The sequence below is a fragment of the Peromyscus leucopus genome, chromosome 18 (assembly GCF_004664715.2).
Source record: "Peromyscus leucopus breed LL Stock chromosome 18, UCI_PerLeu_2.1, whole genome shotgun sequence".
NCBI lineage: Eukaryota > Metazoa > Chordata > Mammalia > Rodentia > Cricetidae > Peromyscus > Peromyscus leucopus.
Window position 1 is genome coordinate 17879127 of NC_051078.1, and position 255026 is coordinate 18134152.

General features: G+C 37.7%; 1 protein-coding gene across 11 annotated transcripts; it reads right to left on the reverse strand.

Annotated features, from left to right (window-relative positions):
- Window positions 1–27654: 27654 nt before the first annotated feature.
- Window positions 27655–216113, reverse strand: Kcnc2 (potassium voltage-gated channel subfamily C member 2). Of its 11 annotated transcripts, none has more exons than XM_028873073.2 (6): window positions 215631–216113; window positions 213762–214479; window positions 37383–38310; window positions 35189–35353; window positions 29845–29939; window positions 27655–28778 (listed from the first exon to the last, which is right to left on the reverse strand). In XM_028873073.2, exons 2-5 carry the CDS (start codon window positions 214458–214460, stop codon window positions 29878–29880), a joined length of 1854 nt encoding a protein of 617 aa, XP_028728906.1. In that variant the 5' UTR covers window positions 214461–214479; window positions 215631–216113; the 3' UTR covers window positions 27655–28778; window positions 29845–29877. The 11 variants fall into 11 exon arrangements, with proteins under 11 accessions (XP_028728906.1, XP_028728910.1, XP_028728907.1 ...); XM_028873077.2 differs by lacking the exon at window positions 29845–29939 and adding an exon at window positions 36891–36994; XM_028873074.2 differs by adding an exon at window positions 36891–36994 and having other exon boundaries at window positions 27655–29939.
- Window positions 216114–255026: the final 38913 nt, after the last annotated feature.

Here is a 255026-nt window from a genome sequence, read left to right on the forward strand (position 1 = left end):
GTCAGGTATTTGAAATATATAAAATATATATTTAGAGTACCTAGACCAATTCATATTCAAGTGTTTCTATATTTTATCTTTAAGGCACTTTTATTTACAAAAGCAATAGCTTTAAACTTTTATTTAGCACACTTTGAATAGAAGAAAAACACTTAGATGTATGCCTGACATTCTCCCCATACACCAATTCATCCATGCTACGAGAGTGAAAGAGCCAATTTTTTTTAGTGGATATTATTTTTCTAAACAAAATGACTTTACTCGAAGCATCTGACTCATCATTGTGTTCTGTCTCGTCATAAAATATGAGGACATGTGAAAAATATCAAATTGAAAATCGGTCCTTTGAGAAATACGTACCCAGGGATTAGCATTTATATTATTGTATTTAATGCACAAACTGTAGCACTGTGCAAAACCAAAAATTCATATATTAATATTTATACCATAATCTGCCACCACACATAGATAACAAAGAGGGAGCATGGATTGTTTCATTCATTCTTTCCAATTTTTAGAACATGTATTTACTTGTTTTGTGTCTGTGTGTATACATGTGGGCTATTTCTCACTTTCCATCATATGGGTCTCAGGGATGGAACGTATGCCATTAGACTTGGCAGCAAGTTCTTTACCTGCAAAGTCATCTTGCTACCCTATCGTTTGGCTTTGGGACTCAAGGTCACTCTATGCAGATCTGGTTCACTGAAATTTGCCCTGAAAAACAGGTTGGCCCTGAACTTGTGAGTGATGGTTCTCCCTCAGCCTGCCTCCCAAGTGAAAGAATCTCAAGTGTGAGCCACTATGTCTGGGTTGGTTATTACTTTTTAAATACAAGGCGTTGTATTTACATTGCAACCCAAATTGCATTGTGGCTGACCTGTAAACAGTTATATAAACATAAAGTTGATGCATAAAACCTGATGCGTTTTGGAGATAAATAGATCCATGGGAAGTGTGTATGTGTGTGTGATAAGAACGTATACCCTCTTTTAAAACATTAAACAAACACTACAGTGTGACTTACTATAGACACTCTGTGTGCAAACACTACAGTGTGACTTACTGTAGACACTATCTGTGCAAACACTACAGTGTGACTTACTGTAGACATTGTGTATGCAAACACTACAGTGTGACTTACTGTAGACACTATCTGTGCAAACACTACAGTGTGACTTACTGTAGACACTATCTGTGCAAACACTATACTTACTATATCACTTACTATAGACACTGTCTGTGCAGTGTGTCTCTAGATTTGATCATCTTATAGTCCTCAAGCTTTGTCCTCTTGTTCTAATATCGTCTCTGGCCCCATATCTTGCAGGCTGACAGCGCCCCCCCCCTTCACTCTAACGCTCTGTGACTGTTCTAGAATCATCATATAAAATGTGCCATAGAATATTGTTCTTCTCTGTCTGGATTATTTCGCTCAGCATCAAATTATTTTATTTGTTCAGGATTTCCGTATCTTCCTAAGGAAAATATTCAAACATTCCATTGGGCATGTAGATCACCTTCTCTTTAGCCTCTCAGTTTTTGTTACACATTTAGGCGCACAGCTTGACTATTATAATGCTTCAATGAGTAGAGGAGGGCAGATAGCTCTTTGCTGTCTGATTTCAATTTAGATGTGTGTCTGTCTGTCTGTCTGTCTGTCTTCATCCAAAAATGGGATTCATACTAGTTTCAGGAATGTAGATCATCACAAAAGATTCCCTTTTCTCAATAGCTACAACAGTCATCTTTAAATTTAAATACCATCCATCCTAACAGAAGTAAAACACTATCAAGCCATGGTTTTAACTTTCCCTTCGCAGATAGTGATGGTGAGAACCTGTTGACCATTTTTAACATCTTCTTTGGAGAGATGTCTATTCAATTGTTAAGTTCACTTTTTTAAGTGGACTATTTGGTTTGTTTTCAGTTTAATTGTAGAAGTTTCATTCATATTTTAAACATTGTTAAATATGAATGAAAAACTCCAAAATTCAATTACTTCAGTCTTTACAATATTGAAGTGCTTTTAAAACCAACTTGGATAATTTTTGCTGGTTTGAATATATGAATATTCTGGAGAGGTGCTAAAAATTTTGTTTTGTTCAGATTTATTCAGTCACAGCTCTGAAACCTTGATTTATCCTGTGCAGGGGAGATTTGCACAATAGAATATGGTCACTGTTCACACTTAGTACTCATATTGATGGTGTCCATATTTGAAGTGTATATACAGTAATTGGTTCAGGTGTGTGCTATTTTTAAAGCCAGCTGAATGTTATTTTTAAGCCAGTTATTTTGACATGCTATTTTGTTGGTTTTTCACTGCTGGAGTTATTATTCAATGCTCAGACAATTGCCAAAAAGCTATTTTGATCTAGGTTTTGATAATTATGTTTTGAGGGCATAGGAAGAAAAGAAATCTTCTCCTTTAATATTTGCCTTACCTATAAATGTCACTTATCTTCTGATAGTGATGAGACTTTTTCAGGTAGGTATAGAGTAAGGGACTAGAGAAAACAGGTAGATGTGGGAGGGAAATAGGGTAGATATTTACAGATAGATGGGGGTGGCATCTAGAATGGGAGGATCAAGTGGGGATGGGAAGGGAATGGGGTTAGTGGGAGGGAATATTTGGAAAGACAGCTAAAATTAAGGGGTATTTGGGGGTAGTATGGAGACCTGAGATAGTATAAACCTCCTACAATATATACATATATGAAGGCAATTGAAATGAAATCGCCAAATTATGGAGAAGATACTCAACTGGCTGTCTCTTGTCACCAAATGAAGCTTCCAGTACTGGGTTTCAGTTACATTTACCTGACTTGTTGGGCCCTGTGTGAATCCCCAAACAACCCATTCTGTTGCATGCTGTTGCTCTCTATAAACTGACAGCAGTCCCCATTGCTGAAGACAACACCTACATAGCTCATTGAATATGGAGATGTAAAGCTGGTGTCTACATAGAGCCTTCGCCCATTTTGTTCCAGTATCTTTGATACAGGAAGGCACTCTGCATGCTACCAAAAGAGAAATGTAGTCCATTCCCATGCAGGCTCCACAGCCATTGATCCAACTTTCATGAGTTCCCACTAGTTAGGTTTGGTCGTCTCTTCAGGTTTCCCCATCATGATCCTGATGCACTAGTTCATAGAATCCCCCTGCTCTCTCCTTGACTGGACTCCTGGAGCTCTACCTGCTGTTTGGCTGTGGATCTCTGCGTCTACTTCCATCAGTCATTGGAGAAAAGCTCTGTGATGAGAGTTAGGGTATTCACTGATGAGAGGCAGGAGGAAGAGTTTGGACTTGCCTCTACTAGATGTGCCTCCCCATGGGAGGCCTTGCCTTCTTGGGGGGGGAGTGGGTTAGGAGGGGGAGGCTGGGGAGGCAGGAGGAGGGAAGAGGGACATCTTTGATTGGTATGTAAAATGAAAATAATTATAATTATAATTAAATTCTAATTATAATAACTAATTTAAAAAAACAAAGTTTCAGAGGGAAGCAAAAATAAAAGGAGAGAGAGAGAAAAATTAAATAGGAAGCCAGCCATAAACCTTTTGATATTCAATGGTGTCCCGCCTGCATGATATGCTAGTGAAATGGTGGTGCTAATGGTGGCGGGAATAACCAACCAATAACTAATCTGACTTAAGCCCCATTCCAGGAGATGGACCCTAAACCTGGCACTGCTTGGGTGACCAAGAACCTGAGATTATATAGCCCATGGACCTAGGGCAAACCCTAGTAACACTGGTCTAAAATAAGAAAAAGATTAGTGATAAAAATATTCCTAATGATATTCTGCTCTACTCATAGATCAGGGCCTTGTTGATCACTGTTCAACCACCATCAAAGAAGCTTCTTCCTGCTGTGATGGGAACAAATATAGAGACCCACAGCCAGACATTTGTGAGAGACCTTGGAACACTCAGCCCTAAATGGGGTGTCTCCATCAAATCCCTCCCCTCGGGGCTTTGGGAACCTCATGGAAGTGGAAGTGAAAAGAATGTAAGATCCAGAAGGGATGGAGGGCACCAAGAAAGCGAGTCCCTCTGAACCCACATGATCAAAGCTCCGGTGAACTCACAGAGACTGAGGCGGCATGCGCAAGGACCACATGGGTGTTCACCTTGTCCTCCATGTACATATTACAGCTTCCAGTTTAGTGATTTTATGGGATTCCTGAGTGTGTCTCTGACTCTTGTGCCTTCTCTAGGGTACTTCTCCTTCTGCTTGTTTGTCTTACCTAATTCTGATGTGTTGGTTTTTGTTTTATTTTATTTTATTATCCCTTAGAAGCCTGCTTATTTTCTAATGAGACAAAAAGGAAAAAAAAGGGGAGTAGATTCAGACAGAAGTGGAGGTAGGGAAGAACTGGGAAAAGTAAAGAGAGGAGAAACTAGTCAGAATACTTTGTGTGAGGGGAAAAAAATCTTATTTTCAATAAAAAGAAAAATAAGTAAAAATTAAAAAAAAAAAAAAAGTTGTTTCCAGATATGTATGTGTGTGCGAGTGTGTATGTATGTGTCCATGCGCTGTCTTGGTTACTCTTGTATTGCTGTAGTAAAATACCATAACCAAGGTAAGAAACAAAAGGAAGGGTTTATTTGGGACTTACAGTTCTAGAGGGTTGGAGTCCATTACCATCATGAAACTGGAGCAGCAGCTGAGAGCTCACATTTCAGTCTATCAACAGTAAGCTGAGAGTATAATGGAAATGGCAGGAGTATGTTGAAACCTCAAGCAGGCTCCCAGTTGACACAGCTTCTCTAACAACACCACACCCAATCCTTCCCAAACAGTTCCACCAACTGCGAGCCAAGTATTCAAACATATGAGCATGGGATCATTCTCATTTAAACCATTATATTTCACTCCCTGGCCTCCACGGGCTTGTGCCATATCATAATGAAGAATGAAGTTAGTCTAAATTCAAAAGCCCCCATAGGTGGGAACAAATACAGACACCCACAACCAGACAATATCCAGAGAGTGAGAGACCTTGAAAAACTCAACCCTAAATGGAATGTCTCCATCAAGTCCTTCCACTCAGGGCTCAGGGAAACCCACGGAAGGGAAGCTGGTAAGAGTGAAAGAGCCATAAGGGGTGGTGCATACCTCCATTGTTGTGTTTAGTTTTTCTGTAAAGAGCAATTTTAGTGATTATTATTTTCTATGGCTGTGGTCATAGAAAGTTGACTTGAGCATTCCAAAGTGTTCAACATCTGTTTTCATATAATTTTATTTTTTGATGGGTTTTTATCCTCTGAACCCTTAAATCTGTCTCACATACATAATGTGTAACCTAGTTTATGGTGCATGTATAGAAAGTGCGTGTACTTGTGTTGTGGACACAACACAAAAATGCTATCTTGCATTTCCCCTTAACAACACTTTAACTTTCTACTTCTGATCTGATGTTTCATAGTATCCCACATTTTACTTTTCCACTGACTGAGAAATGAAAAGTTAGATTGTTTCCATCCTTGACCCCGAAAGAAGTATTACAATGAAAATCTTGATACACCTTTGTGTTTTTCTTTCGATTCTGTAGCTGGGCATGGTTGCAAAGTCCATGCGCATTTCCTTTCATTAAGTGAGATAAGCTAAAGTTAAAAAACAGCTCCATTCATGTACTCTTCTACACTATGCTCAGAAAGAATCTGTCATAAAATTCATCAATTAGCCAAAATGTGTGGAATTGTATTTTCACTTTAATTATACTTTTCAACAAAGTCAAGAGAATTTCTTCATTTGCTTAATAACCATTCTTATTTGTCTTTCTGTAAATACGTTTTTCTGACTAATAGCCAGTAGGGGTTCCTAGTTGGGTATTTTCATATTTCCTTGAAATTTGAGTTTTAGAATGTAAATATGACCCCCTGTAGACTTTAGGTAATGTATCATTTGTTAAACTGGACTCTCATTTTAAATCATACCATCATATGTTTTCACACTGCTGGTTAACAGTTTCTTTCACTTGTTCAAAAATTTCCCTTTGAAGTTATGCCAAATTTTTGCCTGCCTTAAATTCAGTTTGAATTTGATGATGGTCATATCTTCTTTATGAGTTGAACTAATTTTCCTAATTCTGTTTCCTATTAACAGTCCATTTTTTATTTGTAAATGCAGGTCTGTTTTTGAGTTTCTAATCTGTGGTCTTGTCTGTTTCTCTATAAATATTGCACTGTACCTTTGGATTATATCATAGTTCTTGTAGTCTCTGGCTTTGCTCTTTATTTTCATAACTGGCACAGCCGCTTATGCTAAGTAAAAAGTAACTTCAGTGCCGTGATCCTTTCTTGTATGAACTGTATAAGAGTCAGGCCTTCAAATATTGGAATTCATACCCCTTACCTGAGGCCACCCTTCTTCTACATGAGGACTGGGCAGAAATGACTACCTGTGACTGTGATGCAGGGAGTGAGCCTTCCCCAGATACAGACCCTCACCACTGTGATTTTGGACTTCTGTGCATCCAGAACTGTGCAAAACAAAAATCTGCTGTCAAAACCCATCCAGTGCATGGTATTCTGCCATAGAAATCCAGAGAGACTAAGATGTATTCAAAGATAAGTACAGTTTTACACAAATGTTAGCATACATTTAAATTATTAAAAACTTCTATGATGTCTATTGAGATCAGGCTATGCCATACTCTTAATTATTATATATTGTATTAAAATTTGTTTGTTTGTTTGTTTTTGTTTTTCAGGCTGTGTCTTTCCTTGTGAAACATTTTTTTCACTCGATTTCTCTGGGTAAAGCCAGAAACTATACCACCTGAGAAATGTCCTTCATCCATCATATGAATTATTCCTAGTCTTAGAAAGGGAGTCGGTAACCCTACAGATTTATTGGATGGATTGCAACCATGCATGTTCCCATTAATGAACATATTAAAATCACAACACCATGGAAAACAGGCCAAGAATTTACCAGACACACCAGACCAAGGAAAGGGTGTAACCTGACCCTCCAAAAGTGATGTGACATATACCAATGAGATGGCATGACCTCACTCCAACCTATGATCTGACACCTTGTTTGTGGGGCAAGGACCAAAGACTGGCCACCAGTTCCTGGGACATCAGCCTGGCTCAAACCCCTGCTGTTGACACAGCCTGTACAACTGCCTGCTAATCCACATGTTCACTCACCTGGACCTGACCCACCATCTCCTGCTCTGGATCCTTTTCCAACTCTCAGTCTCTTTCTGCTTTTAACCTCTCAGCTGAGCCCTTACAGCTTCATTGTCAAACATAGATCCCGCAGCAGATGCTCCCTGGTACTGGTCAAGTTCATTATCTTATACAGACATCCTCTAGATCCACTTCCAAAACCTCTTGAAATCTGCTGCAGCCTTTGAAACTTGCATTCATCTGTAAACTATATATGTGCATGTGGGTATATTTACTGTGTGCTGCGTGACATGAAAGGTAATATTACTCATTCAGATGCAATAAAAGAACCTTTATTCACCTTGGCAAAGTAACCAAGGTAGATGAGATTATATGACAAGTCAGTCTCACGGAGAGCACTGAAATTTGAGTATTTATTGTTATCTAATAAATTCTGACATTGTGGAAGGATTCAAAAGGGTTTCACTGTGTTCCTAGCAAGGTGAACTCATGACAGTCAGATATAAGTTATGAACTTAATTTTGTAGCATTATATACATGTTTATAATATGCTATTTTCTCCAAGGTTAGATTTGAATTCTGAGCATGAAGAAATTTGCATTTATTGATGTGTTTAACAGAGTTTTAACTTTTCTATGGTTTTACTGCATTGCCTTGGACTAATTCCTAACTCATTTTGAGGTTTTATTAGCTCTACCAAGCTTATATTTTGCTAGATACTTTGTGACCTGTTTTCTTTTTTAACGTCCAACAATATTTCAGGTGATTTTTCTGGATTTATCAAAGCAAACAAAAGAACATAGTTTTTTCTTCTAATTCTTAAACTTTCATTTCTTCTTTGAAAGCTGTCTAGGGCACAATGTTAATAGTCACAGTGCCATGGCACATACCTGGCCATGTGAATCACAGACAACCAACTATTTATTTCTGAATACCTTGCCTTTGTTATTGTAGCTTTTAGGACCTATAGAAGTTTCCCCCACAGCATCCTATATTTAAAAGTAAATCATATCCAGGTATTAATTTTAATCTTGATGAAGTTATTGATTTCCTAACACCAGCCAAGAAAATAATCTGTTTTCTGATACTGGATGACAATCATATTCCTGATTGTCAACTTCAATTGAGCATAATGAACTATTTTAAAGAGTTTTGCTTTTCCCATTTTTGCATGTCACAGTTTAAATGAGTCTATCATTCTTTTACTTGTTTATATTTTTGCTTGTACTTTCATTTTCCATTTTAAATTAAAGTTGCATTAACTTCAGAGAAATAAGTGGAAAACTTCCATTCTGTTTCTATATTCTGCACCAGTTTCTTGACTGTTTGCAAGAATTTATTAATCAAACTCATTTTGTCTGTGGCTTTCCTTTGGAGAGCTGGGATGCATGCTAATTACCATTTGAATTTCATTAGCATTAGGTTATGGCTTGTTGAAATTTTCTATTTTGTACTGCATTAATTTTGGTATTATATATATAAAATTTCTGAAATTTTGAACACTTCTATTAGATTTCTAAGACTTGTTTTTACATAACTACTAATAGTATTCCTTTTATATATTAAAATCAAGATAGTCATTTCTTTTTCTTCTAAACTGTATCTGTTTTTGTGATCAGTTACCTGATACTTGTCTGTTTATTAGTAATCCTGGAGAGTAGGCATTATTTGATTTGTGGGCTCATATTCTGCTTTATTATTATTTGGTTGACCTCTTCCTTACCTTATTTTGATTGGATTTGCCTTATCATTCTGTTAGTAGTCACCTACGTTTTTGGTAATGAATGCTTGCTTTGTTAGTTTTCTTTTGACCCCTTCTTCTGTGATTAATGTACTTCCTGGCATAAATGTCTCTGCACAGCTTTGTCTTCATGCAAGTTTTAGTATGTAGTGTTTCACTATCATGCAATTTTAACCATTTCTTTAGTTTGTCTATTGACGTTTTTCTTTCACACAAGAGTATTTACTTAGTAATACACTTCTTATCTTCAGATGTATTGGCTCTTAAGTAGTTCTGGTCTGATTAACTTCATTTCACTGTGAACTTCATTTCATCACAGAAGTTAGTTTCTGATATGATTGTTCTGCTTGTTGAAATCAGGCTATTCCCTGTGTTAAGTTATTCCGTGATGTATGAAACAGTAGTTTTCAGGCTGTGCCTGGCTGTATGAGGTTTCATTTGACCAAGAGCTTCTGACTTCATCTTGAGAGAGATGGAAGCCTGTGCCCCTGGGTGGAGCTGACAACCTCAACTGGGTTCTGCTCTGTATCTCTGCTGTGACTCTCCTAGCCTGAGAGCAATGGCTTCTTCCCAGTGGATGATCTGAGTTCCTATCAATCAACACAGAACCCATTAACATTTCTATCTGTCCGTTTGTGAAACTTTGACATATCCTGTTTAATTTAAATTCATTCTGTAAATCACATAGATATGTGTGTATATATGAATATATTTACTGTATGATATATGATATAAGAGTTAATAAGATTGGAATGAAAGTGCAGAGTATATTGGTTCAAGTTCTTAGCCTTCAATCCTAGCACTGGGATGGGGTCAGCGGTGGGGTAGAGGCAGCTGAATCACTGAGACTTCCAGGCCAGGCAGGGCTTCATAGACGAAAGAAAGAAAGAAAGAAAGAAAGAAAGAAAGAAAGAAAGAGAGAGAGAGAGAGAGAGAGAGAGAGAGAAAGAAAGAAAGAAAGAAAGAAAGAAAGAAAGAAAGAAAGAAAGAAAGAAAGAAAGAAAGAAAGAAAGAAAGAAAGAAAAGAGAGAGAAGGACAGAAGGAAGGAAGGAAGGAAGGAAGAAAGAAAGAAAGAAAGAAAGAAAGAAAGAAAGAAAGAAAGAAAGAAAGAAAGAAAGAAAGAAAGAAGAGAGAGAAGGAAGGAAGAATTCAGATAATTATTAGCAACCTACAATGGTTAAATAAAGGGGAGACAAAGGAGGAGAAGGAGGAGGAAGACACTGAGAGCCTAGACTTAGCTTCTTTGAGTCTTAATTCATCTTTATCCGTTCTATTCAGAGGATGGTAAAGAAACTTTCAGACTTACTTTTCTGCTTTGAATTGTTGATATCTCCCTAAATTTCTCATAAAACAACATCTTGCATTGGCTGGGTCCTAAGCATGTGTTTAAGGTCCACATATCACTTAGTAATATCCAGTACTTTAGTGGTGATGGATGTCTTTAAGTGATGCTGATGAAAATAATGACTAGGTAGAAATACTCAGGAGAGTATTACATGGATGAAAATCATATTTCAGTAGGACTGCTTTCATGAGACTGAGCTGGCTGCTACCCTGTAATGCTATGACTCCCAGTAGATGATCATTATATGTTCTTGTGGCTTACAGCTAGTTGTTACTTCCTGTAATCTGAGCTCTACAACATGCTTTTACTCATCCCCTAGGGAAGTATTTCATATCCATTGTACAGTCTCATACTTCAGCCTTGTAATATGTGACGTGACTTCTCCGAGGACCCAGATCCTCTGCTCCCATTACTTAAGATATGTGCAGTCACTCTCTGAGCAGAGTCAAACCTTAGGTAGTGAGTGTATCAGTTAAACACCTCCGTCTATTTTCAGTGCCCTCCTCTGCTTCCCAGCTACTCGGGGATTGCTTCAGAGGACAACTTCCTCAGAAGGGTCAGGTTCACGATTTTACCATTCACACTCTCAACACACCTTACTCATGTTCTGCTCTCGTGGTGCGTGGTGGGTGACTTCCTAGCTAATTGGATTTGAGAGGATTTTTGTAATGGATAATGGGTTATTTTGCCTGTCCTCTTGAAGGGTAGTCAGATAATTATCAGCAACCTACAATGCTTAACCCAAGGGAATAAAATGTGTGGTAATTTCCAGCCCTGTGGCAAGGGTAGGGGAAAAAAATGTCTTTGAATCACAGTGTGTGGGAGTGGCAGGATTCTGATTTAAGACAAGCTGAATCACACTGTGTGGGAAAGTCTGCCCACACTGCCCACTGACAGGTTACAATGCTTTGTGAGTAGTCAACCTAAAGTTACAGGTATTCAGAGGCCAAAAATTCAATCTCCAAAGATAGACAAGAGTCAACACTTTGGAGACCACTGCAAACATAGGTATATATACACATTTGTCAATATACACATTACCTATATAACATAAGCAGGAATTCAATTTTATTCAAGACATTTTTAGCAGTTTGATTTTCTCTCAGTTATGTATTTCATATTACATGGAAATAGATAGGTCAACTAATCAGATAACTAGTTACAATTTTAAAGGTTTGTTATTGTTGTTTCTTTTTTTCTTATGATGACCTAAAATGTCTCACCTGGTCTAGACCCCACATCATCCCACTTCATTTCATATAGTTCCCATTATCCCAATCAAACTATGATATCTCCATCCCCTGTCATTTGAAAACTCTCTAATTTGTGTCATAGTAAGGCATTTCCTGAACACTCCATATAGCATAGCACCCACCCATCAATTCTTTGTTCTTGTTTCTCTCTCTCTCTCTCTCTCTCTCTCTCTCTCTCTCTCTCTCTCTCTCTCTCTCTCTCTTTCTCTCTCTCTTTCTGAAACAAGGTATCACATAGCCTAGGATGCCCTTGAAATCACTGTATAGTGAAGGATGGTCATATAAGGATTTTTGCATCCCAATCTATTTCCAGAGAGCTGGGACTATATACCTATTTTATTTGATGCTAGGTATTGAATTCGGTGGTCTGTGCACGCTAGACAGGCACCTTACCAACAAAGTCACATCTACAGCCCTTCTGTTTTTTACTTTATACCCCTAATCACTTTCTAGAAGCATTTATTCATATATTTTATATCTTTCTCCAGTACAGCACATATTTCAGTCAGCAAAGAATTTATTTAGTTTGTTAAAGCTGTATGCTTAGGAAAATAACTGGAGTTCAGTAATTGTTTACTAATGAATGAATCAGTACAGACTTTATATATAGTGTATATTATAGAAGAAATTATGTAATTGTGAAACAGTGCTAAATCAATGGGAATGTCAAACTGTGTAAACTTCTTAAGGTATATAATGTGTTACATAAACAAAGATAGTAATTCTCTATTATTGTCATTCGTATCTACAACTTCATAAACTATTATATAGAACTGATGGTTTTATTTTGCTCCTTATATCTTTTGTCTTTTTACACTGCTGTGTATCAAATATAGAACCTTGTGGAAGATAAGTGAGCACCCTACACCTGAGCAACATCTTCATTCCAGAAGTCTGAATTTTCATCGTTGGAATATTGTTGATCTGAAAATAATTATAGATTAAAAATGTCAATAAAGTCAATACAAAAATAAGCAATGTGAAAGCATTTCTTTCATTCCTTATTGTCAATCAGGGATCAACAATTGGTTATATTTTGTGGCTGGAATTGTAGGTTATGAATACCATTTTTAGAATGGTATTATAAAGTTGAGTGGCAAATGCAGTTTTGATTTCCATAACATGCATCAACTATATTAAATCTACAGTCGTATCTTGTTTTACATGATTTGCAAAAAAACAAAAATCAAAAACAACTACAGTCATTATTAAACACATCATTCTGTGTTGTCCCTAAAATTCTAGGGAGATGTCAGGGTCTCATCAAGTTCAGAAAGTGAATGTTCCCTGGTCTTTGGTTCTCACTGCAGGCTAAAAATTTTCAAGTATTTCAACTTGACATTTTTCCTGGTGGGGAAAAAAAAATAGATATGAAGAGTTACAGAAGCTCCGGCCTGCCTGTCTCATCCTCCACTTTCAACTCTATTATATTTTTGTTTTCTTCCAAACCAAGAGACTATGAACACTGGGGTCTCAATGTACCTGCTTCTATGGGTGCTTGAATTTGTTCAGTCTGGGTGATGAGTTATAGAGCATTGCTTTTCATCATGGCTGCTTACCCATTCTGATCCATAGACCAACAGTGAGAGGCTGCAGTATGAAAAGCAATGTATTGAGCCCTACCTATGGACAATGGCTGCACAGAAAGACAGAAACAGTTTGTGTCTTTAATAATGTTGCTGAATAGCTGAAACCATGAAAAAATAATCACTGAATATGGAGCCAGAAAAATAAGCATCTTTTGTTGAAGATACTAGGTTAGTGAGTTTTCCTTCACTGTTACAAGGCAACAGAGAAAAGACACCTTAGAAATGAAAGATTTATTTTGGGTCACAGTTTTGGACCAGATATAATCATTTGGCACTGTTGTTTCTGGAGTTTCTGGAGTGTGAGGAGGAAGATAATCATAATGATAAGCATGTGGTATAGAGAAGCTTTTCACCTCATGGCACTGGAGAAGGAGAGAGGGAGAGAGAGAGAGAGAGAGAGAGAGAGAGAGAGAGAGAGAGAGAGAGAGAGAGAGAGAGAGAGAGAGAGAGAGAGAGACCACCCATGGACAACATACAGCCTTCCAAGTCATGTTACCAGTAGCATATTTGTTCCAAGCCTAGTTTGCAACAACACCCTATAGCCTGTGAAGCTGTGAAGCCACTGATAGAGTAAGTCATTGATATTATACCCTCCTTATTCAATGGCCACCAAGTTGCTATATCTCTGAACACTACACACCTTCAACACAGGAGCTCTAAGGGGACACATCAGATGAAACCATAGCAAGTGCTTTACAGTTATGTCATCAAGCTCAAAATATCTCTAACTTGAACACTAGCCTGGTGAGAGGACATTCATGTAGTGTGGTCACCCTGCAGCCATTTCCTTAGATGTTTCCTAAACAATCATGATCAAGTGGGTAGAGTTGTATTAGTTTGTTTTGATTGCTATAATGAAACTCTTCAGTTATGTTGGTAGTTGCCTATACAAAGGGAATGTGTTAGTCATGGTTCTGAAGGCACTGATGTCCAGAATCAAAATACTAACTTTTATCGTTGATGCTTTGAAGTGATATCACCACATGATTGTGGTGATATTGTGCCCCCCAATATATTGTGCACCCTAATAAACTTATCTGGGGTCAGAGAACAGAACAGCCACTAGATAGACATAGAGGCCAGAAAATGGTGGCACACACGCCTTTAATCCTATCACTTGGGAGGCAGAGATCCATCCAGATCTCTGTGAGTTCAAGGCCACATTGGAAACAGCCAGGCATGTTGACACATGCCTTTAATCCCAGGAAGTGATGGCATGAGGACCAGGAACTAGAGGCTTTTAAGCTTTTAGGCTTTTAGCAGCAGTTCAGCTGAGATTCATTCAGATGAGGACTTCAGATGAGGCTTCCAGTTTGAGGAAACAGGATCGACTGAGAAGTTGGCAAGGTGAGGTTAGCTGTGGCTTGTTCTGCTTCTCTGATCTTTCAGCATTCACCCCAATACCTGGCTCTGGGTTTGTTTTTATTAATAAGACCTTTTGAGATTCGTGTTATACATGATAGAATAGAAAAGGCAGTTCTCTGTAGCCTTTTATGAAGTCTCATTTGTAAAGTATTTGCACTTATGATTTAATAAACTTTGAAAATGATTCCTGCCCAATACCCTCATATTAGTGTTAAATTCAACAGATTGATTTAGTGGTGGACAAACATTCATACCATAAGATGTGATTCCTATAATTAGCACTATCCCTTAAATACCTTACTCCTTCCCAGTCAGTTTTAGGAAGTTTTGCCCATCCCTAGAAAGGTGGATCCAGTCTTTCCTCTTCAAACATTTTGTTTACCTTTAATCTCTTTGGAAAGATCAAATAAGTTCACTGAAAATGGTCTTGAAACCCTAAATTGAGATCTTTCTTAAGCGTAAAATATAGAAGAGGAAGAAAATGGAGGGGAGGAAATAGATGGTGATACTTGATATGTTTTTCACATTAACTTGCAAAGTTACACCATGATAACCTAACTTCTCTGGAAATACCTATTTAATTGTCAATCAAAAAGTGAATTGTAAATTCTGAAGTCTGTGTCAGCTCCTATCAGCCAACTGAATGACAAACATACTTGATGCATTTATGATTAAGATAGGAAAGAACAAATCCCCCCATTTCAAATGTTAAGCTGTGCTTAAAAAGATGATCGTAGGCAAAACTAAAATTTAGTGTGGAAACAGAACTTCTCTGAGAAATAAAAGTGAAGTCTTGTTTCAGTTCTTTGTAAACCACTTGAAGCTTCCCTCAATTCAGAGACTCTATTCTATTTCCATATAAAGTACAGTTCAAAGCAGTGATGCTCAACCTTCCTAACGCTGCGACCCTTTAATACAGCTCCTCGCCGGGCGTGGTGGCGCACGCCTTTAATCCCAGCACTCGGGAGGCAGAGCCAGGCGGATCTCTGTGAGTTCAAGGCCAGCCTGGGCTACCAAGTGAGCTCCAGGAAAGGCGCAAAGCTACACAGAGAAACCCTGTCTCAAAAAAAACCAAAAAAAAAAAAAAAATACAGCTCCTCATGCTGGGGTGACCCCCAACCAGAAAATTATTTTTGTTGCCACCTCATAACTGTAACTTTGCTACTGTTGTGAATCGTAATGTAAATACCTGATGTGCACTATATCTGATATGCAGCTCTCCAAGGGGCTGTGATCTACAGGTTGAAAACTACCGATCTGAAAACATCTTTTCCTTTGTCCAGAAATAAGTGAAACACATTTGTGAAAATATTATAAATCCTGCCTTATTGATTCCTTGTAAAAGTAATATTACTAAATTCAACTGCCAGAACTCAGTGTATGACACCCTCCAGTTTTTCCACATTGCAGCTCCTATACTCTATAGGATTCCTTTCTAGCTCTCTTTGTTCTTAACTCCCCTTGCTGCTTCTCACTGTCTCTTCTTCCTTGTCAATATGAAGTGACCCAGGTAGCAGTCCTTTGTTGTTCTCTTTCATATCCACACCCTGCCCTCTTCGATGACCTCACCCAGCTGGAGGGCTTTAAAGGTGTTCCGTATGCGAACAATATCAAAGTTAATGTTTCCCAACATAGATTTTCCCGATAATCTGAAGGTTCCTGCCTGAAGCCTCCATCTGGTTATTTAATGGGAGATGCTTGTATATGCTTCCAGAATACAAAAATCTTATCAAATCTTTAAACAAACAAAAAGTTTCTACCAATCTCTATTCATTTTCATAAAATATAATCATACCTACCTCTGGAGACACAGTCTACGAACAAAAACAAAGATATTTGAATGCATATTCATGTTGATAAGAGGATGGATTTAAAATAAGATTTATTATAATCTTATATTTAATGACATTTGGGAATATGCTTACAGGCTCATCCTAAATTGTTCTGTGGCATACACTACAAATAAAATCAATTGTAAGAAAAACATTACAAGTTGCTAAGCTTTAAGAATTGTTTGTAAAAAGAAAAGATAACATAACAATTACAATCACATCAGTGCATGTGTTGAGTGGAATCGCTAAGCACATTACCACACTAAATATATCATCTTATTTAAATCACATGACTAAATTATAACGTACTGCTAGTTTCACCAGTATACCATTTTTTTTCATAAAATTTACAGTTCAAACTGTTTTCCTGAAGCCACAGAGCTAATAAAGGATAGGAGCAAAATTTCAAATTTACTTTGACTCTAAAACCCATTTTCTGCACCATGATTAAAATCTACAAGGCAAAGCAAGGAACAATTACTCGAGTTAGCTGGGGGAGGAAGGCCCAGGGGTGACCAGGATTGTGATTTCTGGCCTTAGGAATTAATGCTGACATTGCTGCAGAAAAATGTTAAGGAAATATATGAGTTTTTTTTTTAAATAGTAATTATAGAATCAGTGGCAAAATGAATTACATCACACTGGCATTAATGGGTGAGAGAGTCCAGTCCAACATAAGAGGGAGATCAAGAGATCGAAGGATGGTAGTAAAAACTGTGCTTAAAACATCCCAGACAGTTCATTAAGTCCTGGAGATGATGGGGAAAAAACGAAATCAAGAACAAAGTCACACTTGACCCTAGACAGGTAAAAGCCAGATCATCAAATGATTAGGAGGCTTAAGATTTTAAAAGTTTGCAGATATTTTTTTCCTCTGAGGTTTAGAGATGAACAGCTAGAGACAACACATTAAGATATAAATTTCAGAAAAGTCAGTCTCGGTAACTAACTGCTCACTTCAACAAGTATTTATTAAATATCTTCTGTGACCTTGGAAGAATGTCAAACAAGGGGATGGAGTGAGAACTCCTGCTTTGGGGGGGGGGGATTCAGAGAAAAAGTGTGACCACTTAGGTCGTTGTATTGTTTCCTTACAGTAAAGTAAAAAATAAAACAAAATAAAATGATAAGCCTCAGCAATGATTTTATGAAGAGGGAGCTGAAATATTAGAAAACAGGAAGGAACTGATTCTTAGTGATTTTCACATAATCTTTATGATATTAGTAAAGGTTCCTAGAGATCTGTTTCAAATTAATGTAGCCTGCAAATTGATTGCCATTCTTCCCCATCCCTGTTCAATCTCTGAAGATCCTGAAAGCTGATCATTCAGGATTTTCCACAACTAGTATCTGTCAAAAAAAAAAAGTTGCATCCAATCAGTCAAACAGACAAGGAAGACTTTCTTGAAGATTATTACGATAGAATTCAAACAATAGCAACAGGATAAAGATTGGGCTCTTAGAAAGTAAATAGGAGAGATGAGGTCCTGGGACGAGATAGTGGAAAAAACATAATCTTGGGATTGGTCAAGGTGAGTAACTCATCTGTTTTTGATAATTGATTCTCCAAAGTTGTCTCCTATCTTCTCACAGAAATGGGGAGACCTAAGCTCTAAGTTTTTAAATGACAACATTTAACAAGGACTCTCAGACTGCTCAGAAAAAGAGAATCCTGAGTTTCAAATCTGGCGAGACACTGGAAGATGGTTTTTCATTTGTTTGTTTGTTTTTCTTTTTCTTTTTCCTAAAAGGCAGTAAAAGTATTTATACTTGTAAGTTGCAAAAAAGTAAATGAACAACAACAACAACAAAAGGCTGTTAAAGGGCTACAGTTGGGAAGAAGCCCATGATTTTCTCAAGGTGAGAAGAAAGGTAAGGCCATCTTTATGATGACCAGCATTTGGCAACCCGGTGTTCTTTGCTAACATTTGTCATCATGGAAGAGTGTCATGGTTGATATGGTTTAGATAAAGGATATTGTGATGGGTTGAGTGCCCCACATCACAGTGGATGACATGTGAGAGGATGTTTTCTCAGAATTAATTCTGTCTTCTTTCCACACATATACAACAGATTCTGTCTCAGTCCTCAGCCTTAGATCTAAGTACCAAGATGTGCATTCAATGTTAAGCGAAGCTGTCATCCACAGAAATTAGTCTTTTTCTCTGCTCGGTATTTCACCACTCAGTGTTGTGCACAGGATTATTGATTCTAAATCATAAGCAAATAGATGTAAACTTAAGGACACATAATTTTGGAAAATTAATAGTATCTTAGCAGCTGTTCTAAGAAATACTAAAAATTAACTTAGACAGATAAGCTTTTTAAAAGCAGATTTACACAGATGGCAATTTATCAACCACACAAAGCCAAAATACACGGTATTAAGGATCCCAAAAAAGACCACCAGGGCAGATTCTATATAATGTTAAGGAAGTAAAAGAAATCATTTGATTGGTTAAAGGAAAATATTCGGGTTTCAGGTTGGTAAAGTATACTTAGAGATAGTGGTCAGTTTCTGACTAAATTTCATTTTCCTGTGATGTCACAGCCCATACTCAGTTCAGCTTTTTTTTTTTTTTTGTCTGTATAGGAACATGAGTCTGTCATCATGTTTTGTTCTTCTAGTAAATGAGACCTAAACCTGTGTAAACATTTTTATTAAGAGAAAGCAGCTATACTTTGTATATTTAGAGCCATGTGTTGATTTTTAAAGCATGTAATGTGTAAATGTAAAGAAACTTTGTCTACAAAGAATAAGTTTCTTTGTCAATAACCAATGAGGATAGCAAAGTATTTAGGGACAAATTGATCTAAATTTACAATGTAAGGAATAAAAAGCAACAATCGCCTTTTCTCCTGTCTCCCTGTTATGTATTAAATCATTTCTCATTGAAAAGAATATCTCTAGTATTTTAATGCTGTACTTATTCTAAGATGACTTGCTAAACAGAACCATGAAACTAATTTTTTTTTAACTTCCAGATTATCTTATTTACTTCAGACTAAATGATGTGGCTTCAGGCAGCGTTGAGTGTCTGCGGCATAATTCGGTTTTTCTTTGTTTCCATATGACCACTCCCACATATCTCATCCAAAAACAGACTTGAAAAGATTGTAATTCTGGTATTAAATTTCTATATGTTAAACCTAGACATCATTGATCAATCACTGCTGCCTAAGTTTACAGCTCCAATACAGCATCATATCACACACATAGAAGTATTCAAAGCAAAAGAGTAATTTTTTTCTAATTCTAATAAAACTAAAAATGTAGTCATAGTAAAGTTAACTTCATGAATCCCTAATAAAATATACTGACATTACTAGATGTTGTATGTGTGATTATAGACATTTTCATACTCCTTTAACTGATAGTTCCATTCTTTTTTTTTTTTTTTTTTTTTTTTTTTTTTTTTTTTTTTTTTTTTTTTGGTTTTTCGAGACAGGGTTTCTCTGTGTAGCTTTGCGCCTTTCCTGGAGCTCACTTGGTAGCCCAGGCTGGCCTCGAACTCACAGAGATCCGCCTGGCTCTGCCTCCCGAGTGCTGGGATTAAAGGCGTGCGCCACCAACACCCGGCGATAGTTCCATTCTTAGAGTAACGTTCAGGGGTAAGGTACTGGTGTAAAAAAAAAACAGAAGGGAAACATATTTTTTGGAATGGCAAATGATAAAAGTTATAGCTATTTCCTTATTAATTCCTAGTACCATTTTACTATGTATTGATTAAAAAGAGTACTTTTTAAAGAGGAAGAGTCTAGTTGTGGCTAATAATCTAATATATGTAGAGTTTCAACTCCAAGCGGCTTACTTTAAAAAGCTGACCCACATTCGTTGTGTATGTCTCCCACTAGAGACGATGGCACTATAGTTGTACTAACTTGGTAAGAGAATAGTTTTTGTTAAATAGTATCATGGCCTGGAGGTACAGGTCCATGGTAGGACATGTGTCTGGTATGCAGAAAGCCCCAGGTTCATTCTCTGGCAGACACATGCAGCCAAAAATGTGTGATCTGAACACACTCATGGCATATGTTCCAGGAATTTTGTGCTTTGGTAGTTACCCAAATAGACAAGTATATCCACACAAAACCAAGCATAAACATACGTCCACCCTTACCATAATCTTGGAATTCAAAACTTGGAATCACCTTATTCCAGGATAAACCAAATGACACTGTTCACTAGTCAGTGTAGAAGTTTACAGAATTTGGGCAATTGATAGTTTTGACACAGATCCATCTTCCAATGGTCCCTGGGGGGTTTCTCTCATGTCATTTGGGTAGATATATTCAGCAGCTGACAGCATTCTTGTATTCATTTCATGATTTGTAGAATGGGAACTATTATGGTGAGAAAAATCAAGTGGAAACCCTATAACTGTTAGTGATACAAAGGGCTATGCTCAGTTTTCTACACACTGATTAGTGTGATATTCAAAATACATATTATACTATACTATTAAATATATTATAAATATATAATATATCACTTATTTAATTTAATATATTTATGAAACAACAATCAAGAAGAAGAGGGCATGAATTTGAAAGCAAACAAGGGGTATACATTGGAGAGCTTGGAGGAAAAGGCAGAGGGAAATTCTGTAATTGTATTATAACCTCAAAAAAACCCAAAAAGCATTTGAAATATTCTTACCATATGTCTATTCAATTAACATGTTTTATCCCATGCAAAAGAAAATTGGATCTTGGAAAATGACAGTGAGTTCTCATAAACTTAATCAAATAAGGATTATAATTGAGGTTGTTCTCTCAGATTTGGTTTTGTTTGAGTAAATTCACACATCTGGAATTCAGCTATTATTTGACAAATGTCCACCCCTGCTCCCATTAAGAGTGGTTTTCTTTTACCTGGTAAGGCCAGTAATATGCCTTCACCTTGGGACTGTTTCAGCCTCCTGGCATTTTACCATAATTTTGCCATAAACTTAATCACCTTTCTCTTCTGCAAGGTAACAGTTCTGCTAATAACATCAACAGTATTATTGTGATTTGATCTAGTAGTCAAGAAGTAGCTACTACTAGACTTATTGCTAAGTTGTTTTGGAATGTCAGCAAATAGGAAAATAATCCAACCAAGTTCTCCACTCTAGAGGTTCAGCAGTATGGAGCGTGTCAAGATATTCCTTCCAAGGTGAAATATATCTTGTTATATCTGGTTCCCCAAACAAAAATGAGCCACAGCACCTAATAAACCTCTCTGGATGGTAAAGGAGGCATGTAACTGATGTGGGTATCTTATCTGTGTCCATTTGCTGCATGATCCACAAACCTGCTAGTTTTGTGTGGGACCTATTGAAAGACAAGGCACTAGAACAGATTCAGGGTATTATGGCAGCTACAGTGACAAACAGGTTGTATAATAGAGTAGATTGGATTATGCTTTTAGGTGTTAGTGATCTTTAAGGATACTGTTTAGAGCCTATCCATAACCACAGGAAAACCATAGCAAAAACTCTCATGATTTTTGGAGTAAAACTTGTGCCATATTATATAGATGTTCTCCTTTTAAGAAACAGATTTTAGCCAGATCTGTAGCATATAGAACCTAAACACATACCCACATACCACTGTTATGATGGTTAATTTCCAATATCAACTTGATCAGATTTGCAATAACCTAGGAGACACACCTCCAGATATGTCTTGAGGGAAATTCTGGAAACATTTCAGTGAAGAAGGAAGACCTACTCTAGATGTGTTTTGTGTTAGCAAATAGTAAAAAGAAAAAAAAGAAACAGGCCAGGTGGTGGTGGCACACACCTTTAATCCCAGCACTCGGGAGGCAGAGGCAGGCGGACCTCTGTGTGTTCGAGGCCAGCCTGGACTACCAAGTGAGTTCCAGGAAAAGGCGCAAAGCTACACAGAAAAACCCTGTGTTGAAAAACCAAAAAAGAAAAAAGAAAAAAAAAAAGCATGACAAAAGTTAAGTCTACCCTAGTGAACTAGGACACCATCCCATGTACTTGGGTCCCACACTAAATAAACAGTTTCACTGACAAAGACGGAGGGTCACCATCATTCACCTCTCTCTGCTGAGGTGGTTTGGCAGGCTACCCTACATGTCTGCCTCATGTTTTCTCTACCACAAGGGGCAGTATCTTCCCAAATCATGGGCCAAAATAAAGCCTTTCTTCCCTGGGGGAGTTTTGTTGGGCATTTTGTCCTAGTCACAAATGAAATCACAAACAAGGCCACCTTACCTAACTGTATGAATTGAGCGTTGACACACCAAGCTGCTATTAATCTGTGAATTCACAGCACTTCACTAACAAATAACCACACTTGGAAAATTGATGGCAAGGAAATTGGCAGATGTCTATGAGTAGTATATGCGATACATTTTGAGTAAAAGGTGGAAATTTTAGCCTATACGAATGCTCACCAAGGAGTAACCACAGAAGGAAAACACTATTATTGCCAGTTCACAGAATGACCTGCTATGTCAATATCAGTCGTTTTGCCCAGCAACCAATGTCATTGACTAATGGGATTAAGAACAAAATCTCTATGGTAGTAGGGATTTAGGTTATAAATCAACAAGTCCAACAAGGCACATTCCTACTCACCAAGACTAACCTGGCTACAGCCGTTGCTGCAGGCTCAACCTTCCAGCGGTGGAGAATCACACTGAATTGCTGATGTAGCATCATTTCCTCAGATGGGATGGTCAGACAGTTGTCTGGTAGTCAGTTGGCTACACTGGACAACTCCCATAATTCCTGTTGAGGTGTTTCATTTTTACTGAAACATACAGGAACTCTAGATAGGGATTTACCTTTCTTGAATGCAGTGTTCTTACCTAAACTACATCTGTGGACTGAAAGAATGACTATCTATGGGCTTGTGACACAAAATTCACTGGTCTTGCCATGACCACAACCATCCAGAAGCAACTGCCTAATTGACAGTCGCGAATGACTTTATGAGTGCTCAATTGTAGCATCGTCAGGGGGACCAGTTGCAGGTCTTCTCGGAAGGCTCTATATGCTCTGAAACTACACCAAATTTGTGTCCTCTTAGGACCATGATTCATAGATCCAAGAGTTAAGGGGAGGAAATGTGGACACCATTACTCACTCCCACTGCTAGTGGCCCAGTAGAAAAATTTGTGTTTTCTTATCTCCCCTTATGTTCTGCAGGAGAAAACATCATACGTCTATGGAAACCCCAGAGTCCCAAGAAACTGTTCAATTCCTTTGAGTTCTTCCTTCCTTTTCATCAAAAGGCAAAGAAGAGTGTTACTGCCTCATAGGGTATCTCCTTACTATTCTGTCTGATGACTAACTTTAATGACAAATACCATTTTCAGTCCTACAGGACTACACATGCTCTATCTCCTTATGGATTGAAGGTTTGTGTCATCCTACAAAACAAGAAACCACAACCAGGTTGGTGAAGGAATGCAGAGTGAGCAGTAGAAGAGGGCAGTTATAATGCCAACCCTGATTATGTAACTAGTCATGAGTCTTTCCTCACTTTTATGCATGTTCATACATGTGATTATAAGACACACCTGATTTCTCCTCATTTTCCTTTCCTATTATGATTCATAATATGTCCTGACTTTGGATCATAGTATTTAAGCATTATTAATTTTATAGCACAGCATTTAAGTACTGTTACTTTTATAGCACAGTGTTTGAGTTGTTGGCTATTACGGAGAAAAATAATCATGACTTAAGGATTTTACCACCTTTTCTGCAGAATGATTTAGTATATTTTCAAATGAAAGTGGAATATTTTAGTCAGTCACACCGGAATTTGCAATGTATCTATGAAGGATTAGGTCCAGAAAACCACCTCCCAGAGATAAATGAACACAACACTCCAGTTTCTTATACCAAAAGACATAGGATCTGCATTATCTGAGCACATCTTTCCCTCTGTATTAAATAACCTAGACATTGCTTATGTAGCATATAGAATTAAATGCTATGTAAGTAGTTGTTAGAATGTTCTTTAGTAAATCATTGCAAGAGGAAGTGTGTGCATATTTAGCAATGAAACAATTATTTACCTTAATACATTCTAGCCATGGTTGGTTGAATTTTCAGATGTGGAACAAGAGGTAATTCAGAATTATAATCTTGTTATATCCTTATTTGAAGGTTAGGTATTACTTAAAGATTTACTTCTGGATTCAAAGTGATACATTGAACATTTTGAGGCTTTGTTGTTGTTTGTTCTGGTTTGGCTTATAAATGTTGAAGATCAAACCCAAGGATCTGTACATTCTGGGTAAGTACTCTATAGAACTGGAAGATCCCATGCCCAAGGGGCACCCTTCTAGCTCTAAATTTCATGTGTCATTTCACTGGACCAGTACCCTGACTAAACATTATTTCTGGATGTGTCTCTGATGGTATTTATGGAAGAGATTAACATTTGAATCAGTAGGCTGAGCAGAGCAGATTGCCCTCCCCAGTGTGGGTGGGCATGATCCAATCTGTTGAGTGGCTGGATGGAATAAAATAGTGGAGAAAGGGGAGCTTGATCTTCTGACTGCATGCAGTTTGAGCTGCCATGTGTGTCTTCTCATGCCCCTGGACTTGGATTTCTATTACCAGTACTTACTACCAACTCTGAGGCCTTAGGCTAGATTGAGACTAGAATTCCATTCTTCTGATTTAGACTAGAACTTCAACTGAGTTCTGTTTTCAGGCCTTCTGACTCACCATGGAAATCTACTACCACCTCCAGCATGCAAATACCAGACTGAGAATTCTGAGCCTCCATAGTTCCATGAGCCAATGTCCTAAAATAAATCTCTTCACGTGTGTGTTCTGTTGGTCCTGTTTCTCTGGAAACAGCTGACAATTGCAATCCCCTCTAATAAGTAAGGAAACTGTGGTGCATATAAAGAATGGAATGATAAAAAATAAATGAGTTATCTATCAAGTGACCTAGTTTTCTTCCCTGTCGCTGTGATAAAATACTCACTGAAACCAAATTGGAAGGGGAAAGGGCTTATTTCTTCCTAATACTGCCAAGCCACAGTCCATATGGAAGGAAGCTACAGCAGGAACTTTAGACAGGAACTAGAGAAAAGACCATGAGTGGATGCTGCTCACTGGCTTGCTCTCCCTGACTTGCTCAGCCTGCTCTCTTATACAACCCAGGACCACCTTCCCAGAGGTGGTTTTTCCCACAGTGAACTAGGCCAGCCATTTTACATCAATCATTAATCAAACTAGTGTCCTCACAGAAGTGGCTTATGGTCCAGTGTGATGGAGACATTTCCTGAATCGGGGTTCCCTCTTTCTAGGTGACTCCAGTTTGCATCAGAGTGACAGAAAGCTGAGCAGCATATCACATCTTGAAAAGATATAAAGTGACTTTTTGTGTATATTGGTAAATGAAAGATACTTCTTCTAAAAACTGAACTGATGAAAAAAGGATCCTTAGGCTGTGAAGGGGTTCTGTGTGGTACCACAAAGGAACATACAGAGCACTACATGTTTTTCAGACTCCATAGAATGCGCAATACCTATGGTGAACTTGGTTTGTTGGAACCATGGGACTTTATGTGATGATGTCACTGTGTGGACCCAGAATTCCTCAAATGAAGCAGAGGGACTGTTCATGGTACTAGAGCACATATGTGTATGTAGGAAAAGAACCAGAGGGGCCCTGTACCTTCTCCTGTATAAGAACAAAAATTCTATTTTTAAAATAATGCATGCTAGGTTATCTGGGATTCCGAGTGGAGGTGCCCCTACACTTTGAAAATATTAATGCAATGTTCCAATCAGATATTCCATCATTAGTCACTTTGAGTTGACAATGTAATGACAAAATAAATGTCATAATAATGATTCAACCATTTAGTTTTATAAAACACTGGAAATGTCATATTTCTAAGCAAAAGTAGTTTAAGAAAGAATGAGATGGAATTTTATATCAATATTAAGCTCACTGAACCCACAATAGATTAATTAATGTAAATCTATCATTTAATAATATTTAAATGCTAAAACTTTCATTTTGGCAATGGAAATTGGGAGAAAGGGGAACATTCTTTTCAGTAAGGAAAACATCAAGGGACATGTTTTAATCAAATTTAACTCCTAAGGATTTCAATATTTAAATTCATTCACTTACTTATAAATGTTCTCAAGCAGATTGTAAGTCCCTCCTCCCTGGAGTCTTTCTAAGATAAGTTCACCAGAAAGCTATCCTTCAGTCTGACTCATTGTTATTTGTTTTTGTATTTTATTTATACATGTGTGTGCCACAGTGCATGTGTGGAGTAGTGGACACATAGTGAGTCTGTCCTCCTTCCATTGCACGGGTCTCAGGGCTTAAACTCTGATCACCAGGCCTGGTGGCAAAGGTCTTTACCTTCTTAGGCATCTCACAGGTCCCCACTTGTGATTTATTTAAAAAAATAAGATGAATATCTTTTCTCTTCAGTCATGATGACTTATTCCTGTTTTTTCAGTAAGAGTTGGTGGTATTACGCTTATGTAAATATATGCTTTCTCTTTCTTACATAGTGGTCCTTTTCAAAGTAAATCTTTCATCCTGACATCATTGTCTGTTATTAACAGAATGTTAATAACACTTTACAGGCACGTCTATTTGCAAAACGTTCTTTGCTAGGCTCAGCTTCTAAGTATTCTCTTAAAAATTAGCAGCGAGCAGCTTTAGAGACAGAAAACTACATGCTGAATACACTATATTAAAAAAATAAAGAAGGTTTGGATTTGCCCACATTCTTTTCTGCCTCAATTTTGTTTTCTATCTTTCCTTTCTCTCCTACCCTAAGCTGGTGTGACAGAACTGTGGATGGTAAATTTATCCACAGTCCTGCAGTAGGACTGGAATGCCAGCTGTGGACGTCATGTGTAGGAAACAGAGATCTAAAGACAGAAGGCATGTTTTAAAGTAGAATTCATACCAAGAGGTTCAGTCAATATTTAAAACGTAGGAAACTACTGTGGGGACAATGGTGATAAAAATATAAATGAACAGTTGTGCCTTCCAGGTCCTTAACTGTACTGCTAATAAATGAAACAAAAGTATTTGCCCCCAGAACTGTGGCAAATCAGAAATATAAGTAAAATTTTAGTATTGATTATAAAATTGCCTGTAAATATTGAGTACCGTTGTAATTAATGGTTTTATATTCTTTTTAGGCAGGGGGGGCATTTAGACAGAGGAAGCAAGAAGACATAAAGAACGGGAAAATATCAGCTGTATTTCTAAGATCTGAATAAATATGAGAGTTTCAGTAGTTTAAAAGCCCTTCATTGCCAACTTCTTTGGAACGCATGAGTGTGTGTGGTGGAGCCATGAAGCCAAGCAATAGTAAAGGTCTGTTGAAATAGGAGCACACAAAGAAAGGAGCCCAGAGAATGATATGAATGATTTAATCAGATCAGATTCAAGTTTATCCCCAGATCATTTGCCTTTTATTCTTCATTTCAGTTAGTAACATGTCCATTGGTTTATCACCAAGGTTAGGCATGCACCTTGAGATGGTCACAAAAGGTACACGATACAGGGGTTCATAATTCGGTTATATAGTATATTCAGAATCCCAGGGGAACTAATAGATTCTGGAAATATTGATTAAGCAAGATGAAAAATTCTTATACAGTTTCAACTACAGCAGTGTCAAAGACAAATACACACTTCATTAGCCACAAAGCTCACAAAAAAAGAATTGATTGAAGAATATCTCTGTTATGCAAAATAGACATTTTAAGATATAATTTGATAATATTCTACTATATACTGACATTTTCCTTGATCATTTAATAAAAAAATATTCTCATTGCCAGAATTTATATTTTTAATATTTATAATTGAGGTAACAAGGACAAAAGACTTAAACTATGAATACTGTTAGTGAATTTCTTTTGGATAGTAACACTTTTCCAGAACTAAATGAATACATGACTAAAAATGAGATTTTATATGGAGACACTAAAAGTCTACAACACAGTTGACAAGCTGATAGATAAGTGGTTTGCAAGAAAATGAGGCGGTCTGTGTTTGTGGATCCAACACACGGTGCACAAATAAGAGAAATGAAAACAGACCTATACTACATCAGATTCACTGCCTTCATTAATTCTCAACAAAACCACCATGAGCCGGAGAGGAGCCATTCCGAGCCTTTTGGGCACTTCTCGAAGCTTTGGAGATGTTAGCCATGGGTTTGGCTTCCTGTGCTATGAGATTGTCAGAGAGGTTGACCCATGCACACGGTGGTATTTACAGTTGCTTCCTGGACACTGGTCAGTCTAAAAGCAGAATATTTCCATGGAAAGCACCATTTCAGTTCCAGCTTCCATTCCTGTATAAGCTTCAAATGCCTCACGAAGGTGCAGGACCTCTTCTGAGTGCAAACCGGTCACATCAGGGCACATTCAGTAGCAGAAGTTTCCAGTACAATCCTTGGTATGGCTAAATCTCACTGTCCCTTTTTTCAGCAGTCAAAAATCCATGATAAATTCTGTACAACACTGCAGTCTATAACAGCAGCATCAGACAGCATATTAATTCTTTACCATAAACCTCTGAGTACTTATAGCATTCTATGAGTGGTGTTATCAAAAGAATCACAGTATCTCTAAATCTCAGATAGCTACGTCTGGGTAAATGCATTGCTGTACAAGATCTCTGACATGCAGCTCATGCTCTAGAGCTTGGGAATGAAGAGTAACACATGTCTTTAGCCAATAACAAAAGTGACAATTGTCTTCCTATCAAAAATAAACATGAGAAGTAGGACTTCATTAACAATCTTAAGGATCAATGCATCAAAAGTATTGTCTAGACTGCAATTATATTATGGCATTTCTTTCCCAAAATATCAGACACACTATTGCTGTAGCATTTGGTAGGGATGTGTAAACAGACTATCTTCCCTCCAGACTGCAAAAGACTCCCTAGGGATGTATGCTGGAATGTAGTGATGAATGCTGGTTACTAGGTAGTAGAAACTGACAGTGCAGTAGGCAACCGAGTACTAGGGTGAAATCACTGCTTCAGTCCTGCTCATCGAAGAAGATTCACAGTGCCTATTAATTTAGGTAGTCTACAGAGCATCATTAACATTTATGATTTGTATATACAAAGCAGAGAGGGCTGCTCCAAGTAGCAAACAAGACAGCGGGTAGGAGGTAGGGAAATCAGTGCTAAGTTTAAAGAGCTTATCGGGGCACATCTACCCTCTACGGAGACAAATGGCATCTACGGTTAAGACAGGGAGCGAAGACAGACAGACTGAAACAACACACAGGACGAAGCACCTGATTAAACACGGCCTGAAGAGTCTGGTTAGTCCTTTGATGCAAATTTTAAGGCTAGTCGAAAACAAAACAAAACAAACGAAAAACCCTCCAGTGAACATCAGTAACCTTTGATGTTCACACAAAATCAGAAATGAAAATACACGAGAGCTTCAGGTAATATTTAAGCACTCTAACCTCTGAAAATAATGACAAATTCTAGGACTTAGAGTAGGGGGGGGGGAATGGCTCCATTACCAAGCAGAAATTCCTGGCTAAACAATGCAAGCCTGGCTAGCAGTTACCTTTCTCTCATGTTTTGTGCCTTCCCCAAGTCATTAAGTAAGAGATCTGGCCTCGGCTTGCGTGTAACCAGTAATGACAACCTCTTTGCAGTTATCTGTGTGTACAAACAACCAAAAACATTCAGAACACCAATACAACATTTTTTTGAAGATAAGTAAATCAAGAAATTAAGGTATTTCAAATAAATATTTCTATCAGAGAATAAGGGGGGGGGGAATACCAAGGAGAAGGGCACCCTCCCTGCCCCACAATTCAACATGCAGAACAGGCGACCAGTGCTTTCACGTTGGCAGGATGGCTTGAAGCGAGGACACACATCCTGAGCCATCCGGTCCCAGGACTCTACAACATTGTATTCAGGCGATACAGACAAGATGGCCCATGCAAATGAACTGACCAAAGTCATGTCATGTGCAATCTAGATAGGATCCCAGACATCTTCAGAATGGTTTGGAGTCACAAGAAATGAAGGTCCAGTGAAGTGGTTGGCATTTAGAAGCACACTATTTAAGTATATCTCCCTGAAGATGTGGTTCTATATTAGTGTACTGGCCAATATCTGACACTATTGGTCACTGTATTGCAACAGGAAATTTGGGGCAATTCATACTGAGGAGTAGCACTACTTTTGGATCATCTTTAAAGCCAGAATAAGATGTTTTAGCTAGTCAAGTAGCACTTCTGACTTCCAACAGTAATATCATGCAGGATTGATACTGTATTAATGGAGCCTGGAGAAACTCTACATTTAATTATTTCCATTATAGGGTAAACAGTACTTGTATTGATGGAATTGAGTCGGTTGATGCAGTTTGGTTTACAAGATAGATGGGATGGGAGATCGAGAGCGCCTCAGAGGACAAGGAGAGTTGTAGGGTGATGTTACTGGAGAGAGCCTCAGAGCATTGCCTGCCAAGCCCGCTATGTTGTTTAAGCTTCGGGATTTTTCATATCCTTTCATGAAAAAATGCACAGACATCAGTTGGAATCAACCAGAAAATAGACAGAGACAAACAATACCATGAAGAATAATCAAAAGTGCTATTTTGTGTGTGTGTGTGTGAGTGTTCAAACCATTTGCAATGAATTCAATATTGGGACAATTCATACTTCTAAACCCAAAATTCACTGTATTTGGCATTCTGAAACTATTAAACCATCTATCACAAATTATAGCTACAATATTCCAAAACATGTTTATGTCCAGATTATAGTTAGCATTGATGTAATTTGGCCATAGAGACTACAAGAACTTCTAAGACTTAGGCAAAGCAATTTTAATAAGATTATAGACTCAACACTTTTAAAGTTCAGGATGTGTTTCTGAAAATTAAAAATACATGAGCTATTTTTCTTTTTCAACTTTAGTATTAGTAGCTAATGAAGCATGCTTAACTTGAAGAGGACACTTGTTTCCAACATATGTATTCTTTGAGCTTTACATGTTTAAAAGGGTGATTCATATAATAATGGCATTTAGTGCCATTATCTGGGTGATACAGGATGGAAAGCATATTACCAATCCCTTAGGTAATAAAATAAAATTAAATAAAATGGAAGCAAATGAAATGTAAACTGAGTCATAATTTCAGTGAAATAAATCTGAATTTGATGTTCTCAGATGACTTCAACTCTTTCCCTCACCCACTAGAAATTGAGGAAATTTTATTTCAGTCCAAAATTTTCAAACTAATGTATTGTTAGTGATATCCATGTACTTAGATGAAACAACTTTTCAGGAACATTAGCTTGGTTGTTTTACTTAACCACTCAGCCAGTTACCCCATCTTGTGACCTTTTCAGTGATTCACATGTTGAAACATTTTCAGTAGAATATTATAGGCAATTGAATGAGTTTGGGGTGCATCTCACATAAAGTGTGACATGAAGTAGAAAGCAAGACATTTGGATGAAAATGGAGTCCTATCACACAGCTTTGGAAATAAACATTTTGGCAGTTCCACTGAACAGTTACAGGGCTGGAAATGAACTTCCTGTAGGGCAACCAAAATTGAGTAAATGCACACAATTCCAATGAGCTTCTTGTCTGGTGCCTCCTCTAGACTGTGTAGTACTCTCCATGGGTTCTAGTGTGCTTGCTGAATGTGGAGTGAAGAGAAAAGAAAGAGTCCTTTGTAACTACCTCTACTTCTTTTAATTAGGACTGAAATAATTTCTCTATTAATCTGACATAGAGAGGCCAAGACAAATATGCACCAAGACAGACTCCATAATAACCTTATAACAGGCTAACCCTGGATGGAACAGGAAAGGAGAATAATGACCACTACCAACATGCACACGCATTGATTTCCAGTAGACTGGATGTCTTCTAAATGGATTTGTGAATAGACATTTTACCATCCATTAATTATAATAGTGGTTTGGGAGATATATTTTCTGTTGAACAAACATTTACTTGGCTCTGTTCTTTTAACATCCTTTATTATAAAACATAGAAGAGGGTATGTTTTCATTCCATGCTACTAGATGATGTGATAGTTAATGAAAGAATGACTTCATTTTTTTTAAATTGAAAATAATTTATCCTCTACATAGAAACCAGGTGCATGGTAACTCCATTATTACTGCTCTTCTCTGCAGTGACTGACACTATAACTTTGAAGATTACAGAGAAAACTATTTTTCCTATGCAGTAGAAGTTGATTATGTGACCTAAAAATGTAAACTAGATTATAAACATTGATGAATGTTAATTACTGCAATGAACACATTTAAAGGGGTACTTTATACCCCAAGCCCTTTATACAATTCTCAGAAATATAATGATCTGTTAGATAATTTTATTTTAAACGCCCAGTGATATATGAATCTTGATTGCTATTCTAGATGTTAATCATTCTTCAAAATTATAGATTTTAAAGTAAACATTTCTTATTTTGTTTACAGATCTTTTTCTTTTTAATATCAGTAATTTAATATCATTTGAAAAAGCTCTCCCCATTTAGCAACACATATTTAATTAGTAAAATTACATGTTCTTTATACATCTTTAGTTTTAACTATTCTAAATATTTCTGATTAGGAATTCTGATACTTTTTTTTTTTGCTTAATTAAGCTTTTCCTGGAGTGACTGAAAACATCAATGAAGATTTAATTACTAAGTTACTCATGATAATAAACAATAGTAAACCTACTTAGAACCAACATCAGAATACAAAATTAAAATTTTATTCAGCTTCTAGGAGCATGTACTCAATTGGGATATTGTCAACACTGATATATATATGGCATGCATGAAGGCTTTAGTTTAGATAACTACTCAAAGGCAGTTGTAAGGAAAAACAAAGGTCTTAAATCTTGGAAGGTTACTCTTTAAATGAATATTTCCTTTCTCTAAAGGAATTATGGAATGTTTTCATATTTATATGTGAAATAACAAATAGGAATCCAATATTTTTTAATTTATACAGAGGAAATTTTTTTGAACTTTGAAATAAAATTAATAGAATAATCAACTTGAAAAGTGAATAAATCCTATAGGAAGTAAATATTGGGGTAGAATAAAAGAACTCTATAAGTTCTATAAAGGTACGAGGAAGGGCAATGGATGGATTTCTGGTAGATGTGACAATAGAAGACAAAGTCAAAATAGCTAAGTGTTTCCATCAACAATACCCACATAGAAAGAACATGCAGCTATGACATAAGGAAGCAAGAATGTGGAAGAGTTGGTGTGGGAAGGAATGATGAAGGGCAGAAAGCTCATGTGAGCTAATCAGTTTCCCAAAAAAGGCCTCATTAAAAAGTAAAGTTTCATGTGTGAAATAAAATTACATATATCTTTCCATGCAAAATAAATATCTTATTAATTGCTTTGTTCACAAAGCTTTACAATTTTATAGTAAAAGTTGATATTAACGTGCTATCTTATAGTATCCAAAGTTTTTCTCAGATGATTATTAACAGTTTAAAGTAGAAAGTATTATTTGACATGGAAGAAAATTGATATCAAGACCTTAAACACATTACCTTTGTATAAGCACTGAATATAATACTTTAATGGAAGATGCATAAAATACATATGTTTGATCTCATATACATGTAAATGTGTATACACACATATACACATGTACATATACAGAGATAAAGCTTGTTAAGATATATATGCACTTAGTAAAGTATTTTGAACACAAGATATTACTACCTAATGTATATACATATATTTTGCTCAAATACTATAAGGTTTTAGCTATCATTTAAACATTTAAACTCTTCAGCACATATATAAATGTAAAAATAATAAAGAAACTCATTCAGAGGACTGTAACACATTTTAGCTCAAGGAACACATGGAAATGATGAAAATAATTGGGGTGAAGAATTATTTCAAATATTACTCTTCAAAAAATACTGTCATTATTTTCATGCCTCAAAGACATTAAAACAGAGAAGAAACAAAATGTTCAGAAGAAATGAAAGAGAACTGGAGTATGAATTATGAGATACTTTTTAAGGAGGACATCTTAAAATACTAAAGAATTAGCAAAACTGCTTTGCATAACAAATGTGGACCTCAATTACAGAATACAGTGGAACAAACTATGAAAGTTTATGTTTAGATTTAGTCAGTAAGGGTAATAAATCATTATAAATCTTTACTTGTTCTTTAACAAAGACACTTGCTCAACCATTTTAATTTCGTCAACAAATATTTATCATCTCCTATATGTTAAGTACTGTTTAGTGTCTACTGAAAAATACTAATGGATTTAAAATTATTTTATTGGGCCTAAAGAAAAAAAATGTGTATTTTTAATTACATAAGTGACCTTTCAAGTGATTTTTTTTAAAAAATGCACGTGGCAGAGCAGAGGATCTTGCCTATTGAGACAGTCAGAGAAGTTACTGGTATTAGCTGCCTAGGTAGGTATTGAGAAAGCTATTTAAAGAGTGTTTAGTCCTTCCATCTGAAAAAGAATATGCCCTTATCGATTGTTTAATCGTCATCAATTAACAAATAAAGTCATAGAGTCATTTAGTGAGTACTGTTTTAATAAAAAAGATAACTTTTAAAGACTACTAAAATAATTAATGACTGACCTAATGATATTTACCTCTTCTGTTAAAATTCTACTCATAGACACATGGTAAATGAAAGAATGAAGGAAGTATAAAGAAAAAAAAAGGGTAATGCAACAATAAAGTAGTCTGTCATAATGGTGATTATAAAGTGCTTATAATGAGAGAAGATGTGATGGAGAGTATCAAAGATCCCCACATGCAGCGTTCCTTGGAAAATGAGATGAATGAGCATTTTGCATCACTCTTACTCAATGGCCAAGTTACCTACTATGATTTGATTAAATGCAAATGCCTACCTTTCCTGATCCCTCCATCAGATGTGCACGTGTAATCACCTGTCGTCAACAGGAAACACGTTTCCCCTCTTCTGTTTTTGTCTCTGGTACTAGAGCGTCTGATGGGGAGCCTTTCTGGAGGTGATAATGGCGGCTCACTTCCTGTACTGTCGTCACCTGATAACACTGGTCACAGCACCATGCCCATTGACAGACAGTGATGGATGCGGAAATGAGACAGTACAGAAAGTTTACAACAGATGCCTGTAGTCCGGTCACTCAGTATACAAAACACAGTAATCACATCACAGTATCCACCACAATAAGGAAAAAAAATTACACGGAGTAAAATGGAAATGTATCAAAAAAAGGGAGAAAGGTTCCCTACAAAATTCTGATTCGTTTTTGGAATCTATCTCATGGATAATTAGCTTTCACACTGGTGCTGTGAACTCAAAATAAGGGCAGTGATCAATTAGCACAGAGTTACCATGTAATGTGTTACATGTTGTTCAGATACTATGAATGGAGATGGTTAAGAGTGTAGTATCCTTAAGGAAAATCTCAGAAGTAGTTACTGGTCTTGCAGTTCTTAAAGAGGCATGTTTTCTCTACTTTTCTGAGACTCTATTTCCCACACCGCAAAAAAAAAAAAAAAAAAAAAAAAAAAAAAAAAAAAATCTTAATTAACATAATCCCAAAGCATAAGAACTACCATGTCACTTTGAAGACTCAAAATCATTTTGAGCAAAATGTACAGCAAGATGCCCCATGTCTGTGAAAGTGATGTTTACTTCTGCATGCTTGCCAAGGGCTTTCTCTATACCTATATCTGCCTGCACACTAGTTTGACATTACAATATTGAGTAGGGAGGAAGATGTGTCCTTTTTGCCCATGCTTTTCTTAAGGATTCTGCATAAATACACTGAGAGCAATGTCATGAGTAACAACCTTCTCTAAGTTCTCCCTTTCAGATAGATATTCTTAACACTTGTCGCATATGTGCTGATGGAATTAGCAGGTGAATTTCCAAACGCATATAAGGACTAAGGAGGAAAATTTTGAACAGCAGTTCATCTCCAGTCATACTTCTTTGAGTCTTCTGTTTGCCTCATAAAAATTTTCAGAAGCATGTAAGATGGGGCCTTGTTACTAAATGGGACATGAGATCACCAACAGTCTTTCTTTTTTTTTTTTTAATATAAGAAATAGTTAAAGTAGATCTAAAAGAGCGGTATCTATTTACTTTAAATTTCAAAATAAGCTATTTCAATTGTTAATCTAAAATATATTATATCTTACTAGGACATAGTAGACAAGCAAGAACTCTTCCTTGGCTTGGACAGACTGACTCTCAAGCTAGAATCAATCAGCTGTAGATTATATCTAGCATACAGGGCGTGGGATTCCAGCAAATGCCAAGCAGTAAAATATTCAAACTTCAGTTCTAGAAGAGAGTAGAGACCAAGGCACAATGCCATAAGAAATGACTGTCAGAAAGAGGTGGAATTTTGTCATTGGTTACCATGACAGATGACTTGTGCCTTGAGCAATGGTGTGTTTTTTTTTTTTTTTTTTTTTTTTTTCATTATATGTAACTTTGCATCATGAAAAGTATTAGGTTTAGAAATCCCACCTAATTTTAGAACAATGAAAATTTGGTCAGTCTAGCATATTACTAATAATGAGCTTTCTCATTGAAATATCTGTCTTCCACATCACCTCTTTAGTGTCTAGGCCTTTGATGTGCAAGCATCCATTCTCCTTAAGTAACTGCTTCTCGTGAATGAGGTTGAGATGCAGAGTACCATGAGGCAGAGGTAAAACTGAGACGAACACACCAAGCCAAATGATATGGAGGTGAACATTTTGAGAATGCGGAATGGAAAATGGTTAAGATCATACCATCACATCATGCGGAGAAACAAAGAGACATTGGCACAGAAGCAACAAATGGGCAAAAGAGAATATTGGCACCATCAGCAGAGGTCAGTCCCACCAACATTAGAAAACCCCACAGACCTGCTCTGCAGATCTATATGCAGAAATGCTACCATCTAGCTACTGACAAGCCTCACATAAACACACGCTTTATGAGGAGTCGAAACTGAAAACTCATGTATATTTACAGAAAACAAGCACAGCTACCTTCTACCTGTAGGATACACTGATCTACAAAGTATTCCATGGGATGCATTTGAAATCGTGCCTTACCTGATCTGTTATGTTCCAGAAGCCGGTTTTCTTTGCCCAGACACGTGTCACTCTGGGTACTGTTGCAAGTCATATTTAATTCTGTCTTGCAAAATGTAGGTGAACTTGCCAGAGGAGCGGGAGGAATGTGTTTCTTTCTTTTTCTCGGAAGTTTCTGCTTCGCCATTGCCAAGGAGTAGTACATTCCAAAGTTGTTGACAATGACAGGCACAGGCATGGCTATGGTCAGCACTCCAGCCAGAGCACATAAGGCCCCCACCAGCATCCCTGACCATGTTTGGGGGTACATATCCCCATAGCCTAAGGTAGTCATGGTCACCACAGCCCACCAGAAACCAATGGGGATGTTTTTGAACTGTGTGTGCTCACTAGCTGAAGGGTCATTAGGCTGAGCGCCTACCCTCTCAGCATAGTAGATCATCGTAGCAAATATCAAAACTCCTAGAGCCAGGAAGATGATCAGCAGCAAAAATTCATTGGTACTTGCACGAAGAGTGTGTCCAAGCACCCTCAGACCTACGAAATGGCGGGTGAGCTTGAAGATTCTCAGGATCCTCACAAACCTAACCACCCTGAGGAAGCCAAGCACATCTTTAGCAGCTTTGGAGGACAGCCCGCTGAGTCCCACCTCTAGGTAGAAGGGGAGGATGGCCACAAAGTCAATGATGTTCAAGAGATTTTTGATGAATTCAAGTTTATTGGGTGAAAAAACAATACGAACTAAAAATTCAAAAGTAAACCACACCACACACACTCCTTCTACATACGTCAAGGCAGGATCCGTTTCGATTTCATACTGGAGGACAGCACTTGTGCCATTGATGACTGGCTCTGTCTTGTTTTTAACAATATTGAAAGCTTCGTGTGTCTCCAGGCAAAAGGTTGTGATGGAAACCAAGATGAAGAATAAAGAAGCAAAAGCAATAAACTGCAGAAAGAAAGAAACAGAAATAGAGTGACCTGAACCATCATAGACGTATATCTGAATCCAGAAGACATTGATCACCATCAACCCAAAGGGATAATGGGATATTTGAGGATTTCACTTGGGATGGTTTTCAAACGCTAACCAGGCTGGGTTTGTAAGGTTCTCCAAACTCTTGTCTTTGCTCACATATAGACAAAGCTTTGCTTTATTTTGTATGAAAGGGGGAAAACTGTGAAGAAACCATAAAAATTATTTCAGCACAATTTTTAATGGCAACATTCTGAAAAATGAAACAAAATTATGACAATAGCTCCAATTTCAACAATTGCATATGACGTGGAAATTTTTTAAAAAAGGTTTATAACTGCACATATAAGTCAGATTACAATGGTGGAAATTTAGGAGCCAGGCAAATGTAGCTGTCAGTTTCTATAAATGTTTTGGATATCATGCAATATGAACATGAAAGAAATACTTACAGTGTATAACAGTACATTGAAGGTAGAGACTGCCCAATTAAGTAAATCTGGGTGGGGGGCAAACTCAACCAGCAAGAATTAAAGGAGAGAAACTGAGTTAGGGAAACAAATTAAAATACAATTATCTCCGTATGCTTAAAATAAGAACTTGAAAATGCTGAAGTAATATATTATAAAGCTATTTTTTCAAAATTAATGATTCTACTTCTTCAGCTAATGATATATAAAAGCATACATACCTACAAATGCAGATTAATCCTAAGAACTCCCAGTTATATACTTCTAGCTAAAACCACACACTGTTGAAATGATTCACATCGATCTGCATAGCAACACTACCACTATCCCCATTTTACAATTCAGGAATTGGTCAGGAGCGTTCACATTCCTTTTTTTCTAAGTCAGTTCATACAAAGTGACAGGTGCAGACAATTGCTGTGGGATAATGCTGTTGTACAGTGGTTTAATAAAACACTGATTGGCCAGTAGCCAGGCAGAGAGTATAGCTTGGGTGAGCAGACTAAAGGAATGCTAGGAAGAGGAAGAGCAGAGTCAGGAGTCACCAGCCAGACACAGAGAAAGCAAGATGTGAAGGCAGAACTGAGAAATGGTACCAAGCCACATGGCTAAACATAAATAGGAATTATGGGTTAATTTAAGTGTCAGAGCTAGTAAATAATGAGCCTGAACTAATGGCTGAGCAGTTTTAATTAATATAAACCTCTGTGTGTTTACTTGGGGGAGTAGGAAAGATTTGTACCCACCTCGGGCTGGGCAGGACACAGGAAAACTTCCAGCTACACTACCACTATCCCCATTTTACAATTCAGGAATTGGTCAGGAGCATTCATATCCCTTTGTCCTAAGTCAGTTTCAAAGTGACAGGTGCAGACAATAACCTAACAAATTCAGCCAAAGCTTCCATGCCTTAAAGTTATCAAATTCCAAAAAGAAGAATACAAATTGTTGAAATCCCTTCCCTTAGACCAGGATCACACAGTTTTTAATACTACAGATCTGAATATTTGAAATGCAGATGTTGGAATGAAGGGCACTGCTGTCCTTCACAGGAGGCATTGCAGAATGGCTGAGACCTCTACTATTCTCTTGTAGTATATATCCTTCTAATATCTCAGAAGCCATACTTGCTGAATGAGCAAGCTGTTCCTTTCTTAGATAAACAGTGGAGTCACCAGGAAAAAGAAATTGTAATCAAGCAGGAGTCTCTTAGTTGGAAATAATGGGAATATTTCCAATATCCAATCTGTCTCTTTACATCTGCTCTTCAAGCATGGTTGCCACTGAGGAGAGCTGAGCTGTGTCTCAAGAAAACAGCCCCCTCCCTCTTTTTAATTTAATAAGCTTGTGAGGACATCAAAAAATGACTAATCAGGGCTGTGACTGTCTGCCTTAGGTAACCACCCCAAATTAAAGAGTTACCTATGTAGTCTGAGCACATTCATCTTATAACATCGAAGAAGTGTGACTTCTACAGCTTTGACCTGTCCCCTGTGCACATCTTCAAGGCACCCTTGGTTTTGGCATTATAGTCCAACTGTTCAGTTCTACAGGGGCAGTTGAGACACTAACTTTTTCCATTTCAATTTTTCATTTCATGTTCAAATAAATGCACAGCTTGTTCGGTCAGTTGTAAGACCTAGTATCGTTTCAGTTTTACATACACTAAATGATGATGGGCTGTAGTTTTCTGTGATTGGTAGTTCATGCAGAACTCCACCCCTATTTTAGCTGTAGATTTGAAAGTTGTATTTGTTTCTGATTAAATTTGAAACCTTTTGTTATCTGAGCCTTGCCTATGGCCCTACTCTTCACCCCACTCACTCTCCCACAGTCCCCACAAGGCCATTCTGTATCCAGCATTTCAAATTAGGCATAATATTTTACCAGCAAAGTCTATGGTCTAGTAGTTAGGCTGTAGTTTGATGGTCTGCTTATACAGATCTTCAGTAATCACTTTTTTCAGTTGATGGTCTGCTTATACAGATCTTCAGTAATCACTTTTTTTCAGTTGACTCTGTGGTCTTAAATGTCATCATTACATGAGACATCCTAACAGTTTCATCTTTCAGACAGTCTTAGTGTGCCTGCTATATCCAAACAACGAAACAGTTCTATAATAAGCATTGATGCCTGTCAAAAAAAAAAATCACTGATACTTTTATAATTTGGCATTTCTCTATTATACCATCATTCATTAATGCATGCATAGAGCATATTAGATGCTTCTCCTTGCCAGGCCTCAGGTCAAGCTTTTAATTTAATAGCAGTTAATGAAACAGAATCTACTGAGGAATTCACAGGGCACCAAAGAGACAGACATAAAAATTCATTAATCACAGAAAAGATCTATAATTGTAGTTGTCATAAGTTCAGTAAAGCAAAAATAGATGAGATTTTGAAAGGATAAAATGTGGACTGTATGTGAGATGAAGGGCCCCTGAGACCTTTGTCCACAGACTTAAATGAGGGATGAGCAGAAGTCAACTGTATAGAGAGGCAAGAGTTTTAAAACCATATAAGAAGCATTTAAAAAAAATCATTCTATGGCTGTTCATTTTGAGAAAGGATATCATAGCTCAGGCTAGCCTTGAATTCTTTATGTGTGTGATGATGACTGGGAACCCCAGGTTCTCCTGCTTCCAACCCCCAAATGCTAGGGTTACGGGCATACTCCACCAAGTATGGGTTTGCAGTAGTAGAGATCAAACTTGAGGTTTTATGATTGGTAGAAAAGAATTCTATCTCTCAAGCTACATCTCAAGCCAGCTGTTTTATTTTTTTTTTTCTTTTTTCAAATGATGGTTGGTTGCAACACCACAGAGCTGCAAGTTTTCCAAATCTGCCAAGAGTGCATAGACTATTATTTATAAACCCCATCTACCACACAGACTGTCTTTGTAAAGGTTAATCTATTTCTCTGAGGAAATATTATTAAGCAGAAGTATCACCTTGGTGGTATTAAAACATGGCTATAAAGTGACTTTAGATCAGTGGTTCTCAACTTTCCTAATGCTATGAGCCTTTAACACAGTTCCTCATGCTGTGGTGACCCCCAACCATAAAATTATTTGCATTGCTACTTCATAGCTGTAATTGTGCTACTGTGATGAATTGTAACTTCTATGCTTTCCGATGGTCTTAGGCAAACCCTGTGAAAAGATCATTTGACTCCCAGAGATGCCACAACCCCAAGGTTGAGAACTATAGCTTTAGAGGCACTTAATTACTGATAGTGCTACTTTGAGCTCGTTATTCTATATGATTTACTTGTTTGAAACTACTGTACTAAGTTGAAACGATATAAAAGCAGAAAGTGCATAGTATTGTGATTTTTTAATTTAAAACATAGATGTATTTTAGTAAACCCTCTAAAATACAAGTATTACCTCAAAATGCTATTCTAGAATACTGCTTTTATGTGCATTGAAGCAGTTGTATTTGGAAACAATTTAAGTTGGCCACCCTGCTCCTAGAAGAGGGTAGAACAAAGCTCCATTCAACAAAATCCACTGAAGAATATGCAAAAGTATGAATTCTTTACTCTCCACCACCATGAGATATCAGACCTTGTTCTGCCAGAAGAGGAAATCTGCATTTAACAAGCTTCTTAGGTGATTAATATGCATATTAAAATCGAAAACCAATTTCTTGTGTGTTTTTTTTCAGAAAACAGATAAAACAAATTATCTAATGAGTTGGAAGAGTTTTCAACTTACAAACATCCATCCATATTCTTAAATAAAACTCCCTAGGGGCTTACTAATAAATATTTACCAGCTCGATAGAAGCATGTCTGGATGTTTATATCTACTTTGATATAATTCTTTTTCTTCAAAAATAGTTTTTGAGTGAATAAGACATCGGAACAACCTATAAATGCAAACAAGTTTAAAACATAAAGCTTTGGAGACCAGCAGCTATTTCTGCAAGCCTTTGCTGCATGTAGCTATCGATATTTGTGTCACCATTATTTTAAGAACCATAACAAGGGGCTGGAGAGGTGGCTCAGCAGTTAAGAGTACTGGATGCTCTTCTAGAGGAACTTGGTTAGAGGTGCAGAAGACATATATGCTTCCAAAACACCCATATGCATGAAATAAACACAAAGGTTAAAAAACATTAAAGAACTATAATGAGAACTTAGAAGATGCTTCTGCCAAAAGCATCTGCAGATGCTCAAATAATAACTAAAAGCAAGATGGAAGTTTAGCATCACTGCCTTCATGTCTCTTTCCATGTGAGTCATTCTCCTCTTCAGTCACCTTGGATTCCAGGAACAACAGGGGTGGACTACAAAACTCTTGTGATGAGTGGAAATCACTATACAGATTTCATCAACTTTCTCTGCTCCTAATAAGTTCTACATGACCAATCCTGAGATGATTATGATCAATCAGATCACAGTTTGACCAAGACTGCCTGTTCTTCTTGATACTGACACTTAAAGCTCATGAATATCAACACAGGACTATTTCCTCATCTCCCCCAAACTGTCAGTCTGTTTAGAGTCCCTATCTTGATTTTCACAAATTCTTTTCCCATTTGATTTTTGGGGGAGTGATTCCTTTGGGGATCTCAGGATTGAGTCTTGGGCCTAGGACTCCACAGCTGGACCATGCCATAATTTCTTACTTTGCATCATATTTTATTACTGTATAATAGCTATGTGTAGCTTTCACTTTTAGGTACTTTGTAAATCTGCTGGAGAATGGTATTACTGACATTGTAAAACAATGATTCCTAATGATCGTCTGCTGTACTCACACAGCAATGCCTGTCCCATTGTCATTGGTGCGCAGACCCACAGCCCAACATTGTGCAGGAAAACAGAATCAGAATTGGAGGTCTCCTTTGGGTCTCTCCCTTCAGAGATCAGGGAACCCCATGGAAGAGAAGGAGAAAAGATTTTAAGAGGCAGAAGGGATGGAGGACACCAGAGAACATGGTCCACCAAATCAACTAAGCAGGGCTCACATGGACTCACAGAGACTGAAGCAGCAAGCACTGGGCCTGCCTGGGTCTGTACCTAGTCTGTATCTAGAGTTATCTCCAGTCCCACCCAGGCCCACAGCCACTCAGATAAACACACAGATGCTTATATTATTTAAACGTCTTGGCCTAATGGCTCAGGCTTCTTGCTATCTCATTCTAATATCTTAAATTAACCCATTTCTATAAATCTATATATATCTTGCCACTTGGCTCATGGCTTACCAGTACTTTACATCATGCTTCTCATGGGGGTGGCTGGCAGCATCTCCTGATTCAGCCCTCCAGTTCCCTGAATTCTCCTTTCTCTTTGTCTCGCCTATACTTCCTGCCTGGCTACTGGCCAATCAGCACTTTATTTATTAACCAATCAGAGCAACACATTCACAGCATACAAATATCCACAGCACTGGTCCTCTGTGTATATATTTTGTCTGTTAGCTTGGTGGGTTTTTTTTGGAGGGGGCTCCTAAGAGTGGAAGTGAGTGTGTCTCTGACTCTTTAGCCTGCTCTTAGGACTTTTTTCCTCCTCTTGAGTTGCCTTGTCCACCTCAATATGAGTGCTTTCACCTTGTCTGGTTTTCTTCTGTTTGGCTGTCTCTTGGGGTCTGCTCTTTTCTGAAGAGGAAACAGAGAGGAGTGGATTGGGGGAGAGGGGAAGTGGGGAGGAGCTAGGAAGCATGGAGGGAGGGGGAGCTACGATCAGGATGTAATGCATGAGAGAAGAATCTATTTCAATAAAATAAATATATAAAAATAAATGAATAAGCTAAGGCTTTTAGCATTTTAAAAAAGAGGCATCTATTTTACAAGTAGATAATTGTTATTTTTATATAAAGTCAGAAAGATAAACAATTTTTTAAAATTGTTTCAAAGTTAAAGACCAGGCATGAACTAAAATGCAAGAGTTGTAAGAAAGAACGTGTGTACTATATGACACGAGAGGAGTTAGAGATTGTCTTCTGCCTGCTTGAGAGTAGAGGATGCTTAAGAGGGTAGAAGCTGAAGTTGGAGAAGGGAGGAAAAAGGCAAAACATCTAAGGAGGAGCAGAAGTTGATGGTGTGAATCAAGCAATTACCCGCACAGGCTCGCCAGCAGAACACTGGACAGGCAAGGACAGTATCGCAGCGTAGGGTAACACCACCTCTGTTTACCCACTAGCCAAAATCTATTAATTCTGCTTTAAATCATAAAGGCATTGGGCCATGTGAAGACAAAAAGGTGGAAATCATCTGTGAGACAAGACAGCCAGAGAGGTTCAAACACAGAGCAGAGTACTCAGTGAGGGTAGAAGGCATCAGAAGTTTGACATCAGTGAAAATCTTAAGAGGAATGAGTATGCTGTCTCCTGTGGGATGAAGAGAAGCTTGGTTTATTAGCAATTTCGTTTACATATCAAACGAATGGGTGATGCTAGGAGCTTTGAAGATTGCAATCACCCAGAGGCAAACATTGGCTGCATTAGTAACAACTTGACATGATTTATCTGAACTTTATTTTAAGCTCTTCTGGTACAGAAAATGTCTTCTTTTCTGGCTCACTGAATAGAGCTGAAATGGTCAAATGTGAAGTTAGAGTGAATATTAAGAAAAACAAATTAGAAGGAAAGAAATTGGGGAAGAGATAATTTGGTTTTCTCCTTCATTGAGCTGCATAGTCATTATGAACTGGAATTATGTCATACCCATTTTCTAATCTCCTACTCCTGGAGTGGTCATTGGTGCCTAGATGGTTAGTAGAGATGAAAATCAAGGTGGAAGAACTAGTCAGATGATAAATAAATAAGAAAAAAATAAGGTGCAATTATATTTCTTTGGGGGTAAAAATGCTAATTAAAAATTAGCAGAAATTAATAAAAATAAATTGAAGTAAATTGTCAAATTTACAACAGAAGCCAACCAAAGGGGTCCATTTTTTTTTCCAAATATTGCCAGCAGTGCCCCCCATCCATCCTGTTAATAGAATGTGTCTGACGGAGGAACCGGGCGGCATCACGTTGCCATTTATCTTGCTTTTCCATCATGATCACACCACAGACTCCAAGACATTAAATGGAAATAAAATTACACAAGTTAAATAATTAAAGGGTTCGAAAGCTTTCAGACAAGGTGTGTCATGTGGACTGAATTCAGAGAATTGCTGCATAATTCCAGGAAGTTTCAGAATGAAATTACGCCTTTAAAAAAAAATGAGTTGTGACTCTAATGGGTATAGACACTTCTTCCTCAAGTCTAGTGCCCATGGTTAGCTGCAAGAAGTGGATAGTACTTCTTCTTCTGTTAGCACCATGATGAGCAAGTCCTCAGAGTCAGGGCCTTGCATAAGTCCAATTTACATAATACAAGCAGTCACACACACACACACACACACACACACACACACACACACACACACTTAGAAAGAGATTTTTGAAAAGAGAGTCTATTCTCATTTTCATCATTTTCTCTTTCCCATTAGTATCAAAGTAAATGAAATTGGGTTCTATAGCTTAGTCATAAATACCAAGCTTTCTAGTTGATTTGTCTCTTATTTTTGCTCCTATAACCTATATTCATTGATGTGATTTCATCACATTTTTTTTTAATTTCACTTGAAAGCAATTTTCCCCAAATAAGGGATTTACACATTCTGTCCCCACCAGGCCAAAAGCATGAAGTAACTATTCAGTTTCTGATATTGACTCAATAAAAGGATAGATTTTTTTAAAAATATATTAGTGAACTATGCTAGGGTTCCAATAGTCCCAAAGCAGAATCTGTCATCTCATTTACCTAATAACTCCTGATCAGAAAACTTGACCTATCATAGAAAAAAAACTTAAAGGGAAACTTGTTATGAAGAAAATAAAATCAATCTTATTAAGTCAATAAGGCAAGTTAATGCTTGAAAATTAACATTATGGGAGATGTTTATTTGTGACTTTAATATGTAATGCAGAATTTTTCACTTGCTAATTCCAAGTGAAATAAATCCACTATTAATTTACGATCTAAGGACATTATATGTTTTCAAATTGGGATATGACACTTCTATATTTTCATTGCTTTCTTTCTTAAATAAATGACATAAAGACAGGTGAAGAGCAAGAACATTCAGGACCAAGGTATCAGATGCTCATGAAGACCCAGATACAATATTTGTACTTTCAGAAATCTATTGTACTATATGTCCATATTAAAGCACAGGAAGAATGAATGTGTAAGGAGATGTAATTAGTTAGCAATTGTATTTTGAAAGATGCACAGATGCATGAGTTGATGGTCTACCCATAATATAGCATTAAATAGTGGTATAGGTTAACATGTATTGAAATGAAATAGTCCCAAATAATAGTGTTAAAATAAAAACAGATGTACACCTAAGGAAACAAACAGAAATACTGTGTTTTAGTAGCAGTATACATTTATATATATAAGGCAGTAGCATTGGATTGGGTATTGCTAGTGGAGTATTTTATATATAGGTATAATATTACATATATAGGTATAAAGCAGTAGCATTGGATTGGGTATTACTAGTGGAGTATTATATATAGGTATAATATTACATATATAGGTATAAGGCAGCAGCATTGTATTGGGCATTGCTAGTGGAATATTATATATAGGTATAATATTACATATATAGGTATAAGGCAGTAGCATTGGATTGGGTATTGCTAGTGGAGACTCCTGTCTGAATTTAGATCTTCATACAAAAAATTTAATCACACATCATAAGTTTAATTTTAAAATAAAATTTTAATAAGACAACAACTAAAAGAATATTATATTTAGTGTTTGAAAACTTATTACTCTGAACCTTTTTCTGGCTTTATTAGTCAAAACTTATATAGCAGAGTTTTTTTTTTTTTTTCTTTGCTCCTACAGCCTCTTAAACTCAGTAGATGCTCTTGGTTGTGTACCTATTCAAGTCTTACGCACAAGCTTTGCCATAATTAACAAGAGCATTGTGCTTTTCACAGTGCTATGGCCTAGAAGACAACAAAGCACATCTCCTTTATTAGTGAGCCTACCCTTCAGAGTCGTCCAGACAGAAGTAACTAGGCATCAAATCTCCTGTTCCCATGGAGAACTGAGAACGGCTTGAGCTTCTTCTCAGACTGGCGACATCAAGCTTGCATCATCCTGTTCTCCCATTTAAAAATAGAACCTCAGGTTTTTGTAAATTCATAGGACTATATTAGAGTAAGGAAAGCTGATCGCACATCAGTAGAGCCTCTGCACATGATTATAAGGTTCATACATCAGTGGGGATGATGAAGTTTCAGGCATCTATTTGTAAGCATGTATATGACATGTGATACATATACCTTTTTATACATGACATATAATATACAAGTACAGATTATATAAAGAAATTATTATATTATGAATATAGGCCTCCAAATATGACATAATTTAACATCCATTACGCAAAAAAGAAAATATTATTAGGTATTGACTTGACCATTAACATTCATGTATGCCCTAATAATCCATTTTTTACTCTGTTTTTTTAAATATTTTGTCCAATGTGAATATACAACATTCCCTTTATATTTTTATTTCAGACTAATTTTAAGAGAATCCTAACTGTTTAAAGTCTGTTCACATCTAAGTATAATTTAGGAAGATACAGGCAAGGGAGGTTTGCATGATTTATTAGTGTTATTGCAATAAATGCCAGAATACAGTCATGTAACCAGCATTGAGAATCATCAGTTATGATACACAGAGCAATTTTAGTTTTGTAAATCTCATAAGACTTAAAATGTTTTTCTATATACACATTTTATGAAATTAATTTTTATTGTTTATCTATACAAAAGTAAAAAAATGCCACTTCTCACTTATAAGTATGATTTAAGCTATATTTCATAAATTCATGACATAAGGCAGACTTTCCATCTCTAATTTCAGTTATGGAAAATGCCTCTCCAGATTTCTGTCTTTAATAAAATACGTGAACTTGTGTTTTAAGTGATTCAGTTTGTCTTGAGATGGAGATCACCTATTCCATCACGATCTAGACTTTGAAGCCTGGGCTGTGGATTTTGTAGCAGACATGTCCCCCCTTGCTAGTCAGTACAAGTGAGGACCCCCAGTCCATTCTGCTACATTCCAGCAGGCATCCTCATTTGTGTCTGTGTGGGGTTCGCTAGTTTGTGTCTGGGGTTAGGTGACTCTACAGTCTCACTTTGTGCTCTGACTGAAGGCCATGTGCACTTTTTCATATATCTGGTAATCCTCCCCAGGAGACACAGGGAAGTTTGTGGTATGACACAAAAGCGGTAATATAGGCTGTGGAAATTAGAATCTGGTTACAAGAAGCATATTAATTAAAATCCAGAAGGGATCAGTTGGCAATGTGACGGAGATGCACTAGAGATGGGCCTTAGTGTTTTGTTTCCCTTCACAATTTAACTAGAGCAACAGATAATGAACTGTGGTCTGTGGACTGCTAATGATCCTTAGACCTCTTCCAGGGTTCACAAATAATAGTACTGAAGTAACACCAGGAAATGATATTTAATTTTCCTCTCATTGCCTTACTAGTTTACAGTGGCATTTTTTTAGTGCTCTGGGATATGGTATCTCAACAGATTGACTGCAGAATCAGGCAAAAGAATCTTAAAATAATTGTCTTGTGTCAAGCCAAATAAGAAAGATATTTGAAAAAGTAGACAATAATGCTATTCTCTTCATTTTATTTTTACTCTTTCAGAATTAGTTTTCTTTTTAAGATTTTAATTATTTTGTTTAAGATTTTTGTTTTTAATTGAAAATATGTATGCTTATATCACTGGGCAATTTCTAGTTGAGGAAAACCACTGAGTCCCTGAACTTTTATAAATCAATAAGAGGACTAACTCTTCTGGCTCACAATGTCTCCAGGACATATGCAACACAGATGACTCCTTTATTAGATGATAAACAATATGTGCTTACTTTGCCAAGAACATTTCACAAACATGAAAAATTTGGGCTCTAATCTAAGGAATTCTAAGACTCACAGGAATTTTGAATAGACAACAAATTTGGCCCACTACCCAAATACTGGGGTTTATTGAAATGAATTGATCTCATTTACTTCTGTGAGTCCAGCAACCATCAATATACCAATAGCAACTAAAATGTCACTCTCCAGCTGATACTTTCTGATTCATAATCTTTATTTCCAAATCAATAACACCCTTCACATTACTCACTGCAATATGAAGGTGATCAAAACAGGTGCTCACATGTTTTTTGTACTGAAATCCTGATAAACATCAAAGCATACTTCCTAATGTATTGTTCAAGTCTGCTTTTTCACTATACACTTTTAATCATACATTCTTCTTGTTTTGTATACCCTATTTCCAATTAGCCAAAAAGACACGACTCATTTTCTTCCCTCAATGCCTCCATCTGTTGAATCACCGAATCCTGTAAATTCTGACTCTAAATATCTATGACATCATGATCCCTTTTTCTCCATTCCTGGAGCCAAGGGCTTAGCTTTTAATTTGCCTTTAATTAACTTTTCTTCATTACTTGGAATAATCGCCCCTTTAAAGAAACAAATGTGACTCTGTCCATCTGTTCAAAATAGTTTAATAGCTTCTAATTGCTTGCTAACACATAATATCCTTTACCTAATATTCAAAATGCTTCTTCACATGGACCTTCTTAATCTACCCTTCCCACTGTGAATATCACCATCTCCACGATGTACCAGTCGTGTACATATGGTTCTTTTTTCCTTTTAAATACAGCTGTTTGCTTTGTGTGCTAGCAAAGAAATGTACAGAATTGAAGATTCAACTCAGAAACCATGTGGCCATTGAAAAGGTCCCTGATCAAAAAGACACAAGCAAGCTCTTTTTGTCAGTTCTTCATTCATCTCTCTACTGTGACATTCATTTCTGCCATATTATCTTTTCTTCTTTAATAACTTTTATGCGCTTTCAGAGTAAATTTAATTTGCTTTTGTGCTGAAAGCATTGAGGCTCGTAAGCACTGAGAAATGATGCTAAAGGTTTCAATCATGTCAAGTATACAATTCATTCTTGCTTCCTTGTTTTACACCTAGGCATTTCCTCCAAATAGTTTTTTAAGGAGGCTCATGGAAATAAAGGAAACAATGTCATGGGAAGAAAAATAAAAGCTGTCGAGAGAAGACTGTGACAAAGTAAATAAGAATGGGGCATTGTCAGTGTTTCTAGGACAAGTCAATGCCAGAGATGTGAAGGGTGAACATGCAACTGCCTGAGGGAAGGAGGCACAATGTCATACTATGCAGAGTCCGGAAGAAGATATGAAGAGGCTCATTCAATGAGATAATCCACTTTTTTTCTTTCTGTAAAGTAAAATAAAATACAGATTTCAAAGGATTAAAAACATACTTGGTACTTGGAAGTGTATGTGGCAAGTGCATGAATACACAAACTTTACTGTGCACACAACAGTACATAGAGATTATCACAAGTCATCACAATATTTCATTTTTTTGTCTTTCCTAAAAATAATGTGTTCATTCTAACAGAAAAGCTACACAGATGATGTCAGTGTTTGGTCACATTTTTGGGTTTAAACTTCAGACATTAGTAGGAAATAATCTAGTTTCTGAATGTCAAATGTTTCTGAATACTATGACTAGAATTGTCGAAATAATACTCTTTTTAAAATGATGTCAAAATAATATTCTTTTTAATGTAACCTGACAGAGCCATAGTATCTATGTATTATTTGTTATTGCTCTTGGCCAATTTCCTCAAAATCAGTCTGTTGAACTTAGAACATCAGGAAATTAAGAAATTCAGGCATGTTCCACTGGTAAGGACAAAGCTAGCAATAACTTTACCTTGCCAGTAGAAACTCTATCCTGACGTAAGGAAAAGAATGATGTTAAAAACCAAGATGCATTTTTAAATTCTAAAAGTGACACTAATAATAATATCAACTAGGCAAAACTCAAAGAACATATATATCTCTTAACAATAAACTTTTATTTCATTAAATCTTCTGGACAAAGAGCATAGCAAAGTGCTTTAATAACATCTTACAGAGAACCAAACTGAGGTTTGGAGAGTAGAATAAAGCTGCCTGCCTTATAACAGCTATATTATCTCTAAATGTGTCCTTTTAAGTAATAATTTTTCACTCTACTAAACATAAAGACTTAGAATACAAATGCTAGACTATACTTGTAAACAGTATGTTATTCACATGTGCAAAGACACATATTAAAATTTGGTTATTGAAAGATAAGGTATAATAAAACTGGAGAGTGAGAAATCCTAGGCTTTTCCTCCTCACTGTCTTATGGATTCTTCAAAGTCCTTATAAAGTAAAAGTACAATAATTAAATGCTTGTTTCCCATATGTGGAGCAAACTAAGGAAATGAGCATGTAGTTAAAATAAAGTACATATTTGGCCACTAAAGACTGGAAAATTTTAAAACCTATGAATGGACAAGTGTGAGCTGGAGCATTCCTTTCCCTTTATATTTCCATTCTAACCTCTATGCTCTTGCTGGTGGAAGAAGTGATGTTTTCATAGATTATTTAGCTCATTTCAGGGCTTCAGGAACAAGGTTTACAGGCCTTGCCCTTGATACAGAGGTAACAGAAGGAAAACTATTGAATATTTAATAAAGCTAGAAAATACTGCATTTAATATACTTTTGGGCTTGCACAGAGCTGACCCTCAAGGAAAGCCAGAGTCTCTTTCCACAAGTAGACACTCAAACATAGAGTCAGCCATCCATTCTCTAAAATGGCACCCACAATGTGAATGGCTACAGTCTTAATACCAAAGAGTTTTCTTTAAAAATTGATGTGAAATGCTCTTAGCTAAATGAGAGCAAATGACTGTGAACTGTCTGTCCTTTAGGGCTTCCTGTACATTTAAAAAAAAAAACAAGCAAACAAACAACAACAACAACAACAAAAACATTCATTTCTGTCTTTTCAGACTTCAGCTCTTTTGACAATGGCCAGATCTTAGTTAGGCTTTGTGCTATATTATTTTGATCTTTTGTTTTTGTTTTCCTTTGCTTGGAAAAAAAAAAGGTAAATTTTAGGAATACTAAGCAAACCAGTCATGCAAGATAGTCAATAATTTATTGCATATCAGACCATCTTTTTTTTCATTTTCGATTTGACAAATGTAAATATTTCTTTAAATGCAGTAAACTCTTGAAAAGATTAGAACTGAAAAAAATAATCCTCATCCCTAGAGGTCAGAAAGGGATTCATGGGATTCTTTAAAAAAAAAATTCCATGTGATTATATTTCTTCTCTGTTCAGCAAACTTCTGATTTTCTTTTATATTTTGGAGAGAAATGTTTTGAGACAAAGTCTCACTAAGAAGTCTCAAGGTTGTGATCATTCTCATGCCTAACCCCGAAGCCAGGGCACCACAAACATCTGCCACCATGCCGGAATTGTAAATATCATCACAGGTCATGTGAAAGTCTGCCATTCGATAAATATGTATTTTTCAAGAAGCAAGTAAAAGTTCTCAACTGTGAGGTTGTAGGAAGACCAAGATGATTCCCCGTGTGTGAGAAATACATAATCTATATCAAGGGGGGAAATAGAGAACCAAATGCCTTTAAATGGGTAGGCAAAGGAAGTCCAATGAGGAAGACAAAATGCTGAAGAAATCGCCAGACTAGCCCAGCCTCTGCTTATGCTTCCGCATACAGAGCAGCTACCTTCTGTTGAGCTTATCCACTGCCTCACTTTTGCCAGAGGATGAGTGGAGGTCTTTTATGTTTAAACTTCCAAAATCAGTAAATAACCAGAGGTTTCCCCATCTGTAGGAATCTCACCAGTCAGTGTCCTAGAGCTTCATCCCATTAGTTTCATGTTCTGACAGGTGTTCTCACTGAAATGTTTGGGTTTTGTTTGACTGGCTGGTTTTTGTTTTATTGAAAATATATTTTTTCTCCTATTATATATTCTGATTATGATTTGGCCTCCTGCAGCTCCCAGAGATCCTAAGCAACCCTCCTCGCATCTGAATCTACACCCTTTCTGTCTCGTGTGTTCCTCATACTTTTTCTTTTCCTTCTGTTTGTTTTGTCCCAGTCTGCCTTGTTTGTCTTGGTTTTATCTTATTTTAACCTTACTTTTATTCCTTAGAAGTCAGGCTTTCTTTCTAATGACAGACAGAAAAGATATAGATCCTGATGGGAAAGGAGGTGAGGAGGAACTGGGGGAAGATATAATCATGATATATCGTATGAAAAAAATCTATTTTCAATACAAGAGAAAAAGAAAGGAAAGAAACTAGGCATCTAAAGAATAGTAATAATATTATATATAATTATATATATGCATATAAGCTCCTATACATAGGAATCCAATAAAAAATGGTCTGTGATAGTGTGTTCTGACGTTTTCTATCATATTTTTAAATAACTTTTTATATTCTGAGATTAGTTGCATCATTTCCTCCTTGCCTTCCTTCCCTCCAAACCCTCCCTTATAAATCATCCTTGCTCTCTTCCAAATTCATGAACTTTTTCATTAATTCTTGGTGTGTGTGTGTGTGTGTGTGTGTGTGTGTGTGTGTGTGTGTGATGTGTGTGGGTTGGTGTGTGTTATGTAAATATTCTAAATATATAAATACATCCTTCCCAGTCTATATAATGTTACACACAGAGAGATCACACATCTTTATGTAGAACTGGGGACTTTGAAGCACCTCCCACTACCCTTGGCATTAGCGTGCCTTTCAGTGTCCTCCTCGTTTAGCTCATGTGTAGGCAGTCCTGTTGGCAATAGTTTTATGTGTGTAGTTTCTGAAATTCCTAGGAGATACTAAACTTCCTGTTCATTTGGCTCTTCTGCTCTGTCAGTCCCTCAGGCCCTCTCCCTGAGTGGTCACTCGGCCTTTGGTACAGAAGTTGTACTAGTGAACTCGTGGATCTTGGAGAAGAACCGACAACCACCACTTTACTAACCCAGCGTAATTACTACTATAGTCTAAAGACAAAAGCATGGAAATTACTTCACAATGTTGTTTTCTGACCTCTCTATATACACCATGGCATGCAGACACACACACACACACACACACACACACACACACACACACACACACACAACAATAATTAACAAATTTAAAAATATATCAACTTGACCATATGTGAAACAATTTTAAAGCTTTGAAGACTATAAGAAAAAATCGGACTTAATTTTTTAATGACCAAAAACAAATATATATGAAAAATAATTTAAAGATTCATGTTCATAGATAATATAGTTTAACAAGGCAAAAACCAAGACCTTAAGGTCTCCCTCTGTAAATCGTTGTTCACTTCTTTTTCCTGGAATTTTGTACATTTTCCCCCAGCAGCAGTAGTGACGGGAGAGCTGATTTGCTGACATGACTCAGACCTCATTAGCTGATAACTCTCATCTGGTGGATGGGATGCAATTTGTGACTCACGGTTTTCCAGACACTTCTATGGGTGCTTGCAGCTGCCTCTGTGCAGGCATTGATGTGGCTGCTGACCTTGAGAGGCATCCTTATCTTTTTCGTGACTGTTCTGTCTAGGTTTCCTTTAATGGAAAGGGTCCCGGTGGAATAGTGACTTGAAATCATGCTTTGTGTTCTGCTTTGTTGGTTAACTTGTGTCATGTACTCTACCCTAATTCTTACCCAGTAGGATTGGAAGCCTGTGTTCAAAGACCATAGGATCTCACCACAGGGTAAAATGGAAGAAAAAAAAATCTAAAAGAAACCTAGTTGGAAAAGGCTATTGTTAACAAAAAAGAATGAAGGAGACTGAGAAATTCTTGAATAACTTCAATAAGATGGAGGACCTTGAATTTACACACTGACCATAGGGATGAAAGTTACTTCAAATGAGGAAGTTTTAAAATGGTGAGATGAATGTAACAGCAGGCCAGAAAGTGAAAAATTGTCTCTTTCTCAGAAATGGTGACCAAAAGTAATACCAACTAAAGATAATCTCAAGAAAGTCCTTAAACTTCGGCACTAAGGCTAAAAACAAAGGAGAAAATAAGCTATAACCTGATTATTAATGTGTTTAGGATGATGTCATGGAATACCACCTTAAACAAAATGAAGAAGTTTATGTTTTCATGGTACTGAAGCTGCTAGAAGGTGTAGCGAGAGGGGAAGTCACTTCCTGGTTTACAGATAGCTGCTTTCTCCCTGTCTCCTTATTTCAGTGGATGAGTGCTCCATAATCTCTTCTTCCTCCTGTATGGACCCAGCCTTCTTGGATAGTCTTCCTGTGACCTCATTAATCTAACTCTGCCTTTAGAGATCCTATCTCCAAATACAGTAACAATGGTTTATGGCTTTAACCTCTGAATTTTGTAGTAAGACATGATTTCATCTACAAAACAGATGGTGGGTTCCATGGTCCAAGAGAGAATAAGAGAACACAATGTCTCAGGTTGTTCTAGGAACAGAAAAATATTAGAGAGTAAAGAGATGGGAACACAGAATGGAGGAAGGGATCTGAAAGAGTGGACAAGGAGTTAGGATCAGATGTGGCATCATTAGAGCTGGTGAAATGTTGGCATGCAGGTAATAATAAATCACAGGCAATAGAGTTGAATTAAAACTCTGGCTTGAGTTAAATAGTATGGGTTAGGAACGATAATGTAATTAAACATTCAACTTATGTATCATACCCCAGCTTCTCTTGTGGCCAAATAAAAGGACTTCCCATTCTCACAGCCTGCTTTGTCTGACTCTAGAAGGGCAATTACCCCACAGATAATGATGGCCATTAATACAGAGAGTGAGGGCAGCAGGCACGTGTTAGTAATGGGCTGGGGATGATGCTGGGGCAGTGCTAGAAGGGTAAAACAGAAGACAGGCAATCGATTGTCACTTGTGGGCTGAAGACAGCTGAAACTTTCATTCAATAAGCAATCATTGGTAGCCAATGTGAAGTGCTTGAAAGCCTCAGAATTCTTATTATACACTTGGGCAGTACAGCAATCCAGTGGGCCAGATCTAAAACAAATGCCTTCATAATTTATACTGGACATGTCTAGGCAGATAAGAAAGAGCAGAAAAAAATGAGATGGTGAGGCAAGGCTGATCACAGATGCCTACATTTCTTCAACTTGCCAATGAGTTCATTTTCACTTTCTATTACTATCCCCCCCCCTCAAATTCATTCTGTTGATTTGGATGAATGTTAAAACATCACAACAAAATCTAGATAATTGCAAAATCCCTCAATATTATAAAAAGGATTTTAACAATAGGTGACCATAATAAAAATATGATGAAAAACTGTCCATCTGGTTGGACATTTTTGTCTGATTTCCATAACTAGAGAGAAAAAATGAAACCTAGGAATCAAGGATGATACAGATGTGCATAATCTCCATTGAGTTCGATTTTGAAACATTTTATTAGCACCTTTCTTCTGCCACTCCTTTGCTACACTGCCCTGAAGCACTGTTTCAGTCTTCTGTGCTGATTGGCTCTGTCAACTTGACACAAATCTAGACATATTTTGGAGAAATCTCAATTAAGGTGTTCTCTTCATCAAACTGGCCCATAGGCAAGTCAGTGGGGGCATTTTTTGGTTAATCATTGACATGGGAAAATGTAGCTTACTATATGGCAGTTCCACCACTGGAAAGGTAGCCCTGGGTTATTTAAAAATTCATGCACAGCCATGAGGAGCAAGCCAGTGAGTAGCATTCTTCTATGACCTCAGCTTCAATTCCAGCATGCAGGTTCCCGTAATGGCTTTCCCCAATGCATTGTGACTTGGGATATTTATGCCAAGTAACCCCTTTTCTTCCCAAGGTGCTTTTGCTCATGATCTTTATCACAGTAATAGAAACCAAACTAAGACACCCCTCTGTCAGAATTTAACAGATTCTAATGCCATTATCTCTCAGTTCATCTTTTACCTTTCATCCTTCAGAACTACATCATGAATGTGACTGTTTTAATAAAGCATTTCAATTTTATTGAAATTGTAATGACATCTTTTCACTTCTGTGGGAAAAGCATGAATTATACTGGATTATATTTCTTAGAAAATTAAATGTCCAGTAACTACACAGTAAGTTCTAATAAATGTTTCTTTAAACCATAACTCTTATAGAACTAATACAGAAATAGCCTTCCTGATTAGAAGTTCTCATTGTAATTAAAAGGCAATATAAGTGTCTTCCCATTGAGACGTCTTGCTTCTATTATTTTCAATAGTGGTAATTGTTCAGTAAAAATAGACAATTTCAAATGTAGTTGACAATAAAAATAGCACTCAATTATCACTCTGGAGTTGATTTCTTGTGACAAGATATATCGTCCTTTTGGAAACTGGCTAACCAAACTGATTTGTGTTTATTATAAAGATTACTTTAATGCTCAAATGCTTTTGTTTTTAACATATTTTAAACTAATATACCAAGTACTGAGTTTCACTATGGCACTCAAACATAGTTTTTTGTTGCTGAGGCCCATTTTTCCTCACTTCTTCCTATTCTCACATTCTGACATAATAGTCATAGACAAGAACTTTCTGAACAGCTAACAACAGATAAAATGGCCCCAAGAATTGATAAATAGGATTGTATAAAATTAAAAAACATAGGAAACCATCAGCAGAATAAACAGACAGCCCATGGAATAGGAGAAATTCTTCACCAACTACTGCAGACAGAGGTTAATATCTAGAAACTAATTATGCAGAAATGTAAGAACTAAACAGCAACAAAGCAAAACTGCCCATCAGCAAATCAATCAATAAAACGAAGAAACTACTCAAAACAATAAACATTGATGGCCAATAAATACTTTTTTAAAGTTTTCAATTTAAAAGTTTATATTTGAATTTTATGGATTTAACTATATTAAAGTATATTAGTTACTATTTTAATCTAGTCAAATGTTTTTATGCATTATGGGAAAATTAGAATGTAAATATGAACATTCTACTATACATACATAGTACAGCATCAACACATAGAAATTTCTAGGAAATGCTGACAAAATTTCAACATTGTGTGTATTTCTACAAGACACAAAAGCCAACTTTATAAAGAGGTGCAAACACCACCAAATTTCTTTGTTATCTGAATGTCTAGTGATTTCCATTTAATAACTTTACTTTTCATAAGGTAGCATTGATGCTCCAAAAATGAAAATATGACATTTGTTTATCAATCTTGAAAGAAATGGATTTCAATGAAAAAATAAAACTAAATTACAAGGACTTAAGGAGTCCCCAGTGAGGAGTCAAACAATCCAAAGATTAGTAATTATTGTGGTGAATATGCACTGATTCAATTTATTTAGGTTTTGGGGTTGGATCTCTTGTTTTTAATGAAGTCCTTTAGCATTTTTAAAATATTTTTAAATTTTAATTGCAATAAAATTCTCCCTTTCCTTACTTCTTCCCTCCAAACCCTCCCACATCCCTCCCTTTCTGTCTCCTAAATTCATGGTCTCTTTTCAGTGATTATTATTATTACATATAGAGAAATAAATAACAACAATAACAAAAATAATAGAGTCAAGGAGAAGCCTCAGGGGTTAAAGTGTTTGCTATTTAAGCAAAAAGACCTGAGCTTGATCTCCAGAACTCACATAAGTAGTTGGGTGTGGCATTACACACCTATGAACCCAGCATGGAGAGGACTGAACAGAGGAATCCAGGGGCAACTTTGGCCAGCCAGTTCCACCATGTGCTGAACTCTAGATTCAATTAAAGACTGTCTCAAAAACTAAGATGGAGAGTGATAGGGAAAGACACCTAACACTGACTTTCTCATGTGTATGCCCAGCATGCACAAGCACACAGTCCTGTACATGCATGCATATCACACAGAGTATTAATAATCATCATCGTTATAACAAATGAGACTAATACGGTTATCTCTATGAAATACATTGATTTGTGCACAGAAATGTGAAAATAATCATTTGCTAAGCTATATGTCAATAAAACTATGAAATTAATGTTATAATAAGAATATTCTGGATAGCTAGAGTTTACCAGGAAAGAATACATTTTGATACTAGATTTCTACTGACAGCATGGTCATTCTAAACTCTAAGTAAGGTGCTAAAAATCAAAAAGGCAGACTCTTTCAACAATTAAATGTGTTGGAAAGAACATCCCCATCCTGAAATATGCATTGTTAATTCATTTTTTCTTGCCAAGGTGAAATATGCACAATAGGATTCAGAATAAATCCTATACATATTCTCTTTTCTCAATGTATATGGAGTTGGTTACAAAAACATTTAAATATATACTAAACATGGGTGTTAGGAGATGCATACATACAAGAAAAGGATAGTTAGTCCTGGCTCTACTGAGCACACACTTCTCAAGAGGATATATATATATATATATATATATATATATATATATATATATATAGTAATAAAGATAATATGTGCATAAATGCATAGAATACATATTTTATATACAATTGTTACAAAGTTGATGTGTTTTCATTGAGTATAAAGAAAATAACTTTATTAATTACAACTACAATTAAAACAGTATGGGAAATAAGTAGAATACAACTATTCTTTGAAAAAACTTTTTTTTTTTTTAGTTTGACTCTAAAGCATACTCATGGGACACTTGAATACATCCACACCAAGTCAATATGTATACCTGCAGTAAAATCAATAGTTAATTTTCTGAGCTATAGACATGCTTTTTACAAATTGGCTCAGAACTTTATTTCACATTTGCATGATTCTCGTGCATTTAATACAGTTTCATGGTATAGAAGAAAGCAAGGCTTACAGGACGGGGACTGAGTCATACATTTAATATTGTCCATTTGTGCACCTCCAGGCCATTTACTTAGGGTGCTTGTGTCCCACTTTAAGGAGACAGATCATGGAACCCTTTTTATAGCTGCTGTTTGACCCTGAAAATGACCTGATGTAAGTAAAGGCATTGCATAATGCCAGGTGGGGTCTCTTCTAACACAAAGGATGCCTTGATAGCACTTAAAAAAGAAAAAAAGGGAGGGGGAACATCACAGTCTTGTACACTTATTGAAGTGGTGTTCCATAAACAGTTTCATCTCTTCTTCTTAGGCTTAGCTGTTTTATGAACAAAGTCTGGCCTAGAAAACATTGTGTTACTTTGGTTGCACTTTTTTAAGTAAGTAAACAATCCAGGAAACAATTTTCTTTCTTCTGTAGTCTCAAATGGGTACCTACATAATCTTAAGTGGTTATGTACAGAGCTCCTTCTCATTGATAACTACCCCATGCACCATGGTGCATGATGTGTCCATTTTCAAAGAATAAGGGTAGCAACAGGCAATGCTCTCTACTGAAACCGTACAGAACTCACCAAACTCCAGTGAATCAGCAGACACCTTAAGAGTAATTGTGTCCATTGCATCCTTTAACATGAGTAATAACTGAACATCTGTGGAAGCAAAGGCTGGCTAATAGAATGGCAGATGCAAAATGCTAGCTTGGTATTAACATGTAACACTGTTGATGCAGCGACAGGAGCTGTGAAGCCACACACTGTCCTTGTTTTTTTCTGCTCCCCTGTTGCTGCCCATGGTAGCTGTTCTTACCTGTGACTAAACATCATTTGATTGGAGCTGGAGTTTTCCTGTGTCCACCCGGCTCCTGCTGCCACTCAGATTCAAGTAAACACATAGAGACTTACATTACTTATAAACTGTATGGCCGTGGCAGGCTTCATGCTATCTAGTTCTTATATCTTACTTAAATTAACCCATTTCTATTCATCTATAAGTTGCCACGTGGCTTGTGGCTTACCAGTACTTTTACATCTTGCTTCCTCTGTGTCTGGCTGGTGACTCCTGACTCCACCTTCCTGATCCCAGAATTCTCCTCTCAGCTTATCCCGCCTATACTATACTTCCTGCCTGGCTACTGGCCAATCAGCATTTTATTTATCAACCAAGTCAAAGCAACACATTCACAGCAAAAAGAGCGATATCCACAGCATTTGATTGAATTACAGAACTCATGACGGTGCTGAGCACTGTTGTAAAAAAATAATTGTGCTATCTGATTTGATTCAGCTACTAAATTGATTTGGTTAAGAAAGTTTTAAAAGATACTAACCTCTACTACTAAAGCCAAAGTAAGTGGTACAAACTAATCTTTAAAGAAATAAGATATAACAGTGAAAAGAATATGGTTTTTTCTGTAACTTTAAATAGAAGACAAATAAGACACATATCTGAGCCCTTGAGGAGAGCTGTTGTTTAAATGCAGGTGTTTTAGATACTATAACCTCGCTATGTTGCTAAAGTCTTGAAAATAGAGAATGTTTGGGAAAACAAAAAGATCTGAAATAGTTAAAGCATTAAAAAGGAAAACAGACAGGAAAAAAAAACCATCAAGTAAATCCTATATACAGGAGATTATTTTTATTAGCTTTTCAGAAACACATCTGTAGAACTTGAAATTTTCTTGCCAACTCACAGAGTGCCTGGGAACGACAACCCTAACTTGAAATTCTCTTCCCCTTCTCAGTTTGAACCAGAACTTCTAAACTATTTCAGTCAAGATTTTTGAACTGCAGGTCTTGAAATGGCTTTGATCTGACATGGTATTCAGACACAAATCTTTCAAAATTTCAAAATTGCCAAATAAATATAACTTGCAGACTAGTTAGGAGACTGGGTTTTCTTGCTGAGAGTTTCTGCAGATGAAGGAAGAATGGTGACCTAAGTTCCTGTCCCCACTGGGAAGCTGCTGTTCTTTCCTCTATTATCTACCCCGGGTATGTACTGTTTGTACACTTCTCTAAGCTGCCTTCAAACAAATACTACCACACTGATGACAAAATACTGACTCTAAATAAGCCTAAAAAATAAATTTAACTGGTGAATAAATTATTGGTTGTCTTAAATCTGCTAAACGGAAATTTTGAGCCTTGAATATTTCAACATCAGTTTATGAGCCCAGATTTTTTTTTTATAATTGTGTGTGCATTTTCATGTTTTTAGCTAGGTGAGATTTGCATTAATTTAGCCTAAATATCTCAATAGAAAAATGTCTCAACATGTTTAACAAAAATTTTCTCTCGGTTGCAATGTTACATGAGTTTCAGATAGATAAAGATGGTCTTATTTATGATGCTTTGTTTTGTTTTGTTTTTCTTAAAATATTCTGCACATTGATAAAGACTCTGCCTAAATTTAGGAGGCTGTGAATTACTCATTCAAACTATGTACATTTAAAATATCTTTTTAAAGAGGAAGACTATCACATTCCAAAAATACAAATAGGTTTTTTAATGTCTTTACTGAATAAGCCATAGAAGAGATTTAATATTCCACAGAGCATATTAATTTTGTTCTGTCTAGAGTCCAGATGATAATTATGCTTAAAATACTACTATGTCTTACAATTTATATTCCTAACTCAATGGACCTAAGTAAAACTAAATATATTTAACCTCATAAAAATGTTTGCTTTGTAATGAAGTAGTCCTTAGATTTACATCAATTTGACGCAGTGCAGACACTGACCATTATTTGATCCTTCCCTTTGATAGCTATACATATTGCCTGACTTTTGAAATTTCAATGATTATGAGAAAGATTTGGCCATAAAAGAGCCCAAGAAGAGAATTAGATTGACAGCTAATTAAGATGACAGTAACTATTTTCATAAAAAGAACACACATTATGCTATAATTCCTGTCACCAGGGAAATATATAGGAAATCACCTATCACTTACAGATTCTCAGTAGGTAAAATTTCTATTGGTAATCTTTAAAGCTCATCAGTGCTTGTTCCCAGGATGGACAGTACAAAGATACCCCATAGCCAGATTTGGAACAGTGCAAGGAGGGAGGAAAAATGGTGAGGCATCAGATTCCAAGTTCTCTTCCTGAGATGTTCATCCTGATACTCAAACTTTTATAACTTTTTACTATTGATCATTTCTACTCTTCTTTGTCTTTCTGAATATTCAGCAATATATCAAGTTACTGCAAGGCAAACAAAAATTCTTCAGCTCACATTTTTTTTTATCCTGACTTGGAATTTAATCTTGGTCTGATGTTGAAATCAATTAGCTCCTATACATAATTCAAGATTGGGGGCCAGGCAGTGGTGGCACATGCCTTTAATCCCAGCACTCAGGAGACAGAGCCAAGTGGATCTCTGTGAGTTTGAGTTCAGCCTGGTCTACAGAGTGGGATCCAGGACAAGCACCAAAACTACACTGAGAAACCCTGTCTCGGAGAAAAAAAAAAAAAAAAAAAAAAAAACACAAGATTGGGACATGACCTTGAGTATCTTTTCTAAATTTAAAGTTGTAAGTCTTTAATAAAACCCAAGCATTGCTTATCTCTAATCTATTAAATAAACATTTAGAGTCTTTCAAACATTACAGAAGCCACTGAAGCTACAGAGTTGCATGTGATACATTCTTTGTCCTCACAAAGTCTGTAATGCTAGCTCAGGAAGGCAGGTGACTCAGTACCAGAATAAGTGATAAGTGTTGCATCACCAAGGAGTGAGCTTTACCTGAGGAGGAACAACAAGAGGCAAGACTAATTCAGATGAGAACACAGGATTGCCAAAGTTCAAATTATGGGAGGAGGAAACTTTTCCCAGGCAAAGAAAGAGGGAAAGGAATAGTTCAAAAAAAAAAAAAACAGAAAAATGACTGCGAATTTCATTTAAAAAAATAAAAATATAAGTTAGAAGGAATTGCTGATGATTCTGAATGAGATGCAACAGTGGGTAAAGGCACTTGTTTCCAAACCCAACAAGCTGTGCTCGATCCTCAGACCCACATGGTGGAAGGAAAGTACCAACCTCCGCATGATGTTCCCTGACTTGCACGTATGCATCATTGTGTCCACAAATGCACACATGCACACATGTACTTACACTCATAAATAAACAAATGTAAAACAAATGAATAAAAGATTGTCAGTGTTGATGAAAAAACTCCCAACCTTCTTCTTCCATCAAGATGAGAGGTCTACTGCGAGGGGCTGGTAGGATCAAACTCGTCCCTTGGAATTCAAAGAAGATGTGGCATGACTATAAATTTGTGTTCTTGTTTCACCCATCTTTCTCTGTCTATATCCAAGGAGACCAAGCAGCCAATTAAATTTTGTGCCAGCAAAGAGATGCTGTGATTCTTCCCATGATCTCTCCAAAAAAAATACCACTTTGACATCTGAACAGTCTCCTTAATTCCTTGATGGGGGGTCAGGGGGAGGGGGAGAGAAGTCTTCCATTATTACAACCAGGTCTATTGTTCAAAAAGATTCCAGTCTTATGTTTAAAAATTAGCAGATGTTTTAGAAAAAAAAATGAGTTACATTATTTAGACTCATCATGGTAGATCTCTTGACCTGAGTGTTGACCCTGCAGATTTGGAACCTGAATGCAATCTTACCTAAAATATATATTTGAGAGCCTGATACTGCCATACTCATGATAGCTCTTAATAAGCACATCTGGAAAGGAGCACACTTCTCCAACATACTTTCACATTGTCTTCTTCATAGTGGATAGTGGATAGCAATGAATTGGTTAGTTAAGTCTAACATTGCCTTAATAATCTTTCTCCTCGGCCTTTGAAAAGGACCAATTCTAACTATAAAAACATTGGCAAATAATCCAGTGCTCAGACTGCTGATCCAAGGAAATTTTACTAATACTTTCTTATTTTACATTTCTCATCTCCTAACCCTCACTTTCTCAATTTTTTGTTGTATTCATAATCATGAAGTCAACACACACACTCAAATCCAAGAATAATCTTACAAAAGCCACACATATAGAAGGGCTGGGATATATCTAAACATTTTTCCCCCTACCTACCTAAAAAAGAATGACAAATATTAAAAGACTCAAGCATGTGAAGTGAGAAGTCCTTGGGATCCTAGTACTCCAGGGGAAAGGCAGGAAATTGTGTAATTTCAAGGCTAGACTGGGCTACACAATGAGTCACAAGTTGTTCTGGGTTACATAGTGAAAATGTGCTTTAAAAAACCCACAAGATGAATATTAGAATTTGTAGCCAATGCCAGGGGTTATTCTTGAACAGTGGCAGAGCTTCTTATATAGAGAGCTTTCATCAACTTACCATTTAACACAATAAAAGTAACACTGCTGTTGTTATTATTCCTTTTATTATTAGCTACTGCCAATATTTTAGTTATAACTAACATCCACAGTATACGATTCTCAGCATTATTCTTCTCAATAACCGATACCTATATCTGCTTTTAGCAAAAAAAGTTTATTGACTTGCTAATTATTCTTCAATTATTTTTTCCAGTTAAATGTAACATATCCTTCACTAACATTGTGCAAACATCATTTATTTTCTCCTATCAAAGTTTGGATTTGCTTTTACTTCTGGTTGATATTTGCTTTAAAATTAATCTGATCAATAAATATAAATATATATATTTTAAAAATTCTGTTTGACCAACTTTCAGTAATAGATTTATAATGTCACAAATTATCTGTTAGTTGATGCTAACATCGATATGATTTTCTGGAAAAAAAACTTTCTTGAGCTTCATTATTAAAGAATGCAACCAGTTCTGCATGGTGAGCCACACTGAAATCAACCCCTTTCATAAGACTTAACCATGTTCTGCTTTTACAGATTTGAATGACACATAATAATTCTTCCTATACTTGGTCATTTCAGTAATATCATAACACAGTATGAACAAATTTGTAATTTTTTCTGATGGATTATTCCATACATCCTACTAATTGTAACTGAGAAACAAGGTAAGACTTTTGATACAACTCAGCGCCTTGGTATTGTTCATTTGTTCTTTTATTATTATGCCCATGGTAATGCTGAGGGACAAAAATTTCATCTCTTCAAAAAGGATTCCAAAGTACACCTTAATCTATAACAATGGACCTGTCACCCATCTTAAAATAATCACGGTAATCATTAGAATCTTAGAAGGGAGGCTCAGACAATTTAAGACCTATTCAATGGGTAACATTCTTTGTTAGAATATCTAAGTAATAATAGGATAAGGCCTTCAAAGTACATTACAAAAGATGTGTTTTCAAAGGGAAATTAACTGACTCCTACTTCTGCCATAGTGATGCTATGAGGAGGAAGAAGAGCAGAACATGTAGGACCACAGCATACAGGAGTCTCCGAAGAAGACTAATGCTGGAAAAAGTCGGAACGCCATATGCTCAGTTAAGCTCTGAGCTTCACAGGAGAGCCAACCATTATCATCGTATCCCCTTCCCAATTCACAAATCACATTCTCTGCCCACATTACTTCTGCCACTTGTTATCCTGATTCAAGTACTTATTCGTATACTCCTGTGTGTGGATAATCTGAACAAAATAGAATACACCCTCACCCCTGAGGGTCTCAGTTGAACTGCTCAAAAGCCTCTAGTTCCTTTTCATTCACCATGGATATAATATTCACTACAGAATTTGGTCAACAGCATCACATCACAAACTATACATGTAATAAGAAAATATTCTAAACAAAGACTAGAGAATTCACAGTGGGGTTTTTTTTAAGGTGGCATTTCCCTAGAGAAAATTGACTCTAATCATTCATCAGCCAACAGCTTCTCTTCTAGACTTCATTAATCTGCTTCTTTCTTACATGGCTCAAGGAATTAAGCAAAGGGAATTACTTTATGGCATTGCAATGATTCTTTTGAAGCGGTTTTAAACCTGTGGGTTGTGATCCCTTTGGAGGGGGTGAATGACCTTTTCACAGGGGTCACATACCAGATATCCTGCACATCAGATATTTACATTATGATTCTTAACATCTGCACAATTACAGTTGTAAAGTAGTGGCAAAATAATTTTATGGTTGGGGGGTTACCACATCAGAAACTGTATTAAAGGGTTACAGCATTAGGAAGGTTGAGAACCATTCTTTAGTACCATTTTGCTATCAAAAGGCATTTTCTCTTAAATGAACTATATAGTTAGTTAGTAACAAATTGCTAACGTCTTATTAATTAAAAAAAAAAACTGATCTAGATATTGGCGTGGAAGCTGAAAGATTAGAGAAGCAGAACAAGCCACAGCCAACCTCACCTTGCCAACGCCTCAGCCAATCCTGTTTCCACGAATCCTCAGACTGAAAGCCTCTGAGTCCTCACCCCTGAGGGTCTCAGTTGAGCTGCTCAAATCCTCTAGTTCCTGGTCCTCACACCTTATATACCCTTCTGCTTCCTTCCATCACTTCCTGGGAATAGGCATGTGTCCTTCCCAAGCAATGATAAGAGATCTCAAGTGCTAGGATTAAAAGCATGTGTCACCATGCCTGGCTCTGTTCCCAGTGTGGCCTTGAACTCACAGAGATCCAGATGAATCTTCCTCCCGAGTGATAGGATTAAAGGCGTGTGTGCCACCACTGTCTGGCACAAATAGAATATCACCACAAGTTAGTGAGACAATATTTTGGTCATGGCTGGATAATTTTCTATAAACTCTACATACATGAGATTTTCAAGTAAAGGCCACTGATAATTTTTAAAGTATATTTCCTTATTTCAATTACATAGGTAAGTATTAAAAACACAAACAGTATTTTAATGTTAGAAGTTTAGATTGGATAGGATCTCATTAAAAATGGCATTGCTTGTGTTTCATTCAGATTACAGAAGAGCCTATTAAGCTGTATAGAAGATGGTAAAATTTCTTATGTTGTGTGTACAAAAATGTGGGAATATGTCAAGTCACAATTATGCACAAAAGCCTCCTCCACCAAAAACTTTTAGGCAAGAAGTAACATTAACCAAAAATCTTTATAATAAAACACCAACATAGGAGTGCCTGGAGATTCTCTATGGTCCTTTCATTGGGCACAATGTCACCCCATTACTAACTGAAAATGCAAATGTAACATTTTTGTTTTGAAAGAAAAAATTCTGCTATGAAAAAATATAAAATCTTGAGATTCTAAGATCATAATTTTAATTGCAATTGGCATTGTTGTGGACAAAAGAAATGAATGAATGGATAGGTGGGTGGAAACTCTTAAATGGAATCATTTTGTTATATATGTGAGTATGTAAGGTTATAGACATCTGTACATGCTGACACTTATATACTGTTTGATCATGTGAACTCCCCACATCATAAATCTTAGCATATATCATAAATATAAATGGGGTCTATACAACTAGATTTCTCAGTGAAAAATGAAACAAAATTCAGTCACAGGGATCGAAGCCTTGGAGCCTTGGATATTTCTTAGGATTCAAATAGTGAGCTAACATCTGAAGTTCTTTGGATCAATGTCTTAATGTAAAATCAGCCAATCATCAACCATAGAGGAGTTTTGCTGAGCATTTGGGGGACAGAAAGAGAACTAAGTTCAGCCTCTCTCCTTGATATGCAAACATTTCATCATGCAGTTGTGCAGGGGCAATGCCTCCCTGCTCCTGTCTGAGGCCTTTCCACAGAGCATGTGATAAGAATAAAGAGTGGCCACGGAGGAGCCTGGCGCGGTGACTGCTCTGGTCCTGCGGCAAAGCTTTCTTTCATCAAGTCTGATTTTCCAGCAAAATTTTCTTTTTAGCTTTAAGATATATTGACTTTGTTTTTCCTTTGAACTCCTTTGACCTTGTGATAACCTCTGTTGGGAAAAAAAAAGAACCTAAAATTTATTTTTCTAGAGAAATAAAAATTTCATTGACAAAATTTTTTTTTGTAAATGTGGACAAGGTGCTAAAGCAAAGCAGATGCTATCGTCAAATGACCCTTGCTTGGGGACATTTTTAGATGAAAACTGATCATTGAAAACTCAGTTTTAATATGTGTGTTTGTGAGAGAGCATATATTTACAATTATGTGTAAGCCTTACTTAGAGTGCTAATCTGAAAGAAAAAAAAATTCTGAGACACTGTCTAGGTCATCTTTTATTAACCAAATAGCCACAAGTGAAGAGAACTCACAGGTCAATTCAACACCAGAGATTTTATTCCCAGCAGAGAACACAACACAACTTCCATATGTGTGTGTGACTTCTCCATCATGTAAATGCTGTGCTGGGGTAGAATCCTACCAAATGATGCAAACCACACCTGTTTTCAAGTTCTGGTTATCTGTTAAGGACCAACTCAAGGGCCAGTTCTGTTCTGAAGCCATCCGTGGCCCCCTTTGCAGATGGAATCCTTCTCTATTATGACCTCAAGAGGTGTCATCAATCATTTAGTGTCATACACACACACACACACACACACACACACACACACACACACACACTCCTGTTATGTGATTGACTTATATTAGAATTTAACTTTGGTGCAGCTACTCAAGTTGGCCAAGTAATATGTAATGCTATGCATATTTCAGCAGTCACGAGTATTGACAAAGATTGATTAATGCAATTATGGTGTCTTCACGTTCTCAATGCAAATTCCCCCTGAAAATGGTAATATATATCCCGGCATACAGTAAAAGATATGACTTTCATAATGTTGTCTTATTTTCTAAAATTTAAGTTGATATTCCTCTCACAAATGTATGTGCTGACTCTATTGTCAGCATTCGTTCTATTATATTTTTCCTGTTATAATTTTTAGCTGTGTGTACATGAATGTTAAGTATGCATGTGTGCAGGTGTGTGTGTGTGTCTGTGTACACACTTGCAGGAGTCAGCAGAGGACATCAGTGGCCTGTTCCATCATTTTCCATACATTCCTTTGAGACAAGGTTGAGCCGGGAGCTAGGCTGTAGGCCATCAACCGCCATTGATTTTCCTGTCTCTACTCCTTCGTGCTTACAATGCTAGGATTACAGGCACTTGTGCAACCACACCCAATTTATTACATGGGCTCTGGGGATTTGAATTCAGATCCTCATGCTTGCACAGCAAGTGTTCTTACCTACAGAGCTATCATCCCAGCTCCCAGATACTTTTTTCTTTATTTGTTGTAAGTTTTCTTACAATAATCTCTCATTCCTAGAACTATTTGGTCTAAGTATCTTAAAGAAGAAAAAAAAAAAATCTGTTTTTTTTTTGGTTTTTTTTTTTGGTTTTTTTTTTTTTTTTTTTTTTTTTTTTTGGTTTTTCAAGACAGGGTTTCTCTGTGTAGTTTGGTGCCTTTCCTAGAACTCACTTTGTAGCCCTGGCTGGCCTTGAACTCACAGAGATATGCCTCTCTCTGCCTCCCAAGTGCTGGGACTAAAGGCGTGCACCTCAGTGTGTTTCAGTAATAAAGGTATTTTGTCATATTCAATTTTCATGCTCCTAATCAATATATTGTTAAGTGGAAGCACAATCTCCACACCCAATGTATTTGCTGCTACTTTTAGTCATTCATGTTGACCTTAGAAGTCCCTTTGGCTGAGGGAGACACAATAAAACATCATAATGGGACCAACCTCAAAACCTTTGTACTACAGATTTACAGCTCTTTCTTAAAATAATAATTTGGTTGCAAGGGATAGTTTGCTAAATATTTTATCTACAAACAGCTTGATTCACATCTTGTAATAAATTTTTTTCAGCTCTCTGGGAAAATGTTAGCAATAAAATTTTCCAACTCAGTTAACAGTTTTGCTTATATGATAGTTTGAAAATATAAGCAGAAGATAAGTACATTTTTTGTACTTCAGAAAAAAATAACTGTAAATGCTTTAGTGGAAACACACATAAACTGAAAATCATGGTATGCTTTTACTAAGTTTAGAAAACCTTGATCGGCAGGCATTATCTGGTAAAATGATTGATTGGTACCTAGAAGTCTAATCAAATAACAAAGTCAAACTTATATGGGTGTTTCTGCTAGTTTTAGAAACAAGTACTTAAAAACCTAAAGAGAATGTCAGGTTCCTAGCTCTATGCGTCCTTGAACACCACTTAATTCTGTTTAAGTTTGAACAAGTGACCTTTGTGCTGTTTCGGTTTTGCTTTTTGAACATGAAAAACATGCCCAACACTTATTTCTTACTAATACCTCCTCACAGACACAATGTGAAGATCAATTAAAGTACTATTTGCAGAAAAGACTGAAAAGTGATATATAAATATGAAGTAATACAATTTTGAGAGCCCATAGTTATTGAAATTTTTCAATGCTGAAAGCTCAAGATGCATCCCAAGGTGCTGCAATTGTCTGTGGACACCCAGGAATAAACTATAATAACGGCAATAGATGCAATTTCATATAAAGTTATAGGATACCAATGGACAAGAGATTCTACATTCAATCTCGCAACTACTCCCACCCCCAATCTTTTGTACTAAAACGTAAGTCTTCCTTATACAACGACTGCTGGAAAATATAATCAATAGCATCCTTGACAAGTGTATTAAGTACTTACAAACTCCCTTATCTATCAGACACTATACTATATGGCAGATTTTTTTACAAGTTAGTCTTATACAATGATATCATTCTAGTTTTACAACAATCCTTGAGTTGAACACAAGTTTGATTTACTCAGGGATACAAAAATCCCATCTCAGGTATTGTGGTGGTATTGTGTTCACCAAAATATTGTGTACTCTAATAAAAATATCTGGGGTCAGAGAACAGACAGCCACTAGATACAAAGGCTAGAAAATGGTGGCACTCACACCTTTAATCCTAGCATCCCAGAGATAGAAATCCCTCTGGATCTCTGTGAGTTCAAGGCCACATTGGAAATAGCCAAGCATGGTGACACGCCTTTAATCCCAGAAAGCCAGCCTTTAATCCCAGGGAGTGGTGGTAGAAAACAAAAAGATATATAAGGTGTGAGGACCAGAAACTAGAGGCTTTTGGGCTGGTTAAGCATGTGGCTGGTTAAGCATTCAGGCTTTTGAGAAGTAATTCAGCTGAAAGCCATTGGGATGAGGACTCAGAAGCCTCCAGTCTGAGGAGACAAGACCAGCTGAGGATCTGGTGAGGTGAGATAGCTGTGACTTGTCCTGTCTCTCTGATCTACCAGCATGGACCCCAATACCTCGCCTCGGGTTTGATTTTATTAATAAGAACTTTTAAGATTCATGCTACAAGGTATGTTCAAAAATGTACTCAAGTCAAGTGACTCTTACTTCTTAGAATTTTTATCCAAGATTTTTGTTCTTGTACATCAACATGTCATGAATATTTATTTTCTCATTGACATAACTATAACTAATATTACTTTTATTTAATGGGACTTGAAACCCCTGAAAAGTAAAATACTGGTCATCCCTAAGGAAAGGCACATTCACATATGAGAAAGGATATCACCCATGTATGGGAAGACAGAATCCGATGAGTAGGAAGATAATTAAAGTTCATCATGACCTTTGCTGAACAGTAGGACAAATAAAACTTTTAGCATCCCAAGTAAAATGAAAATAAAATAAACATCCTTAGGAAGACTGGGAACACAGCTCAGTGGTAGAACATTTGCCTAGCATGTGTAAGACCCCATGTTCAGAACATTTGCCTAGCATGTGAAAGACCCCATGTTCAGAACATTTGCCTAGCATGTGAAAGACCCCATGTTCAGAACATTTGCCTAGCATGTGTAAGACCCCATGTTCAACTCCCATCATTACAGTAATAACAATTACAATTGTTGTTGTTGTTGTTATAATATCAGGAAAAATAATATTTACAACATTGTGATAAGGATTGGTAGTCTTAAAATATAAAGAATAATGTTTAAAATAAATTAATGCATTTTTAAAGTTATGAGCTGTACAACACAAGAAATGAATTTGTAAGAGCTTAAGCACAAACATTCATTATTCGTGTTTTAATGCTTAGCTTCATTAGTTAGAAAATAAATAAATAAATCAAAATATTTGTGAGGCATTGAGAGGGTTCAAAGAGTAAAGGTAATTGTACCAAGACAAATGACTTGGGCTCCACCCCAGACACAAACAACTTTGAAAAGAGAGACTAGAATCCCGTAATTAGTCTTCTGGCTTCCACATGTGTTGCAGTATAGGCATACACACACACACACACACACACACACACACACACACACACACACACACACACCACACTACATAAATAAATAAGTGTAAAGTAAAAAGAATTTGTAAGTACTATAAATGAAGTGCACATGTAGATCACTGATGATAAAATTCAGGGATGTTTATTCCCATTTTAGTAGTAAACTCTTGCTAAATTTTAGAAGATTAATATGATTTCAAAATCTTGAAAACATAAACTCTAAAAATGAACGTACAAGTGTAAAACAAATAGAGCTACAGAATAGACATTATGGTGCTGCCGTCACTGACAAAATGAGTAAGCAACCTCTACTCCCATGTAATGAAGGATAGCAGATAAATCCTCGTGCATTCACAGCTTGACTTACTGGGCAACAAATTAAGATGATATGTGTAAAACTATTTAATGACATGACAACTCACATTTCCAAAGAATATCGAGAATGATTCTATTTGAGTTTAAGAACTGCATATCATATGCTCCATTGGTGCATCTAAGAAGATGGATGCATCTCTATATAGATACCTATTTAGAGAGAGATGAATAAATGTAGATGTGAAATAGTAGTTGAGTATGAGAGATGGGGATGAGCATGTTAGATGCTCATCTATACAGTTAGAATTGGAGATAAAGATGGAGCTAGAGGTATCTGCAGAGAATAAAAAAATACAGTTGCAAAGATATAAGACAAAATCATGTTTATCAAAATTTAGAAATGGGTGTATGTAGTTAATGAAGACTAGAAATGCTTTATTTATCTATTACTACAAAATTGTCCAAAAATTACAATACTTTTTTAAAAGTAAACAAAATTGTAATTTTACCAAAGTGAGTGCCAAGGCCTTTTTTCTCTTAGCCGTTTTAGCATATAGAGAGAAGAAAACTAATACCCTTGAGTCATCTCCAGGTTCAATTTATTAACTGTATTGGTAGTTAGTTGGATAGTATTAAAACAAATCTTTAGGAGTATAACTGCTAATCCTGTCAAGAATACAGCTTAGCCTAATCGTGTCAACAGGAGATTGAAGCTAATAAGAACAATAAGGAAAAAGTCATGAAGACAGAGTCCAGCACAGCTTCTGCCATTTGCTGGGAAAGAACTTTGATACATTTCCTAAAATCCTCAACCACTGATTCTTCATTTGTAAAACTGCACTAAAAACATCTCTCCTGTCTTAATAAACTATTTGAGTACTGACTTTGATAAATACAAATCTACAGTTTGCATAAGCATTACAGTTTAATTAATTCAAATTTAATGAATTCAAATAAGAATGGATTCCCTTATAAGGCAGATTATTTTACATATATATTATATACTATACATACAATTCATTTATAATATATATTTTATATATATAGTGTGTGTATGCATGTACAGGAATAGAAAATTTGGGCACCAATCAAGAAGCTAAAAAATGAGCATTTTTCATTTCCCATATTAAGCAGAACATTAATGCAACATTGTATTCTTACTTAGATAGACTGGTAGACTGGTATTGAATCACTATAATACATATTTTTACAATATTTGCTATGTTCAAAGGCATTTTTGACTGCTTATACTTCATTGACGTAGTCCTAGTACAACAAAAACTCATCAAATATGTCCACTGCAAAGATCTCTGCTCAATGCTGATGATTCACGAACAAGCAGGGCCCTGTGAGGTGTTGTCCTTGCAGAACCTAGAGTGTGAAGAAAAGCACGTGAAACAATAGCTAGACCTCCACGGAAGGAGTAAATGGATGAACGCAAGAACATTTTAAAATGTCAAACTATCTTCCCTTCCCAGCCACCTTGTGAGCTAAGAAGGTTGTTATGTGGCTGAGATGAGGCTAATATTAGCATCAGGAATGTAGAATCGCTTCTCTCAGGCCTCAGAGCTCACTGCAAAGAAAGAATATGAAGAGCCTCATCTCAGCCACTCCTCAGAGTACTTGGCACTTCTTCCAAGTAATCAAAATAACGTTCTGAAAGTTTCTGCTTACAGACACTGTGGGTGGAGGGTGGTGAAGGAGAGCACATGCACACTCATACACTGAGATGATTGACATACACAACATTTAAATTAAAAATATGAGAAATGATATTCTCCATATTAAGCAGGACATTAATGTATTATTTTAGGTGGTCATATATATATATATATATATATATATATATATATATATATATATATATATATATATCTTGCTTGGTCTCCCTCTGTTTGATGATTTCAGCAATGTTGAAATCTCTAATGGTCTTGAGAAAACATGATACACTTTCAGGTTAGTTTCTCCAATGCTTGATTATTCTGAGAAATTAATATTTTTTTTTCAGTACCTGCGACCTCAGTTCCACTTGCCCACATTAATTTCATGCAACTTGGTCTTGGAGAATCTCAGTATCAGTGTAAACTAGTTTGCAGGTCCAATTGTGAGTGTGCTGTACTGTGGAACCAGAAAACCAGGGCTAGAGCTAGGAAAAGTCGGGAAGCTGGAGGAGAGTGGTTCCTTGAACCAACAGTGTAGACCTGGATTCAAAATCCTTTGTAAACATCATCTATGTGAGTATCACTGGGTCATACTCACATGCTTCAAACGAAACTCTTAAGCAACAGTTCTGATGATGTCTTCCTCCTTAATCTGGACATTGTCCCAGTGTCAGAGTCCTAAGTTTCATGATAACAAATACTACTTCCAGAAGCAAATATGCCCAGTAATTGAAGAGTAGCCATTAATCTGACAGACTTCAATTCACATCTGGTTAATGACACTTACCAACTACGTGCCTCAAACAACATATTTATAGTCAATCTGCAAATAGGAATTTTTAAAGTTACTGGCCTAATACATTCATTATGAGGTTTAAATGAGGAACCACATGTGTTTAGCACAGGGTCAGGACTAATGCAAAATAGAATTTGCCAAATTATATGAAGATTAAGTCCTTTATTAAGGGCTTAATGAAGATTAATTTTTCATCCATTAAATGGGGATAAAACTAACTAACCTACCTCATAAATTGTGGAGATTCAATGACATCCTGCATTATATGTATTTATCTTGGTGTCTGCTTGAAATATGAGCTTAATAAGTGTGAACTCAGTATACTGTGTAGACACCAAGTTACAAAGGAAGCTCTCTCAAACCCCAAGTGAAAATCAGAATTAAGTAAAACTTCTATTGTAAAAAACTGTATGAACTGAGATATAGAGTACCTGAACACCATGGCTGATAAAGGACAGAGTGTGAGTGGCCAAAGTCTGTCTATCCAATGAAGTCACAGTTATGGGTCCAGTTACCTCAGAAGTATCTAAGTTGGATGATAAGCTTTATCATCACTCTACAAGTACACAATAAAGGTCTTTGTCACTTCCCAAACATTTGTTTATCAACTTTTCCTGTATCAGTTCCTACTGGTGTTTTTGCTTTTATAGACCTACCTATTATTAATATTTTGAGATTCTATTAATAGTTAAATAATATTTTGAAAAGAGCCATGGAATTACACATATCAATTAAAAATTTATATAACCTATAAATATTTCCATAGTACCTATTGGATATGACAGAAAACTTTTTAAAAAATCAGACTATGACATCAAAGGGATTTGAGATGCATAAGTCTCCTCACTCGGTGCTTTCTAAGTTAAATTTTTGCTTAGTAACTCAGATAAACTTCAAGTAAAAATTTCAAGTGATGTTTAAAAAGGCACAGAATTTGAAGATAGATGTAAGATCACATACTTTAGCTCTCCAAACAAACTTGTACATTGGCCTGGGTCCGTGAATCTAATGTACAAATGGACTGCATCCCAAACAAGGGTGTATCTGAGACAGAATGCCTTTTGTGGCTATTAATATTGTCTATCCCCTCATAATGAAGAAACAGTACAGAAGCCACGGGAAGAAAACCCTACATCAGCTTTAGCTCTTAAGTTGAAATGAACAGAAACTAACTCTAGAAGATAGATTGAGATTGTAATAACAACCCCCCCCAAAGTTAAGAATAAGTCATTATGCTCATATATAAGCATTCTGCTGAAATACACATCTGTATGTTTTTAATTACTGAGGAAGAAATTAAAATGAAGTTAGGAACATACTGTGACATTTCTCCATTTATAGTCTACCAAACGTTAAGTGACTGTATAAGCCTGCTGTAGCACAATAGTAGAGTGTGTTTACTCTGCAATCAACCAATGCATCAAACTTTATGTCAAGTAAGTGTAATTGCAGTCTTGGCTTTCACTGTTCAATCCTCTGAAATGGATATCTTCTCTTAAAACACTGTGTGCGTGATGTTACCATTAAATAGATTTATAGTCTGCCAATAATTGAACTGATGTTCTTTGAATGGTGAACTTAATTGCAGTGAAGTCAAGCAAAGATGAGATCTAGTTATGTTTAAAATATACCTTATAAATTTTGAAATATTGCAAACAACTTTATCTACATGCTTCATTCACATTTATGGGGAATGTGCAGCTATAACAACATGCAACATTCTCAATTTTATACTTAGCTAGCTGTATATTTGTTTTCTTTATGAGTGATGAATATGGTGGAGTTATTCCAAATAGACTCCTCTGGCTGTAAAAAGTATTTATCCTAAAATAGTTAAAAGTTGATTAAAATTTATCTCCTCAGCTGCACTAGTCACAGTTGAAGTATTTATTAAACACGTATGGATACTGATCACTTATTAAACTAGGTAGATTTGAAACACCAAAATTTCTATCAGATGGCCTTCTGCTAGCTTTACTGGACACTATTTTCAGCTTTGATTTTTGTTTTAAATGAATGTAACACCCAGTTCAAGGCTTTTTTATAAATCTGGAACCATATGTTTTAAAAATAACGTATCATCATATTATCATTAATTAAGTAGCCTTTTCATGTTTGCCTTACAAGAAGCTCCAATCATGCTCATCAGCCCTGAGCTGCTTCCATTGGATGCCCCTGCAGATTCTCTAGCACACTACTCTAAGAAACTGCTCACTTTCTGGTCTCCCGTCCCCCTTCTCTATGCTTCCACCATCTCCAAGGTCACTTCAAAGTAAACTTCAAGAGCATACTTCTCATCTCCTCTTCTTCCTCTCTTTGCTCTTCTCAATGACCACCAGGCCTTGTTTATTGCAACCCAGTACATGACTGTCCAAAAGAAATGCCAGTCTTTTAAATCTTCAGTGATTAATAAGTAACCATCATCAATGCATATTAGTTGAACAATTCCTGTTTCAAATTTTGAAATATTTGAAAACAATTTTATCTCCATATTTCATTACCACGTACAGGAAATATGCAGCTAAAAGAAGACTCAACATTTAATGATTTTATGCTTAACTGATTTGGTGTACAAGGACACACACACATACACACACACACACACACACACACACACACACACACACATATCTTTTCTTGATCTCTACTCTTAGTAGATCTGAGTACAAAACTAGACATCAATTGCTTAGTATAAGATTAAGAAACTAATCATAGTTTTCACCTACCACCCAGTGCCCTTCATGGTGCCTTTAAACATTGAGATGCTAAGGATTCTCAATGAACACTTTTCAAAATACCTGAATATTATTTCAAGATCTTTAATCTTTGTGATTGTTGATTCCTCCATCCATGAAACAATATTTTCTTTCAGTCATAACTTAAAAGCCCATAACATGAAAATGAAAGCCTATAACAAATTGTTACTGTTAATTTCACCAACACCATCATCACAGTTGTGGGCTTCATTGGATTGAATCTTCCATGTCTCCCTTTGTATTCTCAAAGTTGCCCACACAGACAAACATGTAAAGACCCCATTGTTTTGTTGCACTGGTGAAGAAAAAATGAATCGGACAATATACAATCCACTTGCCATGACCAATCATATCAAGGAATAGTAGCCTTGTGTAAAGATATCCTCCCCATGATAGAACACAATCATCCAGCACTCAATCCCTTTACAAAGGTAGTATATGTACTATGCATGCCTGATGTTCAGATGCATTACAATACCAATATTACCCAAATGATGGTCCTATTTCATGGACACTAAATAATAATTATTGGACCTTTATTTTTTATTTGTACTTGAAGTTTGCTTTTCTTCAGTTTTTTTTCTTCAGATCTGTCTGTGACAGCAACAGTTCAAGAATAGTCTCCCATAAAAGTAGTTAACTGCATCTTTTAAAAAAAAAAAGGCAACTTAACAGTGAAAATATAAAATTTTGCTTTGTGAACAAAAAAAATCTTTTTTTTGTTAATTTTTTTTTTGAACTTCAGTTTTCCTCATATCCAGGTCTGCTCTAAGAAATAATAAAATATGTTTAAAAAAAAAAAAAAAGAACGTTGCCATTTAGGAAGTCCTCTTATCCTCATGGAAACTAGAAACAAATTCAAATATGTCACCCTAACATAAAGTCCTCTACTTTCAATGATGCAAACAGGTTTTGTTTTATTTTGTTCTTGAACAATGTTTAGACATTGGCTACAGAAAGAATTCTAAGTTATTCTAAAAGTATTTATGGTCCTTAAAAATAATAGTCTAATGGCATGGTAGGGCACAAGAAAATGCAGGAGAATGGGATAAATAGATACATTTATCTTAAAAAGGTACATGGGAACCTGCTACTTTATAATTTCACTATAATACATAATAAAAATGTTTGAATGGCACTGTCTACATGGAGTGATTATTGTCTCTCCCAAATTCATAAATTCTTAGACAAAAATCCTAGCTATAGATCGTTGGGATCAAGACCCCAGAATGAGTCAGCCTACCACCATTGCTCTTGGATGTCCAGCAGAACTTAGTCGAACTGAAGATGCCACACTTGGTTACATGACACAGAGGAGTCGAGCTGTAAGAAAGGAAGCTTTCTTACACTGACCAGCATTTGTAGTTCATGTATCATCATTTAATTGTAGGCTATTGGTGGAGAACAATGATCTGGAGTGTTACCAGATGTAAGCCACCCTCGCTATAGTACTGACTGGCCTGGTAAGGCTTAGCCAACCATTGGTGAAATAGTGGCGTGAATATTATGGGTAACCAACTGCTTTCTGAGTGAATTAAAAACCTGCTTTAAAGGACAGAACTCATGCCTGGTAGTGTAAACCTGACTATAAATAAAGTCATAATAATAACCTAGAAGTAAGTGACTCACTATACAGGGCTACATTTTTAAAAAGGTACAAAGAAAGCAAAATACCATAAAGACTCTAAGCAAAGTTAGAATCATGTTCTTTAAGATATGCGTGCAAAAACTGCATATTTTGTTCTAAGCCAGAACTTATCAATTACTTCATAATTTATAATAAATATTTAATACCTCAATTACTATAAGAGTGGATTTAACTTAAAATATCCATGTTACATTTCTTCATGATTTTCTTTAAATATTAGCATCAAAATGTCTCAAAATGCATTTCCTGGGTCAAGGGCATCATATCTAGCTGAGATGTTTGTTTGAATGTAGATCCCCAGAATAATCTGAATTTTTGGATGTGTGGCTTTCTCTGCATTTTAGCACTATTTTCAAATGACACCTAAGGGCTCAACATTTTAAAATATTGTACTATAATACTTAAAGTGACAGAAACTGAGCAGCAAAGACACAAAACAGACCATGAGAAGAAACACAAAAGTTCTCTATTTTCCTCTCAAAACTCACACTAACTGAAAAAATTAAATTCTCACTTTAAATGTAGGTTTGAGTTGGCCTGTACAATTTTACTTTAGGATAACAGATCTCCTTTACAATTTTTCTTGACAAAATTTTAAGAGTTAAAAAGTAATATTGGCTAATACTTATGCAGCTGGCTCTATTGCTCTATTGCTGTAAAGAGACATGAGCAAGGCAACTCTTATAAAAAGAAGGCGTTTAATTAGTGGCTTGCTTATAGTTTTAGAGTGTTAGTCCATTATCATCATAGAGAGGACCATGGTGACAGAAAGGCAGGAATGATGGCAGATAAGTAGCCAAGAGTTCACATGTGAAACCCAACTTGCAATCAGAGAGAGACATTGAGCCATGCAAGGGCTTCTGAAATCTCAAAGAAGCCTAGCCCTAGTGACCTCCTCCAACAGGGTTATACCCACTCCTAAAAGGCCTCACCTCCTAATCCTTAGACCTAACAGTTCCCCTAACTGGGGGCCAAGTAGCAAACATATAAGACTATAGAAGCCATTCTCAAACTACCACAACAGCCAATAGTTTATTTGTAAAAATATCTTAATCATTGTAGTGCTGCCCTGAAAGAAGAAAAAACAAGCTTATTTTTTATTCTCTAATAAATGTATCCAAGTATATTTTGACTCAAGTATTCATTAAAATTCACCGATGACAACTTATATAAATATCTTCTGGGCAAATTGGATAAATCCATCACAGCAATCTCAGGAAAATGAGACTCTTTAAGCGATGATTCTGGTAATGGAACAGAACTCTAAAGAATACACAAAAATGGAAGTGTTATAATTAATAAGTGAATAATTATCTATTATTTCCTTTTCTCCATACTTCCAAATATCTGTCACAATCTGAAAAAAAAGATAACATATCAAAACTATATTTCAGTCCCCAAAGCATCATTTGAATAAAAGGAACATATTAATATCCTTGATGAATATTAATCCTAATATGTATACAGGTTTATAATATTCCAGTAGAAGTTATTCTTATATCTTTTGTTCCATCAGTTAATGAAAAATTTTTATCATAAGCATTGTCATAACATCAAAAAATAGTGAAATCTAGTGCAGGGTTGTTTGACCTTTTCTTTTTTAAAAGCTGATTGAATATCTCTGTGTTTTTTCCTTTTTTAAAAATTCTCAAGGAAATTAACATGGAGAATGAAATGGTCAACCAATTAAAAGTGACCCTTTATAAAGGATCATTTCATGAATTCATAGAACCATAATCCCCTTGTAGTCATAAAGATAAAAGAAATGTGTGTGTTCTTAAGAAGGGGCACTAATTCATACATTAAATTAAATTTAGCAAAGTCTTCTTCCGTAATGTTTTCCTTTTTGTCAATGGCCCAGCTAGTGTCAACTCTGAATATATTATAAGACTAGCTTGATTTAATATGAGAGAGAGAGAGACCACCAAGAGAGTTCCTGTCTTCAGAAAATCAATCACTGTAAATAGCTAAGGGCCACACAAACCTGCATTTCCCAGATGCCCTATTTATCTTTGTGGAAATCAGACATATTGACCATTACATGGACACTCATGAATCAGGGGGATATTCAAGGTTTTGAAGTCCTCTTCCAGTTTACTGTGGAATCAAAACAGCAACAGTTTTGGAGGTGTATATGGAAACATATTAAAGAGGCAAGAAAGTTGTCCACATTGCCGACTGGTTAGTGACACTGTGATTAGATTTGGAGGTTCTGGGAAAAGGCCATACCTGCTAGAGCCGATTTCAGTTTTCATCTCTAGTGATTACTGGAACTCATGGCTACCCATAAGAGGTTCAAGATTTTTAGAAAAACTTGTGTGGAATCCTTACTACTTAGAGTTCAAAACATGTATCTATTGGCAAGAAGAAGAGGAAGAGGAGGATGAGGAAGCGGAAAAAGAGCTTTGCTAACATAATATTATTTTGCTACAAAATTCACGACTATGCATTTACATGCTGATTCAGCATCTGTGTGGGTACATGGTAAGCATAAAATTATATCACTTATTTTAAGTAATTTTTAGATTTCCAATTAATTTTAAAAATCAAAAAATACACAAAGTACATAATAAAGCCAAAACAGTATCTCTTCCTCTTATACTACATCGGTGACCTTTTCTATCTGCTAATATTGAATAAATAAACCACCTTAAAATATTTCTCTACCAAGATGATGCCTGGTTGTCAGTCTCAAGAAGACAGTAAAATAGCCTGATTTGTTTAAAGAATTTTAAGAGATACAGCAAAATTATTTTGCTCCTGTATATTTACAAGCATCTGCATCTATTCTATTGTTATATTCTCCTAGCTTAAAATGCAAACTTCAGCCGGGCGGTGGTGGCGCACGCCTTTAATCCCAGCACTCGGGAGGCAGAGGCAGGCGGATCTCTGTGAGTTCGAGGCCAGGCTGGGCTACCAAGTGAGCTCCAGGAAAGGCGCAAAGCTACGCAGAGAAACCCTGTCTCGAAAAACCAAAAAAAAAAAAAAAAAAAAAATGCAAACTTCAGCATTAATATTCTCTTCAAAGTTGTCTTTAAGAATAATTTGTCTTTTTACCTAAAGCCCTTGACAAGCATAACCACTCTCACCCAAGAAACTGTCTGAATTGTAAAGTCCTTGTTTCTTTTTACCAAGGCTTTAACCTTTCAAAAAAATTCAAGGTTTCCAGAGGACAGTCCAAGCAGACATTGAAAAGTTTCCAGGAATTTTTTAACTGAGTCAGAAGTGATAAGGATTAATTAGCTACATCTGTCCTCATGACAGTGCTGATGTGGGAACAATAATAGAATGAAAGGTCTGTCCACAGACATTGGCAGTGATGAAGACTCTCCTGACTCTCTGACCTGAACCCTCACTGCAAAGACATCCCAGAAAAGGGTCTAACCATACTACAGAGAGTATATAACCAAGAGTGCTTGGAAACAGACAAAGAAGTCTGGGAACATCATTCTAAATGGTTTTAGTTTAACAAGAAGTAAAGTCCGAAACCAACATTGAATGTTCCCTTGATATAAAAAAAGATTTACCATTGTGTTGTCCATTCCAAAGGCAGAAGAATCTTTGCTTATTGGTTACAGTATATATAACTGAATAATCACAAGGATGGGGAAGTGCAACAACAAAGAAAGACTTATGATAATAATTAAGACAAAACTTATGAGCCGGGCGGTGGTGGCACACGCCTTTAATCCCAGCACTCGGGAGGCAGAGCCAGGCGGATCTCTATGAGTTCGAGGCCAGCCTGGGCTACCAAGTGAGTTCCAGGAAAAGGCGCAAAGCTGCACAGAGAAACCCTGTCTCGAAAAACCAAAAAAAAAAAAAAAAAAAAACTTATGCAACCATCATGACTTGCAATGTATTGTCTTAATCCTCAGTGCTGGCCATGCCTCTGTATTCTGTCAGTCAGACAGACTCCGTGGTTTAGCTGAGCAGTGTCATGCTCAGAAAGGATTGGACTCAGCTTACCACCCCACCGTCAATCTCTTGACGTTCTTACCGATTTTAGCAAGAGCCCACATTTTGACATTTTCTTGAGTCCTCCCTGTTCTGGACAGCTCATCCTTACTCCCCCTTTCTCCTTCATCTTTCATATCTTGTTTTCTTCCATCTCAAGGATACTTCCCTTCTTGTTTCAGTTTATTGATTTGGAGTTATTATTTTACTACACAGTAAATAAATGAAAACTATTTTTAAAAAAAGGGTTTCTTTCCTACATCTCATATCTATATCTAACATGATTTACCCACATATACTTAACTATACTTAAATGAAGTCTGGTCTCCCATTAAAGTGTGTGGATGGTTCTTCCTTTATTTTTTTAATTAGCTACTAAAGCCATAGTTTACCAAATCTCTGGCCTATTCAGTCCTATAATAGGGTGATCAATCTGTGTAATTCATTCCTAGTTCCATTTTGCTCTTAACCCTGAACCATGTTTTCCATAGGCTATTAATATTATTATACTTTGGTCTTATTTTTCAGTGGGAAACTAAGTGGACATTATGGATGCCCATCTAAGGTTTGGAAAGCCTTCACTTAGGAAAGTTATAGCTTCTGTGGGAGTTAAGGAAATGGATGCATGTACCCTGTTCTGTTCTTAAGTGTGTTTCCTTAATCTACTAAACAACATTAAATTGCTCAATTTTCTTAATTCTGACTCTTCTACCATAATTATTATCATTCATTCCTTTCTCACGAGAAAGTTAATGTAAATGGACTTTATTTGTTAGTCCACCCTCCAGAGGAATCTATTTCAAGTGAGATGGTAGTGGTTCAAGTGAAACCTCATTTGAGAATGTAATTTAGATTGGATTTAGCAAAATGGTGAAATTATTAAGGAATATATAGGCTATGTTTCACTCTTTCCTATAACATAAACAATCTGCATCTTGGTTGACTTCCTTGATTTTCTACAAACACAAAGGACAAATCCGGTTAGTATGTACATATTACCATAGCCAATCAAGTCTATTGAAAGCAACTCATGTCAAACTAATTTCCATTTACAAATAAATGCTCAATTCAATCTCCCACATCTATAGGATTCACTTTATGTAAGAATAATGAGGAGCGTAAACTAGAATATTTTCAAGTCATATTTTTTGAAATTACTTTGGAACAGCTTCAGGGAAATGAGGAAATTGGAGAAGATTGTCAGAGTGTAAATGACCCTCTTCTGTACAAAGTACATCATCATTTCTCATCTCCATTCATTAAATTTTTTCATAATACTTCATTTAAAGTATTATTGTGCTAAAAATGATCTAAGGTCATTACAGCTTTAGTACCTAAAGGGAGCTTTGTGTTGAACATAAGAAAAACCACATTGTCAATTTATTACTCAAGGAATCTGTATGGAAAGAAAGAGGATGTTTACTGAGAAGTTTCCAGGGAGCATAAAATGTAACATATGACAATTACTGAAGAAAAGAATTGGATATCAGTAATTAACAAATTGCAAGAATTCATTTATCTATCCTTATATTAGCCTTCCATCTTTATGCACTTATGAAGTAAGTTTACCCAGACTTAATTTAAAAGCAAAACTGAAATTTATATATGAAGAAAAGATTAAAGTTGGGTATTAGTCATAATATTTAGTGCATAAATAACATTGACATTGCTTTTATGCCCTGAATAAATTGCTACTTTAATATTATGAGGAATAATTAATTTCTGGAAACTGTTTTTCCCCTTAGGACTAAGAAGTAAAGCTAGGACTCTGTGAGTACCAAGTATACACTCTTTCACCTTTAACCTCCAGCATCAAAGTTTTTTACATATAAAAATAAAACATCACATCAATGTTAATATTAACCTCATTGAGAAATACCAGAGCTTGGAAACAACTAACTTCTCCATGGCAAAGAGGTTAACAGACCCACTTGTAAGGCACAGCCACAAAAGCCAGCTCAAACACAAGGGGACATGAAATAACCTTAAATGCATATTGCTGAGTACTGGGTGCCCTCTCTCCTCTCAGCCTCCAGTACTCACTGCCTCTTTCACGAGTTTTGTCTGTTCTCTGATGTCATGAAGCTGTGATTCACCATTTTCCACGATGTAGGTAAATAAACCAACTTCTATTCTTTAAAACCCAATATATAATAGGAAGAATGCATCCCACCTTATTAAAACATAATCCTACTTAATAAAAAATATTTAGAAGCAATGTAGTTTAGTTCTGATGGCAAAGACTGAGGACAGGTGAATAATCTCAGTATAACAAGCTTTCCTGCCTAACAACTATGTCACCTTTGACCAAACAACTTTTAATTTTAACTCAGCACCTAAGTTTAAATATTTATAAAATAGAGATAGTATTGGTAGCTATTCCCTGTATTTGCTTGTTCTTGATACGAAGTGTTTAGAAACCTCGTAATCTTTTTATTTTTTTCTTGTAAAATTAAGAATGGTATCAAGTAATGGGATAGTTCGGTCTGAGCCATTACTGTGAATTTACTGCTTTCCACCTTTGAGAATTCTGTAATAAGCAGGCAGGTTGTTTACACTGATATGAATGTGCTTAATTAAAAAGTCTTGCTTGTTTCCAAACCTTAAAGAGATGGTCAGTTTACAGTGTTCAGTGTCCAACCCGAGCCTTTTGTAAGTACACACCGATCTTACCTAGATACGATTAACTTTAAAACACATTTATATTGGTGAATATTTTATGTTACTAAACATTAGCAGCATTTTATAGACGTTCTCTCCTATTTTTCTTAATAAGAAACATAAGCAGCACTTTAAGTGCTCATGTGTTTTACTGGGCTCTCGTGTTGCTACGCAATCTGTTGCTATTTGTAAAATATTTATTTCACATTACTTTGGTTGGCTGACTCAGGTTTGATTTCCACCGAGACCTGCAGAGAAGCTTTTCAAACATTCTAAATCTATCCCAAATCCCTTTTCTCTGTAGACTTCTTAGATTTTCATGGTCTGGTAAGAGAAAAAAAAATTTTTTTCCAGCAATCATACTGGAAGAATATTAAGGATGAATAAAATCACAAGCAAAGTGTGGTCTGAAGACAAACATCACACAGGAGATCTGCTCTTATACAGAGTAGGACTTTGCCTTGGGAGCTTGGAAATGTGCTCCCGGTGTCCTGCTGATTCATTGTTTGACCTCCTTCAAGGACTCTCTTCACTATATGTGGCAAATGAGCAAAAAAAAATGTCAATATTCCTAGTTTCTTTAATGGCAACTTCTGGATTAATAACCTCTTTTAATGACAAACCTCACAAGGGGTGCTGTTAAGAAATGCAAAACATCACTATTATTTATGCAAAATAATGTAATAAAATGCAAATGGAAAGCTAGAGTATATTAATTTGAAAAAACCATGAATAGGTTTCAGAGGACTGGCAGAAATGTAAGATTCAGATGAAAGAGGAAAAATGATGATTGTACATGCCGACCCTCAACTGTACAATGCATTCAGGGGTCTTGGAGTTGAATTTCATTCACATTCAGATACAGTTTCATTTGTTCCCACTTTTGTTTTGTCCATGAAAAGCCCAGCTGCTCCTCCAGCTGTGGATCAGTCATTCTTGACCACAGCTTTATTAGTGGGTTTGTCCTCCTGCTATTTTCCTTCAATGCTAAAAATGGGTAGAGGTCTACTTCCTCCATTTGAAGGTCACACCAAAAAGTTTCTGATTCTATACAAGCGAGGGTTATAAAATGGATAGCATTCAGATAGTCTCATATAAACATATGGTGTTTATCATAATTCAATCCTGAGTTCTTACAGCTTCATCACATAGCCATCAAATGATCAATTATCTGAAGATAAAGAGCTCAGCTTTTTCAAAAACAAAAACAAAAATCTATATTCCTATTACTCCCATTCCAATTTCAAGTAACTGCTGAGGAGAAAAATTAACATGCATACAAAACATATTTTAAGAACTGCTGTCACATTTTTATAACTTACCACATTTGTCAGAGAGGCAGAGCCACTGGGATGTGTGGAACAGTAGGACCAGTGTCTGCTTTCTCTGAGAGCAAACAGTGGTTTGACCTTGGGATGGTGTGCTTCCTCCTTGTTGGCTGCCATTTATACCCAAAGCCAGGGGACTTTAAGAGTGTCATAGGACTCGGCTCTGTGATCATATTTTAGAGAAGGTTAAGGTGATAGAAAAGACAAAAAAAATCAGCTGGATGGGATTTGAAACTCCTACTCATTAGTCTAACTGTAAACAGCCTTACTCCTAAATTGTAATAAGATTCAGCTTAGGAAAAGTGATTGCTCTTCGAAGTACATCCTAAAGAATAGGCTGATTTCTACAGCCTTTGCATTGGAATTGCAGAGCTAATGAAGAAACAGTTTGATGAAAGTAAGATGAATTATGTTCAGTCTGTTCCTCAGGCAGAACTACATCACAGGTTTGCTCCTGCTTTGATTAATCTTGTGTTATTATAGCATTGTGCATTTAAATATGTTTCTCAGTATCTTCTGAGAAAACACAGTCTGCCAATTCATTTGGCCATCAGGTAAATGTATAAAAGAATAATAACCTATTTTCCTAGTGTTATATAATTGGGATAGATATATAAATTTGCAAACTGGTAGTGCCCTTTAATTGTATGTTGCCACCAGCAGTATGTGGAAATACTGCTTATATAAAACACAGGAACAGATAATTTGGGATGTTATTAAGCCAACTTATCCTTCTTTTCTGAATCATTTTTAGTAACCCTTCAGGATTTTCCATTTTCAGTAGTGGTTGTGAGTTGAAAGAATCTTGGTAAAGTATGTAGATAACTGTTCAAGACCTAGAATTATATCAGAATTTTGACTGCATACAACATTCAATACAGTTTTGTCTCAGATACAAGCATGACAAAGTACATCATAATCATGAAAGTCTTTAATCTTTTTAGACCATAAATGGTGATCTATGTTCATTCAGATTCTGATGAAGGTGAAACTAAAAATTTAAGTAATCAGATATCAGGAGATATGCTGCTGCACGAAACACAATGAAATTAAAAACAGTAATGGAGTTATTAAATAAGACATTGTTTATATAAACATCAACCTAATTTGGATCAGAAGACTAAATAAAAACACTAAAACTATTCAACCTCCCAAAGAAAACAATGGAAAAATAACCATGTGAAAAATGGGTTAACCCAGTAGTCACAAAACCAAACCTTTGTAAGCTGGAGATCACAACAACATTGAAGTCTTGTTTTCTGTTTTTATCATAATAACAGAGCAAAACAGACAAAAAAGCTCAGATGTCATTGGCAAGACATCTGAGTGGTGAAGGACTTGTGCTTACAATAGGCAAGGAACTCAGAGCTGAGCACTGAGAGAGTCAACCTCGCAAACACTGGACAAAAGCTCTGAAGATATTTCCTTAAAGAAAAGAGCAGATGCTGTACAAAGTCCATAAAAATGAGTTCAGTGTTACTAGTCAACTTAGGAATATGAATGAAATCAACCTGAAGTATTACTATAAAACTACTAGAAAGGCTAGAAACAGAAAACTGTACAGCATAGTCACAAAGATTTTAATCATGTGATTAAAAGTACATGAGAAAAGGTACATGGAATTTTCGTTTACCTAAAGCACATATAATACATGTGTAATTATTTGCATTGGATCATTTGAAAATGTGTATGAAAACATATTCTTACTAAAGGACTTGCAAAACAGGACTATCTTAGAATATAAGAATCAAGACAACTGGAGCTACGCATCCATCTTTCTAGTGTGTAACCTGGAAAAAAATCAATAGTTAAATGGCAACTGTCAAAGCTCAAATAAAATTATATTTAATTTGCATATTAGACTTCTAATTAAAACAATCGATGGCTCAGACTTTGTTGTATCTGGTCTCTATCCTTCTCTGATTTTTAGGTTTTCCAACCTTGCATCTAGTCATAAATGAAAAATGATATGGAAAAATATTAAATGGGTATCAGGGGATCTAACTCTTTATCCTCTCTAAATGTGACTAAATCAATTAACCATAATAAAATTCAATTTCTTTTTAAGAGGGCTTCAAATTTTAAAGTATCTAATTCCGTTGGATGACAAATTAAAATGAAAGAAAAGTAGCTCCCTGAGCCATTATATTATAATATTGAATTTAAAGTATATCATTAATAAGATGAGGGAAAATTAAAAACCTTGACTATTTCAAATTCTCTTCATATATTTTATTTATAACCCATAAAATTATTATTTTATATATTTCCAACTGTATTAGATGTTATACCTAAGTAAATATACATTTATCATGTACTCAGCACTGTAACATAACTGAAAGCATGCTAGTTGGTGGAATAAGAGCATGCTTTTCCATATTTTATCAATATGGTATGAATTGGCATTCTTCAAGTTTCTGGATAACATTGGCATCAATGCCTTAGCCCAGTGGTTCTCAATCTTCCTAACACTGTGACCCTTTAATACAGTTCCTCACCCTTTAATACAGATAAAATGGTTATGGTTATGGTGACCCCCAACCATAAAATTGTTTTTGTTGTTACTTCATAACTGTAACTTTGCTACTATTATGAATCATGAAGTAAATATCTGCGTTTTCCAATGGACTTAGGCCACACCTATAAAAGAGTTGTTTGATTACCGTCCCTCCCCCTCCCCACAGCACCACCAAGGGGTCACAACACACAGGTTGAGAATGACTACCTTAGACAAATATTTAAGCACAATCATACTATGTGTTTAAGAGACTCATCCTCTAAACAGGAGCTGGCTGAAAGTTGTAGGATGGTATTGAATTATAAATATTAAGACCATGTAAGGAAGTCAGTCTCTAAAGAGGAGGTAGTTAAAAGATATGTTACAGCCGGGCGGTGGTGGCGCACGCCTTTAATCCCAGCACTCGGGAGGCAGAGCCAGACGGATTTCTGTGAGTTCGAGGCTAGCCTGGGCTACCAAGTGAGCTCCAGGAAAGGTGCAAAGCTACGCAGAGAAACCCTGTCTCGAAAAACCAAAAAAAAAAAAAAAAGATATGTTACAACACTGAATTATATCTATTAATTTACTTTTAAGGAAAGGACTTGTGCTCAAGCAGTGAGATGCTTGTGCACACCTATCATACCAACACTGATAGTTTTCAGCCAAAGAACTTCAATGAGGACTTCTTATTTTAAAGTAGACTTGTTTGCCCTTTGGGTACCATGAGACTTTCTCACATACCTAAAGGTGTCTTGGGCTAAATGCCAAGCTTCCCTCGTGATTTTAAAGACTGATAAGATAAAGCTTTCTAATTCAGGTGATTTCTGACCCATTCACCTACTCACAAAAAAACCCAAAGAAACAAACAAACAAACAAAATAACATGGTAGAGGAAGGCAGCTAATTTAACTTTTTTTTTTAAGGGGCATTTAAGTTACATTTTTTTCACATGGATGAGAATGGTTAAATTTCAGGTAACACAACGTTCAGAGACATGCTGTATCATTCTGAAGCAATTTCACATTACAGCCCATTCTGGGAATCCCTGGAGGGAATTCTGAAGTGGTTTACTAAGAAGCCACGTTTTGTTTCAGAGTTGGCTGTTTGGCCGGTTAGACACAATGTGAGCAGCTTGGCACTGAACTTGGCAACAGGAAGAATTTGTTGATTTCGGTGTTAGTGTGTAAGCAACCGTAATTGCCATACAATAAACGTCTCTGAAAAGGAACAAATGTGGCCACCATCTAACATCCCTAGCTCCAAAGAGTTACCTAGCATACAGGTACGTCATCATAAAAAAAAAAAAAAAAAAAAAAAAAAAAAAAAAAAAAATGAAAGGACCGAGAACTGGGGTTCTCTATTATTCCAACCCACACTGTCCAGAGCTTCAGGTACAGCCACACTGACGCTATGGTGTTCTTCCTCCCTCTCAGCACCAGGGAAAAATGATGAAAGTAACAAGAGGAACATGAAGCTAAGACTGAATTCATATTCCTCTGTGACCAAATTTAACAAGCCTTGAAATTGCTAGAAAATGAAATCCCATTTAAAAGGAAAGAATGCATTTACATGACCCAATCGTCAAGTCCAAACCACTTATCCCGGCAATGCAAACTGACGGCACACGCACGTGTCCAATCAAATGGGAAACAGTAAGGGTACATCTCAATGGAGTACCTAGCTGGGCAAAGCTCACAGCCCAGGGGATCTGTCAAGAACAATTCCTCAGCATGCATGGGCCTCACGCTGAGTTTTTGTCAAAGCGCAGTTTCATCAATGGAGAGAGTGCATGGAGCTCACAGGCAACAACAGACCTTTATTCCCAGCAAATTTCTTCTCCAGGGGAAAAGAAATCAGGTTTGCCATAGCGGAAGTAGCCATATTTTTTTGTTTGCAGAAAAACGAAGACGGAGATAAATGAGCTGTTGTCCAGATGTGAGGACAAAGAGAGATTGATGATGCAGTGGTAGAGCAGATTTCTCCCCGCGCCCCCTTTCTAAGGAATAGTCGATCATTTGAATAGCCTTTCTCCTCCTCCTCCTCCTCCTCCTCCTCCTCCTCCTCCTCCTCCTCCTCCTCTTCCGGTTGTTGTTGTTTTTCAAGACAAGGTTTCTCTGTGTTGTTTTGGTGCCTGTCCTGGATCTCACTCTGTAGACCAAGATGGCCGCGAACTCACGAAGATCCGCCTGGCGCTGCCTCCCAAGTGCTGGAATTAAAGGCGTGCACCACCACTGCCCAGCTTGAATAGCTTTTAAAATATAATCATTAGCTGTACATTAGATGGCTGCGGCGACACCTGCATCATTCCCTATTACTAATTTTGAAGGAGGCCAGTGGCGTGCTCCAAACATGCTCAGGAGGGAAGCGTGCTGGGAGCCAGTTTCCATAGGGAGTGCGAGCAGTGCAAATGTCTGGACATGTGTGTGTTTCAGGAACACTCTTGTATTTCCTACCGGTGACCAAAGACATGTAAGGATGCATGTATAAATGCACGCACAGATTTCCAATAAATGTATATATATATATATATCTCTAGTTAAATACATAGGTTTCTAATTATCTATCTACATACACACCGATTTTGTATTTTAAAATTGAAAAAAAAAAAAAAAGTTGTACCTTAATAGAGCTAATTAGAGACTTGTCAGAGGAAGTACATTCTCACCCACCTGGGTAGTCTCACTTTCAAGACCTTCTGAAAGCTCGTTAACTTGGTGAGAATGCAGTGAACAACACATATTCAATACTATAATCATACAATTTATTCCATATGGGAATATATGAGATGGAATCTTTAATTAAATAATCTATATTATTTAAAACAGTTGTACTGAATGGTGGTCAGGGTAGGTTTACTAAGAAGGATAATGGTACTGGATGATTCTCATGGGTGTACATGTGGAAGAAAAAAAAAACAGGATACCAAGATGGATATTAGGAAAGATGAAAGCAAGTTTCAATTTTCCCTAAGAGAGTGCTGAGTTGCTTACAAAATCATTTTCAAGGACAAATCGTAAGATCTGCAAATACATATGATTAAAGGGGCAAAATCCATCTCACATGAAACGCAAACAAACCCATGAATATAATTGAAAATGTCCCACTGTGAGTCATATTTAGCACACAGGCTATACATATTTGCAAATATGGTTCTCAAATGTGGGTGGGTTTCTCCCTCCCCCACCAAATAGATTTCATTGTTAAGGAGACCCCAAGGTGGATTCTTAACCATCAAATTGGAACCTGAAGAAAAAAAAGCATGCATAAAATTCACCAGCAATCTTGTATAATACATGGAAGCAAGATCAACCATCACATGCAAAAAAAAAAAAAAAAAAATTGAAATGCCCTAGAGAATTGATTCTTATTATCACTGCCATTATTATTGATGTTATTTTCTTATTTAGTATCAATGACTCTTCTGGATAGTCTGTCCTTGCCTGGTTTCCTTATTCTCTAGCCACAGATGGAACAGAAAGGTATGTAAATGTCTTAATGTAAGGTGAAGTGAACATACTTTGGTATTAGCAATTTACAATTATCCACCAAACAGAGCTGATATTACAAATTGATTACAAAGCTTCTTATCTGCCAGGTGGTGGTGGCACATGCCTTTAATCTCACCACTCAGGAGGCAGAGGCAGGTGGATCTCTGTGAGTTGTCTACAAAGTAAGTTCCAGGACAGCCAGAGCTGTTACACAAAGAAATCCTGTCTCAAAAAAAAAAAATTCAAAACAAACAAATTTCATGTGCATGAAGAAACTGACAATAATATATAAGAATCAGCACAGTATATTCATTCCAGAAACAACATTAACTATGAGCATTCTGCACTTTAGTAGCTTCCAATGAATTGCCATTCTGCCCATGATTTTGAACTCTGACAAGTTCACACACGCATCATCATCATAAGCTTTTACTTAGAATTCATAGGCCTTAGGTTTCTTTGGAGTAATTTCCAAGTGTCAATTTACCTTTGTAATGTACTTTTAGAGTAGATCCACATAAGAAGAATAACACAGAGAAGTTAAGTAATTTGCCAAATAGAATCATGATTCAAGCTCTGAAGTCTGCTTAAAACCCCAAAATGCTACCACAGGCGCACTAATTCTCTATAAGCAACACAAATCATTTTCTCCCACATTAATAATTTCAACTGTCTATTTTGTTAGCAAACACCTTTTGTACATCTACTGACGCTAATCTAGGTGCTTGAGATAGGAAACGATTAAACAAGGAAAGGATTAAACAGCATAAAACTTCCTGACTTGAAGAAAGTTGTGTTAGTATTGAAGTCAGAAACAAACCAAAGACATTAATTGGTCTGATATACAAGATATCAGTCATTTGAGGGAATAAGAAACAAAAAGCAAAAGAAGAATGGCTAAGTACACAAGGAGGGACAATTTACTCTTTGAAATATCTTCATTGCAAAGATAGCATTTAGGGAGAGGGATGAAAGATGAGGATGTAGACGTGTACAAATATTGAAGAAGGACATTCTTAGTAATGTGCACCAAGTGGAGGTGCCAAGAGGCCACAGAACACTTCATATATATGAATAACCCCAAGAAGGCCAGTGCATTAGCCATAGCAGGAACAAAGGGGCAGGCACACAAAGAGTGAGCTCAGGGAGAGATGGGGATCTGGACACACACATACACACAAAGGACTTCAGCTCTTACTTGGGAAACAATGGAAAACAACTGCTAGATTTTTAGCAGCAGGCTGTTTTCATAAGAATAGACTGAAGGGGATTTAGATGCTGTTACTAAAGGCAATGCTTCAAGCAAGCAGTAGAGTCAGACTGTGAAGTTGGCAGATGGAGCCCAGCTCTAAAGGCTTTCACCCCAAAACAACTGTGAAGCAGTTAGTCAATCTTTCATCTCTTCAACACTAAGATACAACCAGCTTCAGGGCTGGAATGTGATACAGTGACAGACCTCTTGCTTAGCATGCTCACCGTCCTAGAATCAGTCCCCAGTACCACATGAACTGGCCATTATAGTGCACACCAAAGAGTTCAAGGTCATGCTCAGATACACAGGGAGTTTCAGCGCAGTCTTGAATACATGATACTCTGTCTCAAAAAAAAAAAAAAAGCTAAAAGGGGAAAACTGAAAAACTAAAGACACTGAGGTCCATTAGAAGGCTGCCCTGTACAAATAAAGAAGGGATAATTATTGGTCAACATTTGACAATGAGGTAGAAAAAGAGAAGCATCCTGCTCTAGATACTGACTAAGGGACTGGAGAAAAAAAAAAAGAAGCAATGAACTTGATTTAGAAGAGCAATGAGAGAGATATCTTGATAGAGAGAGACCTTATGGGGTAAAGGAGAAACCTGATGTTAGGGAAATTCCCAGGAATCCACAAGGATGACCCCAGTTAAGACTACTAGCAAAAGTGGTGAGGGTGCCTGAACTGGCCTACTCTGGTAAGCAGATTGGTGAATGCCTTAACTGTCATCAGAGAGCCTTCATCCTGTATCTGATGGAAGCAGATGCAGAGATCCACAGCCAAGCACAAGGCTGAGCTCTGGGAATCCAGTTGAAGAGAGGGAAGAGGGATTAAAAGAACAAGGAGCATCAAGATCATGATGGGGAAATCTACAGAGACAACTGAGCCAAGCTCATAGGAACTCATGAACATTAGACTGAAAGCTGTGAATCCTACATGGGACCAGACTAGACCCTCTACATATGGGAAATAGATGTGTAGCTGGGTCTGTTTGAGGGGCCCCTGGCAGTGTGATCAGGATCTATCCCTAGTGCGTGAACTGGCTTTCTGGATCCCATTACCTATGGTCGGACACTTGGCTCACCCTTGATACAGCAGGGAGGGGCTTGGTCCTGCCTCAACTGAATGTACCAGGCTTAGCTGTCCCACCATGGGAGAATTTACCCTGTTGGAGGAGGGGGTGGGGTTGGGGGGACAGAGGGGATGAAGCAGGAGGAGGGATGAGAGGGGGATCTGTGGTTAATGTATAAAATAAATTAAAAATAGAAAACAGAAAGTTTACCCCTCACAACACATGGATGGAGTTGCCACATCATGAGATGGAGGAACTTTAGAAGACCAGCAGGAGCTCACTGGAGTACATGTTCAGTCTGTAATTGTGCTTACAAAGAGGGTGAGAAGAGTCATCAAAGACTTTAGACAAACCCTGAATTGAGGAAAGAGGAATCACAAGTGTACAGAGATGAAATTGAGGCTTGTTGGAATGACGAGCTCCTGGGGTTGGGGATACGAGTTGGGGAAAGGAGTAGAAGAAGAAGTAGTGTTAAGGGAAGGGCTTTGAAAACCAAGCTCCTGGACTAATCATTAGGATGCTGAAGAATAAAGACTAGCAAATGAACAGGGAAGGGAGCAGACAGAAGGACAAGCAGATGCTGGGTGGTAAATCATTTCAGGCAGAATGCAATCGCCAGCTGTATTCCAGGCCACTGGCAGAGGTCTGTGCTGGGGAAGCATGATGTTGTAAGATCAGCTTCAGCAAATGACCAAAGCATGAAAAAAGCCCCCTCTGTGAAAGCGGGAGCTGAAAGTCCAAAAGTGGCTAGGCAAGGAAGTTAGGAACTGGTAGGGGAAAAGAGGTGGACAACTGTTTGGGGAGATATTTTCAATAAAAGAGTACAGAGAAATAAGGAGATAGAGGTAGAGAGAAGGAAGTACGGCATGTTCCTACACTGATGAGAATTATTCCTGAGGTGAGATAGGAACCACCATCAAGCAGAATTGTTAGAGGGGTGTCCAGTCGTTGTGGAATAAAGAGGTGTGGGACTGAAGCAGGAGGGACTGTTAGCAGACAGCCGGAGGGAAGGTTCATTCAGAGGAGCCAGGCAGTAATGACTGGGGTAAGAGGTGGAAGGAGGTGGAAGAGAACACGGATTTCCTTCCGACTGACAACATTTCCTCAGAAAAGCAGGAAATGAGTGACAGCAAACTAGCACTACCACACACTGACCGTAGAGCAGGCACTGTGAGCCCAATTATTGTGTCCTGACGTCGCTTAAAGTTTTAGATAGCCCTAAACTGTTATGAGAAAAGTAATATCAGCAACCGCTCAAGCATGAATTTCATTTTTTTCAATTCTGCTGTGCCATTTAGAGAAACCTGCCAGTAATCAAATGTGTGTGTGTGTGTGTATGTGTGTGTGTGTGTGTGTGTGTGTGTGTGTGTGTGTGTGAGAGAGAGAGAGAGAGAGAGAGAGAGAGAGAGAGAGAGAGAGAGAACACAAATTAGTAATACTTTTTTAGGTACAGCTCCATTCTCGGTCAGGAAATTTAAAGTGATTTGTTTTATATTTGATTAAGAGCAAATAAAATTAACAACAGTTGAAAGTAGAGATTTACAAATTTATAATTTATTATAAAGTCACATATCATAGAAGTGATGACAAGTATTAGTAAGTAACTTTTATATTCTATGCGTTGATTAGAATACCTAGTTTACTTTGCTAACTTCTGTTTGAAAGGGAAAGAGTTATCTAAGAGTAATCTCGATTTAGTGATAAGACCACTCAGTCTCAAACCTTTGTAGTAGTTACAGGTTCAGTTGAAGCACAGAGGGAAAACATGAAATATATCTATTGATTTGCATATATTTCTTGCAAATACTTTCAAGTAATATAGCTACAACTTTTTTGGTTTAGAACACTGAAAAGTACATAGAATTTATAATGACAACCCCAAAATTAATGATTTTTTTGAGTAATCTGAAAGAGCAAACAGAAAACTAGTTCCTGAGTCATCAATCTTACCCTTTCCAAAATATTCAGAAAGAGCTGCAAAACAATTACTCTGCCTGGTGCACATTAAAATGAAGAGCTCTCCAGACTCCTTTATTTCCTGGAAGTAGCAAATAGAATCCTGGGTGCAAGCCTAATTCACCTTTAAAGTCTGTATTCACATCACCAAGGATAGACTAAAATCAAAATTGAGGAAAACAATGGTAAGATTTCAAAGTCAAAAGTCACCAGAGCCATCCTTGGGTTCCTTGACTTTGGGAGCAAACACATCGTTTCAGATGATATTAACAAAAAAGATGAGTTGAATTCATCAATGCAGATTGAATTGAAGAAACAAGGTTTGACATTTTCTTCTTGCTTCTTCACTAACATGACTCTCTCATGATAAACATGTATTGAAAATTAACTACCACCATGGGTTTTTTGACTTGAGAGGATAAAGGTTTCAATAAAAAACATATAAGTCACTAATGCAACCTTCAGAAAGCTGCTTACCCTCTCTGACCTTTAGTTTCTGCATCTACAGCATTGAATGAAATTTCTGATTTAAAGAGAAAGGACGTGTCTTGTCTGGCTGTAAGACACTATGGTGCCACACACAAAGCATTTAACTGGGGTCTGAAACAAGGCAGAACCACACAGCTGCTGCCATGACTACTGTCACCTTCATCATGAAGATGTATTTGTTCCCCCGCCTCAAAATTATTAATGGGTTCCAAAATATCTGTGTCCATGGTTTAGCTTAAATTCTTAATATATTACTATGGTGGAGACTTTAAGAGAAAATTATAGTTAGAAAATAGAGGGAGATAGAAATGGTGATTGTGATTCTGTTCTAATTATAGCATCAGAAAAATTATGTTTATCCTTGCCTAGCTGTATCACTCTTTTTCATGGTGAGTAAATTGGAGATTCTTTGGAAGGGCAAAAGGGGACTTGCTGTATTCCACCTTTTCACCCACTAGAGTCCCTGGATCAATTTCTCTAGCAGTGTTGTTTAAGCATCCATATTAGAAGTGATTATTTGAAAACTGCATTCAAAGTTAAGCCTGTGACTGGACTCAACTAAGCTCTTAACTGCCACTGTCCCTTCCGGAGCAGCTGCTGATTTCAGAAACTCAGCAATTACCACGTGTTGCCCTAAGCCCCTGAAGCTTCTTATAAATGGGTTTTTATTTCCTTTAATCCATTCTAACACAAAAAAAAAGAAAATGTGTTTTCATGAATCTCCGTTGTGTTTCAAAGCTCAGCTGGTTTTGTTGGGAAGGGGTATTTAAACATTTTTACAACACATTCAGGTGAGATTTAAACTACTACCTAACAATTCAACTTTAATCTTTTGAAACTGCATTTTTTTTATATGTCTGGGAGGGAAAGGAGGAATGTGACAGCAATTGTCACAATTTTCCTATAATCAAATGCAAGGTGAGCTGGGAATTAATGTAGTTACATACGAGACAATGCACAACCTAGCTAAATAGGAATCAAAATCATATCCATTCATTAACACAACTTTGGAAGTTTATCTCTTACTAATGTTTTGATATCTTCACATAATAAAAGGCAAAATATCGTTCATTCATGCCTGGTGATCATCTAATAAAAAAGCTTGGAAGATTATAGAGAGAGAGCATGTCTGGACCTTAAATCTTAATATCGCTACCATCCACATTCATGCTTTCTTCTTCAAGATAGTATGGAAAGGCAAAGTAGATACTCATTCTCCTAGTGAGTATCAAGAAACCATGTCCCTGGAGTTATCATTTAGACCATAGTACTCTGAGAGTTACCTGGGTTTTTGCAGGTTTGGAGTTACTTTCGGGAGGTCATACTTAGTAGTATCTGTGAATAGACAAGCTATAGTCAGGTCTACATCACTACTGGATCTGAAACTAAACCTATATAGGGTTCCATTACATCCAAGCAAACACACAAGAAGCTTTTTCATGTCACCTCCTCAGATCACAAGTCTTCCTCAGACCAAAAAGTATAAAAGATATTGAGATTATCCCCTTCTCTGGTAGGTCAGCTTTTATGCAATCCTGACAACTTGGCATGATGTCTACTAACAGACAAGGGAACCCAGGAGCCAGCAGATGGAAATGAAGGTTTTTGTTTTAAATAGTTCATTAAGAAAAGTCTGACAATAACATAAAATATTTAAGAGCAAGAGGACCGTAGAAAGACTTTCTGTAGATTTTTTCCCCAAAACTGGAATTCTTAAAATGCACTAGAGAAAAATGGAAAATGGGATTAAAGCTTTTAAGAATTTGAAAGAAAGATCTATGGACGGGAATATCTCAGGATACAAGAAAGAATACATAAGAATATAAAAGACTAAGATAAAGGTTGATTCTGAAGGAAAATGCAGGCGGTTTGATATGCAAATAATGAGAATTTCAGATGAAGGGAAATGAACAGATGGAAGAGAGTGAATAATCAAACCAACAATAGACAAAACGTTTTCTAAACCAAAGAAACACTTGAGTTGCAGATTGAAAGGGTTCTCTCTGTCCTAGGAAAGACTAATGGGAGGAAAAAACACACCCTGGAAAATTATTCTCAATTTCTAAGATGAGGTGAATTATTTAAAGGAATCAGAGTAGCATTCAAAAATACCTGCAATGCCAGAGTATCGGTAATATTCACAGGCCACTGAGAGGTGACTGTGATTAAGAACTTTCAGGGCTAAGGATGTAGCCTTTAAGCAGAGAACTAGCTAGCATGCATGAACTCTTAGAACCATATAAAACCAGCTTTGTGGTATATGCCTGTAATTCCAGAATTAGGAAGGTAAAAGAGAGACAGTCAGAGGTCAGGGTCATTCTCCTGTGTATGTTGTGAGTCCATCCTGGGCTATGGGAAACCTTATTTCAATATATATTATATATTTTTAGATAGATAGATAGATAGATAGATAGATAGATAGATAGATAGATAGATAGATAGATAGATTACATATTCATATAAACCACATCCAGGTATCACTTATCACACAGGACGATAAGAGGTAGACACCTCTAGAGGTGCATCTATTTCCTGTTGGAGACTATGGTGCTCACCAGACTAATACAAAATGCAGCTAGTCTGAATTCAAAAGTCCCCATAGTCTTTTAGTCTCAACACTTTTTTTTAGTTCTTTTTTATTCATAAGAATTTTAAGATATATCTCTGTCTTTTTTTAAATGTGTAATAATCTTCAATTTTATTTCTTTCCATTTATTGAAAATAGATTCTTTTCTCTTACAGTATATCCTGATTACATCCTGTGTGTGTGTGTATGTATGTATGTATGTATGTATTGTAAGCAACCTAGAGACAACAACCAAACATGACAAAACAAAATATAATAAGATGAAACAAAAACTATCATATCGAAGCTGGACACAGCAACACAATAGGAGGAAAAGGGTCCCAAGAGCAGGCACAAGAGTCAGAGACCCACTCATGCTCATGGTCAGGAGTCCCATAGAAATACTAAGCTAAAAACTATATATGCAAAGAACATGGTGTGGACTCATGTAGGCCCTGTGCTTGATGCTTCAGTCAGTCAATGTGATTTCATGTGAGCCTTGCTTAGTTGTTTCAGAAGACCTTGTTCTCATAGTGTCTTCCATCCCTTTTGGCTCTTACACTCTAGGGAGGGGCCAAACTCTCTTCTGAAACTCAAGGCAATCTCTTGATTGTAACCCCTGTAAAATCATTTTATTTTTTGCATACTTCCGACATACAATTGCACAGACTATACCTTATCATGCCAAAATGAAGGAATGAAGGTATAGCAAGGAAATGCTGGGCCAAAGCAAGACTGAAACATCAAGTGCTTCAGTTTCCTGTCTGATGACAAAGGGCTTAGCTGGCTCCATCCCTCCAGATTCACTACCTTTATTCTTGGTCTGGTTGCATTCCCTGTATGCAGCTCTCCTTAGCAGATATCCATTGGCCCTGGCATCTCCATCTTTGGGGGCTACAATGCAACCTAGGCTTTATTTTTTACAGCTTCAAGCAATGGTTTTTCAGGGTCTCTTGCCCTTTCAGGGCCTTCATGAAGATACTGCCCTGCTACACATTACCCATGCTTAGGAGCTCTCCTTAGTCATGGATGAAGATTCCAAAACCCTGTACTCACATGTCCTTTACGACACTAAAAGGCAGAACCACATGTTAAAAATTACCAGGCTCATCTGCCCACTTAGGAGGAACTTTGACACCCTTGAATCACATTTGAAGAGTCTTTTTGTTTGTTGTGTCTTTCTAGGAACAAAAAACTACATAGGCCTTTTTCTTTCATAACTTGGAAACTGAGCTGGGTAGGGTCTTGCCCTGAGAATACCCATCATTATCCTGATGCAGTGCAGGCATACCTTCGATCATCTAAGCTCAGCACACACGTTCTTTCTCTCTTCAAAGCGCACATTTTCTACTTCCTTTTGCCCCATTTGCTCTTTTTCATTATAGACCTGCATAAGAGTCATTATTAATAACCGTGTGACAAGATCAATATTACGTTGTCTTGAAATCTTCTTCACCAAAAAAAAAATTATTCCATTACTCATAAAAAAATAAAGATAATAGAGCATCATGTAGAGGCTAGGAAGAAAATAAGGGTTTTAAGGAATGTGTGCTTTTTAAAATGTTGTCTTCCTTTATAAGCAAAAGAATGGTATACCAGCTCCTCTTAAAAAATAATAAATATGCCATCTAAACTTGAAAACTGCTGTTGCCAATAAAAAGTCAGAAGCTAACAGAGCACAAAGATATTATAAAAACTCTAAGTCAATAGCATTAGAAGTAAACTTTAAAACAACTAAAATCCCAGCTCTTCAGATCCACACAAATACACAGTACATAAACAACTGACACAATTTTATTTTTAACGTCCCTTCAGCAAAATATCACAGGAGTGGTACGGAGAAAGCTGAATTGTTTCTGAACACTCTATTTGTGTGTATATATATATATATATATATCAATCATATATATTAAGGCATATATATATATATGCATTCCAGACATAAAGTGAGGAAAAACATGAAAAATTGAGTATTCTGTTAAGTTTACACTAAAATTTATATTCTAATTATATTGTTTGTTGTAGGTTCATTTAATTTTTATGGTTAAATTTTTAATTAGCACACAAAATAATAGGTTTCCTTATGAGATCTTTGTACATATGTGTATCACTATCTCTTCTTAGTAATTCTACTTTCATCGCTGCCTGTCTCTTTCCTGTCCTTTCCCAGTCCCCCTTGCTGAAATTTTGCACCTTTAAATAAATGTTAGAATTATCCTGCTAAAAATAGCAAAGGTCCATTATAGCTTCTTAAAATTTACAATAACTTATCACTTCAAAGATTGTCAAAATTACATCAAGAGCAGTCAGTATGGAAGACGGCTACTTAATCCAACCGTAAGAAGAGTCATAAGAAGTGGAAGGAGGAGTTCTCCAGTTCTGCTTGAGCTGTGGAAGCTTCTAGTCACAAAGTAGCCCTGCACTGTCAGCTGCTGGGTGGAAGGACAACAATGCTAATGAAACTCAGTGTTGGAGAGCGAAGTCTGAAGCTATGTCATCCTCATTAGCCACAACGCGGAAGCGCACATCTCTTTCTGTAAGACTTCTAAGAGCTGGGATATTTTTTTGAAGTATTCAGTAGGAGTTTTTGCTGCTTTGGGCGTTAGCTCTGCATACAGCCACCCTGTTTTGTTGGGTGCTGGTGTTATTGCCACTGCTTTTTGATTTGAGCGTTTGCTCACTCCACTTTCGATTTTATCTAAATCTAAAAAATTCTTTTCTCTCTCTCTTTTTCTCCCCACCCTCACTTTCTCCCCATTTTAGTCTCCTGATCCCATATTTACTTTTAAGTTCCTCAACTGGAAAATCCTACAAATATCTCCATTTATCTACAAGAGCAGAAGGCCCCTGAAATCACAAAGGTAAACCTCAAATTCATTAAGAAGTGACTCTCTAGGTGTAAGTTGACATAAGTACATGATTCATTAACAAGCCATCAAAATAGATAAGAGCCTTATACTTGATAATAAAGGAATCTTGTGTACAGTACTTTTAAATTCATTGCCATCACTAAGAAGACAGATTCTCATGAGTCATCATGACTGAACTAAAACTGAAAATATAGGAGAAAACAAGTAATAAGTGACTACAGTACACATATATTTATCATTTCTTGACAATTAACATTATCTACAGATTGGTAGAAAATTGGACACCCACAGAATATTCTCAAAATGGCACAAGGCAGTCTCAATGCAGTTCAACAATTAGATAATCTGTACTCAATTGATAAGTAACCAAAATACACAACTGAATTTTTCATCTATAAAGAAAAACAAGTTTATATTATCTGAGAAAAAGAGATTCAAGAGGAGATCATCATGTTAGTTAGGCAGTCTTGCAGAGACAAATCCTGTGTGTTTTCTCTCATTGTCGGTTCCTATGTTTTATATAGACAAATAAAACCTACATATGACATGACAGCAGAAAGAGAAGTCTCCAAGGGAAGGACCTGGACCCACAGAGGAGAAATGAAAAGGGGCTAATGAGGGATATGCTTGATGTACAATACAGTTTTGTATGAAGGTTTTAAAAAAAAATTTACATAAGGAAAAATTCTATGGAAAAGACGTTTCCCAACTTTTGAACATCTGGAGTGTTCAGCATGAACATACACACATGAAGCTATCCATCATTTGACAGATTTAAACAATTTATAAATAGTGAATTGACATTAGTCAAAATATTCTTATCAACACCTTGGGGCCTGTATAGTTAACGCACACAGCCACCATACCAGCTGTTCAAAATGTCATCCAACTTCTCCCCAAATAGAGTTGATAGTAACTAAGGACACTGCCTGCCCACTAGGAATGGGATGCTGTCATTTAATCTCAGAGACCTGTCTTTGCAAACTTATAATACTACAGGAATGAAGGGAAGGTCCTCCTTCCTATTCTGTTTGTACAGAAGTTTAGTCTCAGTCATGTCCCTAACGGAGTGTTAGTCCCATCTGTGGTTTGCATCATGATACTGTGCAGATGTGAAGTCATTGACTTCTGGCCATTTAAAGTCTTTTTAAAAGTTTTTCTAGGAAAGAAACTTTTAAAATCAATAGATCCATCTTAATAAAGTACATTTACTTAAAAAACTTATTAATTAAAATGTTTTGTTTTTATTTTTAAGAATGTATGTGTGTGCATGCACATGCACATGCATGCATGATTTGTGTGTATGGAGATCATAGGAAAGCTTGCAGAAGTCAGTTCTCTCATTCTATCATGAGGATGCCAAAGATAAAATTCAAATTATCAGGTTTGGAAGAAAGCACCTTTACCCAATGAGCCCTCTTCTTAACTGCCCCACAAACCTGTTTTTATATTCCCAAATAATACAAACACAATTGTTTCATAAAAGTTTAATTTCACAGACCACAGTTCAAGACCCATTTTGAAATCAGAAAATGTAAGTAACAGGACTTGCACTTAAACTTCAGCACAGTGCAGTTTTAATCTGAAATCGAATAACTCCCCAAACTGATGGGACAATATCTGAAATATTCCACCATAAAAGAGAGGGCATCTCATTTTCATTTCAGAGATTTAAACCAACTATAGGCAGGTACGTTTTACTAAAAGCTATAATTAAATAAAACACTTCCAGAGTTATAAAGTCCAGTCCATCCTAGACAGTTGTCTGGTTGGACACGTTCCTCCTTTTTTTTTTTTTTTTTTTTTTTTTTTGGTTTTGTTTTGTTTTTTCTAGACAGGGTTTCTCTGTGTAGCTTTGCGCCTTTCCTGGATCTCTCTCTGTAGACCAGGCTGGCCTCGAACTCACAGAGATCCTCCTGGCTCTGCCTCCCAAGTGCTGGGATTAAAGGAGTGCGCCACCACCGTCTAGCTGCTTTCCTCTGTTTATACCCTGTAGCTAAGCTGTCAATAATGGAGTAAGGTTTTACTCAGATCCATCTTTTTGCCTGACTTTTTTCTTCCTCCCTTCCTTCTTCTTCCCATCCCTACTTCCTTCCCTCCCTTCCTTCATCCCCCTTCTTTATTTTTTTTTCTTTGACAAAGATTCTCTATGTAGCTCAGGCTGGCCTTGTTCTTGCAGTGATCTTCCAGCCTCAGCCTTCTCAGTCCTTGAATGACCACCACACTCAGCTTCCAACATATCCTTTAGGCATTCTTTATGTCTTTCGACAAACACACATGGGTCATGTCCTAAGTGCCAGGAACTGATCCAACAGAAGAATTACAGTAGTGAGCCCTCCTGAGTCTGTGCCCTGCGACATTCTACTGTTCAAGCAAGTACTACCAAGAAACACAAAACAAAAAAAAAATAAATAAAAATTTTTAAAAAAAAAAAAGTGCTATACAATGTCTGACACCAGAATAACAACCCTAAGGGAGAGCAACTGACCAGAGCCTGACCGGCATGAGAGACTGAGCTCCCCTTATGCCCGTAGTTTCCTGTTTTAAAAGTTACTCAGACCGTTGTATTTCCTTTACACATTTGCTTGCTCGCTGTCTTCTTAAACACTCTCAAACCCCTCTGCAAACCAAGCAGATCCTAATACTTTTTCCATAATTCATTCTCCAAAAACTCCAGTCAGCACTCGACTTCTGCCTTTCATGAGCAAAGACCACACTTACTAGCACTACACCGAGAATCTAAGAGAGAAGAGAACTGATGCTTATGAAACTTCCAGTGAAAACCAAGACCTTTCCACGTGCCATCTGATGCCTACACATGATCCTTCTAGGGAAGTAGGTGGCATTCAATGTTTTCGGTGCTGGAACTGACTCTGCAAGATTGTGACCACATTAAGAGCAAAGAGCAAATGCAAAATCCATATTTATCATAACATTCTGAATTTCACATATTTCACTTATTATATATTTTTTCTCTCTCGGTCTCTCTTGGTCTCTCTCTCTCTCTGTCTCTCTGTCTCTGTCTCTTTCTCTCTCTCTCTCTCCTGACGTGTGTGTGTGTGTGTGTGTGTGTGTGTGTGTGTGTGTGTGTGTGTAGGTAAGAGATACCCACAAGCGTCACTCCACAGGACTTTCCCACCTTGTTTTGTAAAAAAGGGTATCTCGCTGGCCAGGACTTCACTGAATAGCCTGGGCTGGCTGGACAGAGCTTTGTCCCTAGCGCTAAGACGACAAGTGCACTCACCATGCCCAGCCTTTCACATGGGTTCTGGTAAACTGAATTCATGTCCTCATGAGTGCACAAGGTCTTGAAATTTGAACTATGTCCCTCATCTCCCTTCATTTACAAATGTGTGCTTCCATTCACAGAGAAAGCCATTTGCTCCACGTGTTCTACACAAGACTGAGAATGCTTCCTGGAATTCTATTCTACTTCTCTTTTGCCTACAAAACTCTTCAAAGCCCAGCTGCCACAATTTGTCCTGACTAGCTCTGGTCACACTGACACTTCTTCTCTGAACTCAGCGTCCTCTTGGAACAGAATTATATAGATGGGTACCTGGTCACTTCTCTGCTTGTCTGAGTTTTCATCACTTCTAAGTAAAATTCTTTAAAAACCCAATGAGAACTCTAGCTAACCTCCACAAATACACAACGAATATAATATTGTGAATATAACAAACTATCCCTGGATTCTCTGATTTTGTGAGACCAAAATGAGTCATCTTAGAAATAAGACCAAAATGCTTTCACCCTAAAATTAAGGCCTAAGATTTCTCCTTTTGAGAATAGGCCATTAGTTACTGAAACCAGTCAGTTCAGATTCCAGATACCAGGGAGTGTAAAAGTACAGAGTCACAAGGTAGTCACGAGGTAATGCCTGCCGGACTATGGAATGTCCTCTCCCTGGTTTCCAGGGGGGGGGAACTTACCACAGAAATGCCCCCACCTGAGGGCAGCCAATGAGAAATGGTGGCGGGCAACCACTCCCTTAGAAGTAATTTCTAGAAGTCCCTAGAAGCGAGCCAATCAGAATTGGACCCGTACTAGCACCCCTAAATGATGTAATCTTGTGATTTTTCCTTTAAAAGCTGAGCTTGCAAAAATAGGTGGGCACTTCTTCCCGCCTCCACTGCGTTGGATGTATTGGACGAAGTCCCTGCCTAGGCTTGTATATCCAGAATTAAACTTTGCTTTTGCATTCCCGCATGCTTGTCTTTGGTGGTCTTTCTGGGGGTCACGATCTGGGCACAACAATTTGAATCATTTTTTTTAAGCTTCCTAAGGAGATTATACGTTTCTTGGAAGCAGCAGGTATAAAGGACATTGTTTTGTGTTCTCTACTGTGCCTGGCATGGTATAGAGACTCTCTGTGTCAAAGAACCCAGTGCTTTAGATAACTAAAAGTAATAGGTTTCTTGGATAAACCAATGGAACTACATTTGCCTAGATAAAAATCTTGTGTGTATTTTGCAGAAGCTAAAGTGTAGGACACTAACTTTCCAAAGGCAGCCAATGAGGTTCAGTACCTCTTTAGAGGCATTATCAGACGAAAGGTCCCTCCTAAAGATGTGATTGAAATCACTGAATATAAAAATGATAACATAATGACAAAAGGAACCACTACATTCCAAAATTAAAGCAGCCTGCAAGAAATCACTATTATTTCTTCATTGCTTCACATACGTTTCTTTATCAGGTTCAAATAAAGTGAACATTCTGAAGTAACTACCAATGTATATATACTGAATAGAGATGGCCACTATTAAGATAAAGACAGCAGCATTTTGTATGGCAAGTAACAGCAATGGTATTCTGGCTTGAAATTCAGATTTCTAGATAATAGAAAGACACCTGGAAAATGGAACAAAATGGTAAATGTATGAACTGTGAAGCTCTCTAAAGACCTTGTCCCTAATCCTCTGCCCTGGCACTCACAGTCCGCAACCCTAAACCCATCATCCTTAGTGTGTGCTGACTGACCAGACAAACACATGCAACTCGTGGTTGGTACAACTTACTCTCTGCTTTATGGTTAGAATAGATGGTATCCCACCCTGACAAAGTTTGCCTTAACTAAGTGGCTTTGAAAGAGTGGAGTACCATCTATTCTAATTCTAATTTCCAGGCTAGCTTTGAACACCACTTCCCTTTCCAATTGTTTTTTCTGTGATCCCCATTCGCACAGCTTTCTTTTGTTTTGGCCACAGCTACTCCCTGACTCTCATTATCACCAGTAATTGCCAGTAATTGAGAATGTTTTTTGCATCGCTGTTAATTTTTTTTTTATTTTGCAGAAGAGAAACAAAAAAAGAAAGGAAGAACTCACAAATTTAATTATACATTTGTCTTTACACACTGAGAAGTTTCTAGGTTCTAAGGCTTTGTGTTTCTTGTGCTTTGTGATGCTCCACGGTTTTCTTTTGAATCCACTTGCCTATTCATTTCAGAATATACAAAGGAGAAAAATACAAGCTACACTGTCAACAGGCTGTCCCTGTACTGCTTTGAAGATCTGGATGACAGCCGCCAAACAACAATGACTATAACAATGTGTCCTCAGAAAAGACTAGAACGCTGACTCTTTTTGTGGTCGTTGTTAGGCGCTTGGGGTGACTCTGCAGAATACAAATGATTTCTCAAGTCAGGTGCTATTTTCCTACAACCAAATCAGTTTGTTGCAGGTTTCATCGGTGTTCCTTCACAAAGGTGATGTTGCAGCATTTAGGATATTGATTTTAAGACAGAAATGACTAACCTATGGGAACAAGCTAAATAATTAGAGTTCCTGTGCCTGGAGAGATGAACTTGAAAGGACAATAAAGCTACATAATGTATATTAGTATCTTCAATATGTCCTTTACACATATAGTGACCTGTAAACACTGGAAACGGGAAGATGACCTCTACCAATTTTTTAATGGAGATCATGAGTTGATAAGTTAAAGTGTTTTTATAATAGTGCATGTTCCACTTTAGAGATAAAGAGCTTGAGCATCCCAGTGAATGGCATCACTGCAGTTGAGCAATCCAAAGAGCCTGCATAGTGATTAACATATTCAAAGGCAGATGTGTTTGTGAGGTGGCCGCTTCACTACATAGCACTCATCCAAAGGAGAACAGTCCACCATCCCAGTGCTTCTGTACCAGTATAATTCTTTAAAAGTTAAATAGGCTTTTAGGAAGCTTCAAGGGATTTTTATTAAGAAGATATCAGACAAACAAACCAAGTTTCCAGAGGACAAGTGACTTAATCAAAACCTTTCCATTGCATGATGATTGGTCATTTACTGAGTACTATTACTGAATAACCTACAATTTGCCAGACTTCCAAGGCACAGCTAAGGACAACATCTACTTGTTACTGTGGAATTTCCAAGTTCTGGTGGGAACAGTTGAGTAACGAGAACATAAACAAAGAAAAAAAATAAAATAACTTCAGATATAGCTGATGTGGCTGGTTAACCCATGGAGCAAGGCTTGTGGCCAGTTAACATAACAGGTTTAGAGAAAGCTTCATGGAAGGGTGACCCTGAAGTCCCTCCTTAATAAAAGAAGGTGACAGTGAAAACTAAGAGAAAAAAATGTTCTAAGCAGGATGTCTTAGTCAGGATTTCTATTGCTGTGAAGAGACACCATGATCATGGCAACTCTTATAAAGGAAAACATTTCATTGTGGTGATTTCCTTACAGTTCAGAGTTTAAGTCCATTACCATCACGGGGGAAGTAAGGCAGCATTCAGGCAGTCATGATGCTAGAGAAGGAGCTGAGAGTTCTTACCTCTTGACTCACAGGCAACAGGAAGTGGTCTGTCTCACTGGTTGTGGCTTGAGCATATATGAGACCTCAAAGCCCACAGCTACAGTGACCCATTTCCTCCAACAAGGCCATACCTACTCAAAAAAAAAAAAAAGCCACACTTCCTAATAGTGCCACACCCTATGAGATTATAGGGCTGGGGTGGCATTTTCTTTCAGACCACCACATTCCACTCCCTGGCCCCTAAAGGCTTATAGCCATATTATAATGCAAAAAAAAAAAAAATGCATTCAATCCAACATCAAGAGTGACTGGAGTATACCAAAAATACAGAGTATAGGAAGAAGTCGGGAAGGCTGTGTGTTAGCACTGTGTTCAAAAGAACAGACTTCCCTCTGTTCCACTGGAAGTTCAGGAGGCTTTTAGAAGGGAACCAGAGCCTGCAGGATGGTTCAGTGGATAAAAGACTTGCCACCCAAGCTTAGTAACCAGAACTTGATCTGGAGCCCACAGGAATTGGAAAGAGTGTCTATTCCACAAAATTGTACTCTGACATTCACATGCTCACCATAGCATAAGAGCAGACACTTGTACATATACACATGTGCGCACACACACACACATACACACATGTAGACACACACAGGTATGGCCCATACACACAAATAATAAATTGTAAAATATTAAGGCAGAAAGCAGTTGCACAATAACATGGTTAGAGATCATGATAGTGTAATGTATATTTTTGAAAGCTAAAGGTAAGATTTTTTTTAACATTTGCACATAAAACTAGTGAATATTTTAAAGGCAGTAGGCCCGTTTAGTACAACTTCAACTCCATACAATGCACAGTGTACTGAAACATCACACAGCATGCTATAAACATGTACTTTTTGTCTTATGTGATACTTAAAAATGAAATGTAAGGGGAAAGAGAAGGGTGCAGGGGATGGTATGTGAGGGATATAATTTAAAAGTTGATAGTGCTATAATTAATATTCAGAATCTGACGGAAGAAAAGGCCCCTATCAGCCCAATGAAATGATGCAGGAAATGGATTTGTATTTGTATTGTGTATATCACCTCAAGAGATAGAAGAGCTAACGATAGAAAACATGCTTCAGATTAACATTGCTTTCCTTATTTCAGGATCCATGATTGATAAGCAGTAGAATTACACAAGGGAAATTTAGCTGCAAAACAAATATGATTCAGAAACCTTAAGTTTTTTATAATATTTTCATTAATTCTCAGAGAATATCATACAGCATATCTTGATCTGTTTTGATCAACAGGCTTGATATGTTTTGATCAACAGGCTAAGTTAGAATTCTCCTCAGTTAGAGTGACCCAGTAATCATAAAATTTGTATCAATTAAATGAAGTGTTACTTGGAATGTGATTGGCCTTCTATCACATCTTTCAGGCATTTTCTTTTCATTCAATAGTCCTGTCTAATTGGTGAATATAATACACAACTTGGTAAGCATACAAACTGAGGCCTGAGGATGTTTATAGTTTGATAAACACAACATCCCCCAGGAGAGACTTCCAGGAGACCCAGCTCATATCTTTCAAGTTTTCATTAAAAGGTCACTCTGACAGAACCTGGTCAGTGCTAGAAAAAAAAATACATATTCTCCATCCCTGGTGGAAACAGACTTCCACTAAGCATGAGTAAGACTATATTCTACTATTTATTTATTTATTCATTTATTTATTTATTGTACAGTTTCTCAATTCAATGTCTCACATGTTCCTCAATGTAACACCACCATGTAATATTACCATAATGACTATCCTCAACAGATAAGCAGGCTCCAGGAAGTTACCAACTTAACCAAGAAAACTCAGCAAATATATGGGATAACAGAACAGACCTTGAGACCATTTTTCTAGGTCTTGGATTGTATTAGTTCTCTTATCCCATATTTCCTATACTTGCAAAGCCTCTCTTTCCCCAGGAAGCCGCCCTGTGTCAGAGCAAACAGACTTGAGGTAGGTCAGTCTACAAACTCTGCTCCTCAAGAGCTCTCTGTATCTCTGTAAAACTCTATATTAGTGTTCGCATATATAAAAATTTCTGAAATGTCTTCTAATGTTGGTAACTAAAGCAATGTATAAAAGTTTCCTATGACATCTTAAGCAACGGCACCTCCCTAGATGTTAGTTCAAAAAATAGATTATCCATATAAATGAATGAAGAATATTGATCTGGCTGTCTTTGGGGTTAAAATGGAAGACAAATCAGGCAAGAGATGAATCAGACAGTTTGCATACTCCTCTTAAAGCTTTCAGAGATCCCCAAGTCATCTTCTCTGTCTCGCTTATAATTAATAGAAGACAGGATTTAAGTATAATAAATACAGAATGAATAAAACAGAAGGCTAAGTCTCTCAAGAGCTTTAGCTTAATAATTCTAGTCGTATGCACTTAAGGGGTATGCTGAACAACTCACTCCCGTTATCCCAAACACTCCATCACTTTAATAGTTGCTGAGATGCCACAACACGGCAGCAGTGTGTTGTCAACACTCACAATTGATTCATGCTGCAGCACAGACCAGTTTCCTGGGTGTACTGGCAATACGAGTTGGCAGACTGCCTCCTGTCTGGCTTTCCACCAGAAGCTGTAACTGCCTCCTTCTGTCACCCCATAGTGCTGTCCTCTCGATCAAGCCAGATTTACAGCCAGGAGTACACGGAACAGCTCTTCTTTATAATGCACTTCTTCTGATGCTGCCAGTTGTTTATGGCATTGGAATGAATCCATATGATTCTTCCCTCTAAGTCCTAGGGACCAGGCACTCCTGGGAACATCTAAAGCTGCATATGTGAAAGCCACCAATGAGGCCACCACCTTTAAAAGGATGTCCCTATTCCCGACACACAAGTGCTAAAGTTGATGAAAGACTCTGTCAAAAAGCAGAGATTCTTACAAAACACCCCTTGACATGTGGCTATTAATTACTCTGCCAAGCAAGGCAGTAGCTGGTCCACAGGACTGGGGAGTAGGGTGGAGTGAGGTGTTTCCACATATGTCTATTCAAAAGGTCTTGGACTTATTCTCACAATTCTTAGCAGTTCACATTTCATTTCCTTTGGATTGGCAAAATATTTTCCTCTTAAACACTAGCTTAGAGTGCTAATCTGCAAAACACTCAATCTAAACATTTTAAAACACTGATGGATGCTACACTGCATCTCTTTCCATGCCTCTCTACATTTATGCATCTCATATTGATGTAGACAGTTCCCTGAAGAGGCCCTCTCTGCAGTTCCAGTCCCCTCTATAGCTCCCTCTAGTCCACATGGTCTGAGATGCTAAGAGTCATTTGATGACATGTTTTTTCCCTTCTCCGTTCATTAATAATGTCCCCAGGTCTTAATCCATCTCCCTGTAAGTTCTAACACTACAGGTATCCATCACTAGTCCTGATGACCACCTGGCTTGGTTCTTAATGTATATTTGACTTCAAATTAATTATATCTGATTTGCCTTCAAACCTTTTCCTTTTGAGTCTCATGGAAAAAAAAAGCACACACATTATCTACCAAAGTCAACTGATTTCAGAAAATGTGTCAGCAAGTCCTCTTTTGAATTTCTGAATTAGGGAAGATGGGGCTGCAAATAGCCTGAGGTGGTAAGAACACAGCAAGGATCAACAGGCAGGATCTCTGCCCTTGGGAAGGAGCAGATGCTAGACAACTGGTCACATACATAACTAGAAAATATAAGTTGTCGTGTGTGATAGGAAAAAATATACAGAGTGGGAGGGAGTCTGCAAAGCACCCCCACCCCTACGAACTGATTGCATTTCTCACAGGACCATAATCAGTCTTCTTTTGTTTAATTATGCCTTTTGATTAGCTATGGAGGTTAGAATGTTGTATTCGTTTGGTTAGTATTCAGCATGTGATTCAAAGACTCTCTGCAGCTGTGCAGGATCCTGTTTCCTTTGGAATTCCTGATAGAACAGAGCAATCTTCCCCGTGGGCATATGTGACCAATTAAAGAGAGTGTTAGTCACTTGTCAGCTCAGCGGGAAGGCCAGAGCGAAATTCTCCAACCTCTTTCTGGTGTTCAGCATGATCACTGACTGCCTTTACTTCAACCAGCAATGAGTTCTTTGTGTTGAGTTCACTCAACAACCTCTGAGAAAATGGAGAGAAAAGGCTCCAACACAAAGATCCAGATTACCAATTTCTTGATCGGCTTGGTAGAGAGGGTTCTGAGAATCCCGACACAGAGACCACTGCAGACAAAACGAAGAACTCGATCCCACAACAGCCCAACTGAAGGATTCAGAAGGATGGTGGAAGACAAACTGAAAGATCCATCAACATTCGCCATCACCGCCTTGGTTCCTAGAAGAACTGGGACATTTTTGTCTTTCCATAGACCAATGGGCAATGAGACTCATGTATAGAGTAGAGGGAGCAGGAAAATTAACCTTCACTGTACTAGTCATAACAGCAGATACACTATCAAAATGACATCCAAATCTTACAATGACCTTATAGGCAGGCACTGTCATCCCTGTTTGAAAGATAGAAACAGTGTCTCAGAGACACTGAGGTGGTAGAAAGAGTCCACTTTGTAACTCTGAAAAAATTTAAACTTAAGAATGTTCATGTAATAAAAGAACTACATAGTAGAGGTCAAAATGTCAGTCAAGTTCATACTAACTATTCTCACTTGTGGCTGAATGATATTACGGGTCCATCTACTGATAAGCACTCCTATATGTATGATAAGGAAAACAATAGTCATCTCCTCCCGATGGTTTCACTACCAAAGAAATCATGGCAAGGCATACCAAAGCTACTAAGCCTCTTTTTCAGTGGGTAACAAAATCTAAGGATAGAACGTTCTTAGAGATATTAGACAAATCAAAACTAATACAACCAAAAATAATAAAGCATATTAGAAAATACAAGCATGTTGTTGTTGATGATGATGTTCATCTATGGAATAGCCACTACCCTTTAACATCTTTGAAGGTTATATAATGAAACACCAGTCAAAATCAGGAATCTGGAAAAAAAAAATACCAGGCAGTGTTGTGGGCCATAGTTTTATTATACCCCCTTAAAAGCCTAGGCTTTGGAACATATATTTATTTTAAGCACAAGCCATTTAAATACAATTCTTAGGCCAATCTTCCTTGGTAATTTACAAACATTTCACTGAGTATGAATATTTTTAATTTGAGTCTATCAAATTCTAGACATAAAACCCAGCAATCAAGGGATTCCATAACATTAAGTATAGTCCTTTAAAAAGACAGTGCAAGTTTGGTAAGGAAAAAAAAAAACTGAAGATCAGCGTAAAAACTTTGTGCATTGTCAAAAGGTAAGCGTTGAGAAATTTGCCAATCTGTCTATTTAGCAGACTAACAGAGGCAGATTCTCCATCAGGGTCTATGACCTATTTAGCTACTGTTTCTCAGCCCCCAAAGTGGTACCAAGTATAGCATCCATGTTGTCACATCAGCCTTAAATCCAATTAAAAACTGTGGCCACTCCCAAAACATATGTGTCACATTTGCACCAGTAGGCATGATGGTCAGATGATACAGTTCACAGAGGTCATAGGAAGGTAAGAATGCTCATTACTTTTCTCTTCTAGCAGCATGCATAATGCCTTCTAGCACTATGAAAGCTAGTCAGTAGAGACCAAGCTACCATGTCAGTATTGACCTGATTTCTCCATATTCTTTGAGTCAAGTATGAGGTGTATTCAGCAATAGGGTGTTACTGTCAAGTTCTAGAGTGTAGCCAAGAACAATGGAGATAGCCTGTAATGTCTGGAGGGGTTCTATGTGGTCCCACAGGCCAGTGATTCCAAAAGTGCTAAGCTATTCTGGGCACTGGGCTTTTGATTTGCTAGGGCGTAGTATCTAATAAGGGTATTTTCCCTTTATTACAGGGAAATCCATTTATAATCTTTTTATATGGGTATATGTACGTATTTTAGGAAGGTTCTCCTGTACTAGGTTTCTGCGTGTCTTCTACAGAAGGTTTTCAGTGTTAATGTATCTATCAACCCTAATGAGAGAGGTTTTTTTTAAGTAGATGGAGATTAACACAGAGATACACAACTGGCCAATATGCAAAGAATGAGACTACATAGTGTGCAATCCTAAATGGGACATCTACACCACACTCCTTCCCCTGGGGCTCAGAGTTCATCCCAAAAGATGGGGCAGAAAGACTAAGAGCCAGGGGATGGGGTAGTGGAAATTAATGGTAACAAAATGCCAGTATGGAGAGGGGGAGGTATTCATGAAGTCTTGACCCTAGTTGAGGAGCTATTGGTAATTGGTAGCTTCTGGGGATGTGACCCCTGGTAGGACACCATCTTCCAAGAATTGGCCCCCACTCAAAAATATTTGGCAACACAAATTGAACACAATGAGCTTTATGAAAGCAGACATGAACTTGATAAAGAAAGACACAGGTAGAGAGATGGAGTGGATCTCAGGAGCTGGGAGAGGTGGCGTGCACAAGATCAGAATACAGTATGTGAAATTCTCAAAAATCTTATTTCTATCTAGTGATTGGCTGTGGATCTCTGCATCTGCTTCCATCAGTCATTGGAGAAAAGTTCTGTGATGACAGTTAGGGTATTCACCAGTCTGATCTCTGGGGCAAGCCAGTTCAGTTCAGGCACCCTCTCCACTCTTGCTAGTAGCCCAGGCTGGGGTCATCCTTGGAGATTCCTGGCAACTTCCCTAGCACTGGGTTTCTCTGTATCCCCATGATGTCTCTCTCTATCACAGTCAAATAGAAAGGAGAGGGAGTCTATGAGCGAGTGCATCAGAATCATGATTGGGAAACATGCAGGGACAACCAAACCAAACTAGAGGGAGCTCATGAAAGTTGGATCAATGGCTATGGAGCCTGCATGGGACTAGACTAGGCCCTTTACATGCCCAGGCAGTTGTATAGCTTGATCTGCTTGGGAGGCCCTCTGGTGGTAGGATCAGAATCCATCTCTGGTGCATGAGCAGGCTTTGTGGAGCCCACTACTTGTGATGGGACACCTTATGCAGCCTTGAGGCAGGGGGAAGGGCTTGGACTTGCCTCTCCTGAATGTGCCTCTCCATGGGAGGCCTTGCCTTTTGTGGGTGGGAGTAGGGGTTGGGCTGGGAGGGGTGGGAGGAAGGAAGAGGGGATTGTTGATTGGTGTGTAAAATGAATGAAAAAAAAATCTTGATAAAAAAATCTTATTTCTAAAAGGTAAAAGTCTTCCTAATACCATTATCTGATATTAAGTTATGACTTTAATGTAAAAATAAAGCAGTTTCATAAGAATCTAGACTCAAATATAGGTACAAAAGAGACTTACATGACAAAGCCCTCTGTATTTGGTTAATTTTAGTTTTCATTATATATATTTGTTTTGTTTTGGTTGGCTTAAAGTCAATGCTATGTAAATCTAGCTAGGGTACTGCCTGAAACCAATTCTATTCTTAATAGTATAAAAATAGATATAATGAAATACTTCTCTTCTAATTAAATGTTTTAAGAATACACTTAGGGAGAAGAGCAAAACAAACAGCTTGGCATCCACCCACCACCCCAAGCATCTACCTTTCCCAAAGGCCTCCTTTAGGAATGAACAGGCCGTTTGTAACCCTTAGTTCTGCTAAAGTCTCCTTTTCCTAATCATTCATTCCCATTCTGCCAAGAAAACCAATAAAGCAGCATCCTTTTTTTTTTTTTTTTTTTTTTTTTAACCTCTTAAGAGAACATCCTAATGTGTCTGAAAACAAGCTTGGAGACCTTGATTCTAGGTCAATAGAATTTCAGCCAACAGTCTAAGGATAGTTGTGCCTCGGGGAAATGCACCAACCTCTTAATTCCTCCACATCACAGTGAAACCTTGGGGATCCCAGGAATCAGGAAACATTGCTCCGACTCACAGAGAAAACAAGAACACCTTCAAATCCAGGTAGTACTCAGGAAACTGACTATTGAGAAAACTAACCTGAGCAAATTCTGAATGTTATTTGTATCAAACTAAATATAATATCATTCTTCTAACACAATGGAGCCATTTTTCAGTGAACACCAGAATTTCTAAGACCTTATATGGCCTCCATTCACCTAATCAAGCAATTTCAATGAAGACAAGAAGAAGATGATGGAAACTTCCATATATTTTAAAAAAAAAACCCTCAAAGTTCTCAAATCTTACTCCATGACAGTTTATCTTCTGTGTTCGTGGATTGGTTCTAATACACTTAAGTAATCATCTGTATCCCAAATCAATTTTTTTTACATCATATATAACTCCAGGGGAAAAAGCAATCTGTCTTACACAGATCAATTTTTATGCTTCAAGAAAGAACAGAGATGTGATTATTCCCATATCACAAACCATATCCAGGGAATTTATACACCCCTCAAAACACCTTCTTCTTATTTACTGTCTCAGTCAAAAGACTGAAAGTTTATTTCAACATGATCTTCAGTTCTACGAAGGTTTATCACATAGCCAACTGTTTTATGCCTTTACTAAGGCCGAAATAAGAGATTTAATTGCAAAAGAGATATGATAGGTAAATTACAAAATGTTTTCATAAAGATGTTTGGTGGGCTTATTAGAAATTAACCTTTTCAGAAGGTTTTAAATATTCAATCACATAATAAGATAATGAGGTTGGACAGTTTCATGACTCTACAGAAACAAACCATGACACAGATGAGTCTTTGATGACAAATTTGCTTTCTATATACTAATGAAGGATTAAATTATAGAATTTCCATGTATTATGATTCATTATCTCCTCCCAAAAATACTTTGCTTTCTGAGTGGTGAGTAAAACATTCTGTACAAAAATTATGACCCCCCCCCAATGAAATTTGTCATATTTGACATCTTTTTAAAAACTATCCCTACTGGGCAGAGCTTACTCAGAATTGTATCAACAATTATGAGCAAAAATGATAACCAAGATGACAGAAAATGTCAAAAAGATGAGGTGGTTAGTTTATGTTCTGCTCCAATGTGGAGCAATTGTGCCAAGCAGAAGGAAGGTTCGTGCAGAGGGCATTTTCCTTGAACAATTGGTTTGCAAGTGTGGGTATTAAATGGCCTAAGGAAAAAAAAACACTACTCCAAGCTGACTGTTTTGGAAAATAAACTCTAAATCTTAAATTTGAGCCGAAATTAGTCCAAGCAATCTCGACCAGTGCACCAGGATTTAGAATCACTTGACTGAACTGTTATTCTTCTTGATACTTTTCCCTCCTTCAAAAAGGGGTGTGTGTGTGTGTGTGTGTGTGTGTGTGTGTGTGTGTGTGTGTACGCACACACGCACATGTACATGTGTGTGAGATTGTTGTGAAGACCAGAAGGCAGGAGGAGTTACAGGCTGCTGTGAGCCATCTGATATGGGTGCTGGAAACTGAGCTCGGGTCTTCTGGTAGAATAATAAACACTATTTTTCTTTCTTATTTATTATTTATTTGTTGAGACTTTCATATGTGAGCCCTGAAAGGGCATCATTCTTCCTGACCCCCTTCTTCCAACTCTTCCTGCATCTCTTCCACTTCCTTTAAAATTCAGGGTTCCTTATTCATCAATTACAATTGTTATATATATGTGTTTGAGTTCATAAATATAACCTTATGGGATAATTATTGTTCATGTATAATAATGCTGATTCCTTGGGATTGGCCAACCTGTCAGGGGAATGCCCCTGGAGAAGAAAGATTACCCCTCTCCAGTAAGCATCAATTGCCTGTGGTTTTTATACCAGAGGTAAAGCACTGTGAGAATTCCCCCACCTATGTTGACTTGGCAATTGGTATTGTCATGTTTGAAGTCTTGTTAAGGCAACTGTATTTTGAGATGTCCTGGGTACAGCTGAACCACTGAGCCATCTCTCAAATAATTGATACTTTTCAATAGATACATAGCATGAACTATTTAGCTGATTCCCAGAAGATCAAAACAAGCAGAGAAACGAGGTACAAGGTACATCTCTTTAACTCCATTTTGAGGTCTTTATGAATGTGGATCATTTCACTAGTTCTTACCTGAGCCATAATAACATCACATTGGTTTCAGTATAACTGTTAAGATATTTAGCCAGGACTAAATATATAGTCATTAATAAGAATTGTGAAGGAAATTTTCCATGTCATTTCATCAACAAAATTCCATCTGATGACTATTTTTTTTTATCTTTTAATGTGCACCACTACAAAAATTATACAGTCTCTGATTTCCAGTGAAATCAATCTCTCTCCTTTCTTCTTCAGAATTCTGGGCTCTTCCTCTTCTAGAGTCAGCCACTGGGAAATCAAATGTTAAATATATAAAATTCTATTTGAGTATTACCCTTGGGATTTATAAGGTACTTTAATATATATGATATCACTTTGCTGCTCATATAACTCAATAGCATGATCATGTTATGGCTTTCGGGTGGGCTATTGAGCTAGTACTAAAAGCTTAGTACCTTTTTTCTCAATCTTGCCACCTTACCACTACATAAAAGAGTAAAGAATTGTATGTTTCATTTTGTTTTGTTTTGTGTGAGATGGGGTCTCACTATATAGCTTTGGATGACCTAGAACTTGGTATATAGACCAAGCTGGTCTCAAACTTATAGAGATCCACCTGCTTCTGCCTCTTGACTTCTAGGATTAAAGGCCTACACCACCACTCCAGATAAGAAATATATCTGTATAGCCTATCTCAGTGCTAGGTAAATTGGTTTTAATTGAGTATGTGCTACATTGGAGATGATTAAAAACTAATAATGAGTTAATGTGTTATGTTGTAGTGGGTAGCTATTCCAGCTTGGTTCTGGAAGTTCCAACCCCCATTGAGACTCTGGCAACTGTCATGCCTACAAGGCAGGGCCAAGGGAAGCGTCTGGAGACCCGAGACCTGGATGGGCAAGCGCTCTCTCTGTTCCTGGACCCTGGACAGTGGAGGTTGACTGAGCAGAGCTCCAGAGAACACCGCTGGACTGCAATACACCTTCCCCAGACCCCCGCAACCTATCTATTCCTTCATTTGTAAGTCACCCACTAAATAAATCTTCCTTTTAACTACGTGGAGTGGCCTTTATAATTTCCCCAACATTATGTCACTTACATTGTCTCTTTGTTTAGAAAGATTAATCTGAAAGGCTGGGGATGTAACTCAGTGGTAGAAGTCTTAGTTTGCATACACAAGGCCATGGATCTGATCCCTAGTGCAGCAAGACAAGTCCTTGAAATAAATGAATCAAAATGATAAATAAAAAGATAGAAAACTATTTCTCCTGAACAAGGCAGTGAATTCCAATACTGAAATATGCTGTGGGATGTTCTATATGTCCTGTGGGAGCCCATTCTCGGGTTCCTTGTGGCTTTATCCAGCAGGTCCTCATATAGGATAATTAGGAACATGGGCCTGAGTGCAGGTGTCTGAGATGGTCTGCACTTGGCTGTGCTGTGGGATGGTCTGTATGTCAAGTTGCTCTGATTGGTCAATAAATAAAACATTGATTGGCCCGTGGCTAGGCAGGAAGTATAGGTGGGACTAACAGAGAGGAGAAATAAAGGAACAGGAAGGCAGAAGGAGTCACTGCCAGCCGCCACCCTGACAAGCAGTATGAAAAGATGCTGGTAAGCCACGAGCCACATGGCAGGGTATAGATTTATGGAAATGGATTAATTTAAGCTATAAGAACAGTTAGCAAGAAGCCTGCCACGGCCATACAGTTTGTAAGCAATATAAGTCTCTGTTTTTACTTGGTTGGGTCTGAGTTGCTGTGGGACTGGCAGGTAACAAAGATTTGTCCTGACTGTGGGCAAGGCAGGAAAACTCTAGCTACAGAAATAGCTTTGTCTAGTCACATATTTCCTCAATAAATATTTATGGAATACCTGCCATTTACAAAGCACAGAATAGGGGGCTGAGAATAAAAGTTGGAGGAGACATTACTATGTCCCTAGTACTTTATGAATATCACTTATTAGGTTATTCAAAACAATAAAAATAAACAGTGTTGTAGGTACTAAGCATTTGGAGGTGGGCAGGAATCTTCAAAAGAGTCATGTGTGGTGTGACAAGCCAATTTGGTAAAGAGAGGAAGTTGTCCTAAGAGGTGCAGGATACCCCAAGGCTGCACAAACAGAAGTAGCATGAGATATACCAGTGAGCCAACATCATTCAAAAGAGCTCTGGACGATGTTCAGAATAGACACACACAGACACACACACACACAAAAAAAAAAAAAAAAAAGAGAGAGAGAGAGAGAGACTGAAAACAATGTGAGTTTTGATGCCTGGAGCCACAAGCCTCTAGATCTCTAGGTTAAAGGCAAAAGCATCTGGGTTTAGACACCCAGCTCGTGAGCCTCTAGAACTCACAGCCTTAAATATTAAGAGAACTGCCCTTTTGCCAATCTGTAATTTCTATTCAGCAAGACCAAAAGATCCCTAACCTGACTTTTGGGAGTGAAAGGTTGCTTTATATTTAAGAATAACATTTCCCCCTATAATTGCCACAAAATGACCCTGACAGCTTAAGAGGAGAAAAAAGGAAAACCCATGTATAATAAGCATTTCAAAAACAGTTTTTTATAATGCTCACTAAAGCAATGCTGTGTTAAACACCCCCTACATTAGTTAATGCCTATGTGCTGTTTTCTTCTTTGTCTGTCTCAGTTAGTGTTTGGGGTTTGGAACTTGTTACAAAGATTTATGAATGGAACCTCAACAGTGGAAATTACGGAATGCAGGTAGTAACAATTTACGGGTTCTGGCAAAAGCCGCACTTTAACGAAGTATGAATCAGTAGCTACATGACAGCATTGGCTAGGAATGTAACTCAAATTAAATTCAAACAATATTGAGAATTACAGGATCTCTCTCTTACTTTCAGGGGAAAAGGCCAGTTCTCCAGCTGTTGACAAGAGAAAAGGAGAGCCTGTTATTTAAGGAACATTGCCTAAGGGCTTAATGGAAAGTGGAGAAACCAACCGTTTGGTGATCCTGCTTTGTCTAGTTCTAGTGATCACTCAGAATTAATAATGGAACACTTCAATTGCAAAACATGGAGGAAAACCAAGAGACAAGGCAGGTCACCATCAGGTCATCACAGCCTGTGGGATCGCTCTCCCAAACCAGAAATCTTCAAAGAGGAAATGAGTCCTTATTGTGAGAATTATAAAGAGGAGAGCTGGTAGAGAAGTAAATAGGGGACATCAGATAGTGTTGCTCTAAAACAAGCAGGCAGATGAAAAAGACCATAATCAAACACCTTAAAAAATGATGCAGATGGTTGTCTATTTGGAAGACAATTTCAATAAGAAAAGTAGTAGAGGCTATCACAGAACCTCAGGGAATATTTTTAATAACTAGCCCAATGTAACTCTTCAAATAAGTTATTAATTGTGGAATTGCTCATAAAATTCCCTTTTCGTATTTAAATAAAGAAGACTCTTCCACAGATACCCCACTTAGACAACCAACATCTGTAGCCATCTAAAACTATATGGCTACTTCTTCTATCTAAGCCAGTACTTTTATGTAAGCTAATAGTAAAATACACCAAAATAATAATGAATGTCACAATGATAAATATATGTTTAGTATGAGATGGAAGTGACTGAGTAAGAAAATATCTGGTGCTGGGTATGATGTCCCAGTTTCAAACACATTTTTTTGAGTGTGTGTGGGGGGGGGGAATTCAGATTACAAGACTACCTCTACTCTCTATTTTCTCCTACTCTTATTACTAATGAAATCTACTTTTATTAAATATTTAACATGACAACATCTACACCTTGGTTTTATTTTCTTTAAGCTAGAGGATAAGTGAGAAAACCCTTCCATATAATAATCAAAAAATTGAACAATAACTTAAATTGTATTTAATTCTCCAAAAAAAAAAAAGCAAGCAAATATTTGGAGCACTAAAGCCACATGTAGTTTAGAATATAAGTACCCGTAGAGGAAGGGATTCAAAGAAAACATCATTTGTCACCAAAAAGAACATCAGAGATGCTGACTCTCACATTCATGAAAGCAATACTCAACTTCCTTTGTTAGCTAGAAGAAAAAAAAGTCTTATTTAGAGCTCTGTCCTTCAAATCTTACATAAAGGAAAAATAAATATTTAGGTATCAGAAAGATTCTAAGTGCCTGGGTATGTTACTAAAAATGAGGTTAAACTTGAAACTCATTAATTTTATATATGAGGCAAAAGGAAATGCGTTTAATCAGCTAACCATGAGTGGAGAGGCTATTATGCTTTATTTATTTCCGTGTTTTCTCTGGAAAAGGTGCAATTAGCCACTCACCTGCTAATCAGATGTATGGCTTCACGCCTCTCAGCATTTCAATTGATATTGATTCATAAAAGTAAGGTCAGGTTGTCACAAAATAGAAAAAAAACTTCATCCACTTTCTTACAAGCCAAGCTCTTTACAGCTTGGATAAGGAGACTGAATCACCATTTCTGACACAGTTTGTACTAAGTTTACCAGGACGACGACGACTCCCAACTCTTGTGAACCACCACTCACTATCTCCCATGATTATGCACCTCAACACCCATCAAATTGCTCTTTTATCGGTGCAGGTCATGAGACTCAAGGGCAAATGAGTAAACAGCAGAAATCAATAACAATAAGTACAGCCACACAATTTGCAGACGACTTCTTGAGCATATTACACAGCTGGGGGACGGGGGACAAGGGACAGAGCACTAACGTGCCTTGAAGGATTTGTCTACCCACAACCAGATCGATGATCATCCTAGACAACAAAGATGCAGTGAGTTTAAACAGAGACAAACAGCTTACCCTGAGCTTGCCCTTCCCAACTCTCCCGTTTATCAAGCACTAAGTATTAAACATATTTGTACATTCAGGGCTGTGTGTCTTTACCCATTTCATTACAGTGTACCGGATGGCACTTGGCATACCAAAATTCCCCATGTATATAATTTGAAACAGAATAAAGTGAGAGAGGAATGCAGAAAAAGTACTAAAAGTACTGGGGGAATGGTAACAGAAAATTATTTGTAAAACGCTCTGCCTTGGTGTGACAATCATGCAGGAGAGCAAGAATGTAAAAAATTTTATTAGAGGTAAAAAGTTTGAATGTCCATAATAATCACTGTACCAGTGAGATATTTATAAAATGTTATTATGCTTAGTGTCTCACTGTACTGTGACATTTCAGAAGGATATTCATGGCAGATTAACAATTTAGGAATTTGTTGTGCTAGATAAATACATAAAAATATAAGCTGAAATAAATCTCATACACGGTTTGCTAAAATCTGCAGGTCTACACAACACTACTCAGTTCTTTGTAGTACCCACGATATGCCAAGCATTAGCCTTGATTCAATCACAGGATGCATCTTTGTCTGTTTATCCTTTAGGGACACTTGTCAAGTTTTAAATGTATGGAACTGTTCTAAATGGTTCTGAAATGTCATTATAAAACAGATCCTAAACACTATATATATATATATATATATAAAATCACTAATCACAAGAACACATTTTACATATGATGTGTGTATATATATAATTATATAATAACATGCACATATTCATTTCTATTTCAAGTCTCTAACCTTTCTTCAGTCATGTTCCTTTAATACTCTTAATGATAACAATTAAAATTCTGTACCAATAACTTATTTAGATGTTGTTCTTTTCAACTAGGTCATAAACATCTTTAGGAATCTTCATCTGTTTTGTCCCAGGCCCTGACCTTGACTAGCACAAGATAGACATGAAATAGCTCTACCTAAGATAAATGAATGGATGATGGGATTAGTTAAATAACCAAAAACATTGAGTATTCCCTTTGCATCAGTAACAGATCTAGGAAATTAGTAGGCTTTAGAGATGAATCATATCTAAGTTATAGTTTAATGAGTATGCAGAAATCATTATAGCACAGAGCAGTGGCTCTCAACCTTCTTAATGCTGAGACACTTTATAATAGAGTGCCTCACGTTGTGGTGATCCCCAATCATAAAATTGTTTGGGTGCTGCTTCATAACTGTAATTTTTCTACTCTAAGAATCATAATATAACATCTGATATACAAAATGTCTGGCATGAAACCCCTGTGAAAGGGTCATTCAGCCCCACAAAGGGGTCACAGCCCACAGGTTAAGAACCACTGGCATAGAAGGTGAGGAAAATAACAAGGGCAAGGTAATTCATTCTCATCTGTATGTGTGTTAAACGCACATGTTACATTTGCTACGAGATCAGTGTATTTGACCTGAGTATCTTTTTAAAGCATATAGCAGAGGCAATATCTTATAAAAGATTTCTCATAATAATAAAAATGATGCATATATCCAGAGATAAAGGAAGCCAGAAACAAGTAAAATGAAGCAGAAAGGCAAGAAATTAAAGTTCTAACTCAGCCCACCCTTTAACTCATATAATAAGCTCACTGACAGTCTTGAGTGAATCTCCAACATCTGCCATTCACAGACAAATCTATGCCATCTGTTAAAGCTCCTCTATGATTGCCATTAGAAAGCACCAATGCATTCATGTGCAAAATACCCTTCAAGATATTACTAGAATAAGCATATGTTGAGAAAAGGCCTAAGGCTTGGAGGCAACCAAGGTACTTATCCACCAAAATAAACAAGGCTATATGATTATGTGGGTGGGAAATTTGGGCTAAGATGCCTACAATAAAGTCACAATGATTCTCTGCATAAAGAATGGATATTTCTCATGAAGGAAAGCTACAGTTTTTTCTCTCAAAACAAAATAACACATTAAAAAAAGATAAAACAAAATTGTTCATATTGAAGTTGGACAAGGCAACACAACATAAGGAAAAGGGCCCCAAGAGAAGGCACAAGGATCAGAGACCCACTCATTCACACATTCAAGAGTCCCATAAAAGTACTAAACTGAAAGTTATAATATATTCACAGAGGACCTGGTGTAGACCCATGCCCACCACCACCACCCACTCCCATGCTTGCTGCTTAAGCTCTGTGAGTTCATATGAACTTTGCCCAGTTGGTTTAGTGGGTCTTGAGAAACTACAGCTTCAACATCTCAATATACATGGCCCTCTACATTAACTCCAACATCAAAGAGTAAATATGAACTTGACCATACTTTCTTCCACATGGTACCTTCAACTATTTTGTTTAATACACACTCAAAACTAGAGTATTTTGTTCAAATAAACAAGTACTGAAAGGAATGACATTTAATGGTGACTACAGTAGTCACCTACTGTAATAGTCTCCTAAATCATGTCTTCAGACTTGACATGTTACATATCAAAGGGGATCTTCGAAATACAATTGATATTTTCATGTGGAAACAATCACACAACTACAAATAAATCAATTTGACCAATATCCCAATAGATTTGGAGGTGGAATCCTCCTAGACACAGAACCCAGCCAAGATAGCACTTTGATGGCACCTAAAAGTTCCTGGGCAAAGGATTTAATTGTATCACACTCCATATAGACTTCTGGCCCATAGAACTGTAAGATAGTAAATGATGTTATTTTCAATCACTAAGATTGTGGCAATGTGTTATAGCAGCAACAGAAGACAAATATAGAAACTGGGACTCTGGCATCTGACTTCTCAGGTTCAAATCCCAGCCCTACTTAAGAGACATAACCTCAGAAAGGATACTAATATTAAGCGAGTTTGCTGGCCACTGTGGGTGAAAATAACTTTGGGAAAGTCGTGATTCTGCTTTAAGTCTCTTTATTTTTATTTTCAGAATGGAATTAGTAAAGCCAACATCTTCCTCACAGCTCCGTTTGAGGTATCAGTAAGAAACTGGTAGCAGGCTTAGCAAAGGGTTTTGCATGATACTTACACTAAATATAAACAAATACTAGCTATTTCTACTTGGCATCAAATACATTTGTCAACATATTTAACCAGATGTATGTTTGTATCTGAAATCTGCCAAAGTTTCATTGATTGAGGGATAGAAAGAAGGCTAGATAAATACGTGGTCACGTGACAAAGTAAGTACAATTCGGTCTGCATAGTAGACCAGGTGATGGGCGTAGGTTCACAAGAGGTAAGATTGTTTCAACATTTGATATAATTGACAATTTTTACTTTAAAAACATATAAAGAAAACAAAGTTCTCAAATGTCAGGAGGCTTTGGGGAATGACAAAAACTATATGGAAGTAAATCAGATATAAATCAGCAAAAACACAAGCCTTGGGAGTAAACTTTGGTTGCGACCCAAGCCCCCTCTCCTGAGTCCTGTGTTCCTCTGAGATGTTCAGAGGCTCAAAATGAGGGATCAAATCATATGAGTAAAATTATGTACACAAGATAAAAATGCTATTTGGTATAGTTTCAATTTCACAAAGATACAGGAGCATGTTTTAAATGGTTTCATTAAACTAAATGGACCACACAAAACTGATGAATACATGCACCACAAATTTAATGATAGCTTTCCTACTAACCCACATTCCCTCCTAGCCTTCTTTAGATGTCATTGCTGACCATCACCTCCTGTGTTCACATCTCATTAATTCTCATACTGAAATCCACATTTTCTAGCCGATTAATTGACCTTTGAAGTTGCCTTGAATATTTAATCATTCAAAATCTAGATTACAGAGGAAACAATTATTGCAAAAATTGACTAAGTATTTTATTCAATGTGCTTTGTACCTCTGTTTTATTTGTAATCAAAGGGTTTAATTGTTCCTTTTTACAAATAGCTACTTCAGACTCAGAATCTTAATTGAAGTTGATTATGGGTACCTGATGCAAGGATTCTGATATTGTAAGTAACTTAGCATGATCCTAAGCAGTCAAGTTCAGAATATACATAAATGTTCTATGACTTAGCAGTTGTATTTCATATGAATGAGTACTATCATTGGATAAAATAACAAGTTTAAATTCAGATTTGACTAAGTCCAATGAATTTTTAAAATTTAGTTATCTAAAAATATAGAAAATAGACTACATATGCACCTGACTGAATGCTAATAATAAATCTTAAAAAATGTTCGTATTTCCAACAATTGTGTCCTAACTACAAAATTCAATGCGTATGGTCATTATTTTGTATACTGTGATACTCAATGAATAAGTGAGAATACTGAGACTGTAAAAATCAAATAATATGAAGATACATAAATACTGAATTAATGTCCATCAGAATTCTACTAATTACCCCAGAATAGCACTCAGAAGACTTGGTTCTAATGCAAATCAGGAAAACATGTGCACTCCACTCAAGATACAAGGAGAAAATTAAATTAGCATTTTAATAAGCCATCTATGATAAAATTCCAGCTCTCCCAGATGATGGGGCAAATAATATCAGAGGGACTATTCATTAGACCATATTTTTCAACATATGCATTCTCATAGTCAGCTAAAATACAAAGATAAATTATAAGCCAAAGAATTCTAGACCTTATAATTTATAAAATATTGAAGAAATTCTTCTTCTATTATATTCACCTTGATCATAATAAGCTTAGGTACCAAGAACTGAATGTTAATGCTGTAAAAAATGTTAGTTTACCCCTGAAATTTAAAAAAAAAATCAGAACCACCTTTTTCAGATTCAGGAACTGTTAAGAACAAGTCAGCCGTCATTTTGCATGTAGAAAGAAAAAAAAATACAAACTAAGTAAATAATATTACTTTCTGTTTCAATATCACTAGGGACAAACAGTAAACATATAAGAAGAACAGGGCGTGGACTCTAGACACCCCTTTAGTTAAGGAGCTGGGAAAAGGCTAAGGGAATTCCCAAGCAGCTGTGCAGGGCTGCAGGTATTTGGGAGGGAGCTTTGAGCTAATGCCAGCAGCGATGATGGAGGAACAAATAGACACCTCAGGTGTCTGGTCTCTGTCAGTTCCTCCAATTGGCTGAATATTAATAGAAAACAGAAAGCAAAGAGCGCAGCCAGCAGAAGACAAGATTGAACTAAAGGATGGAAGAGAGGAGTGGAGAGGTCTGAGAGGCTAACAAGGAATATCCGACACCTTCCCTATCACCCAAGAGGATGCTTTACTTACAACAGTGAGAGAGAGAGAGAGAGAGAGAGAGAGAGAGAGAGAGAGAGAGAGAGAGAGAGAGAGAGAGAGAGAGAGATGGTTTAAAAATTAGTCAAAGTGAATGAAATCCTGGTACTATGAGTGTACCAAGCACTCCACTCTCCCCACAGACTCAGTCAGGGGCCAGATAATGCTACTGTTATTAAATGAATGGAGCCTGTGTTCCTGCAAAGTGGATCAGAGATAAAACATTGAAGTGATGAAAGGAATACATTGTTGGAGTGGAAAGCATTCAGATTTTTCCTGTGAGGTGTGATGCTAGCTTTGGGGTTTATTTTAACGAGTGGTAACTGATTTAGCACGCTTCCTTCCTTTCACTCCTAGCTTGCTGGGAAATTTTATTATAAAGAGTCATTGCTTAATATCTTAGTGTGCTGAGGAAGTTCCACTGTTTACCTTTATTGGCTTATTAATGTGCTGAAAGGGGAAATTACATTGATTTGTTAATGATAAATCTAACTTACATTTCTGGAACAAACCTCAGCTGATACCTATATGTTATTAAATTTGATTTGATTCTGTGTAAAATGACTTGGAGTTCGTGTTAATAAGCAATGTTGATCTGCAGGTTTCACATCTTGTATCCTTTCTGCGTGCTCTGTTTTCATGTGAGAGATGAAAACTAGAGAATAAAGCACAAAATAAGTTAAAAAAAATCTTACCTCTACTTTCTGCAAGAGTCTTTAGACAATTGATATTATTTCTCCCAGTTTTTATTTTTTACTAGAATCTACTAGCGGAGCCATCTGAACCCTGTGGTGATATTTTATTTGTGCTTTAGTACATAAAGTTTGCCTGGAGATCAGGGGGAACAGCAAGCCATTTTAAGTAAACACAGAAGTCAGGCAGTGGTAGCCCATGCCCTTAATCCTATCCCTTAGCAGGCAGAGTCTCTGTGTGTTCAAGGCCACACTAGGGAACTGAGCCAAGCGTGGTGACACAGGCCTTTAATCCCAGTACCAACCATAGCATTCTGGAGGCCTGTACAGACATGAAGTGACAGAGCCGTGTAGAAAGAGGAAGTGAGGTAGCCAGACAGAGAGCAAATCAGATGGCAGAACAGCAAGGCAATAAAGGTGGGGGTAAGACAGGAAGTAACTCGCATTCGCAGGCTGCAGAGTTGGTGAGGTAAGGTTGGCTGGTGGCTTTCCCTATTTCCCTGCTCTCTCTAAGGCTTTCACCCCTATATTTTGGCTCTGTGTTTTTTATTTAATAAGACCATTTAGAAATTTGTCTACAGAGGCCAGGCATTTTCTTTGTAGGAACATTTTAGATTATAGGTTCAATTACTTCATTAAGTTTTGGTTATTCAAATTACCAGTATATTTTTATAATAGCATCACTGAGGTGATTTACATGTCATTTCAAGTCACCACTGCAAAGTATACACTGATTAGCTTTTAATTGATTAGATGATTATAGAACTTTATCCACTATCCTGATTTACTTCTGACCCATTCCTCTCCACAGTTCTTAGGAATCACTTGTCTACTTTCTGTATATGCAGATACAGATATTCTGGCTATTTCATATAAATGAAATCATATGATGTCTTTTGTATAGGTCTTCTGTCACTTTACACAATATTTTCATAGTGCACTCATATAACGCCACATCCTTTTTATAACTCAATCATGGTCTCTTGTATGGATTCACTGCATTGTATTTATTTGTTCATCAGTTGATGGATACTCATGCTGTGTTTAACTTTCTGATTTTTTGTTATTTGTGCTGCTATGAACATTCATAGGAAAGTCTATTTGTAACTAACTGACTTCGACTCTCTTTGGTGTGTAAGTAGAGTAGAGTTGGTTGGGGTGTTATATGGTCATTCTATGTTTAAGCTCTTCGTGAACAGTCAAAATCATTTCCAAATTGTATATACAATGGTACATTCTCATCAACATGCATGAGTTCCAATTTACATCCTCACACACACTTTTTTATTGTCTACTCTTTTTATTAAAGTTATCCTATTAGAAGTGACATGGTCTCTCATTGTGGCTTTGCTTTGTACATCTTCAATGACTAATGATGTTGAGCATCTTCTCACACACTCATTGGTTATCTCATATCCTTTATTGACAAATGTCAAGTCATATCCTTTGAATATTTTAAAATTAAGGAATGTGGCAGTGAATTATTGCTGTTTAGTTTTGAGTGTTTACATGTCATTAACGCCCATTCCATTTCAGACACAGTGTTTTAGATATTTTTAAGCCCACAATCTCAGTTATATAATATATAATATAGATAATCTCAATTGTTTTCCATCTCACTGTTCTATGGCTAGGACGAAGCTAAGATAGGAGAAAAAACAAAGACATTTGTACTAAACTGAAAATATGATTGGAAAATGAGATTTGAGTTTCAGGAATTACAAATACTATAATAAGAAATTATTTTCATTTTCTTTATTTATTTATTTTGTGAGACAGAGTCAGAGGGAGCAGGAAAGCAAACACAAATGTAAGATTGAGTAGATAAGGAGATAAAGAGGATCCAGGAGGGGTTTAGGAGGCAAAAGCATATAGTAAATAAATGTTGTATGAAAAATTAATTTAAAAAACCAGCTCTTTGATAAGTGATACTACATAGAGTTCAGTTTTTCATAAAACAGAGATGAGTGGTTATTCTCTTCTTAGTTTTAGGGATTTTTTTTTAAGAGGTGGGGTGTCTAATCAGTTCTGTAATTAGAAAAATCATCACATGGTTGTGTATAAACCAATTACAAAGAAGACAAGTTGGAAGTTTAGAATTGGATAGAAACTGTTGAAATGGTGAGGTTTGATTTGCACTTTAAAGTAGCTAGCAATAGATTCATGGGTGAGCATACCACTTCTTTTGAAAAATGGCAGAGAGGAGGTAGTTGGTAGTGATATAATCCCATGTTAGTTTAAGAAATTTGATGGCAATTATTTCATACTAAAAATGAAAAAAAGAAGAGGAACATTTTATGAAGAAAGAAACTATATCATTCAAATTAGGACAAGTTAATCATTCTAAATGCCATGCACCTAAATGCACTGTGACTGAACACAGTTTCTCTATGATATGTGTATACAACATCTTTACTTGGCAGTTATACAATTATATAATGGAAAGAATCTGGAATTTGGCAAACCAAAGATGTTATTTTCCTTTCTAAATTTATCTAGATCATCACTCATCGATAAAATCCCTGGCATTGATCCTCCTGTCCAAACCGCAGCACAATTCAATTCTGAAGCTATCAGAATCAATACATATCTACTCCCTTCATCCCTTGAGTCCATTTGAGAAGTTTCAGCAGGAGAGTTTGAATGCTTGCAAAGAATATTAAAATCTTCACACAAAAAAAAGATGATGATTTTTTCCCTCAGCGTATACTTAGAGCTAAATTAGCATAAAATTTTAGAAATTATTCTCTCTCTTTTTTATTGCTAATGGGAAAAAATTAAGGGAATTCTAGAAAAAAAAATGAAATAAGGAAATAGGGGGTCGGGAAGAACTAGTCATATGTTTTGTTTCCTAAATGGTGGCGACACTTGCTAAAGCCGTTTCTGTCTCACAGGAGAACTAGAAATCAAATTGCCCCCAATTTGTGTTTTGTCTTTTGTCAGGGGAAGTGAGCCCAACTTCCATCTGGTCAGATCATGTGGACCAGAGTAATGAAATCTTTTCTTGGTTAATTGGCTGCTCCTTTCAAGTTGTGAAGATCCTTTTAAGAGTTTTGACCTGTCTAAGGCCAATGAAGACGGCCATTTACAAACCATGACCTTTATAATTCATGCTGAGAATTTCTTTTTCTCCATCCCACCCCCCCACTCCACCCCTGGAGACAGAAATTCTCTCTGTCACAGTTCTGGCTGTCCTGGAACTTGCTTTGTAAACCAGGCTGACCTCAAACACACAGAGATCTGCCAGCCTCTATCTCCCAAGTGCTGGGATTACAGGCATCAGTCCTTAGTTGTGAATATCCATAAGTGAATTTATTTTTCTATTTGATTAGCCTCTACTTCCCAAGAAGAAACATGAATCATTTTTCAGATTACAAAGATCAGATTTCATTCATTCATGAATTGAATTTGTATCAGTAATAAAACATTTTTAAATTGATATTTTATATACAAAAGATAAATAAGAGCTCATGATTTTACATCCAAATTTTATAGACAAGGAATGAGGTTTTTCCAGTAGTAATACTTCACATTTGAAATTATCTAAAATATCCGGTGACCAAATATAGTACAAATTACAAAATGTGTCACTTACTTATGTTAGGTACTTGATAATGATGGAGTCATGTTCAGATGGAAGGTTTGTTAGGTTTCAGATGCTGAATGAAATCTTCCCAATCATTTATAATAGCTGTGCTTTTCCTGAATATATACTGATTTTTATAAAATGAACTTAAAAGCATCCTCTCAAACCAGTTCTAAAATTCATGCTCAAGTCTCTACTTCCAGAAAAATCCTTCCTTGCATTCCTTTCTATTTCTAATGCAAAAATCGACCCAGTTCCTTAGTTTCTCCTCAGCTGAGATGAGTAATATATTTTTATTTCTGCAAAAGAAGTCATTCACAATCAAAGCTCCATGTCTAAGCCCAGCTCCACTTGGAGGTACTCTCCCAGAGAGCTGATCAATATGTAAATGACCCAGGGGAGAAGAAAAGAAATACGATGCAAAATTAAAAGAAATGGATTTGGTTCAGCTTGTAGATAAACTTAAAAATTATTTCTACTTCTCTATAAAGCATTCAGAAATAACACTATGGATTTCTTTACCCAGTGAGGGTTATAAATCATATAGTCCATACCCAGAACTGGATTGCAAAGAAGCAAAAGCCATGTAACAATCATACTTGAGTATTTCTTTGAACAGCATAATTGGGATTATCAAAAGCAGCAGGTGGCAGGAAAAGATGATATTAACAGTGTGTATCAGGAGTCTTGTTGGATATTTATTCTGTATTTTAAAAAACACTGATATTAGACAAGTCACATAAATGAAAAGAAGTTGTCATCAGCTTGATGCAAATGGGCTTAGCCACTTGTCAATCCTCTGACAGGTCAGTCTCCAGCCACTGCAAACTGGTTTGGTAAAATTAAAACATAATTAAGCGGACATGACAAATACTGGGTGAACACTTGTTGAATAAAGTGTCTTGATAGTCAAAGGCCTTCTGTTGTGTTTCTACTTAACCTTGGAAAGCACATGAGTCACAAATGCATGCTTCTGTCCAAACATTAGGCAAACCTATGCTCTCTGAAACCAGACTGAAACAGGGCAACATAGAAAAGATGATGCTGCAATTAGAGGAAAATAAGAATGGCTATGTTTGGGTTGACTTAGAAGTGATTCAGTGTGTAAGCTCAGGGCTGGAGGAAGTTTTACGCACAATTACATGTATTTCTAATAATAGTACCAGTCCCAGTGTGTCAGCAGAGCTGGCAAGGAAAAGAGTGTGCTATTATTCTCTTCTTGTAGAGTGATCAAATGTCAGTTTTGCAAACAGTAAGGTTAGAACATCTTAAAGCAGCTACTGGCCTTTTCCGGAAGTGTCTATTCACAGATAATTAACTGATGCTATTGTATGGATGTATTGTATGATGTTATTGTATTGTCTTTATTTCTTCATCAGCTGATTGTCTCTCACCTGATATGAATACTCAACATATATTAATGTTTCCTAAAGCGTGTTCTTTTTTTTTATTCATCTATTTATTTTACATCAGGGCTGCAGCCTCCCTACCCCTCCTCCCCTCCCAGTCCCGCCCCACCCCCACCCCACCCCACCTACCCTGAACCCCTTCCTCTTCCATCTCCATCCAGAAAAGGGCAGGTCTTGTATGAGTATCAACAAAATATAGCATATCAAGTTGCAGTAAAACTGAGCACCTCTCCATGTATTAAGGCTGGACAAGGTGACCCAGTATGAGAAGTAGGGTCGCAGAAGCCAGTGTAAGAGTTGGAGTCAGCCCCTGGTCCTGCTGTTAGAAGCCCCACAAGAGGACCAAGCTACACAACTGTAACGTATGTGCATAGGACCTAGGTCAGTCTCATGCAGGCTCCCTAGTTATTGGTTCAGTCTCTGTGAGTTCATGCTCAGGTTGGTTGATTGTGTGAGCCTTCCTGTGGTGTCCTTGATCACTCTGGCTCCTACAGTCCTTTCTCCTCCTCCACAGGATTCCTGAACTCCACCTAATGTTTGGCTAAAGTATCCTCTTATGAAGAAACGAATATGATATAGTCTCATTTGCCTTAAATATTCCAAAACTCTGATTCAAACTAAAGTTGTCCCTGGTGTGACTAGCCAGGTTATAAATTTTTATACTTACTCTCACAAAAAGGAATGGCTTTCAGCAAATTCATTCATAACCACTAATAGATCATTTTTGATAAATAAATACAATGTTTTTCTGTTGTGATCTCAAAAGTTGTGTCACTCAAGAGGTCAAACTAAGATAACACTGACTGTTATGCCCTAAGGTTGAAAATTCTGGTTCTTTTAAAACTCTCCATCCACTGTTTCATCACAAATGGGAGTAAGTTCAGGGCAAAACAGATGGAGACTAGCTGAATTCATTAGGCAACATGCCAGGTGTTTGTTTCTGGCAAAAAATGTAAGGGAAAAAAATGTTCTTGAATCCCTGACCATAATGCACTCACAGCTGTGTGTGGATGTGATAATGATGGTTACATTAGTGTGTCCCTCTTTACTACTGCAGGGTTGGTCTTCATTATTTTAATCACACATTTAAACATATCCTACAGGAAAACTCAATGTACAACTTTCTTAATAATAATGATTCTCTTGAGTTCTTTCTAGAAAAATAAGAGCTAAATAAATACATGCTAATATCCAGACTCCCAGTACTTATGAAAATACATATTTTTAACCCAAGACAGAACTTACAAAGTGATATGTAATAGCAATGTTACAGCATTAGTCTTGTAACTGGAGGCCATCAGGGGAAGCTTATAGAAAATTAGACAAAGAAAACATAAGAACATCTTTTATGGATTCAGGAACAGAGGGCCTCCCTGTATTCATCACAGACTTGGTGATTATCACAATGGATATGTTCTTCATACTTATTCCTTACTAGTGATAAACCTTAGCTTTATAGAGTGATAGATTCAAGTTCAGGTTTTCTGATCACTAATGATGAGCTATGCATATCACCTTGTATGCTCCCTAAGAATAATACATGATAATTTAATGTACTCTTTGGCATGCTTATAATCTATTGAGGAAGGACTCAGAATTCTTTATTATGTAGACCACACTTAGCTTCAAGCCCCATTCCCTGATGTTAGAGGAAAGGTATCATTCATGTTTAAACTAATTTTCTATTTCAACACACAATACAAAGTCTCTTATGTTATCGAAGACTCAGCTCTGCCTGTTCCCCTTCTGTCTATCATGTTTTCTGCAGCCTACAACAAAACTCAGGACTCTCCCATCCTTTACAGTTGAACATTCTGTTTTACTCTGAAATTTTCCATGGAAACACCCCATCTTATTTCAATTTTATCCCCTCTTCCCTTCTCCATCAAATTTGTAATTACAGGTATTCTATCTAGCTTCCCGTTATCCTCTCCTAACACTGCTTCAACTTGTTGGTATCATTTTCTCAAAAAAAATGTCATTGCCATGGTTACCAGTGATTCCCCCCCACCTCATTGAATATAATGAACATGTTAGGGTATTCCTTTTTTTTTTTCCTGTGGTTCTCAAAATGCAGTCTCACCTAGCCCTATCCTGCCCAATTAACCATTTTTCTGAAGTCTTTACCATTTACTTTTATTCCCTTTTTGTCCTATACCAATGCCTCAATAATTACATCTTCATCTCTCTCATATGTCATACTCTGCACACAAGTTCTGGAGATCTCATATAATCTACTAGTTTTCACAATATTATTAAAGACTTCTACAACTACATCTGTGATGTGATGTGTTTATCTGTCATAACCAAAGTTCCCACCAATTCAAGGATAAAATGGACTAATTTTGTTTGAATAAATTAAGACAGATTAAAGAAATGACACAATCAAGTTCCTTAGCAGCAACAATAGTTCCTGCAGTCACATAAATCTTAATGATGAAATGCCTCTGCAGAAATCTTTCTTATTGCTGCATGAGACAAGCTGTACAGCCAATGCAATCTTGAAGACAATCAGGAAAAGGATGAGGTCAAACATAAAGCCAGCTGAAAGTCCATCCTCTGTTCACATTCCCATTGACCACTGTTTATCACTATGAAGCAGTCTAGATTTCTTCTATCTGTGCATGAACAAAATAAGTACAACAACCACCAATTGGATCCTTATATATAAAACATGAAACTAGAAAGGGGCCCGGAGACAGAAAAAAAAAAATGATGTTCCAAGGGAAAACAGAAGGGGACAAAACAGGTTCACAGAAGACATATGACATGAAAATGAAATAGGGAACTTGTGGTGGTTTGAGTGGGAATACGTCCCCATAGGCTCACATGTTTGAATACTAGGTCCCCAGCTGGTAGAACTGTTCAGTAAGGATTAGGAAGTATGGCCTTTTGGGTGTGTCACTGGGGAGCAGCTTCCAGTTTCCAAAGCCCATGCCATTTCCAGCATGCTCTCTCTGCCTTGCAGTTGTGTCTCCGGATGTAAATTCTCAGTCTCTGAGACTGTGAGCCCCGATCGACTCTTTCTTATAAAAGTGGGTTTGGTTATAATGATTTGTCATGGCAATAGAAAAATAAATACGGCAGGGCTTCAGGAGAGGGGAAGGGGATAAGCAGGGGGCAAACAAGGGAATAAAGGAAGGGGGTGTGAAAAGACAATCAATGAAAAAATAATATTATGAAATGCATACTGAAACCCATTACTTTCTATGGTACATTGTTAAGTGTTTTTACTAGCAATACATATTTATTATTATAGCCACCAATGATTTAAAAAAAAACATTGAGTTTATTTTCTAGAGAGAAAAGCCTAATTAATCAAGATTTATGAGCATTACTGATAACCCTCTAAGGGAACGCAGTGGCTGCTTGGAGTGGGCTGCCATTAATCAGCTGTGCCATGCTGTGTCATGATGTTGATTGACTCACTGATATTGACATAAATAGAGTCCTGTTAACTTTTTTGAACACTTGCTTTCGAGGACTGTGTATCTGAAACATTTCCTGTCCTAATTAAGAAGCCTATCTAAATGTTTTGTTGTGGTGGTGCCCTGATTCTAAGAAAGGTAAGTGAACTCAACATGGAAACCAAGCCATTTGCTTGTCACGTGACCATAAAGGCACTGCTAGTAACAGTTTTGTCTTTATCACTGGTCTTAAAATATCTTTTTATGAATATACATGGATTACTAGTACCACTTGGAAGGAGAGAAAAACAATATAAGGAGGTCTTATAAAGCATGCTCCAGTGGATCAGTTTCAGAACCACCTAAATGTTCATTTAGAAAAATTACTAAAAATAAAACATATTTCTTGGATATAAAATGAAATCCACTGTATATGATGGAACAGGAGTCTAATTTTTAAAAGTTATTTTAAAAGTTTGTGTGTGTGTGTGTGTGTGTGTGTGTGTGTGTGTGTGTGTGTGTGAATGTATGTACCACATATGTGTGAATACTCAGAGAGGCCAGAAGATAGTGTTGGATCCCCTGGACCTAGAGTTACAGGGGGGTGTGAGCCACTCAACATGCGTGCTGGGAATTGAACTTGGGTCCTCTGGAAGAGCAGCCAAAACTCTAAACTGTTGAACCGTCTCTGCAGCCCCAAGAGTTTATATTTCAATACATTTCCAAAGTGATCCTTAGACACATTAATTCTGAGGAAAAGATATGCTTTTAGTGCTTTTATTTAGTTGTTGTTATTGAGCTGGATTCGAAGGGGATTTAAAATAGAAGAAGCTACCAAAGATGCTTTTTTTTTTTTTTAAGAAAAATGGGCAATTTTCAGCTTTATATGGAAACACAAAAATCCCAGGATAGCCAAGAGAATACTGAATAATAAAAGAATTGCTGAAGGTATCACCATCTCTGACCTCAAATTGTACTATAGAACTGGTGGATCTCTGAGTTTGAGGCCAGTCTGGACTACAGATACAGTTTCAGGACATCCAAGCTTAAGCAATGAAGGTCAGAAATAGAAAGATGGTGAAAATGTAATTGAATGAGGGGGTCCATGTTCCAGCCCCAGCAATTTTTAATTTTTATAGTAATTTTTAAAAAATGGTACTTGTACAAAAACAGACATATTGATCACTGGAATTGAACTGAATTGAATTAATCCCATACTTATGGACACCTGATTTTTTATAAAGAAGTTAGAAATACAAACTAGAAAAAAAAGACAGTGTCTTCACAAATGCTGCTGGTCAAACTGGATGGCTACATTTGAAATAATCTAAATAGATCCATACTTTTTATCCTGCACAAAACTCAGCTCCAAATGGATCAAAGAGCTCAAGATAAGCCAGATACACTGAACCTGATGGAAGAGAAAGTAGAGAATATCATTAGCCCAAGCACTAAGATCATCAATTAATAAATGAGACTTCATTAAACTGAAAAACTTCTGTAAGTCAAAGAACACCATCAGTTGGACAAAGCAGCAGGCTACAGAATGGGGGAGATTTTTAACAACCACACAACTGATAGAAGCCTGGTATCAAAAATATACAAAGGACTCAAAAATGAGATATCAAGAAAACAATTAAAAATGGGGTACAGAAGTAAACAGAGAATTCTCAATAGAGGAAACTCAAATGGCTTAAAAGAAATGTTCAACATCCCTAGCCATCAGGGAAATGTAAGTAAAACTACTTTGAGGTTGCATCTTATACCATTCAGAATGGCTAAAACCAATAAAGAAATGGTAGCTCTTGCTGGCAAGGATGTAGAACACTCATCCATTGCTGGTGGGAGTGTATATTCATACAGCCACTATGAAAAGCAATGTGGTAGTTCCTTGGGGAGATGGGAATGAATCTATCTCAAGACCCAGCTATAATCCTCTTGGGCACATATACAACGAATGCTTCATCCCGCCAAAGAAGCAGTTGTTCAACCACCATGTTCATCACTTCCCTATTCATAATAGCCAGGAATTGGAAACAACCTAGATGCCCTTCAATAAATGGATAAAGAAGAGGAGGTACATTTACAAAATGGAATATCACTCAGCCATTTAAAAAAAATGAAATCAAGAAATTCTCAGGTAAATGGATGAACCTAGAAAATATCATCCTGAGTGAGGTAACCCAGACCCAGAGAGACAATATGGTATATATTTGCTTACATGTGGATATTAGCTGTTAATTCAATGGTAACCAAGCTACAACCCATAGAACCATAGAGGTTAGGTATAAAATAAGTGACTAGGGTTGGGCAAATATAACTCTCTAGGAAAGGGAACTAGAATAGATAGTTAGGAATGGATGAGGAGGGAACTGGAACAGGGAGATCAGGTGGGGAGGGGAGGGAAGAATGGATGAGGAAGGGAATATGAGGAGAGATACTAAAATTAAGGGCAATTAGTAAAAGCTTCCTAAAAATATGTACATCTGTGAAGGCAATCTAAATGAAATCACCAAATGCTAGGGGAGACAGAGCACCAACTGGCCATCTCTTGTCATTAAATGAGACTTCCAATACCATGATTATGCTACAGCTAATTGTGTTGTTGCCCAAAGGGGTCCCATGGAAATCCCCAGACAACCCAGGCTGCCACCAAGAACATAGGTTACTCTCTGTGAACCGATGGCAAGGCCTCCATTCTAGTGTCTTTATTACAGAAGGTACTTTTCTATACACTACCAAAGAAGAAATATACACACCTACCCAGCCACAAATCCTATGATCTTCAATGGTGTCCTACCTGTATATGTTCATGCAATATTGGCACAAAGCTTGTGGGAGTCACCAACCAATGGTTGACCTGACTTAAGGTCCACTCCAGTAGATAGAGCCTCTCAATGGCATTGCTTGGGTGACCAAGAACCTGAGACTAGATAGCACAGAGAACTAGGGTAAAACCAAATACCACTTTCCTAAAAAAAAAAAAAAAAAAAAAAAAAAAAAAAAAAAAAAAAAAAAAAAAAAAAAAGTAACAATTAAATGACTCCTACTGACATTCTGCTATACTCATAGATCAGCACCTTGCTCAGGAGAAGCTTCCTCCTTCAGCAGATGGAACAAACACAGAAAACACAGTGACCCACAGCCAGAAACAGAGAGAAAGAGAGATCTTGGGGAATTTAACCCTAAATGGAATATCTCCATCAAATCACCCCCATCAGGGCTCATAGAAAACTGTGGAAGGGGGCGCAAAAAGACTACAAGAGCCAGAGGGTATGGGGGACATCAAGGAAACAAGGCCCTCTAAATCAACAGGATCAATGCAGATATGAACTCACAGAGCCTGAGGCAGCATGCACAGGGTCTGTGTGGGTCTGCACCAGATGGCTTTCTAGAGCTAAAAGGAAAAGTAGACACACAACCCCATCCCTAACCAAGAAGCAATTGTCTGTTGAAAACCACTTGCAAGTGAAAATTTAGTTTTCTCCAAGGGAATCTCACTTGGGAAACAGGTTACTCTTAAGGGTAGGCTGGCTGCATGGCCAGCAGTAGATGGCCAGTGGAAAAAAAGAAAGGAAAAAAATCTCAACAGCATTTATTGGAGGTTCCTTTTCCCATAATGTCATGTCATGGCTTTTTAAAAAATTTTATCTTATTTTTTATTTTCATTTTTATTTTCTTTATATAGATATTTCTTCCTCTCTTTTTACCCTATAGTACTGTGTGTGTGTGTGTGTGTGTGTGTGTGTGTCTTCCAGTTTAGTGTTTTTAATGATATTCCTGAGTATGCAAATGAGTGGGTCTATACATCTAGATAAATTTCTTGTGCTTTCCTTGGGCTCTTTTCTTTCTGTTTTTTTTTTTTGTTTTGTTTTGTTTTGTTTTGTCCTATTATGATGTATTATTTTGTCTTATCTTATAATTTTATTTTATTATTATCCCTTAGAAGCCTATTTGTTTTCTAATGAGAAATAGAAAGGTGGAGGATCTGAACAGGAGTGCAGAGGAGAAGGGATTAGGAGGAATAAAGGGAGGGAAAATCATAATCAGGATACATTATGTGAGAAAAAAACTATTTTCAATAAAATAAGAAAAAAAAATAGGATAACAGTTGGTAAAGGTTCCTGACACCTGCCAGGCTGACTCCCCTAAGGAAAGCTGAAGCAATGAAGGCATTCTAGGCTAATGCCTTAGAGACCTCAGGGACCTAATAAATCAAACTACTTACTGTCTATATCTTTAAAATCAGCATGGCTGCCTCTGCTCCTTCAGAATTAAAATAACCAGCTCCCTTCACATCATTCTGCTCGACAACAAAGCATTCTTTTTAAGCATCTAAGCTGGCCCAGATAGAATAATAAGGCCATGCCTTGGAAAAATAATGAAAAAGAATAAAACATGAACCAAAATCTTTACCTCATTCTCAATTGCAGCTGTGATTTATGGTTAAAGACAAGACAGTAAAACTTAGGTGATGTTTTGCTTTGAAAACAGCCAGGCAACCAGGAGAAAGAAGGCAATGTTTTCTTTAAAAGAGAGATCATGTTTGAAGCCAAAATTTTGTAATACACACAATAATCTTTGTACAAATTCAATTCAATTTTAATTGCTTTTCCATATCACAAATATTATTATCAGGCTCATTATCCTTTCCCCAAAAGACATTTTAAGAAGGTGGCTATTATAACTTTGCCTGCATTGAAGGAATAGCTTAACAGAAATATGTAAAAGCTCTCTTTTCAGTTGTAAAATGGACCAACATTTGACTTTGGATACATAATTCATATTTTACATGAAAATGTTTTATAAAATCCTGAAGAATTTTGGGATAATTATGAGAACTTTTTCTTCTAAGCCATCTGAAGGAACTTTTAAAATATCACAGTGGAAGAGAACAATGAACAATTCCACACTTGGGCCAACAATAAGGAGACAAAGGTTTCATTCAAAGATACACAGGGTGGCTAGTTAGGTTGATAGGAACACGTATGTCAACTACCTATTGTTCATAAGAAACCATCCTAACATGTAGAGGTCTCAGTAAAAACCATAAATCAACTCAGAAATCTACAATTTGGACTGCATTTGCTTCAAGGTTATTATGGTGATCTTCATCACAGTTACATACAGGGGGATCTCATGGACTTGCATGCTTCAGAAAGGCCTTCATGATGTGCTGTCAAGCTAATGCATGCTCTTGTTCTGGGTCACCATTTTCTTCTCTGAATGGCTTCTCCAGCACATTTTAAGAAAGCAAGCCACAGTAGGCAAACATTTGTGAAGCCTCTGTTTCTATCCCAAGTGGTTCAGCCATACAGAGATTTAATGACGTAACTAGAGCTATTGATGCCTGAACTCAAATTCTAGGCTGGGCTCAAGCTGAATGCTAGTGTGTAAATGCACATCCTTGAATGTCCTCTGGAAAAATTCCTACAGCAGAAAAAGTAGGAAAGGTTTGTTCAGCATCACACAATGACTGGTAGATCTGAAAGTTAAAACCAAGAAAATCTGACATCAGGGGGTGAAGGGGGGAGTGCTAAAATCATTATTTTTCCAGAAAGCACAAATCTATAAGTGTGAATTTCTTGTTAAACCATTTAGACAATGGTTGTCATTTGTAAGTTAAAAATTAGTTTTGAATAGAAAAATATGACAATGAACCCTATAAACTAAGCAGTTTCTTCAATGTATGACCTTCATGGTAACTACTACTCAAGTAAATAAGCTCGCTCTCTCTCTCTCTCTCTCTCTCTCTCTCTCTCTCTCTGTGTGTGTGTGTGTGTGTGTGTGTGTGTGTGTGTGTGAAATGACAACTCACCCCCTAAACTTAGTAACTAATGGTCATCATTTTGGGTCACAAATTTCTGTTAAAGCAGACAAAAGTCATTTCTGCTCAAGGGCAGCAGGTGTTGGATGTTGAATGGGGGTTCCAGGCTCCACTTCCTAGATGGTACTCTCGTACGAATAAAGGGTCAGATTGTCATCTGGGAGTCAAGCAGGAGTGGGTTAGGGCCTTTTACTTGCCTGTGCTCAAAGGAAGGGAACCTAGAAGGGTACTTTTTTTTCCAGAGAAAGGTGGAAATGACTAAATGATCACACCCTATTTTTCCTTTTTAATTTAACTTTTTAGGGGTGGGGGTCCAAATCTCAGCAGCATTTAACACATTTTAACTCTTGAATAAATCTGCAGGATGCTCAGAGCTCTGATTAACTGGGTCAGTAGCGTTCATGAGTCAGTATTTTGCAGCCTATAGATGCAATGCTGTTACTAAAGACTACCACTGTGGAGGTAGACAGATTTAAGGTCTGATTCCAAGAGATTTAACCAAGTTTTTATGCAATTAAGGCTTTGGGGGATTCAGTTCCCTCATTTTAAAAGTGAAGGAATGGGTCTAGGCAACATTCAAGGTCTCAACGCTTCTCTTAAACTTACATGTCATTCCTCACAGCCTAGTGTCCCTTCCCAGTCTCTCAACCAGCATGTGTACCAGTTGCTATCCTCTTGGAAGACAATCTGCCTTCTTAGATTGTCACCAACTGTGTCTCTTCCTTCTACTGCAGCAGCTGACTAGAAATGTGAGTGTTGAGTTGGTAACTGATCTGGCTATGATCCTAGCTGCTGGCCCTTGTGAAGGCTGACATCATCACTCAGACCCATCCTCAGTTGCTGTCTTGCTAGAGTAACAGTTTACCTCTTCTTGATCCTCAGCTCTCCTGATTCTTTTTCACCTGACCAGATTCCAATAGACCAGCCAATGAGAAACCTCTGTCAGTAAAGTGCTTGTCATACAGGCATTGGGATCTAAATTCAGATCCCCAGCATCTATTTATTTTAACCAGGTATGGTATCTCCAGGGAGGCAGAAATAGGCAGATCCCTACTTGGTCATGCAGCCTAGTCTAATCAGCAAACTGCAGCACAATGAGTGACCCTCCTGAGGAATGATATCTGAGATTGACATTCAGACTCTATGTATGTTCACAGGCACACATGCATGGCCATACACACAGATGCACACACTCATGAGTCTAAGAGAAATCTGTGAAGTTCTGGCCACAAGGAACCCACTGTCCTCTACTTCTTTGCTTCCATATGGAATCTCCACACCTTCTTTCCCAAAGCCACTCCTTACAAAAGCAACCACTAACTACTCACAGTTTTCACTTTGATTTCTTTTGCTTTCTCTGCAAAATATTAGCAAGACCTTCTGCAAGCCAGCCTGAAAACTCCTAGCATGTATGATATGTTTTGATGGAAGTTTTAATTAGACATTTAAAACTAATTTAAGTGTCAGCAGTATTTTTATACACATGCAGAAATACTCTTCAATTGATAATAAAAATGACATACAGATGGCAAAGAATTATCACATGGAAGTAAAGATTGCCTAAGAAAACATTGGAATGCACAGTGAAAACCCATTTTTGTATGACTGATATTGTACTAGCAATTATAATGGTTTCACTTGTCACTGAAAGCAGATAAAAGCAGAATACAATTTTTAGAGTACAAAGATAAATGCATTGAATATATTGCCTGATACTTCTAACAATTATGTTCTAAGTTTTCATCTTCTTTTTAAAATTATTATGTCAAAAGCATCCACAGGGAATTAAATGTTCTGAAGTACAAGTTAGTAAAAGAAATGGGCCGGGCGTTGGTGGCACACGCCTTTAATCCCAGCACTCGGAAGGCAGAGCCAGGCGGATCTCTGTGAGTTCGAGGCCAGCCTGGGCTACCAAGTGAGTTCCAGGAAAGGCACAAAGCTACACAGAGAAACCCTGTCTCAAAAAACCAAAAAAAAAAAAAAAAGAAATGGATATTACACAGAAATATCTTTAAAATGTAGTGCAGAGGGATCATGATGTGTTAGTATCATATGAGCCAGCAAAAAGAACATGTGAACTGGCAGAACACTGCCCACCAGATTATTAATGTCTTATTAATTTATTCAACAATTGAATACACAATTAGATTAGGCCTACTAAACTTTTGGTAGGTTTCATGACCTACCAAAAATATATTCCACAATTCCTTACCATTTTAACACTTATAGAACACACACACACACACACACACACACACACACACATACACACACACACACATACACACAACTTTATAAATATTTTTTTTATCTTGCAAATATACTGTAGACATGTCTGGGTCAGCAGAATTCCATCTGTTACACAAATTGTGAATTGTCTCTAGTGAATGGTCTCATCCTTTTAACACAGATACTGTGTCCATCATCTAAATGCCCCTAAGAGCTCATCACCAAGTCAGTCCACTTAACCTGGTGTTCACTTAAACTGGAATTAATGGGAAAGTCAGAGAAAGGGCATCTCTAAGGGAGTCGGCTACAAAATGCTTGTACACAACACAAAGGCTTTAAGTTTGTCTGATTGGGGTGTTAAAGTGGAATTTAAAAAAAAAAAATACTGAACCAGAAAGCTAAGGCCCTGAAATTAATGTGCAAGTTATAGATGCAAAGGCAATTCTGTGCCTACCTACTTATCTTCAAATTGCAGACCTTGTCTATGTCTGGACTTGGGAATTTCTCAAACTCTTTCCATAGAATGCATACCTGAACCCACCTATGGAGACAATTTGAGGAGTGAATTTCTTAAAACTTCTCCATGTTGTTTTTAGCACATCTATCATTTGCAATCTGAAATGCCTATACCCAATGATTTTTAACATTATGAAAAGAACAAATGCCTGACTTCATAGATTTTTGTACTAGCTACTGATTCTTTAAACAGTAGGCATAAGCCTGGCACATTAAGCTCAAGTTTTTTCCATTTAATAACAAAGTTAAAAGAGTTAAGAATTTTAACTTTGTTATAAAAGAAAAAAATTAATAAAATATTTTTGTGTAAAATTTTGGTGAAAAAAAAATATAGTACCAACTAGAATTCTGTCATGTCTTCAACATAAGTAAGAAAGTGTAAAAATTCTACCATAACTTACAGAACTATCAAAAGTTTGAGATAGGAATTCAAATTACTCTTCTTTAAGCATTTGGCACATGTAGCAGATTACAGTAACATATTCAATAAATACATACAAATATTAAATGTTAAATAATGGGAAAAGACTCTATAGCAGTGATTCTCTACCTTCCTAATGCTGTGACCCTTTAACACAGTTCCTCATGTTGTGGTGACACCCCAACTATAAAATTATTTTGTTCCTACTTCATATCTATAATTTTGCTACTGTTGTGAACTGTAAGGCAAATATCTGATATCCAGAGTATCTGAAATGCTACCCCTAGAGAGATCATGACCCACAGGTTGAGAACCACTGCTCTATAGCATCTTAATATCAACTAAAGGACCACAGAGCAGCTCATTCTTCTACACATACTCTCCTCCCACAGAATACTGAGTATGTAAATATTTATTGTTGTATGTGCCTTTAACAAACTCTCAGTTTTACCCTCAACATAGTAACATCTGCAAATTTGCAAAAGTTGAGAACCTTCTCCAGTTAACTTTGTATCTGTGGTAACTTCTCCTTCAGCAGAAAGTTGGTGTAGAGCTCCTACACTTACCTGGCATGCTAAAGGATCTACATTCCACGCCAAGGACTTTAGTGGAAAATGGAGTTCTCAGGAGATACTTTTCTCTAGTTTGTTTTTAAAATTGCTTTTAAGTCAAAAATGTTCGGAGGCCACTTGTGACTAGTTGGAAGGGGCTAGATGGCTAGTATTTGGCTATATTGTCTTATTATTTTGTTTTTGTTTTAGTCATTTGAATAAAGATATAACTTGGTGAGTGTTGCACCATCATGTCCTTATGGGAGGTTAAAGGAAAAAGATATATGTGTGCTTTATGCTGCATTTGGAAAGTACGTTTTGGGTTTTTTGTGCTTTTCTTTTTTTTTCTAATACAAAGATGATGTTGATTGACAGTCATTGCTGGAACATTAGAGTGTCTCCTGAAGATTTAGCCCAGTTTCTTCAAAGAGCTTCCAAGTTTCTGAATTTTCTTTCTGCATTAATATTTCCTAGCATGATAACACGTATCTAGGTCAGTTTCCCAGTGTCTGTCTTTCCCTCTCCCTTCCTCCATTTTAAACTAACTTCTGATGCAAATGTTTAAGATTATGTCTTCTCACAATGTAAAGATTTTTAAGATGGCATCATTATGGGGACTGGAGAGATGGATCAGTGGTTAAAAGCATTAACTGTTCTTCCAAGGACCAAGGTTCAATTCCCAGCACCCACATGGCAGATTATAACTGTCTGCAACTCCAGTTCCGGGGGATCTGGCACCTTCACACAGACATGTATGCAGTCTAAATACCATGCACATGAAATAAAAATAAATGAATCTTTTTTTAATGACATCATTTCTTATTTGTCTGTGTCACACTGGAATTGATAATACAGAGAAGGATGAACATTTTGATGACTAATATAAAAAAATGAAAAAAAAAGTCCTGGTAAAAACTGAAGGTTATTATCATATTACCACTATCTACCAGAAAATTAAAATGGGAAAACAAATTACAAATAGCCACTTCCAAGTCACTCAGTGAATCCAGCCTGCATTTCAAGAAAGCCCATATCCACTCACTCACATAGGTAGTATCTAGTAAATGTGAAGAATTCTCCTATGTATCTGTGTGTGCTGCAAGGGGACCATTTGTTTTGTGGTTTCCTCACTCACTCTGCTTCTTGTATTAGGAATCCTGAAATGCAATAGTCAGAATCCAGTGTTGACAGCTTCTATTCACAAATCAACGCTGCTCATTAGTCATCACTTAAAGCATCTTGGTGTTCTGAACATTGCTTATTAACCATATCTCTAAAGCACTTCCAGCAGCATGATAAAAGTCAAGAAATTGTATATGGTTCTAACTGGACAATTCCAGCTTTCACTGGAAATTTTATCTGTGGAACATAGTTCTCCTTGCCAGGTTTCTAATTAAACAACAATCAGTAAGTGTAGTATATCTTCCCATGCATATTCTAGTTCAATTCTCATATTAGGCATATTAAATCTTCATTAATGTTCCACATTTATAAACTAAATGGCCAGTGTTTATTTCACTTATATTTTGAATAGCATCCCAGAATTTAAAGTATAACTGAAAAGCATTTTAATTACCCACTTAGAAAAATTACTCATATAATTATCTGGTAATGTGAAAGGGAGGATAATAAATCAAATTAAACATATATGGTTATTAAATTTAGATATGAAATGTTCAACACCTTCCTTCTCAGTCACTTTTTTCTCAAGTCACTTTTCCTCAGCTTTGCAATAGAAGATTATTGAGGCAATTCAGGAAGAAATTCAGTTATGAGCAGCAATAGAGTCAGTCCTTCTAAACTACTGGGTTATTCTTTAACATTCTTAGTTTTATAATAGAGTTTTTAATGTCCCAAAGGTCTCAAAACACCCCCGTATCTTACCATGATTTTTGCCCCCTTTCTTCTCAGGCCTTCATGCCATCTCTTTGCACAACCTCTAACATGCTAATATTATATGCATCTCCATCCAGGGACAACTAGGATTCCCTCCCAAATAACCTTTACTCAGAAAGCACAAAGCAGTGACATTTATCACTAAAAATCCAACTTAGATCCTGAGAACTGAAAGTGACCTAGAAATACTGAAGGAATTATTGACCTTTGCTTAAAAGTTTTCACTCCACTTTCCACTGTACAACCCACTGTCGATACGAGCATACTTCACTTCTGTAAAATACAACATGCTGCCAAGCCTTTATAGTTTCTACGCCCCAAGTTAGAAACATTATCTCCACCACCCCAAATTTATTCACTTGGAACACGCTTATTCAACATTAAGATCATACCTATGGGGTCTTTAATATAATCGGCAGACGGAATTGACCTTTCTCTAAACATCGATAGTTCTTTGAGGTTATGTCATAGTTATTCAGTTATGCAGATTTCCCTTTACTAGACTGTGAGCTCTCATCTAAGAGCATTTACATACATAGCTGCACATGCTATAATAGCCTTATAAATAAAAGACAGCGTAAGTATAGCCATATTTAATATAAATAAAATGTTAATATTTTACTTTTGAAAATAATTAATTATAATGAACTCGTCACACAGCTAGATTAAGGTAACCAACCAAACACACACTTGCGCAGTCCAAAAGTATGCATCTCAGTGAATACATACAGGAGGATGACCATTCTGGAGCCATGGAGCTGCCTTTAGAGTTTCATGCTTTCACACTTTTTTACAGGCTTATCCACCACACACACACACACACACACACACACACACACACACACACACATGCACGCATGCATGCATGCACACACACACACACAGAATTATGACAGATTAGCATTACACCTTCACATCTCATATGATACAGCTCTTCCTCATCACCTAATAGTACCCTTTCTTTGTCACTTTTCTCAGAGTTATATTATATCCACACCCTACCCAGCTATTCTGTTGCCAGGCATACATTCAGAGAATCCCATATTCTACTATAGAGACTTTTGCACATCCATGTATATTGTTTCTTTGTATTAAACAGTAAGGAAACATGAGAAATTTCAATATCAAAATGTGAATGGATAATAAAATATGGTACATATACAAAATGAAATTTAATTCATCTGTAAGGAAATATGAAATCAGAAAAATGAATGAGCTTGGAGTGCATACTATTAAAGTCACCCAAACTCAGAAAGAAAAAAATTTTCATATTCTTCCTCAAATATGGATCCTACCTTGTAAACAGTTTTAAGTCTGGTTATAGAATAAAATATTTTTTACATTTTTGTAAATAACCTTCTAGGTATCAATAATACTTCATTAATTATTTGTCTTTATTTGGTTGCAAAAATTAAAATGCATGTTGTCATAAGGAGATGGTATATAAAACATAAGCTTCAAAATTCAACAGAAAATTTAAAGAACAGATGCAATCTTAATAGACAGAATGGTAGATTATAGATAGATGATAGATAGGTAGATAGATGTCAGATAGATACTTACCTATATACATACATAGTATATATTATAGTTCTTAAGTTAAGACTTAAAATATCCACTTTAAATACCATGGTAGTTTACATGTTCTACATAAACTCTGTGAGCACCAAATTTTTTTTTTACCTTGACAATTTTTGCATAAAGCAAAAAGACTTGGTGCTTCCGTTGTGATTACTGACCTCTTATAAAAAAAAATTTGCAAAAAAAAATTGCACAAAAGATTAAGTACAGGAGAAATGAACTCTTCTAATCTGAAAAGGTATATCACACAAGCATAACACTAGACCCATACTATTGTTAAAGAAAAACAGCAATAGAGTGTTCACACAGGTTCTCAAAGGTAATTTATACAATGTAGAATCTCAGAGTCTTTGTATGGAAAATCTCATCTAAAGGTGATATGGATAGGTCCACAGCCAGATGAGTAGAGAAATAACTCAAAGCATTATAGGGAGGGGAGGAAACCCTGATTGTGTGAAGTCCTGAGTGAATGTGTATTGTTGACATGAGCATGTCCATGCCCAGGGCTAATGCCTCAGTGTCATGGGAATGGCAAAGCCTTACCCAGACAAGGCTTTCCTCTGGAGTGCAAATATCAGTGAAAGATCAGTGTATACAAAGACCAGCAACTCCTCTCCTTCCTCCTCCTCCCCTCTGCCCCCCCTCCTCCCCCTGGATGTTTATAGGCTGAGACTGCTCATGTACAGAGACCTCCTATAAAGACAAGATAAACCCTCCCCACTGTGTTCTATCTAATAAACATGATGAAGTTCTGGGTGGCCAACAGAAGTAGGTGCCCCCATCTAAGCACTCATCCCCCACATACCCCAGATTTACTATATATATGCCTGTTCTTCCTCCATTCCCTTACTACCCCTATTCATGGTTCCAGGACCCAAGCCATGAGAGTTATAACAAAGTCTGAAGTGAATGTCCATATATCTGCTAAAGAGACATCTAGAAAAATAGTCGTGGACTGTATAACTTTCAAAAACTAGAAGAGAGGGACTAAAGAGATGGCACAGGGGTCAAAAGCACTGGCTACTCTTCAAGAGGACCAGAGTTTGATCCCCAGCACCCATCAGGCATTTCATAACCATCTGTGACTCCAATTCCCAAGGATAGGTCAGCCTCTAAGGATATCAGACATGTGCAGGGTGGATAGACATACATGCAGCAAAACCCTATGCACATAAAAAATAATTTTCAATCGAAAGAGAAATATATAATAGATGAATCTGAAGACTTGGTTTATCCAAAGTGGTACAGAAAAAAGTGGAAAAATACTAAATAAACACAAATTTCAACATATCACAAATCCAGCAAAATACTATCATGTATCTTAAGTCCATAAAATGTCAGTTGCCTATGTGTTGTTTAGAAATGCATTTAGAGAACCTGCTAGGGCTATGGTTGTAACTCAGAGGTTCAGTACTTACCCGTCACGCCCTAAGGTCTGGGATTAAATCTAACATGCCCAAACATGGGTGAATACATGGAAATAGATGGCTCCTCTGTGATCCTTCTCGTCATTAATGTTTAAGGGCTTGTTGTGATAAGTACCTTTTATGTGTATTGATCCAGGAGAAATGATGGTGAAAACTTGTGTTAGTTTATCCAAAACAAGCCAATGTATAGAATTGGCTTTTTATAGAATGGACGGCTGAGATCTGGGACTCTTTGCTTGGGTTCTTTCCAAAACCCAGCACACCTGGCTCAACAGTGTCTAATTTGAGCCTCTCATGGAAGTTCACTACATCCCATCTCATACAGCCCTTACATCTTGGCACCTAGGACTCCTCATCGCTGGCATTTGTGACACGTGGAAACCCAGCTACAATAAATCAGGCTGACTAAATCCCCCAATACCATCTGGTGTGCCTGGAGGCCTAGATAGAAGCCATCACGTTTTAAAAAAAGAAACCTGACTGGCAAAGGTGTGTCTTGAGTCATGGAATGTGGGAGCTGCTCACCCAAACAAGTAAAAGAGGAAAATCACATGAAGTCTTCATAAGTCTATTTTCATTTTATATCATTTCATAATATCCTATGACACTTAAGCTATAAAAACTAAATATATAGATTATAAATAATCATAGAAAAATCTTCTGATTTTTTTCCAATGTGGTAATCTTGCCACATAGGATCTCCTTCACATTTTAAGCATTTTGAAAGACTGAAATTGGTTTCCGTTAATGCTGCTGTCTTTTATAATAGATTCTATTAAATAGTGTCTTTCAAATAGCCCCAAACTTCATCCCTTAGGTACGTGTTATCAACTACATACAAAAAGAGTTTCATAACTATCTCTAAACAGTTTGGTGCTCACACAAATTCAGGGGAAATGAGAACTGCTAGATTCAATCCTTTCTCACACTAAAAATTCACTTCTTTATTATATCTTCACAAATTTCTGGTTTAATATTGGAATAGCAGCCATCAATGCATCAATGTATTAGCTTTTCATTTATATACTGAGGTAAGTCTCTCCTATAGTATGTATAAGAAACGCAATGTATCCCACATTCACATTATTGAACAGCTCATTTGGAGGCATTGGAAAACAAACTTAAAATAAAAATGATGCAAGTTTTAAGTAAATATGACAAATAAATGACACAAAATCACTCAAGAGAATGAAGTTGCTGGGCAATGGTGGCGCACGCCTTTAATCCCAGCACTTGGGAGGCAGAGCCAGGCGGATCTCTGTGAGTTCGAGGCCAGCCTGGGCTACCAAGTGAGCTCCAGGAAAGGCGCAAAGCTACGCAGAGAAACCCTGTCTCGAAAAAAAAAAAAATGTTAAAAGAAAAAAAAAAGAGAATGAAGTCAGTCTTAGAATGATTGTACTAAGATGGAATCTTAACCAATAAAAGCAGGTTTTCTTTAAAGTCAGAATTGGTGCCAGAGAGATTAGAATGGAATGAAGGTAATTTGACTTTCTATAAGCAAAGCCTTATACCTCTCTATCAATAAGATCACAGGCTATATTTCTCCACTGATAACACAAAATGGGAAAGCTTGTTGCATCTGCAGATAAATTATTTTTTAATGAAGAGGGCAAAATTAATGACAGTCATTGTCCAAGAAGTTGAAGAGAGTCAGAACAGAGATCAATAATGAGGAGGGGATCGATGAGGAAAATATAAGGCACTGGACTAAGAGGTGTAGATACATTTAATATTTTATCTTCACAAATCTTCAAGGTTGCTGTTGCTTACAGGTGAGCACATGGCCCACAAAGAAATAGAACAGAAAAAGAGAAATGTTATCACAAAGCATGAAGAAGAAACTTCAAGTGGTCCCAAGATAAAGAGAGAAGCAGCATTTCAGTGTTGAGAGAGGTCTTTGGTTGATGTGATTTCTGGTCAACAGAAGGAAGGGGTGTGTGTTTCAGAACTTTGAAGGGTGCAGATGTTCCAGCCCAAAGAGCACAGACATACATCTGGATGATGGATCTGTGGGGACCGCATACAGTACCTAAGCCAGATGTGCAGTACTTAGAACAAGATTCAGAAATGATATCCTGTGGGCCAATTCTCATTTTGTCCTTTCTTTGGGACAGTGCACAAGAATTTTAAAGAGCTGAAAAATATCAATATAAAACATTATTCTTCAATGCATGACAATAAGAAAGCAAAATTTCAGAGCTCACAAATAAATACTCTTTTACAACACAGCTATGTTTCTTCATATTGTTTATGGCTGTTTTTCTTCCTGAGCTCAGGGTTCCCTGAGCCCTAAGGAGAGGGATTTTTTGATAGAGATATACCAATTAGAGCAGAGTGCTCAAAGATCTGACACTCTGGATAATTTCTAGTTGCGAGTCTCTGTATTTTTTCCTATCTGCTGCAGGAGGAAACTTCTCTGATAATGACAGAGCAAGGCACTGACTTATGAGGATTGCACAATGTCATTAGGAATCATTGTATTACTACATTTTGTTGTTGCTGTTGTTGCTGTTCTAAACAGAACAGTAATGTTTAGTTATACCCTAAGTCCCTGGGCTATCTAGTCTCAGGGTCTTGGTCACCAATGTAATGTGAAGTACGGGTTCCATCTAGTAGAGTGTGCCTAGAGTAAAATCAGATAGTCCTTGGTTACTCCCACAAGATTTGTGCCAACTTTGAACTAGCATAATTTATAGGCAAGACACCATTGTAGAGAAAAGGATTTGTGGCTGGGTTGATGTTTACATCTCTCTTTTGGTAGCATGCAGAGTATCTTCCTGAACCAAAGACCCTAGCACATTGGAGTAAAGGCTCTATGTAGGCATCAGCTTCACTTCTTCATGTTCCATGAGTTGTATGAGTATTGTCTTCTAAAACAGAGCCCTGCCTACATTTAGTGGAGAGCAACCCATAATCTTAGCAAAGGCTTAAGTTGTTTGGGGATTTTCATGAGACTCTTTTGGCGAACAACTCAATTAGATGTAATTCAGTCTCTGTACTGGAAGCTTCATTTGGTGACAAGAGATGGCCATTTAGGGCTCAATCTCCCCCATTACTTAGCGATTTCATTTAGATTACCTTTATATATGTATATATTTTAGGAAGTTTCTACTGCATTAGGTTTCCACACTGCCCTTCAAATGGCCCTTAATTTTAGCTGTCTCCTTAAATATTCCCTCACTCTTCCACCTCTCCCTCCTGTTCCAGCCCTCCTCATTCATCTATGACTATCTATTTCTCTACCCTAGGAAGATCTATCTATCCACCCTTACCCATTACCCAATATCTAACCTCTTTGGTTCTATGGATTGTAGCTTGGTTATCATTGACTTAACAACTAATATCAACATATGAACAAATGCATACTATATTTGTCTTTCTGGGTCTGAATTACCTCACTAGAGATTATTTTTTTCTAGTTGCATACCTAGATTTCATGATTTTATTTTTATAATGGCTGAGTGACATTCTATTGTGTAAATTTACCACATTTTCTCTATTCTTCTGTTGAAGGAAATTGAGGTTATTTCTAATTTCTGACTTTTATGAATACACTAGTCATGAATATGGTTGAGCAAGTGTTTCTGTGGAACAGAATGGACATCCTTTGTGTATACGCCCAAGTGTTATATAGCTAGATCTTGAGGTGTTTGGGTAGATAGGTACAACTTCCTGACTAATTGTCACATGATTTCCTTACAGGCTGTATAGTTTGGACTCCAATCAGCAATGGATGAGTGTTCCCCTTATTCCACATCTGAGCCAGCATGAGCTGTCATTTCTTTATTGACTTTAGCAGTTCTGATGGGTGTAAGATGAAATTTCAAAGTAGTTTTGATTTGCATTTCCCCAATGGCTAAGGATATTGAACACTTCTTTGTTTCTAAGCTATTAGAGTTTTCTCTATTGAGAATTCTCTGTTTAGATCTGTACCCCATCTTTAATTGGGTTGTTTACTTGTTATCTCATATTTGTAGTTCTTTATATATTTTGGATATTTTCCCTCTATAGAATGTAGAGTTGGTGAAAATATTTTCCCATTCTGTAGGCTGCCACTGTGCCTGAAGGACACTGCCCTTAGCCATGCAAAAGCTTCTCAGTTTCATGAGTTCCCATTTATTAATTGTTGAGTTTTGTGCCTATGCTAGCAGTATTCTGTTCAGAAAGTCTTTCCCTGTGCCAATGAGTTCAAGGCTAATCCTCATTTTGTGTTCTATCAGGTTAAGTGTGTCTGCGTTTATGTTGAGATTTTTGGTCCACTTGGACTTGAGTTCTGCACAGGGTGATAGTATGGATCTATTTGCTTTCATGCTTATGTGCTGACATTCAGTGTGGTCAACATCTTTTTTTTAAAGATGTTGTCTTTATTTCAGTGTGCATTTCTGGCCTCTTCATCAAAAATCAGATTAGATTTCATAAGTATGTGGAATTATGTCTGTGTCTTCAAATCAATTACATTGATCAATGTGTCTATTTTTGTGTCAACACTCTTGTTTTTATTATTATAGAGCTGTAGTACAATTTGAAATTGGGGCTAGCTATATCTCTCACAGTTCTTTTACTGTTCAGAATTGTTTTAGCTATCCTGGGTTTTTTTTATCTTTTTCATATGAAGCTAAATGTTATCCTTTCAATATCTGTAAAGAAGTATGCTGGGATTTTTGATAAGTATTTCATTAAATCTGTACATCCCTCTGAGTAGTATGTCCATTTCTACCATGCTAAGCCTACTGATTAATGAGCATGGAAGATCTTTCTACATTCTCAGATCTTCAATTTTTCTTCAATGTCTTAAAGTTTTATCATACATCTCTTTTACTTGTTTGGTTACAATTACCCCCAAAATATTTTATATTATTTGAGGGCTATTGTGAAAGGTGTTGTTTCTCTGATTTCTTTGTTCATCTGCTTGTCATTTGTATATAGAAGTGATACTGATTTTTTTTAGTTAATTTTATATCCAGCAACTTTGCTGAAAGTACTTGTCAGCTATAGGAGTTTCCAGGAAAAATATTTATAGTCCACTATGTATACGACCATATCATCTGAAAATAATGCTACTTTGACTTCTTCCTTTCCAATTTGTAAACCCTTGATCTCCTTCAGTTGTCTTATTGCTCTAGCTAAGACTTCAAGTACTATGTTGAATAGGTGTAGACAACATTCTCTCATTCCTAATTTTAGTAGAAATGCTTAGAGAGAGTTTCTCTCCATCTAAGTGGATGTTGGCTATGAGCTTACTGCAAACTATCTTTATTATGTTGAAGTATGCCCCTTATATTCCTAATCTCTACAGGACTTTTATCATGAAGAGATGTTGGATTTTTCAAAGACTTTTTATGCATCTAATGAAATGAACACATTTTTTTGTCTTTCAATTTCTTTGTATAGTAGATTACATTTACCAATTTTTATATATTGAACCATACCTGCATCTCTGGGATGAAGCCTACTTGATCATGGTAGTTGGTATTTTTGTGTGTTCTTGAATTTAGTTTGCAAGCATTTTATTGAATTTTTACATCAATGAAAATTGATCTGTAAATTTCATCATTTGTTGGTATTTATGTGGTTTGGGTATCAGGGTATCTCTAGCCTCATAAATAAATTAGGTAATGTTTTGTCTGTTTCTATTTTATACAATAATTTGAGGAGTATTGGTATAAATTCTTCTTTGAAAGTCTTGTAGAATTCTGCACTACAACCATTTGTCCCTGGGTGTCTTTTGGTTGGGAGACTTTTAATGAGTACTTCTATTTCACTGAGGATTATAGGTTGGTTTAAGTTGCTTATCTGATCTTTATTTAAATTTGATAAGTGATATCTAGGGAGAAAATTATCCATTTCATTTAGATTTTCCAACACAGATTTTTAAAATAGGTCCTTATGATTCTCTGAATTTCCTCAGTGTCTGTTATATCCCCATTTCATTTTTAATTTTGTTAATTTGGGTCTTATTTCTCAACCCTTTAATTAATTTGGATGAGGGTTTGTCAGTCTTGCTGCTCTTTGTCAAAGAATCAATTTTTTGTTTCATTGATATTTTTAATTTTTTGTTATTTTTATTTATTTATTTCATTGATTTCAGCCCTGAGTTTGTTTATTTCTTGTCATCTACTCCTTTTGACTGTGATTCCTTCTTTTTGTTATAGAGTTATCGGGTGTTCTGTTAAGTTACTGGTATTAAAACTTCCAATATTTTTATGTAATTACTTAGTGCTACAAATTTGCCTCCTCATTGTGTCCCATAAGTATGTTGTGTATTCATTTCCATTCAATTCTAGAAAGTCTCTCAATTCTTTCTTAATTTCTGTCTTGACCCATTTTCCATTCAGTAGAAAAATGTTCAGCTTCCATGAGTTGGTGAGTTTTCTGTTTTTTCTGTTATTGGTATCCAGTTTTAGTTCATGGTGGTCAGATAGGATACAGAGTGTTATTTCAATTTTCTTGTATCCATTGAGTTCAAGTATGTGGTCAATTTTGGAAAATGTTCCATGAGATGCTGAGAAGAAGGTATATTCTTTCGTGTTTGAGTGAAAGATTCTGTAAATATCTGATATGTACATTTGGTTTACAATGTTACTTAGCATTTCTCTGTTCAGTTTTTGTCTAGATGACCTGTCTAATGGGAGAATGAAGTGTTGAGTCTCCCAGTATCAATGTGTGAGTGTCAAAGTAAGGTGTTGAAGCCATTTTTATATATTGACAAAATAGACTTCAAACGAAAACTAACTAGAAGAGACAGGGAAGGACAGTATATACTCATCAAACAAAAAAATCCACCAAGAGGAGATTGCAAATATTAACATCTATGCACCAAACACAAGGGTATCTAAGTTCATAAAAGAAACACTACTATAGCTTAAAGCATGACTGTTTTTAAAATAAACATCAAAATTTAATATGACTCTTGCAGCCTAAAATATTAACTAACCAGAACATTATAGAAACAGTTAGTTTGTTAACCCTATTATAATCTCATTGGGTATTGAATTCAAATCCTGATATTTTCGTAGATCTGTAACTTTAAGAAATACCCTTATGGCCGGGCGGTGGTGGTGCACACCTTTAATCCCAGCACGCGGGAGGCAGAGCCAGGCGGATCTCTGTGAGTTCGAGGCCAGCCTGGGCTACCAAGTGAGCTCCAGGAAGGCGCAAAGCTACACAGAGAAACCCTGTCTCGAAAAACCAAAAAAAAAAAAAAAGAAATACCCTTATGATGAATGTGCATATTCAAATGGTATTTTCTCTGGAGACTTGGTACAGACAAAGTGATAGACTAGCTTTGCACATCATGAAAAATAAGTTGTAGCGAAATGTTCCACTGAGATAGCTCAAGCTCCCTATTTGACTTCACAGCTAGCCATTGATATGTTTTCACATCTCTAAATTCACTGAGAATTTTAAATCTCAACACCCGAGTAAGTTCATTTTGTTAAAATGTTTCTATATAATGTTAGTGAACAGGACGCTGGTATAACTAACACTAACTGTATGGCGTCAGTAAGGCCATATGGCATTAGCTACAGACAATCCTCAGTGCCCTAATTCTCCCAAACTTAGCCTGATGGCTCCTTACTGAGAGTCATTCTTTTTTTTCTTCCTCACTCTTGAAGCTTCAAATTTGTTGGGAGTAACAATGTGCTTAGATAATATATTTTTAAAAATACCACATTTCTCTTTTTGTCTGAAAGCAAAGGGCAATAATAAATTAGTAACAACCAAGAAGTAGCATCAGTAGGAAAGATTTGGGAGTTTGGCTGGATTATCCCATCACCCTGTTATCCTTAGTCTCTGCCATCCTTCTCCCTGAACCATGCACATAATGGATGAAAAACCAATCATTTTGTGCATTTGAGAGATAGGATTTTAAAAAAAAAAATCACAGAAACCTAGCCTTTGACATTCTTAAAATACTGAACCAGGAACTATCTATTCCAACATGCCCTGATAAATTCTAAACATAGATCCCATGCTTTGTCTCTTAATTTCTTCATGCCTTCCAGCCAAATCTCTAACTCATACATCTGCCCTTAATGTATTTTCTGACTCTTATTTCCACAGCCCCATGCATCACAACAGCAGAACTATTGGAGGTAGGCAATTACAACATTCATAACCAACAGGTTTTCATGTGAGATAAAGGTGCCATATACAGCACCCATAAGATATGAAAAGGTGAAGAAATAAATTTATTTTCCTTAGAGAAAAGAGTTTGAGATGCCAAGCTTTAAATGTGGTTTTCTGCTCTGCTGAACCCAGCTATGATGCATTTATTTGACAACAACTCTGGTTCAAAAGTGTAAGCTGTGTGCTCCAAGTATGAAGTGCAATTAAATTATCGCTTAAAGACATTTTAAGTGGAAAATTAAAACTTAGTGAACCTTTGGCTCTCACAGTCTCCAGTAAGCATTTTCCCCTAGAATTCCTTAAACATCACTTTGGCTTTCACTGATGTCAACTACATTTCAATTGGACCTCACTCAAGTAGGCCAAGGATTCAAGTTGCATTTTGTGTTTGACAAATATCTGTCACTATCTTCATGAAATGTTATTGATGCAATTGACATTTAAGTCAATAGAGGTAAACAGTAGACATTTACACTTCCCACAATGTTTTTTTTAATAGGTGCATAAATTTTATCAGTCTTTTGGTTTACTACTTTATCTGAGTATGTCTGCTACCCAACCAAGACAGGCTATGAAGTAGATCAGAAATAAAGTCAACACTATACTACACACACAAAAAAAATGGGGGGGTTTTTTGAGTTAGGGTTTCTCTGTGTAGTTTTGGTGCCTGTCCTGGATCTCACTCTGTAGACCAGGCTGGCCTCGAACTCACAGAGATCTGCCTGGCTCTGCCTCGTGAGTGTTGGGATTCAAGGCAGGCACCACCACCGCCTGGCTAGCAAAATTTTTTAAGTAGTTGTATTGTTAAGGCCAATGAACTCTAACTTCTAACCTTAATTGAAAGGTGTAGGGGGGCGTGGGGGGGAATAATCATCATTTTGCTGACCATTTTAACAAAAGTAAAACCAAACATACATTTTAAAGCCTTTCAACAGATGACTGAAGGTTCTATTTTTAGATAGGCCTCAAGAAGAGAGGAAGCAGCCATATATTTTAGTGAGTAGGAAAAGCAGAGGAGTGGGCCACCTCCTCTCCTCTGGAGAGGAGCTGGAACTTTGAAATCCAAAGCAGGGACTTTTCACGGCTATGACATTTCCCACGACATTTACTCAAAAAAAAAAAAAAATCACTCTGGCTTTCAAAGTACAAGCAACAGGGGCTTGTGAACTTAAGAGACCGTAGCAAGACTCCAGCCAGCAAAGTTACTTTCATTTTTTTCCCCTCCAAAAAGCCTTATCTGAAAATGGATCTAGATAGTTTTACTTCAAAGACCAAAAGACCAAGGCCCCCTCAGATATATGTAATATAATAATAATAATATATGTAATAATGTATATATGTATGTATATAAGTATATTTTTTTTTCTTCCACATATTTTATTTTAGTCCTTCCAAACTTTGAATATAATCAGGTTATTTTTTCTGAGCCCTTATTCATCCCGGTTAAAGGATGTGAGGTTGTCTGGCTATATGTCTGCAAATTTATCAGTGTGCAAGAAATGCATTCAGAGAGCCCAGTTCCATTACACACAATTCAACTCCATCAGTCTTGGAAAATGCACTTGAGACTCTGAGCTTACAGACTGTCATCTCTGACATAGACGAGTTAGTGAACGTAAAATGACTCAAATATCTGAAAAATAACATCTATTTTCTATTCAATGGACAAACTGACACATTTTTGTAACTGCATATCCCAAGCCTACCCCAGAGGAGTTGTTTATACTCCGAAGTCTACAGATGTTGAAGTCAGTCATTCTGTAGCTCAGCCAAATTCAGAAAACAGTATGACTTTACCATGACTTAATTAAGGGCAGAGAGAGTGTTTAGCATCTTTGAGTCTTCTGTACCTAGCAAGTGCTTATCACAGTGTAGGCTCTGTGTGAGTAGATGCTAGCTGGAAAACTTATGAGTTAATATAAAGATGACGGAGTAAGTGTGCTCTCCAAGCTTACTATCTTTAAGCCCCATTCACTAGTATCTCAGAATATGACTGTATTCGTGGAGAGGGGCTTTGAAGAAATAAACTGTATGGAGTTATTAGTGAGGTCCTAATAGAGCCACCATGACTAACACAGAAACAAAACGTGAGCCTACAGCAAGAAAGTGGTCAGAGAAAGGAATCTACAGCAAGAAAGTGGTCAGAGAAAGGAATCTTAGGAGAAGCTAACATAGCCAACCCCTTTATATGGGTAATTGTATAACTTTAAATCTCACTGTTTTATCTACCTGGACCATTTTGCTATGGCAGCTTAGCAAATTAATGACATTAGAAAAAATATAAAAACCTCAAAACAGGTATAAATTGTATTATAAAATGGGAAAAGTCACTTACAGTTCTTAATTACAGCAATCACCAAAACCATGAACCAAATACATTAATACTTTGCCCAAGATTGTATATCCCAAGGCCAAGGTTGGAATATGGGTTTACCAGGATATGTAACCACAATTCAAAAAAATTTAATGACTACCACACAGTGCTGGAATGTGTTCCTTTCAATCATAGATCCATAATTACAACTATCCTCTAAGATGTGATATAACCTATAAAATAGTAAGGGTCATGGTTTTTAAAAGCAATATACCCTTTGATAAGTTCACTGATGTCTTCTAAACTGGATCTTACCTTTCTAAACCCTAGGTATACTCAGAGTTGCATTAAGAGCCAAGAGAAACATAAGTATTTGAACTCAATGGGCTATAGTAACCACAGAAATAGTTCTAAATACAGATAACAGAATTTTCAATTACATTATTGATTTGAAAATTCCACATTTCTCTTTTAAAAAAAAAAAAGAAAGAAAAACACATCAATCAGAATAGATTCTTAAGCAGAAACTATTTTAAAAATAAAAATAAGAGACTGCAGAGGTGCCTCAGGGGTTAAGAGAGCATAATGCTCTGGGCGAGAACCTAAATATGGTTCCAGCATCCACATTCAGTGGCTCACGAACATCTCAAACTCCAGGTCTGAAACCCTCTTCTGGACTCCAAAGTTTTCTGCACTTTTACATGCACATACACGGACACACATAGCTAAAAGTAAAATAAACTTATAAAAATAAAATAGAACATTTTATTCCCACTTATTACTAAGATATGTGATGTGGCATACCTATATACAGGTACACACATACACTAGATCTCATGTGGTAAAAAGTAACAGAATTTAGAGGTCCTAAAGTATCCATTTTTGAGTGTAATTTGTTTTAGGAATCATAAAATCATCAATGATAAATATTATCAAACTTTACATTGTAGGAAGTAAACAAAATTATGAATGTTAAAATTACATTGTAAATATTCTGGATTTATTTCTATAGGAACACTTTTAACATGCAATGACATTTATCCAAGTAAGAACTGACTTTTCCCCAAAGCCCACATGAAAAGCTATTTCAAGTTCTGACTCAAAAACAGATTTAGAGGACAAATGAACATGCTCTGTCCCACAAAGAGCTCAAATATCTTTTGGATAAGGGAAGACCCCAATTTCAGGATCCTTTGAAGAATACCATTCTTGTACTGTAAACACAAAACTGGAATGCCCCAAACTTCTGCTTGGTAGAGACTTTTATCCTCATTTCTCCCCCAGCAATGTAAAGGAAGAGAAAAGATTGCTGTAATCATGTTGGTAAATTTTCTGCATCAGAAGGTTTCAGAACTAGAGTTGCCACACACAGTCATGCTGCTTAGCAACTTCCCAGCTCTTGGAAGTGACATTCACACCAACTGGAACAGGAATTGAACCCTCTGGGCCCATACAACAAGGCTTGTAACTAGGGAATATGTTTCAATTTAAATTTTCCTATGAAGACAAAATAAAGCCTTTCTCCTATCCATGGTCAGCTGTGGGTTCAAAGTGGGAAGAAAAGACACCAACATACAAAAATCAATATGTATGTTTAAATACACTGAAAAGAGGAGATAGTATTATTAATGAAACAAAAATTCCATCAAGACTGAATTCTATTGTTATAAGTACCAGAAAGCATATATACCACCCAACCAATCAACTAAAAATAATTTTGTTACCCCTGGGACATAGTATTGACTGAATTTCTATGTTTTTAATATTTATTTAGTTTTACTTTTTATATGTATAAATGTTAAGTCAGTATAGATGCATGTCTGGGGCCCATGTAGGTCAGAAGAGGGCATCAGATCCCCTGGACTTGGGGTTATAGATGGTTGTGAGCCACCCTATGAGTGCTGAAAATGAGCCTGAGTTCTCAGCAAGAGCAGCACGTGCTCTTCATTCCAGTGCCAGGATAACTCCGTCAGAGTTCATAGGCAAAGTTATATTTCAGATATTCCTGCCTCTCCCTCCTTCCCTTTTCCTTTTCCTTCCTCCCTCCCTCTCTCCCACCCTCCCTTCCTCTCTTCCTCTGTCCTTACCTCTGCCTCTTCTCTTCTTGCTCTCATGTCCATCTTTCTCAACCCCAGTGAATCTTTCAACATCGTTGAGTTTCACACTGTTTTCTCTCCCAAAATCAAAATATTTGTTTAAAAATTTTAAATATAGAATGAACAATTTGCTGAAATGTACATAAAACTCAACTCAGCTTCTGGGACAGATGGTTCCTCTTGGTCTCTTTATTTGTAAGATTTGGGCTATATGAGTTCTACAACCTGTTTCTTAATGTTCTAAATAGCCAGGATAGTAGGCTTCAAACTAAATGAAGACTGAGCTCTTCAGCATTCTGAGAGTATCAGTTCAGGATCTACTCACTTTAGTGAGACCCATTTCCACCACACAAATGACACCTGATAAGGTGTGTCTCTGGACTTATTAGATCACTTCAAATATTCTTTTCCTCTTCTGTCTTGCTAGCATACTGTCAGAGGTCAAGTCTCAACAATTTGAACATCAGACAATCCTTTGAAGGTGACACCGTATTTTAAATTATATGCAGATTTCACATTCGGCAGCCAAGTCTGCAACAACCATATACAAGAGGTTTACAGTGTGAGGCCTTGGATTTTAAAGAAGAAAAATCAGACTTAATGATGTCTGTGCTCATCCTCCGAAAACCTCTCAAATTTCTTGGCTTCGTATTTTTACTGGGTTCCTCCTCCTCCCGATGTACTTTCAGGTTAGTGAAAGGGAATATTTTCAGCTCCTTTGGGCAGCATCTATTTGGGACATTTTCACGGTTGATGTATTTTACCAGTTTTGAAAGTCCAAAGGCATGACCTACTTCCTCTGATTTCCCATACTTAAATGTGAGAGGATCTTTCCTCTTAGAAGCTGTCCTCACCAGGAAGATATTCTTGGCTGACAACCATACAAGTGCATCTGCAAGGCCAGACCTGATTCTTTGGCAGCCATGCAGCATGGGAGAGTTTGGCCTCAATCTCTATTTGTCCTAGAGCCCAAGGCCAGCACTACAGCTTCCCAGAGACGCCCTGTGTGAGAAGATGGCAGAGAGAGAGGACAGCTTTTCTGTTACTTAGGCTATTTTATTTCCTGTTTATCTATCATCTCCTGTATACATAGCTCCCCTTGATCAGGATTCTTGAGGGAAATGGATTAATTAGGTTTACCCTAGATAAAAAAAAAAAAATTATGGAGAATAAACAGAGAAATTGATAGAAACCTATTATTTAAATAGGATTCCTAAATGGAAAGTCGACCAGATGGTGAAAAAGAACATTTCTCAAATGGAGCAAATGCATTTGAGTTTGTGCACATTAATGACTTGTTTTTAATACTAATCACTTATAGTTAACAAGTTCTAAGTAGCAAACTGAACATTAAACAAACACATACTCTTGTGTGATATGAAAATTAAGAAACATGAGCTAGATGAATAACCTATATTTTTGTATAGTATAAAGCATCTCTGGCTTTATAATTGCCATTCTGTCTCCTACCCCTTGCCACAATTATTGCATCTCAATAAGAAGTTGCCTATCAATAAGGAAGCACAAAAGCTGAACAAGGGTGTACATGATAAATGGGGAAGTAAGCTTCAAAAAAAAAAAAGATGCTCTCTGCTTTGTGAGATTCCATGCATCTCTGCATTTTAATATCTGAAAATAAGACCCCCAGCATGCTTGTTTCAGGCCTTGCCAATAGGACTTTGTTACTTTAGCAGGAAAACAATGTTAGAGATTTCATTCTGCCTTTTCAGCCCCAAACTGTTAGGACACTTTGCATTCACTCTTTAAACTCTCACACTATGCAGAGATTACCATTCCAACTTCTCATTTTTTCCAACAAGGAAAACAAACATCAGAATGATTAAGAAACTTTCCCAAGAGTGCTCATCCATTACCTGCAGACCTGACACGTGAGCCAAGGAGTCCCGCTGTGGCAGCCATGTTCACAACATTTGTTCGCCTACTACCATCATTCACAGACATCTCATGCTCAAGAGCGGGCACTGATTCAATAACACTGTCTCTTATGAAATACTGTAACTATTAAAATTGCAATGTAAACCTATCTTCACGCATGAGTGTCATTTTCCATCGCTTCTTACATAAAGCTGAAATGACTGTGTTCTAGGGTGACTTAATTTTCAGAAGATAATGACATGTAAACTCCAGTGTGAGCTTTCCTTTAAAAGTACGAATCAGTGTACATCAATCAAGAATGCTGGGTATCTACATGCAGGGAATTATGAATGATTCTTTCCAGTTTCTTGTATTTTTGTGTTCTTCTTTTGCTTATATTTAACAAGAAACATACGTACATGTACAATGTTTTTATCTGTAAAATAGAAATACGATTGGTAATTAGTGAAAGAAAGAGGCCATAAATTTGAAAGAAAGCAAGGAGGAGTATATAGGAGAGTTTGAAGGGAGGGAAATGGAAGTGGAATGATATAATTACTTTATAATCTTAAAAAAATTAAAGGAAAATTTTTGTAATTTTCCACATTTTTCCTATTTTTTAATGGAAAATGAATTTTTTCATACAATATATTCTAATTATGGCTATACATCTCCTCAACTCCTCCAGTAGTAGGAAGTAGATTTCAAGATACATTTACAAAAATTGCTATTGGTAAACACAACACAGAAGAAGTAAGTGGTTGTTAAAAATCTGCCATTTTTCTGAGACATTAAAAAACAGACCACAGGTTTTCCTCTTCAGAAATGATTATAACTGGAGCCAAGGATGAAGCTCAGTGGTAGAGCATCTTCCTAGGATGCTGGGACCACAGGAAAAAGAAAAAGGTAAACACAAGAGAAACAGATAAGAAACCTGAGTGAACAAAGTAACTCAGAAGTTAACTTCTATATAGATCCTTGACTCAAGAACAGCTGACTGACTAAAGGCTGGGGGCTAGAGCTGCCTTCACGGGGAAATCTTTCTTCCACGAGCCTGAATAGTGATCCACACATTGTAGTTTAATAGCTGAGTCTGAATAGTGATCCACTCATTGTAGTTTAATAGCTGAGTCTGAATAGTGATCCACACATTGTAGTTTAATAGCTGATGTCTTTAGCTGAGAATGATTGAGTTATGAAATTGTATATTCTGCCCAATAAATCTTTTATTATTTTCATTTAACAATCCTTTTCGTTTTCATATGACCTCTACTTTATAGTATTGTCAACAATTTTGGCCTCTTGCTACCCTTAAAAAGTTGTCTTAGCCAAGCGGTGGTGGACTCATGCCCTTAATTTCAGCACTCTGGAAGCAGAGGAAAGTGGATCTCTGTGAGTTCAAGGACAGCCTGATCTACAGAGTAAGTTCCTGGACATCCAAGGCTGCACAGAGGAATCCTGTCTTGGGGTGGAAGGGTTATCCTAAACCTTTCCCAAGTTTTCTTTAATCTCTGCATGTGATCTTCCATATTTGAATGGCATTTTTTTGTTATAAGTGTATGATATGAGATTTCTGGAAACCAAAATGAACTGAACACCCAAGCAATTTAGAATTGCTAGCTACAAACCCAATTTCTTCCAACTGTCATCATTCATCCTTCTGTAACTGATAAAATGAAAACTGGTATTTTTTTTAATGAGTGATTTGAGAAAAACTGAAAGCCATGGCTATGTGGAGCGGAGCAATCAGGAAACAGAGGAAAATATGTCTAGATTGCCCAGTTATTCAGCATAGTGGTGCACATAGTCGTCCATAAACTACTAGAAGGAGTATTTGTCAGGTACGTGTAGTCCTTTATGAAACACACGTGCCGGACTTGTTTTGTACAACAGAGAAGTGAGTCGCGGAAGCTGACCAATGATGGTTCAAGGGGAGATGGGAAGTGCTAGTGTCAGGCTGCAGACCAAGTCGATCCCCAGGCTGAACTCTTAACTACAAAGCTGGAATGATTCTCCACCAAGTGTCCACACACCAAGTAAAAAATTAAACAAATACGTTTATTAATTAAATTAAATTCCACACACTTAAGTGAAAATTAGACAATATCCAGCTGTTTGGAGAATGACAATGATAAATACCATCCTTTTCTTTTACTTGCTTTTTACTTGATCTTTTTTACTTTTTTCTTTTATCTTTGTGATGATATTATACAATTTCTCCCTCCCCTTTCCTCCCTCCCAACACTCCCATTAACCTCTCCTTGCTCTTTTTCTTCAAATTTATGGCCTATTTTTTCACTAATTATTGTTATTACATGCATATATGTATATGCACATACATGCATATTCCTAAATACAGCCTGCTCAGTCTGTATAATGCTATTCACATGTATGTTTCTTCTGGCTGACCATTTGGTATTGAATAACTAATTGGTGTGTTCTTCCATGAAGAAAACTGCTTCTCCCTGTTTCTATTACAGAAAACAATCAATCAATGTGTTTTCTTTTACTTTGACAACTACAGTCTCTATTTCAACCATCACTGGACAATGGAAATTACTCAAAGGTGAGAAACATTTCTTCATGGAATTTAGCATCAAATCGCCTTTGTGATCAGTTGTGATAAAAAATAATAAGTCAGTCTGTGAAATTCAACTAGACATTCGAACACATTGCAAGCGATTTAGTTTGGCCAAAATGAATATTCACATTCTGTTTCACAATTTATACTGCCCTTCACTAAAAGGTTCACTCTGCCAAATCTGGGCATGGATGTCACTGCTTGTGCAGATCTGCAAGAAGATGCAGAGACTCACATGCAAACATTAGGCAGAGCTTGGAGGAACCTCAAGAAAGGGGGGAAGAAGGGACTGTAGAAGCCAGAGGGATCCAGGACACCATGAGAACACAGCCTACAGAATCCACTAAGCAGGACTCACAGAGGCTCTCAGAGACTGAAGCAACAACTACAGAACCTCTAGGAATCTGGGCTCGGCACTCTGCATAGTATGTTATGATTGTGCAACTTGGTGTTCTTGTGGGACTCCTAACAGTGTGGGTGAGGGGTGTCCCTGACTCTTTCATCTGCTCTTGGGACCCTTTTCCTCCTGTGTTGCCTCGTCCAGTCTTGATATGATGGTTTGTACCTAGTCTTACTGTAACTTGCTATGCCGTGTTCAGTTGATATCCCTGGAAGACCTGCTCTATTTTGAAGGGAAACAGAGAAGGAGTGGATCTGGGAGAGAAGGGAGGTGGGAGAGATGGAAGGGACTGGGAAAAGTGGAGGGAGGGAAACTGTGGTTGGGATATAATGTATAGGAAAATAATTTTTTTTTTTTTTGGTTTTTTCGAGACAGGGTTTCTCTGTGTAGCTTTGCGCCTTTCCTGGAACTCACTTGGTAGCCCAGGCTGGCCTCGAACTCACAAAGATCCACCTGGCTCTGCCTCTCGAGTGCTGGGATTAAAGGCGTGCGCCACCACCGCCCGGCTAGGAAAATAATTTTTTTTAAAAAAAAAAAAAAGGATCCAAATGGTAATTAAGAAAAATATCTTCCTTTGTGAAGCTTAGGTAGATGCAATGTGTTAGTCATGAAAATTCACCAGAGACAGGCATGGAAAAGGAAAGTGTGTGTGTGTGTGTGTGTGTGTGTGTGTGTGTGTGTGTGTGTGTGTGTTGGTCAAAATCAACTCTCTAACAAACAACTCATTTACTACACATGGCCTTTTTCTGAAACATATATATATATATTGTAAATATAAGTAAACAGAGATAGCTAAATTGTCCTTTTAAACCTAAAACTAATTAGGATTGACTTTGTCTGAGTTCCTTTTATTCTTGTCCAAGGTAAAATTCATGATCACACAAAGGCCAGAGTCTGGCTCACAATAAACAACAAGGAAAATATTTATTAATGAATGAATGAGTCGCTCATTGACCATCACAAAAAGTTAGACTGAAACAGCTCAGTGACTAGTTGAATTAATGGTCAGTGAGGCAGCCCAAATTATTAACATTCATAAGATACCAGTGATGGTCTATATGAGTTAGAAGGCCAGTTCTATACATAAAAGCAACTTGTTTAAAAAATCTGTTCAATCAAAAGAGACACAAAAGTACCATTGGATAACAAAGCTATCATACTCCAGAGAAACTTTCATTTAGATCTTGTGGAAGTCAGAATCAGTGCTCTCTATATATTTATTTTATGTAATATAAAATGTTACCTTCCTTACTTTTAAGACTAAGAAAGGATACATTTTAAAAAATCTATCCCATAGTATAATTTTCATAAAAGTGCCTGGTCTCTTGTGATCACTGGTAGTCCTCTGTGCCTGTGAGTGACAGGCTGAGTGTTAAGAATGAAAGGCAGGGGAGAGAACGCTTTTCAAATGCTGTTTTCACCTTTTGTGTTACAGTCAAAGAAAAACAAGTTTTGGATGATTGTGTTTTAAAACTGCAAAGGCTTTCTTCTTTCCCCAACATCTCTAGAGTTCTAAGCACAGGGTAAGGCAAAGAAACAGAAAGTGGCTTCGAAGTAACCTGAGCCCTGTGACTTCACAGCGTTCTTTCCCATCCAGTGTCACATGTGATTTAGGCAGCCTTGTGAGGGAGCCTGAGCAAGCATGGGTACCTTCGTTCTACAGAATGAAGCATGTGTAAATGAAGGGCTGAGTGACTTGTGCCAAAGGTCATACAGGAAACAGCACAGCAGCCCAGACAGAAACCCCATTCTCCTGATGCTCTCAGGTGGATACAGAGCAAGAAGGCAGCCTGAACTGTGAGCATCCAGTTCTAAGCATCAGAGCTCAGGCTTCCTCTGTGTGAAGAGTCATTAGACTCTGAAGCAGATGCAGGTAGGTCACAGGGTTCACACTACTGTATTGAAGGATGAAAATCTATAATGTCTTCAACAAACTCGATAGTCCGAGTTTAATTTCTTAGAAAAAAAATGTTCTATGATGTATTCTATTAAATGGTTTTCTTCCAGAAGTATTGATATTACCTAATGTGTAGATCAATGAGAGTTGTATGCTGGGATTAAATTATATTTTTTTAGTTGTTTTTTCTTTTTTTATGGTGATCTTTGTCAACAGCAGTCATATATGACCTTGTGATGTTTTAGGACCCCATCTATCCATTATCCCAGACTTCCTGAAATTAGAAGTCTTGGCACAACATAGTTGCTCTAGACCTCACGGGGCCATGTATATCAAGCTGTTGTTTGGGCTGCATTCATGTTTAGGCTATGGAATATCCTCCCAAGTTCTTTTACTCTTATGAGGCCTCTGCTGCTCAAGAATTCAGAACTATGTGACTCATTTTCTGCCCAGCTGTCAGCTTAGGGACATTTCAACTCCTAAAGGCCACTCTTCCACAGTACCCATCCAGCCTTCTCACTACAGGAAGCTTATTACTTCAACACCAGCAGGAGACTCTCTCTGTATTCAGAATCCCCTGGTCTTGTCTGTGTCTGACCTCTGGACTGTCTTAGAGGAGCCATCTAATTAATTCCCAGCCACCCTCCATAGACTCCCTTTTGATTAATATAAGCTCCACTGATTAGGAGTCTTAATTGCATCTGTAAAATCCTTTCACTTCTGCCACATAATATCTCCCAGTCACAGAACTGTCATTAATTCCTATTAACCCACCTCAGCTAGTCTAACAGGGAAGAGACCATGCAGGCTTCTGTGGACAAGATACTGGGAATGGACCCTCTTTTTATAGTGTACTTATCGCTATCAAATATGTTGCCTTGATTTTACAAATCAGACTTACAAATAATAAGCAACAAAAATACCTGTATTGCCTTTTAATTATTCTTTTGTAAATAATGCTAGATCTCAGGCTGTTGAGGTGGTTCAGTGGGTTGCCCCCAAGCTTGACAGCCTGAAGTCAATGCCCCACACCCCACATGATAGAAGGAGAAAACATGCTCCCACAGATTGGCCTCTAGCCCCAAATGTATGTGCTGTGGCACAGACACACACACACACACACACACACACACACACACACACACACACACACAAAACAAAGATGAATTAAGCCTGTTCAAGGTTTCAATTCAAATAATTTTTGGATATTCAGTTTTCTGTAGCCAAGAAAAGCTAAAACAGAAAACAACCTTTATCTCCCAGCTAGCTGAGAAGGAACATCAAGCTATTTGTAAGTCGCCTTCTTCCCTATGAAATTACTGGTATATCATCGCATCATAGACATGGAAACCTTTTGAATTTAAAGTACTCAAAACATCTCCTGGTGGGTGTTGGGAACTGGGAACTTAGAATTTACTGGACTTTCACGCTCTTCGGTTATAAGTTAAGTCAATATTCCCCAGCCAAGTCCAACCTTCGTTTCTGACAGGCTGCAATTGTGAGGACACAATCCTACAATATCACATGTCAGCCCACTCCCTGTGAGCCTGCTGTTTCCTTTCAAGTCTCCAAACTGTCAGTCTAGGGATTCCTACCCCCCTGATGGGAACTGACTTTGACATAGTACAACTATTATAGTCACATATCCAGAGATAGCTGGGGAAAGCAAAGCTGGTCTTTATAAACCCTTCAAGATGCCAGACCCAACAGATTACTTAATAATCAGGTTCAATATTTTATATAATACACTACATAATTCTATTAAATACCATTATATACCAATCACATATTCTCTATTAGCTACCATCTCTTTCAAAATGTTCACAAAGTTTTTGCACTTACCTATGCAACTTACATTTGTACCCTCACCAAACAAAAATCAAGCATCTTTTCATCCTGTATCTTGTTAACTTCAAGTCCATTCTAGCTCTAAAATTCTTGACTCTACTTCCTTCTTTAGCTCCACAGGCCTCTGTCTGACATGAAAGAATTATATCCAGTTCACTGCCTCTGAAGGCGACTTTACAGACACAATGATTTTATGACTTCCATGGAAAATAATGAGAAGTACAAATGAATCACTTTTACTTCATACGTGAACCTGTCAGTCATACTTTCCACTTCCCCATACTCCCTCTTTTACGGGCAGACAGAGAAAAGACGGATGTAGAGTAGATCACATTCCTCACTTGCACACTGCCTGCTTTTCAGATTATCACAGACCCAACTTCTCTTCCCATAGGGATCCCAAGACTGTCATGGTCTTCTTCATTAATATACTACATAATTATAGACTCTTCTGTAAACACAAACATTTTTAAGTAGGACTTAAGGGATGGAGTTAAAAGGAATTTTCAAAAGCAAGTTCTTCACAATGAAAGAATTTCATAAGATGTAAAAATAGATTTGAATTGAGCGTGCAAAAATTCACATAAAGCCGTTATTGCTCTATTCATCATGCTGTTTGAATATTTAATTATTTCTAAAGCTCTGAAACCCAGATATGTTTAAAAATATGTCCTTTTAGTTCCATAATATTATCCTCATATATAAATTTCTTAAGCAGCCAAACTGTACTGGTACTTTCTTGTCACTAAGCATGAAGGAACAATTTAGGGGACGATGGCAATCTGTTTCAGAACACTTCATTTCCTTATCTTCTGAGTTTCTTGTGTTATATTTAGGATAGGCTTTTGTACTTCCCAATAAAAAAAAAAAACATTTAAGAGCAATTTAATTCCTTTCACATGAATTTTGACTACGGTTAAGTTTAATACAACATTTTTCAAACTGGCTTTATAATTAAAACAAGGAGTAGAAACAATTGCAAACTTGAATATCCTAGATCTGCTGTGGGATATTCTGTATGGCAAATGTGTTGCTCTGATTTGTTAGTAAATAAAACACTGATTGGCCAGTAGTCAGGCAGGAGGAAGTATAGGTGGGACAAGGAGGAGAAGAATTCTGGGAAGTGGAAGGCTGAGTCAGAGACACTGCCAGCCGCCACCATGACAAGCCACATGTGAAGATGCCAGTAAGCCACGAGCCACGTGGCAAGGTATAGATTTATAGAAATGGGTTAATTTAAGATATAAGAACAGTTAGCAAGAAGCCTGCCATACAGTTTGTAAGCAATATAAGTCTCTGTGTTTACTTGGTTGGGTCTGAGCATCTGTGGGACTGGCGGGTGAGAGAGATTTGTCCTAACTATGGGCAAGGCAGGAAAACTCTAACTACATAGATCATTAATTACACCTGATCAGCCTTCTTGAATATTAATGTGTCTAAGTGTTATGAAGTGGGTGCAGATGTGTTACATTAATTTTCAAATAATACAGACTCCATAATAGACATCTCAATAGCAAACAAACCATAAGATGGAGTTACATAGTCATAGAGCTAGGGTTGGAATAAGGTGAGGTGAACTTGGGTCTCCTGCATAAATATAGAAGATCAGTGGCTCATCCATTTGTGTAGAGTCTTCTCATACATATAATTATAATACCTGCAATTAAAACAAATTATTACACCAAAGGGTTAGTGTTGTGGGATATTTGTACACTGTGTGAAAACATATTGCTATGATTGGTATAATAAAAGCTGAATGGCAAACAGCTAGAAAGAGGTTAGGAGGGACTTCTGGGGACAGAGAGGACTCTGGGAAGAAGAAGGGTGGAGTCACCAGCCAGATGGAGAGGAAACAGGAGATGCAAGATGAAAGAGAGATAATGTCCTGTGACACAATATAGATTAATCTAATTGGGTTAATTTAAATTGTAAGAGCTAGTTAAGACAAGCCTATGCTAAAGGCCAAGCTTTCATAATCAGAAGTCTCCATGTCATTATTTGGGAGCTGGCTGGCAGGACAGAGAAAGACTCATTACAGGTTAGATTAATAGAAAATGGTTAAAATTCCAAGGTAGCATAAGATAAATAGCATTAGGGGATGGAAGGTTGGTCTCCCCAGAATGTAAATCTAGAGCTGACATCATTAAAGCTCTTCCTCATTTGTGTTGAGGACCCCTCCTTCAGCAAGATGACATGGCTGGTTTCTCTTAGTTGATGGGTGTGGGGGCTCAGTCATGTCACAAGCAACAGTGTTGTTTGTCATTTCAAGACAGAGCTAAAGTCAGACTTCCAAAGGCTTTTTTCTTCACTTCTGGCATTTAATAAATATATATTAACTACTTAAAAGTTTGTGTGCTAATTTTTGTGAACACCCACCTTATCTTTTTAAACAATTAATTGTATCATTAGTATCACATTCATTTTCTGACTCTAACACAATAAATTCCAGGGGAAGACTGCATCAGTTTTGTTAACTCTGTGTAAATCAGATTCTTACAATGCACTACAACCTCAAAATGTTTAATGAGAGGCTGCCATTCATCTCTGAGTGAAGCTTCTCTTATGTAGGGTTCCTGTGCAAGAGCGGTTAGCTCATGCCAATCGTAACTCAGTGTAAACCTAAACAGGTTTGATTCTTAGTATAATTTGGGTATATATTTTTCTGTGAGGAGACTAATAAAGTATAAGGGCAAAATAGTGACTCCCACAGATAAAGATTCAAGTCTTTCTCCATGAGTTCCAGATATACCAGTGCAGGTACATTATTTAACTTCACTAATCCTCAAGTTTCTCATGCCTTAAAGACAGGGTCCTTTGAAGACATTACAGAATCACCAGAATGGCTGGCATGGAAAGCATAATACTGAATGAATCAGAGTACACATCCTGAATCATTTAATTACTACTGCTATTATATCGTCCTTTTTCAGATGAGAAAGCCGCCTGGCTCTTGGAAAGAACTGAGCACATGGATTTTCTAGAGTCTTTGGTGTCTTGTTCAAAACCTGTAGGGCCAAGATGTATTTCCAAATTTTCAACATTTTAGATTTCAGAAAAGCAACGTGGTATGTTTAATATGTGTTATGTAATGCCTCCAGCAGGGTTGGGGGCAGTACCCCATAATCAAGCACATTAATATTTCTGCAGCAATCAAAACATTCACACTAAGTAGAATAAATAAAGAAGACTATAAATAGCCTCACCGCATTTCAGGACAAGAGTTGCTGCAAACCAGTTTTTTTTTTTTAAAGTGCTATTTCCAGACTTTTTCGGATTTTGGAGTGCAAGTTGAAGAGATTGCATGCTTTTCTGTTTTTGTAAGTCATAGTGGGTGCTGAGGACAGGAAATGAATGAAGAAACGTGAGCTGGACCACACAGCAAGGGAAAACAATGACTGCATTGTCATCCCAACCTTCCATCCCTGAACAGACAGGTGTCTCTACTTCCTACTTGACCCAGCCCCTCATTAATGGAGCAGCCAGCTATCCAATTACTATTTTGTCATCCTATTTATAGCTGAGAAGATCTGAGCAGTGACCCCTCTCAGGAAACATTTGTATGATAACAGGCATTTGGAAACCACAGTATACTAACTGAAAGGACGGATTCCAGTACTAGAATTTTTTGGCATCATAGCAGAGTAATATGGTGCAGATTCGTCAGTGCTCTTTCACACACATGTTTTCAAACAGACTAAGCATGCGGAGACTTTGAAATAAAATTAGGCAATTTCTTTTTATTTTTTGATAAACAAATAATGCAACCTCACAGCCAGACTAATTTCATTTTAAAAAATGTGAATAGTCTATCATAGAAGACAACTACCATAATAAAAAAAAAGTTGTTTCAGTTTCAATATCTAAAGTGAAAATAACTTTAAAAAAAAACAACACTGTTGTTCATGCACAGAATGTTATGTTCAGGTGTGAATTGGACAATTTATGAACAGACTTTGCAATTACAAAATCCCAGAGACAAAACAATATTACCTTTGGAACGTTCACAAGGTTTTCCTGACCTTTGAAATACTGCCAGCGTCCTTTAGGAATCTTACTGCTACAGCTGTGACTCTTTTCAAATCCACCTCAGTGCTATCTCCTCCTTGTTCCCACAATAATGATTCAAATATCCATCCTCTATGATTATGACTTATATGATAAATAATAGAAATCTCTTTTTCATAGCACAGAAAATCAAAGTGAACCTTTTCACTTCAGAATATTTCCTTGATCAAAGGAAATTGAAAGCTTAGTTAATTTTTTTAATAAATAAATAAAAGTGAAATCTAAATTGTCAAGTGTCTTAGGGTTTCTATTGCTGCATCAAAACACCATGATCAAAAAGCAAACCGGGGAGGAAAAGGTTTACTCGGCTTACCCTTCCACATTGCTGTTCATCGCTGAAGGAAGTCAGGACAGGAACTCAGAGAAGGATCCTGGAGGCAGGAGCTGACGTAGAGGCCATGGAGGAGTGCTGCTTTCTGCCTTGTTTCCTATGGGTTGCTCAACCCATCTTCTTATAGAACTCAGGACCACCAGTCCAGGGATGGCACCACCCATCATCAGCTGGGCCCTCCCCCATTGATCACTAAATGAGAAAATGTCTTACAGCTGGATCTCATCAAGGCATTTCCTCAACTAAGGCTCCTTCCTCTGATGACTCTAGCTTGTGTCAAGCTGACACACAAAACCAGCCAATACAACTGACCCCTTTTCAATTTGACACACAAACACATCATTATTAAGCCACAACCCTTCCTTATTCATCCCCAAGGTCTCATATTAAAATCATAAATAATTTTAAAAGTCCCACAATCTTTACAAATTCAAACATATTAAATTTCAGTCTCTTCAAAATACCCAATTTCTTAGAAGTTCGAGTCTTTCATCTGTAGGCTCCTTTAAAAATCAAATTAAAAATCTTCTTCAAGAGGGAAGAACCAGGCACCATCACAGTCTGTACCAAGCAAAACCAAACTCCAACAGTATAAATAACTCAATGTCCAATCATCAAGGATTCACTTACAATCTTCTGGATTCCTCCAAAGGACTTGGGTCACTTCTCTGGCTCTACTTTCTGTGGCACACACAGCTTGTCTTCTAGGCTTCAGCTGGCTCCACTCCACTGATGCTGCTGTTTTTGGTGGACATCCCATAGTACTGGCATCTCCAAAATGCTGGAGTCTTCTGCTGCAACTGGGCTGCACTTTCACTAGTAGCTTCTCATAGGCTCTCTCTGTGGTGCCAAGCACCAACTTTTCACATGACCCATTCAATCCTGGGCCTTCAGCTACCACTGAGGCTGAACCTTCACCAATAGCCTTTCAGCCTCTCACAGTGACAAACCTCAGCTACTCTCCATGACCCCTTCATCCCTCCAAAACCAGTACCACCTGAGTGACTCTTACACATGACCAAGTCCAGCTGTCAGCACAAGATACAGCCTTGGCCACCTCTGGAACACAGCTTCTCTGTGCTCTCAGAAAACATTTCCAAGATTTGCTGGTCTGGTCTCTTCATCACTGCTAATTTCTTAGCTCCAGCCAACCACCATCGAGAATCCCAGCAAAGTAAAATTTTGCTTTAGTAGTTCTGGTATCTTGTTGATCACAGGTTAATTCTTCAACCTCAGGTAACCAGAACCACAGGATCTTAAATTCAAAATAACAAATGGCCCTGGTAGAGTCTTTCAGTTTCCCTATGAAAATTCACACACCAGGCCTCCGTCTTCTATACTGCTCTTAGCATCCTTATCTTCCAAGCTCCTAAAGAACATCCCATGGAGCCCTTAACAATCCATTGTTCTTCTAGCCACAAATTTCAAGGTCCTTCTACAATCCTCCTCAAAATATGGTCAAGTCTGTCACAGCAATACCCCTACTAGGCTGGTACCAATTAGTCTTAGTTAGGGTTTCTACTGCTGCTACAAAACACTATGACCCAAAAGCAAGTAGGGGAGGAGAGGGTTTATTTGGCTTTCACTTCCACATTGCTGTTCATCACTGAAGAAAGTCAGGACAAGAACTCAAACAGGGCAGGAACCTGGAGGCAGGAGCTGATGCAGAGGCCATGGAGGGGTGCTGCTTACTGGCTTGCTCCTCATGGCTTGTTCAGCCTGTTTCTTACAGAACCCAGGACCGCCAGCCCAGGGATGGCACCACCCACCATGGGCCGGGCCCTCCCCCATTCATCACGAAATGAGAAAGTGCCTTACAGCTGGATCTCATTAGAGGCTCCTTCCTCTGATGACTCTAGCTTGTGTCAAGTTGACACACAAAACCAGCCAGGACAATAATAAAAGTTGTTTTGAAGTAACTTGTACTTGTTCAAAGTTGCTAATTTTGGTGCACAGTTCTACAGAAGCCAAATCTGTATGTCAATTAGGTCTATGAGGGAGGTGTCTGACCATGTTCAAATGGCAGGATTTAAGTTCCTATGGTGCCTGTTTAACTCACTGCTCCACTTCTTTTTCTTTCTCTCTTATCTCTCGAGTAAAGTCAAATCAATGGTACTTCTAAACCTGAACATCTGTCACTCATCACCTTTCACAAACTTCTCTTCACTCAGACTCTTGACTTGACTTACCAAGCCCTCCACCATCTATCTCTATGATCTCATCTCTCCCTCTTTACAGCCTACGCCTCAGAGTCTCAGAGCTCTGTGTTTATTCGGCATCAGGGGCTTCCTGGAGACTCGAAGGATCACAGCTGGCTTGCCTCTTACTTTTCATCTTGTGGTTCACACAATCTCCACCATCATCCACTTTTTCAGTCTTAGCCACACTTTTTCCATTCGAGAATCTCTGCAAACTTCAATTACTATGGATTTTCTTTGATCATCATGACTTATTTCCATTCTTCCCATAAATATCCTAGTATAACACATATTTGATCATAACGATTGATTCAGCTTTTCTAGGTAAAGTTCTATATGGCATTCTAATCATTAATTCATTTATAAAGCCCTACTGACTAACACAGACTTTTTCACTTTCTGCAAGCACGAAGAATGATTTTAGCAACCAGAGTTTTGTTTTGTTTTTGTTTTTTGTTTTTTTGTTTTTTTGGTAGGATCTGGATTTTCCCTGCATTATTCTAAAACAGATACATATTGTTGACAAGTACATCATCTAGGTGATAATTTCCACAGGTACAGGCTGGCTAGATAAAGAGTCCTAGACTAGTGTGGTGTGACACCTTGCACAGCCTTGGTGCAGTGGGAAGGGGCTTGGACCTGCCTAGGCTCAGTGTGCTGGGCTCTGCTGACTCCCCATGGGAGACCTCGATTTGGGGGGATGTGGGGTGGCTTGGGAAAGAGGGCTGGGTGTGGGAGGAAGGAGGAGGGGAGGTCTGTGGATAGCATGTGGAGAAAATTTCTTAATAAAGAAAAATGGAAAAAAAAAAAAGAATCTAGGCTAGGCCCTCTCCTGGGATCAGATTGTTGACTACCCCAATTATCATCTGAGAGCCTTCATCCAGTAACTAATGGAAACAGATACAGAGATCCTCATCCAAACATTAGGCCAAGCTTGGGGGGAATACTGCTGAAGAGAGGGAGAAAGGATTGTAAGAACCTTCGGGGTCAAGGACATCACAAAGAAATCCCACAAAACAACTAACCTGGCCCATAGGAACTCAGAGTCTGAACCAACAACCTAGGAGCCTGTATGGAACAGATCTAGGCCCTCTACATATGTGTGACAGTTGTGTAGCTTGGTCTACTTGTGGGACTCCTAACAATGGGAGCAGTGGCTGTCCCTAAAGCTTGGCTGGCTCTTAGGACCCTACTCCTCATACTGGATGCCTTTCCCAGCCTTAATACACGGGGAGGTGCTTAGTCTTACCAAAACTTGATATGCCATGTTTGTTGATGTCCATGTCAGGCCTGACCCTTTCTGAAGAGAAACAGAAGAGTGGATTAAAGTGGGGGTAGGATGGAAGAGAGGAAAGAGGGGGAAATGCAGTCGGGATGCGAAATAAATGAGTAAATAATTTTTTTTAAAGAGAGAAATGGGAAAATAGTTTAATAGCAGCCTTTCAAGATATAACATGAGCATCACCATAATGGTTAATGCTGAAATTTAATTGTGACTTTCCATTGCTAGTCCACTTCCTAAGTTGTCTTACTTTCTGCAGGCTCTCCTATGGAAACCCACACCCATGCTCTGTGTGTGTGTGTGTGTGTGTGTGTGTGTGTGTGTGTGTGTGTGTGTGTGTGTTTTCCCTGTGCAGCTGCACCACTACCCTAAGCACATGGAACCATATTAAAAATATCTCTAGAAAAAAAATCCTAGGCTAATCACACTGCTTTAACCTCAATATTATCAACCACTAGATGTCTGGTTTCGTTAGAAAAGTGATGTATGTAAGTTACTGTTAGTATTATTATTAGTATTATACTTAACCCTCACTACAGCTCCCTTTTCAGCAATGGAAGTGGAAGCTTCTTGGAAGTCACAAACATAATTGATAAAGCTACTATAAGAACCAGGTCTAGTTGTCCCCAGGCTCTTCTCACTACATTCCATTGCTTGACAAATTATACTCTCATGCAGTATTTATCTCCTGAATCAAGTAAAGATAGGGGCTACCAAGTACAACAATCTCTCTTAGTTACCTCACAGTACCTGACATTATTATACGCAAAATATTCATTCAGTTCCATAATGATGCATTGGCTGAAGAGGCCTTTGCATGTCTCCATAATATCTATAAAGTAATACATGACACCAGAATAACAGAGACTAAGTAACTATGCTCACATATCTGACTTTTCTGCTCAAAATCAGGGTTGACCACGACTGTATCAGGTGATAACTTCATGAGAGATTTTTACTATGTAAGCAATCCTTAAGGGACCTTCAAGTGCAGATTCTATATGAAATGAATTAAAGTCTAGAGTAGAAGGATACATCAAATCAAGAATGGGAGAGGGAAAAAGAACAGAAGGAATAAATTCTCTGTGAATAATTTAAGATCGTGTATCATCTCATAGAAGAAAAAGTGTATTCAGGAGTTATCTTAGGGTTTCTACTGCTGCAATGAAACACCATGACCAAAAAAGCAAGTTGAGGAGGAAAGGGTTTATTTGGCTCCCACTTCCATATTGCTGTTCATTATTGAAGAAAGCCAGGCAGGAATCTAGAGACAGGAGTTACCAGAGAGGCAATAGAAGAGTGCTGCTTACTGGCTTGCTCCTCATGGCTTTCTCAGCCTGCTTTCTTGTAGAACCCAGGACCACTAGCCCAGGGATGGCACCACTCATTATGGGCTGGGCACTTCCCCATTGATCACTAATTGAGACAATGCCTTCCAGCTTGATCTCCTGGAAGCATTTCCTCAACTGAGGCTCCTTCCTCTCTGATGACTCTAGCTTGTGTCAAGTTGACACAAAACCAGCCAGCACAGGGGTTTAATAAGGATTTAAGTTGCAACTCTTTATAGGAATAATAACAGAAGGTATATTTAATACAGTAGCAGACAATGGAATTATAAGAATCTTCAAACCGTGTCAATAATAGTATGTGCTACTGTTCTGTGATTATTGCTTTGCATAGTTACTCCATTTCTATGTGTTAAAATAAACATTACTGCAGTGTTATGGTTTGAATATTTTTCTCAATATTTATGTTTTGTAAACTTGATCTCTAATGCTGAGGTGTTGAGAGGTAGAGACCCATAGGAAGCATGTGGGTCATGGGGACAACCACTCTGATAAATGGATTAATGGCCTTTTCTTAAGGACCTATCAATCACGGTAGGAGTGAGTTTTTAGAAACAACCCTCTTTCTCTGTCTTCTTTATTTGCTCTCTCCTTTCTTCTCTTTTCTCTTAGGAGAAACATAGCAAGAAAGCTTTCACTAGAGGCTGGCACTTTGATCTTGTACTTCCTAACACCAAGAATCATAGGTTAATAAGCTGTTGTTCTTTACAAATCACACGGTTTCTAATATTCTGTTATAAACGTGCAAAACAGCCATAGACCGATAACTTATTACTTCTACTAAATTAATGCCCTATCTCTCTTCTTGTGTCACATTGGTTGCTCAAGCCCTTCAAATTCCAGTAAGAATGAACTGAGGTGTACCTTCAGTGGAGCTATGAAGCACAAGTGTCTAGAAACCTACACCTTGAGAAGTTTCCCTTGGGCTTCCTTGAGAACGCTTTCTGGAGTTCGTGAACTCTCTAGTATCTACAGCATTTCAAGAAAAACAATAAGCTCTTCCCCCATCACACATCCTAGGCCTCTGCACACTGCCACCCAAAGTATTGACAGGTGGGGAATGCTTAGACACAAGGCACATCTGAGGAGACCCCTTTCTTGAGGTCATCTTTCTTGTTACTCTGCTCCTACCTACATGGAATTCAACTTTTAAGACACTATTCAGGTCACTTTCTCAAGGAAATCTCTTGATTGTTTTTAGGTAGGGGATAGATGTTTATCCCATAAGTCCTTAAAGTATCCTATGCATCTCTCTCTTGAACCAATTGAAATTCATATTAGTTTGCTCACCTGACTGTTACAGCCACTCCCATCTACTCCCGAACCCAACTGGATTTTTTATTTCTTCATACCCAGCATCAATAATCTCTAGCAACAATAGCACTTAATGGACACAGAACTCAATAAATGTCAAGTTCCTGAAAAAGTGAAATCAATTTAGGTGCTTAATTTTTTCTCACGGATGCTTTCTCTCAATGGTGAACATGAGAGCTTGGATATTAGAGGTCAGAGTCAGCAGAAATCCATTGCTCATTTAAATCAGAAGAGAGCCAATGGATTCCCTGAGTAGTTGTATCCCCAGGCCCATGAGCTTCTTTTGCAAATGAGTCTTTATCTTTGTCTTTGAAAATTATGGCATGGGGGGGGGGGTGCTGGAGGGATGGTTCAGTTCAGCAGTTAAGAGCACTGGTTGTTACCAAGCCTTAATATGAGGAACTTAGTCCCATCTCAACTTGATATGTCATGCTTTGTTGATACCCATGGGAGTCCTGACCCTTTCAGCACAGAAACAGAGGAGGAGTGGATTCCAGGGGGCAGAGCAGAGGGACGGTGACAGGAGAGGATGGGAGAAGAGGAGGGAGGGGAAACTGCAGCCGGGATGTAAAATAAATAAATAAATTTAATTAATTAAAAAAAAAAATTAAAGAGCACTGGCTGTTCTACCAGAGGACTCTGATTCAATTCCCAACACCTACATGGCAATTCATAACTGTCTCTAACTCCAGTCTCAGGGGATTCAATGCCCGCTTCTGGCCTCTGCAGGCACCAGGCACACATATAGTGCAAAAACATACATACAGACCAAACACCAATGTGCATAAAAATAAAAATACAAAACTATTAAATTATGTGCACTTTACAAAGTTAGTAAATATTCAGAAAAACATAATTTGTAGAACAAAAGGAAGTGACATCTGATGTCTTTGATTCAACTTTATAAACCATACATACTTAGTATGTATTTATCATATGCTTCTCTAGTGATATGTCATATGAGAAAAAAAATAAACTTTGTATAATAAAATTCTTGGAATATACATTTACATATTACTATATTTTCCCAATAGAATAATCTCCCACCTTAACCATGAGAGATTTGTTCTAGGACATCAAAAGTCATGGATATTCAAGATTTTTGCGTGAACAGAGCTGTATTTGCATGTAACCTACACATACCTTCTTGCACATTTTAAATCATCTGTACGTTACTCTTAATAACCACTACAATATACGAGAAATGTAAATGTTTTTAGTGTTTTATTGTTTGGGGATGAATGAAAGGAAAATGCTGTCCTCCGATATTCAGCTACAGGTGCAATTATTTTTCTGAACATTTCCAATCTTCCCTTGATTGAGACCACATGATGCAAACAGCTGGACTGTTGTAATTCACATGCAACAATTACCTCTTTCTGTTTTGAAATTAAAGTGATTATTTCAAGATTTTTGCTACTGTTACATACATTCCAAGGAACGCTTAATACAAAATTGTTTTTCTCATATCTGACATATTTTCTTACCATTAACTCCTAGAAGTGAGAATACCAGATTGAAATGTAATCCGGCCAGTCACACAGCTAACACTTCATCACTTGAACTCTCTAATGAAAGAAGGGCTGGTATTAGTTCAGAGGAGGACATATTATATTCATGGTTTGTGCTTCAGTTGTTCATCCCTGAGTATATGATAGTTCCATAATCAAAACTTCCAGATGTTGTCTCGACTCACCAAACTCAAAGCATACAGTGAACTAAATCATAAAACTGGTGTCTTTCTATTCCAGTTCTACAGCTGGGAGAAGGAAAATCCCGGGCACCACTTTCATTATTTTAGACACCGTAATACATTGAAAAACAATATACAGCTTTAGGGCAAGGGCCTTTAAAATTCAGGGCCAGGGAGATGGTTCAGTCAGTAATGTCCATCATCGAGCACAAGCATCTGAGTTTGGATCCTCAGGGTCCATCTAAACACAGTAAGGCACAACAGCATGGTGCTGGGGAGAGGGAGACAGGATGGTCTCTGGAACTCACTGGTAAAGAGTCTAGCTGAATGGGTGAGCTACAGGTTCAGGGAGAAACTTCATCTCAAAACATTCACTGGGGAGTGACTGAGGAAGACAATGTCAATCTATAGCATACACACACCACCACCACCACCACCACCACAACCACCACCACCACCACACCAAACCAAACCAAACCAATCTAGGTAAATAATTGATTTCTCCTTTAAAATATGGCATAAGGACAAGTCAAATGGGGTGAGTGATGCTTGTAATCCCTGTAAGAAGCTGAGACAGAAGGATCATGAATTCATCCTTCTTTGCATGCAGAGGGAAATACAGTCTGGGGGAAAAAAGGAAAAAAGAAAGGTGCAAAGGATTTCTCTTGACTCCGAGTGTTCAGAAGAAAGACAAGCACTTTCCTTTTCATGTTCTGAAGATGTCTGGGAGACTCTAACACACAAGGTGCATTGTGAATCCGGAAGTGGAGGTAGCAATGCCTCGAAGTGGGGTGTGTTGTGAAGAACACTTCCAGGGGAGCTCATGCCTTCAGCTTGATATTACTGGTGCTGCAAACATCGGTGAGTTCAAAGGCTAAGTTAGCAAACTAATCCGATTTGTAGTTTTGAATGTGTCCTTTGGCACCACCTTTCTTGGATGCATTGCTTCACCTTTTTGCTCTTCACTGAATCAAGAGGAACTTGTAATGACACAAGCCACCACTGCTACAGAGGACAGTACCTTGCAGCTAGCACACTGAAACCCAGAGGGAGTGACTGAGGATCCAAGTAAAGGAAGAGGATACCTTACCCAGAGTGCATGAGGAAAGAGACCTGCTTAATTCACATCTAACTCCTATCTGACTATGGGCCATCTGAAATCACCTCAATCATAGTCACCAATATGGCAACCTGAAGATTGTAAATAAAAGAATGAGAACTTAAGCTGCAAAAAAAAAAAAAAAAAAAAAAAAAAAAAAAAAAAAAAAAAATGCATTCACTTAGACATTTTTAAATGTGCATGTCCTAAAGACATAGATTTCTGTGTGGCTCAAAAGTAAATACTTCAAATTCGAATACTATCACCTTTGTGCATAATTATTTAGTAATAATAAAATCTCCCCTTTTTTCAGCAGCAATGTTTTATAGAATATTCAGGTGGGAATAACAGAAGATGCAAAACAGCAAGTCAATGTAGAAAATGGTCCAGGGTTATTTGAAGTATTCTGGTCCAATAATGTTTTTATGAGAATGTTATTAAACCTTCCTGTCTCTAGCCCTAGGACCACAGACATCAACTCTGCCAAGGACCCAACCGTGCCTGTTTTTGTTCTCACAGTGATGATAATAATTGGGTAAGGAGTTACCTATTTCTAACCGAGCTTCCGAAATTAGATCTTGAGCTCCAGCTGACACAGCATCGCACTGTGCATATGCTTAAATCTGAATTTTGTGTGCATGGACTGTGCTTAAAGAAAGAACACTTTAATATAAGAGCAGAAGAAGTTTCCTTCTGAATTCTCTTTCCAATATCTAATCTATAGCAGGTCTATAAAATAAAGGTACAGGAGCCGAGGGGATGACTTAGTTGGTGAAGTGCTGTGAAAGGTAGGACACATGAGTTCAGATCCCATCACCCACAGAAGGCTGAGTGCATGATGGGAATCCAAACACTGGTACCTTAGAGGGGAAAGGATCACCAGGGCTCCCTGGCAAGCTAGCCTCCTTGAATTGGTAGGTTCCAGGTTCAGTTTGAGATCCTGTCTCAAAAAAGAAGATGAGCAACGATTTCCACAGTGGCTTCATCAGTTTGTCCTCCTTCTAATAGTGAATAAGTGTTCTCCTTTCGCCACATTCATGCCAGCTTTTATTTTCATGTGTCCTGTGCATCTTAGCCATTCAAACTACAAATGGACCTGTGATATGATTCAGCTAATCTCACACCTTGCCATATCCCAATGGACTCTATATCCTACAAGAAAGATACTTGCTCATCCATGTTTGTTGCTGTTCTATTCATAACAGCTAGGAAATGGAAACAGCCTAGACGTCCATTGGTTAGATAATGACAATGTGGTACTTATTTATGCTCAGTGGAATATTACTTAGCTATAAATAAAAAAAAATGAAATTGGTAGGGGAAAGGATGGAACTAGAAAAAAAACATTCTGAAGAAGTTAACTCAGATACAGAAGTACAAATGCCACATGTTCACTCTCACATGTGTGTGCTAGGTTTGAATCTTTACATTCTGGTGTTTAAATTGTAGTGCCAGTAAAAGACCATGAGGAGAGTGGATCCAAGGGGACAGGGGTAGCATTCCGATGTTGTGAAGAATAAATCAAATAAATGGAACAAGAAGGGTGAGCTGGATTGAGGTATGGTAAGACAGGGTGGAGGAAGGAGTATGAGGAAGAATAATCATCACTAAATACCTTTGCAATGGTATATGGAAACCTACTACTGTTGGAAGCATCCTAAAACAAATACATAACATAGAAGGATTTACCCTGTAGTGAAGGGACAGTGCTTCCTCCGGACGCTGACTGTCAAATGCAAAACTCAGTGCCAGGCATGGATTATTTCCTTTTAGGTTTTAGCCAGTGGGAGTCTCATAGACCCTAATTACTGTAGTACTTACCCTCCAGAACTTGATGATAAGCCTCTGTCTCTGAAGATACCACATACCTGAATCACAGGCTATGGAAAACTCATTATGGTACCAAGCTGAAAAAGCTTCATCCCTACTGACTAGCCTTCACAAGACTAGAACGTACTATCAATAGTCTTACTCAGTTGTATGACTCTGTACTCTACAATAATGTAGCTTAGCAACAATGGCACAAATATATGGGAGTAACCAACAATTTTTCAGATTAAACTTAAAGCTGGCATTACAAAACGGAACTCATGCCCAATGGCATTAACCAGGAAAATAAAATATGGCTACCTAGGTCATAGGCCTCAATAGCTTAATTTTATTATTCTGCTAAGTATACATAGTAATAAACTGCTTCCTCAGAATTTATATTTATACACAGAGGTTAGTTCATTTCTTAAGCCTAACCAGAGAAACTTCTTCACAGCAAATGGTAATTAACATAACAATAGTTAAGGTGCAGAGAATGACCAGCTCAAAATGGAGCATCTTTACCACGCCCCTTCCACTAAGACATTGAGGAAGAGAGGGCAGAAAGACTGTAAGAGTCAGAGGCAGAGCCAGAGCAACAAAATCATGTTTACCAGATAGGACAGCTTCCTTGCACACATGAGCTCACAGCAGCCGTGAGTGCTTGCACCAGACTGGCACAAGAGCAAACCAGCCATAATCCTAGGATGGGTGGAAAACTATTGGCAATGGATAGCTGCTATTTTCTTCAGGATGAGGATGAGGCTAGTGAGAGATTAAACATGTTCCACCAAAGGGTCCTGTAGCCATACATATACAATTGCATACAACTGGCACTAAGCAGTGTCCATGGGTTTTGTTGTTGTTGTTTTGTTTTGTTGTTTTAAAACACATGAAATCAGGAAAAATGATGAGAGGGATAGTGGAGAAATTAGAGAAATGGGGGAGTGAATTTTAACAAAACTCATTATAAGAATGTAATGAAATTCTCAAACCATAAAAGTATAAGGTAAAGAGTGATAAAAGGAGACACACACATGAATGAGGAAGACCTCCAATTTCCTATACACATACATGCATACACACAAACACATAAACATACATACACACACACATACACACACACTAGACAGGAGAACAAAGAGAAACACAGGCTTTTAGTGATTTGTGGATTTTTGATAACCAGCTGTTTTAGTGTGCTGCAATCCACAATTTAGTATAGATACTTGCAAGAAAAAATACTTGTTGACTGTGTAGCTGCAACTGAAAGTTTGCTGGGAATCATATTTTATCAGGCAATTTGCATTCACAAAAACATATATAATGCACCGTACTAACCCTAGACACTTCAGACAATAACAATAGGCCAGAACCCAAAAAGTAACTCATTAAACAAAAGTTATCTCCATTTCTCCTAACATGTGATCCTTCATTCCCTATAGGTCATTCAGAGAAGTGGGCAATGACATCAAGATTGTTGTCACATCTCATTCCTACACAGGAACTATACCTAATTGATTTGTGGTCAAGGCATTGACAGAGAGCTACCTGCTATGTGCTAAAACCTATTGACAAAAGTATGTGAATACTTTTCAAAACCTCTTCCACAACCTTCTGGATTTGATGTAACCTGTGAAACAATGAAAAGCAATCCTCCTTTTCCTCGTCCTAGACACACAATGAGCCTGTGGTTGATTGCACCAATTACTACACAAAAGATTCAAATCATCAGTGTTCGCTTGAGATCCATATAATAAAAACAGAGGTTTATGGAACACTTCCCTTACATAAAGCATCCTGCTATGCAAATTAAATACATTGTGCTACTTAATTCTCATCATTCAAGACTCATGATATCCACCATCGAAAGTCCTTTTTACTGAAAAAAATAAGGTGGAAGTAGGTCAGCCAGAGTCATACAATATACCATAAGGTTTGATATGTCAGTGTGAGTATAATGCCATGTCTATCTCATGCCAGCAACTGTGTTCATAGCCATCACAATGTTCTGTCTTGCTTAACAAGAAACATACAGGGTGAGGGTGAAAATAAAATACAGATCTGTATTAAGAGATAGACAAAATGTTCCACAAAGGTCCAGAACAATGGCCTTGCTTTAAAACTACTTGCCTTAACTTTTTGACAAACATGAATTTTGAGTCAACAAAATAAAAAAAAAAAAAAAAAAAAAACAGAAACATTAAAATTCCTTACAAAAAGCCCTCAGAAAATACTAAGATTTATCTTAATAACCGAGCAACGTAATTATCAAGCATACAAAAACCATAAAGCTATGGTGGAAAATGTAAATACCTGTCAGAGGGAAAAACGGGTTTGAAAATGCAAAACAGCTTTGAGGAAAGCGGAAATGTAGAACACTACATCGGAGTTTTTCCAAGAATATACAATGAGAAGTCATGATACAAATTTGATGAAAGACGACCAATGGAATAGAGTAGACCAATAGTAATATGTAGAATATTTTAAAAAATGTATCAACAGAAGCAACTTTATGTGAGCTCCTAGGATTCTTTGCTCCCTGAGTAGCATATAGGCACTTCCTTTAGTTCTCTTGACCTGCGGCTACGGCCAGTTCTTCAACCCTATTCTCTCTCTCTCTCTCTCTCTCTCTCTCTCTCTCTCTCTCTCTCTCTCTCTCTCTCTCTCCTCTCCCTCTAACCTTCTCTCCCTCTGTCTCTCCTCCTCTTCCTCCCTCTTCTACTCTCTCCCCTCCATCCCACAAATTCCTATCTCTTAAATGCCTCTTTACCTCCTCTGGCTGAAGTCTCATCTTCTTCTACATCTTAGTGTGAGTATAAAGCTTTGTTCATCATTTCCGGCCCAGAATTTGTATAGGGGTTCCCATCTTCTTCACAACACATGGGAATTTTAGTATCTTTTTTTCTTTATTTCAGAGTATCATCCAGAAAAGTCAGGCTTTAGGAAGCAAAATTGTGTGCCCTGGAATTCTACACTAAGGAAAATTAATGCTCATATCTGAATGCAATCCGAACACCCTCATCTCTAAAAAGATGCACAAAAATACACTCGCTAAAACTGAAAAGTAAATGTAAAGATCTATAGTGGACTCAAAAATGAAGAAATCATGTTAGGAACACAATTATGGTAGTTAATTACATAAGCGAAAATATGTCAAATATTATGACTACAAAATGGACAAATTATATTTATATAACAATAATAAAAGGAGATAACATATAAGGTAAGATATATGATATGCACACAAAAACTAAGACAATATGCTTAAGTATTTGAATCAATAAGAATGCAATATGGAGGATAGACATATGGCACAACAGTTAAGAGAAGTGTGGGAGCCCGTTCTGGGGTTCCTCGTGGCTTTACCCAGCAGGTCCGAATAGAGAGGATGATCAGGACCATGGGCCTGAGTGCAGGTGTCTGAGATGGTCTGCACTTGGCTGTGCTGGGGGAGGAGGTCTTTTGCTCCACCCCTTGGCGTCTCTATAAAAACCCTGGACCAGAGACAGTCCGGGCCCGTTGGAATAGGTTCCAGGCCCTCTCGAGGCTATCCTTTATTTTCTATCTGTTTATCTCCGCAAGATTCTCCGCTATAAATCCTTCTATCTAATATTTCCTGCTGATCGCACTCAAGAAAACTCTGGGAAGCTGTGGGGGTGGTGGGTAAATGCCCCACAGAGAAGTTGCTGCTTTTGACAGAGAACCCAGAATCAGCTCCTAGCATCCACACAGCATCTGACAACTGCCTAGGGATCTGATACTCTTTCTAGACCTGTGGGCACTTGCATTCATGGGTGTTTGTGTGTGTGCGTGTGCACACACACACACAAATTAGACATCTTCTGTATAACTTTATGGCTATGTAGCTTAGAAAATAATATGATAAGCTTCTAATAGCCTTTGAAAGGAAAGCAATCAATGCGTCCCCTTCATCTAGCCAATATTTTTTCAATGTCTTTTTGTAAGAGTTTTACTTTTATGACTTGATATTACTTTTGTTTAAGAATATAAACTACAAATATCTTTAGTTTTAAAACAGCATGGTCATTCTAACGTTCTGCTTTGAGTATTGTGTTATCATTTATATTTCCTATGCCATCTCACATTTCTTTTAAATCATGACTTTCCTTGATCTCTTCTTGCATGCTGCAAGTATATATTATAGAGATTCAGCTGTGTATTAAAGCTATACTTTGACCAGCTAAGGGTCCATCAAATGGGAAGCCATTTATCATGAAATATTTGGTGTTATAGAGCCTTAATATTTCAGCTGTCTTCTGCTATGAAATTCTTGCGTGCCCAAATACTATAGACCATTTGGCAAACTGCTAAGCTTCTTAGATGCTGAACCTCTAGGTAACTAACTACCCACCCCCACCCCCACACCCCCCACACACACCCCACACCCCACACCCCACACCCCCACACCCCACACCCCACACCCCGCCGCTCCCCCTCCCCCTGCTGAGCCTAGGACACAAGCACACTGCAGATGCACAGCTTTGCTTCTTGTGCAAATGAAGCTCACACCATCTCTTGCCTTCAAGCCTAGTGTTATTCCAGAGCAACTGACTGAGGAAAACAGGGCTTTTTGCATAACCAGGTGCTGTAAGGACTGGAGTGGAATTCCACAGGCAGACCCAGAACTGCATGGCCAGAGAGAGGAGAGGAAGAATGAAGGGTTAGGCTGGAACAGAAGACACAGAACCTTATGGCCAGAGAGAGGAGAGGAAGACAGAGATTCTGTAGAGGGTAAAGAAGATCTCTTGTAGAGTCTATCAGGGACAGGAGTAAGGAGCCAGGAAAGATAGATGGAGGATGAAGGAACAGAGGATGAAGATGAGACCAAAAGCATAAGGGCTTAGTTATTACCAGAACTATGAGGGGACAGAAAATGGAGGTGCAAAGACTCAGGAGGGGACCGAAGCTCTATAGCTAGAGTTTTGTCCTAGAGGAATAAAGTTAATGGATAAAAGAGCGTAGTGTACATAGATTCCTTTCCCTCAGATAACCCACACCTTACGCCTTAGGTAGTGACTTTCCCAGGACTCTGGGAGGAATTTTCTCAGGGCTGGAACTTGGGAAAATTACATTATCCTTAATCTCTATTATGCTTAGTGAGATCTTATATACAGATACTTTTCTCATTCCCACAGTGATGTATGTGTGTCTCCTTAAGTGCCTTTAAAAAATCCTGATATTGTTCCAGCTCAGTTGGGCTATCTGGACATAATTGTGTTTTAAATATAAATTGTCTTTGCCTCCTTCATCTGATACAATTTACTCCAGATCATATGAGGGAAAAAAAAATCACCTTTGGATCATCCTAATTTGCTAATGAAGCAAAATCGCAAGAGTGTGCTAAATAGGACTCCTTTTTCTCTGATCTCCTTGTCTGATTGCACTGCTGCTTCAATGTCTATTCTTCCCACATCTTTCCTGAGGACACAGTATCCTTCAGCGAAGGTCTTGCTTCATGTCCTTAGCAGGACAACCAGAGTCATCTGTCACTGCCAGGCAGAGACATGGCTGCCTAATGAGGACTTGACATATGCTCCCACTGGCACTGCCTCTCTGGTAAAATTAAAGCACACTAATATGTAAACATCCTTTCAACTTAAGGGCATGATTCCTGCGGAGACTCAGAAACATCTGTTGAGTGATCAAAGTTCATGGCTCTTACAAATGTATTCTCAGTAGGTAGGTGACAAAATAAAGTGTTACTTTTGTCCCAAAGGATAATTTTCAGAAAAAAAAAAAAAATGTTTCCATGTTAGTCTAACAGGAATTAAAATTACTCACTGTACGTGGGCTTTGAAACTTCTCATTTGGACTGAGTTTTCGAAGACTAGAGTAGATAAAAAGTGGGGAAAATGTGGGCTCAAAAGAGAGAAGAAATATACTGCCTTTGTGGGAACGAATCAGAGGGGAACATAGCCTTGTAGGAAAGGAAATCACAAAGTTATTCAGACAGTGATGAAACCCTGCTGAGGGCAATAAGCTTTAGTGATCCACTGCACAGTATGGTGGGTACAATAAATAATTCATATTATATTTCAAAATTGCTAAATGAGTGGATTTTAAATGCTTTCACAACAAAAAAATTAAGTACATGATACGCTGAGTTTGTTAATTAGCCTGATTTAATCATTCCACATTACAAATATATATCAAAACATTACATTATGTCCCATAAACATATATAATTGCTATTTTCAAAAAACCTATGAGGAAAATTGCCACCTACTATTCATAAATATGGGGAACACAAAAGATACAAGAGTATCTGCTATATAACTCCATAACCAATGAAGATAGGGAGTCAATGAGCATCTACAATCATGTGGCAAGTAATGTGGTTTGGGCAAACAAGAACCAGATATATTGTGCCCATTATCACTAGGTTAGTGATAACATAGCGTGGTAGCCATCATAAAGTGGCAGCATAACACATTATGCATTTGTGGTAACACTAGTGTAAACAAGTCTACTGTGATACCAGTGCTAGAAAAATCACAATAATGTTTTTACACAACCCCGATAACAATAACAAACAGCTATGCTCCTGGGTCATGTGTGTGCTATACTAGACTTTTTATCGTTTTTATAGGATGCACATCTTCTATGATGAAAACATAGTTATCTGTAGAACAGCTCCATTCCATGGGACCTTGTCCTCAGACACGACAGCTCCATGTGTGTGGCTGCCCGGTAAGGCTTCCCTGTGGAACAAAGGCACAGGAGGAAGATGGAGATACTTATGATGCAAACCCTGTGTGGACCCAGGTTCATTAACACTTTTGTGTCTTAGTCACTAACAAAAACATGTACAAAGTAAAAATGACTAAGAAATAATTTAAAAAAGAGAAACAGGTCTCTATAGTCAGTTTATAAGAAAACAAGATGTTCTACAGCTCCATAGTGTATCTGTGTCATTTAGCTACGTGTTTATTACATGTAGCTTAAAAAAAAATTAAAGCACTTATAAAGTAAATAAGGTAAAGTGAGCTAAAGTAAGTGTATTACTGATGAACTTTTTATAAATATAGTTTAGGCTAAGTATAGTGTATAAAATCTACAGCAGAGCTACAGAGAAACCCTGTCTTGAAAAACAAAAACAAAGACAACAACAAAAAAATTCTACAGCAGTGTACAGTAATGCCCCAGGCCTAACATTTAGTGACTACTGATTCACACATGAGTTACATAGTTAGTGCCCTGCAGTATACCATTTTTATCTGTTACTCTGTATTTTAATGAACACTTAATACTTAATAGTATGTTGGAGATGGTGTTCAACATATAATGTTATACAGATCTACAACCCAGGAAAAAAAAGGTTATATCACATTGTCAAGGCGCTTAGTAGGCCATCTATCCAAGTTTGTGGAACTGATGCTACAACACTCTTATAAAGATGAACTCCCTTATTCTGTACTTTTCAGTTCTTCCCCTCATTAGGTGACACAGACACAACTCCAATCTAATTCTAGTACGAGAGCCTCACTCCTTATCCAAATCTCATTTAAGTTGTTGACCAAAAAAATACCACAAGGATCGAAATTAAAAAATTTTCCGTTCTAAATAAAAATATTTAGATATGAAGCAGATAGGGTTTAACTAGTGGAGATGCAGTTTGAAAAGAGTAATGCAATTCAATATTAGATACAGGAGAGAGAGAGTGTTGCATGTGTCTGTGTGTCTGTGTGTGTGTGTCTATGTCTGTGTGACTGTGTGCATCCCTATGTGTATGTGTCTGTATCTGGGTTCCTGTGTCTGTGTCTGTGTATGTGTCTGTGTCTGTGTATATGTGTCTGTATGTGTCTGTGTGTGTATGTGTCTGTATCTGGGTTCCTGTGTATGTGTCTGTATCTGGGTTCCTGTGTATGTGTCTGTATCTGGGTTCTTGTGTCTGTGTCTGTGTGTGTATGTGTGCGTGTCTGTGTCCATGTGTCTGTATCTGTGTCTCTATGTGTATCTATGTCTGTGTGTGTATCTGCATATGTATGTGTCTGTATGTCTCTGTGTGCATGTGTCTGTGTCTGAGTGCGTGTGTGTGTGTGTGTGTGTGTGTGTGTGTGTGTGTGTGTGTGTGTGCCTGTGTGTGAGAGTGTACATGCCTGTATGAGAAGAAGTCAGAGGAGGACATTGAGCGTCCAGCTCTCTCTCTCTCCACCTTATTCTCTTTAGCCAGTGTTTCTCAATGAACTTGATGCCAGCCAGTCCACAGTGCTTGAGTTATGCACACCCACACAGTCACTTCCATTTTTTTTTCACGTGAGTGATGGAAGCAGAACTCAGGTCTCCATGCTTGCATGTCAAAAGCTCATTACTTTCTTAGACTGTTGCAGGAACCTCGAGTTCATGCATCTGCTCTTTTTCACCCACCTTACAGGTATGCATATACATGATCATCTGTTTACCCACAGCCACTGTACCACAGCCACCCTCAGCCCTTTAGAGGAAATGACATTTGGAGAGAATCAATCACTTAAGATACAAGAAGGTCAACAGAAAAAGAATGTTCAGAAAGAGACTAGTGTTAGTACCAGAAGTAAAAGACAAGTTTTTAAATTCCCTAAAATTAATATTTTCAGAAGAATTACAAAGGCATTTTATCTGTTAGAGTATGGAAAGGGGGCAAAAGAAAATAAGAAAAACACTCAATGTGACGGCTCATTTCTGTAACCCCAGCACTAGGGAGAATGAGTCGAGAGGATTGTTGCAAGTTCAAGGTCAGCCTGGACTACATAATGAGATCCAGACTAGCCAGGGCACAAAGTGAGAGCTCTATCTCAATTAAAAAAAAAATAAAGAAAGAAAGGAAAGAAGGAAGGAAGGAAGAAAAGAAGGAAGGAAGGAAGGAAGGAAGGAAAAAAGGAAGAAAAAAATTTTTGAAAAAAGAAAGATTTCTTGAGTGCTATAAGTGTATAACAAAAACAGGAAACGAAAGAACTGTTGAATAATGATGCTCAAATTTATGTGTACCACAAAGATCATAGCATGCCCTTATCTGAAAGAAAAGCATATTTGCCTATATAATTGGTAAAATTAAAATAGAGACACACTGGATTGGGATAGGTTCTAATCTGCTCCTTGTGATCTTTACCAGAAGAAAAATAAAACCATCTCAGAGAGCTTGTGAGCAGAGATTAGGAAGGCACCTGGAGGGATGCATCCATGGTCAGAGGCAGCCCAGGCCTGCTGAGCAACCATCAGATGCCAGCAGTGAGTAGACCGCCCTTCTGACTCTCCAGAAGAAGCAAGACTGCTGATTCCCAGACTGCAGACCCCAAAACTGTAAGAGGGTATGTTCCTGCTATTTTAAGTCATTAGTTGTGTGGTGGTTTCTTTTTTTTTTTTTTTTCTTTTTCTTTCTTTTTTTTTTTTTCTTGGTTTTTTGAGACAGTGTTTCTCTGTGTAGTTTTGGTGCCTGTCCTGGAACTCGCTCTGTAGACTAGGCTGGCCTCAAACTCACAGAAATCTGCCTGGCTTTGCTGGAATTAAAGGTGTGGGCCACCATGTCCAGCATGTGGTGGTTTCTTACGGCTGTCCTAGGAAATCGCTGCAGTCAGTCTAGCACTAGAATACAAGTCTATGAAGAGGGATGGAAGCTCGAACAAACAGTTTTGAAGAATGTTTGGGAGATGAAAAGGAGTAAGGCTTGCAGGATGCTAAAAGATGATTGCATTACTCTATTAAACCAAGGTGGGGAGGCAGGCCATTCGAGGCTATGAGAATAATGGTGTGCCTAAGTAAAAGATGAGAACACATTTCTTGTATTCACTGGAGAGAAACTATCGCTTGAATTAAGCTCTATTTTTGTGGCAAAGTTGGAAACAATGGCTGTGAGTTTGAGAAGTCACAGCATTTGAAGAGCTATAGGATTCAGTGATTTTAGTTTGTAGCCAAAGAAAAGGAATAAAGGTTTCCTAGACAAGGAAGTGTGTGCACATACATTAGGAAAATTCCTTGGCCTTGGATCTGACATCACCATCTTCTTCTAGCTTTAACTTTACGATGTTAGTTTGTTTGTTTGTTTTTATTTTCTTCCTTGACATCCTTGCTCCTTTATGAACCATTTGAAAGAAAATTTTGTTTGAAGCAATGTCTTGAGGAATATTCAAACCTACGAGTTATATACAATTCTGTTTCAAGTTTGTGACTTTGGAATCCACATGGATGACTACACTGGGTAGCCAGTTATGTGGCATAGAAATAGAAATTTTGATATTCTATTCGTGGACTTTAATTCAAAGTAGTAGCAACATAAATCCTGTATTTCCTGGACAGAAGAGTGCTCATCCCTTCCTGTCTTATTTTAGTGTGAATTAAACCTATCAAAAATTTTAAGAGGTGCACAACATAATAGTCATAATATCTATAAAACAGTTTTTTAGGTTGTTGATACAGAAATATAAAATGCAAAGAATCACAAGAAATAGTTCTAAACCCAATAGTAATAATGCCCAGAAAAGAATCATTACTATGAGCCAAATCCAAACCATAACCATTCATTGCAGAGTTGAAAAGAAATATGAAGCCTCCCTTACTGTGCAAAAGAACAGTAGGAAAGAGATTTTTGACAGGAAGATACCACGTTTAAGGTCAGGCCATCCAAAGCTTATACAGAGAGAATAGAGGAATCGGGTAGGAAGAAGCCTCATTACCAACAGAGACCAGACTTTTGCAATAGAATTTTCCAGGACTTTAGAGCCAATCAATCTCAGCTCTGCCACTGGCTGAATCTTCTCTCCCTTAGAAATCTAGTTGTATTCGCTTACCCACAATACTTTGAACAGGCCCCACCCTCCTCTCATTCTGAAACTTTATTTAGGCTGTTCCTCATATCTGAAAAAAAAAATCTGAACATATTCTCTTTCTCTTCTGCGTCATTCTTCTTCAGGAAGATATGACATTTCCAACATGACTGTGTTGGTCTCCAAAGTACTCCAGCTTCCATCTACTGAAGATGCCATGATGTGGCAAAGCCACCATCCTTTCGTTCTCTTTCAGTACACTACCAGCATGTTAAGGGCTGAAGATATGTCTTCACTATGCCACTTGAAAAAAAAAATGCCTGATACATAATAAAAATGTATAGGATGTTGTTCTAATTAATCTCTATTTAAGCATGAGTGACCAATGGTCATTTTCCAGTCCAATAGTCATTCAAGTATCCAGAAGAAAATTCTCAAGGAGAGATAACCTCTTCAAAACCATTCCAAATGCAAGGAAATTTCCATAAGATTGATGGTTGCTACCACATTACCTCCCAAAATGCCTCAAAAGCATTAATAATAATTATAGCAAGACAAATGATGTTTTTAGAATAGGATCGGGATTTTTAACACAAATACCTTTAGTTTATCTTTTTTTTAATTTTATTTATTTATTTATTTATTTATTTATTTATTTATTTATATTGGTTTTTCAAGACAGGGTTTCTCCGTGTAGTTTTGGTGCCTGTCCTGGATCTCACTCTGTAGACCAGGCTGGCCTCGAACTCACAGAGATACTCCTGCCTCTGCCTCCCGAGTACTGGGATTAAAGGTGTGCACTGCCACCACCACCCGTAGTTTATCTTTATAGCAACCATTCAATAAGGTATTGTTACCTTCTCTCTAGCCCAGTGAACCAAAGGAAACTCAGAGAAATCACTTCTAAAGATCACTCCTGAATCTAACGTGTTGTGAGAATGAAAATGTAGCAGGCTGAGTCCAACCCTACACTCGCCTCAAAACCAAGTGGGAAGCAGCCAGATGAGTTTCCATCTCTCTGACCCAAAGAAGAGAAGCAGTTTCAAAGTGAGTGCTTCCAGATAAGATAGCCTGTCTCTCTGTATCCCATGACCTCTGACCTTATACTGTCCTGTCTTTCTATATCCCATGCCCTCTGACCTTGTACTATCCTGTCTTTCTATATCCCTTGCCCTCTGACCTCCCTGTTATCCAATGTTACTTGATGTGATACTAGCTATGAAGCATCCATGTTTTTTCACTGCTATGTTGCCCTTCCCTTTGATTATTTGCAAATGTCTATGTATCTTCTGGAAGGAGATTAAGATGATGCCTTCCTTACACAACAGCCTACCTCCCTCCCTACTCCATGTATTTGCCTTATATCCTATCTTCAATAAAGTGTGTGGTATGTAATGTATGATATTATAACTATTAATTTATAAATCTTTTTCTCCCTGCAAATATGTATCCTGAGGCCGAATGCCAAGTCTCAATTTGTTTTGAATTCTTATTGTGCAGCGTAGTCCTGGCCAACTGTTGAAGCAGTTGTCAGTTGAGAGACATAAAGTTAAAAGCATTAAGATCATTGATTCTTGCTTTTCACTTGGTTCTTAGTTAAAAGAGAATATTGTCTGTTTTACAATATGCTATTTCATCAGTCAATAAATTCAGACCAAGGTAGAGAAAACACAAAATGCTATCAACAATGAAACCTATGCTGAAAGAATATATGAAGATCCTTGTCCCCTATGCTTAGTTCTACAAATCAATGTAAGACAGATGAATCAAAGATTCATTAAATCAATGCTATCCAAAGAAATTTAGAGGAGCAGGTTGAAAAAAAACCACTAAATTTAAAAACTATGAAAATCTGATAATATGTACATTGCAACTAAAATGTAATATATTAAAAAAGTAAGAAAATTAATTAAACCTAACCCTGCTTTTACATCAAGACTAATCATTCTAATGTCTTTGAAGTCTAATATATTAAATATTATGTCATTAATTTGTTTGAATTCTGTGTCTCTACATAGCAAGGTATAATATATACAATTATGAGACTAGAGATGAATCATAAGCTCACCAATATTTATCATTCATAGTATAAATACAATAGTTCAACTTTGCTGCATCTGTTGGTCACATGACAGGACTGTAATGGATTCACTCTGATCTCATCATACAATTCTAATTGGTATAGGACAAACCAAAGCCTACTGTTATTTCAGGCTCAATTTTATAGATAAGAAAAGGTCACAGCTATATTCTGCCCATTTTCTACTTAATCTACCCAAAACAGTGGTTGTACTGCAGATATTCTCACAGCTTTCATAATTGCTCTGTCATTTCTCTCTGCAAGATGCCTGAATGATGGACAAGTTAAGAATAAGTTAAACCACAGTAACTGTGTTGTTATTTTTCCTTAAATGGTAATTTTACTAATCTTATCCAAAATTAATATAACAACATCAGTAAAAACACAAAGTTTATTCATCCTATGATCACTACTATGGCACCAATATAATTGCTATACAATATTCTCTTTTAGTAAATAGCATTTTATAATAAATCCATAAATTCAAAACTACTAAAATAAACAATTCATATCTGAATCTCCATTGTATACTTAAGAACTCAGATATGAATTTTTATATACATCCTGCAAAGCACTCAACTACTCAATTATTTGACCAAAGGGCTTTTGCATGAACATAATTCATTACCATGTAGTCTTAAAATTAAACATATGATTTGAGTATGTTGATAATCTTTAAAATGGTTTTATCTTATTAAAAAAGTATTTTATATTTACTGAATATTTGAACATATTTCAATTGAAATGTAATTATGTCATTTTCCTCTCCCTGGATTCCCTAAGTATTTTTCAATCTAGACAAAATATTGATATAAAATAAAAGAATATGTGCGGCCAATGTTGTTGGTTTTTCGTCCCTAAGTCTTTTTCTAGAGAGGTAACTTAATGGGGAGCACTTGCTACTCCTGAGACTAAATCACTAGTTAGCTATTGAAAAAGATTGTCTTGGGCCAGGTATGGTGGCATATCCCTCAAATCCTAGTACTTGGGATGTAGAGACAGGATGATAAGGAGTTCAAGGTCATCTGCAACTACATAATGAATCAAGACCAGCATAAGCTGTCTCAAAAAAAAAAAAAAAAAAATCAAAGAACCCTGCCCCACCAGCAATAGACTGTTCCAGCTTTTGCTTCAGTTTTTAAAGATGTCAACAGTACAATGGCGTCGATAAACAAGCAGAAAATCACCTTAACTGAGCCTTATCTGTATAAATAAAACCTAAACATTTAGTTAGATGCATGAAGAATGTCAGTACTTTTTGATAGCACACAGACATAGATCTTCACACACAAGAGCATAAAGAGCCGGGCGGTGGTGGCGCACGCCTTTAATCTGAGCACTCGGGAGGCAGAGGCAGGCAGATATCTGTGAGTTCGAGGCCAGCCTGGGCTACCAAGTGAGTCTCAGGAAAGGCACAAAGCTACACAGAGAAACCCTGTCTCGAAAAACCAAAAAAAAAAAAAGAGCATAAAGAATAATTGAGATGCCCCGAGGTATCTTCATAGGATTTTCTGAACACATTGAGTTCTAAATACTATCATATTGGAAGAATGTCCTTATCATGGTCAAGTTTCAGGGGAGCCCAGTTAACCTACTATAGCAGTCCTGAAGTATTTTTAGCTTTGTATCATAAGTATCATTCTGCCCAGAGTTTTTCTGTTTTGAGTCCTATAAAATGCATTCGGGGGGGGGGGCGCCTGGAGAGATGGTTCAGTGGTTAAGAGCATAAGAGCACATACTGCTCTTCCTGAGGACCTGAGTTTGATTCCCAGCACCCACATCAAGTGCCTGTAACCCCAACTCCAGGGGTATCTGACACTTCAGACATCTGTGGACATGTGTACCTGTGCCATGTGTATAAACCCACACAGACACATACCTATAATCAAAATAATAAAAATAAATCTTTTAAAAAATGCATTCTGTCAGACACTGCCACAATTATAGCATTGCTTTACAATCACACTATATGCCTTCAACTAACTGACCATTATAAAATGGTGCAGGAAAAAAATGCATTGTATTTACTGATCTCACAATAATGTCCAACTTCACAACTGTATTTCCACCAGCCTTAAATACATTTTACCTTCCCTAATCACCAGTTATCCTAGTATAAACACATAATCCTGGTTAACTACATTTGAAAAGACGACCCTCTACAAAATATGTTATCCATCACCCACAGGTTGAACCAGGATTGCATTAAGAAATCAAAAACAATAAATCTTATAAGAGTTGAACAAGGGAAAATCTTTAGACACCAAGGAGTCAAGCTTTCAGACTGTGAGGATAAAAAGGAGGTTGGTGTGTCAGAAGGTTAATTCTGTAGCTTTAAAGGCAGTACAAAGACAGAATGTGGAACTGAAGAAGTCAGCCTGAAGAAGGCAGCCTGGAAAGATACATGGAAGCTCTGATGGTCCCTACAGAAGTGGCAGTTCCCTGATATTTGCTCAATAAACACAGATTGATCATTTTAGGCAGAGATTGACATTACTCTTCCTAAGATACTTGCTGCTTCTCGGTGACTAAGTGTATGCATTCAATGGGAAGCACGGGCTAGACTAAGCAACCTTGTTTGAATGGAAAGAACACTGACCCAGAAGTCACATGATCTTAATTCTAGCCCCTCAATTATCACTAACTAGTCATGGCCAGAACATGTCAGTTTGTCTCTTAAAAAGGAGGAAGTTGGGGCAGATGACTGAATTTTCTTCCAAATCTAATCCTCATGAACACTGAAAGTCTATTGCATTTCTCAGTCATAAATCCTGTAGAAACAGTTTATATATGGGAGATGTGTGTGTATAAACATAAACATATATATTTATTTGGGATTGGGATATATATATATATATGTATATATATATATATATATATATATACACTATTTGGGATATATACATACATATATTGGGTATTTGGAATATATATACCAAACACATAAAGTATTCTTGAAACTTAAAACCACATTCCTACAAATCTCCATCTCCTTTCCATATAAAATTACATAAACTTGTTCCTTGACAATGTATTTTTCATCTTTTTCTATATGTAAACACATATATACTGCAATAGACTATGTTCTCAAAAGAGAAATGCAGAGCCCTATATAATAAGCACACATATCACTTTGAAAGTCCTGATAAATGAACACATTAAATCTTAGCTTTCAAGTGTGCCAGACAGCAAACTATTCTCCACATTCACTCTGATAGTCTAGGTTATGAAGGAGATGAAAACTGGAAGGATTTCAACAGTTTTGTAAACATTTAAACGTGTTAGACACATCTCGAAAGCCTCACATGAATAAGACTCTCCCTGTTGTATAAAATATGGGAAAGAGAAAAGGATGGTGTCTTTGCCAAGGCACTTTTCAAATGGAAATAAAATTGAGATTATCTAATCAGTTACCCTTGTGGGTGGATGGATCTACACCTGCACTGAATCTGAGACCTAGGAAATGATGGAGCAGATCATCTTTATGGCTTTTATGACAGAGCCACAGCAAAATGATTTCCTGAGATCAATATGTGGTTAAGAGAAAGCTGTTTTCAATGGAAACAGGAAGCTAGGAGCTAACTGTTTCTATGGTAACCAGAGCAGCAGCTACCCAACAGCTGTAAGGGGGGAGAAAAAAAAAAGGGTAGAAAGTTACAAATGAAAAAAATCAATTCTAGTTTACCTTATTGGTGTGACAGTTCTCTGAGTGCAATCAAAATGGGTACAGACGTGCTGTTCCTACCCAGGATCTTTAGCAATAATTACCCTACAGACATCAAAACCTTAGAGATGAAAAGATGTTTTGGTACTATCTTAGTCCAATGCGTCATCCCCAGTTTTTATTTATTATTTGCTTACTGGAGTAAGGCAGAAGAAGATGAACTGAGCTCAACCCGTTTTGACAACAGAATAAGAGCAAGGTTCTTACAGCTCCTAATGCAGATTTTCCCCCAGTTGTTTCCATATATATTCTCTACCTCAGCTTTCTTTTCCCCTCCAAACCCACATTCTACTCACTCCCTGTGAAAATATTGACTGCACAGAATTAAAATTGCCACCCTTCAGCCTGTGAAACAAGCATCAAACCATGCTATTATATCACAAAAGACTGTCTGAACTGTTCTAAAAGAAAAGCCCTTAAAACTTCAAGCAGAATTGAATTATGGTTCTGTAATATATTCATGGTTATTGTTTAGAATATTTGCCACTCTATATTTCCTTCTGGAGAGCTGTATTTATCTTTAGTGCCTTTGCTATTTCATTTAGACATATCTTAAAGGTTGCCATAATAAAAAGGATGTATGACTCAAAAGTTCAAAACATATAAAACTTGAAATACATTTATTTTGTGGTAGTAAAAATAAATTGTGATGATTTAAATATCCAAATGGGAAAATTTGATCTGCATCTTCACATAAACTTGAACATTTCTTTATTTTTATTTGCTTTGCAAATAACCTCTTGAGAAGGAAGAAACACTTTCTTGTCTCTATTCAATTTTTAAACTTGAGTCTACAATTGAGCTGTTAAAAGTATACATGAAAAGTGTACTTAATCTGCTCAACTGCATTCATCTTTGGTACACCTGGTACCCAACAATGAAACATCTCTTAGTGTGTGATCATATATGCTACCAAAAATGTAATGAAACCAATAAGTGGCTTGGTTCCTTTGCTGATACATTGAGACTTAGGTACTCTCTGGACCTGTTTAATCATCACAGTACATCAACTTAACTAGAACTGAATTTATTAATGAATTATATAATTAGTGTTCTGGAAAAGGTCAAAAGGTCCTTAGATTGAAAATGAAGACAATCAGACATCATATTAAAAATCTTCTAAAGGACATGAACTTGAATTTGCTTTGTTCTACACTTGGCCATGACTCAAAATTAATAGAGAAAAAATGAAGAAATTTAGCCACATTCTAGTAGTTCACTTGTTTGGTGCAAGTACAGCCTTCATTATACTGGGAAAAGGCTATAGATTATTCTGAAATCAAAAAACCAAGATTGAAAGAACCCTCATATTAAAACTCTAAGACAATACTAACTGACCTATCCAAGCATGCCATTTTTGGTCCATTGACCATTAAAGACAAAGAGAAAGATGTTGAAGCTTTAAAAAAGGTGTAGAAGTAGCAGCTAGACGATAAAAATCTTAATTATCATATTAAGCAGTGTAAATTTTATTCTGAAATTCATGGCATCAGCTAAAGATTTTTAACAATGGGAAATCATTGTGACAAAAATACACCCAAGATAAGTTGAAGATGAAGGCCACGGCACAGGCTAAAGTCTGGAGACATGAGTTGTCATAGTAATTTAAATGATAGATAGAAGAGACTCTAAAGTCAAATGGTCTCTGGGGTGAAAAATATGTAACATCCTTGGTATTATAAAACAGCTAGAATGTAGTTTTTACCATCAAACAATTGGAGAAGGGCTACCTTTTTTTTTTTTTTTTGCAAAACACAATAATTAGCTTTTTGAGAACAAAGAACAGTATCTTCCACATGCCTTGCCTTTATTTTATGTAGATTTTGGTGTAGCGTAATTAAACAATAAATACAACCTGAAGAAACAAGATTTCTAAAAGAAATTCACATCTGGCTACCATCATTTGTGAGCGAGCTATATATGACCATTAGAAAAAAAATGCTCTTTTAACATAGCTATGAAAAGTGAAAAATCTACCTAGTAATTAAAGACAGGCATAAGTCATCAAAAAGGGGTCACACTCTCAAACAGAAGTGAAGTCAGTCACCTCACTGCACCCACAAAGTAAAAATGGAAAGAACTCTGATCAACATAATCCCTCCTCAGCACTTTAGAATTGAAACACATTCTTTGATATGTTTTTCTAAGCCTGGTAATTTATACTTAGAGTAACAGTAACTTGAAAAAATAATCCAGAGGCTCTACCAAGAAATTTCGACCTACTGTATCCTCTTATTGCACTGAATCTTGAATAAAAACTCATGCTCTGAACTGAAGAAGTTGAGTTGGAAGTATAGATACATAACACTTTCACAAATGCATCCCTCCTTGTTCATCACTATTTGTAAATATTGCCAATAGAGCCAACTTTCTCTCTTTCCTGAACAGTTTTCCACAAGAGAGTTCCATGACCACTTAAGTTGGAATTTTTTATACATTTCTTACCAAATAAAAGAACTCATATGTATGGCAGGAAAACTTATTGACCAAAATCTCTCAATATCTATTTATATCATAAATTAAAATTCTAGATAAAAAAGGACATGCCAGCCAACAGGAGGCAAAATTGCAGTGTCATAAAAGTCAATTACCATTTCCTATAACTAGTGTTTTAGTGTGACAGTGTGGGTCATAAGGGTAAAAATAAATCACACCTATTTTAAAATTGTAGCAATCTCCTTGATATTAGAAAATCATAAAACATATAAAGGAATGAGTGTAAAAATTGAAAAAGAAGTTCAGTTAAAATTGTTCATCTACATATTACAATAAAAATATGAACTAATGGAAAGGTAGAAAGTTTATAAAAATACTGTATTAGGAAGGGGATTTGTGATGATCAGAGCAGAGCTGATGGAAATCACTTGATAATTGATTTATGTTTCCTAGAATCACACCACTTGAGCACAGTTTTACCCTGGTGCCTCCTCAGTAGTATTCTACATGAAGAAATAGTCTGATATCATTATTTCAGGCCATCCTTGGAGCTCAAATATTAACTCACTTACAAATTCATCTGTGCCTTCTGATCTAGACAACCCTTAGTGATTTGAAAAGGTGCTTCCCTGAACTCAAAGTCCGCAAAGAAAAGCAGCATACTAGACACTGATTGGATAATGACAAACAGAAAGTTCCAACAGGGTTCATGAAAGAAGGGAAGATCATCGCATGTTTTTATCCCTTTGTTGACGGGTGCCCCATAAAATTTCTGCCAGCCAAAGTCCTAGAATGTAGGTACTTTGACATGTCATAAACGACCTTTCCAAGTGGGAACCACAATTAATATCTTAGGCAGCACTGGATCACACGAGCAATAGGATATACAGAGATGCCAGTCTAGTCAGCTATGATCAAGGTTTTTTGTGGGAAGGGGCTGGGAGGATGTCATGACACCACTGGAATGATTGTGGTTCAGCTAACAATTTGATGTATGACCTTGGCCGTTTCTTAACATCTGATTCTTATTTTCCTCATCTCATTTAGAAAGGAGAAGGTCCTTGCGAGGTGACTTCTAAAACAGATCTCAGGCCAGGCTGGTGACTGTCAGCTGATTTTGTTCTCACCTGCTCCTGACCTTGTACTAATCGCTTGATTCTTTCTTCATCTAAAACAGATACAAGTTAAATCTTCCATATAATTACAACAAAATCTAAGTATGATCTGCAGTAACTGCCAAGTCAATGAACTACCCTTTGGCTAATAATCAATAGAGTCAAATTTCATAGTAAGGATAAAAGTCGGTCACTTCATAAAAATTTTAGTTATAGGACCTGGCTTACAATAAAATACAAAACACAAAGATAAAATACAAAACTGAAGATATCATGCTAAGTTATCAGGAAGAAAAATAATAAAACATCTGTTTGTTTTATTGTATACAGACTGAAGAAAACGGTCATCTGATGAGCCTGAAAACAAAATCAAGTTATCTCTTTCTCCACCCAGGGGGAAGAGTACAGTGGCATTCAGCTGAAAACCAAAAAATGCAAAGTAATGTTCACGTGCCTGTGATATTATTGATATCAATAAGTACTTTTTTTCTGAGACAGGGATTCTCTGTGTAGCCTGGCTGTCCTAGAACTAGCTCTTGTAGACCAGGCTGGCCTCGAACTCATGGATCTGCCTGCCTCTGCCTCCCAAGTAGTGGGATTGAAGACATACACCACCTTGTCCATCTATCAATAATCCCCTCTAAAATGCAAACTCTTTTTGCAATTATGGAATACTTTTTAAAGCAAAATTTTAGGATTATCCTTTGTAATTCCATGTTTGAATACAGGGATGTAAGACCATGCTAAAATTTATGCATGGCTCCAAAGGCCAGACCCTAGAGATCATCACTATTTTACTTTGTCTCTTTGTGTTCTACTTCTGCCTGAAAACCAAACAGATGTGCACACTTCTGAGATGGTGTCTCCCTGGAAGTAAGTGGGTAGATAGCAGTACAAGAGCTAAGATGCAAAGATTCCTTCAAAGAAAACTGGTCAAGAGGATGGAGCCAAACTTAGGGAGGGATAATTACCATCCGGCAGGGGTGAGGGTCTTTTCTGGATAGCAAAAACAAGACATATGCAGTTGCAAAGATTTACTAAATTTAGTGTCTGTCCTCATATATAATTGATACCAATTCAGATACTGTATTGTGTTTGTTTGTTTTTTTTTTTTTATTTCTCCTATTTCCTTTAAACTGGAGACACCATCATTAGTCCCTTCATGGGATTCTGGGAAGGTAGCTAAGAAAGGCATGGAGTAAATGTAATCACTCACTTAAATTAGAAACCAAAAAGAAACATTGTGGCTAAGATTATAATGTTAAAAAGTCAGGGAAAGTTTTCAATAGTCAGAGTCACTGGGTTATAGAGAACAGAAGACAGGTCAACGAGGTGCTTGATTCCTGATCAACCTGAAAACACACACCTAAGAAGAAAGACACCCAGCCTGAGGATCCAGAGTGCAGGACATTAGGAACAGCAATCGCAACAACATAGTCTTCTCCCTAGGGTAGAGACAGGGACAGGAGTATTCTCCTCACACAATGATCCTCCCTACACACCCTACCTCCACCCAGTCCAAGGATGCAGGTTCCATTTCCCCTTTCTCTGTCCTCACAGTAGACCGTTCTTGTAGCTACTGCTCTGGTGAGTCAGATCTGAGAGTCAGGCCTCGTTGAAAATGTCACATCAGGATGGACAGCAGGCTCCGAAACACATCCTAGCTAACGGAAAAAGTTGGAACCAAAAAAAAAAAGTTAAGGCAAAAACTAAGGTGAATATAGCAAAGGCATTAGGACACAGCCCAGGACTCTGACATGGGTCGCACCTGCTAAAATAAATCTGTTTGATTGGAAGGTCAGTAGAGTGACGGTCAGGGAGGGTGGAAAGATGAGGCAAGGGTCTCTGGGCTTTCCCTACCCTACATGAAGACCCTCGAAAACCATCTCTAGTGAGCTCCCCCTCTTCGTCTTCATCTCAGGGCCTGTTGGAGGAAAGAACCAAAGTTTGAAGGGAAGTTGGAAGATTTTGCGGCCACGGGGAAAGGTGGTAGATTCGGGTCTTACCCTGGCGGCTCTGGATGAGTAGGGGTCCTCGAAGAGGGCCCACATGCGGGGCTGCAGCCTCCTCCAGCGGCCAGACTTGCCATCGGGTCCTCCAAGCCCTGCAGCATCCTCAATGCCCAGCCTCTTGGCCGCTAGGTCCTCGTCGTCCCCAGGGTCGCCCCCGATGAGGTCGGGCGTCTCGAAGATGTCCAGGGCCTCCTCCGCGTCGCGGTGCTGCCGGTAGGTCATCCAGCAGCAGGGCTCCACGTCGGTCTCGTCGATGCCCCAGAAGGCCAGCTCCTCCTCGAAGAGCGGCCCGCACACGTCGGCGGGGCAGTGCAGCTTGCCCGTGCGGTAGTAGTTGAGCACATAGGCGAAGACCCCGGGGTGGCGATCGAAGAAGAATTCGCGGCCACCCCCAGGGTGGTGGTCGCCGCCGCCGCCACCATTGCCACCGTGGGAACTGCAGTTGCCCGCGCCGCCCTCGAAGCAGCTGCTGGGGACGGGGGACAGGGAAGGCGGTCGCGGCGGCGGAGAGAGCGGAGGGGGCAGGGGCTGCAGCTTGTCACCCGCCGCGGTCAGGCAGTCGCCCTGAGGTTCGGAGGAGGCGAGGAGGGCCAGGCGAGTTCCGGGAAGGGTCTTGAGGGTGCTGCGGTAGGTTTCGTGCCGGGTGCCCCCGACATTGAGGATCACCCTCTCGTTGTTCTCGATCTTGCCCATCGCTGTGGCTCAGACATGACTAGGGGAGGCGAACAGGGCACCGAGTTAAAGCTCTCCTGGGCCATAGACTCACCATGACCCCCCCTCCCCGCGCGCGCGCGCCTCTACCCCCACCTCAACCCCAGAGTGCCAAGATGACTAGCTGGCAAGTGGGAAGGACCCTCCCAGGAGGAGCCTGGTATCCAGTCCGGTCCCCGCCTCTTGCATCATGCCTGGCCCAGGTTCCCATAGAGAATCAAGAACAGTTGAGTTTTCCTTGACCTTCCAGGAAACCTTTTCTCTTGCGGCACACAGTCCACCCACCCTTGGCTCTGACCTCCCCTTCCTTTTACCCTCCACCTTGTTTCTCCTCTGTCCCTGACAAATCCAGCCTGCTTTAAGTCCCCAAGCTCCCCCACTTTCCTTCCCCTAACCCTCCACTGCTCACTCTCCAGCACCCCCTCTTTGCCCCAGGACCTTCCTCTCTTTAGACGGACCCCCTGCCCCACTCTCCCACATCTCTTTCAACCCCTCCCCTGGTTTTAGTGTCGTTTCCCCCACCAGGGAGTTAGGTTGGCTAAGGCAACTTAGCAGTGTTGGGGGGGGGGGAGCCCTCGGGGGCCCCAGCTGTCTGCGTACCCTTGGCCAAGCCTGGATACCCGTTTGCCCCGCTCTGTTCTCCGTTCACTGCCCTCCCTCACCTACCAAGCAGAAAACTGAAGACGGAAATCAGAACAGCAACAACAACAACACACACACACACACACACACACACGTCCCTGCTGCTTCGCTGCCTTTCACCAAGGAGACTTCTGACTAATTTCCTCCTCCAATTTCCTCTTCACATTACTGTTATCGCTGTTGCTAATGTTATTATTACTTGGGAAAGGAAACTGGACGAACTAGGATCCATCTTTGAGGACAAAAGTGAGCAATCGATCCCACCCCTCCCCCTCCCCCCCCATTCCCAAGAAAAACAAACATCTTGAGGTGGAGAGTCGGGGGGTTGCTTTCGAGGAGGGGTGAGGCCCGGGAGAAGCCGCAGGAGGCACACCCCCTGGGTCCCTGAGCTGGGAGACCGGCTGTATCCAGTCTCTCCCTAGGGCTCTTCGCATCCACATTCTCACAGCCAGGCAGGGGGATGCCCGCCTGCACCGCCCTTCCTTACTCCCCCTCCCCGTCCCCGGATACCTTAAGGAGACAGGGAGAAAAGTGGATCTGCTTGGGTCTCCGAGTAGACGAGGTTTTCCCCTGAAGCCCGACGGAGTCTCTGCGGCCCGCTGAGCCGCCCTTCTCGAAGGAGAAACTACTTGTTGGCGTTTTCGGGGTTCAGGTGGTTGAGCCGCTTCTCTGGGTGCCGCCGAGGTCGGGGAGAAAGTCCCCGCCCGCCGCCCGCTGCGCTCCCCGCCTTCACGCTGCTGAGATCTGCCGGCTCTCCCAGAGCCACCCTCCGCGCCCAGAGTCCCCATCGCGCGGGGCTGGGCGAACCATGGAGCTCGGGGCGGGTCCAGCTGGCGCAGCCCGACCCCGCTGCAGACCTTCAGCCCGGCTGGCTGTTGCCCTGGAGAGGAGGCTGACCCCGGAGGACGGGGCGAGGCGGTGGGGAGAAGAGGGGCTCACCCGGTTGAAAGTGAAGGCGCCCAGCTTAGATGTGGATCCACAGATTTGGTCCTCACGGCCCCCCCTCCCCGCAACCCCCGCCCGAAAACAGCCTCTGTTAGAGCTGTTCCTTCTGCACCGCTCGCCTGAGCACAGAGCTACAGAGTGGGTGGGTGGGTCTGGGGATGAACAGCTTCATCCTCGCCCTCTCTGGAGCTTCTGCTTGCACTCTTTAGGCACCTGTCTTCATGTTCCGTCACTCCACTGCCCCACCCCTCCCAACAAGTGAGAGAATCTAAAGCCAATTGCATCTTTGCCTTAATGACAGCTGGCAGGAGGGGACTGCTTACAGGTGACAGGGGATCGTGTTTCCTGTGTCTTCTACAAGGCTCCACTTTCTCTCTTCACTCAAATGTAGGTCTCCAGGCATCACAGCACGGTTATATAAACCGAAACAAGTTTTAAAAGTTGATCCCAGGAACATAATGCTCCAAAAAGTACAACTTCAGCTGCCTTTGTCTGAAATAACCAAGCAACAAATCGAGGCTAGTCCTGCTAAACTCAACTATCTGTTGGGCCTTGTTTACATTGCGAGTGCTGATTGAACTAAGCATTATAAGCTGCAGGGCTTACCCAGAAGAAAAGTAACACCCCACAGTCCCAGAATTCAGGATTGGTCCTTCTGTAGGCCCTGAGGATAGAGTGTGATGTTCAGCTCTCATCATCTTGAAGGTGCTTGTCTTCTCCCTTCCTCTCCTCACATCACCCTCTTCCTGTGGGCATGTTATCTCTCTGTCCAAATTCTCCCTTTTTCCTGAAGACATCACCTTATGCTAATGGCCTCATTTTGACTTGGTCACCTCTAGAAAGACACAGTCTCCAAATAAAATCACACTCTAAGTAGTGGACATTAGGACTCTAATAGATCGTCTTGGAGGACAGCATGATCAACTCAAACTAGTCACATCACCAAAATGTTCTCTGTGTTTATTTGTGTGCACAATTCAAGCAAATACAGAGGAGGTAGGTGGAATGGAGGAGGAGGCTGAATCTAAGAAGAGTACAATTCTACAATTCATTTAACATTATTAGGATGAATATCCGACAAGGAAATACCAGGATGTAAGTGGAAGAAGGCATCTTTGAAGAACAAACATTGCTATTATTTTGTGACAAAATTAACTTCAGTTGTCAACTTGACATGCCTGGGTTGTCATAAGTCTCTTCCTGTCTCTTTAACATCTATAAGTTCAGTATAGAAAAAGATGTAAGCTTAAATGTAAATTAACAATAGTAGTAATAGTAACCCAAGCATTTCTAGTAAAAGGTATTTATTGAGAGCATAATAACTGCAAAATTGTTTGCTTAAATTCCATCTTTTACTTTTAATAAAAGAAGTATTGATATTCTATACTAATTAGTATGACTATAGAAAGACAAGTTATATATTGGTGGCAGGAATCACTAATGAAAGACTTCAGTTTCATAATGTTCGTTGTATTCTAGGGAAATATTTGAGAGAACCAAAAACAAAAGGAGAGCGAGGAAAAGAATTTGCAGGGAGGGAAATGGAGATGTAAACTCTAGCACATCGACTGGGTCTAAGTTTATATGAGTTCTCCAGGAGTGACAAGAGGAAGAAGTCAGAATTTTCTTAGGATTCGTGTATGTAAAGTTAGAGAATGTGGCAGAGAAATTTGACAGCAAACTTTGGGGACATGAAGGATGGGATGCGTATGTCGAGAAAGAACTGGAACACAAGCAATGGAGGAAAGGCTGTTTTTGTTACCTTCTCAGTAGAAGAGCATCCTAATACAAACATCCTGGGTTCGTTATATAAGAGAAAGGAGAACAGAAAACCCCTCCAGCCAGCTCTCTCCACTGATCTTGCTGTAAAATTCAGATAAAAGTGAAAAGACAGCAAAGCATTAAAAGATGATGAGCAAAACCGAGGAGAGAGAAAAAAAAAAAAAAAAAACCAGCAGCTCCAGTTTTCTTTCTGACTGATGTGGAGCAAAGGTTTGAAAGGCTGTATGGACACCAGCACTGCTCACAGGGAAGCAACGGAAATGGGGCTCCCTTTGTGTTCTGGACTTAACATCAGAAAAAGCTACAGAAAGTAAGCATTACATCATCAGCACCAGAACTCTGGATCTCAGGAAAATATGTGCTGAGCCTGGGATGCTGGTTCATGCCTCTGATGCCAGCACCCAAGAGACGGAGAACAGTGGACGATTTCATGTTCAAGGCTCCAGCCTGATTCTGCAGTGAGACCTATATTGATCTGGACTAGAGAATGAGATCCTGTCCAAAAAGAAATGAAAATACTATGACTCAGAATGGCATACTTGTAAAAGTTTAATATCTAAGCAAAAAAAATCTTTTAAAGTCCAACAATTTTTTAAATGCTCATCTTTGCAATGTAACATATTCATAAAGAGTTCCACTCCAGTGGATAAAAAATAACCACATTTCCCATCAGATGCCTCTTGTGCAGGGCTCCCAAACTACTCAGCTACTGCAGTCTGCATGAATACAGAGAAAGTAAAGCTCTCGAAGCCTGATAATAGATGTGCACTTTAAAAAATAATTTTCTGTTAAAACACTTGTTTTTAGTCATCTTTTAATGACCTGTTTTGTTAAAGTAATCCATTCTATGCTACCTTAACAGGGAATCACAGAGTAATTTGTAAGTATAGAAATTGGTTTTTCTTTTGCTTTGTTTTATCTTTTTGCAGGTCAGGAGTCTAAGAAGTCCAGAAGGAGGTTTCTAGACTGTCTTGTGGACCTTTTTACTGTGTTCCCACACAGAAGTAGAGCAGAAGGGAGACAGAACTCACTTCCCATCAGTCCTTTTATAACAGCATGATTCCATGCTTATTACCTAAACACATCCAAAAAGAACTCACCTTCCAACACTGTAGGATCAAATTTTTCAATATACTTTGGGAACACAGAATCAAGCCATTAACATTTATGCAATGCATTTTCATTCCTACCTAAACTAGTCATTTATGTGGATTATGATGGAATAGACTTCAGTAAGATAAATTCATGATTTTAGGATGTGGCAGTTTCATTTGTATGTAATACATGCCACAGCTTTTCTTGGGGACCAGGCATCTGCATAAATATCCATCACAGCAAAGATATTTAGTCAATTTTAACTTACTGCTTACTTAAAAAAATTAATGTGCAAGTGTTCTGAAGAAAGGCATTTTAGATTGAAGGAAGAGAAAAAATGTCCGTGTATATAGGATGGTGTTCACTGATAAGCATTTAAAAAGAGTTGAAAGTAGCTTCTTTTGATAGAAAATTCTGTATCACTGTCTTCTACACCAGCAATTCACTTGAAATAGATGAAAGTGGACTGTGGGAGAACTGTCAGTCCTTAAAGCGCTTGCCACACAGGCATGAGAACCTGAATTGAATCCCCATAACTAATATAAAAAGTCTGACACCACAGGGCATGCCTTGGAATCTCAGTGCTAAGCAGGCAGAGACAGAACAACCCTGTGACACATTCATAAGCCAGTACAGCCATGCAGTGAGCTCCAGGTTCAGTGAAAGAGTCTGCCTCAGAAAATAAGGGGAAGAAGTCATTGAAGAAGATACCTGGTATCAGTTAGTGTCCTACACACACACACACACATACACACACACAATGTAGGTACAATAAATCATGATACTTAAGGTGGTTGCCCTCTATATAAAGATTAAGTTATCAGTAGATTCTAATTAATTTTGTTTCTAAGTCATGGATGTTAGGTAAGTTGTGATTCAACTATTTTTAGTATTTTCTTGGCTTCTACTCTCATTTCACAGATATATGTTTACTTTATTCAACTATGCATTATTGCTGATTCCCTTTCTACATTTTCTTTAAAATCTCCCAGCCATGGGACATTGCCACACCTTAAAGTCTATTGGAAAAGGTCTAGTTACATCATTTGAAAATTATTTTTCATACAAAAGTTTATACCATGAGATCCTTCTGTGGCTGATTTACTGTAAAACCTTGTAAATCCGTGGCCTGAGCATCCTACATTCTTATGAAACGCTCTCTAGAGGAAGTTGGATTGAGTCTAAAGTTTATGAAAATATGGCAATATGAGCCAGGCGGTGGTGGTGCATGCCTTTAATCCCAGCACTCGGGAGGCAGAGGCAGGAGGATCTCTGTGAGTTTGAGGCCAGCCTGGGCTACAGAATGAGTTCCAGGAAAGGTGCAAAGCTACACAGAGAAGCCCTGTCTTGAAAAACAAAAAAAAAAAACAAAAAAAAAAAAAGAAGAAGAAGAAAAAAGAAAAGAAAATATGGCAATACAATAACTGAACATTCTGTCTGCAGTATATAATAGGAAGGAGTGTGACAAAAAAAGAAGTAACTTTTATTAAGAGCATACCAATTATGCCAAATATTATCATCTATCTTTGACCAATCAATCTGTCTGTATACACGTACTATGTGTGTGTGCATATGCATATGTGCACATATAATTTTATTATGCATTATGGTAAGTCTACCAGCTAACCATTTAAATACTAATTTTCCTAGTTGACAAATGATTGTCAGGGTAATGAAGGGAAAAGTATTATTAATAATTATAGTAGTCAAAACTAACCCTAAGTATTTCAGTGAAAAATAAAATCTCAAAAGCATTTGGTTTAACTCAACCATTAATCAATCATTTTACTAGCATGTTAGGGATGAAAAGTTGAGACGGAATTTTTCAAATACCTTGCTCAAGTTCACACAGTAAAAACTGATGTTATTCAAGCCCACCATTGTCCATATCCTGGTTAGAGAATAAATGATACAGTCACAGTTTGACTAGATATATAACCACGAAATGTATAGGAATTAGTAGAAGATAATAGATATGACAAAAAAAACACCCACAAATCTTACTTGATATGACACAGTTGCTTTGTGAATTGAAAAACCATTATCAAAATAAGTCGGAATTCTGTCTCTTCCTTATGTTTCATAAACAGCATATGATGAAAGCAGTAATCAAAATAAGCAAGTAAAGTGAGCACAGGGAAAAAAAAGAAGTCTGTTTAGATTTGGTTTGTGCTAAAGGAGAAGAATAGAAATCATGAGTCACAAATACTGCTCTGCAAAGGTTGGGAGTAATCAGATTGGTTTCCTGGGGAAATAAAAATAAAGGATCCAGGATGAGGAGCTCGAAGAGACTTACAAGAAGATGAGAGCTTGTCGAAGCATAGCACACCAGCTCAGTTTCAATATTTAGAAAGACATCTAGATGGATAGTCAGGCTTCTGAAAAGGCACTTTCTGCAGCTTTCAAATGGAATTGAGGGGAGTAAAAATAACATCAGGGCAAAGAAGTGATTCTGGACTAAGAAAACATCATTGAAATTCTTTTTCCTTTAGCTAGGCCATGGGAATATGCTTCTCTGTTTTATTTTATTCAATTATTTCTCAAATTGGACTATGGATAGCACAGATGATTGTGCAATTTGGGAAAGGGAAGTGGAAAATAATGTAAGACTACAATAAAAATTAGCATGGCAAAATAACTCCTCAAAGAAAACACTAAGGCACGCAGGGAGATAGACAGTGGGTTTTTTCCAAGAGATACAATGCACTTTTCAAATTTCTGTCACACACACACACACACCACCACCACCACCACCACCACCACCACCACCACTACCACCACCAATTTCAATGTCTTATTTAGATGTATAACCAATAAGAGTGCAGTATTCCCTCAATGACCTGGATCATTTTATTGTGATAATTAAATTTGGACATCCACTTAGATTTAAGAATATCTTTCATTGTTATTGCAATCTAAGTATATCCCCCCTAAGTTCAGATCTGTAAGCTTATTTCTAATGTGATAGTATTATGAGGTGGGTATTTAAGAAACAATTTAAGTCATGATGAAGGTGGAGAGTAGAAAAGCCTCCTAAGTTGGATCTGGGCCATTGTAAAAGGTTTTGAAGAATGGCTGGCCTCCTACTCCACCTCCTCCAAGGCTTCCTCAAGTCTCTGAGACAAGCTGCACACTCTGTACTCAGCATATGCATATGCACATAGCAGCTTTTATTTCCTCAGGACGGTTAGAAGTCAAAATTGCAATCACTTGATTAATTGCTTGTCTCTTAGGCTAGACTGTAAGTACTGGAAGTAAGTACATCTCAACCACAATGATATACCCAACATCCAGGTTAGCATCTGGATTATAACATATTGTCACGTTGACAACCAGGCGGTGGTGGTGCACACCTGTAATCCCAGCACGACGGAGGAAGAGCCAGGCAGATCTCTGTGAGTTCAAGGCCAGCCTGGTCTACAGTGAGATTCAGGACAGGTACCAAAACTACACTGAGAAACCCTGTCTCAAAAAAAAACATAAATAAATAAACAAACAAGCAAATAAATAAATAAAGTACAAATGATGAAAGAGCTGTTATGGTTATAATGTAATGTGACCACAGGTGCCATTATTGTGCACATACCATTTTCCAGATACTGAGATAAAGGATTTACATGAGTTCTTCCACTTAACTATCTCAGTAGTCTGAAGGTATATAGATGATAATTACGTATATAATATAGGTAAATACATGTTTATATAAAAGACTATTTAAATTGCCTTAAGTCAAAGCCATAGTAATTTGAAGAAATAACACTTGAATGTAGATGTTTTGCTTTAAATTATTGTGTTTCCTAGCAATATTTATTTCCACGGAATGTTCACAAGTGAAGGGAATGGTTTATTAAAAGCCTGAGTTTCTGTAATAGAATTTTCATATCAGATTCTGTCTCTGTTATGTTTGTAACATTGCACTCTTGTTCATTCATAGCACAATCCTGCTTTCAACTGAACTTCAGTTCCTTCACAATTCTAAATGTAATTCTTCTTCGAAAATTAGACATCCTTCAATATGCCATAAATTTATGAAACTCATAGTTTTTAGTAAACATTTAGGTATTTCTATATCAATGTCCTCCTAACTTTTACATTAAGTTTTTAGCTGTTATTGTTGTGGTTTGTTTTTTTCTTCATTATTTTTCTTTTCTTTTTGAGATTATAATATAATTACATCATTTCTCCCTTCCCTTTCCTCCTCCAAAAACCTCCCAAACACTCTTCATTGCTCCCTTTCAAATCCACCCCTCTTTTTTTAACTTATTGTTACATTCATATATATATATATATATATATATATATATATATATATATATATATATTCCTAAATACAACAGCTCAGTCTGGATAATGTTACTCATATATGTTTGTTTTCAGGGTTGACTACTTGGTATTGAATAACCAGTTGGCATGCTCTTCCCTGGGAAAGACAATCTCTCCCACTCTCTACATTCCTTTCTTCCTATTGTTCTTTGTCCAGGGCTAAGATCTTGTGGGCTTTTCTCTGTTTATTGTGGCACGACTCTTGCTCTTTTCTTTATCCTTGTTCAACTCATATTTATGCAGAGCCTTCGTCCTGTGGCTTCTGACACTACTAGGAATCACAGTATCCATTTTTTTTTCAGTTAATACCCTACTGTGATGTTATTCAGATGTATCTAGGAGCAATATGCACATGTAGCCACTTGCTACATGTGAGAAATCGCTCTTCTACCTGAAGTAGGTTAGAGTCCAAAAGCCTTCTAAGGTTGTTTTATTTTGATTTTATTTGCTTTCCCTTTTCACTGGCAGTTCAAACTAATATGATTCTCTACAAATCTTGGTTTACCTAGTCATAATCTACTCTATTAAACAAAAGTCATATCATGCATCTCTCCTTTAAAGAGTGGATAGACCTTGGGACCCCACAAAGGCTGCCCTCCCCACAGGTTCAAGTACGGCTGTGTTTCAGCAGGGAAGGTCTATGGAGCATGCCTTTACATTCTTTAGATGGCTTCTGTCTGACTAAAAGGGTCTGAGACACCAACATCTGTCTTTCCTAGCTTCCAACAGAAGCTCTCACAGCCCTATTTGGATTTCATTCCTTTAGGATCATTTTCCTGGAAGAGACCAAGGAAACAGTTTCAATTTCCAGTTCAGAAGGTTCTGTCTCATGTAATTTCTCTAAATTCTGTTACAGCCTTTGTGGTTTCTTCTCTGGTGTTACTTTTCTTCTCTCTCTCTCTCTCTTTTTAATCACAGCTACCAAGGAGAAGCCACTTGTCACTTTCTGCCTTTTCTGCTGCTGATCCATGAGTTTACTAGAGTCCTTGCCTGTTTCCCACATCGCTGTGGGCTGCAGGACTGTGAAACGCCGTGCTAGTTTATCAGTCTTCAATAGCGTCTTCTTCGCTTTCACTCAAGACCTCTGCAATGCTTCCTCAATGTCTTTGCAACTTTTACGAATCATTTCTGGTATGTTCTCTTAGCTTTAGCTACCGCTGGACCCCAAGGCCAACAGCAAATGCCTTATTTTATTACAGTAGCTTCACACTTTCAGATTCAAATTCTGTTCTGGTAACAGTTGCATAACAAATCGCTCCAAGACTCTGTGGCTTAAAACAAGAGCCATGGAGTCATCATTGCTGGTGGATCTATGAAGTGGAGACCGGGGGACAGTACTGTACAGAGTTCATCCCAGTTTGGTCATATTTGTGGCCTCCTGTTACTTTAAAACCCAGTCTTAAGCTTCAGGCCCAGTGACATTATTTCTGGTTCTGAATGTGATGAATAAGTTCCTACCTTAGGATCCATTTCCCATTGTTTCTTTTTCTGGATTATCATTCAAGTCTCCTCAGACTTAATGTCATGCAGTGACTGCCCTGACATATAGCTCATATCTGCACCAGTCACCCAGAATCCTTGGAGGGATGTCACTCTGCTTAATGAGACAGAGGATGTGCAGTGAAGTCAGAAGGAAGACAAGAACCCTCTTGGGGAGGTAGTGTTAAGCTGTAAAAACTGTAAGCGTAATTTCATTCCAGCATATTCTTTCCATTCCTGAAGAATGGCAGTCTTATGAGGGGCAGTTGCTTGCAATTTAATCTTGTGCTTTTTTTAATCTTCTTATGAACAATGACCAGTTCAAAGGCAACTCTCCTCTCATCAAGGGTGTCAATCACCCCTAAACTGCTTCCCCACTACGCTTCACACCCATTTCTTGAGAAATAGCAACAATAGGGCTGGAGAGATGGCTCAGAGGTTAAGAGCACCGACTGCTCTTCCAGAGGTCCTGAGTTTGATTCCCAGCACTCACAGGGTGGCTCACAACCATCTGTAATGAGATCTGGCGCCCTCTTCTGTATACATAATAAATAAATAATCTTTTAAAAAAGAGAGAGAGAAATAGCAACAATATAGAGTGGGAAAAAGTCTAGCAGAAAACCGATGCTTATACATTAATAGAAATTTAAAAATAGCTCTTAAACTCTCACGGTTTCTCCCTAGACAACAGAATACAAAACGCAAAGGGAAGTTGAAGAATTTGTATTGGACTTGGGTAGGAGGTTCTACATGAAAGTGAAGTACATTATGATGTAATCAAGGATGCTGAAAAGTTATTAGAAAGCAATATTAGATCATCTTAGAATGACCTCTTCTTTCAAGAGAGAAAGGAAAGAAAAAACTTAGTTGTAATTTTCCCCAGTCTTAGAAATGTGTGCTCCAAGAGAATATCATTAAACATCAAGGCTCATCACTTCCATCCAGAGTTAGAAAAGGCATTTTAATTTTACATGCACTTTTTTTTCTTAGTAAGGGAAATGTTTCCATAGAATCTAACTCATGGGAATCATACTAGAATCTATTACACAGTGAAAAAAATGATACAGAAATATCTCTGTGCCATTACTGGACTAAAAAAGCAGAGGAAGGAAGCTAACTTGCACTACCCATTAAAAAAAAGAGAAAGAGAGAGAACCCAGAAGCCCTATTCTCAGGCTGGTGAAATAAACATCTTCAGTCACTTCCTGTGGAGAAAAAATTACTTTACTAGAGCAAAAATACTTCAGATGAAAGCAAAATGAAGGGAGTCTGGTCATAAAGGGCAACACACCTATAGTTTGTTGACTGATACAATAACATGTCCATGACAGCTGGGCTGCCCAGTTGTGAAAAAAGATAAAAACCCACACTAGCAACAAGTCTAGTCATTCTAGATTAAGTCATGATAAAAGTTATAATTTTCTGAATGTTCATAATTTCCAAGATATGTAACAACTATCCTTTTATTCTCAAATATTCATTTTTCGTTATTTTAAAGAATTATGCTCAGAATGTATTTCACATTTTTCTGTCTTACTGTAATAAATAAAACATCTGTGTAAGAAGCATAATTATTTTCTCCACTGAGATGATAGGAGAAGAATGTCATACTACTGTTTCATTATGTTATATTCATTTGACCACTGATGACAAATCACCACACATATTTTAAGCATGTGTGATTTACATATATAATTACATTTATATTTAGATATACACCTATATATACATATGCATACATCTGTCAAATCTGTTGAAAATAAGTTGTAGATGACTTGAAATATTCATTTATCAGTATTTCACTATGTGTGTCTTATGGATGAAGATGCACTCATACACAGCCATAATAACTACCAAAAGTAACAACTAAGTAATGTCTGATAAAAGTTGCACATTGAATTCTGAAGTCTGCCACATATATCTTTGAGAACTATGATTATTTCCAATTGAGTAGCTAATCAATACTAATTATGTTCATTCCAGATGGAATTTCTTAACCTCCTTTTATTTCTCATAATGTCCATCGCACTGTATATCCCAAGTTACAAATTTCCCATTATTCCCACATTTTTAAAATCAAACATTTTTAAAAGGAATACTACACAACTGATACAATCTTTTGTGATTCATCAAATCTATAACCATATGCCAACTACTACTGTGTCCACCAAACTGTTTTAAGTTGCATTTTAACCATTGTGGTTAATAATTAATCCATGACATCAGTTTTCTAATTATAATGCTTTATTAATATTTTGAGAATTTCACACAATGTGTTTTGATCCTATTCCTTTAATTCCTTGTTGATCCACCTTCACCTCCCTCCCGCACCCCCAACTTCATGTCCACTTTTCTTTTCTTCTATTTCTTTCTTTTCGATGACCCACTGAGTTAAATTTGTGCAGCTCATATGCACCTGGGAGTCAGACCATCTGCTGGAGTATAGTTGTCATGTTACTCTTTAAGATCATGACAATTCTTTTCCCCAATCTTCCATTTGTTTAGCATCCACTGATAAGCCAACAGGAATTGATTATTATAGCTGCTGTGGTAGCATGAGACATCCTATAAATGAAAAATAGTTACCAACATTCACTTTGTACTTTCCTGGTCACATCAGTCTCAGCAGACAGTCTAATAAATTATTACAAAAGTTTAACTGGACATCAGATACAGGTGATAAAATTATCAGTGAAGTGGGGGATTTGTCAGGCTGTAGAAAGGATGGAGTCTGAAACACACACAGAGAAAAGGAATAAAATGAAGAGAACAATATATGAGATGCATGCAACATTGCACATGGAATGACATAATGATAAGACCCTCAACAGAAAAGACCAGGATCATTAGAGGGAAGCATAATTTAAATAGGTAGACATTGACAATGCTCCAACCCTGAAAAGAACGTCAAATCACAGATTCAGGAAGTAGTCCTGTAGCCAAAGCAGGATTAATAAAATGATAACTATACCTAGGCACGTCAGAGAGAAACTGCTAAAAACGAGCAGATAAAATATTCAAATGTAGCAAAAGCCCACACACTCCTTTCAAGTGAGTCATGGTAAGACCAGCAGCTGGGATATAAACAGAAACAGTAGATGCTGTGGAAATAAAAATGACATCTTCAAAGTATTAGAAGAAAATAAATGCAAACCTAAAAGGCCTTATGCAACAAAAATATCATTCAGAAACAAAGATTTCCACACACGTGCTTACACATACACATACACACACACACACACACACACACACACACACACACACACACACACGCATGCACACACACTCACCTAAGAAAACCTGTAAATGGGAGATCCACCTGAAACAAAGAAAGAAAGGAAGGAAGGAAGGAAGGAAGGAAGGAAGGAAGGAAGGAAGGAAGGAAGGAAAAATTTTAAACAAAAGTAAAATTGATCACAGATGAAGAAACACTAATGCCATGATAAAAGTAAATATAAGAAGCTAAATCCAAAATTTAAAAGTTGGCTTTTTAATGAATATATACTACCTAACATGTATGTAGAAATAAAGCAAAAATCCTATAAAACAATAAGGAAACACAGAATTTTACATGTGTTTGTGTATTGTAATTGTCTGACATATGGTAAAGTTAGTGATTTTATTATACTTAAATAAGTACAAATGCATATAGCAAACTCTAAGAATTCATTTATTAAATAATAATAACACCATTTTAACTAATACAGAAAAAAAAGGACATATGACCAAGATCACAAGGCTCCTTCTGTGTGTACCCAACTTATTTCACTTGACATAATGATCTACAAGTCAATCCATGATCTTTCAAATGGCAGGATTTTGTGATTTCAGGATTCAAATATATTCCAAGGCATCTATGCATCACAGTTTTCTTTTTTCTTCAGTTTCTGAACTTCTAGGAATCAGTCCCATGGACCTGCAGATATGAGGCATGTACTTTGCCACTGAGCTAAATTGCCTAAACTTATATTCTTTATATTGGTTGTCTCTATTTGTTGGCTATTGTGAATAATGCTGAAAGAAATCATGAAAGTGTGCATTTGTCTTCAACATGCTGATTTCATTTCCTTTGGATATATACCTGGCAGTGAGATTGAGATACTGTCTTCCATGGTGGCTATAGTAATGTGCATTCCTCCTAACCATATCAAGAAAACACATGTTTTAAGCTGTGCACAAAAACTGTCTGAAATTACATGGTTTTGTTGCTTCACTGATTACTGAATCATGTGTTGAAAGAATTATTTCAGGAAATATACATTAGTAGAGTCATTATGAAAGCTACTACATTGACTCCTTAAAAACGTAAGTATAGTAATTAGTCTTCATGTCGTATGGCTGCAATCTGGCACATAGGAGGATGAAGAAGAACAATGTTGACTTCAAGGCCAATTATGACCTACATAACAAGTTCATGGCCAGCCTGCACATCATAATAAGACCCCATTTCAAAAGATAATCACACATGGCCCAGAAATCATTTTTCTCATTAAACACCCAATAAAAAGAAAATCAGTTTCTCTGTGTCTACATCATCATGTTTACACCAGCTTTATTCTTAGTTTGATGACATGATCTAACTACCTATCATTTAATGAGTGGACAGAGAAAAAAATGTCAAAAATATACAATGGAGTATTATTGTGCTTTTAAAAGGGAAGACTCCTGCCATCATTTGCCACATGATAAACCTGGAGGACATTGTGCTAAATGAAACAAGCCAGACATAGAAAGACAGATACTGAGTGACCTCTAGAGTAGCCAAACACTCACAGAAGCAAAACAGAATGGTGATTTTCAGGGACTGGGAAATTCAAGAAATGGGGAGATATTGCTCAAATGATACAGAGGCTCAATGATCTATAATTGAGTTCTAGGACCTGAATATGCAACATGAGAGTTATAATGATGTGGACCTGTGTATTTGAAGTTTGCAAAGACTGATCATCAAGTACAGAACCATATTGACCAGTGCTAATCCTTCTTGACAAATTCCAGGCATCATTTCCCCTGTAGTCTTAAAAGCTTATCAAGATTCTTTACAAATACCACCTTCTGAAAAATTTTCAGAATTAGCAGATTTATTTTGTCAAAATACTACCTCAATGTCAAGCTTAATTCTGATTGTTCTATGTTCTTGAGAATTGGCTTCCTTGCTGTGGGATATTCTGTATGGCAAATGTGTTGCTCTGATTAGTTAGTAAATAAAACACTGATTGGCCCATGGCTAGGCAGGAAGTATAGGCAGGACTAACAGAGAAGAGAAAAGAAAGAACAGGAAGGCAGAAGCAGTCACTGCCAGCCGCCATCCTGATAAGCAGCATGAAAAGATGACGGTAAGCCACGAGCAGCGTGGCAAGGTATAGATTTGTGGAAATGGATTAATTTAAGCTATAAGAACAGTTAGCAAGAAGCCTGCCACGGCCATACAGTTTGTAAGCAATATAAGTCTCTGTGTTTACTTGGTTGGGTCTGAGCAGCTATGGGACTGGCGGGTGACAAAGATTTGTCCTGACTGTGAGCAAGGCAGGAAAACTCTAGCTACACTTCCTAATTCTTCATTACCTTCTTAAACCTCTGTGCCTTGAAGCAAGTCTGTATGTATGTTGTGTGCACCATTCTAGAAGTTCTCAATGGCGAGTATTTGTCGGTTGTTAATATAAGCACATGCCTATGACTTTTCCAAAGGTTACTCACAGAAGTATAGATTGGTTGTTCCAGTTTAATAATTAAATAAGCTAAACAAGCACTTAATAATCTTGTTTAATTTCACATCAGAAGGTATTTTGTTTTTTATTTTTAGTATTTTTTTGTGGATGCACATGCCATAGCAGGCATGTGGAGGCCAGGGAACATCTTTGTGGAGTCAGTTCTTTCCTACCACATTTGCATAGGTTCTGGGAGATAAAATTCAGGTCACTAGGATTGGTGGCAAGTGTCTTTACTCTCTGAGACATCTCACTGGCTCCAAAGAATTTTTTGATAATTTTTGGTCACCTATGCTAATTCCTTATTACAGATTTACAATGCATGAGACTGTACCTTAATTATTAAGCACACAATAATAAAGCATGCCATTCCCATGACATAGCATTTACTTTCCCCTTAGTGTAGCACAATAAATAAACAAAGCACAATGTTTCATACTATAGTAAGTGATATGAAGAAATAATGAACAGTGGGTTATTACAAAAAGGTAAATGACAAGCTACAACCTCAACATTAAGAAGAATACACAGGCCAAGCTTGATAGGTAATGTGTGCCTGTAATCCCAGAACTCATGGGGCTGAAAAGGAAATTCATGCCTGAATTTGAGAGGAAGGGTAGGGACACAGGAGAAGATAGAGAGAGGAGAAGAAAGGAAATGAAATGAATACAATGATCATATGTGAAATTCTAAAGAAAAGTTTAAAGAGAAAAAAAACTCTCCCTTGACTATATAGCAAGGTTCTAGGTGAAAACAGAAAAGAATAAGGAAGAGAACCTTCAGTCTACAAGGTTGGGAAACATTGTCTAGGCAGAGGTGACTAAACATAGAAATAGCTTGTTAGTTAGCAGACAATAGATAAGTATGATATACGAGCTAAAGCTGGGAAGGTAGTGCATCCGAATCATCATGTGCTATGTCAAAACAACAGCTTTGTACTCTGAAACGCTTAGTCAAGCATGGGCTGCTCACTTTGGGCCTGTAGATACGGCCCAGCACTTAACACCACTTGCAATGCAGTCTTGTGAACAGGAGCTTGGGTGTTACTATAACTCCAGGGGATTTAAAGTCCTCTTCTGGCCTATACATGCTCATAGGAACACACACAGAGACAGAAAGAGAGAGAGGGGGAGGGAGGGAGAGAGAGGGGAGGGAGGGAGGGAGAGGGAGAGAGAGAGAGAGAGAGAGAGAGAGAGAGAGAGAGAGAGAGAGAGAGAGAGAGAGAAAAGAGAAATAAATAAGTCATACATAGGGTTCTGTATCACAGCTAAGTTAACTGTTGCAGCCGGCTTTCTTTTGAGCCACCAACCAACTCCCAAATCATGACACAGAGACTTATTATTAACTATGAATGTGAATGCTCGGCCTATCTTATGCCTGTTCCTCTAGCTCTTAAAACTTACTTTAACCTACTTTCTATTCATCTATGTTTTTACCTCAGGACTTTTTACCTTTCATTCTGTATATCCTGCTTTTCCTGCTTCTGCCATGTGTAGCTGGCTGGTGGCTGCCTGTCTAGCTGGCCCTGGGCATCTTCCTATGGTGGTATTTTATTTGTACTGAAATGTCATTTTCATTGTATGTTAATAAATAAAGTTGCCCAGGGGTCAGAGCTATTAGAGCCATAGCAAGAGCGTGGCAGCGGCGGCGCACGCCTTTAATCCCAGCACTTGGTAGAAGAGCTAGGTAGATTTCTGTGTGTTCAGGGATACAGCCAGCATTGGAGACATACGCCTTATGACCTGGAGGGCGGTACTTACAGACAGTGATGAGGCAGTCATGTGTTTGGGTTTACAACCAATGAGAAGGCAGAACAGAAAGACTATTTAAAGACAGACACACAGGAAGTAGCTCTCTTTGGGGAAGCTAGGAGCACTGCAGGAGGTAAGATTTTAGCTCTGACCTCTTGGCTTTCTCTTTTACATTGGTTCTGTGTTTCTTATTTTAATAAGATGGTTGGTTACATCTACATCTTCCTATTTTTCTCCCTCATTCTCAATTCTCTCCCTGGCCTAGATTCCTCCTCCTAGTTATTCTTTCTTTCCACCAGCCCCGCCTATATAGCTACTATATAATACTACTATATAACTATTATATAATAGCTACTACATAGCTATTAGCCATTCATCTTTTTATTAGACCAATCAGGTGCCTTAGGCAAGCAAGGTAACACATCTTTACATCATTAAACAAATGCAGCATAAACAAATGTAACACACCTTTACGTAGTTAAAGTAATATTCCACAACAAACTATCATAGCATTTCCACTGAAATAAGGACAGAAAGGTCCCCTCAGGCACCAAACTGATAGGAATTCAATAGGCTGTCAAGAGCAAACAGATTCCTTTCACTGGCAAATTTATCTCTCAGATAATGGTAGAAGCAACTTGTAAAACTGATACCTGAACTAATAATGACTAAGAAGGAACAATTATTTAAAGTAACAAGGACAAGAAGGAGAACCTTTTAAACAAGAAACAAGATCACTATAGTGTGTAAAATCATAAGACAAGGAAATCCTTGGCACATACAGACAGCATTCTGTCCCTGAAAGAGACTGCCCTTTTCTAGTTTAAGAACAAGAAGAAATGGACTTAGGTAGTTGGATCCTAAGAAAGGGTATCAAGCATTTCTTAGAATATCCCATGAATAAGCAATTATGTTACACCATTCTGTTGAGGAAAAATATGAAGGCGCAAACCAAAATGCTGATGTTCCACAGAGAAATCTTTATGATTTACTCAACTCAAGAGGTCATTAGTGATTATAAAATAGTGGCACCTGTAAGTGTTTGGGGTTTTTGTTGTTGTTGTTGTTTTGGGGGCATTGAGAATTCTTAATCATAAGGTATTTAAAAATCATGCAAAAAAAATAAAATGAGTTTGGCAAAAAGCACAACCAAAGGAAGAAGAAATAGTTGGAAAAAATATTAATGGGTCTTAAAAAGAAAATGAAACAATTAATTTGGATATTTGATTTATCCTGCCAGATGAAGAACAAAACAGGCCAGCAACTGAGAGTCAAAAGTTGGCATAACTTATTAACAGATGGCTCAAACTGACACCACGTCCATTTGGCCAGGATATCATTCCCAGAATGCTGAAATCACTCACCTGCTGAAGGATACAAAACAGACATCATTCTTCAATAATTCCTGGTGAATACATGAACCCCTGGAAGACATAGATGAATCTAATGTCCCTCTAATTCTCAAAATGTCAAAGAATGGAGTAAAGAGCTCCAAAGACTCTCTTACCCGGTCGGAAGGGGCTAAAGGACATAATTCACAAGCTCTATGAGATGGAGCTGTTGCTAAAGACTATGACAGGAAACATGATTCCGATTGTCTTTCTTCTCTGCTTGCTATGCTCCGGTCATGGAGATATTCTCTTTCCCTGAAAATCGGGTGCATAGCACAGTTAGTTTTCGTTGGTGGACAGCAGTTTCTCTACGTGACACTCAGGTGGATTTCCCCCACGTGAGACATCTGCACATGCCATGCAGTCCCCTTAACCTGCCATGCTGTCATTGTCTCGATATTATCTCCAACTCTCCCATCTTAACCTGGAAAATTGATCCACTTCTTGTCTCAGATCCTGTGTCCTACTGTAGGACAGATTCCCTTGTTAGGGTTAGTATCCTTTATGTAAAATGCTTGCCTGCAGAGATGTTTACGGTTTCGTTTTATAATTTGGGAATTTTGCACACTATTCCTTTATGTTTTATTTGCACTTACACAGGCAGAGAGTTTTGTCTTACACACTACTTTTGATGTGCTCCCATTCTGACTTTGGCCCATCTCTTGAAGTGAAGAATTCTCCATTCTGGCATTATGTTGGTACTTAAATAGTTTTGTATTTGAAGGATTTGGTGATTTCAAATTGTATTTGTGGTGTGTGTGTGTGTGTGTGTGTGTGTGTGTGTGTGTGTGTGTAGTGGGTGTGTAGGTACACAAGCATATATGTGCAACATTTTTATGGAGGGCAGAGGTCAAGGTCTGTTTTTCCCTCATTTGCTCTCTACCTGGCCTTTTGAGACAAGGTCTCTCACTGAACCTAGAGCTCACAGGTTCAGCAAGGCTGGCAAGCCAGCAAATCCCCAGGGATCTGCCTGTCACTACCTCCTAAAGGTCGAGATTCCAGACACACACCACCATGCTCAGCTTTCATTGGGATGACTGGAACTGAACTTAGATCTTCATGACTTCACAGTCAGTACTTTACAAGCTGAGCTAACTCCCTAGAATTGCAGATTCTTTTCAATTGAGAATGTTTAAACTGTATATCCTGAGTAGCTATTTTATAAAAGCCATCACAATTGTTACTGATTAGTTATCTGGGTGATTGTTTGTTTAATGTCTCTTTTTCTCACTAGTCTTGTTCATCTATCTACTTCAAGCCTCCAGGATAGAGAAATTTCAGTCATAAATTCTTTGCTAGTCGGTTTGTGGGTGTAGACAAGGTCTTTTATAGAATCGGCTAAGAAAAGATGGAGAAATATGAGCTGGTCATGGTTCAGTTGAGTTGAATAACAGTCGCAGATGAAATGACCATATCCAAAAAATAGAGATTAAAGAGGGTCTGCCGACGATGGGGATTGTGCAGCGTCAAACCACATGATGAAACAATGATTTATTGTCTTTGTTGTAAATAAAGTCACCTTTATACTCACTAAGAAATGGTGAACTCCAAGGCCTCACTCTCCACTATTGGGGTTTATGCTTCCATAGGGAAACTCTCCCAAAACCTTGTGGTTTTCTGCAGGATTTGACTTTCATTTGACATTCATTTTTTGTCCCACAGATTTTTCTCTCTCAGGGGTAGAGTTACCAATTTTACATTAGTAAAACCACTTCTTGTAGGCTTTCTATTTTAGATATTAGGGAGGCTTGGAGGACTGGGGGCTGGAGATTGAACCCCAGCATCTCCAGTATTCAGCTGAATACCTAGCCCAAATAAACATGTCTTTAAATGTTCTCTCACTCCATGAAAGATAATACGTTAGAATATACTACAACTAGCATCCATACAAGATTGATGAACATTTCCATGTGTATATTTTAATTTAGTTTCATGAAGATTGTATTGTAAAGCAAAATGAACATGTGGACAATACAGCTGATAATAATTGAATTATTAAATTATTATTCAGTTATTGTTGAATGTTGTTATTCCCTGTCTCTGTGTACAAATTCAGGTCTGTTTATAGTACAAAATAGTAAATGAAATGTAAATTAATTCATGGAGGAACTTTCAAATTAAAACACAAAGCCAAAGGAAAAAATTCATGGATTTTACTTCAAAAAACAGAGTCTTCCAGGCATGGTGGTTCATGCCTATAATGCCAGTGCTCAGGTAGCTGATGTAAGAATATTGCTACACTTTCGAGGCTAGTATGGGCTACATAGTGTGTTCCAGGTGAGGGTAAGCTACAGAGTGAGATGCTATCTCATGGAAAAAAATGTCTCTGTGTGTGTGTGTGTGTGTGTGTGTGTGTGTGTGTGTGTGTGTGTGTACATATATACTAAGTTCTTAAGGACAGTGTTTTTAAAACTCAGTAGAAAAAAAATAGGATATAAGCTTGCCATGCAGGCAATTTACAAAGGACAATCACAGTGGCTACATAAATATATGTAATGCTCAACCTGTCATATATTAAGGAAAAGGCAAATTAAAGTGAATTATATTTCATAAGGCTGACAAGGATTAAAAGGAGTGAAACTATTATCAAGCCTTGGCAGTTATACAAAATAGCTATTTTCCTACATGTTTAGTAGAAGGTATAAAATTGTAGAAGCCACTTTGGAAAACACACTGACAATCTATCAGAATGTTACATCCCTGCTGACTCAGCAGCTCTTCTAAGAAACAGTTCCAAAGAGATAATCACAGATGAGCATCAGGAAATACCTTTAAAAAATGAAGTTTTGGCCGGGCGGTGGTGGTGCACGCCTTTAATCCCAGCACTTGGGAGGCAGAGCCAGGTGGATCTCTGTGAGTTCAAGGCCAGCCTGGGCTACCGAGTGAATCCCAGGAAAGGCGCAAAGCTACACAGAGAAACCCTGTCTCAAAAAACCAAAAAAAAAAAAAAAAAAAAAAAAAAAAATGATGTTTTGTTGGGGTGAGATTTGGAAATGTAACTATCTGGCATATTATTTTAGTCTTATTTAAAAACTGAGATAAACTTTATGGGCTAGTGTACACCCTCATCCTAATGTTACTGGGAAAGATGTCACAAGATGTAGAGATTAAAAACAGTAGCACCACTTTCATCTAATAGAAATCCATAAAAGAAAACAGCAAATAAAAAAATGAAGCCGGGCGGTGGTGGCGCACGCCTTTAATCCCAGCACTCGGGAGGCAGAGCCAGGCGGATCTCTGTGAGTTCGAGGCCAGCCTGGGCTACCAAGTGAGTTCCAGGAAAGGCTCAAAGCTACACAGAGAAACCCTGTCTTGAAAAACCAAAAAAAAAAAAAAAAAAGAAAAAGAATAACAGAACACATAACAGTCATGTTTTTTTCTTTTCTTTCTTTCTTTCTTTCTTTTTTTTTTTTTTTTTACTTTTAGAGCTTTATTAGGAGGGAAAGGTGGGGTGGGGAGCCAGGCCTGGTGGGGGGGAGGGAAGCAGGGGCTGGGGGTGGGGAGCAGAGAGAGAACACACAGAGAGAGACTTTTTTTCATAACAAAAAAAAAAGATTCACGATATCAGCAGAGAACAGAGTGGAGCAGGAAAGACAAAGTGATGCAAATCCACACCTTGTGATGGTTAAATTTTCTTTTTGTTTTTATTTTAGTTTTTGTGAAACAGCACCATGCTTTGTAGCCTAGGCTAGCCTCCAACACACATGTATTGTATTTAGGATATTTGCATGTGTGTTTATTGAGAGATTGGCCTTGAAATCTCTTTTTTGTTGTTGTTGTCTTTACCTGGTTTAGGTATCAAAGTATGCTGGCACTATAAAAGAAAATAAATAAATAAATAAATAAGTTAAGTAGCATTTCTTCCATTTCTGTTTTATGGAAGAGTTTGAAGAGTATTGATACTACATTTTTGGGTTGTTGGGGTTTTTTGCATTAAAATATAATTACATCATTGTTCCTTTTCCCTTTCCCCCCTCCAATCTCCTCTCATGTACCCCCCTTTGCTTACTCTCAGGAAGCTGCACCCATGAAGTCTCAACAGCATGGCTGCCTAAGCAAGACCTGAGCAAGGGCATCACCAACAGACGAGATGAAAACATTAGATGTGGAGATTTCACAGGGTGCCAACCTGCAACAACAACAACAAAAATACAGGCCACTAAGAAATGATTAGATCCGAAGGGTCTTCTACCAGGAATAGTCCCCTAAACGGCATGTTTTTCTTTAAAGGCCTGGTAGAATTCAATATGAATCCATCTGAGTCAGGCATTTCATTTCATTTTAATGGGTATACTTTGTAGTCTTGCATTAATTTCATTACTTGTTAAGAATCTATTTAGCCTGTGTATATCCTCTAGGTTTGCTTTGGGTAGACGTTATACATCTAGAAATTCATTCATTTCTTTTACATTATCAAATTCATTGAATGTAGGTTTTCAAAGTATGTCCCAATGATCTCCTTGATATTATTGGAAATCTGTTGTAAAGTCCCCCTTTCATCTTCGATTTTAATAATTTAGTTAACCTGGTTAATGGTTTGTTGTGTTTTATCTTTTCCAAGAAACAGCCCTTTGTTCCAATGATTCATTTTATCAGGTTATTTGTCTTAGTCATTAATTTCTGCACTAATCTTTTATTTCTTTCTGTCTGCTGATTTTGAGTTTGACTCGGTCTTGTTTTCTAAGACCCTGAGATGTGTGGTTATGCTATTTATCTGCTATTCCCCTGGTGTGGCAGTCCATGGGCTGTCAGGAAGAACATGTATTCTGCAGTATTTGTGGAATATCTTATAGATATCTATTACGTACATTTGATCTATTCTACTAGTTACTCTGATTTTATTTTTTTGTCTCAATGAGCATTGCTAAGAACCAGTTGTTAAAATTACTCACTATTATTGTTTTGAGGTCAATCTGTGCCTTTACATCTGTAGTATTGTTTTATGAAATTGAGCACACTGTTTGGGGTGTGTGTGTGTGTGTGTGTGTGTGTGTGTGTGTGTGTGTGTTTTCAATTGTTCTACCCTCTTGCTGCATTGTTCACTTAGTCAGTATGAAATTATCTTTATCTCTTCTAACTAATTTTGGTTTGAAGTCTACTTTGCCAGATTATTAGAACACACCATCTGCTTTCTTTCTAATTCTATTTTCTTGAAATTTCCCATTCCATCTTTTTCACTCTAAGTTTTTATTTGTCCACCGGTGAGCTGGGTTTGTTGCAAGCAAAAAGTGATTGCGTCCTGTTTTTGACCCAATTGGTGTGTCTTTGTCTCTTGACTGGATAACTGAGACCATTAACAGCTACAGTAATTAGTCTGTATTAGTCTGCATTAATTCCTATTGTTTTGTTCTTTATATGGTATTTGGTACTTTTTCATCCCTGATCCACTTATTTTTTGTTTGGGCCCATTCTCTACCCCTGCCCCCATGGCTTCATAGATGTGTTCACTTTTCTCTTTGAGGAGTAGAATCCTTTCAAGTATCTTCCATAGTATGGGCTTAGAGGTCATGAATTCTCTTGTGTATATTTATCATGGGAAGATGTTCTTTATTCCTCATTTTCAGAGTATCTGTGCTGGGCACAGTAACCTGAGTTGCCAAATATTATTTAGAGATTGAAACATATTATTCTTTGTCTTCCCAACTTTTGGAGTCTCAGCTAAGAAGTCTGCTATTATTCTGATGGTTTTGTCCTTATATATGCCTTGGTGTTTCCCTCTTAGAGTTTTCAATATTCTTTCTTTGATTTTTTTATACTTAGTTTTCTAAGTATAATATAACATGGAGAGGGTTTTTTTCCTTGTTCTGTCTATTAAGTATTTCAAATGCTTCTGGAATCTGGATAATTGTCTTTTCTTGGATTTTGAAATATCTGAGCTGTATTTGTATTGAATATATTTTCTATGACTTTGGCTTCTCCTTCTATGTCCATAATTTGTGACTTTGGTTATTTAATAGTGCCCTATAGATCTCATATTTATTATTTTATCTTTGGTATTGTCTGAGTGCTACAGTTCATATTCTCTTTCTTCTGGTCCTGCCATTCTTTCACTTAATCCATTCTATTGATAAGAACTGCCATATTTATTTTCCAGTTGGGTATGTCTGCTTGTCAGCCTCCCTGGAGTTAGCTTGAGAAAGCTTGCTTGCTTCAGGGAGTTTCAGATCTGGTTATCTCACATGCAGGGTTCATGGGTTCTCTGCCTCTCCAGGTCTAGTGCTTCCAGGGGGTCAGGTACGAAGGCCTAGAGACATTGTTCTGCATGAGTTTTCTTCTCTTCTCAACAGAGCAGTTTGGTTATGGGGTTTTCCTCTTGGGATCTGCAACCTTCTTATCTCGAAAGAACGGTTAGTGATGGGGATGGCAGACATTGAGGGGCTTGCCAGTGTTTGATGTGTGTAGTTTGTGGCTCTGTTTTCCAAGTTTCTGATTCTGCTGCCTTTGCCTCTGGAGACTTTACTTTCCCTTTGTTCCTGGCACCAGAGCAGGAAGAGAAGGGAGCCTCTGTTACTTTACTCAATGGTATGAGGTATAGTGGTTGTTTCCCTATAAAGCAATCCTTCGATGTTCCTGTGCTTTATCTTGTATCTGCTGCTTCCTGCAATCCTCCGTGGCCTTGCTGTGCTTCTCATCTGCTTCTGCAATCATGGATCTGGTGGTTTCTTTCAGACTTGTGAGGACGTAGGAGACTGTGTCTTGCCCCATTCATCATCTCTGTAAATTTGTCATGAATGTTTTGACTGACTTGTCATCGATTATCACTTCAAAAAGACTCTCCTTAGAGAAACATAAGATGTGGATATTGAATACAGTGTTGTGTGAGAAAATGAAGACAAAGGCCCACATTTTTAAAGCTAAACAAATATTGGGTAATTCTATTGGTAAGACAAGTCTTAAATAGGCTAAGGATTGAAATGTAAATAGATTGGTGGTTGACATCGGATAGGGTGAAGAATGGAGACTGCTAATACATAGATTTCTTTAATAGCTGTGAAAGCATACTTAGAAATGTTTTGGAATTAGATAATGGTGAGGATTATACAACACAGTGAATACTAAAATCACTTAATTGCCTACTTCATAATGATAAATTTTCCATTTTGTGAATCAAATCTCAATCTTTAATCATATATATTCTTATGTAACTAAATTGATTTTTAATGGGGCACATCCAATAGTTTATCACTTAGCTCCCCCAATAATCATCAATCATAGTACCAAAAATATAGTGACTTATGACTGAATTTAAGGACTAGATTGTTATATATGTATATATATAATATGAAAGCATATGTTTTGAATTCATTTTAGAGATTATAGTTTAGATAAAATTCAGCATTTTAAAACGTATTTTTCTACATAGAGAACTTTATATGTGTCAAGTTCACATGTCATCGTTCTTAGAATTCTACACCGTTATGTAAGAACTATGCATGAACTATAAGTAATATGACAAACACTTGTACTTTCTAGTTCATCTTAGCACCAATCAATAGTAAAATTGTTTTAAAATTTAGTTCCAAAGGACAAAAAGTATGGGTGCAAATGACGGTGTTTTACATAAAAGTAAAATTGATAATTAAACTGTGTCTATAAATACCAAGTTACTTAATTCTATTTTGTGCATAAATCTATTCATGGGCACATAAAATTAGTCAGTCAATGCACAGGCACAAATAAAGAAACAGCACAACAGCCTTGCCTACAATCTCTTTATGCCATAGCCTAACTCCCATTAAGATATTATATAATACAATTCATAGAAATGTTACGACTCTTAATTTTATAGGACTTGAACCACAAAGAACATTAATAATTCTGTTAAAAGAAGGGGAATGCTTGGTGTTTAATGGTATCTTCTCTGTTCCTAACATCGAGAGGGGACTGAGACAAACCATCATGAGTGTTATCTGTGCTTCCTGATACAGAAGCATTGGCACTCTGCCAATCTGTTCAAACAAAAATGCCTGAGGACTCATGCATTTAAACTGAGCTGCAGTTCTAATTTTATCAATCTTTTTGATAAGTAATAAACTAAAAGAATTATTCCCATTCTGCTCTACTCATTGACAGGAGCTTAGCATAATTGTCAACAGATGACCTTCATCCAGCAACTACAAGAAACAGTCGCAGAGACCCACAGCCAAGCAGCAGCAGCAGCTCAGGGAACCCTGCAGAAGAGGGGGAGGAAGGACTATAGGAGCCAGAGGAGTCAAGGACATCACAAGAAGCCCACAGAATCAACTAACCTAGCTCATAGACTCAGCCAACAATCAGGGACCCTGTATGGGTCTGACCTAGGTCCTCTGCACATGTGTTACAGTTGTGTAGTTTGGTATTCTTGTGGGATTCCTCTAACAGTGGGAGAGCAAGGGCTGCCTCTTGACTCTTTTGTCGACTTTTGGGACCCTTTTCCTCCTACTAGGTTACCTCATCCAGGTCCAGTCTTAATATGAGGGGAGATGCCTAGTCTTATTGCAACTAGATAAGGCATGTCTGGTTTGGAATCCCTTGGTGGCTTACCCTTTTCTGAAGAGAAATGGAGAAGTGGATCAGAGGTAATAGGGTTAGGGTGTGGGGTGTGGACCAGAAGGAAAGGAAGGAGGAAAAACTACTGTTGGGATATGATATATGAGAGAGAAAAAAAATCAAAAAATTAAAAAAAGAAAGCCTGCTCCCCAAGTAGCTAATTCTATTCACCCAGAAAAAGTGCTAATATTTAAATTATTTTCAATTGTTTGAAAGGCCATAACCTGTCTATTTGATGACTTAAAATATGAAAATGGGCCAGGTCTGCTCAGAATAACAGACAGCAGGCGCTCTGCTCTGTGGTGTGTCCTGTCTACCTGAGGACTAGAGAGGAAGTCGGGCTACTCCCCCACTTACCACAGTCTTTAAATCCGGACGCAGTCCAATTAGATTTCTAAAATGGAAGGCACAAAAACTGTGCCACTTGCAAGCTGCAGAGAAATGCATCTTTGATCCCTGTGGTGGACAGCTGCTGGGACTCGGTTCCCCACCGCTCACTTCTTCAGAGTCCTCAATTCCCCTTTCATCATGACAGCTCCCTTCAAACACTGCGGGAGCTGCTTTGAAAGTTCTGGACTCCACACCTAAAAACAATCCAAACCAATCTTGTGCAGCAGTTCAGGAGGGAAACATTCAGCCCAGCATTTAGAAACCACCTCAGTCCAGTGAGAGAACTCAGACTCATTAATCTTCAAACACTTGTTAACGAGCAGATTTTTTGCAGCAATTCAATGAAGCAAAACATTTTTACTTCCGGGTTAAGAAGCCACAAAACTCATCATGTAGCCTGACCTTTGGAATGGCCAGCAGAAAATTTCAGGCTCCAGGCTGAGGTGTGGTGCAAAGGATATCTTCTCGGAGTAGGGCCGGTAACAGAATCATGTAAGCAAAACTGTTGAAGACACCAGAGGTTCCAATTCATAGCTCTGAAATCTTCCTTGTTCATTTGTTTGGTTGGCTTTGTTTGTTTGGTTTTTATTTTCTGAAATCATGTTTTCACTAATTTCTGTTGGGATCTGTGCATTTGCATCAACTAATCGAGATTACTTTATGAGCGATGAAATATGATATTCTTCAAATCTTCTGGTATCCAGCACTAACAGACTTGAATTCAAAGGAAAGAAAATTGAGATTTCACTTTCATAAATGTCTATGTGAGAAAAAAAAGAAGTTGATTAATTCCTCTAGGTTTAATATTTCTCCATGTTAGCACAAACTGTTCTGCTCCTCAAGAGTAGTCTCCACCAAGGGCTACTTTTTTGTGTGGTAAGAATTTGTATTTCTATTCGTTCAGTTTCAACAGCTTCAGTGGCTTCAATGGACGTATGCTGCTGAAGATCTACAGTCCTGGTTACCAGATACTGCATCTGACCTAAAGAGAAGTAGGCAAAGAGAAACATGGGAAGTCTGTACTGGACCAGCAATGCCTCCAATAGGCACACACACACACACACACACACACACACACACACACACACACACTGGTGTAATGTCCATCCCCTCCTGCATTCCAGACCTGTGCCTTTGTCTGTACCCACACACCTTCTGACATTTCCTACCCCTTCAGATCACTATTTCCCAGCAGCCCTGGAACCCAGAGAGGCTCAAGAAAGCCTCCTGTTCATTTCATTTTAATTTCTTCTTTTCTGTTCTTTTTATATTACTGCTTCATATGTATTTCTAAACAGATTGTCTCTTCTCTTCTTCAGAATATTAACCATGGGGGGGTTTGTTTCTTTCTTTTCCTGTTCCACTGTCTTTTTTGATTCAGGATTTTTTTTTCTTGTTTTGTTCTCTGTCTTTCTCAGTCTCTCTCTCTCTCTCTCTCTCTCTCTCTCTCTCTCTCTCTCTCTCTCTCTCTCTCTCTGTGTGTGTGTGTGTGTGTGTGTGTCTGTCTGTCTGTCTGTCTGTATCTCCCACTCACAATTTTCTTTTCTCAGATGTCTACTTCCTATCAATTGTCCTTTCACATATACAAATGAGAAGCTGCTGACTGGCAGATAGACCTCAGGATTCATGAGTGAGCAGAAGGGAGGAATCTGGCTGTCTAAGATTCTATGTTCAATGGAAGGGCAGAGCCTTCACATAACATAGTATAACATCGTGAGTGTTGATATTAAATACTTTGCATGACCTCACTGTTCCTGGCTCCTGTGTACACCTCTGTCTTCTGCAATGACTGTCGGCTTGAGTGCAGGAACTCTTTAACTCAGTTTATCCAGAATAAGCCAGTTTTTGACTATGACAGGTGGGGAGGGGTGGTTTCCACTGCCTGGGTAGATGGAAGGAATCTGGAAAGTTGTTGCTTTGTATATAGATTTCCATTCACTTGGGTTGCCAAGCATATACGCCTCACCACCATGGTCCAGGCATTCTGGAAGCCAGGTTCTTATAGGAGCCCCACCTCCTACAGGCATTTAGGTTCTTATTTGTTCTAAATATGGAAACACTTTTGATCTCTCGAGTGTTTTGATCTCTCATCCAATGTTGTTTTGTGTTCTCTTTCGTCCTCTGGGTTAATAATTGTTTACTCTTTGAGGGTACCTTACTACAGGGGGAGATTCTGAAGGGAGAGCTGGTAAACAATCTTCCAAGTTTACATAAACATGTTCCACAGCTAACTTCTTTCCAAAGCGCCAGCCAGCATCATGGATATGTTATTATTTTGGACAATATGCTATGCCAGGTAACAACTAGAGCTTCGTTAAAATGTGCTTTGGGCTACCTTCATAATATAATTAGAATTTTAATTCTGGTCGTCTGACATATTAATTGAGTGAGGTCATCGTACACAGTCTATCATGTAAACCAAAACAAGGTGGCAAATATCAGGAGCCGGTCTCATTTACCTTAAAACCTGGAGTCCAACACGTATGACTTTGCCTCTATACCATGCTTGCTAACATTTGGAAGAGAGAACTGGTATCACCCTGTAAAGTTCAATGAATTAATGCCTGGCACTCATTTTGAGTAATGGGCTTTCTATTTCCTCCTTAATATAAATGTCAGTTCATAATTAATCTGTCATGTCACTGTGTGCACCGGTCTATTTACACCCTTCCAAGTCTGCTTCATGTTGTGGGAGTGTAGATGGTTGGTAACAATATACTGTGTGGCCAGAAGTATGCACAGAACACAGGAGAAGGGTCCTGAGTCTCCTGGCAGGAGTCACTTGTTATAGACACCTCCTTTTGCACACTGTGCAGTTACAGTTTTTGTTTGGGTTTTCAGCACATACACAAAGAAAAGACTATGAAGCACATAAGCACCTGGAAAACAGGCAACAGTTCCAATACCAATTAAGAACTTAATCCCCAGACAGCTGGCCACAGGCCTTGTTAATGACCCCAGACAGATAGTTACATGAAGATATTGACTGTGGGATTTGTATTTGTGCAGCTCAATGTCTAGGACAGTGTCTGACCTATAAATATTCAGTATATGTTCGTATAATGAAGGAATAAATGAAAATAACTATTAGCTTGCTTATGGATAAAAAGCAATTAGGGCTAAATCCTTTCAATTAAGATTACTACTTATCTGTAGCTTCAGAATTAGCCAACCATAAGAAATGTCAGCAAGATGCCTAATAAGGTAGAACTCAATATTTTAATAGGAAAATAATACAGAAACCAAAACTGTACAAAATAGAATGCTCCCACATATATTCTTCAGGGTTTGTTGCTGTTTTTTTAAGACAACTTCTCACAGAATTCTAAGGAGAACCTGTCTCAAGAGATGCAATTGCTAGTCTTTGGTTTAAGAATCAGAGATGTTTACAAGGTAACAGAGAAGATGAACAGGGAAACATCAATCTGATGTTACTAGAATGAATGATCCTCATATATGCAATGTCTCTCTCACACACACACACATGCTCGCACACTCACACACATGTATACACACACAAGTATATATCAAATGTGATCATAAAATGATACATAAACAGACTCATTTTATAAAACATAAGATGGATTGAAGGCATATATGCAGAAACATAAAAATGTGTTGTAAAAGAATACAGATTTGGGTAATAGGTCACTAAAACTAATCTTAAGGTATCTGAAGAAAATATTTGATTAATGGAGCAGCACTGACAATCAACGCTGTAACATGAAAGGTTCTGAGATGAGAAATGGAAAAAAAATGCATCTTGTGTCCAGTGAATTCAATACTGCAATGCATCCTAATAATAACTTTAAATTTCAAGCTCAAAATTACAGACTTTCTAAACTTGAAACGTATGTGGGAGGTGGACCTGGTGTCACATGCATGTAACTCCAGAATTTGAGAGACTGGAGGACCAAGAATCCAAGGCCAGCCTGACCGATATATAGCAAGGCCCTGACTCTAACAAAACAAAATGTCATGTTGTAGGGGAATAAATATGTAGCAAACCAAACTTCAGAGTTTCAACTGTCGATACCAGTGGAGAGCTGTATTCAATTCTTACCCAAAACAACAACAAAACTGTGATTCTGGGCCACTTGTACTTGTGAGGTAGCCATCAATATGTCCTAAGACACACAATTTCCACCAGCTTTTCAATTCAGGTATCTTTCTTCAGATATCAATGATTCAAGACCTACAGGAAATGACCAGTGATTCAAGAATGACAAGAAAGGCAAGATACATCATTGCAAGTCCCACAAACTCATTTTAGTGCTGTATTTATATTTGTATTTTATTTATTGTCATACACGTATTCACACACCCCTCAGGAGTATGCAGCCTCCAAACAGCTTATGTCTGTCCACAGAATGATGTTGAGCAAGCACTGGTGTGGTAGGTGTTGAGATGTAGCTCAAAAGATATAAAATGTCCATTAGGAAAGAATAAGTCCAAGACATCTATTTGCAACATGGCGAGTGGAATTGATAATATATTATATTCTTGAAAGATTCTTAGATGGCTTTTGCCACAAAGAAAAAGAAAAAATAAGTATAGCAATGTGGAGTACTGCATATTAATTACCTAGATGTAATTATGCAAGTTTCAAAACATTATGTTTCACATAGTAAGTACATTTAATATTATATTTAATCTTCAATTGTATTGCTGAATGTGATTCAATATTGCCTATTAAAAGTATGCACTCCACACAGAATTAAATCTTTAAAATTGTATAGCTATAAATTTATTGGAAGAACTTAAACCAAATTGTTCTGAATATCTGTGAGTTTTAAGTTTCTGTCCCCACCCACAGTAATTTCACAATGCCCTAGAAATCTTGTTTTTCTTTTTCAAAGACAAACCATGATTATGAGATGAAAAACATATTCTATGGAAATATATTGCTAAAATTTCTCAGGGAAAGAACTACAAAAGAGATGTGTTTCCTAGTAAATTGTCCCCAAACTGCAGTTGGGATGTAATATATAAGGAAATAATAAACTCTGATTAGCTAAAGTGTGTGCAGACGCAGAATGGCAGGCAGTTGGAGATGGAGTTGAGGAATAAATACACAGTCTTGGAGATGAGAATTCCGAGCCTTGGGTGGTCATGTTTACATTGAAATGAAGGGCTGCAATCGTCTCGAGTGAGGAATTCTCTGTAGTTAATAAGAGAAACGTCTCACCTCAGTAATAAGGACTGTTGCAATGTGCAAGATTAGGGGACAGGAAGGAAGCAGCATAATGGGGAGACATAATTGAATTCATTTGTTAGGGGAGTTTAGTGAGCGCCCACGAACTAGATGTGTTAAACGCTGGAAACTTAGGTCTGGAGGCTGGAAGTCAGCGTGGCAGGTCCCAGAGAGACCGCAGCTTCTGAGAGAACTGAGGGGAGAATCTGGTTCAGGCTTCTCTCCTTGATTGTCTTCATGTCTGTAGTGTTCTTCCTCTACCTTTTCTAGGTCTTCTTTCTGTGCATATGTGTGTACAATTAGGCCCTCTTACTCATTCCTCAAAACAAAAAACAAAAAACAAAAACAGTGGGTTGGGATGTGCCTGATGACTTTATTTCAGCGTTGATTTACATAAAGGCCTTCCTGCAAATACAGTCACATTCTGAGGTCCTAGGATTTAATATTGTCGATATAGCAATTTGGAGAGTAGGGACATTACAATCCAACCCATGCAATAATTATGCCTTTCCAAATACCCGACACATTTCAAAAACTTAGCATTTCATTGCTTTAATTTTTAAGCAAAAGTCCTTCTCGATAACAAAGATCTAAGGCTTATTATTGTGACCAGCCACGCATGATATTCTGCACAATAGCACACTTGACCTCCTTCGAGCATCTGCGGTAGACAAGCCACTGAAGCAGACACAGAAAGCATTTCTAATGAAGTATTAGAACCAGACTTTTAAAGCTTTCCAACCACAAACCTCTCGGTGGCAAACGCTGACACTGTGATTTGAGGCACTAAATCCGAGGACTTAGAAAATGAAAGGTTTGAAGTCAACAGTCACTCTTCTTTACAGAATGCTGTTCCTTTATTCCCTGAAATTCGTGAGATCTGGGCTGTGCCCCTATCCACTGAGATTGCAAGCAAGGGTCATGCTGGGCTAACGTGGTAGACAGGCCTGTCTCAGACACAAAATTAGACACCAAAAACTCAGTAATGCAGATCGACGTTGTGTTAATACAGTATCTTTGCTGTAGCAATGAATGCAATAAGGATGAAGAAAGTGGTCTGATGAGGTATGAGCATTTGTAAACAAGCACAAGGATGTGAATTCAAATCTCCAGAACCATATAGAAAGCTAAGCGTGGTCACACATGTGCCTGCAATCCCAGCACTCTGGAGGGTAGCAGCGACAGGAGGGTTGCCCGTCTCCAGCCTAGCTCCAGGTTCAGTGAGAGATGCTGTCTCAAATGAACGGCACTGAGAGTGAGAACAGGACCTCCAGTATCCTTTCTTGCCTTTATGAACACGAATGATTAATGTGATAAGATCTAAGAAAAAGAAAATAGTAAAAATATAGAGACAAAAGCTGTATTCTTTACCTCTTGCTTCAGTCTCCAATATAGCTCAAAATATTTCTGATTATAGTTAGTACATTTTTTATTTTTTGAAATTAATTATAATGTGTAAATTATTATATTAAAGTATTTGTTTTGTCACTTTTTTTAGGCAAGGTCTCATGTAGTCCAGGCTAGTCCTGAACTCACTATTTAGGTGAGGATGACCACGAACTCCTGGTTCTCAGACCTCTACTTCCCAGATGTTGGGTTCTTTATCCTACACCACTGAGCTGGGCTGTTGGCTGAGTGATGGTGCTTTCAGTTTTATGCCTGGCGTTATGTCTCAGGCAGTTCCTCCTGTATGCAGGACATCCAACCTTAACTGCTTAAACTATGCTTTTCTTTGCCAAGGAGCTATTCCACAGTGGTCTGAGGATTCCATCTAGATATGAACACGTAGGAAAGGAATTCTGGTCTTCAACTTACACTGCTTCCAGTGATAGAGCAAGGTCATCATTATGCAATTCTTCAACCGTGTTAAAAATGCAAGTTTCCCACCCCTACACTAACATTTAATGCTATCCTCTGTTTCCCTTCGAAATTCATCTACTCAAAAGCAGCCTCTAGCACTAAGCCCGTATCTTAGCTCTTCATTCTGTGTTTGATTCTTGACCAACTGGCTTTTTCTTTACCAGGTTGTATTGTTAGATCCAATACTTGCATTTTTGTGCTCCTTTTCTCCAACCTAGTCTATAAGTTCTCATTCTTGTTACAGATTGATTGATTAGTAGCTATGACTTCCCACCTACTTCCTTGGCCACCATGCTTCTCCTTTTGGTTGTCATTCCATCCGATGTCCTTCCTCCCCGACCACCTGACCTCCCAAGTCTTACTGAAACAAGGTATTGCTTAGTAGTCCTGGCTGACCTGGAACTCACTCTACAGTCTAGACCTCAAAACTCATGGCATTTCTCTTGCCTCTGATTTCTAAAATCTGGGTTTTAGGAAGGGACCATCATGCCTTGACTGGCTGCTTGCGTTGATTTTGTCAATTTGACCCAGTAGAGTCAATCACCTTGGGAAAGGGTACCTCAGTTGAGAAACTGTCTCCTTCAGATTAGCCCATGGGCATTTCTATGAAGCATTTTCTTCATCGATGATTGATGTGGGAGGACCCAGCTCACTGTGGGTGGTACCATCCCTAGGCAGGTGGCCCTGGGTTATATAAGAAAGACTCCTAGCAATTGTGGAGAGGGTGCCTGAACTGGCCATCTACTGTAATCAGATTGGTGACTACCCTAGCTGTCATCATAAAGCTCTCATCCAGTAACTGATGGAAACAGATGCAGAGACAAGCACTGGGATGAACTCTGGAGTCCTGTTGAAGAGAGGGAGGAAGGAATGTATAAGCCAGGGGTGTCTGGGTCATGATGGGGAAACCCACAGAGAAACCTGACCTGAGCTCATGGGAGCTCATGGACTCTGGACCAACAGCTAGGTAGCCCTGCATGGGACCAACCTAGACCCTCTGCCTGTGTGTGACAGTTGTGTAGCTTGGTCTATTTGTAGGGCTCCTAGCAGTAGTGGGATCAGGACCTGTCTCTGGCACTTAACTGCCTTTGGGGAACATATTCCTCATGCTGGGTTGCCTTGCCCAGCCTTGATGCAGGGAGAGGAGCTTGGTCCTGCCTTAAGTTGGTGTGCCATGCTTTGTTGACGCCCATGGGAGGCTTGCCCCTTTCTGAACTAGTCAGGGAAGGAGTGGATGGGGAGAAGGGTAGATGTGGGTGGAAATGGGAGGAGAGGAGGAAGGGGAAACTGGTTGGTTTGTAAAATAAATGAAAAAATTAATTGATCAAAAAGAAAGAAAGAAAACAAGCCAAGCAAGCGATGGGGAGCAATTCAGTAAGGAAAATTCTTCCACGGTCTATTTCAGTTCCTGCCTCCAAGTTCCTACCTTGAGTTATTGGTCTGATTTTCTTCAATGGACTGTTACCTTGTGATATAAGATGAAATAAACACTTTTTTCTCAGAAGTTGCTTTTGGTCAGTGTTTTAACCCAGCAGCAAACAGCGAATTAGGACAGCATGCTCCACTCTGCCAAACCTGTACGTGTACCTAGGGCACATACCCTGGCCACCATCTTTATTGATGCCATTTCATGTCTACACCATATCCTTGGATATTTTACAAAACTCTCAACTGTGCTTTGGAGGTATTATCAACAACAGCTGTAGGTGGTCCATGCAGAAAGAGGGAAGGAGCTACCATGCACAAGACTGAGCAATGGAGTGGGTAGCAGGGGAGACCAGGGAGGAAACAGACTCAGAGGAAAATGAGAATGTTTGTTGTGTCTTAATTATAATTTTTATGAAACATTTACATTAGAATATCAAATAGGCAATTGGAATTGTTTGTAAAGAGGGAATAAGGAAATAGAAACCCAGGAGTGGGCAATACAGAATCACCTCCAAAGCACATCAAAATCTCTCCACATCTCTCCATTCCCAAAGCTGCAGCCCTACCCTTCCAACTCACCATAATCTCAACTATTAAAGTTACCTCTTAGCATGTCTCTTTCCGTCCAAGTGCAATCCATGCATGCACCAGTTTCCAGTGTCTGTCTGCAGGTGAAAATCAAATCACAGCACTGCTCTGTCATTCTTTCAGCTTAGAAAATGAATCCAAGCTCTTCTCCAGGCATGGAAGGCTTTGTTTGATCAATTCTTGCCTCCTCCTGACTTACCTCCTCTATCTCTATCCATTAGTTCCTATTCAAACGCATACACACATACACACAATCACATACACACAGTCATATACACACACAGTCACATCACACACATACACAGAGTCACAAACACACACACAGTTACACACACACACACACACACACACACACACACACACACACAAAGAGGGCACATTTATGTTTCAGGAGCATCACTCTTATTTTTCCTTGAACACACCAAGCTCATTTCCACTCCAGGGTTTTTGTTTAGCCACTGTTTCTTCTGCCTAGAATGTTTTTTCTCTTCTCACTGTCCTGATTTAGGTTAAGTAGAATTATCTCCTCTGAGAAGGCTTCCTCTGTCAGACTCTGCCCACACTGTTTATTTTGTCTCCACTTCAAAGGGCTCCACTAAAATCGTCTTATTCATTTATTTGTTCACAGGATCCTTCCACTATCTGAAGCAGGGGATTTGTGTTCATTGCTCATCGTGGTATTTTTTGAATCTCAAATACAGTCTGCCCAAAATCCTACTCAAAATGTACGCACTGGATGAACAACTGGATGACTTAGTTGGTAAAACCTGACATCTAGGAGTCATATCTGGGACTCGGAAGCTGGAAGCACAGTGTCTACACAGATACTTTCCTCTGAGAGAACGTGATCTCCCTGGGAATCTGCTTCAAGGGAAAAGGATGTGAGAGCATGTCTTTCAGGGTCAGAAAGACTTTTTTCTTGTCTCCGGAGAAACTATGAAAAATTTCCCATTCTGTGACAGGTAGATCTATATTCATTAGTTCCTATTCAAACCACACACACACACACACACACACACACACACACACACACACACACACACACACACGTGAATGCACAGGAATAGGGTTTAGATTTGCACTCAGTTGTAATTCATTAACAGTTGAAACAGCTTCCCTTGATAGCTTCTGCTTCTGATCAGAGATAACAAAAACAAAAGTTTGCCTGACTTCTTCAGTCACGGCTGTAATTTATCTTACTCTTGACTATATCTTAGGAAAAGAAATATAAATTAATGGCTCCATAGTTTATCCTGCCAAGTGAGCAAAAGTCATCAGAATAGCTGTTAAAAGTTGGCAAAAATTAACAAGAAAATTTGGATGCTTAATGTAGATTAGTTATAAATAAACTCACTTAATTCTCAGAACTAGAGCAATACAGTGATTAACTGCTGTGTGTCATATGGTCAGCAAGGCTTTTGTATATGGCTTCAATATACATTTTTAAGCATTATACTTGGAATCTGTGTACGAATCATTCTGTCAGATCACTTTCTCCCACAAAAATGCAATCTAAAATATTTTTCCTGCCTATTTTCTACCTGTAAGGAATCAAACAGATTTTGTAAATTTTGGGTCGTATTTGTTAAAGTCCCTGAATATTTGAAAAAATGGTTTGAATATATTCACTTTCATTCAAGTTCTTATGATGGGCTTTTTTTTCCTACTTATTATTGCTGTAAGAAATAAACTGATAGCTTGGCAATGTTAGCATATAAGGTTGTTTTGTTCACAAAGAAATAAATCAAGAACATGGAAGGGGCTGGCTGGGTGACTCTTACTTCACAGTGAGAACTTCCAGGTTTCTTATGGTAGCATAAGTATCCCATCAAATATAGCAGAAGATAAACTGCTTTTTGCATGGGAAATAGCACAGCAGCACTTTTCCAGTTAAGGTAACAAATCATCCAGACTTGAGGAGAGGGGACAGAGATCGTACCTCCAATGTGAAATCAAATTTTCAACATTAAGAAAGTACATGGGGGTGATAGATTCAGTGGAAACCATTTTTGGAAAACCTAACCCACTGCAGGATCCAGGGTCATCACCAGTCTTAATTTGCATGTCAATGATACCAGGAACATTTCAGACAGTTTCCATAGATGCAAGTTAGTTCTACTTATTGTCTTGTTTCTTTTCCTGTTGCTGTGATAAAATACTCTGAGGAAAGCAATGTAAGTGGAAAAAAAAGCTTATTTTAGCTCAAGTTTCAGGTTGCAGTCAGCCATGGTGGGCAAGTCAAGGCCACAGGAGCCTAAAGCAGCTGATCTCATTACATCCATCCACAGTAGGAAAGAGAGCAGTGGATGCATGAATGCTTGTGTTCAGCTCTTTGTCTCCACTCTTATAAAGTCTAGAATTCCCTGTCAAGGGAATGACACCACCCAGAGTGGGCAGGTCTTCTGACCACAACTGACATAATCACACCTCAGACATACTCAGAGGCCATCTCCCACATGATTCTAGATTTTGTTGAACTGACAATTAATACTGACCATCACTTTGCCCCCCATCTTTACACACAGACATATCACTTTTAACCCATCAACTTCCACTCCTTGCCCCAAAGTCTCATGTTTATCTCATGAAATAAAATACAGTCCAACTTTAAAGGTACCCATAGTCTTTATAGCTCCAACACTTTAAATGTCCAAATTTTCTTAACTGTGAACTCTCATAGAATAAAAAAATGCATATTTCCAGCATATCATGGCACAGCATAAATTTTTGTAATCCAAAATGGAAGAATCTTGGAATACAAGGGGGAAAAAATCACATAAAAGCAAAGACCAAAATCCAGCAGGGCAAACATCAAATCGCAATGCCCAGCATCAGCTGGGCTCCAAGGGGCTTTGGTAACCCAACCCTCCAGATTTGCCTCCTGCAGCACACAGAGATTCAATCCTAGGTTACCTCTACTCAGTGGCCAAAGCTCTCCTTCATATACCTCCCACAGACCTGGAGTCACCAATATTCATTTGAATATTCATATTTGCAGCTTTATGCAATGGCTTCTCAGGGTCTCTGTACAAGAACCCTGACCCTGACAAACACTGCCTGGCCTCAGCTGCTCTCCATAGCCTTGTCTTTCTTGCTTTTTTTCATGCCTTAAAACCACTACCATACGGACAACACTGCTGAATTCTATCACTAGCTTAAGATGTAGTCTAGCCCCCTTGGACTTCTATCCGTTTCTGTCTTCTGAACCTGGTGAAAGACTTTCATAGACAGATGTTTTCAAGAAGGAATCCTTTCCACTTAGACGTTATGCACAAGGTGGAACTTCCAGTGAGTGGGGTTTTGATCTCAGGATACCGTCCCTACTGTCCTAATGCAGTACAAGGAGGTTTCTTTTCAGCAATACTGATCTCTTTGTCATAGCTGTTTTCTTAATATCAGCCTGAATTTTGGCCTGTCCTGAAATTTCCTTTGCCAAACAAACT

Excerpts from the sequence above, each read along its gene's own strand:
- Kcnc2 (XM_028873070.2), bottom strand. The coding sequence starts at position 214,460 with ATGGGCAAGATCGAGAACAACGAGAGGGTGATCCTCAATGTCGGGGGC. Across the intron at positions 35,354-37,382 it reads TCTGGAACATAACAGATCAG|TGTTATCAGGTGACGACAGT; the intron begins GTAAGGCACGAT and ends TGCTGTGACCAG. Across the intron at positions 30,800-35,188 it reads TGATGGAGGGATCAGGAAAG|GATATGAAAAATCCCGAAGC; the intron begins GTAGGCATTTGC and ends TTTTCATGAAAG.